Genomic DNA, 288,358 nt, shown 5'->3' with positions numbered 1-288,358 from the left:
TCTCTCTTTACTCTAACCCTTGCTCCAGGTTTCCTGGGATCCTCTCCTCTGGATGTGTCTTTTTTATTTTCATTAATATTTTTTATATATAATTTAATCTCAACATTTCCCCCTTCCCTTTCCTCCCTTCAAACCCTCTCATATATCCCTCTCCATTCTTTTTCAAATTCATGGCCCTTTTTTTTTTTCAATAATGGTTATTGCATGCATATGTGTCTATAAAAGATACACATATATTCCTAAATATAACCTATTCAGTCTGGATGTACTTGTATTACTTTTCAGGACTGACCATTTGGTACTGGACAGCTGTTTGCCGGCCCTTCCATGAGGAGGACCACCTCTCCCACTCCAGTCCTCAGTTGCCTATAGTTCTTTGTACAGGGTAGGGGCCTTGTGGATTTTCCCCCTGTGGTTTTCTTTTTAAGAGCTAGGAAGAAAGGTCACAAACTTTAGTGAGTAGGGAGGCAGAGAGGAGCTAGGGTCAGTTGAAGAAAGGGAAAGAACATAGTAAAAATTTATGAAAATTTTAGATAAAAAATTCTGATAAAACAAAAGCAACTGATACGGCAAACTCTTCCTTACTTCTTAGTATATAATACTACGTAAACACAGAACCAGCTGAGGAAGGAGGTACAGCCTAAGAAGTCACATGCTCCCAGGGTCCTCAGTTGTGGAAAGTATTCCTGATTCTGAAAGACTTCCAAAGTAAAACTCAGAAAGGATGCTTTACTTAATAAAATATTCAACAGATCCATTTTATAACTCTATCTTGATAAAGGACATGGATCCCCAAGTTTCAGAATCTCTCAGTCTCATTTCCATCAGAATTACTACTATATACAAACAAGTTCAAGAAGCTTGTTTTGAGGGCTCATGAAATGTGTTGGATTTTCTAAGATGCATTCCCCCAATACAAAAGAATCATAGCATTGAGGTTAGCCACACGGACTCTTACAAATTTACATGATTGATCTCAAATCTTTAGACATAAACACATAGTTGTGAGCACATAAAATTTTAGAGAAAGTATACAAAATATTTTACTTAGATTTTCAGAAATGCTTTATGTCCCATTTGTTAAATAAGTCCCCTCAAAAGAAATTTTCATATAAATTGACATATATGCCATTATATTCTCATCTAAATTATAAGAAAAATGTTGGTATAGAAATGATCAAATGTTTAAAATTACAGTAAAATTAAATATTGCTTTTTCACCCAATACCTATAAACTGTGTATAGGCACAGATGCCACAAGACTTATATCTTCATGAAGACACTTCCACTGCAGGAACAAGGGTGTCAGGACAACTGTTCTTCTCACATCAGTTTTCTCCAAGAATAGCAGTTTGGAGAGAATGGCATTTATTTCATGCAATTTTTGACTCTGTTTCAATATAAAAAAAACTCTCTCAGTGCTACCAAGATCTCCCCAAAGGACAAAGCCAATTTGTTGGTCATTGTTCACTAATCAGCAAATCAAAGCTAACAGATGATTATAACTGGTCTTATGTAAGCTTTTGTTCTTTCTAACTATGGAGTTAGAGGCCAATTAAAGTAAAGTGAAATGTTTACTCCATGGGGATTACTCAGATGGTGTAACTGGTTTTCTGTCAAAAGTTGAATCTGAACAAACATAAGATACATCATGGAAAAATATTTAGATGGCACATGGGTATTACATGTGAATATGTGTACTAATGTTCTTTATGGCAATTATCAAATTTCCCCATAGTGTTTGACACCAATGTTCTGATAAATCAGCTTCTAGCAATAGGTTAGTAGGTTCCTTCACACCTTCTGCCATGGAGGAAAATTTTTATTCGACAATATGATATGCATATGCAGTCAATTCTTAGATATGAAACAACAAATTTAGTGTTGTTCACTCAAATAGGATATCTTAAAAATATTAGAGGAAATAGAAATGTGTAAAATCACAAAAAAAAAAAAATTGCTTCAACCTCCCTGACCACTGGTGAATACAGGCAATATTTTCATGCATGCAGCTCCCACCTTCTACCCACTCATGTTTTTCCATTTGTACATACATAGGCTTTATTATTATATACTATGGAAAACAGGATGAAATAAAACACAAAAATTATAAACCTCAAAAGGGAAAGAAGGGAGTACTGGAAAGGTTTGGTTCCTAGCACTCACAGAGTGGTTCATAAGCACCAGCAACTCTAAAACCCTCTTCTGAACAGATCAAGCCAATCAACTGTCTCACCTATTCAGAGGGCCTGATCCAGTTGGGGGACCCTCAGCCTTTGGTTCATAGTTCATGTGTTTCCATTCGTTTGGCTATTTGTCCCTCTGCTTTATCCAACCTTGGTTTCAACAATTCTTGCTCATATAAACCCTCCTCTTTCTCACTAATTAGACTCCCAGAGCTCTACCTGGGGCCTAGCCATGGATGTCTGCATCCAGATTCCTCAGTCCTTGGATGGGGTTTCTGGCACAACTATTAGGGTGTTATCTAGGCAGTGGTACCAAGTCCTGTGCTCATTGCATGAGTTAGCTGTTTGAAACCTGGGACTTATGCAGGGACACTTGGCTCAATATGGGAGGAGGGGACTGGACCTGCCTGGACTGAGTGTACCAGGTCAATCTCAGTCCTCGGGGGAGGCTTTGCCCTGGAGGAGGTAGGAATGGGGGGTGGGCTGGGGGGAAGGGGAGGGGCAGGAAGGGGGAGAACAAGCGAATCTGTGGCTGTTATGTAGAACTGAATGGTATTGTAAAATAAAATAAAAGGAAAAAAAACCTTCTTCTGGTGTCCAAGGGCTCCTACATATATTTGATGCATGTACCTATGCATATACCCAGGCAAACTCATACACACATAAAATGATATTTTATTCTAAGAATGAATAAAAAGACTCATGGAAATATACTAGTTGATATGCTATTTTTAAAAATATAACTTGTGAAAGGAGTTTGAATGTAGACAGTCTTCATGGGAGACAATGGGAAGACATGAGTTATTAAACAAATGTTTCTAGGTTGAGTCTGGGCTACTTTTTTATTGGTCAGAGACCTGCACAGACTCTGTTGTTCATTGTCCATGTAGGTTATACAGTAAGTTCTTTGATCACAAAAAAATAGATAAATCATTCTTGGACTGACAGGGAAACTTGCTCCCTGCTGGCTAGCCTTCTTCATGCTATGAAGGATTCTGGTGAAGAAAGCCATAATTACTTATCGTAACTGGCTGGGAACCATTTAAACTATAATACCTACCATCCAGGAATAATCTGCCCACTGGTGCAATAATGGCATGGCTGTGTGGGGGTAACCAACTCCCTTCTCATTGGATTTTAGACGTAATCCATAAAGGAACTCATATCAGGCACTTTAAATATGATAAGAGCATATGACTGGGGAGGTCATGGTCCCTCTCAGAAAACCTACCAATGATTGTATTTAGTAAACAGTATGGTGTCAAACTGCCCTGAAAATTGTCCTTTTTACACTCACATACCTAAGTGCTGCTGTCATCCTTGATCAGAAAAGCTTCAGTTTGCAGCTGGCAACACTTAATAAGATCCATGTAACTGGTCAATGCTCTGAGAGCAAATGACTCTTAAGTTCTCAGTCTTAAATGCAATGTCTAAGTCATCCCTCCTAGGCTCAGGGAGCATTGTAGAAAGAGGGGCCAAAAGAATGTAAGAGCTGAATAATGGAAGGAGTGATATGAATTGCCATCTTCTAGACATGATGTGGCTATTGCTTGCATGAATACACAATAGTGGCTACCCACACAGAACCTACATGGGACTGGGTCCATCAATAACTCCATCATAAATGGAGGAATGGATCATATGACCTCTCTCTCAGGGGAACTACAGGCAACTAAAGGTTTCAGGGGGCAATATAGTATTCATATTCTCCAGTAGTGTAGCCACTCATATATTGTCCACATTCAAATAAACTCTGATTTATTCTCATTTAGGTAACCATAATTACATGAAATACCTATCCCTCACATACAAGGCATGAAAGTAGGACATTAACTTAGGAAGAGGAAGGAATTTGATGAGAGACTGAAGAGAATAGGAGAGTATATTGAGAGGGATTTTGAACAAAGAACATTATGTATTAACTTTGTGGAATTATAAAAGAAAAAATAAACTTAAAAAAGAAATAAATTCTTGTGTGACATAGAGAAAGAGGAACAATTATGATCATTGGTGAGAGTGTAAACATGTGCAACAACCAGGGAAGCCAGTACACAAGTTTCTCAAATAGCTAAAAAAGAAATATCATATAAACCCTCTTCTTTCTCACTAATTAGACTCCCAGTGCTCCACCAGGGGCCCAGCCGTGGATGTCTGCATCCAGATTCCTCAGTCCTTGGATGGGGTTTATGGCACAACTATCAGAGTGTCTGGCCATCCCATTACCAGAGTAGGTCAGTTCCTGCCGTCTCTCGACCATTGCCAGCAGTCTTTTGCGGGGGTATCTTTGTGGATCTCCGTGGGCCTCCCTAGCTCTCTGCTTCCCATATGAGCAAGAATTGTTGAAGCCAAGGTTGGATAAAGCACGGGGACAAATAACCAAATGAATGGAAGCACAGGATCTATGAACCAAAGGCTGAGGGGCCCCCAACTGGATCAGGCCCCCTGAATGGGTGAGACAGTCATTTGGCTTGATCTGTTTGGGAGGCAGCTGTGCGTTGGTGCCGGGTCCTGGGCTTGTTGCATGAGTTGGCTGTTAGAATCTTGGGACTTATGCAGGGACACTTGGCTCAGTCTGGGAGGGGGGGGAATGGACCTGCCTGGACTGAGTCTACCAGGTTGATCCCGGTCCTCGGGGGAGACCTTGATCTGGAGGAGGTGGGAATGGGGGGTGGGCTGGGGGGAGGGGGAAGGGGACGAGAAGGGGAGAACAGGGGAATCTGTGGCTATTATGTTGAACTGAACGGTGTTGTAAAATAAAAATTAAAAAAAAAAGAAATATCATGAGATCCAGCTATACAATCGCTATGCATATACCCAAATAACTCTACACTCTCTGATGCAGGTATCAGAATGCCCATGATCATTGCTGCTTTGGGTATAATATCTGGGAAATATAATCAACCAAGACAGTCAGCAAATTATGGGTAGAAAATTAACATGTAGAATATATACATAATTCAATTCCCTTCAGTTCAGCTGTAAACCAAATGAATTATGGAAATTCCAGGAAAATGGAGAGAGCTAAAAATATTATAATAAGTAATGTAACTCAGGCACATAAACAAACTCGACATGTTACTCCTCATTGATGACTTGGTTTTGAATTTTTTTATTTTTGTGATTTAGGGTGAGAGAGCATCTTTACAGGCCAGAAAGCTAGAGAGGAGCCACAGGATGTGGGGATTTGGGGTGAAGTCTTGGTGTGGACAGTAAAACACAAACAAAATGAAAATAGGAGATACCAAGAGAGGGAAGGTACAAACGGGGATGGGGATGTGGAAACAGGGAAAGTGAATCTTGTGGGAGAGTAAACCAGACTGTGGGTGCATGAGAAAGCTATAGAGAAACCTGCCGCTTTAAGGTAACTAGGTAAGAAGAAGGTATCCAGAGAGAACAGAATGGGGATAAAAGGGAGTGGTAGGATGAATGCAATATGTAAATAACTGTCAGATAACTAAAGTTTAAAAATCTTACAGAAAATTGCAATGCAAGACAAATAGCATTAACCAAAAGGCAAAGTCAACTGCTGTCAAAGGAAGAAAAGTACAAACGTTCTGATGTCTGATGTTGAGTATGTAGGGTTCTTGCTACATTCAGGGTTCTTGCTAGTATGGGTTTTCTTTTTTTAGGCTCCATCAAATACAGTGTGATATGTGTAATATACACTTATAAAAATAAAACTATCCCTATTGTATATAGTTTGTGTAATCACATTTCAGGAAATCTGAGAGAAGCAATTAAGATTTGAAATACCAGGTTTTAGTTGAGTAAATAAGAAAAACTATCACGTTGAGAGCTAGTCAAAAATATTAGCAATATCGATAGCTACAATAAAAATTTGAACTGAGGTACTTTGACTTGCTGGTCACTGCTGATACTGGAATCCATGAGTGTTTTAAGGAAAATATCATTGTCAAGTGCAGGATAATTCTCCATGAGTTAACGGTGGAGGGACCAGCAGATCCCAGAGCAAAATTATTGTGTTTTTTCTTAAATGCCAACCGGAAGTACATGGTAAGACTCTATTACTGAAGACACTTGACTGAGAACAGAGAGACAACAGACTGGAGACAAGCTAGAAGCTCTCTCCCTGCTGAGTAGCCCTAGCCCTCAGAGTCCTGGAAGGTGCTATTGAGGCTGCAGGAGAGAACACTCATCAATGGCCCTGACACCTGTCAAGCAATTTGTGTCCACTGATTTAGTGTCATCACGACTGCTAGAGGCTAATCAGTGGCTTACTGGTTGGATCTTATACCAACTCCAAGGAAGGGATGCAATGATGGTACTGTGAACATGAGCAAAAGCACCTGGATAGGGTGGTCACAAGCCCTGTGGGGTTGGATTTACTATTTCTTATTGTGCTAGATGGACATGAGGTCAAACTAGTTTCTAAATGAGTGTATTACTATCCACTGACTAGTGCAGCTTTCAGCCTTGGTCATGGAAGCTTCTTATTGTGGAAGACAATGGTTAATGCAGAGACTCAAAACAGGGCTTTTGAATGTGAGAGGATGGAGGCGACTGAAAAAATTGGATGACGAAGACGGTGAGTGGAAATGGTGTAAATACTGTACAATATATGAAATTTCCAAAATACAAAGATTAAAAAACTGACCAAAGTGCTGAAAATAAGCAGTTCCTGAACTGGAACTCTAAGTCCTAAACTGGACAACTATAACACCTGCTCCAAAGCCTAAGGAACATGATGGAGAGTGGGAGAAGAAATGTAAAAGCCAGAGGAAGGAGAGGGGTTCTGTGAAACACTACCTTCTGTATTCAACATGGTCACTGGAATTATGAACATACAGGAGTGGAGGATGCCTGAATAAACAGACATGAAAGCAGGGAGGGGCATTGTTGGACAGTAAGAAGAGAATCAGCGGGTGTGGGGGAAAATGGGAGGGGACAGTGGGTGATACTTATGATCATGTGCAATGCATACATTTATAAAACAAAAAAATCAGTAAAAGAAAAGTACAAATTGAATCCATACGTTTGGAGTTTTGTTTCAATAATATACAAACACGTGTTAGGAAAAGAATAATTTATTAACCTTATGAAGACAATAATTTGTAAATAAACCATGTTCTCCTTTGGGTCTGAATTCAAAAATAATTCATGCTCTACCTTTCCTTAAAGACCTCACCATTTTTATAACAAAAAGGAGGAGAAGGAAGAGGAGGAGGAGGAGGAAGAAGAGAAGGAGGAGAAGGAGGAGAGGGAGAAGAATATAGGCAATATTGTCTACATTTTATTGCTTTAGTTAACATGATATAAAAAAAATCCATATTATATGCAATGTACAGGGCCAAATATTATGATGACCTTAAACAGAGAGAATCTGGTCATAGAAAACACCTTTAAGTTTTCAGAAAATAGTCATCATTTTGTGAGTTTTCTCAAGGCATCTAAAACTTCTTTATTTCTTAGGCTGTATATAAAGGGGTTTAGCAGAGGAATGATAACGGTGTAGAACAATGAATACATTTTCCCCTGATAATTGTCTGTGTCAGATCCAGAGAGCACGTATATGATAAAGAGGGTGCCATAAAACAAAGAGACAGATGCCAGATGGGCACTGCAGGTAGAGAAGGCTTTGCTCCTGCCTTTCTCAGACCTTTTTTTCAGGATGGCAAAAAGCACACGGATATAAGAAACTATAATGCTCATAAAAGTACTCACTTGTATAAAAATAGCAAAAATGAAAGCAACCAATGCATTAATGGATGGATCAGTGCAAGAAATTGTATAAAGTGGCAAAATCTCACAGTAGAAATGATCTATTATATTGGAACTACAAAACGTTAACCTAAATAACATTCCTACATGAAGCAAGCCATGTAGAAGTCCAATTAGATATGACACACTAATGAACTGAACACACAGTCTGTTGGACATCACCACTAGATAGAGCAGAGGGTTGCATATGGCCGCATAGCGGTCATAGGCCATCGCTACCAGGAGGAAACATTCCGCAGTTGCACTTGAACAAAAAAAATAAAATTGGGAGAAACACTCACCTAGGGATATCATGTCATTCTTATTTAAAAATTTCATAAGTATCTTTGGAGTCACAGAGGATGAAGTACAGGCATCAGCAAAGGCTAAATTCCCAAGGAAAAGATACATGGGAGTGTGAAGATGGGGATCCTTCCAGATGAGAAAGATTAAGCCAAGGTTGCCCACCATGCTGGTGACATAGATGAAGAAGAACACCAGGAACAGGGGGACTTGCAGCTCTGGACGATCTGTTATTCCTCTGAGAACAAACTCAGTCAGCTGGGTCCTGTTTCCTTCCATCACACCCACTCAGACTGCTCACTGCAAGGAGGGAGGAGATTTTTAAAAATGTAACTAAGACTCAGTAAGAACAGGATTGGATTGAGACCACTTTCCTGTGCTTCAGGTACTCCACAATCAACAGATAGGAAGGTCTCATATTTCTGCTTTTTAAACATGCTGGAAACAGAAAATATTTTCTGAACAGTTTTAATGTATAAACTTTTAGCATCCAATTATTTGAAAGACAAATAATGAGACCATAGACACTAATTTACCTAGTCTTATGCATATCTGCATCTATTATAAATTGGGGTGGGGGGAGCGAGCAAGCAAGAGGAAGAGAGAGAGAGAGAGAGAGAGAGAGAGAGAGAGAGAGAGAGAGAGAGAGCAAGAAAAAGTACATAATACATTTTATACTAAAATGTCTTTTGATTATTTATTTGCTTTTATGAGACAGGGTTTATCTGTGTAGCCCATCTGTCCTGGTGCTAATACGCATACTAGACTAGCCTCAAACTCAGATCCACCTGCCTCTGTCTCCAGAGTGCTGGGGTTAAAGGCACAGGCCACCATGCTAGGCTTATACTAATGTCTTAAAAAGACACTAGTTCAGTGTGAAAAGTCTTTTCCATTTCCCATAAAATTTTTATATTTTATTATTAATAAATAATTATTATACAAAGTGATAGTTAATATAAATGTCATTTTCATTCTATTGTACTATGTACTTTGTACTATTGTACTTTGTACTATGTACAAGAGCTTCTCCCATTTCCTTCCTCTTTTCTAATCTTCTTTCTTCTTCTATGTGATATCCTTTCTACTTTCATTTTATATATACACATCAGTCTTTCAAAAGGTTTATATGGTAAGGATACTTAATATGTCTTTGGTATTGCTTATGCACATAATCCTTTCACCTTAGCATATTAATAGCCAAGTAATAAATATTATTTATGCTTTTTTCTGTTCCTTACACTGTCATAGCTTTCTAATAGGTCATTTTATTTCCTCTCAACAAAATTATAGAAAAAAAACAGTAAGTTCCTTTCAATTTCATGAATGAGATTTTCAGAATGAAGGCAGAATATAACATCACAAAAAAACAAGAGTGGAAAGAAAGGCTAATGCTTTCAATAACTGGATTAAATTTAAGTGCTGAAGTTTGCAATGTATACAAACAGAAACAGTGAGTTGGAAAGAAATATAGAAGATGGGAATATGGTTTAATGGTTAAGAGCACTAGCTGCTATTCCAAAGGATCCTGGTTCAGCTCCAGCACCTTCATAGTGACTCACAACCATTTTTAAGTCCAGTTCCAGAGTATCCAACACTCTCCCCAGTCCCCTGAGGGCAGGGAGCACACATGGGGTGTGCAGACCTCCAGTAAGCAAAACACCCAAAGACAAAAAAAAAAAACATAAATTAAATTCATTTTTAAAAAATAAAATCTTTCCATCCTTAAGTTGCTTCCCACCAGGCATTTCAACACAGAGACTAGAAAAGTCACTAAAGTTGTAGGCCAAGCTGCACACACGATGGAGAGCCCATGCACAGACTACTTCGGGAAAGTGCTCCCAGGGGATGCAATGTGTGACTCTGCACAGATGATCCTCGTGAAAACCCCAAACCTCTGGTGTCTTTTCTTGGGAGTTAGGATGTCCACCTTCACAGTTCATTACAAAGTAGCCAAAAATAAAATAAAATCACGAGACTGAAATTCAGAAATAAATTGGTTGATAATAGACAAAGAAAAAAAAACAAAGATCAACATGTATCCATGAATGCAATAAGTCAGCAAGTGAAGATAGATCCAGGAGAATCCAAGGAGAGAGAATTGAAGACACCACCACCACATTGCATTTCTGTAATGCCAACATATGCAGAATCCTGGACATAATGTGTTTGTGTATGTTGTGTACGTACACAACACTGCATTGATAAACTAAAAGAGGAACAGATCAACTGTCCACAGAAAGCATGAATGTCTAAACAATAGACAGTCATGGGTTGTTATAAGACCCAACAAATAGGCTTGTATCAATACATATTTTTTCATTTTTTAACTGTATAATTTCATTATGGACTTAACTAAAGTCCTCAAGCTCATATTTGTGGTCTCTCTGAAGTAATTATTCCAAGAATCATAATAACAAACCAAAAGAAAAAAAATGGGAAACTTATTGGTGATAAGAACAACAGTTTAACAGATAAAAAGCCATGGGTTCTGATTCAAAGAATAATCTTAAGAAAGTAAAAATATGGAGAACTTGAATGTTACATAGAAGGTCATTTATGGACTGTGTCATTTAAATAGAGACACTATCCTGGGAAGTGTTTCTTTCTCCATACTTTCTGGGAATAGAGAAAAGAAATTCTGTTTATAGTTTTATTAGGCTTGTAAAGATTTTAATGGAAGCTATATGTTTGAAGCAAATTTAAACATCTAATCTTTAAAAATTGTAAGATTATACTTGTTATCTGCCAAAAATTTACTAATTTAACTGATGTTTCCAGTGTGGTGGGCTCTTCCTTTCTTCATGTTTCCAGGAATGCTTATGTGAACCAAGAACCAGGTGAGGAAGCAGGCAGATACTGCCTGGTTGTCACACACCTCTAAGAGATTTAACTAGGATTCTAGGATATTTTTAAAATAAAACTCATTTAAACATTAACTGAATTTTTGACAGATTGGTTTGATTACATTATCTTAATTAAGGATATAGAACTCAAATTTTCAGAACCCATGAGTCTCAATTCCACCTTTGACTTACTCTTACTCATATACAAGTTTATGAAGTTTGGTTTAAAGTTTCACTGTAATGTACTAGGTGTTCTACGATGGAGTTCCCTTCAGTAGTCAATAAAGCTAAACGCCCCAGTGTTGTTAATAAGAAGCATGTCGTAGAGGCTACCTGCATGGACTTCACAAAACCTCATGACGGAGATCAAATCTTTGCTCCACAAACAGGTAACTGTGAGTCCATAGGGAGTTAGCTCTTCAGTTGGAATTGCTTTGTATTCTATTTATTAGATAAATGCCCTAAAAAGATACTTCCACATATATTGTCAAGTATATTTGGCAAAGCCTTCATATTTGATACAGGCATCATTTAACTTTTTTAAGCAAAATAAAATGCTATTCTCTCACCCATGGATGTAAGAAAAAAAAATCCTCATGAAGAATACTTTAAGTGAAGGAACAAGGGTATCAAGAATTGTTCTTTCCGTGTCAGTTTTCCTTAAGAAATAGTTTGGAGGGAACGGCATTTATTATATCCTATCTTCAAACCTTTTCTCAGATGAACACTGAAACTCCCTAAATGATGGTAAAACTCCCTATAGGATAAATCCAATCTGCTGGGCATTGTTCACTAATCAGCAGATAAAAACTAATAATACTTTTGTAGCTGTCCTTACATATGCTCTATTTCTTTCAAAAACTAAAGATATAGGTCAGTTATAAGTTAAATGAAATGTTTAATCCATCAATGTTCTTTAAGTGATTTGCAATCTAAATTTATTTTTATGCAATAATCATGCTGTCAAGCATTGGAATTTTTTTTATTTTTTTTTTTTTTTCATTTATTTTACATACAAACCACTGTTTCCCCTCCCTCCTCTCATCCCTGTTTCTGCCCACAACCTGCTCTCTACCCACCCCCATCCACTCCTATTCTGTTCAGAAATGGACAGATTTCTCATGGGAGTCAACAAAGCATGGCATATCAAGTTGAGGCAGGACCAACTCCTCCCGCAGTATCAAGGATGGGCAAGGCATGCCACCATAGGGAATAGGTCTCACAAAGCCAAATCATGGGCCAGGGACAGGTGCTGGTGCCACTGCTAGGGGCCTGACAAACAGATCAAGCTATTCAACTGTCATCCACATGCAGAAGGCCTAGGTTGGTCCCACACAGGCTCCCTAGCTCTCCATCCAGAGTCCATGAGCTCCCATTAGTTCTGATCAGCTGTCTCTGTAGGTTCCCCATTATGATCTTGACCTGCCTTCTTGCTCATACAATCCTTCCTTCCTCTGTTCAATTGGACTCCTAGAGCTGGGCCAATGCTTTGGTTATGGATTTCTGCATCTGCTTCCATCAGTTACTGGATGAAGGCTCTCTGATGACAAATAGGTTAGTTATAATCTGATTGCAGCAGAAGGCCAATTCAAGCACCCTCTCCACTGTTGTTAATACACGTTAGATAGAATAAATAGTATTTGGCTTAAAATAGATAATAATGTATTTTCTGATTTGTCAATAGGACTAGACATTTTTTTTTTTGTTGCATATTTTGTATATAGTTTTTTTTTTGTATATAGATTTTCTTATATTACTTATAACATTTTTATTCTTTTTTATTTTTATTAGACAAAAAGGGGAAAATGTGGTGATATTTTATTTTGCTGAATGTAGTGATATTTTATTTGTATGTCAATAAATAAAGTTTGACTAGAGATCAGAGGAAATAGCAAGCCATTAATACAAGTCAGGCAGTGGTAGCACATGCCCTTAATCTGATCACTTGGCAGACAGGGTCTCTCTCTGTGTGTTCAAGGACACACTAGGGAACAGCCAAGCATGGTGACACATGCTTTAATCCCAGTACCAACAATAGAGATCTGGAGGTCTCTACAGACAGGCAGTTACAAGGAAGTGAAATAGCTGGGCTAAGAGCCAATGAGAGGCTAGAACAGCAAGGCAATAAAGGTGCATGTAGACAGGAAGTAACACATGTTTTGGTAGCTGCAGAGCTGGAGAGGTAAGGTTGGTGGCTGTCACTATTTTCCTTATCTCTAAGGCTTTCACCCTATATTTGGCTCGGCGTTTTTTATTTAATAAGACCATTTAGAAATTGTTCTACACTCCATTATTGCTAGTAGTTTTGTCTGGGGTTATCCTTGTGGATTTCTTGGAGTTTCCCTGGAACCAGGTTTCTCCCTAACCCCAAAATGCCCAGCTCTATCAAAATATTTCTTTCATTACTCTCCCTCTCCTTCCCACCCCTAACTTGACCAACCTGAGCCCTCTTGTTCCCATCCCCCCTCCCCTCCCCTCCACCATCACTCCTCGACCCCAGTTTACCCAGGAGATCTAATCTATTTCCCCTTCCCAAGGAAATCCATGTGGAGTCCTTAGGTTGGTATAGCTGGGTCTTGAGATCGATTCCCAATTTTCTGAGAAACTGCCATACTGATTTCCAACGTGGCTGCACAAGTTTGTACTCCCACCAGCAGTAGAGAAGTGTTCCCCTACTCCACACCCTGCAACATAGGCTGTCTTTAGAATATTTTATCTTAGCCATTCTGACAGGTGTAAGATGGTGTCTCAGAGTTGTTATGATTTGCATTTCCCTGATAGCTAAGGATGTTGAACAATTCTTTAAGCATTTCTTAGCCATTTGAGATTCTTCTGCTGAGAATTATGTTTAAATATGTACACCATTTTTTTAATTTTGTATTTTGATGTCTAATTTCTTGAGTTTTTTTTTTATTTTGGATATCAGTCCTCTGTCATATATGAGGTTGGTGAGGATCTTTTCCAATTCTGTAGCTTCCTTTTTGTCTTATTGACAGTGTCTTTTACCTTACAGAAGCTTTCCACTTTCAGGAGGTCCCATGTATTGTCAATCTCAGTGTCTGTGCTACTGGTGCTGTATTGAGGAAGTTATCTCCTGTGTCAATGCATTCAAGACTACAGCTTTCTGTCAGGTTCAGTGTAACTGGATTTATGTTGAGGTCTTTGATACACATGGACTTGAGTTTTGTGCAGGGTGATAGATATGGATATATTTACATTCTTCTACATGCCAACATCTAGTTATGGCAGCACTCTTTGTTGAAGATGCTTTCTTTTTTCCATTGCATAATTTGGATTCTTGTCAAAAATTGGGTATTTGAGGTGTGGATTTACTTCAGTGTCTTTGATTTGATTCCATTGATCTACCTGTCTGTTTTTATGCCAATACGATGATGTTTTTATTACTAAACTCTATAGTAGAGCTTGAAGTCAGGGATGGTGATGCCTTGGAAAGTTCCTTTATTGCACAGAAGTGTTTCAACTATCCTAGGTTTTTTGTTTTTCCATATAAAGTTAAATATTGTTTTTTGAAGGTCTGAGCAAAATTGTGTTGGGATTTTGATGGGGATTGCATTGAATCTGTAGATTGCTTTTGGTAAAATTGCCAATTTTACTATGTTAATCCTAACATACATGGGAGATCTTTCCACTTCTGATATCTTCTCCAATTTATTTCTTTAAAGACTTAAAGTTCTTGTCATACAGGTATTTCACATGTTTGGTTAAAGTTACCCCAAGTTATTTTATAATATTTGTGACTATTGTAAAAAGTGTTGTTTCTCTGATTTCTTTCTCAGCCCATTTATCATTTGTATATAGGAGGGCTACTGATCATTTTTTTTTTAGTTCATCTTGTATTCAGTCACCTTACTTAAGGTGTTTATCAGCTGTAGGAGTTCCCTGGTAGAATTTTTGGAGTCACTTGGGTATACTATCATATTATCTTCAAATAATAGAAGTTTGACTTCTTCCTTTCCAATTTGTATCCCCTTGATCTCCTTTTTGCTGCCTTATTGCTCTAGCTAAAACTTAGGGTACTATACTGAAGAGACACAGAGAGAGTGGATAGCTTATCTTATTCCTGATATTCATGGAAACGCTTTGAGTTTCTCTCCATTTAATTTGATGTTGAATGTCCATTTGCTGTATATTGTTTTTATTATGTCTAGAGGTAGAGGTAGAGGTAGAGGTCAAAAATGGCCACCAAGTCACTGTTACATCAAGGAACACTGAGTACTGAACGATTAATCTGCATGAACAACACCTGATATGAGTTTGCAAAACAGGGGGAACCAGTTGTCCTAGAGAGAATTCGTGTCCTTGGATTTTGAACACTGATATAACCCATGCCTCAATGGAATTGAAACAATGAAATACAGAAAGTTATGTGCAAAAAATTATAAATGATACATGGCTCATTCCATTATAACAGTCATTTTGCTACTAGATATTATCAAGATAAAACCTAATAAAGTCAAGATTTTAAAAATGAAAGTAATATATTAAGGTGACATACTCCAAATTTTGCCACTAATTAATACCAAATGTTTTCTGAATACCAACAAACAACCACAAAATGCATAGCCTCTTTCACTTGGACATCTATACGTTAACATAATAAAGTATCTCTTCTGACTGATCAGAAGCAATGGTATTGTTATGGTTTCTTTTATCACCATGATCTCTTTGATTACAAGCACCTAACCATTTTAGAAACAATCCCTAAATGTCGCAGTAAAAGATGCAATCATCAAAAGGAAGCACTGGCAGAGTTAAGTTTCTGAGGGACTGGCTGTCCCTTCTGGGAACTGAGGAGGTCTTCATGAGTCATCGTATTCAGTTCTTACCCCAGGGTTTATAGCAAATGCACCAAGTAAAGCCTGTGCTTGGACTTATCTTTAGCTTTATCAATTCCTACTTATTTTTCAAGATCAAGTAAAAGTATGTCATGTTCCAGACTCTTTATTTTCTTCCTACATGAACCAGATTTTTGTTATCTTTTTGCTTTTATTCATTTGTAACAGCTTACTTAAATATTGGTCAAGATTGCTCTTGTTGTTTTGTTTTTAATACACTGGGCTGTAAAATGTGAAAGAAGAGATGTCTTATTCATGCTCATTTCATGCTATAGTTCTAGATGAACATACTACATACTTAATAATTTTTTAGTGAAAATAGCTGAAAGCACTAAACAAAAACAAAATAAATAGGTTCCTTATGTGTTCCCAGAAAAATTACAGTTGTCTGAAAATATAAACAAGAGTAATTGTAATCATGAAGAACATAAAGCTATCATCATGAGTAAAAAGTATATGTGTATTACATTAGTAGATTAAAAGGCTGTTCATGAACAGTTCTCAGAAAAAAAAATTTCACAGGAATCACATTTGATTCTAGGCTAGGTACCAGAAATGATGAGAGAGAAAAATGAAAAATTTAAATCCTTGATTCTAAGGCAGTGGTTCTCAGCCTTCCAAATGCTGTCATCCTTTAATACAGTTCCTCTCTGGGCAGTGGTGGTGCACACCTTTAATCCCAGCACTTGGGAGGCAGAGCCAGGTGGATCTCTGTGAGTTTGAGGCCAGCCTGGGCTACTGAGTGAGTTCCAGGAAAGGCTCCAAAGATACACAGAGAAACCCTGTCTCGAAAAAATAAAGAAAGAAAGAAAAAAAATACAGTTCCTCATGTTGTACTGACCATCAACCATAAAATTATTTTTGTGACTACTTCATATCTGTAATTTTGCTACTGTTATGAATCATAATGTAAATATCATTCATGCAGAATATCTGATATGCAACCCCTGTAAAAGGACACTTAGATCCTCAAGGGTTCCAACCCATAGGTCAAGAACCACTACTCTAAAGGCTGAGAATCAGGAAGTACATAAAGTTATGAGGAAGGAGATATTATTTAGAAAGAAAAGGAATTATTTTTCTCAGAGAGGAAAATAAGCAAAGGATGAGGAGAAACTGGTATCAGACACATGAGGGTCTATGAGGATTATGTTTAACCTAATTGTTAATTACACCTAAGGAAAAACTCACTGGAAGATCTCATATTTCAAACCAAACAATACACTTGATTAAGAATTTGCTGAGGGTTGGAGAGATGGCTCAGAGGTTAAGAGCACTGATTGTTCTTCCAAAGGTCCTGAGTTCAATTCCCAGCAACCACATGGTGGCTCACAACCATCTGTAATGAGATCTGGTGCCCTCTTCTGGCCTGCAGGGTTATGTGCAGGCAGAACGCTGTATACATAATGAATAAATAAATCTTAAAAAAAAAAAAAAGAATTTGCTGAATTCTTACAGTATCTCAGTCTTTAAGAGTAGAAAAAATGGCTGGAACAAGATAACCCCATAATGCAAAGTCTTAAAGTAAGCTATTATTATTTTTCTCAATTTTTTTTATTTTGATCAAAGATCCTCCTCATGAGCAGCTCAAAATATCTTAGAACAGTCTTAGTCATAGGGAACCTTGTAAAAAATGAGAATTAGAAAACTGATCATATTATTAGTCATACTCACTTGTTGAGTATTGGTTAAAATTCAGTTAAAATCATCAAACAATTTTTATGAGTATTCATAAATGGTTTGTTGAAGAATTTGGAGAACAGAATTCTACTAATCCATCCATATATAATCAATTTTATGGAAACCAAAAGTATTTTATAAACTAGGGATGCCTATTAAGTCATTGGCTATTTAATCAACTTGACAACTTCCTTTTGACACTGATGACAAGTTGGCTATTGCCATTTCAACTAGGAAATGGTAAAAATTGGGTAGTTGGTGCTACCTTTTCTTAGACAACTCTTGAATATGTTCCCATTTCCCCCAGAAGGGCAGGCAGCACTGATAATTTTCCAGAACCAACCAGCCCTATGACAGACACCAAAGCTCCTTCTTTGTTCGAACTGTATAACGAGAAGAGGAGAGAAATGATAAGGGACTTCTTGCTTTGGTTATGATCACTTTTAATGGACAGTCCAAGATAAAGTCATTGTAGAAAGCATAGAAAATACATTTCACATTTTTTCTATACACTTTGAAATAGGCAAATGAATAAATAAAAGGTGCTTCAAGTGTAGGAGATGTGTAACAAATATGTTAGTAAAATACCATAAAAATAAAGAGTGTGAGGACAGTGTAAAGATCTTATTAGTTTCAGTACACTCATCTTATCATACTCCAAACATTGCTAAAGAATTCCACACTAAAATTCTTTCTAAAATATCCTTGGGTGAAGACGTACTCTTTCTTAGTATAGAAAACCCTGCTTTCCACCTCCTCCAGATCAAGGTTTCCCCCGAGGACCGGGATCGACCTGGTAGACTCAGTCCAGCCAGGTCCAGTCCCCCTCTCCCAGACCGAGCCAAGCGTCCCTGCATAGGTCCCAGGATTCAAACAGCCAACTCATGCAACTAGCCCAGGACCCGGCAACAACACACAGCTGCCTCCCAAACAGATCAAGCCAAATGACTGTCTCACCCGTTCAGGGGGCCTGATCCAGTTGGGGGCCCCTCAGCCTTTGGTTCATAGATCCTGTGCTTCCATTCATTTGGTTATTTGTCCCTGTGCTTTATCCAACCTTGGCTTCAACAATTCTCGCTCATATAAACCCTCTTCTTTCTCACTAATTAGACTCCCAGTGCTCCACCAGGGGACCAGCCGTGGATGTCTGCATCCAGATTCCTCAGACCTTCCTTGGATGGGGTTTATGGCACAACTAACAGGGTGTCTGGCCATCCATCACGGGAGTAGGTCAGTTCCTGCCGTCTCTCGACCATTGCCAGCAGTCTTTTGTGGGGGTATCTTTGTGGATCTCCGTGGGCCTCCCTAGCTCTCTGCTTCCTCCCCTTCTCATGTGGTCTTCATTTACCATGGTCTCCTATTCGTGGTTCTCCCTCTCTTTTCTTGATCCAGCTAGGATCTCTCACTCTCTTTCCCTCGACCGTTGCCCTTCATTGTTCCCACTCATGACCATGCTGTTCATGTAGATCTCATCCATTTCTCCGTGTCTTTTTTGGGGTCTCGTTTTCCAGGTAGCCTCACTGGTGATGTGAGTAGCAGTCCAGTCATCCTTGTTCCACATCTAGCATCTTCCTATGAGTGAGTACATACCATATTTGTCTTTCTGAGTCTGGGTCACCTCACTCAGGATGATTTTTTCTAAATCGATCCATTTGTCTGCAAACTGTATGATGTCATTGTTTTTCTCTGCTGAGTAGTATTCCATTGTGTATATGTGCCACAATTTATTTATCCATTCTTCAGTTGAAGGGCATCTAGGTTGTTTCCAGGTTTTGGCTATTACAAACAATGCTGATATGAACATAGCTGAGCAAGTGCTCTTGTGGTATGATTGAGCATTTCTTGGGTATATGCCCAAAAGTGGTATAGCTGGATCTTGGGGAGATTGATTCCAATTTTTTAAGAAAGCGCCATATTGATTTCCAAAGTGGTTGTACAAGCTTGCATTCCCACCAGCAGTGGAGGAGGTGGGAATGGGGGGTGGGGTGGGGGGAGGGGGGCGAGAGTGGGAGAACAGGGGAATCTGTGGCTATTATGTTGAACTAAATGATGTTGTAAAATAAATTTACTTAAAAAAATATTTTATTGATTAAAAAAAAAAAAAGAAAACCCTGTTTTATCCCAGGAGATAGACGAATTAGTAGACCCAATGGCATGATCTAGGACGAAAGACAAATTCACTGATGCATTTTATATTAGAACCAATTACCTTACACCCAGAAGTCCAATAAATATTGAATGCAGTGAGTAAGTGCTGACCTCCTGTGTAGTTTGTTTCAATATTTTGAGGAAAAAGCTCCTCAGAGTTCAGAAAGTCTTACAAATGGCTCAGTGATAGTCTCGTCTATCAAATTAAACAGACGGAGTTTATTTAGGGTTCATTTAAAATGTAAAGTATAAAAGATTTGCTATGGTTTATAATGTGATTAAATATTATTATGCAACCGTAAAGTATTTATATAACTATAGACCAGATAATTTGAAATGTTTTAAAATGACAAGTTCATCAATTAGACCTATCAGGAAAATGTGATTTCAAGGACCAAGGATCAAAACAAATATCCATGGAAAATCATGAGAAGAAGCAGGAAATAGTCCTTATTATTCTTGAAAAATCATAATTGTGGTGATATATTGTGCACCCTAATAAAGCTTACCTGAGGATCAGAGGACATAGCCAGCCACTAAGTTAGACATAGAGGTCAGGCAGTGGTGGCACACACCCTTAATTCTATCACTCAGGACCCAGAGATCTGTGTGGATCTCTGTGAGTTCAAGGCCACACTGGAAACAGAGCCAGGCAGTGGTGGCACACACCTTTAATGCCAGTACTGGGAAGCACAGGCACCTTTAATCCCAGGAAGTGATGTCTAGGCAAAGAAAGGTATTTATGGTGTGAGGAAACAGGAACTCACTCTCTTTAGGCTGGGGATTTTGTAGAGGTAACAGCTCGTGGATGACTGTTCTGCTTCTCTGATCTTTCAGCTTTCACCCTGATATCAGGTTCTGGGTTTTTCATTATAAGACCTTTTAAGATTTGTATTACACATAACTGGTTAATTAGTAATTGTAGGAACATTAGAAAATTCCAGATTTGTTGATGTATAGCTGAGAAAGTTAGATATTTAATATATACAATATGATGCTACAATATATATACATTTATACATGTATACATTTTAGAGCAATCATAATTAATTACCATAACAATCACTTTCCAGTGTCTTTCCCGTGTGGTGTGAATTTTTAATATCTAATCTCTAGGCAAATTTCACATGCACTCTCTTACCATTGAACACATTCCCCTTGCTGCACATTGGCTCTCCAGAACACATCACCATTTCTCCTTTCCCTCTTTCTTATCCCTTGAACTCTTGTACCACCTTCTATTCTCTGGTTCTGTAATTACCGTGCACTGCACCTATCAGGTAGATTATGCAGTGTTTATGTCTTTCTGAGCCTTATCCCTCGGTGTAAAATGATGCCCTGTTGTAAATGCAGGACATTCTTGTTTTCAGGACCAGTTAACATCCCAATGTGCCTGTGTGGTACGCACCTTCTTATCTATTCCCCAACTGCTGGACACACAGGTGGGGTTTCTTTCTCTTGGCTACTGTGAATAGTGCTTCAGTGAGATGACTGCACCACTTGCCAGCCATTGTTTGGATTTCTGGGGAAATCCACCAAGTTTTCGGTAATGTCTGACTATTTTGCATTTCTATCATTGGGGTGCAAGGGTTCCCCTTCTTCACAGTCTCCTCAGCCCTTGCTAATACTTTGGCCTTTTGAAAATAGCCGTCCTACTGATATGATAGCTATGGGATGGTGTTGTGATCTAGACAGTTTAAGTTCTAAAAGGAACCTTAAGATTGATGGCCACATCCTGCTCCCAGTGAAAACCAGAACAATAGTTTGAGCAAAAATGACCAAAAATTATCCTAATGCAGGGAGAAAAAAATTAAAACACAATAAAGACAAACGAAGCAAAACATTTTGTCACAAAAATGACATGCATGAAATCTGTAGTTCATTTTTATTTTGTGATATAATTAACAGACAAGGCGCAATGGGCTGTGCATTTCTTTATCAAAGGTACCATGTCAATACACATAGCTTCTGTTTGCTTTTCTTTATTTTTTCATCTTTATACACTTGGAAATGGATTATCTATACCTATATCATCTGTATCTATACTTACATCTATCTATTGATACATCTGTATTTATATCTATCTAACATCTATACTTATATAGGTCATCTATATCATCTATATCTATATCATCCATATTTATCTCCCTCCTACCTCCCTCATAGCACCCTTTTTATGCCAGCTCAATCACTGATTGCCTAAAAGTGCAGAGATTGTTTCTTTATTGAGACCAATAGTAAATCACCAAGTGTTGGAGAACACTGTGAGATATCCACTCTGTAGCTAGATTCTGATCTAAAAACCAAAGTGTCCCTCTAAGAAGTAACATTTTCACTGTAGCAGTGGCCTGTGTAAACAAGATGTCCAAGCATCGCATTGTAGTCCTTCCCTGCCCTCTGCTGGTAGCTGTAAGTAAAGAACATGAACATGAAAAGATTAACAAAATGACTTAACTGATGCCAAAATGACTTAATTGGTTCCAGTCAGTAGAGATTCCCTCTGTTAGGAACTAGATTTGAGGGCAAGGCTTCAGTGGAGGATGTATTAAGGGAACCCAAATAGCATCCCCAAATTTAACTGAGTACGTATTTCCGGGTGAACAAGGAAGGCACTGGTCGGGGATCCCTGTGGTTTCTAAATCACTTTACTTGGTATAGCATCTAAATATTTTCCAGGGATTAGAAATTACAGCTAAAAGCAGGTAGACCTGGGAATCTTGCAGGTATTTTTTTTTTTTTCAGAAAGTAGCCAAACACTGTTCCTGCTTTTACTCACTCGTTCAGTGTGGACTAGAATTGTGGCTGACTCCCTGGGGAGACAGTGGGGTCCAGTTTCACAGGGCACGTAATTGTCCACTGTCAGTTGATAGCAGAAAGAGAGACTTGGGAGAATGCAGTGGCCCACTCCAGCTTTCAAAAAGTCAAGAAAAGCAACCAAATCTTAACAATGAAAAAAATGTGTTATATTGAAATAGTTCTCTCTTTTGATAAGACTAAACATAAATAATAAATACATGATCCCTTCAAATCTGTAATGTTCTATACTGCTCATTTACTCAGAGAGACTAATTTTGAATGCAGTGTTTACTGCACACACAAAAAAATAAAATCTAAAAATAAAATAAAATAAACCAATGTTACCAATGCACAGATTTTTAGGAGAGAAATGATCCTTAGTTTAACTGTTCTTTGGATGTACCTGGAACACCACTGAGATCCTGGCTGGTTCCAAACAGGAATTATGAATATTAAATGAAGACATAGAGGTGAATACTTGGATGGCTGTTAAATTGTCTTCTTCATCCAGTAGAAAATAGACACTGAAGATTGCCATAGACACCCCAAAATAAAGACATATCCTTTAAAAAATATTCATTGTTTATCACAGAATGTTTCAAACTTTCAAACTAGAGAAAAAATGTTAGTACTTTTTTTTACTGAAATTCAGCACCACTGCTGAAAGGAGAGAAAAAGAACATGTAGTCCACATCATGCAACCGCACATCTTAGACATCAGGACATGCTTAAGACCATGTAGTCAGATTTTTTAAGGCATTCCAGAATTTCACTAGGGTTATAGCTCATGTTGAAAATGTATACCAGTTCATCTTTTCTTTAAAATAGAGAAGCTGGTGCTGGAGAGATGGCCGTCCGTCCAGAGCTCTTGCTGCTCCTGTAGAGAACCCACATTGAGTTCTCAGCACACACAGTGAGTGGCTCACAACTGCAGGTCAAGGGGACCTGGTACTGTCTCGCAGCCTCTGCAGGCACTAGACATGCTGTGGTCCACATCCATCCATGCAGGCACTTACATATACACGTGAAATTAAAAAGTAAAATAGCTTTAAAAATAAAGGAAGGAAGTGAAGTTCAAGTTCCTATCTGGGCTGTGTGTGTCCATTCTGACACATATGATTCTGCTTTCCTTTACAATTAAAGTCCCTGAAAAGCATGTCAGTAGATCCTAGAGAGTAAGGTTTGTATTTGTTCTGACTAGTTGTCCTAGTTTGCTTTCTGTTACTTTGATAAACACCTTGACCAACAACTACTTAGGAACTACTTGCAGTTGACCATCTATCATGATGAGAAGCCAGGGCAGGAACCTAGAGTCAGGAACTGAAGAAGAGACCCATGCTGCCAACTGGCTTCCTTTCCATGGCTTGTTCAGCCTGCTTTCTTATACAACCCAGGACTGTCAGGCCAGAAGCAGAACTGCTCACACTGGCTAGGTGCTCCCATATGAATCATTCATGAAAACACCCCACAGACCAAGCTGATGTAGGTGGTTCCTGAAATTGGACCTCCTCTTCCCAGGTGACTGAGTTTGTGTCGTCTTGAAAAAAATTAAACAGTGCACTAGTGTCTCTTAGGGATGTGGAAAAGTCATTTACATGTGAGAATGCATGTACTATCATGAGTAACCTTCTGGCTTAAAGAAATAGTTGCTAAAGCCAGATGTGGTGGCTCATGCCTTTAATTCCAGCCCATATTAGGTCTAAGACTATCTTATTTCATATTTGAGTTGTATCATTTTTTAAGTTCTTAAGAAATTTTAATGGAATCTACATCCTTGAACAAAAGTGTAACAAAACATGACGTTTGAGACTCATAGCAACAGAGTGAAGGGAGTCCATAATCTTCTCTGAAAACCTAAAATAGAAGTTCTCAGAACATTATTCCAAACTAATAGGAGTCATGTGCATGGCATAAAAGAAGTAAGTCCCCAGACCTCCACTTCTTACCAAGAACAGAATCTGAGGCCAGCTTTAGCAACAAGTCCATAAGAAGGCAGGGTGACTTCAGATGTCTGTGGGGGCACCTACTACATGCTATAAGAGACACATAGGATCCAGAAAATGTATACATATGACACAAATCAGAATCATAAATCCTGGGCAGTTCAACCACCCCATTAATAACACACAGAGATGTGTTTCTATCCAGTGAATCACCACGGTAGGAGCCGCTTACTGGACTGGATATAGATATAGTTTGATGTTCTTTGTTCTTAACCTCCATTGAACCTTAAAGTTTAATTTCCATAGCCTCTGTCATTTGGGCGTATTAGTACTTGCAGTGGACTCATCCAAGACTCTTAATCCCCTGGTCCCTGACTTTAAAATATTAGATGACTTATATTAATTTTTATTGCAATCCACTCTTTTTAATTAGAAAATTAATTTTCCTCAGATTTAAGTTCTCAGCAAAACTAAAAGGAAGACAGTTTGCATACATATTGTCCTCATATGTACACGACCAAGGCAGGAACTCAACTCAGGATCCTGGAGGCAGGAACCAGAGCAGAGAACATGGAAGAATTCTGTGTAATAGCTTATTTTCTGTGGTTGATCAGTTTCCTTTCTTAGACCTGCCTAGGGATGGCTTTGCCCAGAAAAGAGTGGGCCCTTCTACATCAATTACCAAGTGGGGAAAAACAACAACAAACTCTTATAGACATGCCCAGAGGCCAACCTGATGGAGCCAATTTCTAAATTGAGGTTTTCTTTTCCCAGGTTTGGTACGTTGACAACCAAGGTTTAGCTTGGGGCCAACACATATCTTACACACTGTGACCTTCAATTTTTTTTTTTACTTAATCAGGACTCTTCTCTCATCTGCAAATACAAACAACACACAACATAAACCACCTCATCATTTCATTCACAAAAGGGAGAACTTTTACCATAAGAGGACCAAATAAAGCAACTTATATTTTCCAACCTAATTTTTAAACTTTGCTTTATTTTTCATTCTGGTTGCACTCTGAAGAATATAACTTGGAAAGCATCTATGTGGACATGTATACACACACACACACACACACACACAGAGAGAGAGAGAGAGAGACACACACAGACACACGCTAAATGTTAAGACAATGAAGATTCCCTCTCTCTTGAGATATTCATAGCCAACCACTTGGATATGCACCATCCATTTTTTTTAAATAAATCCCAATTTTGCATCATCCTGGAATTCTTTTCTGTGACAAAAATCCAAAACCCAAGCACATGTGAGTAGAGGTCCTTAAGGGAAATCCCTGGTGCTGTAGAGAAACAGTATGTAACTCCCTCTCCATGGCTCCTGAAGAATTATAATACTTCCTTCTAGCTAGATAAGTTTAATACATTTCCCAGAGGTTCTTTGGAGACTTTATGTAAAAACTCCTTTAAGTAAGTATGCCACTTGTGTGTTTTCTGCTCATCTGACCAATAAAAGTTTCATGCAGTTTTACACATTTATTATATGTGCTAACACACCCCTCCAATTTCTTGAAGGTCATGCCTCCTCCATTCATTTACTTACTGAGTCATCTGCTGTCCACAGATAAAAACAACTGGCGTCAATGATAATGATGGAAGATAGGAAAAGCAAACACATTTCTGTTTCAGCCCTCAGAGAGTCCGTAGTTTAACAGGAGCACACAGTAAAGGGCAAAGAACACTTGTTGCTGAGTAACCGGTGGGTAAAAGGAGTTGAAAGGAAACCAGTTATTTATGAATGTGATGCAAAAAGAAGCAGTATAAATTTTGGTTTTCAAAATGAGTCATTTTAAACATTAGGCTCATGTCGGGAATAACGGTGTGCCAATTTAGTGTGGAAGATGCAGATCACAGTACTGTATAGAGAAGAACAGTTGGCTGCATAAAAAGATAGTGAACAGGGGAGCAAGACAAAGAGGGCGTAGAGGTGGAGTGAGAATGGAACACATTTTTTTTGAATACACAAATATGGAAAATATGAAAACCATCACTTTCTGAGAGTGGTTAAGTGACGTAACAGTGGACAATGCCATCACTTAATTTCTGGATTGGGGTTTATTGGAGGTTGTCGGGACTATAGGAGAGGGAAGATGATGTAACTGAAATTGATGTCAATAGTGAAACAGAAGTATATACAAAGTGAGCCTTAAGAATTTTTTTTAACATACTCTATTTTTCTAATTCCCATATTTAAAACATGTTAGAGAGCAGTCTGTTTGGTAACCAGACAGTCCTTGAATGCTCTTTTACATTTTTAGATCAGTCTATTTAGAGCTGTTTTAATACTTGCAGAGGTGAGCATTGACATTGCTGAAGGATCAGGGTTTGTGAAAAGACTTCCACAAAAAGTATAACTGTGCAACTGTAACCACTGCAGCCAACATCTGAGCTGTATTCACAGAGCATGGTCATTTGACGGAATGTCAGGAAGAAAAAAAGAGTACCTAAGAAATTTTACTCATTTAAGTAAGTCCTTAAATGTGGGTGAGAGTTAGACATTATTATACTATGACAGACAGACACACACACACACACACACAGAGAGAGAGAGAGAGAGTAGAGAGAGAGAGAAGAGAGAGAGGAGAGAGAGAGAGAGGGAGGGAGGGAGGGAGGGAGGGAGAGAGAGAGAGAGAGAGAGAGAGAGAGAGAAGAGAGAGAGAGAGAGAGAGAGAGAGAGAGTATGTGCTCCTCTCTTTCACATGCTCAGTTAGGTATTCTTCCTTCTTATTTTGTAAGTCAAACATTAGATGATAAAGAAAACACAATTAAGCATTGTTTCCACAGGTTTTCCGGCTCTCATCCAATCATTAGCCCTCTGGTCTGACTTCAGCAGAACACTTGAGAGGGTGATACTTTAAAATCCTCTTTTAAAAAACACAGTATTTTCTCAAATGCAAGGCAATGTTGCAATGGGAATTTAAGTGAGGGAAATCTTTTTTTTAAAGAATTTTTTTTACTCATTTTACATACCAACTGCAGATCCCCCTCTAATTCCTCCTCCTGCTCCCCCTAGTTCTTTCCCCTTACCCAACCATCCAGCTCCATCCCCTTCTTTGAAAAGGTAAGGCTTCCCATGGGGAGTCAGCAAAGCCTGGTACATTCATTTGAAGCAGGACCAAGCACCTGCCCCCCCAATCAAGGCTGTGCAAGGTGTCCTACCACAGGAACTGGGCCCCAGAGAGCCAGCTCATGCACCAGGGATAGATACTGATCCCACTGCCAAGGCCCCCCTTAACCAGACCAAGCTACACAACTGTCTCACTTATGCAGAGGGCCTGGTCCAGGCCTATGCAGGTTCCACAGCTGTTGATCTAAATTTCATGAGTTCCCACTAGTTTGGTTTGGTTGTCTCTATAGATTTCTTCATTATGATCTTGATGCCCCTTTTTCGTAGAATCCCTCTCTTCAACTGGATTCCTGGAGCTCAGCCTGGTACTTGGCTGTGGATCTCTGCATCTGCTTAAGTGAGGGATATCTTACCATGGAACATACACACACACCCTTTTGAAGGTCTGAGTCATACCTCACCTTTGCATTTACTTTCACCCATATCCAATTTCTGTCTTTTCTGTTTCCATATTTCCTCAGCTTTGATAATGAGAGTCTATGCTGTGGCAAAGAAAGTCAACAGTCCTGTGCTTCTGATGATAAGGTATCTTGATGGCTTATGGTCCTGCAGCTATACATATTGATTAATTGTAGTACCCATTAATTTTTAGTGCACTTTTAATAACAGTTTTTATATACAGAACTTCTTTGTTTTGAATTGTACCTCTGCAAATAAAATCAATGTAAAAATATTCCATAGATCTCTACATAATGCTGTAAACAGTTTGAGTGTGTGCCCAGATATTATATATAACATAGCTCAAAATTCTTTGTTTGCTTGAGTAGTTACCTCTTATTAATGGTAAAATGGTTTGTAATGTGCCCTTTTCAAAATGAACTCTGTAGATTCAAGAATTCCACTGTAAATAGCCATTTTGCTTGAATCCACATGCCATAATAACCAGAGGGAAATTATATCTACTTGGGTAAGACTACATCTATTTTTCTTAAACAATGTTATATTTAAAAACCATTATCTATAACAAAGTTTAAAACTTCAAAGTGGTAAATAAAACCAATTTTGGTTTAAAAATACCCCCCAAAAAGACAGTTTGGGAAGTAATGGATTTGTTACTCAAATTGCTTTATCAACCAGGTACTTTAACTGATCAACTTCATTAAAACTTTAGAGTCAAATCCACATCAGTGGCTAATACCAGTGTCTCTAAAATGATTATTGAGGCTTCTTTTTATTAAGAATTATTTGAGCTGGGCGATGGTGGTGCACACCTTTAATCCCAGCACTCGGGAGGCAGAGCCAGGCAGATCTTTGTGAGTTCAAGGCCAGCCTGGTCTACAAAGCGAGATCCAGGACAGGCACCAAAACACCACAGAGAAACCCTGTCTCGAAAAAACAAAACAAAAAAAGAATTATTTGAAACATATTCTTTCTGAATGATTTTATTAAATTTTCCCATGCCCACTGGATAAAATCAGAAAGCTGGGCACCATTTTCTTGATTGTGGAGATATCCAATATTAGACTTTAGACTTTTGCAAAAATGTCATAGAATTGGACACTTTCTTCTAAGGACCATAGTGGCCCCACAGATATTCAGCAGGAAATGCTAAAATAAGTTGGGCTATGATAAAGATGATAAATCTATATTCATCAGATATAAATATTAATTGGACAGATTTCAAATAAGATCCATAAAGCTGAGAAAAGATCAAGCACAAAAGTCAACAAGAAGTATATCTCTTTTAGTAAATAGAAGCATTATTTTATATGGTTGATTGTGCATATCAGCCATTATAATATGCCAGGAAATCAGCCTTTGAGACAGTCTTCTCTAACCACTTTTCCTTATGAAAAGAAAACCTATGGTTCAAAAATAGCTTATAAATCTACTTCTTTCAGGCGGATGTTATTATGCAAATTCAAAATATTCTTTCAGTCAGTTGTCCCTATTGTAGATATTTCAGGTTATTAAATTACTCAGAACTAAGAATCTTTTAGAAAAGCGTAACATCAAGTAAGCACATTTGTGCAGCATTCTGAATTATTTGGGAAATCTGTGTGAGTTTGACATGCTAGGTTTGTGGAGAGAACTAAGGACTGGGCAACACAAGGTCCTTGGCATGAAGGAACCCATTGTCAGGAAGACTGACTCATCTCAATGCAATAGTGGAGTCTCATTTTTCAAATATGGTCTAATGTGTGTTGCAAGAACAAGTTGCATAGTTAGAGAGAGCCTATTCTATCCAGGATGCATTTGAGTCAGTTATTATCTAAGGACTTGAGCAAATGGGAAACTATTTCCCACCTGAAAGGAGCCATGACTGTGTCCTCCCCACAGAGAAGGTGAAACTAGGACCCTGGTTTCCTTTCTCTTCATTCTGGCTGACTTTGTGGACTTGCTGAAACAAAACAATGTGGCAGAGGTGGTGCTGTGAGATTTCAGAGCTTAAGTCATGGAAAGACTTGTTGGAGCCTCTTGAAATGTTCATTCTGGGGACACAGAGATGCCACGAAGAATTCGGGTACAGTTAGACCTGTATGGCCACTCAGAGTAGTTGTAGAGAAAAGAATGGAGACAGAAATAGAGACAGACCGAGAGATTTACACATATACACTAGTGGTGGGGGGGAGAGATTGAGAGAGGGGAGATGTGAACCGAGAGAAGAAAACAGAAGAGAGGAGAGGAGAAAGAAGGAGCAGAAAAAGAGGAGGAAGAGAATGAAAAGAGGGGAGGAGAGAAAATGGAAGGGAGAAGTACCTATAGAGGAAGAAATAGAGCAGCCAGAAGAGGGCGCCAGATCTCATTACAGGTGGTTGTGAGCCACCATGTGGATGCTGGGAATTGAACTCAGGACCTCTGTAAGAGCAGCCAGTGCTCTTAACCTCTGGGCCATCTCTCCAGGCCCCTCTTTCATTCTTTAAAGGTAGATAACAGAAATTCTTGAACTAGTTTGAAAAAGACTGTGGAAACCAGCTTACACCAAGCTTCCCTGAGAATTCACTTCATCAAAGAGGAGGCATAGCCTGGATGTCACCCAACATTTCTATTTATTTTGAGGCCACTAAAAGGAATAAAGATGCATTATTTTTCTGACCACATCATTGACAGTTTGTTTTACTTGCCTATTCCTTAGATTGTAAATGAACGGGTTCAGTAAAGGGGCAACTGAGGTATTGAGCACAGCCACACCCTTATTGAAGGCAACTCCTTCTGTTGCTGAAGGCTTTATGTACATGAAGATGCAGCTTCCATAAGAGAGGGAGATGACAACCATGTGGGAGGAACATGAGGAAAAGGCCTTCTTCCTCTGCTGTGCAGAAGGGATCTTCAGAATGGTCCTGATGATGTGAGTGTAGGAGAGAATCACCAGCACCAGGGTGACTATCAAGTTCATGTCTGCTAAGACAAAATCAAAGAGTTCCAGCAGCCTTGTGTCTGAGCAAGCTATTTCTATGAGGGGCCCATAGTCACAGTAATAATGATTGAGCACATTGGATGCACAGAAGTCCAGCTGACTAGTCAAGATGATTGGAAATAAGATGACTAGGAAGCCACTCAGCCAAGAGCAGAGGACCAGCAGGGTGCAGTCACTGTTGCTCATGATGGTGGTGTAGTGTAGGGGTTTGCAGATGGCCACATAGCAGTCATAGGACATGGCAGTCAGAAGGCAGAATTCAGTGGCTCCAAAGAAGATGGCAAAGAAGTACTGAGTGAAGCAGCCAGCAAAGCTGATGGTCTTAATTCCTGTAGAGGTGCTGACGAGCATTCGAGGACTAAAAGTGGATGTGAAGGAGATTTCCAGGAAGGAGAAGTTCTTGAGGAAGAAGTACATGGGTATCTGGAGGTGGGAATCCAGCAGTATGAGGATGATGATGGTGAGATTTCCCATAATGCTGACAATGTATGTGAGGAGGAGGAATAGGAAAACACAGATTGGAAGCTCTGGTGAATCTGTGAGTCCCAGGAGAATGAATTCACTGAAAATCTGATTTTTCATTATCTGCTTTGATACCCTGTGAGGCTGATAAAAAGAGAAATGGGTGATGAAGGTGAACTGAGCTTAGCAGTACAGAGAGGAAGTCTTAAGAGTCTTAGGGGGCTGGAAAGGTTAGTCAAGACTGACCTCAGAAGAATAACTATTAATAAGCTTCTGTATAGATAAAGTGGAAAACGTGAGGGGGGAAAAAGGAAGAAAATCATTTATAATTCTCCTCCCCTACATGACCTCTGCTAACATTTTGGTAGATGGTTCCCACTTCTCTTGAAATGGAGCATCTTAAACTATGGCTTTGGTTTTACATAGTTTTCAATTGTATTTTATGTGTCTCTGCATGTATATTTGAAAATTACATCACAAAAGAACTGTTGTAGAATATTATTTTAACTGGGCAAAGTTGTATTTCCATTTGTTTATGCTGTAGAATGTTACTTTTAACTGTGTAAAAGTGTGTTACCTTTGTAGATGCTGCATTTGCTTAATGATGCAAGGATGTGTGTTTAATTATGTAAAGATGTGCTACATCTGTTTGGCTCTGCCTGCCTAAGTACCTGATGGATTAAGAGCTGAAGGGCCAACAGCTATAGAGAAAGGATAGGTGTGTCAGTCAGGCAGAGAGAATCAATAGGAGAAACCTGGGCTGAAGAGAGAAGAGCAAAAAAGACTAACCAGAAGAGCAGGAGGAGAAATAGCTCAGTGGTTAAGAGCAGTGAGAGCTCTTGCTGAGGTCCTGGGTTCAGTTCCAGGTAGTGGTAGAGGGGTCGGGGGAGGGGGAGAGGGGGAGAGGTAGAGGAACAATTTGAGGAGTATTGGTAGAATTCTGCACTAAAATCATCTGGCTCTGGGCTTTTTTTGGTTAGGAGACTTTTAATGACTGCTTCTATGTCCTTAGGGGTTATAGGACTATTTAAATGGTTTGTCTGGTCTTGATTTAATTTTGGTACGTGGTACCTATCCAGAAAATTGTCCATTTCTCTTAGATTTTCCAATTTTGTGGAGTACAAGTTTTTGAAATATAACCTAACGATCACCTGGATTTCCTCAGTGTCTGTTGCTATTTCTCCCTTTTTGTTTCTGATTTTGCTAATTAGGATATTCCCTTTCTGCCTTTTAGTTAGTTTGGATATGGGTTTGTCTATCTTGTTGATTTTCTCAAAGAATCAAGTCTTTGTTTCATTAATTCTTTGTATTATTCTCTTTGTTTCTAATTTATTGATTTCAGTCCTCAGTTTGATGATTTCCTGCCATCTACTCCTCCAGCGTGAGTTTGCTTCTTTTTGTTCTAGGGCTTTCAGGTGTGCTGCTAAGTCACTAGTATGAGATTTCTCTAATTTATTTATTTATTTAACACAGAATTCTCAACAGAAGAATCTCTAATGGCTGAGATACAATTTAAAAATTATTCAACATCCTTAGCTATCAGGGAAATGCAAATCAAAATGACTCTGAGATACAATCTCTCTGAATGGCCAAGGTCAAAAACACTAATGACAGCCTATGTTGGAGAGGATGTGGAATAAGGGGAACACTCCTCTACTGCTGGTGGGAGTGCAAATTTGTACACCCACTTTGGAAATCAGTATGGCAATTTCTCAAAAAAATTGGAAATCTCAAAAAAATCAATCTACCTCAAGACTCAGCTATACCAACCTTGGGCATATACCCAAAGGATGTTCAATCATACCACAAGGACATTTGCTCGACTATGTTCATAGCAGCATTATTCATAATAGCCAGAACCTGGAAACATCCTAGATGTCCCTCAACTGAAGAATGGATAAAGAAAATGTGCTACATTTACACAACAGAGTATTATTCAGTGGTTAAAAAAAATGACATCATGAAATTTGTAGGCAAATGGATGGAACTAGAAAATATGAAGTAACTGACACAGAGAAAAATATTAAGTTGTGGTTAATATTCACACGACCAGTAAGTGGAAATATATTTTGTTTCTAGAAAATCTGACAAGAAAAGATGATACTCCTGATCACTGTGCTTTGTTACCTCTTAGTGACTTTCCAAAATGACCTTGAAGTTTTAGCTAGAGCAATAAGACAAGTAAAGGAGATGAAAAATATACAGATTGAAAAGGAAGAAATCAAAGTATCATTATTTGTATATGGTATGGTAGTATATATAAGTGACCTTAAAAAATCCACTAGGGAACTCCTAAAGCTGATAAAAACTTTCAGTAAAGTGACTGCATACAAGATTAACTCAAATAATCAGTAGCCCTCCTATATACAAGTGACAAGCAGACTAAGAAAGGAATCAGGGAAACAACTGTAGATGTAACCAACTGTCTTATTAAATAAGAAACACATTACCAATGTAAAAGAGAAAGCCAAGAGGTCAGAGGTCAGAGCTAAAATCTCACCCTTCCTCCTGTGGTGGTCCTAGCTCTCTGAAAGAGACCTACTTCCTGTGTGTATGTCTTTTCATAGTCTTTTTGTTCTGCCTTCTATTGGTTGTAAACCCAAACACGTGACTGCCTCATCACTGTCTGTATGTACAGCCCCCCAAGTCTTAAAGGCGTATGTCTCCAATGCTGGCTGTATCCCTGAACACACAGAGATCTACTTAGCTCTTCTACCAAGTGCTGGGATTAAAGGCGTATGCCACCACCGCCACACTCTTGCTATGGCTCTAATAGCTCTGACCCCCGGGCAACTTTATTCATTAACATACAATCAAAATCACATTTTAGTACAATTAGAATACCACCACAAACAACACCCTTCACAATTGCCTCAAATACTATAAAATATCTTGGGGTAACTATAGCTAAGCAAGTGAAAGCCTTGTATGATAAAAACTTCAAATTTTTGAAGAAAGAAATTGAAGAAGACATCAGAAGATAGAAAAGATCTCCCATGCTCATAGATAGGTAAGTATTAACATAGTAAAAATGGCCCATCTTATCAAAAGCAATTTATAGATTCAATGTAATTTCCATCAAAATTCCTAAACAATTCTCTTCAGACCTTGAATGAATAATTCTCAATTTCATATGAAAACAAACAAACAAAAACCAGATAAAATAATACTGAACAATCAAAGAACTTTTGGAGGTATCACCATCCGTGATTTCAAGTTGTACTCCAGAGCTATAGTAATAAAAAGATGCATGGTTTTATGTGTTGACATAAAAATGGACATGTTGTTCAATGAAATAGAACTAAAGACACAGACATAAATTCATGCACCTATGGATACCTGATTTTTGACAAAGGAGCCAGAAATACACACTGGAAAAAAGAAACCATCTTCAACAAATGGTCAAACTGGATATCTGCATAAAGAGAAATGCAAATAAAATCATATATATCACTCTACCCAAAACTCAAGTCCAAGTGGACCAAATACTCAACATAAAACCAGATACACTGAACCTGACAGAAGAGAAAGTGGAGAACAGCCTTGAATGCATTGGCACGGGAGACTTCCTGAACAGAACATGAATAGTGTATGTACTAAGATCAACAATTAATAAATGTAATAAACTGAAAAGCTTCTGTAAGACAAAGGACTTCTTCAATTGGACAAAGAGGCAGTGTACAGTATGGGAAAAATTTTCACAAACTTATATATCCAAATATATGTAATCCAAAATATATAAAGAACTCAAGAAATTAGATATCAAACTGTAGCCAAAAGTTTCTCTGGTCCTGCCTGGCCCTGTGTTTGGGATGAAGCTCTCCCATCCATATCCTGCAGCCACTTGGTCCCAAGTAAACACACAGAGGCTTATATTATTTACAAACTGTATGGGCTATGGCTAAGAATTCTTGTTAGCTAGCTCTTTCATCTTAATTAACCCATTCCTATTAATCTATATGTTGCCACATGATCGTGGCATTGCTGGTCTGCTGGCATCTTGCTCCTTGGGGATCTGGTTGGCATCTCTTCTTAACTCTGCCCTTCTTCTTCCTGTCTCTCTCTTGGATTTCCTGCCTGGCTATAACTTGACTCGCTATAGGCCAGAGCAGCTTCTTTATCAACCAATCATAGCAACACAAATTCACAGCATATAGAAAGACATCCCACAGCACGTCCCCTTTTCTGTCTAATCAAAAGGAAGGTTTTAACTTTAACATAGTAAAATTACATATAATGGAACAGTTATCAAACAAGCATACAATTACAATATCTAGTTGACTTGTATTTGGCAAAATTAAAGAAAATATTCTACCATCTATCCTATATTTGTGATTCTAAAGTTTCATATCTAATTTATTTTTTATCATAACCAAGGAAAATTATAACTATCTAGTCTTTTACTACATCAAAGACCCCAGAAGAATATAATATTACCTAAGTAAAGAGGAAGTGCACTGTAAGCAATTTCCAAAGTTCTAGAAATGACAAAGATATCTGACTGCCTGAATAGTCACCCAAAGTTCCTCTGTAATGTTGGGGCAACTAACTTCAGGCTATAGGCCTAAAGTCTCTGGCATAGCATTCAGTGAAGCAGGAAATTTTAAGGACTTTTCCATCAATTTTGGCAAAGTTCATCAGTCACTTCTCCTGTGTCCTGTAGAATGCCTGGTAGTTTCCTCTGTGAAGCAGGAACATGAAGGACCATCTTGCCTTGCAAAAGTCAGTGGTCATCTTCCTATGGGTCCTGCATGTCTAGAGTCCTCCTCCTCCTGATCTCTTGATCCTCCTTGATCTTTCCTCTTCCCAGATTTCTCATTCTATTTATTCTCTCTGCCTGTCAGCCCCACCTATCCTTTATCCTGCCTCACTATTGGCTGTTCAGGTCTTTATTAAACCATCAGGTATTTTAGACAGGCAAAGTAACACAGCTTCACAGAGTTAAACAAATGCAACCTAAAAGAATGCAACACATCTTTGAATCATTAAACAAATATTCCAAAGCACAACACATCTTAAAATAATATTCTATATTTCCCCTTTTGTCTAAAAAAAGGAAAAGCTCTAATTTTAACATAATAAAACTATATACAACAAAAACAGTTATCAAGTAAGAATTATTTTTACAATATGCTGAAAATTTGTAGTTAGCATATTCAGAGACAATAATGCATTATCTATCTTATCTTAATAAATCCAAAGTTTTACACTTAATTTACTTTCTATCATAACTAAGGAAACTTGCAACTCTAACTATCCAGTCTTCAACTCCATCAAAGACCCAAAAAGATGTAATATTATCTAACAACAGAGACATTTGGCTGCCTGGACAATTACCCAAACTTCCTCTGCATCGTTGAGAATCCATCTTCAGGTCCTGAACATCTGGCAAGAAATTTGGTAAAGCAAGACATTTGAGGGACTGTCCTACCTTGTATAGGCAAAACTCAGCAGTCACTTTTCTGTGGGTCCTGCATGCCCAATTTATACAGCATACAGTCAAGCATTCAAGGCAAAAGCAGTTTCTTATGCAAATGGCTAATCTTGTACAATGAAAGCAAACTTCTATGGAGTTTCTTTGATGCCCATCATCATTATATGAAGTAAATTGGTACTGCCAGGAGTAGATGTGTCTTATTGTCATGAAAAGTCATAAGTTAACAAAACATTTTAAATGCCATATTCTATAGGCCTTTGAAGTGTTTGAAGACCATATAATCTAAAATATTCCCATTTAACCTTGAAAACATACCTAATGTGACTACAAGTTTGATTATTATAGATTAACTGCTAACCTCATTTCTTAATTATGCATTGCATTTTTAAATGAGCTGCATAAGCACAATACCCCAAACAAGAGTAAAAACATACATTCAGTATAACAAAAATAACTTTAAATTTGTATCAATACACTATATTACCCTAAATTATAGCAAACATCCATAACCACCAAATAACCAAAGGCCACCCACATGAACCAACTCTTAGGAATGTGGGCATAGTTTTCTCTATACTGATTCCTGCTGTAGACAAAGCATCTTTAGGGTTCCAGAGAGAAAATTTGAGATAATGGCCAAATCCTAGGAAGACCAGATATAATCTTTGTTGATAGATATCACCTGTCAAGATTCAGGAGGTTTCCTTGATCAAACCTGATCTATATTATTCCTTAAGTCATTCACAACCTCTCTTCTCCTGTGGGAACAAAACTCAAAATCATTTTTTATTTCCATTTGACAAATATATTTTTTGACTTCTTTTTTAAAAGTTAAGCTATCCCTAAAGTATCTAGATTGGTTCAATTTTGTAGTCTTGTTCACAATCACATGTCTCTTAGCAGCCTTATTTGCTTATCAACATTCAAAAAGTTCAAAATCAATACAATAACATACAGGATCAGAATCCTGTGTATTCCCATACCTACATGGCTTATTCTTTTTTTATATTATTTTACCTCCCTCTTTAAAGACGTTTTTTCTTTCTAAACTATTTATTTTTTATGACTGTCTATACCATATCCTTTCTTTCTTAAGCCTACACACATTGTAAAATACCCTGGAACCTATTTAGAGGGTTTTTTTTTTTTTTTCATCTGAACCTGCTTTATTGCCTATCTTTTAGCCCTTTTTGACTGTGAGCAAACCTTTAAACTGCTTACCTACACCTGGATCCTCTGTGGAGCAGCTCTTGGCTGGCCCTGCCCACTTCTCGGGTCATGTAAGCCAAGTCTAAAACTCACAGCCTGGTTGGAGGTGCTTGACCAGGAATTACATTCAACCTTCCTAGCTATGGAATGTCAGTGCCCTGCACTGTGGCAGGTAATTTTTTGTTTTGTTTTTTGGTTTTTGTTTTTGTTTTTTTGTTTTTCTTTTACTTAGTTTTTTGTTTGTTTGTTTGTTTGTTTCTATTTAGTGTGAAAAAAGCTGTTAAGTACTCTGCTGTACAGCAAGGTTTCTTAAAAGAGCTGTATCTTTTTTTTTAAGTTCTTCTGGTCCTACATGGAAATATGAGAACCCTTTGTTTGTACATCAAAATGTTGTCAGATTTTCTTTTATTCTAGCCCCACATTGGATGCCAAAGTGTTGTTGTTCAGTTTTTTTACTTTTTTGATCTTTTGAGGGGCCCTCTACCCAGCTCCCAAATAAATCACACATAGAGACTTATTCTTATTTATAAATACCCGGCCTTGACTTGTTTCTTGCCAACTTTTCTTAACCTAAATTAGCCTATCTACTTTTTGCCTCTGGGTTTTTATCTTTTTCTATTTCTGTATATCTTTCTTACTCCATGGCTGGCTGTATGTGGCTGGGTGGCTGGCCCCTAGTGTCCTCCTCCTCTTGCTCTCTTGATCCTCCTTGATTTCCTCTTCCCAGATTTCTCGTTCTATTTATTCTCTCTGCCTGTCAGCCCCACCTATCTTTTCTCTGCCTCACTATTAGCTAGCTGTTCAGGTCTTTATTAAACCATCAGGTATTTTAGACAGGCAAAGTAACACAGCTTTACAGAGTTAAACAAATGGAACCTAAAAGACATCTTTGCGTCTTTAAACAAATGCTCCAGAGCATAAACAAATGTAACACATCTTAAAATAATACTGTACATAACCTAGATATCCCTCAACCAAAGCATGGATTTTAAAAAATATGGAGTATTATTCAGCTGTTAAAAAATGACATCATGTGTAAAACAAAGATGACTAGACTGCTACTCACAACCCCAGGGAGGCTACCTAGAAAACAGGACCCCAAGAAAGACACAGGGATCGCCCAATGACAGAGAAATGAATGAAATCTACATGAACAACATGGATGTGAGTGGGGGTAATGAAGGGCAAGGGTCGAGGGAAAGAGAGCTTAGGGGAGTGGGAGATCCCAGCTGTGAGAGGGAGAACAAGGAATAAAAAACCATGATAAATGAAGACCCCCATGGAAATAGGAAGAAGCAAAGTGCTAGAGAGGCCCACAGAAATCCACAAAGATACCCCCACAATAGACTACTGGCAATGGTCGAGAGAAAGCCTGAACTGACCTGCTCTGGCCAAACACCCTAATTGTTGTGCTAGAAACCCCATCCAATTACTGAGGGAACTAGATGCAGAGATCCACGGCCAGGCCCCAGGTGGAGCTCCAGGAGTCCAATTGGCGAGAAAGAGGAGGGTTTGTATGAGCGAGAATTGTTGAGACCAAGGTTGGATAAAGCACAGGGACAAATAGCCAAACTAATGGAAACACATAAACTATGAACCAATAGCTGAGGCGCCCCCAACTAGATCAGATCCTCTGAATAAGTGAGACAGTTGATTAGCTTGATCTGTTTGGGAGGCATCCAGGCAGTGGGACCAGGTCCTGTACTCAGTGCATGAGTTGGCTGTTTGAAACCTGGGGCTTATACAGAGACACTTGGCTCAGCCTGAGAGTCGGGCACTGGACCTTCCTGGACTGAATCTACCAGGTTGAACTCAATCCTCAGGGGAGTCTTTGCCCTGGAGGAGATGGAAATAGGAGTGGGCTAGGGGTAAGGCGGGGGGGGGGGGGAGTGGGGGGAGAACAAGGGAATCTGTGGCTGATATGCAAAATTAAATTAAATTATAAAGTAAAATAAAATAAATGACATCATGTTTACTGACAAAGCCACCAGGAAATTTTAACACTTGGGAAAATAGTCAGGAAGGGAGGAAATAGGAAAAATATAAACCAACTCTTTTTTTTTTTTTTTTTTTTTTTGGTTTTTTCGAGACAGGATTTCTCTGTGTAGCTTTGTGCCCTTCCGGAATCTCGCTCTGTAGCCCAGGCTGGTCTCGAACTCACAAAGATTCGCCTGGCTCTGCCTCCCAAATGCTGGGATTAAAGGCATGTGCCACCACCGCCCGGCTCAAACCAACCCTTTCTTACAGTATTGGGTATTGACAGCTTGTGGAGAAGGCTATCACAGTGACAATTTACAAATCGAACTCACCAGATAGATGTAAACGTGACTGATGTTTGCATCATGTATTTGAGAGTTTCTAAATCATTGTTTGCTCTGTTTATTTCATAGTTTTATGTCATTAGGAAAGACAAGATCTTTAAGCATTGTTGGCTTATCTTTAAGATAAAAATGACATCATGAAATTTGCACACAAATAGATGAAATTAGAGAAATTCATCCTGAGTGAGCTAACCAAGATCCAGAAAGACAAATTTGGTATGCACTCACTTATAAGTGGATATTAGCTGTCAAATTTCAATCTACACACCCAGAGGCATTAGGTAAAGAGGAGGGCTGGGGAAGGGTAGAACTCCCTGGGAGGGGCAAATAGAATAAATTCTATGGGTAGATGGGGGCTGGTGAGCACAGGAATAGGAGGAATTTGTTGGGGAGATGGAAGAAGAGAGTAAATGGAGAGACAGCTGGAACTGGGAAGTACTTGGTGAGGGTGGAGACCTGGTGCAGTGAAGACTTCCTGGAATATGAGGGAGACTCTAGTGATGACTTCTGATAATGGAGGATACAGGGTCTGAACTGGCCATCTCTTGAGCCAGGCAAGGCTTCCAGTGGTGAGACTGGGTTGTATTTTGTTGAGATGATGGTAGATAGGGTCCTGTGGTGATCCTTAAACAACCCAGGCAGATGCTAGGACAGAAGGTTGCTCTCTGAAAACTGACAGCAGAGTCCCGTTGCTAAGGACAGCATCCACACAGCTCACTGAATGTAGAAAGGTGGAGCTGATGCCTGCATGGAGCCTGCACCCTTACATTCTAGTCTCTTTGGAACACGAAGGTAATCTACAGGCTACAGAAAGAGAAACCTGGACACCACTCCAGCCATAAAACCCTCAACCTACAATCTGTCCAGCATGCTAGATGTGCTGAGGCAATGGTGACACAGAACTTGTGGGAGCAGCCAACCAATGTTTGGTTTAATTTGAAGCCCACACCACAAGAGGGAGCCCATGTCCTGGATGGCCAGGAACCTGAGACTAGATAGTCCAGAGACCTAGGGTAGAACCAAACACAAAAGATACATCTACCTTAGTAACAGGTTTTAGTTTTCTATTGTTGCTTAAACCATTTATTTCACTATTTTTCCATTAATCTTCTCTTTCCCCCTCTCCTGCATTGACAAGTTCAAATTAATTTTCATTCTGTTTGTGGCTTTTCTTTTAAGAGCTTCTAAAAAGCCAGGGTTCCGGTGGGAATGTATGTGCTATGCTGCCATCTCGTGGCAATACTGAGCTATTACACCATAAGGAACATGGCTCATGCTAGTGACATAATCCTGTACTACAAATAGGATTGTGTTCCCACTCCCACCACAGCTGATTCTAGAAGGATGTGAGAGGGGAGTGAAAGAACCCTATTCCATGAGAACAGCAAGACACTAAGAAATAGAACTGTTGATTGAGGTTCCTTTTTTTTTTTTTTTTTTTTTTTTTTTTTTTTTTTTTTTTGGTTTTTTGAGACAGGGTTTCTCTGTGTAGCTTTGCGCCTTTCCTGGAACTCACTTTGGAGACCAGGCTGGCCTCGAACTCACAGAGATCCGCCTGCCTCTGCCTCCCGAGTGCTGGGATTAAAGGCGTGCGCCACCACCGCCCGGCGATTGAGGTTCCTTTTAAGGGAAATGAAAAATGCCAGGCCATAGACAATTACATTTCCATTATATATCCAATTATAGTTAATTCCTGACCATTTTAAAGCACAACAGATGAACTGACTACTCAGTAGGTAGTCCTAGTTTCACTGTACAGTTGGTTCTCCATAATCCCAGGTCGACTATATGTGCTTTCAAGCAACTACAGCTCCAAATTTATCACCAAACATTGTGCCCATGTGGAACATATACAACCTGCTTCCATTCTCTTCAAAATACTACAGTGAGACAACTATTTACACAGAATCTACATTATACTAGAACTATTAGTAATCTAGGGAGCATTTCAAGTATACAGGAGGAGCTGGTGAGATGACTCAGTGTTAAGGGCACCTGTTGCCAAGCGTGATGACCTGAGTTTGATTCCCAGAACCCACAATGGCAGAGATAGAGAAAACTGACTCCCAAAAGTTGTCTTCTGATCTCCATATGGATAGATAGATAGATAGATATTTTACACACACACACACAAATATATATATATATATATATATATATATATATATATAGAGAGAGAGAGAGAGAGAGAGAGAGAGAGTAGCGAGAGAGAGAGAGGGAGAGGGAGAGGGGGAGAGAGAGAGAGAGAGAGATGGAGGGGAGAACGTATCACATGTGCAAAAGAAATGAATAAATCTAATAAATGTTTTAAATAATCTTTATGTATCTTTGGGGGTGTGAAGAGATTACATGCAGTACATCATCTCATATATGAGACTTGAGAATCCTTGGATTGCAGCCTCCTTAGGCTCCTGGAACCAGTCCTTCAGTAATGTCATGGAGCAACTGCATTTTAAAAAAAAAGAAGAAAAGAAGAAGAAGAAGTAAGGAGCTGATATGGAACAAACAACCTCCAAATTCCTTCTGGATCAACAGTCTATGACTATAATTTCCAGGTCAATATATTTTGTCGATGTGACATTCAAAAAGCGCACTTGAAAATTTCTTTTTTTATTAAGAAAAGCAATTTTTATTTATTTACATACCAATCACAGTTCCCCCTCTTCCATCCGCTCACCCTTTCAGCCTCCTCTGACCCAACCCACCCCCAATTCCCTCCTCCAACAAGGCAAGGCCTCCCACAGGGAGTCCCCAGAGCATAGTACATTCAGTATAGGCAGGTCTAAGCCCCTCCCCCTGCCTCAAGGCTGTTCAAGGTGTTCCACCATAGGTAGTAGGCTCCAAAAAGCCTGCTCATGGACCAGGCATGGATCCTGATCCTACTGCCAGGGAGCCCCTTAAACAGATCAAGCTACACAACTGTCTGGCTTATGCAGAGGGCCTAGTCCAGTCCTGTGGAGGCCCCACAGCCGTTGGTCTAAATTTTATGAGTTCCTACTAGCTTGGTTTCCCCATCATGATCCTGATGCTCTTGCTCACAGAATCCCTCTTCTCTCTCTTTGACTGGACTTCTGGAGCTCAGCCTGGTGCTTGGCTGTGAATCTCTGCATCTGCTTCCATCAGTGTAGTAGGTAACCATTCCAGCTTTGGTCTGGAAGTTCCAACCCCCATTCAGGCTTCGGTAACTGTCACGCCTATAAGGCGGAGCCAAGGGAAGACCCTGAAGACCCAGGATCCGGATGCGCAGCCTCTCTTGGTTCCTAGACCCTGGATGCTGGAGGTAGACCCAGCAGAGTTCTCCAGAGAACACTGCTGGACTGAGCCACACCTTTCCCAGACCCTGTAAACTATCCCTTCACTTGTAAGTTTCCCCACAAAATAAACCTCCCTTTTAACTACATGGAGTGGCCTTAATAATTTCACCAATACATCAGTTACTAGGGAAAGGTTCTATGATAACAGTTAGGGTATTTAGTGATCTGATCACATGGGTAAGCAGGTTCAGACACCCTCTCCACTATTGCTAGTAGTCTAAGCTGGGGTCATCCTTGGGGATTGAAAATTTCTGGAGCATTGGAATTATTTTCCTTGTTGCTGCTGCTGCTGTTGTCGTTGTTATTGTTTGCATTTGATCCAACGTTAAAAGGAGCTTGGCTTTCCTATTATTTTCCATTGTGGGTTAATGACAGCTACACACCCAAGAAGAATTTGAGGGCCCAGCCATGCTACCCAAGTTCACTCTTGGTTCCTTGCCAGAAAAACAGTCAAACATCATTAGAATGGAAGAAGAGTGAACAGGGGCAACTTATGCAATGGACAGCTGAAGCTACTACAAGCTTCTCAGGGGACGGTGCCTTACTTTGTTTCCTGGTGGTGGTCACTTCCTTGTTTTGACAGATGTGGTTTTCTGCTGTTTTTTTTTTTTTTTTTTCTTAAGATGCTTACTGGGCTTGCAAAGAAAAACACTGAAGGGATAAGGTCAATAAGCAGCCTCAGCACCAAGACACAGATGCTCCATTGTAATTGAATGAAAGCTCTAAGACCTCTTACGAACCAGCTGTTTCCACTTTAAGCCTCTGGCTTGTTTTTATTTTTATGCAGACCATTTCTGACTTAAAAATCAATCACAAAAATTGCAAAGTGTTTTTACATCTTTCTTTAATATTATAAGTAGTAGGCTTAGAAAAAAAGAAAAGAAAAGATGCAATTAAAAGTCCAGATAAGTTTTTGTCATTGATTTGTCCTTACAATGGAGGGGATACCTCAGGCATCTGAGCATGATGTTAGAGATGGGGAGGTATCTGAACTGACAGGCATTTCTGAAAAACAGGTGTCCTGAGAAGGCCTCCTGAGTTCTCTAGTGTGGATGCTTCTAATTTATAGGATCATTCCTTTGGGTAAAATTTGCTTTAAGAGCTCCTTCTCCGTTGCTGATTTTTTTTTTTATTTTACAATACTATTCAGTTCTACATAACAGCCACAGATTCCCTTGTTCTCCCCCTTCCTGCCCCCCTCCCCTTCCCCCCCTTTCCCACACCTCCAGATCAAGGCCACCCCCCCGAGGACTGGGATCGACCTGATAGACTCAGTCCAGGCAAGTCCAGTCCCCTCCTCCCAGATTGAGCCAAGCGTCCCTGTATAAGTCCCAGGTTTCAAACAGCTATCTCATGCAGAGAGCCCAGGACCTGGTACCACTGCCTAGATGCCTCCCAAACAGATCAAGCCAATCAACTGTCTCACCTATTCAGAGAGCCTGATCCAGTTGGGGGCCCCTCCCGTTGCTGATTCTTAATTGACCACACATTTCACTATGAACTCAAAAGTTTAATAGTCATTATAGACAATGATAGAATGATAATAATAGAATTTTGGTAAAGCATGGTTTTACTTATAAGTAATAATTTCCCAAACCGGATGTTCTAAAGGAACATTTTTGTTTTGTTTTGTTTTGTTTTGTTTTGTTTTGGGGGTTTGTTTCTTTGTTTTAAGGAAGGTTTGAGGCCAAGTCACTCATTTGTTAGCACATCCTATCTTTACTCTATTTTCATTTATTTACTCTGTGTGTGTCTGTGTGGATGTAATGTTTTTAAATAGCCATATTTAATAGCCATAGAGGATTAGGAAGGAGGGGGAAATTAAGTTTTTTTTAATGAGGCAGGAAAGATAAAGGGTTTCAATATAAATACTGAACTTTCCATTTGTTAACTATTCATACAGAATAGATAGAAAATGGAAAATAGGACTGGAGAGGTGGCTCGGAGGTTAAGAGCACTGGCAGCTCTTCTAGAGGTCCTGAGTTCAATTCCCAGCAACTAACTACATGGTGTCTCACAACCATCTGTAATGAGATCTGGTGCCTTCTTCTGGTGTGCAGACACACATGGGGGCAGAACACTATATACGTAATGAATAATCAATCTTTTAAAAAAAGGAAATGGAGAATAAAGTTATCAGATACTGCAAAGGGGGAGAATAAGAAAAGAGGATGAAGGTGATAAGGAGGAGAAAAAGAAGAAGAGGAAGAGGGAGAAGAAGAACAGTAACAACATACCTAAAACACAAGAAGTTCTGATCCATGGGCTACAAGAATACACAGTCTAAGTTAAAATACATTAATGCAATAGGTTAATAACAACATATACAAGATATTAAGTTCACAAGTCTATTTGAAGTGATTTGCAGGTCTCCTCACACTGTATTTGTCACTGTACTGGCCGTCTGATAATATCCCAGTTGTAGAAAGCTAATTTCCCTGAATGTCCATTGGGGGCATTTTACATCCATCCAGTATGCTGGCTAGTTTTCTGTCCTTTTGATACAAACTGGACTCATCTGGGGGACGGCAACCACAATTGAGAAAATACAGTACCTCCATAAGATTGGCCTGTAGGAAAACCTCTGTGGCATTTTCTTAATTAATAATTGATGAAGATGGAGGGCATGGCCCATTGTGGGTGGTGCTACCCTGAGCAAGTGGTACTGGAAAATATAATAAAAACAAACTGAGTAGGCAAGCCAGTAAGCAGCACTCCGCCATCGTCTCTGCTCCAGTTCCTACCTCCAGGTTCTTGCTTGAATTCTTGGCCTGACTTGCCTTAATGATGAACTAAGGCCTGAGAATTGTAAGATGAAATAAATCCTTTCCTCCCCAAGTTTCTTTTTGTCAGAATGTTTTACAACAGCACTGGAAGCCTCAACTGAGACATACAGGGAATATCACCAGCCAGAATGTCTATTCTCTGTACGTAGGCAGGATGCTTTTAGAAGAATATAGAGCCCTAATTTAACAGTGTCAGGTTACTTGGTACATTATCCAGGAGAGTAAGCCTTCATTTAGAGGTTTATTACTATATTTAACCTTAAAGTGAACTACTTTTGTTATGAAGGGAATAAACCATCTTACAATGTGATAGTTTACTTGAAAATAGAGTAATATAATTTCCTATGATTCAGGAAGGTCTGTGTGTTTGAGGAGAGGAAAGAATTCCTTTCTGGATTAAGTGAAACCATGGGATAAAAGAAAAGGTCTTGCGATGTGGAATTAAGATTAAATTAATCATCTTTCCCTCATTAAGCATATTATTTTACAGAGTCATTACATATATTCAAATCATATTGCACAGGATTAAGAGGATTAGAGCCTACCCTAGCTTCTTTGTCGGCCGAGGGCCGCAGCTAAGAGTTTACTGAGTGGGGAATCAAGCATCTTGCTAAGAAGCCTCCCTGGAAAGAGGAAAATGAAAGGCTGGGAGACAGACACGTACCTGTACGTGATGCCAATCTGCTTAATCTACAGGAACAAAGGGCTGCCCTGAAGGCAATGTCTGCTTTTTCCCTCCTAAGTTCATTTTCATGACATGATATTTATTTTTTGAAAGACACATGGGCAAGCAATCTCAGTAGCTGTGTTGGCGGCATCCACCTGCATTCCTTTCTTCTAGAAGACATGGTCCTAGCTGTTTGGTTGGTCTCCTTCACCTACACCTGGATTGCATGGCTGCCAGATGCTTCTGCTGCTTCTGCCATCAAGAGGCACCATCAGCAGTGCCTCTCTTCAATGAAACAAACACGGTAAGATACAGTCATCAATAGTGTTCTGTTTTCTCCCCGACAACTGCCTCAGACCTTCTGCTGGTCTTGAAATATATCTTTATGGGAAGCCCATCTCTGTCACTGTACCTGTGTTTGTGATAGCCCTGACCCATCAGAATAAATCACCTCTGGTTAACATCCAAAGGATGGCTCTTCCATCTTTGGCATTGTTTGTTTAGTTGTATTTATTTGGGGAGAAAATAGTTAAAAGTTTCACATATGGATAATCCTTCAGGGAGCTTGTTTCCTCGGTGTGGAATGCATTCATCATTAATAACGATACTTGTTCACAGTTTCTTCAAATTTTGAATTAGAAGCAGTTTAAGAAACAACTTTCCATGTTAATTTTGTGGAGGGCAATATAGTTTTATACTAGTGACTTAACAGCACACCTGAAATCCCTAGAACAAAAAGAAGAGATAGTATAAAAAAGCATCAAGACTATTTATTGTCTTTTGAAAATAACATTCATATATTTAAAATATCTTTCTGAAGATCAACGCATCCTTGTTGTTATTTTCCCAACAATAACATGAGATGCCTGGCTATAACCAGGAGAAATCAGTGCATTACAATAACAAGGGTGTCGCAACTTGCCTGTGGCACCCCAGGTTTCACTAAGAGCACCCCAAATTCCTCAGTCTTACTAACTGGACAAATCAGTCATCCATAGAATGTCCTTGCAAAAGTCTTCCTTTTTTATGAGATTTCTCAAAAGATCCAACCTGTGAAGTGGCAGATATCGGAAAGCTTGTCCTTATAACCTTGCATGTTCATGAAACACTCACCACCAGATCAGGAAAAAGAACAAAACATTTAACCAATACCTTCAGATTCCTCAGATTTAAAGACGACAGGAACTGTAGTCCCAATCCCCAGTCTGCTTTGTACTTTTAAAATATATTTTTAGTTGAAATAGAATTATATCATTTTCCTCTTTGCTTTCCTCCCTCCAACCCCTCCAATAGACCAACACACTTTCAAGTTGATAGACTCTTTTTCTTTGACTACTGTTGTTACACACACACATACACACACACACACACACACACACACACACACACACACATGCATATACACATGTGTTTATGTATATTTGTATGTACATTGTGTGTATGTGTGTTTGGGGTATGTATATATGTGTGTGCACAAATATACAAATACAACCATTTTGATTCCACTTTCATTGTCTATGTGTATATGGTTTCAGGGTCAACCACTCTTCATAGGACAATCAGTAAGAAGGCTAATTCTTCTCCCAGCAGTCAGTAGTCTCTTTTAGTTCTTTGCTAGGAGTGGGACTCCATGAAATCTTCCACGGTCCACATTAGCATGTCCATTGGTAATGCCATTGTTCCAATCTTGTCTACGTAGCCATTTCTAGGAGAGGCTGTTTCACAGCAGACTTCCTGATATTTGGCTCTTACAGTCCTTCCACCTATGAACTATGACAATAACCAGCATGGTAAGATATAGGTAAAGGTGCATTAAGTATCACTCACATGTTAGTGCCAATCAATAGCTGTCTGACTGGACTTAAAGACCCACTCAACAGGAGAGAAATCATGCCTGGCACTGGACCTGGCCAACTTCCCAGAGCTCGTGGGGTCATGGACCTGGGAGGAAAATCTACTAATGTCAGTTTGGTCCTACTTTTTAAAGTGTCCCTCCTACACTTTCCTTCCATTCTGTTATCAGACCACAGACCTGAGATGACACAGGGCCTAGTTGAGTTTAATTCCCTCCTGGATCCTCTCCAAAGAGATTAAACATGAATGTAAGATTATGCCAGACTATGTGTGATTTTTGTTTTTGTTTGTTTCAGGTTGCTTCCAATATTCGTGTAGTTTATTTTATAACAAATGGAGAGTCTATTAAATATCATCGATGAGTTAAGGCAATAGATTTTTTTCTGGCTGTTCCATAGATGCTTAGAGAAGGAAAAAGTAAATTATAAAAGCTATCCCATCATACTAGTCCACATCCATGGCATGGTATCTATGGGGAAATAAAAAAACTACCACACAACTCGTGTCTATCATTCACGCACATCAATAGGAGGGAGTTAGACGGGAGCAAACAAGACAAGCCCTATCAACAATCATTCAAGAAAGGGGTGACTCAGAAGGCCTTGCCTTTGTCGCTGAACTATTTTCCATCAGCAGATTCTGGGAGAAAAGGAATCACTGCCTTTAGATCTGCGCCCTCTGTTCAGCCTGCCAGCCTTCGACAGCTAGCTCCAGATAGCCTGGTTAATCTCAGTGGGCTATAACACAAAACAAATAGACGTGTGCATGGGAGAGAATTTTTTTTTGTATGGTGGGGAGTGAAGGGTGGTGGTGGGGAGGTGGAAGTTAGGAGTTAAAAGTGGTCAGTGCGCAAGGTGTGCATGTATGAAAGTGTAAATAATCGTAATGATTTTTAAAAGCTACACTTATGGCTCATTACATTTTTTTTAAGTCAACAAGGAAACACAAAGTCTTTCTGGTAAGGAGGGAACCTTTTCCTTAGGTTAAATGCCTCTTTTTATTTCCTTTTAAAGGAAAAACAACTTATGGGTTGTATAGGTCAGGTTTCCTCCAGGGGAAACACTGGGGTTTCTACTGTCTGAGCTCCAAATGCTTGTTTTCTACTTCTCTGTGTTCTAACTGAAGAGCCCTTCAGGCCACAAGCCAGAATATGATTCATTAAAATTTATCTCTGCTGCTTTTGTTCTGCAGTGAACAATCCTCTAGGGCACTGAAGATTGTGTAAACCACCACCCTGGTTCAAAGCAGCTACTTGGAATGAAACCGAGGCACTTTCCCTGAGTGAAGACAGTAATCCAAGTCAGTTCCTATACTGCTCTCCGCACTCCCTCATGCATTGGACAAAAACACAGGAATGACTGTCTAGGCTTGTTCCAGAGAAGGAGGGCCAGGCTTCTCCATACTTCTCTAGTACATAAATATTATGAGGTTCTTTGCTCCGTACTCAACTTGATTATCCACAAGTAACGGTATAACTAATTAATAATCTACCTCTTATGGTGCAAGAAAACTAACAGAATGGAGATGAGAGGAAGGCATAGTCTTTGTTTGAAAATCACCCACTTTACCCACTGTTTTGGTTGTGTCAATTATTCTAAGCCCTGCTTTCATTCAGTCAGGCCTGTTTATATTATTTTAATCAGGCTATTTTTATTTAGATTAAAAACTTGATTTCCATCCAAAGATATCCTTTCTTTAGGCTAAACATTTTAAAAGTCTTATATTCTAATATTCCCCTTGTTTCTAAGAAAGGCAGTAGGGAAGAATTATAGATAAAGAAACTCTTGGCAAGTGAAAATATCATTCTTTGCCTAGGAATGACATCCAGTTTTACTGTAATCATGCTGTCCTTGGGCTGTTTAGGCCTATTATAGATCTATGACAGCATTTAGTAATTATTAAACTATCCTACAATAGGCCTGTCTACATTTTATCATAGTCTCTTTGTTTATTTATTTATGCATGCTTTAATGGTAACTTATTTAATTGTACATTTTGTGAGCTACTCTTATTATTTTATTTTAAAGCAAACTTATAAGTCTCCTGAAAGCTGGGCAGTGGTGGCACACACCTTTAATCCCAGCATTTGGGAGGCAGAGCCAGGCAGATCTCTGTGAGTTCGAGGCCAGCCTGGTCTACAGAGCAAGATCCAGGACAGGCACCAAAACTACATGGAGAAATGGAGAAACCCTGTCTCAAAAACAAAACAAAAAGTTTCCTGGAAACTGAACCTTGGCTCTTATTAACAGTTCAGAGCAGACATTAGCACAGATCTATATAATAACCTACAGATTATTCTTAAGGCTACAGTTAGTGTGCATTCTTTCAGTATTCCAAGCCAAGCCCTGCACTGGTGTGAAAGGTTGTGGAAAAATTAGCACAGTTAGCAGCAGATTTATCATCTTTTTTCAAACAAGATAGGAACTCTAAATATCATAAAATTTTGTAACTTACTATACCATGTGAGCTCCAGATAACATCTACAGGCCAACTCTAAAATTGGTCCAGTTTCCTAATTCCATGAGGGAGTCTGAACCCTCAGCATTGAGCTCATGACCTGGTAGAGACCCAGGTGAGATACACCATAGCTGCCATGTCTCTAGTGGAGCACACTCTGGCTGTCTCATCCACAGAAATGCTTACCTGCACAGGTATTTCCTTTATAGGTAAAAGGTATTGACTGTAGTCAGCCTTGCATTCTGGAGGGAGTTCAGGTGTCTAGAAGCTGTTTAGGCAAAGCCCCGGGGCTCTTCACATCCTCTCTAAGGCTTCTTGAAGCATCAGGGACCTATAACCATTGAATCTCCAATTAGGAGATCTCCAACAGTTTTCTTAGTGATCAAATGAAGGGGGCAAATGAATTTCTAGCTACTTCACTCTATCATGAATTTGTATCTATATATCCTAGCAGAACCTTTTGACAGATTTTACATTTTTAAAAGAAAAACATAATGTAATTTATTGTGCTATGTGTTAGCATTTAGACATTACCTGGCTGGCGCCTTGTGGACCTAGCCAGTAAGTAGCAGTGCCTTGGCCTGCTCAGGGTCCTGACAACATCAAGTGCTTATTGCTACATGGTCACTGTGCACATGCTCTGAACCCCCTTTAAAAGGCAGGTCCCGCCCACCTCTCTGTCTCTCTCTGTCTCTCTGTCTCTCTCTGTCTCTCTCTCTCTCTCTGAGGTAGTTTCTGTACCTCTTCTCTTCTCTTTTCTCCCATCTCTTCTCTCATCCTCTCCTCTTATCTTCAGAGACACACTCTATGTCCCTTCTTCCTTTCCCTTAATAAAATCCTCTACATGAGCGCTGTCTGCATGGTGTGAGTGACTTTCCACCGCGCCCCTTGGCTCCACCGCCAAGACCACGCCACGCCCTTTTTAAATACCACAGCTGCTCTTCTGTTACTATATAGAATATAAACTAGTTTATAATAACTATTCCATGCATTATAAACAATATATAATTGCATATAATTACAAATATATACAAATACTAAGTCAGGTTTTCAAAGCAAACGCCTGTATTCATGAGGCATTATGTATATACAGGCAAGCTATCTGAGGGGCATGTTGTCAAGTGCAATCTCTAAACAATGTGTGGATTCCATTCTTTCTGACTTCTTTATTAAAGTAGATTAACCTGGACACTCACCACAGTCTCCTTCATCACCTTCCTTTGAAGATTTTTCTGTCTCAGGCATCTCTCTCCTTCCTAATCTTGTTTTGTGCTTCTACCATACAAGAGCTTCCTGAGAACAAAGAGACGATTATGAATACTGAGGTTGAGATAGTGAATGAATCTCCACCAAGTAATGTATCATTTCCACACTGGCTTGTTTCCTACCTTCTTTCAACAAAATTAAAGGAAAAACCTAGTTAATTTGTTAGGTGATAAATCACTAAAAATGATTGTGGGTAATTGGTCACACAATGTAGCTTTTAAAATATAAGTCAGAATAATTGTCTCGCCATGCAGAGGCCTAGTCCAGTCCCATGCAGGCTCCACAGCCATTGATCCAACATTCATGAGTTCCCACTAGTTTGGTTTGGTCGTCTCTGCAGGTTTCCCCATCATGATCCTGATTCACTTGCTCATAGAATCCTTCTTCTCTCTCTTTGACTGGATTCCTGGAACTCTGCCTGGTGTTTGACTGTGGATCTCTATATCTGCTTCCATCAGTCATTGGAGAAAAGCTCTGATTTGCTTGAGGGACCCCCTGGCGGTAGAATCAGAATCCATCCCTGGTGCATGAGGGGGCTTTTTGGTATCCTATGATGGGATACTTCATGCAGCCTTGAGGCAGGGGTAAGGGCTTGGACTTGCCATGGGAGGCCTTGCCTTCTTGTTGGGGTGGGGGGATGAGGGGTTGGTTGGAGGAAAAGGCTGAGGGGGCAGGAGGAGAGAAAAGGGGAATCTCTGATTGGTGTGTAAAATGAAAAAAAAATTCTTAATAAAAAAATGAAAAAAGTGTTAAAATAAATTTAGATAATTCAGTTACATTTTTCAAACATTATGAAAAAGTTTCTTGACATTCAATGTACTTACACATACATGAACAAAATTTAGTATTTTCATCTATAAAACTAAAAAAATGAATTTATGTAAAACCTAGCTTCATTTTAACAATGACTAAATCCATTTAACACATAAAATAATGAGAAAAATATACCACCATTTCATTAACAAATTCATTTTCACTAACGTTTTATTCTTAAATTTAATAGGAATCAACATTTATACAAATTATTTTGTTCTCTTTGTGATGGTAATATAAAATTTAAAGTTAATATCAATGTATGTACATATTTTCTACCCAAACATACTTGTATGATGAATAATAAAATTCTATGAAGCAAGATAATGGAAATACAAGTACTAAGAAAATAAGTAATATAAATTTTCTGATATTTTAGAGAATTTATTCATGTATTTTTAAATAATGTATGTATTCAAGTTCACTGGATACATTCAAAGGAAGAATGTTCTTCTACATCATCAATATCTAAATATTTTTCAATGTATGATGAAAGGATTATAGAGGTTATTTATATTTGTTTGGGGGAATTATTTTATAATTTTTAATTGTGTGTGGGGTGTGTGTCAGTATGAGAATGTGTCTGTGTATGTCTGGAGGGGTTGTAAATGTAGGTGCCTATGGAGCTGGAGATGTTAGATCCCCTGGAGCTGAGGTTACACTCTGTTCTGAATCACCCCATGTGGGAACTGGAACCCAAACACCTGTCCTTTGTATGACAGTAAACACTCTTACCCACTGAGACATCTCTCCAGGTCCTTTAAGTATTTTTTTAAACATGTATGGTAAAGTGCATAAATTTGTAAAAATCTGTTTTGAGGGTACAACCAACATATTCTCTTTGCAAAGAAGTTAAGGTAAAAGGAAATCAAGATGAGATAAACATGGACCACTCAAGTCAGGTAAGAGCAGGTGCCTGTACCCCACTGCGGCCCAGAAAGCACTTCACAGCAGGCCTGTGCTCAGCATTCTTGGAGTTCTTAATTAAAATGCATCTGTATTTCAGTCTCCTGCAGAGGAATGTTTCCTGAAAAGACACATTAGTCGCATGTTATTTAGTTGTATCCAAAATATTATACCAAAGGAGTAATTTTTACAAATTTCCTGTTACATGTTACATCTACACTTTCTTATTTACAAAAACAAGTAGCCAGCATTTATTAACTACGTGCTATTTTCTACAGGAACAAGTTATCCTGAAAAAAAAAATGTTACAAATGCAAATTTTATACCCCAAACCTACTGAATCAGAAACTCTGGGCAGAGACCCAGGAAACCAGAAGAGCTGAATGCTTGCCAATGAGGATCACATTTGCCAAACATCTGGGCTGATAGGCATTACTTGAAAACTACCTCTTGCTATTTGTGTACAGGTGTGTGGGGGTGGTGTTCATGTGGGTGCACTTGTATATGCATATATGTGGAGGCCAGAATTCAAACTCAGTTCTGCTTCCTCAGGAGTTGTCTACCTTGTGTCTTGAGACAGAGTTTTTAATTGACCTAGGGTCATCAATTAGGCTTCTGGTTGATGAGCAAGCCCCAGAGATCTTCCTATCTATGTCTTTGGGAGTACAAACATGTATGCTACTATGACTCACTTGGTGGGGAGTAGTTAGAGAGATCAAATTTACGTTCTCATGCTTGCTCAGGAAGTACTTTATGATGAGTATCTCCCCAGTCCTCTATCACTATTTTTTAAATAAGCAGTTTATCCTAGCTCCTTAGAAGGTTTTCCCTAGTTTATTCTAGCTTCTTGGGAGAAATAATTCAGTGTGTTCAATTATTCACCAGCTATAATGACTTAACATATTTAAATTCAAATTAATTACCTTCTATCCAAAGGAGATTCCTTTTCTGAACTTATCCATTCATATTATTAGAAAAAGAATACATCTCTAAACCCCTGAGGATTCATCCAGATTCCACCCTATTTAGAGATCATACTGGACCATCTCACAAACCCTAATATACCTCTTCCATCAACTGCTTCAGCATCTGAAATCCTCCTAGTCAGAGTCATTTTGTAGTCAGAGTCATTTTCTGGAGTCAGGAAAATGCCTCCAGTGCCAGTGAAATGGTTCAGGGGACATGACCGAGGGTGAGAACCTTGGTTCAATCTCCAGGCTCTACAGGATGGAAGGAGACAAGAGAATTCCACAAGTTGTCTTTTGTCTTACACAAGAGTGTCCATGGGAAACACACACACACACACACACACACACACACACACACACACACACACAGATAGATAGATAGATAGATAGATAGATAGATAGATAGATAGATAGATAGATAGATGTAGCAAGAAAGAATTTAAATCATCTTTTGTTAAAATTTGCATCAATGTTCCTAGGAAATGGTACCCAAGTCAGAAAAGCAGTCTCAGTGTCCCAGCACCTTGCTCATATTCACAGATGCCCAGAGAGACAGGCCTTTGTTCTATATCAGAACACCACAGAAAGGAGCTTGCCAGGTGCCCTTTGACCTAGAGAAGGAAAGGTGGCAATGGACGTTGCCTGTGCCACTGTTGGGTTTGCCCAGGTCCAACATCCCCGGAGCCCTGCAACCTCCAGCAGGAATTCTGCCTGCAAGCTCAGCCTGTCCCCGTAATCTCTGCTTAGTCTGGCTTTGAAACCCCTGTTTTTATCCGTTTAGAGTTTTGTAAGGGTTTTCGCTTCTTGACTGCTTTAATGAAGAGATTGTTCAATCAGTGTCAGTCTCTTGGGTATCCATTTCCGATGCTCATCCCCGGGCTGTTTCTACAAGGTGTCTTGTTGAAATGCTCATTCCTGGGCATTCTTTCCTCAAGGGCTGCCTTAGCTGATGTGGGTGGTCTGTGAATCTGAACTTGGATCACCTTCAGCCACATAATAGTCCTCATTTAAAATATGCATTCTGAGAAGTGTTGTCTGTTTATGTATTAAACCCCCCCCTTTTTTTGCTATTCAAATACTCTAAAATTTGTTTGACCTTACCTGCTTTACCCTTCTGTAACAAAAAACAAATGTTGGCAGATATTTGGCTTATTCTGAACTAACAGAATGAGATTTTATGTGTTTATTTCAGAGCACACTTTGTTAAGCAAGATGGCTAATAATGATAAATATATGTATCTTAAAAGTATTTTGTGCTGGCTAGTTTTATGTCAACTTGACACAAACTAGAGTTGTCTGAAAGGAGGAAACCTCAATTGAGAAACTACCTCCATAAGGTCTGGCTGTAGGGCACTTATTAATTAGTGGTTAACAAGACAAGGGGAACCAAGCCCATTGTGGGTGGTGCCATCCCTGAGCTGGTGATCCGATCCGGGTTCAATAAAAAAGCAGGCTGGGCCAGCTCATAGCCCTGGTTTTGGGCCGGGTGGTAACTGGGTTGGTCAGCCTGTCAGTTTTCCCTCAATGTCACCAGCAGGGAGAGCTCTCCATCACTGCCCTGGCTAACTCACCCAATGCAGCAGACATCAAGGAGCAGGATCAGTTCTCCTGCTCTCACCCCTGGAGCCAGCTCACCCGCATTCACATCAGGGCCAGCTCTACTGTTTTTCCCAGGTGAAGTGCAAGGCCCAAATTTCGGGCCTGCTCTCCCCAACATCCACCCCATCTATGAACTGCTGGAGCATGTGAAGGGGCAGGACCTGCAGATCCAAAGCTGCAGGATCTCCATGACACAAGACAACAACAGGACATCCAAGAGGAGTCCCAGAGAGAGCCCAGTATCAATGGTGTAGCAGAAGCCAGAGGCCTGCAACCAGACCAATGACTCATTGCCATGAACACTTATTGAGTAAAGAAATATGGACTAAAGGGTAAACTGTGTGACTCACTGTTCACACTACAGCTTCCATGCCAAGACTTGTGTTTGGTTGGTTGTTGGTTGGTTTGGTTTGGTTGGTTGTTTGTTTTGATTTTTGTTTTTCTTTTAAATTTTGTTTTATTTTGAAATGGAAGTTGCAAGGGCAGAGGGTAGATGCAAAGGGACAGGGAGATGAATGGGAGCAGGATGTGAAATATACAAAGAATCAACAAAAAGTTTTTCAAAAATGTTGAAAGAAGGAAGAAAGGGAGGGAAGGGAGGGAGGGAGGGAGGGAGGGAGGAGGAAGGAAGGAAGGAAGGAAGGAAGGAAGGAAGGAAGGAAGGAAGGAGGTATGAGGAGCAAGCCAGTAAGCAGCTCCCCTCCATGGCCTCTGCATCAATTCCTGCCTCCAGGTTCCTGTCCTGTTTGAGGTCCTGTCCTGACTTCCTTCAGTAATGGACTGTGGGTGTGGAAGCATATGCCAAATAAACCCTTTCTTCCTCCGAAGTTGCTTTGGTCATGGAGTTTCATCACAACAAAACTAACCCTAACTAAGACATCTGTGTCTTTCTCTCGGGGGTACAGCATAAGAAAAACCGGAATGAGGAAAGACGACAGTACTAAAGTCTGGCCCCTGAGACGGGAGCAGTTGTTGCACATTGAAGACCATGATTTCTCCACAAGACCTGGATTTGGAGGTGAGTGTTACCATCAAAAATCAATGCTAAAGCCTACTGCACTCTCAAGATGGGAAAATTTGAAGCAATTAGTACAAAAACTCTAGTAAAAGCTATCTGCTAAAGTAAGTAAGTAAATAAATGAATAAACACTTTTAAATACTTGTATGATTATCTTCTCTTGACTGGGAACAATTGACAATGCCTATATTTTATATTGATCCCTGAACTCTTTTTTTTTTCTATTTTTCACACTCTTGCAAGTGTAATGTGTTCAATATTTGGAAGACAGATAAATTTGCAACATAGCAACTTGCTATTTCTACTATAAGCTGAATTGGATGACATGATGCTAATTGGCTGACTGACTATTCCTACAAGCCAGAACACCTGACTTTAATGGAAGAACAATAGTAATATCCAATGCCACGACTCCCTCTGCTGAGTGCATTTTTCTCCTTTTTTATGCTTTTAGCAATTAAAACTGGTTTGTTTTGTTTTTTTAAGATCTGGCATGTATTAAGCCCTTTAATGTGCTGTACCATTTACCTTCACAATAATTACAAATAGGCACCATCATGAACCTTCACATTCCCATGTAGAAACCCATGGTTACAGAGGTTAGAAAGCATCCCAAAACCAAGAAGTAGTGGAAACAAGATTTGATGGCAGGTGGGGATGGTGAATCAGAAGAGGAGCATTGTGGAGTGGAGTGTTCTTCCCTTGGGGCTCTTCTACATGGTTTCATCATTGAGGGGCCATGTTTTCCATGGATGTACAAGGAGCATGACATCTTCCAGGTAACCTAAATTTCTTTGAGTTCACCTGGTTGGTTTTTGTTTGTTTGTTTTTTATGGAAACAAAATCTCACCCCCACAATTCTCAAACTGACAGCTTTTCAAATATGCTGAAATATGCATTGTCTTGTGTCATGGAGCTCCTGCAGCTTTAAATCTGCAGGCCCAGCCCCTCACATGCTCCAGGAGTTCATAGATGAGGTGGATATTGGGGAGAGCAGGCCCTGAATGCAATTCTCAAACTGACAGCTTTTCAAGTATGTGAATAAGGGGAGGGTAGATGAAGAAAAAAAAAAGACCTGACAATAAAGCATTGGATGAATAACCAATTTGGATGAATAACCAATGACTAGGGAGAGTTGGGAGAAATGTGATAGTCATTGCATATTATGCTCACAGCAAAAGGGAAGCAGGCAGGCATGTAGATGCCATGGAAAGTTAATGCACTCATAAGAAAAAATTAAATTATCAAGCAACTGTTATGTAGAAGGCTGTTTTGGTTTGTTATGATTTGGTGTGATTTTTTTCTTTTTTTTTTTCTTTCTTTTTTTTTTGCATATGTCAGTGTATTCTGTACATGCATGTATAAATGTGTGTCCACTTATATATGGGCTCATGTGTGCTAGTGTGGGTTCACATGTATACATATGCATTCAGTAGCCCAGAGCTGACTTTGGAAATCTTCTATAATCACAGCACACATGACTCATAGAGGCAACACCTCTCAGTTAAATGCAGACTTCGTTGGCATAGCTAGTTTGGGTAGGCAGCTCCCTCAGGGAATCCTATGTCCCTACCTTCCCAGTGCTGAAGTTATAGTCAGGCTACTGTGCCCATCCAGCAGAGTCCATACTTTAGTTATTACCCTTGCACTTTACCTGATTGGCAATCTCCTCAACCCCTGGTTTTCTTTGGTAATTTTCTGGGAACCAGTGCGTTGCAATTCTAATCTTTTTATTTTAAGACAAGGTTTCCCTGTGTAGCATCCCTGGTTGTCCTGGAACTCCATTTGTAGACCAGGCTGGCCTCAAACTCAGAGATCCACCTGCCTCTGCTTTGAGAGTGCTGGCATTAAAGACATGTGCCACCACTGCGTGGCCAGGGTTGCAATTCTTAAGACCTGGCTTAAACTCCATTTTATTAGTGACTCAGACTGTCCTGATCATCAGAACAGTGGGGGAGGCTCTTACCAGTCAGGGCTCTGGGTCCCACCTCCACCATTCCTAGCCGACTAGATGTAAGTGAGACTTAGAGTTTGCACAGCTGGCAGATGCTGCTGACACTGCATGGTCAATGATGCTGATGCTGTGGCTCTGAGAATTGCACTCTGAGGGCTGCTGGGTTAACTTACCATCATCAGATTTAAGTCTTGGTGAGCTTGTTACTTTTTGTTTTCTGGAGTGTTTAATCACAGTTGTTGAATTCCAATTTACAATCGTAGAAGCCTGGAAATTAATCAGGTTTAAGGAGATGTTTATTTAGTGCTGAGCACTCCGCAATCATGTATTCTCAGCACTTTGAGGAGTCATGAGTCTCTGAACTGACTGCTACCCACTGCCAAAAAGCTTCTGTGACCAAGGCTGGGAGCAGCACTAGTCTGTAGGTATAAATGTGCATGTCTAGAAGGCAGTTTGACAATGCCTTCCCCTTCTAGTCTAAAGACATCCCCGGTGACTATTATCAGGTTTACAGTGCTAGGAAACAATTTCCTCCTGTGGATTAGACACCATATCTGATCAGAGAACCTACTTGCACAAGCCCAGTGCAGGATCAAGCCGGTCAATAATTCCAGCATGGGTAGGGGAGGGGATCTTGTAGCTTCGTGCCTCGCTGAGGAGCTATTGGCAATTCATGTCTCCCCAAGGAGACAGCATCATTTTTCCTTGAGGGTGTAGCTACTGAAAATCTGCCCATGCTCAAGCTAGCACCACTAATTGGACTTGATTTTTCAAAGAGAAAAATAAGGAAGAGGACATGAGGAGTGGGCAGGATTCATGTTAGGATCCAATGAGAGAATGGGGCATCAGTATCAGTGTGGATATGACTAAGATACGTTATGGTTGGTGTGTGTGTGTGTGTGTGTGTGTGTGTGTGTGTGTGTGTGTGTGTGTGTAAAATTATCAAAGAATAAGTAAGGTATGCTAATTTTAAAACAAAAGGTGTTCATTTCACTGTCCTTTTGAAGCTCTCTCTTTTTCTTTCTCTACATCACTATTTCTCTGACAATTTTCCAAAAGATTCCAAAACCCTTAACTAGCATTTTCAATAAACTGATGCGCTCCCCAGAAAAAGGTCTTCCAAAGTTTGGATAATATAGTCTACAACTGCGGTGCAGGTGTAGCAGTTCCCTCAATTCTGAGAGTTCTAAAAATCAAGTAAAGTGGCTTGGAGTTGTATCCTTTGCAGCCACTAGGAGACGCCATTTGCACATGAATTGTTAGAAACTGACCCCAGAGTTGAAAATACCTAGAGATGCATCTTCTCAGGAATTCAAGATTGATTGATTGATCTGCTTATTTATTTTGTTTATTTTGAGGCCATTGTGAAAGGTACTTTCACTGATTTCTTTCTCAGTAGGTGTGTCATCCATATACAGGAGGGCGACTGGTTTTTGTCTGTTAATTTTGTATCCTGATAACTTTGCTGGAAGTGTGTATCAGCTGTAGGCATTTTTCAGGTGGAGGCTTTTTTTGTTTGTTTGTTTTGTTTTGTTTTGTTTTTTGAGACAGGGTTTCTCTGCGTTGTTTTGATGCCTGTCCTGAATCTCACTCTGTAGACCAGGCTGGCCTTGAACTCATAGAGATCCACCTGGCTCTATCTCCTGCGTGCTGGGATTAAGGGCGTGTGCCCCCGCTGCCCGGGTTCAGGTGGAGTCTTTAGGGAAGGGCGTGTTGATGTCTCCCTATCCTGTTTGTATCCCCTTCACCTCCTTCAGTTGTCTTACTGTTCTAGCTATGACTTCGAGTCATAATTCCTGGAAGCTAGGTTCCTCAATTAAATTGTTCTGTGTGGTAGAAGAAGAGGTGTTGTTGTTGTTGTTGTTGTTGTTGTTGTTTAGTAGGGTCTTTTTTAGGGAGCATTAGCAAGAAAGAGAGAAATGACTATACTTATTAGTGGACCTTAAAACAAACACTCCACAGACACCTTATTACTCAGTGTGTTCCAAGGATTAGCAGAAGCACCAGGGAGTCTGTTAAATTTTGAAGCTCAGGCCCAAAGCCTGCATTGTAACTCCACATTGTAACAGGATGCCCCAGTGAGGGGCTAGGGAAGCTGCAGAATACTAAGCCTGCACCTTCCTGTCAAGGTAAAATATTTATGCTTTCATCCTCCACCCTGGGCATCATTCTCACGTCCAGAAAAGCATTATTACATTGGCCCAAATTCCCTCTTTACCTGATCTGTGAGGAATACATGTTAATATTTTAAGTGATCATGCCTTCCTAAATTATATTCCCTGAGGCTACTTTATGAGATTGCTACTAAGTATGCAATTGAAACATGCGACTCACATTTAGTGACGGGCAGCAGATCATCTCACAATTAAGAAATTCTTCTCACAATCATAGGTTGGGCTAAATGGTGTTGAGGTGGCTTGTTCCGTGATCCAGGAAGGAAAACTCAACAAGTCCAGTCATAAGTGTCAGTCTACTACCTCTGTGAAATGGTCTTTAACCTTCGCTTGCTTAGCTTGACCAGAACCGTGCCTTCTATGGTGACTCATTTCTCTGTTCTCAAACGGCCGCTTTCCTTTGGGAAATCAGGCTGTGGAATAGAAAAGACAAGCCTTAATTTATCTCCCTTCTCTTCTACTTGTCTACAGCCCAAGCTCATGAACATACTTCTCTCTCAGCTAAATGTAACTTCAGCACTTCCCTTGCCTTAATGTGTTTTCCTAATTAGGTTTAACATTAAAACCAGCTGCTGCCGGGTGGGTTTTTTTTTTCTTCTTTTCACTTTTATAAAGCATTAGAAGATTAATTGACTCATTATGTGGAAACAGGAGGATGTAAATTTAGGGAGCTTTTTGTTTAACTTGGGTTATAAATTGCAGCTCATTTTCTTTATTTATGTTTTCCCGCCCACTATGTCTCCTATAACTAAGGACGTTTTGTTTCAGTCTTCCAGATGATGGTCTCTTTGTTTCTCGAAAGTCAATTCAGCACCTAGATTCTGGCTGCTGAGTTGAGACAAAAGCTAACATTATCAAAGCTGCTTATGGTCTCCACATGTCACACAACAGGCCTGAGAGTCAGAAGGACTTATTCCTATCCCTACCACTACCTTTCTCGGGATTTCAAATAAGAGTTCTTATTTATCCACATAAGTTCATACAGAGGTCAGCTAGAGCTAAAAATCCATGTGTACCTACCTAATGGAGTGCCTGTAAAGATATGAGATGACACATTGTGTAATGTATTATAAAGACACTATAGAAATGCATACATAATTTCCACTTAGCCCTAACTAGTCTACCTGCATAAAAATATCCCAATAAATACATTAAAGGTTTATAGATGTGTGTTACTACCTAGTTAGTGATCCTTGGAAGTTAATAGTCAAAAGGGTTAACTTTTACTTGATATAAACTTGAGCAAAATTCTTATAAAGGTATTATCATTTATGATGTTAATTCCATTGTTCACCCAACAGAGAGTAATTGTTAGGTAGGAGAACATTTGGATGGGGTTAAGGCCAGGATGTGGTATGCATTCCTTTATGTATTCTCGTAACAGCCCTACAAGGCGGGCCCCATACTGTTCTTTTTAGAGATTAGCAAACAGAAATATGAAGATTAAGGAGACACATGGAACTCTAGCCTACTTTGGTTTTATATGGCTATATGTGTTGACATTTTAACACCTGTGCTTGACTGCTTAACTGTCACTTTCTCTAATACTCTGTTCTTTATCTGATAGCACAAGAATGGTGTTTGGAGGTTTGGTTTAGTACCAATATTCCATAACTCTCAATCTTGCCTTTACATTCCCTTCACTCAGCCCCCAAGTGCCAGAGCACAGGTTCTCATACTCAAGAGTTGGGTGACCTTGACATAGAGTTCAAAAGAGATAGACATGAGGCCGGCAGCATCCACAGGCCCACACTGTCTGTGGAGTCTGAAGAGCTCATCTCCATATCATAGTATAAATCAGAATGGAAGAGAGAGGAAATAGAAGACAACAGGAACTCATTTCAAATGACCAAGCTGTGCATTTCCTTCACTGTAACAATGGCCTGGAGATTACATTGCTATATATGGTTTATTCTATCGAATATACCACTGAAAGCTAGCTTTGTAACAGTGTCCCCAGGATTTCAGAAACAGCCACCAACAATGAGGACATGCACTCCTCTCTTCATATCTTAAAGCATTATTTCCTGGCCTGCCACCATTACCTAAAAATACACCAACTTGTGCAGGTGTTCCAGTCCTTTATATGAAATGGTGCAGCATTTGCCTATGTCCCATATTAGTTCTTCCATGATCTTTCAGTTGTCTCTAGATTACATCTAATGCCCAGTACAATGTAAATTCTGTATAAATTGTTGTTAGTAAGACTTGTTTGGAAAATAATGGTGAGGAAAAAGTACATGTTCAGTTCACAGACAGATGTAAATATCTTAACTGAAGTTGAATGAATCCACAGATATAAAACCCATGGACTCAAATGGCCAATTGTCCTTAAAAAATCCTAAATCCAAGCTGTTCTCTGGCTTCTTCAGAAAATGAGTGATGGGAAATCACTACAGGTGTGTGTGTGTGTGTGTGTGTGTGTGTGTGTGTGTGTGTCCTATATGATATGTTTGAGTGTTTAAGTGATAAACTATCTGTTTAAGTGTTTAATTAAGAATAGTGCCCCACAATTCTAAAAGGCAGGCTGCATTTTTGCTTAACTGAGCAAGTAATAATTTATTAAGGTCCAATTAAGTCTCTTAAGTCTATAAACTGTACTGTATTTATGGCTTGCAGTAGAACTCTTTGACTATCTCTGTGTAGAATTTACTCCAATGTTTCTTCCAATAGAAACCAAACTTTGGAGGTATTTCTTGCTCCATAATATATAACTGTGATGAAGCCATGCTCATGCCTTATCCAGCACATTCTGCCACCTCTTCAAGACCTTTCAAAATCTCATTACCTCACAGTATTAGGATTAATAGGAAGATTTATTCACCATGAATTGCCAAGTAGAGGTATGGATGTTTTCATGAATTTTTATTTTGATTATTAATTCAAGAAAAAGGGCAAATGCAAAAATCACCAATGCTGAGCCCTGCAAAGGAATAATGCTAAGCTGTTCCCAAGTTCATGTGGAATTAGAATCTGCAGTAAGCAATGCTATTTATAGGATGAATGTCATACAAGTTAACTGATCCCATATGCTAAGAAGATGGTCGTTAGGACACAAGTAAGGCATTCATACAGGGTAAGACAGGAAGATATTTGAGTGACAGGCCAAGTACCTGGCTAGCAGAGACTCTTCTAAGTAGCAAATGATAATAAACCAAAGGGGAATGTGTTGTTGATAAAGCAACATTGAGAATTAATGATGTCCCAGAAGAGTATCAAAGGAGTTAGCTTGTTTTATACTGCATTATGCATCTAGAAGGCTGCTGAATTGTGTTCATATGTGTGTCACATACAACACACTCAGTCATTCTTTAGCCAAGTATGGAAGCTTCTCAGGATAGATTCATCTAAATCCCAACATCTTGATTAAGCAGCTGGGACTCAGCTGTGCAGGATTAATCTTTGTTGGTTCATAGTTGAAAGTTCTTTTTAACTCAACAAGGCAATACGATTAATGAGAATGAGTTATTACAGTAAGAAAATGCATTCAGAGATTATATGTAAACATATGGATTGTGTCAACATCCATCAGATCAAATTTTATACCCAAAACTAAATGATAAAGTTATTTAACAGCAATCCCCTTAAATATACAGAGAGAGAGAGAGAGAGAGAGAGAGAGAGAGAGAGAGAGAGAGAGAGAGAGATATGAAATCCCTTCTTAGTGGAACTAGAAAATGCCACAAGTTGCCATTTACCCCATTCCAGGAGCCCCAGCTGCCATTGAGTTTGAAATCCACAGTCTGAGAGTGCTTCTGTTTCCATCTGAGTGTGTTTCATCGAACAAGTCTCTAGTTCTTCTTCCCCAGTGCCCTCCGAGGATGCTGATCTACAAGGAAACATGTCTGAGTCTGAAGCATTGGTATAGCATTCGGGAATCTAGACCACCAACTGCTTCATGAATGAAAAGAGCTGGCAGTGGGGGAGAGAAGTGGATATGACATTTCCAAAGCCAAGGACTCTATAAAACTCACTGAACTGCCATTATTATATGAAATGCATGATCTGACATGTTTTTACATATGTTTCCAAAATATTGTTACTTTTTATATCCCTACCAACCAAAACATGGAATAAAAAAACTGAAAACACCAGTTCTAGAATATATTGTACAAGGAAATCTTTAGGATTTTCCATGCAAGTGAGCAATCATGATTGGAGTAGCATTTATTCGTGCATGTGCCTTAGTTATTACATTTGAGGGTATGATAAATGATTCAATAGAAAATAGGGGAAATGATGAATAAAGATATTGGAAAAAATAAATCACCTTCAATTGTTGAACAATGGTCTTTCTTGGTTTTGGAAGATGTCCAAAATGATTATAATGCATTTCTCAGTAAATTTTTCATTTTTCTTTCGGAAGGTTCCCCAGTGCCAGTAGGTATAGATGTCCAGGTTGAAAGCATCGACAGCATTTCAGAGGTCAACATGGTGAGTTTTCCCATAGGGTACTGAGCTTTTTTCTCAAAAGAATAAAATAATAGTCTTGATACCATTGGTTTTTGAATAAGCCATTTCAGGCATTTCTGTTATTAGTCTTTCCTATTTTGCATCACAGTAGGGTTGTGGTTGCTTTTCTCTCTTCCATTCACTTCTTTCTCCCCCTGACAACACTCAGATTCTTTCCTCCCCTTTTTCTGCCTCATGATTTCTCGTGCATGGCTTCCTGCAGAATATCATGGTAAATTTGCTGTCTGTCACAGTTTGAAAATAAGTGCACAAGAAAAACAACCACACAGTTTGTGAACTATGAAATCTCAGCCCCAGGGCCTTGTTCATAAGATGATAGACTGCTATGCTGAGCTTTATTTCCAGGTGTTTCTGTTGATATTAATCTGTTTGTCTCTAAATAACCAATATCAGAAGACAGGGGCATTTTAAGATTCATAATCAGCACATTGAATTTAGAAAATTTTGGTTATCTCATGGCATGTTGTAGCACGAATCTTAAAAGTTCTTATTAATAAAAACAAACCTGGAGCCAGGTATTGGAGTAAACGCTGAAAGATCAGAGAAACAGAAGAAGCCACATCCAACCTCACCTTGCCAACTTCTCAGCTGATCCTGTTTTCTCAGACTGGAAGCCTCTGAGTCCTCATCCAAATGGATCTCAGCTGAACTGCTGCTGAAAGCCTAAAAGCTTAAAATCATAAAAGCCTCTAGTTCCTGGTCCTCACGCCTTATATACCTTTCTGCTTCCTGCCATCACTCCCTGGAATTAAAGGCATGTGTCTTTCCCAAGCAAGACATGAGATTTCAAGTCCTGAGATTAAAGGCGTGTGTCACCATGCCTAGCTGTTTCCAGTGTGGCTTTGAACTCACAGAGATCCGAATGGATCTCTGCCTCTGGAATGCTAGGATTAAAGGTGTGTGTGCCACCATTTTCTGGCCTCTATGTCTATCTAGTGGCTGTTCTGTTCTCTGACCCCAGATAAGTTTATTAGGGTGAACAATATTGGGGGACACACTATCACCACTGTATGTTATAGAAATATAGACGAGCTTGGTGTTTTGTGTTCCAATGTATATTTCATAGAACATTTTTTTACTTTTAAAATCACTATTTCATTTATAGTTATATATGAAAGTGGATATATAATAATTTTATATACATATGCATATTGGGAAGAAAAAATAAGAAAGACTAAATTGTTGGATACAAATAAATTCAAAACTTTTGTCTACAGACATAACTACACATGTTACGGCTCAAACACCAAAAAGATTTATTTAAAAAATGTTTACTCTCAAATTTTGTGTTTCCAGTAAAGTGGTTACTATCCATTCACCTGGACTTGTAAGCTCTGAACTCTGATATAAAGAACCTACAGATTATGAAAAATAAATTAAAAAATATCAAAAAGCCACTTTTGAAAAACTTCACGAGAATACGCATTTAAAAGCTTCAAAACAAGAGAAAGTAAAGTATCAGGATGAATAGAGTGTCTATTAATAGAATGTCTATTAAATAATAAAGTAAATATTCTCAGGTAGAAGTGAATTCAAAAAGAAAATAATTGAAAATGACCTTGTACTATCCGTCTCCCTTTCAGCCTTCCCCAGTCCTCCACCCCACTCTCCCTGCTTTTTGTGCTTTTTCCCTTCTTTAACCTGATTTCATCATTTTTAGTCACTTTTGTGTTTTGTGTTTAACTCGACCATACTTTTTCCATTCCATTTTCCCTATGTTTGGTGTATAAGGACTCTCTTTGTCTAGGTAACTTTCCGAATCATTTTTCATTTAAGTGATTTTCAGCATGGCGGGTATTTTACTGTAGCAAGAGCTGATGCTGGCCCAGCTTTCGTACTTGAATGCCTCATCTCCAGGTGGATTTTTTTACCTCTTTATTTTATGTTCATTTTATGTGGTCTGGGTTTTGATGAGACCTTTCCTTTGTGTTTGCATGCCAGATATAGCGCCTTTCTAAGATACATTTTCAGTGGTCCTTGCCTCGCCTTCACCTAATGGCTGCCAGAGAACAGAAGAAGTCCTGAGTGAGGAAAATGCAGAGTAACTGTATGCTATTGATAGGAGCCCAGAGCCTCAGACCCATGGAGGGATGGCAAAGCCTTCTCTTCTGGTCCACCTGTGAAATTTAGGCATTATGTGCAGGAAAAGTCCAGCATAGCTTCACCCATCCCCCAACACTTACAGCCTGAAGACTGCTCCCCTACAGAGACCGCTCCTTCAGGAATTAGCTAAACCTGACCCCTAGGTCCAGCTGTATACTATAAACCCTGCCTGCTTGTCCAGCTGTCCGTAATAACCAGCTTCCTTGCTCAGCTGTATGCAACAACGCTGCTGTCCGTTTCAAAGTCTGCATAATAAACAAGCTGAGGGTCCTAGGTACACAGGCTTCTCCAGCAGAGAGCCCGGACCACACAATCCCAGATTTCTGCTTTGTGTGTTTGTCTTGTCTTCAATCCCATGAAGCACCTTGTCTTCAATGCCATGAAGCGTCAGGTTTGTCCCTGGAGCCATGCTAGAAGAGTTGCCCCCTCCCCCCCCCCACACCCCATTTTGTTGTCTCTTCTGCCCTCTTAACATGGGTTCCCTTTGTTTCAATTATGTGCACAGGTAAATAACACTCTTTGCAGGTACCCAGCACCAAGTAAAATGCAGTTTATGGGTCTTTTGGTGTACTTTCTATCTTAGTGCCCCCTGTATTGATTTAACTTTGAGTGCCTTTAGTTGGATCCTGTGCCCTCCTGTTGGCCCTAGGCCCCAGGCTCTGTCTCTCTCTAGATTTGGTCTCCCTTTTCATTGAAGTTACACAGCTGGTCCTTAGCATTATCTGAGATTGTAACTGTAATCATCCTTTTTTTCTGCATTAAACATCATAGCCTGGACTTTTGTGAGGGGGTGTTAAAAGTGTTGTAAATTGAAATGCCAAAGTTGTGTGGTTTATGAGGTAGGCATATATAAAATTCACAGTATTCCCATCAAAACATGGCTATCTCCTCACTTTTTTTGTAAAAAACTACTCAAATGTCTGCTTGCTTTTTGAAATACACAGCACACTGATGATGAAATACACATACCTGTGGTCATTCTTCTGTGTAATACAACACCAGGACTTCCTATATAATATCACACTGGGACTTCCTGTCCTGCTGTAACTTAGCTCCAGTTTATCTGCCTATTCCCACCTCCCTGCTCCTCTCAGATTCTAGCAACCAACATTCTACTCACAACCAGGATGAGATTGACTATTTGAGAGTCCACATGTGAATCGTTCACATGTGTGATACTTGCCTTCAATAAAATCAGGGAGTACTTCCTCCATGAATAGGGAAAAAAAATTTTCATTCTAAATTTTGCTTCTAGCTGAAAAAAAAATTTGTTATTATATACAATGGATTCTATATATATTAATCTATATAATCTATATAAATTATATATTATATATAATATTAATATATTAATGTTTACTTAATATACTTCATTATATTAAGTAAAACTTTTTGACATGTACTCTGTACTATGTATACTTGTTTTGTAGAAATAACTTTGAATTTAGATTCTACATATGACTAAACCTGCCAATACCACAATTAAGGATAAAGAGTGAGAGAGGAAGAGAGAAAGGGAGCAAAGCGAGACTCTCTTAAGGGAACTAAAGAATGTACGTTCTTGAGTCATACAGCTTTTCCAGCTGTTTATTTAATCATATATCCTCTATAGTGATTCTTCCTCCTAACTGAATGAAAGCTTGAGGAGGTGTGAAAATTCCAGATATATCTAAACAAAATCTTCTATGACCCATTTGTTACCCATATCTCAATCTGGTCTTAAAATTTTCTTCTCCAATATCTATTCAGTTCACAAAGGCCTCAAGTTAAACGTTGTTTATTTTCCAGCACTTGCCCAAATGATAGTGCCCTGGACCTCCCTAAAACAATGGCCTGATCTAGAATATCCCCACACTTCCTGACCCAAAGGCAGCTCTTATTCATACTTCTTGTTGTCTATTGGAATTCTGAAATGGTATTTAAATAATAATTAAGTCATTCAATGAACTAGCCTGTGCCTAACAACCCCCTCTTCTCTACAGACCCCCAAACTGGGTATTGTCCTTTTCCCTAAATTAGGCTTACTTTGCTGCTCAGTCTCAGATAAACATGGGCTGGTTTCATCCTGCCCAACTAGAAAACACTTTACAAATATGAGTGACCTCTTCCCATTGTACTTCACTTCATGCTAAAGGTTAGCTTTTTGAAATGTTCTATATATTATCATCTCATCCTTTTTGCCTCACTCGGAATTCCCTTTAAATTCTGTCTCACTCTCCACTCAGCAAACTTCAGCTTGGTTGTGGTGATATTTTTATTTGTATGTTAATAAATAAAGTTTGTCTGGAGATCAGAGGACATAATGGCCAGCCATAAACAAAAGTCAGGTGGTGGTAGCGCACGCCTTTAATCTCAGTACCAACCATAGAGACCTGGAGGTCTGTACAGACAGTCAGTGACAACGAAGTGAAGTAGCTGGTCTAAGAGCCAATGAGAAGACAGAACAGCAAGGCAATAAAGGCTCAAGTTAGACAGGAAGAAGCTGGTTCTCTTGGGAAGCTATGGCAGCGTGGTGAGCTAAGGTTATTTGGTGACTATTCCTATTTCTCTGATCTCTACGACTGTCACTCCTGTATTTGGCTCTGTGTTTCTTATTTAATAAGACTGTTTATAAATTCATCTACACTTGGTACTCATGATAATATTGGCTAGTGGTAATACTGATGTGTCAAAGGCAGGCACCGGTATCAGCTATCTAACTTCATATGTTCAGTGTTTGACCAATGACCTCTGGAGCAGACTGAGCATATCATTCCAAGTATGTGCCATTTAAACCAATCCATACACTAATCCACACAAATCCCTGGGAAGTAGTGTCACGCTGTTGAAGAAACAGTTTGTTTTCTGACCCTCACTCTAATCCACAGCCACCCACAGCTAAGGGTCACAGTTAATTCAGAGTGGACATTTTTGGAACCTAGGTTGTAGCTGGGCAAACAATTGAGACTTATCTTGTTTGTACAATGAATACGAAAGTCATGTTACACACCATCAGTTTAAGAAAAGTTGGATTTGGGTTGAGAAAGACAAGTAAGCAATTGTGAAAAGTGAAACATAGTCAAGAAAAGTAAAACACATTATTTATATCCTGACCCAATGACTCGGATGATAGGAATTTCTTTTCAACCAACCAAAATATTAACTGTAACTTCTGAATGCTATATAAAATTCAAATTCTTTAAAGTTTGTCTGTTTTTTTTTTACTATAATATTAGTATAGGTTTTTACTCCTCATTATTATATTCTTACTGCTGGCATGCATGATATCAGTTCAGCGCCTTGAACTGTGCGAAACTGGATGCTAACATAGGTTTCTACCCCTTGTTGCCATATTCTTTTTTTTAATTAATTTTTTATTCATTCCACATACTAACCACAGATCAGCCTCCTCCCTCCTCCTGCTTCCCCCAAGCCTTCCCCCCATCCCTTCCTCTGAAAAGGTATGGCCTCCCATGGAGAGTCAGCAAAGCCTGGCATTACAGCTAGTGTACACAATGCCAATTCAGAATGAGCCCTGTTCTCTGAACTGGGAACACTGGCAACTGCTTCTAGTGAGTGTGCATCTCAACAAGCCTCAGAAGTGATTCTTGTGGAAAGCATCACTTCACAGTATCCTTTCTATCTTCCAAGCATCAAATGTAGCCTTGAACCTCCAACGACTTGCTTTCCACTAATAAATACTGTGTTCACGCAATTCTTGTGCGACTGTAGTATCTAGTGGGAGATCCATTTTAAAAGAAATACAAACTGATGAACATAAAAACAAATTTAGAGGTGAATACTTGCATAGATTTTTCTTAACTATGGTGGCATATGCTATAGTTCTAGCCCTCAGGAGGCCAAGGCAACAGATCCTGAGTTAAAATATGGACTGTATTTCAATAGTAGGACCATGATTAAAAAGAAGTAGGAAGTAGAAGGAAAAGAAAGGAATCAGGAAGCAGGGAATGAAGGGAATGGGAAGAAGTTGGAGATGGGAGTAGAGGAGAGGTATGAGGAAAAGTGAGGGTTAGCCTCATCCTACATCTATCTGAAACTACAATACAAACAATAACTTACAACCATGAACACTGTGACCATTGGTGAAGTCATAATGCTGAAGTGGTGATCTGAGCACTGGTTCTCACTGGTCCTTTTCTCTGTGCCCAGGACTTTACAATGACTTTTTATCTCAGGCACTATTGGAAGGATGAGAGGCTCGCCTTTCCTAGCACTACAAACAAGAGCATGACCTTTGATCACAGACTGATTCAAAAGATTTGGGTGCCTGATATCTTCTTTGTCCATTCTAAAAGATCCTTCATCCATGACACGACAGTAGAGAACATCATGCTTCGAGTACACCCAGACGGAAACGTTCTCTTCAGCCTCAGGTATGAGAGCCGCCTGTGGCCTTTGGCTTCCTTGGACCATGGCCATCAAAACCAAACTTGCTGAGTCTCTCTTCACACTAAACTAAGAGCCCTGCTGTCTGGTTCAGGACACTGAAGGTTGGGCACAATCAGATTGTGTAGATTATTTTCCCCACTTCTGTTACCCAGAACTTTAGAGAATTTCTTTCTATTCTTTATATTCCCACCCTGGTCACATGTTGTTTGGACAAATAGAGTGGAGCTGAATTCTGGAAATCCTTAAAAATTCTGGAAATCCTTAAAAATCCTGAAACACAATTGTTTAGGTAGGTTTAGGTATGTCTAAACAATGGGCTTAGAACCCATATCTATTAACCAACTCCCTCCTATTCCTGTACTGCACCAGGTAGTTTAGAACCTCGAATTAGCAAAATACTTTCTTCAGTGAGCCCCTTCATTTGTCATATGAAGTCATAATCGCAATACAAGTTAACATAAATTTTCTCACTCGCCTTTTTGTTTGTTTTAGTTAAAACATGTATTCCAGCACTGTGCTGTTGTTATAGGCTTTTCATCTTTAATGATCCATATTTTATTTTAGCCAAATGAGTTCTGTGCATATGGAATGGCTTATAATAGAAATTCTTTAAAAAGGAGGGGGGGGAATGCCCAAGCTATTTAGCATTTTTAATGGTCTAGAAATCTGAGACAGGGTCTATAGTATGTTTTAAAAACTGAGGTCTTTATCCTTGCAAACTGTGTGAGTTGTTCTATATGTGGGGGAGGATACTTGCAAATGTGATTAAGTTAATTATTTGTTGTTTGTTTGTAAAGATAGGGTTTCTATGTGTAGCCCTGGCTGTCCCGGACCTTTCCTTGTAGAACAAACTGGCCTCAAACACAGAGATCTGCCTGACTCTGACTCCTGAGTACTGGTATTAAAGGTGTATGCCACCACACCCAGCTCTAAATTAATGAGCTCAACTTAGGAAAATGGTCCTGTAGTATCTGTATGGGCTTTAGATGCAGCATAAGAATCTTTATAATAGAAAAAGGAAAGGAAATCACATAAACACAAAAGAAGAATTGGCAATGAGATCCCAAGCCATGGACAGGTGGTATCAACCAGTGTGAGTAGATGTTCCCCTGAGAAGTCTTACAAGAGTAATTCTGGACTAATTCTAATCAGTGATTCTAATCAGACCTCTGGCCTGCAGAACTGTGAAAAAAATACATTTATGTTGTGATTAGCTGTTTTAGCAGCAATGAGAAATTATTTTTTCATTAGAAATATCATTCACAGAGTAGCTATCATCAGTCATTTATAAAAAGCTATAAAGGCAATTAGTGAGCAGTACTGTTTTCTTTAATTTTTTTTAATGTTCATTGGTGTTTTGCCTGCATGTATGTCTGTGTGTGAACATCAGATCTTGTGTTGTTAGCTGCCACATGGATGCTAGAAGTTGAACCCTGGTCCTCTGGAAGATCAGTCAGTGCTCTTAACTACTGAGCCATCTCTCCAGCCATACTCTACTCCAGTACTGTTTTTTATCAGACTCATAAACACTAGTGTCAAAAGTCACTGAGAATCAAAAACAGAATCATACCAAAGAGCCAATTGTTTTAAAGTTACTTTGGTGAGAGGCTGAACAGTAATAAATAAACTCTGTGGATCTTATTTACCTTGCACATTCTAAAGTCTGTTTGGCCCTTGCCAGGCAGATAATGGTGAAGTCACCTTTAATCTCTTGGACTATCTTGCCTGAGAAGAGCATTTCTGTTCATCTGGAGTCCATAAGCCATAACAGAGAGTATATGCTCATGGTGTTTATCATATGTTCCTGGTTCCATATTATTCTCACCTCTGGAGAGGATGAAACTAAGATCACTCATCTGGCTGGTCAACTGTCAGTTAACATTTTCCTCACCAAGGCCTTCGTGACCTTTCCTGGTCACCAGTGCTCTGTGCATGGTGCCATAAATATCACTACTGGCAGAATGATGTCCCGCTTTCCAGGAAGGACAACTGAAACATGTTGTGATCTCTCCTGATTTCGGCCTTCTTCTCCTTCTCTGGTTGTTTTAATCCTCATTGTATAAAGTGCAGTGTTTCTCACTCAGTTGTACCCATGAGCTGAGTTCTTTGAGTCTTTCTGAGGAAGCTTAACTCTGGAGGCATTCTTAAAGATACCCATACTCAAGAGGACTCAAAACTGCCATGAACACAGCTCTTCAATCCAACAAAAGAACCAGTCCAGGCACAGATCCAGGTCTCCTGGTACCAGGTTGGGTTCTGAAGCCACCTAGCCAAAATCCTCTTCAGCCATTCCTTTCTGCATGTACACTATGAAGCAAGTGGTATAAAAAGCTCAGGAAATACTTCCTTTAATGAACTAGGAACACACCAGACTAAGTATGTGTTCTGCACAGAAGAGCATCTGTTACTGATGCTTTGACTACTGACAATAAAATTCAGGTCACAGAAGACAAAATGATTCTACTCTTCTGAGTAACTCGGGCACCAGGCAGGAGCATCTGTTGCCTTTGTTTTTGCAGACTTGCTCGAGGCCTTTTAGGAACCTCTCATCTGCTCTTGTGGCTACCACGGCTCTCACTTTGACGCACGATCATAGGATGGCAGCTTCTGCCTGAAGCCAGGAGAAGCCAGGAGAATATGAAATTTTAAGAAAAAAATAAGCCTCATCAATATGCAAGCCTTTGCCTTAATAATTCCTGGATTGTGTGTTATGCATGTAGATCTATTGCTGAACATGCTCCCGGCTTTGCCTCAGTACCAGAAGGAAAATTTCCTAGTGCTTTGTAAAGGAAACCTTTACCTATAGATTTGTATTGTCACCACCCCAACTCTTTTTTACTGCAGACTACTAAATTTTGCATCTTCTAGAGAACAGAACATGTTTAAATCCACAGAAAGCATCTGACTTTGAAGTATTTTTCTAAAAAAAAAAAAATCAGCGCCAGAAAATGCAGAAGGAGCTTAGCAGGAAATGGTGAAATCAGGAGCAAGTGTAAGAATTCACTCATCAATATCTGTCTTGAGCAATCCCTAGATTTCTGGGTTTGCTTTCTTGTTATTTGGACGGAAGACAGGCAGGCCTGCTTTTCATTATCCTTGAAAGGCACACAAAGCAAGCAACCAATGAGATGCTTCATTGCTGCATGCTAGTTGGGCCATATGGAGAAATGATCGCAGTTCTCTTTCTTACTCCGTCACAGGATAACCGTTTCGGCCATGTGCTTTATGGACTTCAGCAGGTTTCCTCTGGACACTCAGAACTGTTCTCTGGAGCTGGAAAGCTGTAAGTCTTTCTGCCTGGTAAAACAAGCCCGCATCATTGTCAGAACACGCTCACACACTCACAGGGAAATAAGCATGTGTTTAGCAATCATTTAAGCATCGTACCATATTTTTCCATCTTACTGTATTTTCCAGTTATATTGTGTTGCTTTTCAGTGTTACACCACCTCTCTTTTTTCTAATGATGATGATGACAGATTGTCTTTCAAATGAGAAGATTCAAGGGAAAATGCTTTGGTAAATAAATATTCTGTGTTTTTCACAATAGCAATAAAAAGGCAGCTTCCTGACATTAGCACCGATTTTTCACATGTGAAAGGTCCTGGAATCCTAAATCTGGACAAGCCCCAATCCTCTATTAGAAGTCCACAGGAACCCAGCTTTGAGCACCGACTCCGTTAAGGGGTCTCTGTTCCAGCTCCCTATCAATTACTGTTACTCAATATTTATTTTTGATAAGACAGCTTAAACGTTGACTGAAATTGATGGATACCACCTACACATCTGTTCCTTTGTACACATCTATTACAAGCATTTTATAACCCAAGAAAATATCATAAGACTCATTTAAGAATTTCATCCAACAGAGGTACATTAAAGAAATTTTAAGGTATGGACTCGGCTGTGTGAGGCAGTGCTCTGGCCTTACCCTGAGGGAGGCCTGGCTTAATTTCATATGAGAATGCATTCAGATAGGTACATTGGAGAATTATAAGCATCACAGAGGGAGAAACACTTCCATCCTGACCATCTTCAGTCTCTGAATTTTAGAGATGGATGCGGGGCTGGTGTTTGGCTTTGTTTCCTTTTGGAAGTGCTGGTTTGTTAGGTCCCTTGGAAAATATCTTTGGATACATAGCACCTGGATGCCATTGAACCAGAGACTGGGGGTTCAGAACTGCTTAAACATGGCTACAGACCTCACCTAACTTCTAAGACAGGAACTGTCTGTATTACTGTAGATGCCTACAATGAAGAGGACCTAATGCTCTACTGGAAACACGGCAACAAGTCCTTGAACACGGAGGAGCACATCGCCCTTTCTCAGTTCTTCATTGAGGAGTTCAGCGCATCCAGTGGATTGGCCTTCTACAGCAGCACAGGTACGGCGCTGTACGCAGACAGTTCCGTGGGCACTACTGGGCACCTACTGCCTGTGATGGAAACATCTTTCTCTCGCGCTTGTGCAAACCCTTCCAACAAGATGCCTCGATTCCGTTCTTGGCCCCTCACTCTATGCTTAGTGGAACTTAGAGAACAATCTTTGCAACATGGAAATCACTGCTCAAAACCCTTTCTAGATCAAAACCCTTGAGTGTTTTCCCATCACACTTAGAACCAAGGCAAGCTTCTCAATGATCTACACCCTGTGTGCTGCTCTGACCTCCCACCAACCCCTGCTCCTCTATCATATTGTCCTCGACTTTCCCCTCACTTGTTCTCAGACACTCTCATCTCATTTCTCCTATGGTGACTTTGCTCTGCCCCTGTCCCACTATCTCATGACCAATTGCCTGCTTTAGTCATCGCTCTGTGAAATATCTTCCCAAATGGTGATATCCTACTTAACCCTTTGAAACTAGGCCTCTTTCATCACTATTTCCTGTCTTCACAGCATGTACTTCCAACTGAAGCAGATGCCTCATTGTCTATTGTCTAAGTCTCTCTTTGGAAAGAGGTCAGGAACTCTATCTGCCTTGCGAACCATTTCTTCCCAGATCCTAGACATATGGTAGATGCTCAGTAAAAAATCAACTGATACAATTGAGTTAACAAGGTGCACTGTTGCCCTAAAGAGAAAAATCTGTTTAAAATCATAAGTACAGTATATACTCTTCACCATGACTTATAGATTTCTGGTTTGGTAGCATTTATCCCAGGAGTTTTAAAAACTGATCTGGCTGTTAGCTAAAGTTAGGAGCAGCCTCTTTCTAACCTCTTCCACAACACCCCACCCCCACAGCCATTATCCACCATCAGGCTAGTGACAAGTACTCTGTGTCATTCTAGGCAGATAAAATATCATTTTCGGTTCAAGGAGCTGGGTTCTGGCTACAAGGTGTGGTTGCAGCTGGCCTTCCAGGTTGGAGTTTCCCTGGCTAGAATCCTTCCCACTTGCTCAGCCTTGGAGCTTGAGGAGCAGATACTGAGTTATCTATGTAAAAGTCTGTGTCTTAAGAGTACAACCAAAATTTAAATCTCAAAGAGGCTAATTGCAACCCAGGGACCAATGTGTCTCTAGCTGTTCGGATCAGGGAGAAATGTCTGTTTTCACTTGCTTGCATTTCACTGTTTGCTTGTGTTCTTTGACATTCAGTAAATGATGCTATTAATTTTAATCATGTTCCTTGCATTTTCTGATATGCAAATAACACATTTGTGTTCCTTGATCACTTATATATCCCTGGCACATAGGAGAGTCTCAGAATCAAATTGTTGAATAAATAAATACGTGGTGGATAATCCAAAAAGAATTTCAAAAGTTCAAAGAGCCCTTGGAATACTAAACACACTTCAAGCAGACAAACTGTCATGATTCAGTTTTTTGCTTCTTTTTTTTTTTTTTTTTTTTTTTTTTGGTTTTTCAAGACAGGGTTTCTCTGTGTAGCTTTGCACCTTTCCTGGGACTCACTTGGTAGTCCAGGTTGGCCTCGAACTCACAGAGATCCGCCTGCCTCTACCTCCCGAGTGCTGGGACTAAAGGCGTGCGCCACCACCGCCCGGCCAGTTTTTTGCTTCTTTTGCTCCTTTTTCATATATGATGTCAGGAATTCAATATTTTTAGTCCTCAGTTCAATTTAATTAGTATTTAAATAAATGAATGTACATGGTAGACAATGATATATATGAGTTTTAATTTTTCTTTATTATTTCTGTGTTAAAATAACTTTGATACATGATAAATTATGTCTATAATCTGTCTTTTAAATGTTATCATAATGTGATACATAGGAAACACAGGATTTTGAAGCTTAAATATCCAGGAATATATTTGGTAGAAATTCAACCAAATTTGAAGTAAAAGTAGAGGGTAAGTCTTCCAATTTCTAACTCTACCTCTAAATCATTCCATTCACTCTACCATTTATCACCCGGGCAGGATCAACACTAGGTAATTTTTATCCTCTTCTCTCCATGTTTTTGAGTCTGTCAAAAATCAGACAAAACATCACTGAAAATCTGTTCACAAAGATGCTTTTACATGTTTTTTAAACGAACTATGAAGGCTTAGCTTTCCAGTTTGATTATACTTTTAAGAAATAGAACGTTAGTTTCTATGAAAAATGGACTAAGATCAAATTAATTTCAGATGTCCAGTTTTGTACAGCATGATGTAGTTTGTTTTAATTTTAAAAGTAACTAATAGAAGAATGTTTAACAAAAGCTCATATTTGTTACTGGGGAAATAATTTATACACATGTGGGTATGTTTTTATGTGCCCGTCTGTTTTAAAATTCTAAGAAGTGAATAGAGATTGGGAAGAGTTTCAATTTTATTTCAGTTCTAATTTTGTTAAAACATGCACATTTTTAACAAGAAGGAATAAAATGGGTTCTAAGAGTAGAAAAATGCAAGAACACAGCATTTTGAAAGCTGTGTTCAAATATCAAGTTAATAGTCGCACCCAGGTTTAACTAGTTCCCAAGCTTCAGAAAGATGACCTTAGAAACTGATCTCAGTTCATGAGTAGGTAGCAGCTCCGCCTCATGTTATCCATGAATTTTAAGTGTGGTGCCCTCCCATTTAAACATTTTAGCTTTATCAAAATGACTGTAAATGTTTTTCTTTACTCTCATCATCACAACTACCAACTATAACCACCATCCTCGAATTACTATACAAGGAAAATAAATAAATAAAATAAATCATGCATCTGGCTCCCAGGGTAAAAGCTGGAATTGGAGGGAGGTGTAGAAACTTACTTTCCATTTGTAGCTGAACCACAGAGTCTTACTTTTCTTACAATGCTTTCACCACTCCCATTGCCTCTACACAAACCCATGGCCACCCAGTAACACCAACAAGTAGGAGAGGGTTTCTCTGTCCCTCATCCATTCCCGTGCTCTTCTAACTCACCTTGAACTCACAAAGGAAATACCTTGAATTAATAAAGGAATGACTCCTACTTGTTTGGAATGCACTGGAAAATTATCTGTTATCAAACTAAAGTACAAGGGCAGCTGCCTAAGTTCACACTCTAGTCCATCACTTACCACCAGGACAGCCTTGGCAGAGCTGATTAATCTAACCCTCAAATGCTTTAGCTTTAAGATGGTGCCTTACAATACTCTCTACCTCCTGGGATTTTGTAGATTAACTGGCACATTTAACTAACTGTATGGGCAGTGCTGCTTGAGCAATATTAGTTAGAAACTCTCACCATCACCATTTCATTGTGATGCTTTTAATACAATCTGGGGTCTTAGTGTCAGAAAGTGATTAAAGGTGACAATTTATAGGTATAGAAGAAGCCTTTAATGCTATCTTTGGATGGCACCTCAATTACTGCCAGCCCTTTTCTCACAGTCTTTAGTTCTGCTTCTTTCTACTGACGGAGGCAATGGGAGATTCCCTCCCATACACATGCCTAAAATGGAGTTCACATTAAAAAGGATGATGCCACACACATAAAGGTATGGAGAGTTTGTGACTCACATTATGAGCTTCCTAGGAAGAGCAATCCAGGCTGCCTAGCCGGTCTGAAAATAGCTGAGAACACAGGAAGGAGCAACTGGCTTGGAGTTTTATGGTGGTTTGGGTAGAGCTAAGGTCTAGGGTGTTCCTTTTGGTGAAGTAGACACTGATGGCTTGAAGTTTTCCCAGGTGCCAAAAGAGGGTTTGTTCTATTTTTGTGTTTGCAGAGTTTAATATTATTAGTATTTGTTTTTGTTTTTTAGTTTGTTATTTATGGGGTAGAAAGAGACGTAGGAATGGAGCCTGGGAACTCTCAGTACTTTAATATTAAAGATGAAATCAGACTCTCTGTTACACTACCTGGAGTGATGATCCAGCCTTCGTACAAGGCAGCATGACCTGTTGCAATGGGTAAGGGAGCCCTGCTGGCCTACTGTCCACCCAGTCCTGGTCTTCCCTTCCTGATCCGCAGGGTGGAGCAGCATTCTTCCTTCCTGGTTAATCCCTTGCACCAGCCCCACCAATCACATCTCAGATAATAATTCTCTAGAAAAAAAGTTAAATAAAGAGAGATGTAGTTTAGTGATATATACTTAACTCATATTTCTGAGGCTCTGGGTTTAATCCTTAACATTGCAAAATAAAAATAAATAATAATAGAAAATAACAATAATGATAGTCTATTAAAAGAATAGTCACCTAAATTTATTTCAAGAACTCAGTAATAAGCAGAAAGCCACATACAATCAACCCTCTGTATCCATTGCTCTCACATCTATGGACACAGCCAATTGTGAGTTGAAAATATTGGTGAACATATTTGTACTGAGCATGAACACAGCTATGTGTTGTCAGAACTCCCTAACTGATGCAATATAACAGCTATTTACATTGCATTTACATTGTATTACGCACTACAAATAAAAGAGATTGTTTAAAATACATGGTCAGGTATAAATGGGGTATATTCAAATACTTCTAAAGGATTTTAAATGAGCATTTCTATAGAAATCAGTGTCCAAGGGTTCCTGGACCCAATCCCTTTACACATCTGTAGGAGTAACTATACTGGAATACTATCTTTATTTATAAATTATTTTTGTGATTATTCAGTGTAGCCTGAGACATCATGATGAATAATACTCAGAGATGTTCTACAGATGGTTGGAAAACTTGGCTTTAAACTTCTTTATATACCCTGGTTTCTCTTAAGGAAATATAAATCTTCTGCCTTGTAAACGTCCTTATAGTAAATGCAAAAAACAGAATTCTGTGCACTTTGCTATGGAAATGAAAACAATTGCATTTATCATCAGATTAAATAATATCACCAACATGAGCTTATGTGATTCCAACAATATTCCAAGAAATATCACCATTGGTAATCTGTTGCAGATTGAACCCTTAGTGAGTGTTCTGGATCCCAACCTAAGGTCCAAATCTTTTCTTACAGATAAAAATGTTCTTCATTTACAGCTAATAAATGATCATGAATTCTGACATGCAATCATTAATTGGCACTGAAGCCTTTGCTTCTTGCAGAAACACTGCAAACAACGTAAGTGTGCAAAAGGGTCTTTAAAGGCCACACACAATATATAATTACTACTAACACTCCCCCATGCTTAGGTATAGGAGTTAAGCATAATTTTGGATGCATAATTAAGTAGACTGTAGTTCAGGCCATCTAACAGTGTTAGAATGGAAGCTCCAGTACTGGCTGGTGCTGAGGAAACACAGGTGGGTATGTCACAGTCTGTGATAGCCAAGAGTTTGACCCCTGAAGAGCACAGCAAGCGGCTAATCGTGGTATCTCTTAGAAACCTGCCTGATGGTAACTGTTCCTTTCTCCTAGGGTGGTACTACAGGCTTTTCATCAACTTTGTGCTGCGGAGGCACATTTTCTTCTTTGTACTGCAGACCTATTTCCCAGCCATGTTGATGGTGATGCTTTCATGGGTTTCATTCTGGATTGACCGGAGAGCTGTTCCTGCAAGAGTATCCCTGGGTAAATAAAGTTTTTCCATTTGTTGGAAAATTATAATATAGAAGGATGGGCAAGGAGGCAAATAAAAGAGGATGCTGCATGGAGAAGTAAAAATAGTGGTAGATTAGTTAGGCTGGGGCTGTGTGTTCAGGTGAGAGTATTTGTCTTTATCTGGCTCCAAGAACGAGTTGTAATTGGGCTCTTTCTTTGGCAACTGAGCATTTGAGGGTGAAAGTGTTGCTGACTGGTCAGCAGCTGAGTGATGGGTAGTTCGAAAGGAGAGTGGGGTTATGAAGAAATAAATGAGCTCCGTTAAAAAAATTTCTTTACCACTAAAGAAACCCCCATCCCTTACCCAAGCTTATTTGGCTTTGTAAGACAAATGTTCTACAGCAGAGAAGAAAGAACCCTTAAAGGAATTCACACTGCACTTTTGGTGTCTCAATAAATCCCAGGGCAGAGCATGAGTGCTGATGAGAAATTAGAACTAAACTCAATGAGATTCAATGCCAGTAGGATTTCAGGGGAAACACAAAGCCTGACCCATTAAGTCACCGTGTGAGGATGATTACATAATCCATCCAGCATGTTAGATGCTACTGTTACACACCCTGATTTATGGGAACCATTTCAAAACCACTTGGTGGTCATTGAGTCCTTACAAAGTGGGATGTGCCAAGCCAAGCACTTGGAAGCCATGTTACTTAATGAGGACCCAGGAGTTAATGCCACTTGCCTTCTTTTCTAGTTTAGGACAATTTCTGGTTCCCCCTAATTTTGTGTTTTTTAACCTGTCAAGCTCTATCTTGAGAGAAGATTTTAGTAAGTGCTTCACAATCATTGTAACTATAATAAAATTCATTGTAGAAAGGATCGTTTTTGAAGTTAATGTGCACAAATTTTATGCATGCTTTAAAAGATCATTTGAAAGCATAAAATATTAATGTTAATAATTTGTTCACCTCTTTCCCCTATAAAAGTATGCAAGCACTTTAGACTTGAATATCTTCAAGGAAAAATATGATCTGAATGAGTAATTAAATTATTTTGACTATGCCTTCATATCAGAACATCTGTATCCTGACCCCAGTATAAGAGGGGCAAGCATAGACCCAAACCAGAGTCTGAGGGCACATGCCAGCCCTCGAGAGAGACTGAGAAAGGCATTCAGTCTAAATGCATATTAGCATGACTTCTAATCATATCTCTGAAGTTGACTGCTATGCATTTATACAGTGATAATGAATGGCAGCTCTAAAAGCTAGTAGACCAAAGTGAAGAATAAATGCAGAAAGTCTATGCTCAAAGCCTCTCTGAAATCCCACCTTGTATCTGGATTTATCCCTGAGAGATAGGAGAATTTTGTGTATTTATGTAAATTAGCATCCATATCAGAGCAGCCCCTCTCCCACTTTTACTGCAACAAAAAGCAGCTTTCCCATGGCTTTGCTGGGTTCCTGGGCTTTTGCTTCCTACCACCCTCAAGTCCCGTCTTTGTCTTCTTGCCTTTCTAAATGCAGTGTTGCACAGTTCCTGCAAGGTACAGTGTGCTATTTCAAAACATGGTTATAATGTGTATTGACCAAATTAGGTAATCAACATTTCCACCTCCTTCTCATAAGTTTGTGTTTGGTGCCTTTGAGCTGCTAGTTATTCATAAACTGTATAGTAAGCTAGTATAACCTACAGTCCTTACTGTGTTAGAGAACACTAGGACCCACTTTGCTTGTGTCTGGGTACTCACTACTAGCATCTCTCTATCTCCTCATCTCCTTACCCTTTCCACCCCCTTATAATTAGTATTATGCATTCTGATAACTTTAAAAATAGCTTCTACATGGAGGGAATATGCCAAACTTGTCCCTGTCTTCTGACTTACTTCATTTAACATAGTGTCCTCCAAGTCCACCCACTTGCTACAATGGGCTCTCACTTTTATGACTTCATAGTATTTCATTCTGTATGTGGGAAATTTTCATCCATGTAGCTACTTTTTTTCACTTTATTAGCATTTGTTAATTGTCCAAGCAAATGGGATTCATTGTGACATTTTCATTGCATATATAATATATTTTGATCATCCTTAATCCCTTATCGGCCACATTTTACTCCTGTACCCACTGTTTCCCTTCCTCTGCCTCCAAACTCTCCTTCTCCTGTTATTATCTCTATTATTGTCATTTTCCTTTAATTGTTATTGTTACATATATACACACATAGATACATAAATGCAACCTAATGAGAACATTTAGTGTTGCTCATGTGTTTTTACGGCTGACACTTGATACTGGATATTCACTTAGGGAACTCATCCCTACGGAGAACCAATTCTTCTTCTCTCAGCAGTTGCTGACTACTGTGGGCCCTTATGAGATTTCCCCCATCCATGTTGGCAAGTCAAGTGGTGTTGTCATTGTTCCCATTTGGGTATCCATACTGTTCAGATTTCGTAGGTGTAGATTCCCTGTCTTATATAGAAAACATAGTCCACCAGCAGATATCCTAGTCTTTTGGCTCTTAGAATTTTTCTGTCCCCCTTTCCAAGATGTTTCCTGAGCCTTCGGAGTAGGGGCTGTATTTTAGATATATCAGTTGGGGTGGCACCCATGGTCAGTTGTTCTCTTAATTTTGACCAATTGTGACTAATTGTAATGGCTTCCATTTGCTGCAAAAAGAAGCTTCAACCAGTATAACTTCTAACTAAATTCTAATACTTATCCTTATACCTACAGATAAATATAGCTATTGTCCATGTATCTATTGATACATGTACATAGGCTGAGCATTGTAGATATTAACTATTTTGAACAATGAAGTAATTAATATGGGTGTGCAGCTATCTCATAGACATGCTAATATTGTTTCTTCTGAAATATCTAGAAGTGGGGTAGCTGGATCATATGGTAAATCTATTTTTAGTCTCTCTTTTTCTTCTTCTTCTTTTTTTTTTTTTTTTTTTTTTTTTTTTTTTTTTTTTTTGGTTTTTCGAGACAGGGTTTCTCTGTGTAGCTTTTTGCCTTCCCTGGAACTCACTCTGTAGCCCAGGCTGGCCTCGAAATCACAGAGATCCGCCTGCCTCTGCCTCCCAAGTGCTGGGATTAAAGGCGTGCGTCACCACCACCTGGCTATTTTTAGTCTCTTAAGGAACTTCCATACCTTTGTTCATAAACTTGGTGTGCGTGTGTGTGTGTGTGTGTGTGTGTGTGTGTGTGTGTGTGTGTGTGTGCCTTTGTTGGCCATTGTAATTGGGGTAAGATGATCACTAATTATAGTTGGACTTGCATTTCCAATATGTACAAAGAATTTGAACATTTTGTTTTGTAACTTGCTGGAAATTTAAATTTCTTCTTTTGGGTGAGAGGTGTTTGAGACAGTTTCTCTGTGTAAGCGTGGCTGTCCTGAAACTCACTTTGTAGATCAGGCTGGCTTCAAACTCAGAGATCCACCTGCCTCTGCCTCCCAAATAGTGGGATTAAAGGTGTGCGCTACCACCATTCAGCAATGAATTTCTTCTTTTGAAAGGTATATACTCATATTCCTTGCTCATTAATAATTAGATTGCTTATTTTGTTGTTAGGTTTTTAATGTATACTTTATACTTTGGATATAATTTTTTTGTCAAACTAATGGGGTAGTTAGAACAATATTTTTCCCATTATATAGATGGTCTGGTCATTGTGTTTGTTTCTTTTGCTGTGCAGAACTTCTTAATTTGATTTAGCCACTTTTGTCTAATTTTGCTCTTATTTACTGTGCCTCAGGAGTGTCATCTAAAAATTCATCACCTGTACCAATGTTTTGCAGTGTATCCCTATATTTTCTTCTAGTAGTTCAGAGTTTCGGGTGTTATGTTCAGACAAATGGACTTATTGAAATCAAATGGACTTATTGATTTCTTCAGACTGTTGCAATAAATTTTCACTGAAAATAATGAGAAGTATGATTTTTATTAAATGGCTCAGGAAGTGATGGTTTCTAAAAAGTTAGTTACAGTGTGGAATCTGAAACTGCCTGTTAGATGAAAATCCACTGGTCTATTTTGTACTGTGAACGGGTCTTTCACTCGTGGGTTTAGTTACTTGAAAGACACAAGCTTACTGAGTAACTTCCAGATCTCCCAAAGATTTCTGCAATTTATTGTATAACACCAGAAAAAGAACAATTGATATTACCATTAATTTTTTTATAAAAATTGAGAAGTGGGAGGTTCACAATGACATGTATAAGTTTGGTGGCATTCTAGGGTGGGCTTGAAAGTGTGGGTCACATGGTTAACAATGAACAGCATTGTTCTTTCACTTAATGTGATAAAGTGATTAGCCCAAGTTTAAGAAAATCAGTGCCAAATCCTCAAATTGGAGTGATTGATTTGCCTTGTTCATTTGAATAAAAGTGGTGTTTCACTGAAAAGGAGGATAGGAAGTGGCAGAGACCTTCCTATAACATGTGCAAAGCCCTGTGTTTGATCAGCAGTACCACAAATAGTAAATGAATTGTTGATCAAGAAATTTCCTAGTTCTCCTCTTGACTCCTGTAACTGAGGGTTTTCCTCAAAATAGCCTTTGTACTTTGGTTTGTAAAAACACCATGTAAACTTCACATTCCGTCATACAAAATGGCTCAAATGGGTGCACACATGCAAGAGAAATTCATGTAACTATCACAGAGATGACCAAAACCTCTAATAACAACCACTGGACACTGGTACCCCTTATGAGTGGAAATTGCTGCTTCTGGCCACTGAGTGGTGCTGCCATATCCAATCCATATCTTTCCCTTATATGCTTCTTATTGTCATTGTGCCTATGGGCATAGGAAAAATGTTCTTACTCACATGAAGGCCAATGAAGACCACTCCCTCCCTCAGGAGAACTGTTTATAGCACATCCACTGAAGGGGTGAATAAAGTCAGACATCTACCAAGTGGATGACTGTGTGCTTCCTGCTGTCATTGTGGTTAATGAACTGCTGCTCCATCATGCCCGTCAATGAAACACGGACGTGAAGAATTCTCCCCAGACAGCCCTTAATTCACACACACGCATGTGATTAAAAGTTAATATGGTGAAACTGTGAGGGCTCAGGGGGCTGAGTCAAATGGCCTGACTAAATATTTTCTCATAACACTTTTCTAACTATGCATACTGATATCAGTAGGTGGGAATGTAATTTTCTAATGTAATATAAGACCTTTCCTTGAATGAATGGTCAGTTCATGTGATTCAAAACCCCTTTACTGGGATGTTAACTCTAATGGATCTGCAAGGAAAACCATTTGTCAAGATTAATGTATTTCCAAGGGATGGCTCAAGACATAATAAGTATGTTTAATGTGGCTCTAATAGTCCCAACTTCCACTTGTATTGCTCTAAGAATTTATGTCAGTTATCTTACCATTTACTTCCCTATCCAACCATTCTTCCTCCCCACTCTCTCATTAATTTTGTCATTATTATTATTGCTGATTTTATGCAATGAAAATCTGGACTGCTGGTTATTTAAATAAAGGGTGGTAAATTAGTTGGGCTAGGCATCCTTTTAAAGAAAATGATTGATAGTTAATTCCTCCCTGGCAAATATAGATACTGTGGTTCATTTTTATTAATCCAAATAGTCAATGATTCCAGTGTATATTCATAACTCATGTACACTTGTAACTTTCCTAAACCATTATTTTATCCACTAAATCCAAATTGCTGTCCATTGAAAAACATTGATGTTCTATGCTCCATGTCTTATAAAATGAAGAGACGACATTTACATTTATTTTGATCTACTGATGCTATGATGGAAGTTACTGAATAAGAATGTGAGCTCAGGATTTCTTCCGTTCCTAGAAGGATATCTTTTTAAGACTTCTGGCCTACTGAAAGTACAAAGTACCCTCTTCTTGCCTTTTGACATGCCCCCCCCCCCAGTACTTTGTAGCATCTTTTCTCAGAGATCTGCTACATATGGAAATTGATTTGCAATCTTATAAACAAAGGATATTTCCTTCCAGGTCTAAATGAGTGGCAGTAGTTATACAATGAAAAACACCACAGGCTTAACACTGACAGGGAGAGATCCGAATCCTGTTCCTGACAAACTGTGGGCCAGTCGCTCAGCTATTCTCAGCATACATTTCATTTTTGTAATCTATGGTCAACATTTACCAAAGTGCCTGGTAGGTAAATATCTGATTGAAGCAAACAACTTTTTTTCTCTTATAAGGAAAACATCTAATTGAGGGAGTTCATTTACAATTTCAGAGGTTCATTCCATTATCATCATGGCGTGCAGGCAGACGTGGTACTTGCTACATCTTGATTAGAAGGCAGCAGGAAGTAGACTCAAATCAAACAACTTTTAAGCTATAATCTTGATTTCAGATGTTTGTGTTGCATTAATAAAAAATTCACAACTCCATGTTTATGTCTCAAGTGTGTTTTGAAGCCAAAGCATGAAAACAACATATAGCTTCATGCAGACTGTTTGTTGTTACTGTTTTTATTTATTTGTTTGTTTATTATGTATTTGTTACCTGGTTGCCTGGAAACCTGAGATTGAATGACAGTCCCTTTGCTTAATGTTAAGAGCTAGAATAGAGAGCTTAGAAGTTCAAGTCAGTGTCAAGAGGAGATTCTAGATTTTTCCCATGACAACTGTCAAGTTACCAAGCTGTAATGTGCTTTGTTATACAAACTAAAACTTCATTTGGAATTGAGTGGCTCTATAGAGTTGTCATTGTGTTTGACATAGGCCTTTCTGGGAAGAGCGACTCACACAGTCCTGGAGAAAGGATAGAAGCCTCTTGGCGAAAGTGTCTCTCAGTCAAGAGTGAATCACAGTGCTCTTCCTGCTGTTGGGGACTCCACGATTCATGAACTCATCAAGGATTTCATTTGTACTTCCCTGGTGCAAAGTTAACAAATGAAACCACCCCAGCCGGTGTGCATTTCAGATACTTTCAACATTGTACCTTCTCTCCAGACAGTAGTGTAGCAATATTCTTCTGAGAGATTAGGGTAGAAATCGAATAGCTCCCATAGCTAGTGTTTTAGCAAAATCTGAATCACTTCTTCCTCCATTTGTCTCCCAGCACTCAGATCTCTTCACCTGGAATGCTCGTGTAAGAGAACAAATAAAGAAAAGACAGAAGGAAAAAGAGAATAGGGAGGGTGAGGCTTCTAGATTCTAGAAAAGGGGAAGGAAGAGAAGAGAACAATGATGGAGGGGAGGAGAGAACGAAGGGGTAATGACTGACATTTACCAGCTGCTCAGAAATAGCCTCCAATGGTGCACACATGCACTCTGAGTTTCAGTTCATCTGTCATTTCATTTCTGGGAGTTCAAAGGAAGTAATGGTGGCTATTTTTTTTTTTTTTTTTTTTAGCATTCTTGATGAAAGAAAAATATGGACAATAGTAGTCTTAATAGTACTTAAGATCAACTGAGAAAAAATGAACTCCCTTTGATTGGAAGTTGCTCACTGAAGGACAGGCTCCAAACATGTTGGGTTTTGTGTGTTTCAGTGAAAGGAAAGGACTCTGTGGGAAACAGTGGTGGAAAGAAAAATCCAATGAGAACCTTTAGGTGTGTGTCCACAGCTAGCATGCAGAGGTTCACACCAGCTCTGGGACACCAGATTGATTGTGTTCTCAAGGGACATGCATTGATGATCCCATCATGGAATGACTGTGTCACTGAGTCTGTCTCCCCCCTCTCCTTGAACTGCAGGAATCACCACAGTGCTCACCATGTCCACGATTGTCACTGGGGTGAGCGCCTCCATGCCCCAGGTGTCCTATGTCAAGGCAGTGGACGTGTACATGTGGGTCAGCTCCCTCTTTGTGTTTCTGTCAGTCGTTGAGTATGCGGCCGTGAATTACCTCACCACAGTGGAAGAGTGGAAGCAGCTCAACCGGAGAGGAAAGGTACAGCTTCGCCTTGAGTGTCAGCTCCTTTCCAAATGTGGCTGGCTTGATTTCTTTTCCTGTTGCTGTGATAAAATACCCTAATGAAAGCAACTTCCAGGAAAGAGGACTTATTTGGGCTCACAGTGCAAGGGCATTGACCGTCATGGTGGGAATGTTGAGGCAGCGGGAGCTTGAGGCAGCTGGCCATATTGCATCCAGCAGCCAGAAGCAGAGAACGACGCAAGCTAATGCCCCTTTCTTCGCTTGTATCAATGGACCTCAACCTGTGGTGCATGACCCATGGGATTGATCAACCTTTTCACAGGGATGACCTAAGGCCATTAGAAAACACAGATATTTACATTAATATTCGTAACAGTAGCAGAAATACAGTTATAAAGCAGCAATGAAAATAATTTTATGATTGGAGTCACCACAACATGAAGAACTGTATTAAAGGATCACAAAATTAGGAAGGTTGAGAACCACTGGCTTATATAATATAGGGTCCTAGCCAGGGAATGGCACCACCCACAGTGGGAGGGGCTTCGCACCTCAAACAATACAATTAAGTTGATCACCTACTGACAGGCCCAGAGGCCCACCTGTCAAGTGAGTCTAGATTATGTCAAAATGACAATTAGCATTAAACATCCCAGGGGCAGAGACTAACTTCTTTAGTAAACTTCTACTTACAGTTCTTAAACTCTTGCATTAAATCCAAATGCCTTGATAAGGGACAAGTGAGCAAGATTGTGACAGTGTAATGTGGAACCTTAATCTCTGCTCCATGCTGGCAGTGTTTTCTTCAGCATCCTCATTCACCTTCACCAAGGGCTTTTGTGTGCGAAGAATTCTTCTTAGTGTGCATTGGTTTACTGACTCTGCCCCATTAAAAAAAAGGGGTTGTTGTACAAACCACATGCTTTCTAATAGATGACGGTGGTAGTGGTGGTGGTGATGGTGATGGTAGCTAGAATGTATTGAGTGTTCATTTTATATTGGAATTATGCCAACACCTAAAATATTTGATTTGATTTTCATAGTCACCCTGAGAGGTCAATGTTTTCTCACCTTCATTTCACACATGTAAAGTGCATCCAAGGTCACAGAGCTAAAGGGCAATCAGGATTAGCTTGTGAGTCTATGACTCCAAAGGCTCTGCTCTCAATCAATAATGATATGGTTGTTTCCCTCGTCACTTAGAAAAGTGTTAAAACAAAAAGAGGGGTTCTTTTCCCCATAATATCTTGGCAAAAGGGTATCTTCTGCACTCTTAAAGTGATCATCATTTTTTTGATATTGCTTAACAAATGTATTGGTTGCTTTTTTGGGTACTTTATTTCACAAAGGATTTGGACATCAATCTCCTGTACTTATGAAAACTTATATAAGATATTGCACCTCTGAATCCTAACTGATAAGATTCACCCATTTGTTTGCTAAAACTACATTCAAGAAGCAATCTCTCTGTGTGCACATACACATGACTTTAATGAAATATATTCACACTGACTTTACAGATATTGTGTGTGTATGTGTATGAATGTTTTGCCTGCATGTATGTTGTGTACCACATGTGTACAGTGTCCACAGAAGCCTGCTATAAGGCATAAAATCCCCTGGAAATGGAGTTACAGGCTCCGTGTAACCTGCCATGTGAGTACTGGAAACCCAACCCAGGTCCTCTACAAGAGCAGTAAGTGCTTTTCATTGCTAAGCTACCTCTCCAGCCCCAAGGTTTGCAGATTGCCATATGAGCATTTGTGCATACTCAGAACATTGTTTGATATTTTATTTTTTTCTAATGAGAGCATTTCTCACTTTCACATGGTTTTTAATATCATCTTCCACTGAGACTTCACATCAGGTCCCCTGTTTAAGTTGTGCAGAAACAATCTTCTCTGACTTATAAATGCAGAAGCAGAATCTTAAGGAAATAGAATGACTTGAAAAATGATACCAGAAAAAGTGATTTCCAATTCAGGCCTCTGAGGATAATGTCAGTCTTTCACTTTATGGCCTTTGATTCAAAGCCCTACAGGGACTGAATATTTTATTCTACATGCTTGTCTTTCTTTTGTTGACTATTTGAGGCTTTGCCATACACAGATGCATCCTGGGGTACATGCAGGTGTGAGGACATCATGAGCTTTCAGTTGCATGTGGCACTAGAGGGCATTACCTGTGTTCTTGTATAGCCTAACTTTGCAGGCCTAAAGTAAAACCTCAGATTCTACATACATATCTAACATGATGTTAAAGCCACTGGTCTTTACTAACACTGGAGATAGGAATGATTTGCACAATATGTGCCATGAAAGACAAATGGGGGAGATTGTGTACAGAGGGAAAGATGTTTTTCTTTGTTTTAATGTGAGTAGTTAATCCAAGGACCAGACACTGCAGTAAACTGAGATCACTCATCTATTTCTTTGATTCTGAAGTATGTCTTCCTGCTCTTACCAGCTTCACAATGTACTTGTTCATACCACCTGAAAGTTTTTATTATCAGTTAAATTTGTTCTTTAACAATTTTCCCCATGGAAATCATACACACTGACTGCTTTTACCAGATCTTCTCCTATTCTGAAATTCATGCTGATTCATTTTGAGGTTTTTTTTTTATTATTAATAAGAAATTTTCTATTTATTTTACATACCAACCACAGATTCCCCTCTCCTCCCTCCTTCCTCCTTCCTCCTTCCTCATTCCTCCTCCCACCCCACAGCCTTCCCCTCAAACCCATTCCCCATTCCCACCTCCTCCAAGGCAAGGTCTCTCATGGGGAGTCAGCAGAGCCTGGTACATTCAGATGAGGTGGGTCCAAGCCCCTCTCAGTTTAACCAAGGCTGTCTATATGAAGCTGTCTGTTGGAGCTTGGTGGACTTGCTATTGGATCCTCAACTCAAGACAAATATTCTCCCTCTTCCAGAATCTACCAATAACTAGTAGTTAATCTGTAATGCATGATGAGCTCTTCCTTCATCCAGACTAGTGATTGACGGGGCAGTTTGTTGTGTGGCCAGTGAAGGTACCCACAGTTCATCTGTGTTCGTGATTTTGTGGTACAGAATCTAGAGGGTGGTCTTTATCAGCCATTCACCACATCTCCTAGTTCTTCTATATCTTCTATTCCTCTTCCACAGTGTTTCCTAACCTTTATAGGAGGTAGTGTGGATATCTTGTCCAGGGATGAGCCTTCACTCATCACTTATTCTTGGCGCCTTGAGGAGCCATTAAGTCTACAGTCACTGCAAGAAGGGACTTGTCTGATTGAGGTGAAACATAGCTTTTGCCTATGTGTATAAACACGGATATTTAAAAGGGAGTTTGATGCTGTGTTAATTTAATTAAACAGTAGTAGTAAGTTCCCTTTCTTGAGCCTATTATGTCCCCAGGTTGTTAACAAGGATGACAGTACCATACACGGGCCTTAGATTCAAACAGAGGTTGATTTGTTACCTCCAACGTCCATGCTGCTACTGTATTGGTGTGTCTATCTTTCCTATGAGGCTGGTTTTGTGATTTGTAGGACGACATTTGAAGCTCTTCTCCTCCCCCCCCCTCCCGCTAGCCCACATAGCACATTCTAGGACTTGGAAAGGTAAATAGCAGGCAGGAGGTTTCCAGCTCAGTTTGAACTTTACTTTCACTATTTGTGTGGTATGTTCAACAATAGGATCTTATACTCTAGTTGTTGTGAACAAGCAAGAGGGCTGACAAGAACTTGTATAGTTTGAGGGCCTTGGGGGCAGGGGGGGGGGCTCCCAGAACAATTCCTATGAAGGTATCCCATGTCTATAACTGGGAATTTGTTTAGTTAACCCACAGCTTCTAAGGAGGAGAATTATCTGGCTATGCATGGTAACTCCCTTCATCTCTCTTTTCTATTTTTAATTTGGGTTACAAGGAGTAGACTTCCATATGCTTTTTCACACACACACACACACACACACACACACACACACACACTCACACATCTCAGCTACCCACTAAAGACCAGGAACTGAGCAAACATCACAGCTAATAATTTTTAGAACTGTCCTTAGTATTGAACTTAGCCCAGAAAGGAAAAGGGAAGTTACTTTGTGTTATCTGTCATCAGAGAACTCAGTCTGTAACAGTCAGATCTGTGATCTAGAGACAAAAAGTAAAGACCATTTCTAAATCTGTTCCTGTCATACAGTTCATTTACAAACCTGGAAAATAGTAGCTTGTTGGTAAATTGTGGACTATAAGCTTTGATCAATGACCTGGGTAATTTTAGACTGTCAATATGGAGAAAGAAAATAATACTCCTGTTCCTTAAAGATTAGTCTTCTTAAACAGGCTGATAGCATTTATTCAGATCAAAAGTAGACAGCAGGTGAGATGGCCCAGCAGTTATTCTGGATAGGAAAAAAAAACTACTGACAATATTGTAACTATTATATACTTAAATTTTTGGTTGAACATTATTGACTTTATGAGGCTAATCAGTCTTAACTTCAATGCATCTTTATTTTGTCCATATTTAATTTATTACAGAGATTTCCTGTTATTAAAACAAAAACAGGTAATGTAATTCAACTGTATGGGTCCCCAGTGGTTTAGTTAATTGACTGCATAGAAGCCTCTGTGTCTTTTCAATTCAGTAAAATATCGTAGTTTTACATTGCAATGAACCAAATACACATTTTGATAGAGTTGACTCTGCATCCTCCAATTTAAATTCTGAATGATTTTGTTTGGAGTAGCCTTTCCATATTTGCTCATTTTTCAACTCCCCCAAAGATCAAGAAGGATTTTATTTTCTCCAAAAGCAATTACTAACAGCTGCTTCATTGACACTGCTCCATGCTAGTGAGCACCACTACCTCCCAAAGCAAAACTCAAAATAAAAAAAAATCAGCACAGATTTATTCAATCAGACTAGAAATCATTGATAATTTACTTCTTCAGAAAAATAAGCCAATTTCATTTTAGTTTATTGGGCTTTGTTAGCATCACTTAGAAGTAGCTTTAGGCAAAAATGGGAAGGCCTGGATAGTTTCATTTTAAAGAGCAAATAAAACTCTTTCACTAACTCACCCCCAACTGGAGTCTAAGTAGGCAGTTACTATTGTTCTGGTTTGAGATTAGAAACTAAAACAAAAGACATGGATCTATGTATTATTATGTTCACGTTAAAGAGGAAAAGTAAGTTGGAAAGCTAATCCAAGGAGCCTATATTGATGCTGTGAAAAATCACATTAACCCTCATCTCACAAAGCCATGGCAGACTGTTCATGTTATCAGAACAAAGAGGAATGTAAACATCTGGGACAACTGTGTATCAGTTCAGAATTATATTAGAAATTATTGACATTGTACTTGTGTAACATTATGGGATGCCTAAATATCACACGGAATTAAATATATACCTCCTTGCTACCTCAGAATTTGTAAGACGATGCTTCCCACTTATTATTAAATGATTCTTTTAGTCAGATGCCAGAAGCAAAACTAGAATTCTGTTTTTTAATAATGGGCAAGACAAGTTTAATGTTCATGGAAACTATTTAATATCTGACTTATATTTTCTGTAGTTTCTATCCATAACATCATTTTTTTGTGACTTACTAAAGAAAAGTCTTTTTGACAGATTTCTGGAACGTACAATATTGATGCTGTTCAAGCCATGGCCTTTGATGGATGCTACCATGACAGTGAGACTGATGTGGACCAGACTTCATTCTCTCTACACTCAGAAGAAGACTCCATGAGAGCAAAGTTCACAGGGAGCCCCTGTACAGATTTGTCTCGGATAAAGAGAAAGTCTATGGGAGGAAACGTTGGTAGAATCATCCTAGAAAACAACCATGCCATTGATACCTATTCTAGAATTGTATTTCCCATCGTTTATATAATATTTAATTTGTTTTACTGGGGTATATATGTATGAAGGGGACTTTTTTGCTTGCTGATTTTTTTTTTTTTCTCTTTGCAGTACTTAGGACCTTGCATGTGCTAAATAAGTGCTCTGCCATCCCCAGCCTGAAGAGGAATTTTTAATGTAAATTTCAGATGGTGTTATTTACCTCCTGGATATGAGTTGGACAGTTAAACTGGGATAGAGCCAGTCATGTCTCTTGGCCTAAAGAACATGTAAAAGCTGGTTGATTTACAGTTAGTGCAATGTTCAGAGTTCTGGGAGAAATTTGGCTCTATAAATAAAGTATCACAGGCATGCGTATTATGAAGGAACCTTCTTCATCAGGAATAAATACTTTGTAACTATTTTATCCTGACCTTTTCCTTTCATGAAAATGATCTTTAAAAAAAAAAAAAAACAAAAAAACTAGAGAATAAAGCTGGACTATGGCATTTATTCAGGGAAAACTGATTTCTTGGTGTCTGCCAAGTGACAAATGACATTGCCCTAAGGGATAACATGGTTCCATCCACACACAACTGAAAGTCCTGTAAACAGCTCACTTCTTTTTATCTCCAGTCACATTTTCTATATATTATACTTCATATATGATTGAGTTTAAAATGGAAAAAATATTTAAGCTTCACTCAGTCTTGTTTTTTAACATTATATTCACCTACAGTCATCAGTAACAGTATTTAGTGTTTTGTAAATGGGGTATAGGTTTTATAACTGCATTTATGTTTTTATTAGTTACTTTTCTGTAGCTGTGATGTAACATAATTGCTGTGGGATGTTCTCTATGCTGTGAATATGTTGCTCTGATTGGTTAATAAATAAAGTGCTGATTGACCAGTAGCCAGGCAGGAAGTATAGGTGTGACAAAGAGAGAGGAGAATTCTGGGAACAGGAGAGCTGAGGCAGGAGACGCTGCCAACTGCCACCATGAGTAGCAAGCAACATGTAAGATACCAGTAAGCCATGAGCCATGTGGCAAGGTATAGATTTATAGAAATGGGTTAATTTAAGATGTAAGAACTAGATAGCAAAAAGCCTGAACCATTAGGCCAAACAATTTAAATAATATAAGCATCTGTGTGTTTATTTGGATCTGAGCGACTGTGGGCCTCGGGGCAGGACTGGAGATAACTCCAGCTACATATAATGACCAAAGCAACTTTTAGGAGAAGAGTGTATTTGCTCTTCCAGTTCCAGAGGGATAAGAGCCCATGATGGCAGAGAAGCATGACAGCTAGCAGCAGGCACGGTGGTAGAAGGAGCCAGATGGGAGCTTACATCTTCCAACCACACGCAGAATGAACTGGAATGGGCTCAGATCTTTAAACTCTCAAAGCCTGTCCCCAGTGATGTAATTCCTCCAACATTTGCTCAATTTCCCATAAACGGTGCCACATGAGCCAGTCCATGGAAGACATTCTCACTCAGACCACCACAGTGCTTATGTAAGTTTTCTTCATAAAATGTTGATTGGCAGCCTACATGTGTCAGGCACTTCATTAACTGTTAGGTACCAAAAAAGAGAAAAAGAAATGACCTCTTCTTCCTCTCCTGAATGGACAGCCATGAAAGAATGGCAAACTTGGTGGCTGTGAGCAAGGAGTCGGGAGCCTTGTCTGAACAGGAGGATGTCAACGGAGGGAAAGGAGCATCCATGAAGAGACTCTCCACTCAAACAACTGAGGGCTGTTTGGACATCACACCAAGCAAAGATATTGAGTGAGATGTATGTATACCACAGTGATTTTCATTGCAACAAGTAAATCAGGCCAAGTGGGCATTACATACATGTTGTTCAGTAGAAAATCTTCCCATGGAGGCATTGATCTTTCAGATTGGCAGTATACCTGATTCAGTGTGGGGTATTTGATTTAAAAGGCACACTTTAGAGAAAATCCCTTGGCAGGAAATCAGAAAATTTCCCCTTGTTATTTTGATTGCTGAAATGAATTAAGAAATAAATTAAATAAAGGAGTCATTCCAATGTATTGTCTTTTATTTTTACCGAACAGTCAAACAAAGTGGTTTGAATTCTTCATTGCTGGTTGAAGAAACAAATAATTTCTTGCAAGACTGACAGTAACATTGCTTTTGCCTCTTATGAGCCACATAGATTTCAAAAAATTATCTCTCCCTCCTGCGTATGAAGGAGTAAAATAATTCTTCCTATATTATGCATTTTCTGATATACATACTAATTCTGAGAAACTTAATTTTATTTTCTTAATTATTTCAAAATGGAAAAATACAATTTTTCCAACTCTTTCAAAACTTCTCAGAGATTATACTTTTTCTAGGATACTATCCAAAAAAATGAGACAATATTTATGTTAAACCCTATCCATTTAATTGTAAATGGATGATAATTTAACTTTTAAATTATATATTTAATGGCTGTTAGACTTGACTTAATAAGGATACTTTTATAAGGTTATGTTTTGGAAATAGAGTAGAAATTACTATCATAGGTGGTTGAAGATTTATAACTATTAATTGCTGTGGTAACAGTTGGAATATATTTATGACTTTGACAAATTCTATGTGTGATTAAAAAAGAAAATAATGTAGAAACAGAAACAGCCCCACTGTTTCCTTCATCCAATTATCTGGCTCTTCAGAGGTGTCTGTTTTTCACATACTTTGAATTGCAGCACTCACAATGCCAAGTGCTTCCCCTGAGCATATTCATTCCACCGTTTTAAATGAGATGTGTCATGGGACACACTTGCAATCTAGCCTAGAAGAGTAGGCCTCTGTCACACTCCACATATTCCCTATGTTCTCTTGAGGGCCATTAATGCACAACAGTTGGCCAATCAAATGTAACTCTTGCTAACATCTAGAAACACAGGCAGTATATTTCCCAGTAATAAATGTCTAACACTTAGACATAAAATCAGTTTACTGCACCAAGGAATTTGTCAGACCATTCAGAATGAGCTGCAAGGATGTTAGTCGGTATGCTTCTCATCAAATCCACCATTTGTGGAACAGAACTGTTCCCGGTAGCTTCATTGCTGCGAGGGAGAGACAAGATTTCTGGGTAGGTTCTCATTTCAAGAATGAAAGCAGAGTTATCTGGAAAATATATATGTGACAGAGAGCATTTAATAGTTACCTCATTTCAATTTTCACTTCATTTACTGATCACAATCCTGAACAGACTGTGCATGAGTGTTCACTGAGGGATAAGCCTGGATAAAATGGGAGGATTTCAGAACATAAGCTGCTTTGTAAGATTTTTTTTTTAAGCTAGCCAGCTTGTAAACCTTACCTAAATATAGAAATGGGCAGGTTTACAAAGACTACTCAAGGAAACCTATGAAAGGGTATATCTGAACACTGGTTTATGGTTTTATTATAATTAGAAAAGTATTGCTTCACTATTTAAAAACATAGATAGCAATTGATTAAATATGTCTACCAAAAACTAGACATTTAATGTTTTAATTATATTATTTGAGGTTTTCTTTTAATAGCATCTTTTTTCCTTTTCAGTATGTCTAATTATACTTGGTTTTCTCCATGTTTTATTATCATAATAGTTAAATTTCAATTCCAGTGTTTTTCTTTTACTTTTTATTCTTTATTGAAAATAGATTCTTTTCACATACAATACAACCCAACCACAGTTTCCCCTCCCTCCACTCCTCCCAGCTCCCCACCACCACCTCCCCTCTTCTCCAGATAAACTCCCGTTCTGTCTTCCATTAGAAAAGAACAGGCCTCCAAAGGACAACAACTAAACATGACAAAATACAATAAGGCAAGGCAAGAGCCCTCACACTGAAGCTGGACAAGGCAATATAACAGGAAGAAAAGAGTCCCAAGAGGAGGTAAAAGAGTCAGAGACAAGCCACCTGAAGTCATGTTGCTGTCACGGTGGCCATGTTGCCACCGGTGGCCATGTTGATGTCTTTGGCCATGATGACATCTGTGATCTGTACTGCCAGAAACCAGGTGGAAGTTCATGATCTGTACTGCCACTGACTGTGAAGGGCAAGGAAGCTTCTTTTGCAGTGGTATTGATGACTGCAGAATCACAGTGGAGAATGAGAGACGTATAAGGCTTTTGTGACAACCTTGTTCCCTACCTCCACTCCCACCCCATTCCCCAAAAATGTATTGGCAGGAAGAGAAATCTTTAAACATGTGATAGGGATCCTGAAGTATAGCTCTACACAGTTGATGGCTTCTGGCAGGAGTAGGAATAAGGAAGGACTCAGTTTTCTTTAAGAGACTGGCCACTAGGAGTGTGACCATGCTCCAGAGACTATATGGCTAACACAAATTGGACTTGGTATTTTCTTCTTCTTTTCTTCTTCTTTTTTTTCTGGGAGCAGTCACAAGGGGGATTGGACCTGGGAAGACAGGGAAGTGAATGTGATCAGGGTGCATTATGTGAAACTCCCAAATAATCAATAAAAATATGTTGAAATTAAAGAGTCAGAGACAAACCCTATCTCACTGTTAGGAGTCCCACGAAAACACCAAGCTAACAACCACAACAAAGGACCTGGTGCAGACTCATGCAGACCCCATGCTTGCCCTTCAGTTTCTGTAAGCCCATGTGCGGGGAAGGAGGTCAGGAAGAGATGGTCATTGGGATCCACTGGAGATGAGGACGGTTGGTGGGGGAGGCCTGCAACTGGTGTTCTGTTGCAGCTGTAGGGAGGGGCCTGAGGGGTTGGGTCTTGGGGAACAGAAAGCACCATTTTTTTTCCTAATGGAAATTTGTGTATACTTTTATTTACTATTTAAGCACTTACATTGCTGTTTATCTTACACCTTCTCCTGTGTCTGTAGTGACAGCAGACTGGGGACCTGAACTTCTTAAGTTACCTCCTATCGAGAAATACAGCCACATTGTGCCATTCATGGACAGGACTTTCTTCTTTGATTTACAAACAACTCTCTGTACTGCTTTTCCTGCAAACAAAATTAAAATGATATAAAGTGTGTTACTGAATGGATATATGCATTGTCATTTACCTAATCTATTTTTATCTGCAAAGCATCAGAATCATTTCCCATCATATATTTTCATAACATTAAAATATTTAGAGATGAAATCAGCTTTGAAAACAAATGAATTTCTAGTTGTATTCAAATTTCAGCATTTTTAAAAATAAGAATCTCCCCCCTTCTCATTTTTTTCCCATTAGAACCTGCCACATCGGTTTTTCCCACTTGTCTGCCCAGAAGTTCTGGGTACAGGTTAGTGTCAGGAGAAGCACTTAAGTTTAGCTAATTTTTATCCTAAGTGGAACTAACACTCTCTTTTATCATAAATTGGAATTATATAAAATGCTTGTTTTAAAGTCAAGTCCTATTTATTGAAAAGCTGGTCACGTCTACAACTCCTACTGTAGCCAAACACTTTTGCTGTGGTAGTAAATATTAGAAAATGTGAGATTGAAATGTTTGCATATGAGTTATCACAGAACCATAATCTGTGGCTGCATTGTCTTGATTTTTGCAACTGGGTTAGTCTTCCTGAGGAAAGTCATCTCATTTTTAACTGTGCCATGCATGATCCTATCATATTGACATGGAGATGAATGAGAAAAATAACTATTCCTAAGATATAATTATTAGAACATAAAATTCAGTGAGATCATACAACTCCCCCAAATATGCAAGAGAAAGGTACTATTTCAAAGAGACCTCTGTAGCTGAGGCAACTGTAATTTCCTGACAATCAATGTCACTCTTCTATGATCCCACTTATGAAATGAAGCCACCTCTTTTGAACCACATGAACGTGTGTCCTTTAAAAGTATCAATGTATAAGGTTCTACTTGATTTTAAGAAACCTATCACTTTTTCAACTGCAGTTTGATTCTCTTGGATTTAACAAAAAAATATTCAACATTTTTCTCCTCTTTGAAAGTCAAAACAGTGGATATTTATGAGGGTGACTTATTCATGCTATTACAATAGGAAAGACATATACTAATGAAGAACACCTCACAGTTAAGGAAGGGACCCAGAAGAGTCAAGAAGGAAGACAACCATGAGCCTTGTTGTCTTAGGGCAGAGGCCTGTCTTATCTTACAATACATAAAATCGTCATGGCCATTCCCTGGAATCCAAAATGATGGGGGCATTTATTGAAAGGCAACACTATAGCCACCACTGCTCATACAACCTCCTGCTGTACTGTATGTCACTGTTCTGTGATGGAGCCCAGTGTAGAAGAGACACTTCATAAGCTGAGAAAACAATAGAAGGTTTTTTTTTTTTTTTTTTTTTTTTTTTGGCAATATACTGATCATTGTTGTAGCAAATATCAAAGTCAGTTTAACTATCAGTTAGTTTATCTGAAGGATATGATGACTCTTTTCATCATAGGATCAGCGCAACTTGTTATGGAACATATTTTTTACAAAAAAAAAATGTTGCAAAGCCCTTTTAAACAAATGTGTCGCTAGTTGAAAACTCCTTACCTTGAGCAATAAAGAGTGGGTGAGTCTGAAATGGCATTACACTTCCATTGTGAACCAAGAAGTCTTTCTAACACTTGATATACAAGCCTGTATCCTTTAAAAGTAACAGATAGCTCCATCATTTCCCAAACTAGCTGAGTCAACAAGGAAGGAGGAAAAGAAAAGGAAGGAAGTGTTCACCCCCCATTCACTGCTTCTTTTACCCCATCAGAGAACATTAATTCAAGCATTTCTGAGCATTTCACACTTCAAAGGGGTGCTGTAGCCACAAAAACCACACATCAAATAAATTTTTAGGACAATCACACTATACCAAAATAACTTAAAATATGTTTAATTAGGTTGTGTCTCTGGGTGAGGTCATATTTATATTAAATATTGGATCAATGAGAAAAGAGTATCATTTTTAAATAAATGTGGGACTCAAAGAGAATGTTTTGTGAGAATGAGTTCTAATAATTGAATGTGATTTAGAAAAGATAATGTAATTTAGATGTAGGAACAAATACAAGACAAAGGAATAACAGGTAGAAACTGAAAATATGGTTGGTACACAAAATGACCTTCTTAAAGTCTGATATGGTACATATCTTGGGAATGATTCCAATTTGAAGATTATCTATCTATCTATCTATCTATCTATCTATCTATCTATCTATCTATCTATTTATCTTATTCTAAGTAACATCCCAATAAAGACTGAAGTAATCTAATGGTTCTTGTTTATTTATATGAAGGATGGTGGAGAGTATGACCTTTGATAATCAAAGCAATTAGTTGCATGTAGGCCACCAAGTAATCAAGACAACATGCCAACTTAGAAAATCAGCCCACTTTTTTGAAGTTTTTCATTATTTGATTCTGTCCCAATATTATGATTAACTCCTTTGATTGTGGTTGAGTTGTGTTGATGGAATTATTCATGAGTTTTACTTAGTTAATATGGACTATATATGTATTATATTGCTGTACCATGTTTTATATAGAATAATTTGACCCCATTGTGGGTGTAGATAGAACAAAGATCTATATATTTTTATTAATTATTGTGACAGGAGGTCTACTGCTATTCCTCTTTGGACACTCAGCATATCCCAATGCTTTGGAGTTACTTAGTTATTAATCAGTTGCTTAATAAATAGACACCTAAGTAAAGACATGCATTTATGTATGCAAAACACTTTGTTACTACAAACATATTTTCAGGCATTGTGGCAGTTTGAATGGAATAGTCCCCATAGGCCATATTTGAATGTTTAGTCAGTAAGAAGTGACACTACTTGAGAAGGATTAAAAGATATGGCCTTGTTGAAGGAAGTGTGTCACTGAAGGCGTGGGACTTTGAGGTTTTAGAAGAGCAAACCAGGCCCAGCATCTCTTTCTTCCTGCTGCCTGTGGATATGGATATAGTACTCTCAGCTACTTCTCCAGCCCCATATCTGTCTGCCTGCATGCCATCATGCTCCCCACCATGATGATTAATGGACAAAGTCTATGAAACTGAACACAGCCCCAGTTGGTCATGGTCTCTTCACAGCAATAGAATGGTGACTAAGACAGGCATAAAACCTACTCAAATCTCTTTTGATTCCCCCCAGCTTAGACCTTAAATCCAATCTGAAGAACCTGTCATGAAAATACTGTACAATTTCAACCTTAAATACATTGTTCCCTCAACTTTTCCATTTCATTCTGTTCAGGCTAGGGAATGGGTAAGCAGAATACAGAAAGAACTTGACAAAATATTTTTTGTTTGTTTGTTTGTTTTTCGAGACAGGGTTTCTCTGTGTAGCTTTGCGCCTTTCCTGGAACTCGCTTTGGAGACCAGGCTGGCCTTGAACTCACAGAGATCTGCCTGCCTCTGCCTCCCGAGTGCTGGGATTAAAGGCGTGCGCCATCACCGCCCGGCTCAAAATATTTTTTATTTAAGAACATGTTTTAGCTTTCTGTTTGCTGATGAATAGTACTTGTAGGCAGGGGAAACTTTATAAGCATACAGCCTGGGATAAGCATGCAAGGGATTCACCTTGGCAATTTAATATCTGAGATCATCATCTTGAAATTGAATTAGCTTTTGCAGTGTTCCATGGCTGCCCTCTGTCTGGCATGGCCCATGATATAGGTCCTGAAAAGGTCAAGGCAGTTCATATATCCCACAGCGTTTGTGGGTGGTCACTGCAGATACTAATTATACATTAAAATTGTGGGACCACGGCATTAAGAACTTAAGTAACAGGTTGGAGCAAGCCTTTTGCACAGCCCATTCCAGGCAACTAGTTGACCTGGCTGGGAGGTTGTCACTTTTTATGTTTGACTCACTCCCTGCGGGTTAGGGTATTCCCAATTTCCAGGAAACTGATTTTGCTTACCCCTGGCACAGTGGACAATGAGATGGAAAAATTTATAGCCCATGGACAATAGCTTGTTGACACTCATGGATTCACCTGTTGTGGTAATTTGAATGTAATCAGCACCTATAATCTCATAGGGAGTGGCACTATTAAGAGGTGTAGCTTTGGAGTGGGTATAGCCTTGTTTTAGGAAGTGTGTCACTGTGGGGGGTGGGCTTTGAGGTTTCCTATGCTCAGGAAACTCAGTGCCTCAGTTGACTTCCTGCTGCTTGCAAGATATAGGACTCTCAGCTACTCCTCCAGCACCGTGTCTGCCTGCATGCCGTCATGCTCCCCACCATGATGATAGTGAATTGAACCTGTGGAACTGTAAGCTTGCCCCCTCAATCAAATGTTTTACTTTATAAGAGTTGCTGCGGTTGGCTGGGTGGTGGTGGCTCATGCCTTTAATTCCAGCCTCAGGAGGCAAAGGCAGGTGGATCTCTGTGAGTTTGAGGCCAGCCTGATTTACAGAGCAGGTTCCAGGACAGGCTCAAAAGCTACATAGAGAAAGCCTGTCTCAAAAGAAAAAAAAAAAAGAGTTGTTGTGGTCATGGTATCTCTTCACAGCTAATAAAAACCCTAACTAAGACACCTGTGTAGAGGGCACAGAGATCTGTGTGCTCACAGATAAACACTAGGGAAACCAGGAATGTTAAACATTCTCCAAAGGTGGAGATGTATAACCCATTTTTCACCCAGAAGGCTGGGAATGGATGTTTAATAGCCTGGTGTGTTGTACAATATTATTTTAAGGTGTGTTACTTTTGTTTATGTTGCATTTGTTTAACTCTGTGAAGCTGTGTCACTGTGCCTTTCTAAAACACCTAATGGTCTAATAAAGAAGTGAACAACTAATAGCAAAGCAGGAGAAAGGACAGGTGGGGCTGGCAGACAGAGAGAATATATAGAAGGAGAATTCTGGGAGAAAAAATAGGAAGAAGTAGCCAGAGAATGAGGAGGACTCCAGGGGCCAGCCACACAGCAAGCCACAGAGTAAGAGTAAGATTTACAGAAGTAAGAGAACAGGAAAAGCCCAGAGACAAAAGGTAGATGTAATAAGTTAAGGAAAGCTGCCAAGAAACAAGCCAAGCTAAGGCCATCATTTATAATTAAGAATAAGCCTCCATGTAGTTTATTTGGGAGCTGGGTGGCAGGTCCCCCAAAAAGATTTTTAAAAAAATGCTGGTATCCTCCCTGTTCTCCGTATGGACAGGCCACACCTGGCTCCTCTAGACTCTTATGTTTATCTCAGTCATCCTCCCTAGACCATTATCTTGAGCATTGTTTCTCTGTCATAAAGAACCCATCTTTATGTCACAGGTACTTTATAAATGAGAGTGGGGTTAGCTAATAACCTGGTGACCTTTGTGCTATCTGTATAATCAAAACCATACCACGTCCTAGCCCAGACTCTTTAGATGTCACATGTAGTCAGTCTATAGAACCCATCTTTATGGATGAGGTCACATGTACTTTAAAAGGAGTTTCAATGCAGTCATGCCTAAAGCTCTATTGTGTACATGGGATTAAGTTAATTATCACCAGGAAACTTTTTCCAAATTGTGCTGTACATTAAAGATGCCTAAAATAAAGTGCCCATGCCAGATTCTAGAAGTCTGAGCCAACACTATATAATGAGCTGTGTTGAACTGGACTTCCTTCTTGCCTCACATGGATTGACACTTGGCTGGCCTTGGTGGTCATAGAGCCCCCTACACATCTGTATACTAGAATGGCACTGAAGGGCTTAAAGGACAAGTGACCTTCAAGCCAGCAATGCAGTACAACATTTAACAGTAAAATCAAGCATTCACCGTGGTAGTAAAGGAGATACTGCAATGGAAAAGAATACTTTAATATATTAATACTTTTAATGGCAGTTTTTTTTAACTACTTGCATTTTCTGTTTGTGTGGGGTTCCACAAATCATATACCTGGCTCTGGTAGTCTGTGTTATAATATTAATGCAGGTGAGGGTTCTTTGGGAGGTCTACACATTAGGGTTCATTGAAATTAACTTTAAGTCTTGGCCTGATCTTGTGTTGACTGCCATGTCGCCTTTCCCGTTTGGGTCAGCACTCCTCCTAATGACTGGCTTTCTTCATCTGCTATGTCACCTTCTAGATGGTCTGAGCCCAGTTCGTTTCCACAAACAGCCCAGAGCATACCTAAGCATTCCACAAAAGGTGTCAGGGCAGGCTGCTCACTGGGCTTTATGCCTCTGACTGCTGTTTGGGACAAGGCCAGCTTCCCATCTTTGGGATCTTCAAGGAAAGAAGCAGCTATTAACACTGATTGCAATTCACATTTCACCCACAAAGCTCTAGAGCCATGCCTTAGGAATTCCAGATCCTTGCAACAGTGCTGGGATCTTCTGTAAAAGCTGCTCCAATGAGAGCAGAGGGGTAGATCTCCAGTTCTGCACCCAGCCAGCAACCCTCCTGAACATACACCAAGACTCTGTATAGGCTTTGGAGTTATTGTTACTTGGCTTATGGAAGGAGGTGACATGCTATTTAAATTTCCTGTCAGGCTCATAACCTGCAACTTCCCCAAATTTTCTACATCTCAAATTTCCCTTAAATTTCCAATCTTGCCTTTGGGTAGTTTGAACATAGATAATCATCATAAGACCTCGTTGGGCCCTTTTATTTACCTTCTGAAGAGCACAGTAAAATTAACTTCAGCATAGTATAAATATAAAAGTTGCGGAGGGTACCACCAGAAGAAATTCTCTAATGTCTAGGAATTATTAGGCTGTCACAACTAGGGTCCCAGCACTTTGCATCTAGTGCATAGATGCCAAGGATTCTGCTTAGACCCTACTAAGCAAAGCACAACTTTCCACACAAAAACTTACTAAACTAACATGGGTACCAAGAGGACCGAGATCAAGGAACCCTGCTGAAGGGCTGGGATACATCTCAGTGGTAGAAAACTTTTCCTGGCATGCCATAGGCAGTGTTTGGTAACCAACCCCAGGGGACCTGGTCTAATGTTATTTTAAAAAAATTGGGCTGCTAAGGTTAAATCCCTCATTCTTCCTATGACTCTGTAGCAGGCTTTTACTGATAATTTAGTCCCTTGCTGTCTGTTCCTTCACATGCAGAGAAGCAGCTACAGTTCTTCCTCAGAGGTTTTTTGTGTTTATTAGTAATCTTCATGACAAGCCTTCAAAATGGGGCCTGGGAAAATGCTAAGTGTCTCCAGTGTGTAGCTTTAACTAAAATTTCAAGTGAAAAACCTCATTAGGTGTACTCTTCTGTTATCCCATAGAATTTATGTAACTTTTAAAGAATAAATAGCAGTGTATAATTTTCTCTCTTAGAGTCCTGTTTCTATATTCAATAGCAGTTTATATTCAGAAGTTTATTCCTCATCTTGTTGGAAGTTCGAGCAATGTCATTTATGGACTTACAGTTCCTGAGTACTACTACTTTGAGCATGGGTCACTTTTAATTCTTAATGATTTTTAAAAGACTTATTATTTTATGTGTATGTGTGCATGCATGAGTGTATGTATGCACACCGGCTGCATGTAGAAGCCGTTGGAAACCAGGAGAATATATTGGATACCCAGGAACTGGAGACAGAAGTGGTCTGAGCCATCCACCATGGGTGATGGAAACTGGACTTGAGTCCTGTACAAGAGCAGTAGTAAGTGTTCTGTCCATCTATACAATGCTAGAAAACATCTTGTATACAATCTCATTTACTTCTTTACAAGTGCCCCCAAAGATGACCATAAGGTATCCATGAGGGAGTACATCTCATTTTACATAACAACCAAGAAAAAGTCCATCTCAAGGCTTATGGATAACATGGTAAGTAACAAAACATCTCAGTAAGGGAAACAGTCATATGCTTACCTCCTGTTTTGAGCGTATGGAGAAGGGAAGTATGCAGCATTTAATAAGAAAGTGTTATGCAGTCTAAATCACTTTGCTATAGGCACAGATGGCAAAAGAAGTTATACTATAAGCAGTAAAGAAAATAGGAAGGCTAACTCAGTTCTGTAAACACAAGTAATAAACACTTGGTAATCTCAAAATGAACTAAGCACATTTCCTATCCCCTGTGGATTTATACGATTACATGAATATGTAAAATTATTCTAATCAGTGATGGTATTTATTTATCAAATCAAATATTTTGAGTTCTGGGAGATTTATCACATGTAGAATCTTTGAAGACCTTGGGCTGGGCCATTCCTAAGCAAATTTGGCTTTTCTGAAGTTACTAAAACCCACAGATTATTGCAAGGTGATGTGACTGCATTAGTTTGTCTTACTTGATGAGTTTCATCATAGAGCCAACTGTATTTAATTCATGCTCTGGAGATATTTTTTAGATGCTATGTGAGATTTATCAAATTCCTCTCAGGTGAATAGCACCTTGCAGTTTTGAGACTCTTTTGCTTACTCTGTGTCACTCAGAGCTCACAGCAGCTTTCTTAGGTGAAAAAGAAACACTTTCACAGCTACAAAAACAGAAGTTTGAAGAGAATAAGGATAGGCAGCTTGAGTTCTATAGTCTGAATGTCAGCCTACCCCAGATATAGATAGTGAAATAAAGTCACCAATGTCAGTAGCATGGCCTTTGGGATGAGATTAGATGTAGCGTGAATTCTAATTGACCTACAAAATTGAGGTTATTTTTGTTATATTGTATATATGATATAGATATGATAAGATAAAAGGGTAGATTATTGAATTTACTTTTGAACCAACTACTAGTTTTAAATAAATATTTTACATTGATATGAATCTTTGTGTATTGATACAAATTTGAGTATATTTTTGTTAGAACATATTGTACATACATTTCTATTCTTGTTCAAGGTGTTGTACCTATATAACTCATTTAACAATGGCATGCAAATTTCTAATCCTTGAAAATTATTACCAACTAATTAGTATATAAAAAATGCAAGTTAGTAGTTAGTCATTACAAACTTGTGGTCATATTAGATATGTTTTCAAGATCAGAGATATATTTTAGATTGTCTTCAAACACTTGAGAGATCTACAGAATATGGCATTTAATCTATGTTTTAATAACATAGATTCTTTTTTATGATAATGAGACATGTCTCTTCCTGGTAGCACCAATCTACTTCAGAGAAGATGATGGGCATTGAAGAAACTTCATATGGCGTTTACTTTCTTTGTGGGAAAAGTTAGCCACTGGGCAAGAAAAATGCCCTTGCCTTGACTGCTGACAGTATGCTGTCCAAAGTGGACAAGCCAGACACAAAAGAAAGTGACTGCCAAATTTTGTCAAGACAAGGTAGGAGAGCCCTTCAGTATATACTGCTTCACAAAATAGTCTGTCAGATATGCTAGGCCTCTAGGCTGAAGATGGATACACCAATGTTGCAGAGGAACCATGGGCGGCTGTTCAGGCAGCCAGCTGTTTCTGTCATTTCTCACATTTTTTGGAAGTTGCTTGCTTGCACTTCCTGCTTACTCAGGTAATATTATTTCCTTCTCAGGTCTCTGATGGAGTTGAAGACTTTATAGTTATAGCTATAATTTTCCTTGTTACCAGGTTCAGAAAAGAAATTCACTAAAGAGGTTTAAAGTGCATAGGGTTGAGAGACATCAAAAGATAGTTTTGGTAAAGCAAGTTAGGATAGAAGGTGAATTAGGTACAACCCTTTGAACTCACCAAGATAGGATAGATAATGGAGTATTTTCTCTGAATTTGTCAAATACTAATGGACTAGACATTGTTAATGCAACTATTGCCTGTATATATTGTACATAGTTATTGTACTTATTTTATATAGTTTTTCTTATATTGGTTATAACCCTTTTTTATTGTAGACAAAAGGGTGTATAGGTGGGATAAGCAAACAAGGAGAATTGTGGGAAGGCTGGAAGGCTTAGTGGGGAGACACCAGCCCAACATCCAGGCAGCAGCATGTAATGGCACATAGAATAATGTGGCAACATATAGATTAACAGATATGTGTTGAGTTTAAGTGTAAGAGTTAGTCAATAGTTAGCCTGGGCTAATGGCCAAACAGTTTTAATTAATATAAGCTTCTGAGTGATTATTTTATAAGGGGCTACAGGGTCTGTGGGTCTGGGCAGGACCAGAGAAAAATTCAGCTACAATATTTTGTACAAATAAAGCTCGCCTGAAGATCAGAAGGTGGAGCTAGCCACCAGCTAACCATAGAGGTTTGGAGGTCTGTACAGACAGAAGACAGGAAGTGACATAGCTGGGCGGAGACAGGAAGTGACATGCTGGGCGGAGATAGGAAGTGACATGTCTGGGCGGAGACAGGAAGTGATAAGGCGGGGTAGAGACAGGAGCTCGGCCTTTTTCCGGTCTGAGGAGCCAGAGAAGTAAGAGGTAACTGTGGCTGCTCCTTTGATTCTTTGAACTCTCAGCTTTTACTCCAATATCTGACTCCAGATTTTTATTATTAAGACTTAAGGGGAAAAAGACTATTAGGATCACGCTTCAGTTAGATCTTGAGAGGGGAGTTCCTAACCAAGAAACTGTTTGCAATTGATACATACTAGGATAGGGAAAATCGGTTTTCTCCAAAGGATATAGTGACCACACTCTAGGGCAGGCTCCATACTCAGGAGTAGCTGACTAACACAAAAATGGATTCCATGCTTTCTGCGTGTGCTTTTTTGTTTTGTTTGGAATTTTTGACATTTGGGTTTTGTTTGTTTTAATTTTTCTTTTTTTTTTTAATCAAAAAGAACATGAATTGGGTGGGTAGGGAGGTACAGAGAATCTGGAAGGAGTTGGGAGAGAGGAAAGAATATTATCAAAATATATTGTATGAAAAAAGCCGATAAATTTTTTTAATTGGAATAAAATATATGAAGTTTAAATAATATAGTTGGTACCCAAATTATTAGGGTAATAATAATTGTATAAATATTAAAGCCATATATAATGAAAAACAATTTGAATCTTTTTTTGGACCAAGCAAGCACGAAGCACTCTCAAGAAGCATGTTCATATGCGTTAGTAAAGGGATTTACAGATTTACAGATTTCCCCCTAACTTCAGATTCGGAGGTTATCAACCATAAAAAAGAACGTTCACATTCTCTGATTTTTAGGTTCAGAGGCCTATGTTTCAAGCCTGCAGAACTACACTCCGCAGGGGACGCCCAGTAGGCATAGGCAGGGACTGGGCTCTTGTTCAGGGTCTTTGCCAGAGGCCCAGGGGGCGGGGCCTCTGCTCGGGGGGCGGGGCCTTGCTGGGGGCGGGTCCAGAGCGGGAGCACGCCCTGGACGTGCCCACGCCGCCACGCCCCTCCATGCCGTAACCGGGTCAGCTCGCCGCTACACGCGCAACAGGCCGAGTCGGGTGAGTGGGATGATTTTGGTGGGGCCGTGCCTTGCAGTGTGTGGCCTGGGGTCGGGCTGAGGGGGTGCAGCTCCGGAGGGCCCAGGCCGGCTGGCGGACGGGCGGACCGCGGAGTCGGCGGCACCGGGCGGCACGAGAGTTTGGCCGGCGTGCTCGAGCCAGGCTGCGCGCGCAGCAGCCCGGGCGGCGGGGAGGGGCGCGGGCCACGTGCAGGCGGGGACGGCCCCAAGCAGAGCTGCCGACCGACGGAGGCGGGGCATGGGTTTGTCGCCCATCCCTGACTCCGGGGGCGGCCTCGGTTGCCAGGTCCGTGTAGGTACAAGTGCGGAAGACGGCATGCCTGACCCCCCGGGTTATCCAACAGGTGAATAAGAACAGGTTTCAGGAAGTCACGGCTCCTGTTCCACCAGTCGTGATCTGAACTTCCGGTGCCGGGCAGTGTGTTTGACCAGCTCCTTTTTATATCAGGATGCCTTTTTTGCTTTGGGGCTGCATCTTTTGTGACCTCACGCTCCCCCCCCCTCCTCCCCATACATTAGTAAGACACAGTTTGTATTCTGGTTGTATAAAGCCCCCAAACACAGCTGCCAGGCAGTGAGACATCTCTGAATTAATGAAACTTTCTGTGTGCTTTAAAAAAAAAAAAAGTTACTTCAGGTTAGCCCGGTGATCTTGTTACAAGCAATATATATATAATTTTAACAGTTCTGCATTTTATTTATTTATGTTGTGTGTGGATGCATGCGTGTTATGGTGTGCCAGTGAAGGCTGGAGGACACTTTGAGGGAGTCCTTTCCTTCCACTATGTGGGTCTCAGGGATTAGACTCAGGTAGGTCAGGGTGGCCAGCCAGTGCCCTTACCTAACTCTGAGCCATGCATCTCTCAGGCCCACAGTATATAATTATTGTCAGGTGTGTTTAATTGTTTTACCATAGGAAAGTTAGGGTGCCCTAAAATGCAAAGACTCTAAATTTGTCAACGATAGTACAAGTGCCAACATTTATTTTCTTGTAGAGTTTATCAGTGGTGTGGCAGTTCCCAGTTTATAAACTGGGACTCTTTTGGAAGTCTTTTTACCTTTAAGTGCTTTAAATCAACTCAATGAAAACAATTCCTCTTTTAGGGCTCCCCCCCCCAGCTTTATAGAAAGAAATGTTATTTCTATCTGTGTGATCCATGGGGCTTACAAGCAGGCACTACACCATTCCAGACAAAGCAGTCTCTTATTTAATTACTGTGTTTCCTGGAGTCCAAGAAATGTCTTTGTTCCTCTTTGTGCTTCTTACTGCATCTGAAATAGTTCTAGAACTTTTGATATTTGGAGATAGGCTTAATGGGGTAACTGTGTGTCTACTCTGCCCTCCAAAACCTGTAAAAACAAACAAACAAAAATGAGTGTTGTAAGTGAAATCTAATGTATTTATCCAGTAACATCTGAGTTAGTTTCTAATTGAGGTCCAGATCATTTTAGTGTGAATATGGGGGGGGGGGAATCGATGGTGTAATAGTAGGCAAGGTAAGTTCTATAGTCTTGGGGTTATCTTTTGTTGGTGATTGTAGGTGGGAAAAATCCTTAAGTGGTTTTATTTTTAAGTATTTTGTGCATTTTAGCCATGCACATAGGTTATTCCTAAGGAAACAAGCTTTTCACTTGTTTCTCATCTTCAAATGTCAAACTGAGCAGTTGTGAGAGTATGAGATGTGTGCCTTAAATATAAGATTACTCTGGAAGGTACTTGTGCTGGCTAGTGAATTCTCTGAAATTGGGGAACCTCAACTGAGAAAATGCCTCCGTAAGATCCAGTTGTAAGGCATTTTCTTAATTAGTGGTTGATGGCAGAGGGCTCAGCCCCTTGTGTGTGTGACCCTCCCTTAGCTAGTGGTTCTGGGTTCTATAAGAGAGTAGGCTGAGCTGGGCAGCGGTGGTGCACGCCTTTACTCCCAGCACTTGGGAGGCAGAGCCAGGAGGATCTGTGTGAGTTCGAGGCCAGCCTGGTCTACAGAGCGAGATCCAGGACAGCCAAGACAGGCACCAAAACTACACAGAGAAACCCTGTCTCCAAAAACCGGAAAAAAAAAAAAAAAAAAGCAGGCTGAACAAGACATGGAGAGCAAACCAGTAAAAAGCACCCCTCCATGGCTTCTGCATCAGCCCCTGCCTTCAGGATCCTGCCCTGACTTCCTTCGATGACGACAACCAAATAAACTCTTTCCTCCCCAGGTAACTTGGGTCATGGTGTCTCATCACAGTAATAACCCTAACGGAAACAGCACCTTTAGTGACAGAATAGTCTTAACCGTTTTAAAAATTAAATATGAGGGGCTCAGCATTCACTACATGAGATACTAATTAGCCCAGGAAAAAGGTACATGGGATGAATTCCTGGGGTAGCCAGGCGCGAGATTCCAAGGGTCTTCTAATGTTGTTCCAGAACCTGGTTGTATCATCAGGTGGAAACCATTGCGAGGCTATTAGAGGCTTAGTGACAAGGGTTTTGGGGGAGAGAAGGTTGATGACTGATGATCAGCCTCTGCTTGGCATGTACCAAAGTTCCAGATCCACAGAAGAAAGGCAGGTTTACAGTGTCTACTGTGTTGGTCACATATTTGGGCTGCTTTTTTTTTTTTTTTTCATTTAATGGTAGTAAAAATTTTCCAGAAATATCAGCCACAAGCTGGCTTTTAAAAGAACAGGAGTTAGAGCCTTCCTTCTTAACTGTCTACCAAATGTTCTTTACTGAGTCTGTCTTCATATTTTGTATTTCTACATCTCTTCAGAATCCCAGCCATCTTTATCTCACCAAAGCTTTGATTACTTTGGTTAAGATTGAAGCCGGGTGGTGGCGCTTGCCTTTAATCCCAGCACTCCGGATGCAGAGGCAGGCAGATCTCGGAGTTAGAGGCCAGCCTGGTCTACAAGGCGAGTTCCAGGACAGTCAGGGCTACACAGAGAAACCCTGTCTGGAAACTTTTCCGCTCCACCAAATTGAAGCTGTCTGGTTTGAATCAAAAGGAATATCCAAAGCACGTGTCTTAACCTTAGTTTATCTTTTTCCAAGTTGTCCTTAGTTCCTGCTCTGTGTTGTTAGTGTCAGTTTGTCACAGTTTGCCACCATGGTCCTCTGCTTTTTGAAAGAACTGAGCTACTTGGTGTAACAAAATTTAGATGCTAAAATTAGACTGTTAGAATTTTTACTTTATTTTGTTTTTTGGTTTTTCGAGACAGGGTTTCTCTGTGTAGCTTTGCGCCTTTCCTGGATCTTGCTCTATAGACCAGGCTGGCCTCGAACTGACAGAGATCCGCCTGGCTCTGCCTCCCGAGTGCTGGGATTAAAGGTTTTCGCCACTGCCGCCCGGCCCATTCGAGTTTTATATTTGTTCATTTTCCACTTTTTAATTTATTCAATTTACATCTGGGTTGCATTTTTAAAGTCTTTTAAAAATTAGTTGTTGCAGATCATTCTAGAACTTCCCAGACCAGAATACTCATCAGTCCACAGACCTGCTAAATGCTACTCCAGAGATGGTGAGAAGAAGAAAAGACAGCTTTCTTGCAGTCCTGGGAACTCAACACAATAGGAAATCATAGCATTTTAAGTTACTAGTCCTGAGGAACGTTTCATTGTTTCCTAAGCACTGTGATTCTTGGATTCTTGGTGGTGTTTGGGAGCAGGCATTTGAACAGGAATCAGAGAATCAGGACCTCTTCTCAGGATCAGAAAGAAAAAAAAAAAAGAAAAGCTATACAGGTTGAACATTCCTAATCCAAATTTGACATGCCCCAAAGTCTAATAAGCACCAACATGATGCCATGAGAGAAAAAATTTTTCTTATTTTTTTCAAATTGGAGGTACATGAAAGTAAGGCGTAAAATTACCCCAGGCTATGTGTATAAGCTGTATGAAGCATAAATGAATTTGGTTTTGGTTTTAATTTGTCCTCCTTTCTCCAGCCTTTGTACTAGCAGCTTGGTTATTGTCCTCTGTCTGGCACTCCTGGGTAGAAAGAAGTTAGTTCATGGAAGGGTGCCCTTGAAGGGGATGTTGGTACCTGTTGTTGGTTGTTTTTACTCTTGGGGCCACCATCCAGCTCCCAAATAAATCACATGGAGGCTTATTCTTAATTATAAATACCTGGCCTTAGCTTGGCTTGTTTCCAGCCAGCTTTTTTTTTTTTTTTAACTTTAAATTATACTTTCTACCCTTTGCCTCTGGGCTTTTGCTTTTTCTTTCTTCTGTAATCTTATTTTACTCCTACTCTGTGGCTTGCTGTGTAGCTGAATGTCTGGCCCCTGATGTCCTCCTCCTTCTCTTGTTCCTAGATCTCTACTCTCCCAGATTTCTTCTATTCTTTTTGCCTGTCAGCCCCACCCATCCTTTCTCCTGCCTCACTATTAGCTGTTGAGTTTTTTTATTAGACCATCAGGTGTTTTAGACAGGCACAGTAACACAGCTTCACAGAGTTAAAAAAAAATGCAATATAAACACAAGTAACACACTTTAAGTTAATATTCCCCAACAGGTACCCTAACCTCTTTTTGCCTCCCTGCTACCATGAGGTAACTGCACTTATCACATCCTCTTGGCTATGATGTTGAGACTCTCCTCAAGCTCCAGGCAACAAAGCCATCCAATAGACTAAAGCCCCTGAAACTAGGCCAAAAGAAAGCCTCCTTTAGTTGATTATCTCAAATATACAATTTCAGGTTTAGACTACATGTCTCATTATATATTTGCAGGCATTCCAGAATCAAACATTTTGGTCCCAAAAACTTTTGCAAATGATATTTGTAAATTTTTTTTTATTCTATGAATATTTATATATTTTGAATTATGTTTTTTGTCTCCACATGGGGGAGACCTATATAAGTAACAAAAGTTGTCATTTGGGCATGTTTGGGAATGTTGGTCCTTTGGCTACCCAGATGTGTGCCACCGACCAGCAGTGTCATCACCGTGGACACCTGGTCTACTTGATGCCCCTGTGTCTTTGTGCATATGGAATTGGAGAATTGCTGTGTTAGAGGCTAATGATGGTGATGTTTTGTTTCAGTTAAAAAGTTAAATTTTTTTGAAGATCTGTCATATACCTGCTTTTAACCTTCATTTTTAAAGCTCATTATTATTATTATTATTATTATTATTATTATTATTATTTTTTAATGGGCAGAGGGAGAGTTCCCTGATAGTGACAGTTCTCAAGAATAATCTCACTTGAAAGTGGAGTTTCCACTGTTTAGAATCCTATTCCAGGCACCAGGTGATGCCACTGCCCAGGGCACATTGGCTTCTACTTGGGAAGGTTTAATATGGTATTGTGTTGAGCAGCACCTGGCATCAGACAGCTGTTCCTGATTCTGTCTCAAGTGTTTATAACAGAGAGTGCATCTAATTAAATTCAGGACATAGTGCTGATTGCAGCCAAATTCAAGAGGCTTTGGCTTCACTGTTTCCATGGCCATAGACTAAACCTTTGAGTAAGAACTGGTGAGAGAGTTGAATGGTTTAATTTGGGATAATCAAGTTTCCTAATTAATAATGATTTCCAGGACTTAGTGCTTATATACATAAGAAAATTGTGTTTTCCTTAAGATGACTGTAGAGACTGAGTGGTGTTTACGGTTGAACCATCTTGGAAGAAATGACACTGGCTTACGCCTGTCTCATCCTGGAGGAGTAGTACTGACTGATGAGGAGTTCTCCGAGGCCAAATGGTCACATATGGTGTATATGTGCACGCCTGCAACCTAACCATGTCTTTATTCTGTTGATAGGTTTGCTTCCCTCCCTCCTTGTGAACAATGCCTAAGAAGGAACAGCCTACAGGGGATGGGAAGGAAGAAGACGGGTCTGTTTCCTGCAAGCAGATGAAGATGGATGTATCTGACAGTCCGTCTGCATTAAATTTCAGCAGCCCCACTGCTCTTTTTGAAAGTTTAATCTCACCTATCACAGTAGAGACTTTTTTCAAGGAATTCTGGGAACAAAAGCCTCTTCTCATTCAGAGGAATAACCCTTCACTGGCCACATATTACCAGTCTCTGTTCAGATTCTCAGATCTGAATAGGCTCTGCCTTCTAGGGTTGTATTATGGAAAAGATGTGAACGTCTGCCGGTGCATCAATGGGAAGAAGAAGGTTTTAAATAAGGATGGCAAAGTACACTTCCATCAGCTAAGAAAAGATTTTGATCAGAAGAGGGCAACAGTTCAGTTTCACCAACCACAGAGATTTAAGGTAACATCTCCCCACAGCAAAATTCTCATCAGTATGAAACTGGTAGCATTTGGCCACACATTAAGACTGAACATATGGTTTGAGGATAAAGATTATTTTGAGAATTCATAGCATTTATTTGGTCTTTAAATACATTTGAACTTGGGAGAATATATTACCTTTTAGATAAATTTGTGTGTGCAATGTGCTCACTCATGTAGGCATGTCTGGAGGACAGAAAGATGTTGGATATCTTCCTATATTGCTTTCCACCTTATATGTTTGAGGTTAGGGTTTCCCACTGATCCTGGAGCTAACCATTTGTTTAGATTGGATAGTCAGTGAGCTAAGGGGGCGGGACTGTCTCCGCCTCCTATTTCCTCAGTACTAATATTACAAACATACTTTGCTACATCATCTTGGACGTGGATACAAAGGAGCTTAACTCAGGCTCTTCTGCTTGTACAGCGGGTGTTCTCACCCACTGAGCCATCTCCCTGGTCTCTGGCTAGATATTTTGAATCTCCAACAATGATAGGTGGATGTTTTAGGTATCATAAAGCTGCAGTAACCAAAGATTCCCAAGTTTCTAACCTTATTAAAGTAACATTGCACCTCTAGGGTGTGTTTAATGACCTGCTTAATTTTTGCATTTCCTCCCTCTGTGTTTTGTTCTGTTGCTGTAGATTAAGGCACATGGTAGCATCAAGGTGAAAACTGAGGTTATCTCCCTTTATTGTCTACATCTTTCCAAGTGGAGGCTTCAGAGCTATTACCAGGTAGATAGCCAAGAAAGACATGTTAACATTAATAACAGAACTTGTGACACTGAGCTCCTGAGTGGTCATTGTAAATGAGGATAGCATCCTTTTATAAAGAAAGCACCGTCACAGAACTTGTAACTGCAACATTGACCAACATGGTTTGACTCTACATCTTTTATTAATAGGCACAGTTTGAAGATATAAAAATCAGAGGGCCAAGATAAATGGGAAAACATGCAGAACTGGTAGCATTTGGGGTAACCCTTAAGAAAAGAGATAGATTCATCAATTACATACCAGTGTTCCCCCCGCCCCCTTAGTGATAACTGATGTTTGCATTGGGAGCCATAAAGTTACCTATACATTCCTAAAAGATCTCTTGGGACACTAGAGAGCAAGAGCCAACCAAGGCTTCTTAGTGGTGCCGGATACCAAGTAATTAGAGAGCCAGGTCCTGTTGCCTCTCTCCAAAATAAATTAGGCTCTTCGGGAGCTCTGTTAACTCTTCAGAGCTATTTGGAGGCCATTAAATTAGTTTTCCTGTGCTAAGAGGAACCTCTGAGATCTATAAATAAGGAAACCCAGTGGTCTTCATTCTTAAAGGTGTCTCTCAAAGCTTTTTCCATGCTGACCCAATTCTTCCCCATCGGTTATTAACACTGGATTCTTTCAGTCCAGAGATAGAACTAATTCTCTGTGTTCACTGGTGTACCCAACAAACCAAATGTTTATAACATCAGTCACTATGCGTTCCTGTGTATTAAAGCCTTAGTCTCTGTAATATATTTAGAGTATGTGACTTGCCTTTTGCAAACTGTCTTGAAGGTTTGGTTCACCCATACATATGCACACCCCACGAGCGCCCCCTACACACACACACACACACACACACACACACACACACACACACACACACACAAACACGATCCAAAAGGTCTTAAAGGCTGCCCAGGTTGGAGTCTTGGTTCCAGTTAATGATGGTGTGCTTTTTGCTTTGGCTTCCTTACTTGTAAACTGGTGTTATGATCTTTCCCACCCTGTGAGACAGGATTATTATGAAGGGTATTAAATTAGCAGGGGTTAAGCACTTAGAAAGTAGGCTATACTGTTGTCCACAAGGCCTACTTGCTGACTTCCTCATACCTGTATTAGGTAACTCAGACCTCTCAACTCAGGCATGTAGGGTTCCTCAGGCTGCTTATCACTGATGAGTGACTGGAGAAGGAGTTTAACTCAGCTTGCTCTCCTCTGTCTGTCCCCCTTCCCAGGTTGTCAGTTCTGCTCCCCTTGAGGAGTTCCCAGGTGTAAATTCCTGGCCTTACTTCCTGTTAGAGCCTCAGACTGACTTCAAAACATCACCATAGGAAATCGTAGCTTCCCAAATCTAACATTTCCAGAACATTTTTTTCCTCCTGAAACTGTGTGTGTGTGTGTGTGTGTGTGTGTGTGTGTGTGTGTGTGTGTGTGTAGAAAAGAGAGGGTGCTGGTGGGGTCTGTGTTTGGATTGGTGGGGGGTGCAAGTAGAGTGTGTGTTGTGTGTGTGTGTAGGGGGCACTGGTGGGGTGTGTATATTTGTGGGTGATCTGGGGGGTGGAGTGTGTGTAGGGGAGTGCTGGTGGGCTGTGTGTATATGTGGGTAGTGTAGTTGGGGTATGTGTGTTTGTGTGTGGGTGAGGGGTACACAGGTGAGGTGTGTATATGTGTGTGTATGTGAAGGCTATTTTCCTCCATCATCTCCATCATGTTTTGTCTTTTTTCTTTCTTGAAGCAGGACCATTCATTGGACCTGACGCTCTCCACTTAGGCTAGACTGCCATCACCTTTCTAGAGCTGGGCTTAAAGGCATACACTGTGTCCAGCTTTTTGAGTGGGTGCCAAGGATTCAAGCTCATCTCTCCATGTCTGTGTGACAGGCACTTTACTGGCTGAGCTCGTACTTCCCAGCCCCTGACAATTGGCTCTTTAGCAGAGCCTTTTCCCATCTCAGTAAATGGATCAAGTCCAGAAGCAGCTTGTTTCTCTTTTCCCCCTTTGGTTTGCAGAGTCCTTCTCCACCTCCACAGTGTGTCTCCCCCTTTTCATTTTTCTCTGCCACTCTAACCACTCTGCTCATTCCTTGCTTTTGCTGCTTAATCAGTAGCTTCCAGGTAAGTCTCTCTTGAAGTTCTGCCGTCCATTCTGTGCCTGACAGCCAGAGTAAGCTTTTAAAAGTATCAATTGAATTGCCTTTCTGACCAGTCTCTCACTTACCTGTTCATATCCTTTGCCAGGAGTGTGCAGAGATTTGAAGATTCCAGAGGAACCTTGCACTGTTTAATTGTCTGACCTGTAAATTGCATCACAGAGACATCCTAACTGAACAGAACATTTCTTTATTTTCTATTCACACCCCTTTTCTTTTTTCTTTGTTGAAGAATGAGTTTTGGAGGATCCAGGAAAAGCTGGAATGTTACTTTGGTTCCTTAGTCGGCTCGAATATATACATGACTCCAGCAGGATCTCAGGGGCTCCCTCCACATTATGATGATGTTGAGGTAAGAGAAGAAGCATAGTGCCCAGGGTGGAAAGCAGGAACTGCTGAGAGCCAGGCTTGTTGGCTTGTCAGGGTTGTCATTGCTCTGGAGAGCTGGTAGACCAGGACTGTAGCTGTTCTTCTGTGTCCTCTGGAGATCCTGACCTCATCTCCAGGTTGGGATGTTGAGCCAAAGCATATCCCTGCAAACTGGTTTCCTGCTCTTTCTCAAAGCAGGGGCATGGCTTCAGCCTTGCTAATTCAAAGACAGTCACAATCTTTAGAAACAGGATTTTTTCTCTAATAAAAGCAAACAAAAAATGACTTCTAAAAAATATTATAAAGAAAGTAAGGTGGATCACAGTCCTTACATTTGCTTTCACTTTGTCCATTTCAGTGGTTGCCAACAGTATGTATATTTTTTCCACTTGTAAAAATCTTCGTGCAGCTTGAATGAAGGTCCTGGTTACACTTAAGCCCTGGCACCTTGGCAAGTGTTGATTTAATTCTTATGTGGCTTCCAAAAAAGTTAACTCATTGGCTTGGGTATTTTGTAGTTTTATTTTTGTACTTATACAAGGTGTGAACACAGATATTAACAAAAAATCCCTTTTTCCCCCTGAGAGCTATTTGATGTAAACACATTTTCCAACAGTGGTGTGTGTGTGTGTGTGTGTGTGTGTGTGTGTGTGTGTGTGTGTGTGTTTAATATTCCTAGTAGACTATTAAGACAATTTTAGCCCAATGAAGAATAAAAAACTAGCGCGGTGGTGGCGCACGCTTTAATCCAGCACTCGGGAGGCAGAGCAGGTGGATCGCTGTGAGTTCGAGGCCAGCCTGGGCTACCAAGTGAGCTCCAGGAAAGCGCAAACTACGCAGAGAAACCCTGTCTCGAAAAAAAAAAAAAAAAAAAACTATTAATTTTTTCTATTTGCCAAGGATCCTTGTAATTTTTACGCTTTGGGTCATTTACTTATATCAATTTTTTCTATCTGAGATTATGATTTCTACTGCCTAGCTGTTAGAAGATTCAAAAGCTAGTGGCATATAAAGAGCTCATCAATGTCTTGACAAGTGAGAAGAATGAATGTCCAACACCATGATTCCTGATTACTAGTGGTGGCAGCATATGTCTGTAGAAGGGGCATGCATTTCTGATGTTTGAAAGTTTTAGAAGCTCCTTGCCCACAGCTTGTCAGGAAGCTTTCTCATGCTCTCGGGTCTGTGGCTTTCTGTAGGTTTTTATCGTGCAGCTGGAGGGAGAGAAACACTGGCGCCTCTACTCCCCAACTGTGCCCCTCGCACGTGAGTACAGCGTGGAGCCCGAGGAACGGATTGGCACACCAACACATGACTTCATATTGAAGGTATGGCAAGGGCATGTGGCACATCTCTGGAGCTGGTTATCTCTGTTGCTATGACAAGTTCAGGCAGTTTCCAGGTAGTGTAAAGATGCCTGTGGGAATGTATCCCGAGGATTCCAGGGATGGGTAGCTCTCACTGTAGCCCTCCAGACCAGGTGGCTTCTGTAAGGTCTTAGAAAAGTGAGCTAAGGTAGTCTTCTGTTTATCTTCCAAAAAACCCTATTTCCATGTATGTTCCAGCTCAGCAGAAATAAGTTGAATTCAGTGAATCGCCAACTTCTCTAGAATAAAGTGGAAGATTTGACATTGACCTGTTTCTCCACATTTAAGTCAGTAGTAGCATGTAAGCACAACACAGCCAAGATTTCCTTCATTTTCTTGGTAGAAACTCCAGTACCACCTTTTTCTTCCTGATAGTGCAGCTCTTCCCCTCCCCAACATAGCGTTGCTAGATGAATAGTAGCTAGAAAAGTGCTCATGGGTTCCTTCTTCAGGGAGCCAAGTAGCTTGACCATGTATTGTTCCTTGGCATCTTGCTTGCAGTGCGCTTGGGTGGGAACATAGCCAGGCTCAGGCAGGAGGTGGTCTTGAATAAAGGATGTAAAGAGGCAGGAATACCTTCATAAGTAAACTTCATGCCCTTTATTAGAAAACGTACATACTTTTCTTACATTGGAACTATTTGTGTGTAGTTAAGTGTTCCCATATTTCTTGCTTCGTTAGGGTATAACTAGTACCTAATTCTTATCTATGTCTATATCTCTTTCTTGATTTTAAAATTTACCTGCCAAAAGCTAGAAGGAAACAGTACCTTGTTTTTTGATGGGTGCCTAATATTATTATTAGGAAACTTGAATAAATAATGTTTTTATGTGCACTTGATAAGTTGTCATCAGACTATAGCTCATTGACCAAAATTCTGTCCTGCTAGATTATTAGAGTATAATCGCACCCATTCAGAATGCATTGTCCTAATATACTGCTCACATTCTCCTCTGTTGTGGGGCCTGTAAACCAAAGATACCTCAGTAGGCTCCTTCAAGTGGACTCTGTCTTAGTTCCTCTCCTATTGCTGGGATAAAACACTATGACCAAGGCAACTTATAAAAGAAAGCACTTGCCGGGCGGTGGTGGCGCAAGCCTTTAATCCCAGCACTCGGGAGGCAGAGCCAGGCGGATCGCTGTGAGTTCAAGGCCAGCCTGGGCTACCAAGTGAGTCCCAGGAAAGGCGCAAAGCTACACAGAGAAACCCTGTCTCGAAAAACAAAAAAAAATAAAATAAAAATAAAATAAATAAATAAATAAAAGAAAGCACTTAATTGGGCTTATGAGTTCAGAGGGGTGGAGTCCATGATGGAGTAGTGAAGGCAGGGTGACAGAACAGCTGAGAGCTCATGTCTCATATTGTAAACAGGCAGAGAGAGAGAGAGAGCGAGCGCGCGAGCGAGAGAGAGCGAGCGCGCGAGAGCGTGAGCGGCACAGGGCTTGGCAGGAGGCTTTTAAAGCCTCAAGCCTGCCTCCAGTGACACACCTCCAACAGGACCACACCTTCTAATTCTTCCCAAGCAGCCACCAACTGGAAACCAAGTATTCAAACAAACAAACCTATGAGAACCATTCTTTTTCTAACCACCACACTCTGAGGCGGGAGTAGGGGCCTGCAGTGATACTTCCAAAGCCCTTACCAACCATCCCGCTATTCTAGTGCTAGCCTGGGTAGTGGGTCTATGGGTCTCAGGGTGCAAAAGCCCCTCTAGTCTCTGCTTGGGGCTGTGGCATAGTTAGAGTTGAATTAAGCTGATGTCACTTAGCTACAGTGCCCTTTAGCAAATAAACTATTTATCTAAATCAGGAGATCATAATATTTACCCTGCAGGCTGTGGGGATTGAAGTATATCATTTTGATGCTTCCTTTATAATAAAATTCCTTGGATGAGATGTCTGTATGTCTCTGTAAGTCTCTGTTATCATAGTGATTGTTGTAATAACATAGATTTAATTTTAGTCCAGAGGTCAGAAGTCTTAAGTTGGGTCTACTAGTGTTGGCAGAACTTCATTCCTGTTGGGGGATCTGCCTCCTTGTCTTTCCTGAAAGGCCTGAGGGCAGTATTCTGATTCTTGTGGAGTGAATGAAGTATATATTGAAGTATATATATGAAGGCCTTCAGGTAGCACAGAAATGATAAACATGAGTGTAATTGTCAAAAAAAAAAAAATGTTTATTTACTTGAAGTACTGCCATTTTGATATATAGAGTAAACCAGCAGCGAAATAAACCCTTAAGAATGTCTCTACACACACAAACACATACATAACACATACACATACATTCACACATACATGCACACTTCATAATATATCCATAGCATGCACATACATACACGCACTTTTTATACTTACATACTCAACATGTATACTTTATACATATATGTACAAGTACACAGACACACGTATATTTTCTCTTGCTTTGAAGGAAATGTTTTAAATTCCCTCTAAGCTGATGTATTGAGCACTGCTTCCCAGGCTCTTGGGTTTTAAACAGATCTTGACTGCTTTCTGTACTTTGAAAGAGAAGGTGAGCAGCTCAAGATGCCTTTTCTTCTTAGTCACTACACAGAATATTGTATTCTGGATGAGATTAGGGCAAAGGTAGCTCAGGGCAGAAGTAAGAGCAGAGTATTTCTGTCATTAGTGTAGGAGAGAGGAAAGGGAGATTGGAAGTAGCTTACCCATCCATGAAAATTACTCATGTTTAATTACATCCAGTTTAGTTTTCAGTTTAGATAGAGATAGGATAATTTTCCTTCCTTCCTTCCTTCCATCCATCCATCCATCCACCCACCTATCTATTTATGTTCTACACTGCATGCTTTGCTGGTGTAGACTCTGAGGAGTACAAGGTAGGTATGATAAAGATGCTGTCAGAAAGACCTAAAGAAAAGTCTTGAGATGAGGACTGGCAGTGACTAATAAAAGCATACCCCATTGCTGCCCCAGTGCTTGGAAACAACATTTCCTTAATCCTCTGAATAGTGCTGTAGGCTTTGGGGCTAGTGTCCCATCTTAGAGAGAAACTAAGGCAAGGGGCAGATAAGCAAGTCTCACTGGTCCTATGACTGAAAGCCCTAGCTTAACCAGAGGGAGAGAGTAGACACCCAGAAACAGGGTGTTGCCTTTTTTTGCATCTTCATCCTGTGGGGTTAGTTTCAGGTATATCTGGTGTCTCCTTGAAAGTAAAGACTGTGTCAGGCTCACAGACACCACATGAGCCTAGCACACAGACTGTTCCTGGAACAGTGGTTTCTAGAATGTAGAACTTAAAACATGTTTATCTTCTTAAATCAAAAGAGACTATGATGTGTACTTACCACCTCTCTTTCTTCCTTTAGCCTGGTGATTTGTTGTACTTGCCCAGAGGGACCATTCATCAGGCAGATACTCCTTCAGGCCTGGTCCACTCTACTCACCTGACCCTTAGCACCTATCAGAACAAGTAAGGCCTTTGCTTCCTACTAACTGAGTATCTTAGGACAGCTCTGAGTTATCACTCACAGCAGCTACATTCAGCATAGACCTGAGGCAGTTGTCTACTACCTGTTCTGTGCTCCCTCTCTTACTGACATCCATATTCTTTGACATGTCAGCCTGTCTAGATATCCTACTGTAAGCCTCATAGATCTCACTGTATGTAAGGGATGCTGGAAAGTGCCTAAATAGAGGATAGAGGGTCCCTTCGAGAGGCAAGGAACAGAAAAGCAGAAAACCTATAGCTATGGGTATATCACAGTAGGCTTGCAGAGAGACCCCTGGAGCTTAGAAGAATATGTTCAGTTCAACTTGAGTATCAGGGATGGGCTCAGAGGAGACTTACATACAGATGAGTGAATCTTAATGGATGATTAAGTAGGTGTGGGTCAGAAGGTCACAGGAGGTAGGAGAAGGCATTCCAAGACCAAAGGACATCAAGTTCCTCCTACTGAAAAGCAGTAACTTGTAAAACGAGTTAGGAAGTATAGCTCTACTTCCTCATGACTGCTCTGAGAAACTCACCCAGTGTTTAGGAGATTTACTGGGGGAAGTAGCTGCATCCTGTCTGGCCTGAGGTTAGTGCTATTTGCACACAGTTGGGAGGCCTAGATTTGTATTAGGTTTCCATTTTTGAAAATACCTAACTGGATAAAGAACAGAAAATCTCTGAGACCAGTCAAGATGAGCAGGGGGAGATAGAGAGATGGCCCAGTGGTCAAGATGAGCAGGGGAGATAGAGAGATGGCCCAGTGGTCAAGATGAGCAGGGGAGATAGAGAGATGGCCCAGTGGCAGATGAGCAGGGAGATGAGCAGGGAGATGAGCAGATAGAGAGATGGCCAGGGCAGGATGAGAGATAGAGAGATGGCCCAGTGGAGAAGATGAGCAGGGGAGATAGAGAGATGGCCCAGTGGAGAAGATGAGCAGGGGAGATAGAGAGATGGCCCAGTGGAGAAGATGAGCAGGGGAGATAGAGAGATGGCCAGTGGAGAAGATGAGCAGGGGAGATAGGGAGATGGCCAGTGGAGAAGATGAGCAGGGGGAGATAGGGAGATGGCCCAGTGGTCAAGATGAGCAGGGGGAGATAGGGAGATGACCCAGTGGACAAGATGAGCAGGGGAGATAGAGAGATGACCCAGTGGAGAAGATGAGCAGGGGAGATAGAGAGATGGCCCAGTGGAGAAGATGAGCAGGGGAGATAGAGAGATGGCCCGGTGGAGAAGAGTGCTGCTTACTATGCAAGCATGAGGACCTGAGTGGAGATAATCAGCATCCCTGTGAAAGGTAAAGGAGTTTGGGATGGTGTGCATATATCTGTAACCACTGTGGTATAGACAGTAGGAACAAGGGAATCACTGGGACTTGGCTACCATCATGGCTCCAGGTTCTAAGAGACCCTATCTCAAAGGAATATGGCAGAGTGATAGAGCAGGACCTCTGATATCCTGTTCTGGCCTCAGCATGCATGCACACACAGTCATGTGCATATAATCACACTCACTGACAAATATACTCTCATATTCCCACACATGGAAAAAGAAGAGGAGGGACAGTTAAGAATGAGTCATAGGAACCCTGAAAGTTCAGGCCGAAGAGTGTGAACCTTGGCAATCACATAGCTGGCCTTATAAATGTCTGTATCTTCTGGTGCTCCATCATTACAGTCACACAGTTAATCCCTTGCTCCTAATTCTGCTTGGTGGGAGCATTGATGGTTCCATGGTAGAATTCTTGCTTTCTTAACTCCTGCTTTTCTTTCATTTCTCTTTCCATTACCATCTGGTTTCCTTTTTCTTATTTTCTTTTTTTGTTTTTGTTTTTAAAGATTATTTTGTTTTCTGTATATTGGTATTTGGCTGAATGTATGTATGTACATATGTGCTGCATATATATACACCTGGTGCCCTCTTAGGCCACAAGAGGATGTTAGGTGCCTTGGACTTAGAGTTACAGATAATTGTGAGCCACTGTATGGTTGTGTTGGGAACCAACACTAAGTCCTCAAGTTCCTTTCACCACTCCAGGCCCTCTTTAGTGTGTGTGTGAGAGAGACCTACAGAAAGGGAGGGAGGGAGGGAGGAGAGAGAGAGAGAGAGAGAGAGAGAGAGAGAGAGCGCGCGCGCACGTGAGAGCGAGAGCGTTAGAGCTAGAGCTATCTGTCTAGCTATGTTCTCTACCCACTGTGGGTTCCAGGGGCCATAATCGGGCCTTCCTGGCAAGTGCCTCTATTCATTGATCCATCTTGCCAGCCCCATTTTTGGTCACTCTCTCTTTTTCCTCTGTACCTCATGTGGATATTGCTATCATCCATTCCTATCATCCATTTCATCCATCTTTTGTTACCTTAAACTAATCATCTGGGGCTAGAGAAGAGTTTTCCAGGTTGCAGGTTGCTGGTCTGGACTGTGAGTGGGCACCGTGGTTGCTGTACCTAGTCTGAACTCGGATTTGGATAAGAAATACAGGAGCTAGAATGGAGGAATGTAATCTGAGAGCCAGGCCTTTCCACAGGTGTTTCTGTGCGCTGAATGTGGGCTCCTACTATGGTAAGGAAGTGTACAGCCACTTAATGCCTCTCAAAGAGGCATCATTGAAATAGCAGGGGCCTGCTATGTGGGCTCCTGCAGAGTGAATTAGGTAATACAAAGCAAATCCCTGAGGAGGTGGTGTTATTCCTGATTTTTGGCAACTCCCAAGATGATAATATTACTCTCAGAAGAACACTTTCTCTGCAATCAGATTCCTGTATGAGCCATTGGCATAGGATTTCCACCCAAAACCCTGGAAAGGGAGCATGTATTTTCCTTATTCAGAGATACACGTCTGTCCTCTGTCTTCAGGAAGAGTGAAGGAGGCTGTGCCATAGTCGCATATGAGTGTGACCACCACATAGTTGATGCTCTGGGGAAAATGTGTCTCAAAGGCTCTTGTGCCCTCCTTGGCCACTTTTCTAGTATGGGAAGCAAGAAGAGTGCCAGTTTTCCTGACTTGAGAAGCAGAAGCCATTCTGTGACTTTCCACTTGGCATGTAGTCCTCAATTTGAAATCTGCTGGTGACACCGGAGAAATTTAAACAAGCTAAGCAGTGTTTAAAGAAAGCAACCCCACAGAGTGTTTTTCTTACTTAAACTGGTACATGGTTGGGAAAGAGCTAATTCTAACTGCCACAGAGGTGGAAATGAGACAATTCTAACTACCTTAGAGGAGGCAAAGTTAATTGAACACTGCTAGTTATCTCTAGGTGTTATTTTTGGACCCTGACTTGCTCTGTACCCCAGTAAAACCATTATTAGAAATCAATTTTGTTTTAAACTGTTGATGTTGGTGGGTATTTTACTGAGGAACAGCTTCTCTCTTATTAAGTAAAATGTGGCATTTCACTGTTCAAGTACAGAGATTTGTCTGTCACCTTAAAAGTATTTCTGTTGAACTTAATGCCTGTAAGGTTTTTTTTCTAGGACTTTGTCATTGAGTGTTGAAATTTCCCATAAAACTGTCCTCTAGAGGCTGTGTTTAGTCTAATCATTTGAAGTTCCTTCTTTGTGATAGTGTCTGTTTAATTTTCTGAGTCCCTGGTAATGGGCAAGTGAGACCTCAGTTGGCAGCTTTGGTAGTAATGGATATTTACATATCTTGTTTATTCATTAACAACTTTGGTTTTTCATTTTCTTGTTTCATGTTCTAGTTCATGGGGAGATTTCCTGTTGGATTCCATTTCTGGGCTTGTATTTGACATTGCAAAGGAAGATGTGGCATTAAGGACTGGAATGCCCCTGAAGATGCTCATGGTGAGAACAGAAGCAGATAGAAATGGAGGTGGCAAGCCAGGGACTAGGCCAGGTGAAGCTCTGCCTCCCAGGGACCCAAGGACCTTCTTCCCAGATCAAATGAGCTAGCCTTCTGTGCTGGCCTGCTGAGCTGCTGGGTTTACACAGCAGATGGAGTGTGGCTTCATGGGGGGCCATTCATCTGAGGCCAGTTGTGACTGTTGTTCAAAGGTGTTTTGTGTGTTTTCACAGCAGTAGTAAGACTGGGAGTGTTGGCTGAATAAATAGTTGAACAAATAAACATGGCCACAAGTCTATACAGAGCACCCATCAGGTTTCTAGTTCGAGAAGAGGCACATGCAGACTTGGGCCTTGATATGTTCCTTGGTTTCCTGACCATTTCTGCATTTGGAACAGCAGGAGTAGTACTCTTGGGCTAGCTTTTAGTAAGTTGACTGGGGCTGAATCAAACAAAGGTTCCTTTCATTACCTAAGGTGATCAATGACTTGCTTCCCAAAGACAGAGCCTGGACTATACTATATTTCCAAGGACCCCCTTCTCCAAGCAAAATTCTGAAAATGGTTTTAGTTACTGTTTTGATTTACATTTTAACAAATGATAGACTGTATAAGATGAACAGTGTGCACAAGGAATTAATAGGCTTCCTTTTCCTAAGGTCCATGCTGTCCCTCCCTACCATGGAATGGCATAGTTTCTGTCAGCGGGTGCTAGCCTAATAGTGTTGGGATTGAGGCTCAGCATACTACAGTCAAAACTGACCTGGCCCTGTCTCCACCAGCATCCAGTTCAAGGTTCACGTCTTTACTTTTAGCATATGGAAACCCCAACTGCTGAAAAAAGAAAGTTGAGTGGCTTTCTGAGGACCCTTGCAGACCGTCTAGAGGACAGAGAAGGACTGCTGTCATCAGATATGAAGAAGGATTTTATCGTGTACAGACTCCCCCCTTACTGTGAGGAAACTGGATCAGATGTGTTGGAACCAGGTGGAGCTTGATTTTTCCTTCTGGGTGCCTGGGGTAATGGGGAATGCTTGATGATTTACTGGCTCGTCTCCACTTGGAGCAGATGGAACATATGAAACGTTTTAGGCTTCATGTGGACAGCAATCTCTCCTTAGTGTATGTGGTTTGACAGACATGCTGTCCTCATTACACCCAAGTCATTTTCAGAACTTGCCTACAGTATGACAGGAAATAACTAATTTTGGTTGAGGAATGTATTTATGAGTAGTCGTTAATTCATCATCTTTAAAAATGTTTAAGAACTTGAATACTGACATCTTGTCAGAATTAAGGCAAGCATGTAAAAATGCTGTTACCACCAGGTAAAAAAAAGAATGGTCAAAGATAGCATGAATCTCCCAAGTTGTAGGTGACTGTAAGTGACAGGTCTAGTCTTGAACTGGTAAAATGCCAGATACCTGCTATCACTGTCCTTTAGCAAAAGCTACTAAGAACACACTCCCAAATTCAAAGTTGTATATTTTGACTTGTTGTAACCAGAAAGCTGTACACATTGAAAATTGTAGATTATCTCTGTAAAACTGTATTAGAAAGGATTCACAGGATGTGGTCTTAATCTAGGATATTTCAGAGTTTCAAGAGGACACATAAAAAAAAAAAAACATTGTTATGGAGTGGTGCTGTCTGGAAGTAGATGGGTCTTTTAGATATTACCCACTGAGTGGGAAGAATGTATGAGAATTAAGATGCCGATAAGCAGCACCTTCACTGGAACCAGGGTAGAGTGTTGGGTCACTAATAGTTTGAGCAGTGTTTTTGGTTTTGCTTGAGTTCAGACCCAGTTATGAGGGGTGGTACTTTTACATTTTGATTAGTCAGTCACGGTGATTTTGGCTGACAGTGATGTTCTGTTAAATAGCATTGAAGAGAGTGCTGAGATGTAGTGCTAACTGGGGCTAGCCCTTTATCCCGGAGTCAACAAGAATCTTTTCCTTATAAAAGTCTCACCTATCACAAGGTGACAACCACTAAAGTATGTAAGTCCCTACTTACAATGAATGTATATACATATATCTTTATTGTACAGTCTGTGAAGGAAGTTAAAAATTTGATTTTGATTGCATCTATTCACAATAGCATTTTTTACTAGTAATGTATTAATCTTTACAAGAACATAAACTTGCTGAATATCCCTGCATATGTTCCAGAAAGGTTATGTAATGGTTTCCCTAGTTTAGCTACTATAGTCAATAAAGTTATGATTCTTTAATACTTTGCAGACCAGCTGACCTATAAGGCCTGCTTGTTTCTTGTGGTTCTTTTCATTCTAGTTCACTTTAGAAAAAGTACACTGTCTTGTTCTGTGAATGGTCTTAAAGGACACAATGCTTCACTTACATGGACTATATCATGTGCCATTGTCACACAGCTCATTCCTTCCAGAGCCCAAATGTAGAGAGGTGAGAATTCGCACAGAGAGCAACAGTTCTTTCCATCCACTGTGCTTTGGGCTTACTTGTACCTATTTAATGTACTCTTTGTGTGTGAGGTTGGGAATTGAATACAGGCTTTGTGCATGCTAGGTAAGCACCCTCCCACTGAGCCCCACACCTAGCCCTCTAATTCACTATTAACTTGCATTATTATTTACCTAATGATACGTCTGTATCACTATAAGAATGAGATCCATGGGGATACAGGCTTCACTTTTAATTATCACCATACATGTTGGAGTGAGTGCTTGGGAGAATGTGAGCTAAAAGATGCATTGCAAGCAAGTATGAACCTGTTGGTTTCTTTTTGATGGCTGGTTTTCTTTTCTAGGTGATAAGTTCCCAACGTTGGACAGCACAATAAGACTGCAGTTTCAAGACCACATAGTCATCACAGTAGGGCCAGATCAGAATCAATCTGTGAGTATTCAGAGAAAGATTTCCTCTGTTCGTACTATTTCCATGAATCTCAAATTACTCCAGTCAGGTAATGCCTGTCTCACAGTTCCTGTTCCAAACTGTCCTTCATGTTGGCAGTGTAGGAGCTTACCCTCACCCCGGAGTCCTCTTCCTTCTCCTGTGAGTGTATTTCTGATCTTTGCTTCCTAATCTACTGTAGGCTACACTGCTCATTCATGTACAACTGAAGAACTTGTTTTGAGTTTCCCTGTCTCAGTCCCTCTTGTTCTTGGCCTTTTTATTCAGTGGTTCTCCAAACTGGCTAGTAGGAAAGCTTCCTGAAATTGTAAATTCCTGTGGCTAGAGTGATGGCTCAGTAGTTAAGAGCACTTGCTACTCTTTCAGAGAACCCAGTTTCGATTCTCAGGCAGCTCACAACCATCCAGTTCAGGGCATTCATTGTCCTCTTCTGTCCTCAGTAAGTTCCAGGAATGTAGGTGGTATGCAGACATACATGCACCCATATATAAAAAAATTTTTAAGCCCCCCAAACAATCCTAAGTCTATGAGAACTATTCTATACCCAAGGCTTTACCTGTTAATTCCTAACATTGAGGGGGCTGCAAAGAGCCAGGTTACAGCCATCAGGGCTAAGCCTGGAGAAGAATGACAAATAAAACCACTGATATATACACTTATACCTTGTTTTTAAAAAATCCTGATGATTCTGATACCTAATAAATGTGAGACATTGTTTGTTGCCCCAGGCCTTTAGCTAAGCAGTGACAAAGAAAGATAAGGTTGTGAAAAAATAAGGCACCCCATTTAGGATTGGGGACTGAAGGAAGTAGAGATCATTTGTGATCTGAAATTTAAATGGAATTTTTAGTAAATTACATAACTCATATTTCTCAACAATTGACCACTTAATTATTCTTAGGAATATCAAATTCTGATAGAACAAAATGCAGATGGTTCAAGGAAGAAACTTTTTTTTTTTTTTTTTTTTTTTTTGGTTTTTCGAGACAGGGTTTCTCTGTGTAGCTTTGCAAAGCCTTTCCTGGAACTTGCTTTGTAGACCAGGCTGGCCTCGAATTCACAGACATCCACCTGCCTCCCGAGTGCTGGGATTAAAGGCGTGCGCCACCACCGCCTGGCAGAAAGAAACTCTTACTGATATGTTGACATGAAACAGCGATGTCAAGTATCCACAGCTGTATATGAAGCTTTGTGCCCAGAGGATTCTGAACAGAATTGAGTAAATTTCACTGTAGGGCCAAGGCTTTAACATTTTCATTGTGACTAGGTATGATGCTGTATGCCCAATTCCAGGCAAGTCTATATGAATTAAAGGCCAGCCTAGTCTACATAGCCAGTCCAAACCAGCCAGAGCTACACAGTGAGGACCCCTCTGTTTCCCCTTAAAAGATTTTCCATGGTGGTGAATTGTTTTTAAACCCTTCTAGTACTGAAGCCCTCCATATTTTTCTTGTTGATAACTTGACATTATCTTTAAAGGATGAAGCTCAACAAAAGATGGTGTACCTCTATCATTCTCTAAAGAACCTGAGAGAAACGCACATGATGGGAGATGAGGCGGACGCACAGGTGTGTTCCAGCTGAAAACATAGTCTTTCCTGTGCTTTGGGTTATGGCTGGGATAATTACTTGTGATTGACAGGTCATGTGCATTTACAGGTGCAGTGTAGACCTGACGGGTTTTACTTGACTGATAGGATACTTGCACAGGGATAATTAAGATAGCAACTTTAAAACACAACGCGACCTTATAGGAAAAGTGTGATGAATGAATGCCAAGCATTCTGCACAATTTTACTCTCAAAGTATGTTGTTGAGTCTAAGCTTTCACATGGGAATTGATGACTTTTGTGAATTATCTAATTACAGTTGAAATAGTTTTTCCAAAACAAGTTTCATAGTTGTGAAGGATATGATATATATGTGTGTATATATTATCCAAGTGAGAATTACGTAAGCTTATACAAAAATCTATGAGGTGATTTTTTTTTTTTATACTAAACATGAATCCCTCTTCAGACTCATGGACTTCGATTTCCTCTGTCACATATGGATGCTCTGAAGCAACTCTGGAGCGGTTCAGCAGTGCCTATCAAGGACCTGAAACTTCACACAGATGAAGAAAAGAGCAACCTGGCAGTGTCTCTCTGGACGGAGTGTTTAATCCAAGTACTCTAGTGCCTGTATACAGACAACTGTTATTTTCTATGCACATATCTTCAGTAAAAGGTATTCTGATTAACACCCTGGGTGGAGGCATGGTTGCGCCGCAGACCAGGGAGAAGCTGGCATGTTTCCACATGTACTCATGGACACGAGGGAAAGTAGGAAATTACTTTTGACAAGTTTATTTAATCCAGTGTTGTAGAAAAGGCACAACTCCAGGACATGTGTCATAGAGAATTATGCCAGTAACCTGGCTTTGTCTTGGTTCTTTGGAAGAAATAACTCCTTTAAAGAGCCTCCTAAAATACTTTTTAACAGTTAAAACTTAGGAATAAAGTTGGTTTTTTTTCTTTACAATGAAAATATACATATCTTTGAGTATATGTGCCCCTTTTTCTCATTAAAATAAACACGTTTCATGAAATCCTGCCACAACCATGAGAGGCATCTGGATCTGAGGGGCGTCCAGGCGCTGCTTAGATGACAGAAGAGCCAGAGACCAGTATGTACATGGAGAGACCAAGTGTATACCAAATACTCAAAGTCGGAGGTCTTTGAGTCTAAAGTGCATAGAGGTTGATATTTTTAAAAATATTATTAGAGAACTTATGGAAAAATAGAGTATTGTTTTCTTTCTAGTAAAAGTTGGGGCTGAAAGCAGTGGCTGTCTCAGGAAAGGGCAGGCTGTTGACCTATGCATGTGACATAGGGTCACTGAGTAGAGAAGGGTGGCAAAGTAGAAGCCCTGTTTTGCTTTATCTGAACCTTTGGTAGGTAGTCCTTTAGTCAACTTTTATATGTGTGTGACTCATACTTAAGGTCACCACTATTAAGAGTATTGTCACCTTAAGACATCTTGGTTAACACCAGGGTGCTCCAAGATTATTTATACATTTAGAGTTAGTAAAACAGTAAAGATTGGCCATACAGCAGAAAATACATTAGTACTAGTGCCTGCTGAGGCCCCTTCCTGGGGTCAGTTCATTAAAGAATATAAATACTTATGGGTATTTCAGTTATAAAAGTTTCTATATAGAAACCCTAAGGCTTATTCAATACAGCAGCAGCTTAATACAAAAGCTAATTAAATGTGTCTTCAGGTGGTGCTAAAAAAATTACTCCTCTTCCTACAGGAGTATGACAGCCTGTAGGAGTTTGTTTCCCTGTGTCTGCCTCACACAGAGCAGGATGCTAATAATACTAATGCAGGTAACAGCTTTGTCCAGTAACACCCCATCAAGAATAGGATTCATGTTTGGTGGTTAGGAGAGAAAATACAGATTTCAGGAAATTGGTCACCACAACTGGATCCGTCAGTAAAAGAAATTACATTTTCTTCACAAGGACACTGCATGACCGGTGAGAATACTTTTAGCTTTTCCATGGAGCAGTAACTTTACTGCTTGAGAGAAAGTTCTTTCTGTGAGCAGTGTGGACACAGCAGCTTCCTCCCATGCACACAGGGCAATAAGTTGGTGGAGACATCTTTGTGATTCTCACAAGATTTCAATGTCCCATTTCTGTGTTTCTTCTCCCTCCAGAGGCTGATTGACAATAACATGAGTCTTGTCATAATAGTTTCCTCCTAAAATAGAAATCGCAAAAGAAAAGATTAGCAATTGCACAATCTCACAACCTTTTTGAAATGGAAAAGTTTGAACAACATAGCCATTATTCACCTCACATTGGACCTTATTGTCAAACTGAAAAGCTAGAAAATATGACGGTAGATGCACAGTGCCCAACAATGCCATACAAAAGTCTGCCTAGCAAACTAGCCAAGTGTCAGGTACAGTTTTGGTTTCTACAGCAACAGTGGCTGTGCTAATGAAACTAAAGCAACAACTGTAAATAGTAATGGCCCTGAACTTGCAGAATTAATAACTACTGCCATAAATTTTAATTGAGGGCTTTAAAGTATCACAATTCAGTACAAAAGATGTTCTGGGAAAGAAACAGATGGCATCCTTTATTTTGTAGATTTTGGTGCTTCAAATTTCTAATTCTACCAGTTTATGAAGTTGCAAGTGAAATTTTTTCTATTCTAATGAAATTGGGAAAGCTATTTAGACTTCATTGTTAGATTTTGTTGTTCTCTGGCTAAGTGACTCAATTCACTAGTTCCTTCTTAGCACAACTTTATTATCAGAGGCCTACCTTTAACATCCAGGACAAGTTCATCACTGAGATATGAGCTGATAGTTCCATTTCGGTTCAGTCTCCACTTCTGCCTGAACTGCCCATGTTCAGTCCACAAGGCTACCTTGGCTCCAGGTGTGTCCCGACCACCAATCACATCAAGACATGTATCACTGGCCTACACAACAGTTAAGAAATAAAAATACTTCATTTGCTGATATAAATAGGGTACCTTTTCCTTAGGGTGATAATTAATTTATCTTTAAAAGTCTTAATGGCTGATGGGAAAGAATAAGTACCAAAAATGAAATACACATTTTTAAAAGGCCCTGCTTCGGTAAAGGTCTGTAGAATTGGAATGTTAAATCCCTCTTAGCTTAAATATTATATGATGCTTGGTTTTTCTATTTTAAAATAATAAAACACTGTAGCAAAGATATTCAGATACAATAAGCAGGTACTGATAATAAAACAAAAACACTAGTGTTTTTTTTAATTAGTGCTCTGTTCCCAGAGCATTAAGCACAATGAGGGAAAAGCTTGTATTTCATTTTTAAAGCATCTTTCATAACAGTTTCTTCTACTATGACTCCACTATATCTATCTGAAAAGAAAGGATTTTAACATACTTGGACTCACAGAGACAAATGATTTTATCTGAGTCATCAAATAAGGAACCCTTTTCACAAAAGCATACTGTCTGATGTGGCTCCAGTGGAAGGAATATTTAGGTATGTGTTAGCCTTGGTTCTTAAGACTTTTTTCCCTTTAATCTAGAAAGTACAGTTTCAGTGCTTATACATGTTCTTAACAGCATTTTTATGATTATACAATGAACTTTTTCTAGGAATCCAATGTTTTCAGCACACCAGCTGATCTGGCAGTATTGTAGTTAAACACAAATGCCAGCATCGGAAAGCATGATCTTTTACCTTGGACTTAAAGAGTCCTCGACAGTAGTGCCAGATCTGAGTGTCCTTCCCACTGTAGGGAGCGATGCACACGGACATTGTCCGTGCATCAGCTAGGTTCCCAGTGACTGTCAAATACTCATCCTGGGCTCGGTTCCTTATTCTGATGTACACTGCAGGCTACAAAAAGAAAAAAAGCCATTTAAAGGGGCAAAAACCTTAAACTTCCATACTGGAAAAGCAATCTTTCCAAAGTAGGGAAGTGAGAAGGTACTTTTTAATAAATACGGTTTCACTCATTCACATATTATTTTCTACTGATAAATCCTTGAGCACAAAGCCTAAATTGTGCAATGTCTATTAAACATTCTGCAAGGTGCCCATCTGAGAGGGTAAAAGGTAATAGTTGCGTTCACCAGAACTCAGTGTAGCAAGGCTGGGGCAATGGTCAATTAAGGACTTGGTGAGTTTCATCACATCTCAGATACTGGAAGGGAGAGTAAAGGCCAGGTAACGTCACCATAGATCTTAGTGACAGTACAGGAACAAGCATAGTAATCAGGCACAGTCTGGAGCACTGATTAAATGGTCAACAGCTGGTAAGCAAGGTCTTGAAAACCCAGACAGCAAGGCCCTTCATCTTAGAAAGAAATAACTACTTTTGCATTCAAAAATCAGACGGCACTCTCTTGTCTGGAAAATACATGACACAATAAATCTGAGACCATTAAGAATAATAGCTAATTATTTGCTTAGCTTTTGAAGACATCAAGCATGTGCTAAAAGTTTTCTGTGCTGCTAATTTTGTCAGAATAACCAGAAACTTTGAGCGAAAACATCCATGGCTCCAGTTTTATAAAGTTCACACAGATAGGGAGCCAGGTCTCTGGCAGGATGGCTCAGAGACCCATACAGAAACACAGTTATGCCTGTGGCACTGTCTCCCCCTGGAAGTATGAAACAGTACAAGGGCACTGGAAGCAGCTCCACAGGAAGCATCCTGAATCCAAGGCCTCAGGTCCCAGAGAGAAAGCCCACTCTCAGTGGGAGCTGGCATCCCAGATAGAGTACTTTCATGGCTTCTATGCAAGACAACAATGAATATTGAATTTTGAAACTTAAAACACATCAACCTGGTTGCACTTTGGTAAATTAATACTGTGTTTAGCATTTCTAAGGAACCTAAGCATTTAAATTACCAAGGAGAAAGTCAGGCCATAGAAGTCTGTGACCAAGAAGTCTGCCTGTCAAGTGTCTTAAAAAGTGAATTGCTACCACACTCATGTTTATAACCATCCTAGTAGGACAAGATATCTTAGAAACCTGTTTGGCCCTCCCTTTAGCTTTTGGCTTCCTGAAAGAATTGAACTTTCCCCGGGAATCTCAGGCCGAGAGAACAGAAAAGCTGAAGCCCTGAGGAACTGTTTCTCAACCAGAGATCACCCCGTTCTGACAACTCACCAGAACACCTTGCAGGACAGCCTTGCTCCTAAACAATGAGTCCACCCTTAGCAGGGCCTTGACAAGGACTGCTTAATTACACATACCTCTAGCCCTGTATTTACATCTACACCCTGTCTCCAAGATAGTCTGGGTGACATGGTACATTGAACAAATCTATCCTCACTTTTACCATTTCCCAGGCTTTTACTCTAAGAACTCTGGCATCAATAATTACAACTGTAATAATGCACTGAAATACCCACAACTCAGTGTTGTCTTCCACAGTAACAATTAATTCTTGAAGCTTCAGTGAACTTTTATAGTTCATTACCTTTGCACATGTAAAGAAACAGTATGACCTTCACAGATGACAGAACTCCAATTACTTTAGGACTAAACATCACAGTTTTAATCAATTAGACCAAGCAAGGTACTAATTACCCTTATTACCATTTGTAGTCTGACTCCCCTGTAATTACACTTAGAATCACTGAGATGCACTGTAAGTATCTTAGTGACTTCTGGATTCCCAGCCTCAAAGGTGGATCATGTTTTAATTATTCCCTGGTTCCTCAACAAGGATATGAACTATAACAGTGTAATACCTGTACCAAAGTTACATGTAGTAAAAAACTAGTGGTGTCAAAACTGAATTCTTTTGTTGAGTTTCAAAGCTGTGGCCTAACTAAACAATGTGGAAAATAATCTAAAGCATTATTTTGAAATTAATATCAAAAATTTGAAAGGTTAAAGGTAAGTCTGTTGCTGAAGATACCATATACTTTGGGCACAGAACTCAAAAGATCCAAACTGGATTTAACCTGAAAGCTTCTTCCTCGAGGACAGCTTTCAGAGTACCAGAAGACGCTATGCAAGCTGCCAAGGGAGGGAAGCAATCAGAGTCCTACCCAGCTGTGATACCTGTGAATCACAGCATGACCAGCTATCCCTAAAGGTACCACAATGGCAATCCTATCTTGGCAATAAACGACATCTTTCTAATTGGACTTAAAGCACACTCAACAAGAAGGAAACCATGCCAGGTGCTGGAAACCTAGCCAGACCTAGGTAGGTCCTGGATCTTAAAAAGAGAACCTGCTCTCACTCCTATACTAAGCCTGCACAGTCCTAACTGCATTCTAAATACTTAAACACACAGAGAAGTGTAGCTCTCATTCCTCATCAAAGAAGCTTTCTCTTTGCAACAGATGGAAACCATCACAGAAAAATTAAGCAAATGATGACAATACCAAAAGACATGCTAAGTGTGTGTGTAACAAAAATAAAAGGTCACAAATTCAAGGGGGAAGAAGTTAGAAATGGAAAGGGCTGCAAGGAGGGAAAGTGATATATTTTAGTTAAAATTATGCAGAAAAAGCTTGCTTGTAAAATTAAGAGGTTCTTCTAAGCCATTCTTTATCACGGGACCCTGAACAATGGAAATGGTTCTCCTTGTCTAGTAGAGAGAAACCACTCAAAAATGAGATGATTGAGGATGTAATTCAATGGTAGAAGCTTACCATGCATGAGGCCTTTGGTCAGAACCGAGCATGAGAAGCCAAAATAAGAGTATATCACACTGACTACTACTTTTTTTTTGGGGGGGGGGGCATAGGATTCTTATTAGGTGGTCTTTAAAAGCCAAACTCTCTTTTTCCCTATGGATGTTTAGTTGGATTACCCAATATCCCATAGACTGGGAGGGAGGAGCATCCTGTACCATTAGTGTACCAAGAAACCACTAATGTTTTGGTGTCCTTCAATAGAACAACTCCGGCTCTCTCAAGGAACATGGTTAGTAACAGTGTACTTTCAAAGTGTGTTACCACAGTTTTAATATAAGCCCAATGTATGTCCATATGCTACTGAATATTCGCAGTGACAACAATAACTTTACCAGTGAGGAACCTGAGGCACTAAGAAATGAAGTGACCGGTCACAATCACATTGCTTACAAACAGCTATGATTTGAAGTGACACAGGACCATAGAGTATTGAAGGACATGGCAAGAAAATTTGGTTCATTATCTAACACTGAGGTTAGCAAATCAGCCTGAGCACCTTTATCTACTAGACAGACTGCTCACTGCTTGGAGTTCGTGGTAGAGCTCAACAATGCTGATCTTCTAAGTGCTTAAGAACTTACACATAGAAGAGTCTGGGTTCACATCTTGATTATAACTCTTGGGTTGCTTTTGTCAAACCACTGCCTTATCAGTCTTGATTTTTCAATGATAATTCCTACCTTAAAAGACTGTCAGAATCAAGTTAAGCAGTGTTCTAAAGAGAACAGAGACAGATAGCACATCTGCTACCCGTTACACACCTGGCTTGGCTTGGTGACATTACCAGGTCTATTTAGTCTTAACAATAAAAACCAGGAGTCAAGTATTGGGGTAATAACCTGAAAGATCAGAGAAGCAGAGCAGCAACCACCAGAGACTTCTTACTCTCCAAATCCTCAGACCAAAAAGGGGGCAATATTAGGTATGGCCCTTCAGGTGTCTATTTTTGAGGTGGTTTTTCACTTGCTTCGCTGCTCTAGGGAAGCTGGCTAGGAGACTCTCCTGCCCCCACTTCCTCTTGATGGAATTACCTATGTGCACCATCATGCCTGGTTTTTAATGTGGGTGCTGGGGATCAAATGAGTTGGGCATGTTTAATCCAAAACTGCAGCTAAGGGACAGATGATGTTGGGCTAGTATCTAGCATTTCTTAGAGGACACTAAACATCTATTCACTTATATATTCATCCCTTTATTGAACAAACAGTTCTGAGCCCTTAGTTACTCACCATTTTGACAGGTATTAGAGATAGAGCAATAAGTAAAGTAGGCACTGCAGCCTCTCAAAAGTGGTTTCTAACAATAAGAACAAGCCCAATTCATCTGGATTGATGTGGTTATAAGCTACATACAACGTTTTGTAGAAAAAGGATCAAAGTCTTTGAGGATTTTAATTTAGACTGGAGGAACTGGCACATTGTATTGGAAGAATAGTTAAGAACTAGTTTGGCAAGAATGAGAAAACGTTCTACACAGAGGGCACAGCCATGTTACCAGGTTGGGTGCATGTGAGTGAGGAGATGAGGCTTGGGAGGCAAGGAGGAGTCAGGTCCCACAAGAAACACAGATTGTATCCTAGCACAGTGGGAAGCTTTGGAACATAAGACAAGCAGTAGGTGTGTGATAAATACTACTTTAATTAACTTGCCAGGATTCAACCTGAAGATTACATAAAGAAAAAATCCAAATGCAAAGAAAGTAAAACTCATAATTAAGGATCATTTTTCTACTACAGAATTTACAGTTTTTTAACTTCTGTGAAAAAGTATGGCTGATGGAACTTTGAATTTAACACTAAAACCCAGTATTGACCGTAAATAAAATTTTATGAACTGGCTAAAATGTGTAAGAAATTATTCCTGCATAAGAATAAAAACTCCCCCTTGGTTACATAAGTGACCAAGTGGTCAGTATTTTAGTGTGGTTTATGACAGTTCTGCCAGAAAATCAAGCTAACACGTTAGTTTTCTACTTCTTACCTGCTTCATAGGGCGGATGGAACCAATCGTTTTCCACCCACTGAATGCTGTCCAGTTTGGGATCTCATTAGGCACAAGGAGGATTTGCCTTCCCAAGAAATTGGATCCTTCATAAGCTATCCATCTGCAAGAAAGCAAAAAAGAAAACTGTGGGACATTGCAAACAACAAAAGTAGCCTCTTACTAACAACAACTGTTACACCATTGTGCTTTACAGCTTCGAGGTCTGCAGATTTCAAAAGTATATAATCACACATTTCTTGGTAGAGGCCTAGAAGATAGCGACTACATGTGGAGTCAGAATGAAATGTCTGGCTCCTGCACTTCCAAAACGAATGAGGTTCCCTCAACTCTGAAATTCTCTATTCCTTTGATAGAGCAAATCTCAAAGCATTTTAACACTGAAACACATATCTTGGCCTCCCACTATTACTCAGGAGGAAACATTCTTTCTTCCTCAGGTTGTCACACACTGGAGCTTCTCCAGACAGCTGAAACCTCTCTAGACATTTATTCTTTTACAACTCTGCCCACAACTTCCCAAGGCCACCAAGGGCTACTCAGAGATTCCCGTTTACTCTTTTTTTTTTTTTTTCTTTTTGAGACAGGGTTTCTCTGTGTGGCTTTGTGCCTTTCCTGGGACTCACTTGGTAGCCCAGGCTGGCCTCGAACTCACAGAGAATCCGCCTGTCTCTGCCTCCTGAGTGCTGGGATTAAAGGCGTGCACCACCACCGCCCGGCTATTCCCGTTTACTTTTTAAAGATGGCTCCTTTGCAAATCTTCCCTAACACTGTTGTGTTCAACCCTGGTTGTGTAAAAGTGCTCAGGGCCTTGAGTGAGAACCAGGACATTACTTGTGCACGGTCATGTCTGTCTCTTTCCATGCTGGCTGTGACTGCTTTTAAACCAGGGTGACAGTTTCCTAAGTGTGAGACAGAAGGCCCACAACTAAAAGCATGCTCTGGTCCTTGACAGTTTTCTGAGCCCTGTGTTCACTAGTTGCCAAACGGGGTGACTAAACACTAGACCTGCCAGAAGGACCCAAAATTTTAAGGGAGACTCAAGGTCTCTGAGATACTTTGAAGACAGTGTGGAGGATGAGACTTGCTTCAGACACAGTACTCTGGAAGTGCAGTATGTGCTATCCAACACTCCCATCAGCCTATAACCTAGGAGATGAGGTAGAGAGTACCAGTAGCAGCAAAGAAAGTATGCCTGTGCATCAGGGGGAGCGTTCCCCAAAACAGGTTCTCTCAAGGCTTGTGGTGTGGACCAGCGTCCCTAAGGTCCCATGTGAAGCACCTGGTCTGCAGGATATAGTCTGCAACTACTTGGGATGTAGCTGAACCTTCAGGATGTGGCACCTGGTGGGAGGTCCTTGAAGGGACATTGTTACCCTGGTCCCTTCCTTTTGCTTCTTGGCTCATGGTGTTCTCCAAGTCACATTCCTATCCTGGTATGCTACGCAAAGGCCTGAAGCGTTCTGATCTCAGACTAGAACCTTCAGAACCAAACAAACCTTTTCTGAGTTTAAGTGCCGCAGTCATTTTGCTATAGTGGCAGGAAGCCACTGCTGCTATAGCAGTGACATCTGTTCTTCAGTTTTACAAAAGAAAATTTCTTTATCTCACAGAGGGGCATTGGCTAGTGCAGGAAAAGACACCAACCAATTCCTACGTAAAAGTTGTAGGCAGGAGGGAGGAACTGAGGAAAACCTGATTTATTCAGTCCAAAAAGCTTGAGTAGACTCTTGACTCAAATTGACTGCTGTGAGGGAAAGTCTCTTTTTCCCACAACTCAGATCAGGCTTAGCCAAATTATGGGCATATTGAGGCAGTGGGATAGACAGCCTCCCTTGACCTGTTACAGCTGCCTGCACAATCCAATCAACCATGTGCAAAGCCAAAGGCAGGTCATGATGCCCAGAGATGCTGAGCCACCTCTCCAGTGTTTAACAAGTGAATCCCACACATGGAAAAGGTACGTGGGATCCCATTACCATCATGGATCCAAGATGCAACAGTGCACAACTTGTCATGGAATAGGTGGTTCAACATGAATGGTATCCTGAAAACCCACTGTAGCCCAGGAAGGGCTTTACACAGATCCACTGTCCTTGAATCTGCCCAGCAATTCTATTGGGGAGACTTGTGAATAGTGGATAGATAAAAGGCTACCAAGAATATAATTGTCAAAATGAAATAACACACATTTTCTAGAAAAGAATAAAAGCAGGAAGGTGAGAACTCTGGCAGTGTATCAAATATCAGTTTAACTTAGATATGTTAAAAAAAAACTGAAAATCTTACAGAGGGTTTTGAAATGTACCTCAAGTGCTACTAGTTCACTGGAAAGTAATATTCTGGAATCCTTTGCTAAGACAGCAAACCAATTAATTTTAATAAAGGCCAAACCATAAGAAATACTTTTCAAAGGAAATTTTAAATTGTTGTACATGTGTATTATGTAAAAGCCATTTTGTAATAGTTGACCTAATTTTCTATTTATCATCTTGACTTTCTTATTGATCACCCCATATATTTAAACAGTTAATTACCACACAATTTAAAAGCCATAAGCAATAAAAAGCCATTTTTATATTAACTATTGACACCTATGCATGTTTTCATAGTTGAGTTTTGGGTGAAAATCCAGCAGCATAAGAGCAGGAGCTGGCTCCAATGCCATACTCTCAGGGATGTACAGGAGATTTGTTCCCCAGGAAACAAAGCTTCAGCTACAGGCCTCTCAACCATCTCTGTTAAACACAGATGCTCAAGTACTGCCTAATTTGTACATTAATAACAATGCTTTTTAAAGACTGCTTCCTAAAGTGTAAACACAGAAGGCCTGTGCAACCCAGCTCCACTCTATGACTGGTAACAGAAATGAACAGAAACGTTGGTAGGTAGCATGCATCAACCAGTGTGGTCCATATGAAAATGAGCATGCCAGTAGGGACTGCTTGCAGATAAACAAGGTGGGAGTAAAATCAAACCATCTTAGTCTTTTAAATAGTCACTTGCCTTACACAGGCAGTGAGTGCTATTCACAGTCAAAATCGATGATTTCATAAAATTTCCCCTGAAAGGGAAATGAAGTTTAAGGAAAGCTACTTGGTGGAACTGCTTTATGATCAATGTCTCTGGGGTACCAGCCCTCCTCCCCAAAGGGTTCTTTGTCCCAGATCACCGCACAGCATCATTTATTGGGCATGGCTCCACCTTCTCCTTTTCAGACAGAAGCTACCACTCTATCAAGAGCAACAGGAACCGGAGCACCAGCGGGCTCATGCAGCAGGGGTGGGGAGACAGCACCCGAGCAGCTCTATCCCGAATCACTGACTGAGCCAGACGGAGCCCCTCCCCATACTCACAGTCCACTCTTTATCCACACAGACTGGGTATAGAAGTGCAGGTCCTTGTTCAAAACAGAATTCACAGCATCTTCAAGATGTAACTCTCTTCCCTCACAGTGCTCCAGGGCAAAAAGGCTGACAGAAGGTTCTTCAAAAACCTAACATACAAAAAGAGAAAAAGCATCATCCCAGGCATGGGCACACCTGAAAGAAACCTAGTCTCAAATACATCCTCAAGAGAAAGGGCACTCTTCATTTAAAACATAGCTAGAATGTGCACACAGAGGCAACTTGCTCACCAAAAATAATTCATGTAGGACAATAAAAGCAATGCTATTCTTTTTTCTTATTAGTATATGCATGATAGCTGAGAGACTTGAGAAATGAGATACCAAAACAAGACCACACCCCTGTGTTTGAGGCATTATTAACTAGCAGATAAGTTGGAAGAATTATAGTATAGTGTAACATATGGTACAAAGTAAATAAACAGGGCCCATGAGAGTACTCAAGAAAAGCAGGAAGAAGACTCGATGACAAGGCATGGAATATGATGGCTCACGACTGAACAGATGCAACAAATTGAGGGGGGGGTGAGAAGGCTGAGGGAAGGTGCTTTGTGCAAGGCAGACATGTGAAGGGTGTACAGGGGGGACACAGACATGCTTGGGTGTAGTGAGAGGAGTAGTCAGCAGAACCAACCATCAAGAACACAAGTCCCACAGGAAAGGTGTTGATGTGCTCACGGACTGTCTTCATGTACTAAGATGTCACGTGTCCTGCTGTGCTGATGGGCATGAACAGATTGACTGCCAAGGCAGAGTCAAGGACTAAGACTGTGATGAAGCAACTGGATATAAAGGAAGCAGTATCCAAGCAGCCAGAATCATGGCTGGTCAAATATGAGTAAACACAGGCTCTTAGCTTCAAGAGGAAAAAAAGGCTTCAAAGCGGAGGGTAGGAATGGTAACAGAACACGTGTTCTGTAAAGTGAAAGGGGAAATACTGGCGGTGGAAGAGCTTGGGGAGGGTGGCAGAGGGAATCTGGAGAAGGGTCAACTAAAACTAAGCATCAGGGAAAATGTCACAGGGACACCTGCTACTTTGTAAGCCAACTGAAACATATTTAAGAAAGGAAATAAAACATCAAAACCAACTGGCTCACTCCCAAGTGACCTGGATATACACTTGCAATGGAGGGAAGGGAGTTGAGTCAGCCCTCCCAGAGGTGTTTGGCAAAGGCATGGGAATCATTTAAATGTCCAACTCAAGAGGGAACTGGTTGAATAAATAAAGCAATTACTCAGAGGAATTCTAGAGAGCTGTGGAAAGAACGAGAAGCACTTTAGAGATCACCAAGACAAAGTCTGTAGAGTCAGGAAAGAGAGACGATATAAGATAGCATATGTCACAGGACATGGAAAAAGGAAAATTCATACATATAAACATGTACTTGTATATGTATTAAGCTTTGTCTAAAAAAATACTGCCTTTTCTGAGACTGTATCTAAGAATGCAAAGGGCACAAGAGGAACAAAAGCTTTTACTAGATGGGCCTTTTGCGGATTTTTTATTTTGAACCCTGGTAATTTTATTCAGAAACATATATTGGTAATTATTGTTAATGTATTTATATATGTATGTGTTTTTGTGGGGTTTTCTTAATATGGCCACGAGAAATTTACCTGGCAACAGCATGAATAAAGAATAGAGAGACAGAAAGTAATAGTGCCAATATACTGGTAGAATATTTGCAGTTAAACAGAAAGAGAACCAGACATGATGTGGAGAGGGGTGTGTGTGTGTGTGTGTGTGTGTGTGTGTGTGTGTGTGTGTGTGTGTGTGTGAGATTTAGACACAAGGCAAAACCAGGAAAATTGGAATAGTGATAAAGTAGGTATGCTAAGGCAAACAAATGGACACACTGGGAGGGGACGTGCAAAGGTGGAGTGGGGTGGGGGTCGGCTAAACTGGTAACGTATCTGCCGTGCAATCCTAAGAACCTGAATCTGGATCCCCGGCACCCACACAAAAGCTGAGCCTGGTAGCACACACTCGTGACCCTGGTGCTGGGAGAGTGGGAACAGAGAGATCACTGGAGCTTGTTGTGCCCAACCAGTCTAGACAACCAGTAAATTCTGAGTTTGGTGAGACCTTGTCTCAACAAGGTGGAAAGTGATAAAAGGAAGGTACTTCACTCAACTGCTGGCTTCTATTGCCCACATAGGTGCATGTATACACACATCTTAAAAGAAAAGTAAAACTGGAAGTACTGGTGTACCTATTGTTATCTACAAGTAAATCTGTAGAAAAACCTTGCACAAGACCTAGGAACATATTAGAATTGGAAGTCTTCATCCTAGACTAGAAGAAGGATAAATGGGGGTGGGGGGGAGACGTGGGACATATGCTAGACTCTGACATGGACTGCAGAGAGAGGCCCTGGTGCCTTTGAAAAGTCCCAAAAGCTGTATAGTAACCAAAGCCAGAGTTGAGAGAAGAGACCAGGAGGAGACTATCGTTGTACAGACTGATATACAGGTGGGGACAGGTGGGGAGGGACGACAGACTGACCAGGAGAAGAGAGCCCTTCACACTACAAGACAATGCTGCTGAGTCGGAGACAGCAGTGAGGCTGTGTCAGCTAGCCAGTGAGGACATGATGGTGACCTGGTGAGAACTGTCTTCCTGGTGTGTCACATGAGGAGAGAATCCGGGCTGAGGAGTCAATGTCAACAAAGGGTGGGTCTATATATATTCCTCTTTAGAAACAATAATGTGGACAACCAGCATAGGGGTCTAGGCACTTGCTTATGGGCAGCACACAAAGTCCTAATGAACAGAAAGGCTCAAGGAGGGATGACAAGAGGGATGGCTGAGGGGAAGAGTAAGAAATTTAATCTCATGGTCCATATTACTTCAGAACCTCCTGCTAGATTGGCCCATGAGGGGATGGGTCTCACTGAAAGGGATGTACTATACTTCTGAAATATAACCTGCTCGGTCGATATAATGTTACTTGGATGAATATGATTTCAAGGCTGCTATCTTGGTATTAGATAACCCATTTGGGAGCACTACCCAGGGAACTCTTTCTCCTGTTCTCAGCATTCTTCAGTTCCTGTAGTCTCATTGACGTGGCTGCCTGAACAAGCCCAAACACCACCAACAGACATGCTGATGTGGAAGGGGGAAGAAAATCCCCTCAACGCTAGACACAGAGAATATATAAGTATTCTTACATTATGAGCCCAAGGGCCTAGAAATCAAGTCTTGTACTCTTTCCACAACTTTCTGTAGCAACAGAAGTAGTGTATATCTGCCCCGTCCAATATGGCTCTACTAGAGGTATGTCGCTATTGTACACTTAGAATGTAGTTCATCTGACAATAAGCTAGAGCCATTTAATTACATTTAAACTTAAATAACCATGTGGCTAGCACATCGGATTAGACTGTGCAGAGCTAGGTATCAGAAGACAGCAGAAGTCAGCAATCACCTATTGTACAGAGACCACAAACTTAAAGTGAACTACTACCCAGACGCATTGGTCTTCCCTCCATGAACACAACTTACTGACTTAGGAGGAGAAATTCATCACTAGTCACCAGGTTCTCAATTCTCTGGTTGCTTCCCCTGATATCTACAAACTAAAAATTAGAAGTATTCCAATAGTTGATGTAATAAAAAGTGATTAAAATGAGCTAATTAAAGTCCAAAAGAAACTTCTGGATTGACTGTTGAGACTTTTTCAATATCTTTATGTTAAAGGTTTTTAAGAAGCATTTCAGATAACCTCTGTCCACACATCTATTTGATGAGCGATGGTTGAGAGAGAAGGGCAGACAGACAGGCAAGGAGCCTCGAAAGGGTTCAGAACCAACCATTGGGAACTCTCTCCAGGAAAGTCTCTTATGCAAAAAGTGACAAGACAGTAAAAGTTTGATAGTTATGTAGTGAGATTTGTAACCCACAAGAAAAAAGTTAAAAGCCTACAAGAGAATGTAGTTTAAATTCTATGCATTATTCTAAGTAAAACAGGGTAGTGTCTATGTCCCTTGTCCTTTTGTATTTGCTTTTTGAGACAGGGTTTCTCTGTGTAACAGCCCTGGCTGTCTTGGAACTCACTCTGTGGACCAGGCTGGCCTCGAACTCACTGTGATCCACCTGCCTCTGCCTCCTAAGTGCTGGGATTAGAGGTGTGCACCACCACTGCCCGGCCCTTCTACTTTTAAAGATACCCGCTAAGGCATTTTTGAAAAGGCTACCTTTAAGCTCAAACACCATCAAATCTGTTAGCTCTAGCAAGTTAATATCTCAGAAATTTATCTTTTTTGTTTGTTTGTTTTCTTTTTCAAGACTGGGTTTCTCCGTGTAGTTTTAGTGCCTGTCCTGGATCTTGCTCTGTAGACCAGGCTGGCCTCGAACTCACAGAGATCCACCTGGCTCTGTCTCCTGAGTGCTGGGATTAAAGACATGTGCCACCACCGCCTTTATCTTAAAGAAGATGGAAAGTCTGAGGGCACAAAAATGATTTCTCTATTTGAAATGATATAGGGAAGTTGAGGGAAAATGTACCAAATAACTGAGATAATGTTTTGAAAAGGGTTTGTAACAGTTTATATGAATCAATAAAGGATACTTTAAAGGAGAGCAAGTGGCAGCACAGTACAGCCTGGCAGCATTATCCAAGTAAGAGAAATGACCAACAAAGCAAATTGGGAAAATGACCTATTTCCCTTCTGACAGTCAAAGGGCATCATCTAGTCCAGCCTGGCACACTTTTCACTTGAGAGCACCCATTGTTTCCAAACTCAAAGATCCCTCTTCTAGAGATCTGATATAGCAGACATGTCTATGTGTGAGTTATTAAGTTTTGGACTGTTTCAATTTAAATGTTTCCTTTATAAATATATGTAAATGTATACTTAAAACTGATTCACGTGTGTACTCAAAGCATTAGAAGATTTGGAAGGGCAACATGGTGCTGACCTGGACTATTATTTGGGAAGAGTGTTCAAGAAATATTTTTAAAAATTGTCTATGTGCTGATGCATTTCCCAAATTTGAAGATAGCAAGATATAAAAGTTAATAAGTATTCAACACTGAAGATGACAGAAGAATCTGTATTTTATAAGAACAATAGAAACCACAAGAATTTAATTACAAATTGAGCTCTGTAAATGTCATGGCTCTGGTCCATGTTAAATTAGCAGAGAGCCAACCACTTGGGGCTAAAGGTTCCTCTTGGGAGTGAGCAGTAACAAGACATTCCTGCCAGGTCAAGTCTAAGCCATGCAAAGTGGATACAGTTTCAAAGAGGAGTGTGTGGGCAGGTTATGAAAGAAAAAGAATGTTTGAATAATTCATTTGAGTGAAAATTTAAATTAGAAAAAAAAAAACACTGTTCCTCCTTGTCCCATCAATTAATATATGTTGAGATAATAAGAGTAATATTTACCATTGCTCCATAAGTGCTTGTTTGTTATTAATGCTCTAAGTGTCTAACTCAGTATATATATATATGTATATATATGATACATATCATATATAAGTATATATTCATCTTTCTATGATAATGAGGGTCTAAAACAAATTTTCTCCCTAACTTATTTGGCAACAAATTTAACCTGAATAAACAAAGTATATTTATAATATTTACTCAGCTTATATCGAGGCATAAATTTCATTCTAGAAACAGAAATGTGTTTAGTTACAGAATGCTTTCTGGAATCTGCAGACTGTTTTCTTAAACACCATATATAAAAACTAGATTCTTTTTTAAATGTGAAAAAGTCCAAATCCGAAACTACATTCACATTAGGGACATGGACCTGAATCCACATTTAATCTCTAAGGTTTGCCTTTGATGCTGGTACTATTTTCATCCACACTCTGCAGCTGAGGGGTCAAGGCACAGGTCACAGAGGAAAGGGGCCGGGTTCGGAGCCCGTGTCCGTGGCCCCTGAAGCTGTATTCCTAATCCCTCTGCTACTGCTCTAAAATGTTCTGGGTACCAATCATTTTATGATGCCGAACCCCAGCAGGCAGCAAGTGTGAGGTTGCCTGAGGCATGGAGCTTCTCCATGCTCAGCTGGTAAACATCAAAGATCCCAACTTTCTACATACAAACACACCTCTGCCCAGTATATCTGAAGGCTGAGACCGAGGTGCATGGACTCTGCTAGAAGAACTACAATCACATCGTCAGACCTTCAGTGTAAGTGTATGAGAAGCTTAAGTCTCAGTGCCAATTTTAACTTCCTAAGAACCAATATATGACATACTTTGACACTGTACACGTCAGTTCTTTAGCTTTCAAATCACTGTTTCCAGGGAAAATGTGCTGACGAACCCAAGGCTTACTAACTGGTGAGGCTATAAACATAGCATTTTTTACTTAGAAAGTATTAGACACTGAGAACAGTTCTATCTGTACAGAACAACAACTTAAGCTCCCCAAATATTTGCCCAATGATCCAGTGTACAAGGAAGCGCAACCAAACTAACTTAGTGACATGAACTGTAACGTGTGGCCCAAACACCAGTCACTTCCAAAGCAATGCCAAGCTACTGGGAAAAGCTACATGAAATGACGATAATCGAACAGAAGGCTCATAAACCTTTAAAAAGACTCTAATATGAGTCTCTGGGCTACAAAAGTCTATTAACACCTTCAGCCTAGCAAGTCCTAATTTTGGATGACCCCATCGCTCGGCACTGCACTATCAGGCTGAAGCACCAGCTCATTTCATCTTCACCCTTAGTAGCTCAGAAAGTGGAGACCTAGAGAAAAACCACACACTTGGGTACATTCAGGTAAGTGTCAACGGTGGCGTCAGAGCTAGCCAAGAGCTAGCCGAGACAGACGCCAACAGTCACCCTTCCTACAAGCCCTCTGCACTATCTTAGAAAAATAAGCTTCACTATTCCATGTAGGCAGCCCCCTTTTCAGTAAGTTATACTTCACTTCAAAAAGAGCAAATACCATGACCATCCATCCAAGGTCCAAAAAGTATCATCTTGATTTTCCATTGTATTTTTCTAACTTTCATTGGCAAATAAGGTACGTATTTATTAGGTTCGCTGTACGTACAATGTAAGATGATCAAATCAGGGTACTAGTATTTAAACTTCCTTGAAGATGAAACTATCAAACTTATCTCATTTTTTAATGCAACATATAATAAAATATTTAAAAATATACAAAATTTTTGATAATAGGAAATATTTATTAAATATTATGTCAAGTTGGATGACGTGAATAACAGGAAATAGTAAAATTCTAAGAAAGTCTGTTAGCATTTAGCCACTCAATGTGATCACATATCACATTTAAACCCTTATATTCTTCTAAATTTCATTTGTTTAAAATTAGTAAAAGGCTAACTAAAATTAGAGATTACTTGTAGCAATCCCCCATCCCCCTTCCTCCATGTACCAGATTTCTGGTAGTTAATGCTTGGCCAACATGAGAGAGTTCAATATACAAAATTTTGTATCAAAAATGTAAGTAAATGAAATGTATTGAGTATACCTAAACTTAAACTCGGAGTTCCTAGTGGTGGGCTGCTTCTCCTGCCTGCGGTGTTTGGAACGCCACTGTTCATGCGCACAGCTGCCTGCTGCTAGCGCTATGCTGTGCACTTTCTCGTATTTGAATGTGCTACTGTTTTCTCTCTCAGTATTACAACACACACCTTCATACTGCCCCCACTGTAACTGCACTTCTCCCCCTAGCTGCATGCGATTAATCACATTAATTTGCAGGCCTCCACGATGGTAAGGCAGTGAATTCCTGTCCACCAACGACATTTTCAAAAATTCTGCAGTTACACCAAATTTTGCTGTTGTCACATTTTAAGTGCTTATATCTAAAGTAAGGTAACAGTGTCTCATTACTGTTCCAATTTGTATTCCTGTGATCATCCTTGAGGTTTAATCCTTTGCATGACCTAAGTCATGTTCTCCTTGTCTATAAATGGTGGATCTATATCCTCTGTTGACTTTTTCACTTCCTTTGAAGAGCTCTCCTTGTATTCTGTACACAAAAGCTTTACAAGTTAATACTGCAAGCCTATTCTTTCAATTTGTAGATTACTGTGGTAGGCTGAGCAATTGATGCCTAACCATCCACAACATAAACATATCATCATCCTAATGCAGCAGTCAGTGAATACAGCAGGGGGACTTTACAGACATGACTTAAGGATCTTAATCTGGATTACTGAGGTAATCCGAAGTATAATCACAAAGTCCTTAAAGCAAGGCAGGTCAGAGGTAAGCCACGGGAAGCAGAAGCACTTCCGAGACCAGCATGGCCGAGAGAAGGAAAGCTGGTAGCCTCTACAAGAGGTAAAGAAATGTTTTCCCTAGAGATTTACAGAAGAAAATCAATCTGCACCTTAATTTTACCCCAGTGAGACCATTTCAAACTTCTGTCCTCTAGGATTGCAAGACAGTGAACTCCTGCTGAGTGACCACATTTTTAGTAATTCATCATGGCAGTGCTGTTTCTGGGTCCCTACCAACACTCGTGCTGAAATGTAATCTTCGTCATGAAGTATAAAGAAAATTAACTCACCACAGTACGGGTGTTTGGAAGAGGGGCCTTCAGGAGGTAACTAAGGTTAAATGAGGCCATAGCAGTGGGGACTGAATCCAGCAAGAGTGTTACAGCTAGGGAGCTCAGTTCCTCACCCAATGTGCACAACCCCCACCCCACTCCCGCTGCCTGAGGACTCTGCAGCCCCCGCGAGCAAGAGGGATATCACCAGAGGCAGCCGTATCTTGCACTTCCCATGTTCCACACTCATAAGCTAACCAAGTAGTTTTTCCTTGTAAATTACCAAGCCTGCGGTATTCACTCACAGCAACACATGACAACAAGTGACATTAAACTCATGTTTGCCTTTTCCCATCTTCTTACTAATTCTTGCTTTCTGTGTCTAAAGATGTCCATCCTGCTCTGGTGTTGCTGGAAGAATTTCCTGCATTTGCTTTTAATTCGTAAATTTTGCTTTCCATGTGTAGGCTACTTTTAGAGTAAAAGACTCTAGTTACTGTTTTTTGTTTTTTATTTTTAATGTGAGAGCCAATTGTCTCCATAACATTTAGTGATATTACATACACTGTGTACCTAACAGAATAATTTGTCTTAATTACTAATCTTCTTAAGACGTATGTGTCATCAGAATCATAATTCCATTCCAGCATCTCCTACAGGCTTTTGTTACCGTGTCTCCTTGGCTTTTCTGCTTATAGTTGTCCAGATAAGAATTGTTACTTCACCAAGCCAAACTCCAATGCCACGCCACCATGGAGACACTGGAGAAGCAAGGAGCAGACTTCTGCTCCCATGGTAATGTAGCAACAGGCTACCCAACAAGACACTGGGCCAACAATGACTTGTCTCAGCCTGGCAGCCTGGAACACACACTCACCTCCTCTAAGAGCCAGTAACTGCTCAGGTGTCCTAGTCTCATGTCCCTGCCCACTATTCTTAAAATAGTCTGTTTAGCTTTGAAGTGCTTCATCAACAGATGGCAGGGCAAGTGACCTTGCCCATCACTCTTCAACTTTCAAAGCTACACGGAGCATTTCAAGAGGATGAGATCCAAGCCCACGACAAACCCAAAGTACAGTTCCTGTTACGTAATGAACTGGGGAACAAGAATGGACTGTATACAGGTACGGCCTGTTTATATTTGGCAGGACTGGATCATCTGCCCAATTATTAAAGAAATGGAGTCCTGACTTTTATGGCCATGGGCTAAGCAGAGGGAGATGATAGGTCTCTGTCTTAGTTGGGGATTGTATTGCTGTGAAGAGACACCATGACCACAGCAACTCTTATAAAGGAAACGTTTAATTGAGGGGACATCTTACATTCTAGAGGTTCAGGCCATTATCATCATGGTGGGGAGCATGGCAGCGTGCAGGCAGACATGGTGCTGGAGGAGCAGCTGAGAGTCCTACATCTTGCAGGCAACAGGAAGTCAACTGAGACACTGGGCAATGTCCTGAGTATAGGAAACCTCAAGGCCTACTGCCAGAGTGACACACTTCCTCCAACAAGGCCATACCCACAGTCCAACAAAGCCACATCTCCTAATAATGCCACTCCCTGTGAGATTATGGGTGTCAATTACATTCAAACTACCAATGTCACACAATTAAAAACCAACTTAATGATCTGTACCTTGTTCATGGTGACTACAGTTCAGTAGCTATGATTAATGATACTGATATTTAAAAACAACAACAGCCGAGCGGTGGTGGCGTACTTGGGAGGCAGAGGCAGGCAGATCTCTGTGAGTTCGAGGCCAGCTTGGTCTCCAAAGTGAGTTCCATCCAGGAAAGGCGCAAAGTTACAAAGAGAAACCCTGTCTCGAAAAACCAAAAAAAAAAAAAAAACTAGCAGTGTAGAGAATGACCATTTAGGGCAGAAAAACTGCCTTGTGATAAGTGTTTTTTGTTGTTGTTGTTGTTACGTGAAAGTGTGTGCATGCCTGTGTTTTTTGGTCAACCAGCACAGCTAGAATCATCTGGGAAGAGGGAACCTCAATTGAATAGATACCTTCATAGGACTGGCCTATAGTCAAGTCTGTAGGACATATCCTTGATCAAACATTGACATGGGAGGGCCTAGGCCACTGTGTGTGGTGCCACCCCTTAGACATGGGGTCCAGAACATAAGAAGGAAGGCTGAGCAACGCCATGAGGAGGAAGCCAGTAGGCATCATTCCTCCATGGCCTCTGCCTCAGTTCCTGCCTTGGGTTCCTTTCTTGATTCTCCTCAATAATGTGCGACCTGAGAGTTTTAAGTTGAAATAAACTCTTTCCTCCCCAAGTAGCTTTTGGTCATGGTGTCTTGCAACAGTAATAAAAAGCAAACTAAGACATGCTTCAGACGTAAAGTCACCTCTGGTTATGTAATTTAGATCTTAAAGGACATAGGCAGAGGAAACAAAACATGCATTTGTTTCCACAAAACTGCACAAAATGGAAAAAACGATAAAGGGCACTGGCCGGGAGCAAGGGGAGAGCTTGGTGAAGGAGACCTGAGACTGGACTGTCCCAGAAGGTAGCACAAAAGATGCAGTAAGAACAGCTCAGAGAGAGAAAGTGAATGAATGGGGCTTCACAGTAGCCTTGGGAAGAGAGTGTGAATCACTGGAGCTGATTAAGGGGAGGAAAATGAGTGGAGGAGAGGGAACAGAAAAAAAAATATAGTATAATCTCTAGTACTCAGCTGCAGATGAGATGTTTGAAATCACAAAGTAGTTCGGTCAACGGGAGATTGCAGTACTATCAGATAGGGACAGTAATGACGACGGGCTTCAACAGAACTGGGGGATGAAAGAACAAATCTAAGAGGGGAACGGAGGCTACAGGACTTCCACCAAGGATGTACTCCGAACCTCACGGAAGTGTTAGGGACCACAAACTGCTGCCAATGCTACAGACCTAGAATTGGCTACACTGGCTGAGGTGAGAAGTGGAGTTATCACTACAGAAACCTCCGGGGAAGAGAGAAAGTGGCCACGGACAGGTATCTGGGAAACACTCTGAGGGTGCAGTGAAGGAGGAAGAGGCCTTCTGCATTTCACGGCACAAGGTCACTATATTATCTAATTCCCTCTTGTCTTTTATTTAGTGCTTACTAAAAAATTGGGTACATGATAGGTGCACAGTAATTAAGTTAAATAGATAAATGTAAAGTGAATATTCAATAACATCAGTATTTGGCAATATTCTTAATATTTCTACAAAGAATTCAATCACTTTCAACATTTCTCTCTAATCAAAGCAGAACGGAAAATCCTTTCAACTTTCTTCTCCCGACTACAGTTGTGCTTTCTATTCCCAGAGCCTGCACGCACGCCACAACCACCGTGCATGGCCTTCCTGTCATCAGGTGACTCTTCTGCACCCAATACAATCCTTTCCAAATATAGAAGGCTATGGTTTCAGTAAAACGCTTAAGCTTCTTTAAACTTAACAGTTGCTCTCTTTCATCTTAGAAAACATCTGGTACCCATCACCAAGCACATCAACCAAACACACCATCATCACAGAGAAACAACCCCAGAGAAACTGGATTGAGGTGGCTTGAAACGTATACTAAGGAACACAATTACACCTCAAGATCCGGATGAAACCACTTTCCCAACACCACCTGCTCTGCCATAACTTTTCTCAGATACTGACCTAAAACCAATGGATTTCCCACAGTAACTTTTACAAGAAATCTAAGAGGGAATTAGGACCATATTCTATCATGTACTATGCTCTTCATTTGACAGGTCACCCAAACTCCTCTAGGCTGACTAAAAAATACCAACATCCTTTTCTTAAAAGGGAAACTGACTCTGTGACGAGGGCAAAGCAAAGACTATACGGAGGATTTTTAAATTTCCCTGTGTCATTGCCAAAACTGACAACAGAGACAACCTGAGTTCCTATGGGTATGGTGGACTGTTTGAATATTATCTTGTCAACTTTACCAATACAGGAGGAGGAGGAGGAGGAGGAGGAGAAAAGCCAGTTCTCCCAGCTCATTGGTGAGTCTTAGTCTTAAAATGCTTCAGCAATGGGACAGAAGCAGACACACGATGCCCCATCTGTACACAAGCATCTTGTGTGACTCTGTGGTTGGTTTTTATTTTTTCCCATCCTCCACTGTCAAGAACAGTCATGTCCCTCATCAAAGGTGATCCAGTCAACCTCGCCCACCAATAAGACACGTAACACATTTACAATCAATGCTCAGTCTGAAATGGAAGTCACTAAACTGCTCTGTGGATGCTGAGATAGACATGAAAAAAAATCTATAAACACCTGTATTAAAAAGTACTAAGATTAGCCGGGCAATGGTGGCACATGCCTTTAATCCTAGCACTGGGGAGATGGAGGCAGGTGGATCTCTCTGAGTTCAAGGCCAGCTTGCTCTATAGCTCAAGTTCCAGGAAAGGCTCCAAAGCTACACAGAGAAACCCTGGTTCAAAAAAATATTTAAAAAAAAAAAAAAAAGAAAGAAAAGTACTACAATTCTGGGCTTCTGTGAAAGTTAATACACTGTATTCCCTCTAACCATGTGAAAACTAGGGATGGACAGAATTCTTTTTCATGCCTGCTATATTTATTATTAGTAAATTTATTTACACTAGAACTAAAAGCTGCTAAAAGGTTTGAAAATTACTTGTTGTATCTGGTTTATTTCTGAGGTGTTAACTGAGACCCAGATAAATTAAGAGACTGTCCTAGACCACACTAGTGGGAACCAAAGTGAAAACAAGTTGAGAAAGTTCCTTTCACTGTGAAGTTATTATAACACTACATACAGATTACATACCCCGGGACCTCGAGACTGTAACATCCATCTTTACAGACAGAAGTGAGCTTGGATAAAACTGTCATTTGTAGGACATGCTGATCCCGTATGAAGATGCTCTTCAGTGTCATACCATTACAGTACCAAACACTAAGTCTTAATATGTCTATGAAACTGCAGTCAATACCCTTGCAAGCTGCAGTGCTTATCATCCAAAGCAAAGCCAATGGACTACCTTACACGTAAACTTACCACAGCCAGACAGAAACATTTTCTATAATGAATCTAGAATCACACTGGACTGTGGCATAGGTACATATATAAAAAGGTCTATTATCCTGAGACCACAGTGGAGGGACAAAGAAAGCAGATGGGCTGGGGAAACAGAGGATCAGGGTCTAGGACTGTCCAGGGAAAGGAGACACAGACATTGTATGTGCTTGGGACCTAGAGAGATGGCTTTTTTTCAGGGAACAGTAACTTAGGTACACTGATTTTGACATACATATTTACACCAAATAGCATGCTCAAAACCTAGCCTTCTGAGCTGGGCGGTGGTGGTGCATGCCTTAAATCCCAGCACTCGGGAGGCAGAGGCAGGCGGATCTCTATAAGTTCAAGGCCAACATGGGCTACAAGGTGAGTTCCAGGAAAGGCGCAAAACTACAGAGAAACCCTGTCTCAAAAAAAAAAAAAAAAAACAAAAACAAAAAACAAAAAACAAAACTAGCCTTCTGGTGACTAAATCAGCTTTCCAAGTTCTTCCTGATAGGCAGAAAATGTCCTGCACACACCTTTTAAGCATTCCCAGTTATTAGGATCTACTTCTGTACAGAGTAGCTAAAATTTAGTTGATCTAGTTCACCAAATCAATCTTGCAAAAACCTTTTTAATAAAGTACTTGCATATTTAGGACATCTTTTGTCTTTTGAGTTAATTAACACCAAGCATTATCTCTATTGATGTGACCAATGGGATTTCCTTTCCAAATAAAATCCCTTTTCCTGTAAATGTGGGTGGCTTTCCAGTGCCTTTTCAATGCCATCAAGACCATATCACAGTTTTTTGTATCTGTGCCTCTTACCATTTCTGTGGCAGACAGAAAGCATTAGGAGCCACTTATTCTTTTGAAGTAGTGTCCACTGGACAAGTGAGAGACATCAAGAAGTCTATTTCTATTCTCATTCCTCAGCCAAGATGCTATTCTTAGCCTGGTACCAAGAATACTCTCTCCAGGAATGCCTAGTGAAACAAGATGACTCAGCTAAGGTTCAGATCAAAGGAGCTGAGTAAGGGCATTATCCTGGAGTCAGCTCTGGCCGGAAGGTCTGTCACTCCCACTATTATCTAGGGCTCTTCACCAGCTCTGTGTATGTCTCAAGCTTTGACTAGACATGTCCTTAGAGAAACATCTTAATAAGGACCTTGAAGTATCCTGGACTCTCATCACTTCTGTTCACAGACTCTAGAGAACAGAAGCCTAGACCTGATAGCCCAGAATGCTGATTCTGGTTTTCTGATGCTTAAATTTCTGAAGGCATCTGTGGCAAAGGATTTATTTACTCTACAAGCATGGGCCTCCATGAGAACACAGATAATTGTGAACAGAATAAACAATAAAGTTCCAGCTTCCCAAATCCAAGTTTAAAGTCAACGCCAATGGTGCTCCATGTCTTGATGTACCCTGGAAACCTGAGTAGCAAATTATCCTATGACTCAATTACAATGTAAAGGTAACCATGCTATCCTTTTTATAATTAAGCAGCTATAACAATTTGAGCATCTCATTTAATACTTCAGTGGCTTTATAGAGTCAATTTTATTGTTCTTGTTAATAGTTAACACATGAGAAATTGCCAATTCCAATCAAGCTGAGGAAAGGTACCAAAGAGATTTAAGCACAAGTCTACATTACTCTAATGCTTGGAGATTGCATTCCTACATATCACCTTGGCTGGATTTAATGAGTGAACCTCAATTTCCTAACAACAAATAATTAAACTACTCCTGTTTTGATGGTTTGGCATTTCCCATGTAATATTTCTTCTAATGTCACGTCATAAACTATTCTTCAAAGAGCTATGCCTTTCATGTATGTTATTATACTTATGACTTTAAGAATCCTGTGAAGGAGATACAATCACTGCTGCCTCCTTTGCAGACACGCATGCTCAAGCTCAGAGAGACAATGAATTTGCCTGGAGTTACAGAGCCGGGAAGTAGCGCAACTGGACTCAAACCCTTGCCCTAATGCACGCGTCCCAGGTCCTTACACAGCCATGTCTCATAACCACGAGTTCAGCAGATTACTCACATAGTCAATGGGCTTGAGAGCTCTGACTCTAGCCGACGGGCAGCCACAGGAAGTAAGGTCAACGTAGAGGCCTTCTTCCAATACACACTGATGATAGAAAACATCTTCTTGGTAGTACAGGAGCCAACTATAAAGCAAGCGGTAAGACACTCAAATCACATTCCGTCTGTCCTCAAGGTTGTCCTATCAGCAGCTAGAGAAACTAAGGCACAGAGGTCATGATGGTGTGGGGCAGTACTGGCCGATAAACAGTGACTATTCTTGCTTACTTTCTGCTTACTATACCCCAGGCATCAGTCACGGTGTCCTCAATAACTGCTTACGTTGAAGATATAAGTTCATTTCTACAACCAACACACTATACTAAAGTTTATAAAAGGTAAAGTGATTTTCCAAAGATATACCAATTAAATGGTAGAACTGAAACCTAAAATAAAAAGACATCTGTAAATTTAGTTCCTTCAAGTAAAAAACCCTGGGATCAAATTATGGTGATTATTAATCAAAGGAACTAAATTTTTGGGGATAAGTTTTAAAGTCTGTCACTTTTATATCAGACAACTAAGAGAAAACAAGTTTTAAGTGAATCCTTCATGTTGAGTTACATTCAATAAACCATGCACCAAGAACCTGGTTAAGGATGCTCTTCCTAAAGGAGGAGCCCAAGGGAAAAATTATTGGCTATGAGTAATTTAGCTTGGGTGTATGTTTTAGCCCATAATTTAATAATGTTAGTACTGTCTGTACTTTACCTAGACCAAGGTAGTTCTGTATTACCATTGGAATGCAGGGTGGCACTGTAATTCACTGTCATTTTCTTCTGTGTGATGAATATTTCATTGCCGACATTTATCAAGGGTTTTAAATGTATTAGGAAAGAAGCTAAGTCCTTCATTTGCAGTATCTTATATAGTGCTTAAGAATCCACTAAAGTATGGCTCAGTGGTAGAGCACCTGCCTAGCACAACTGAGACCCTAAATTCAATGCATAGCACCAGAAGGGAAAAAGAATCCTTTGAGGAGAGTACTATCATCCTTCCTCCTGTGAATCCGGGATGACCCACTGCCTAGAGTGACATGGCTGGGAAGAGTCAGGCTGGGCTCTGATCCAGGTCTCTCACAAAAACTAGGTGCTCAGACAATCTCCATGGTTCTAAAATTCTTTTCATTTCACTAGAGTTTAATACTTATACTTCCGGCACATCATGACATATGCGGCTAATTTGTCCTAGATTTCAGCATCGGGAGAGAAAACAAAGATTTTCCTGTAGGAAGACTTCAGCATTTCTTTTTACTTGATAAATGAAAAATCATCTTGCAGAACATTTTCTTTTTCACCTTACCAGAGAAGAAACTCAAAACCCAATAATGGTACGAAAACTATTTCAGGGCCTTGCTGCATATTCCTCTCTTATAATAGAGTGACAGATAATCTTTCTGAACTCACAAGATTTTACATTTTAGTGCTGTAAAATCCTCAAACCCTTTGGGAGCAAATATAAAAACAGTAACAAATGTAGAAAAGATCAAATTAGCAGAGTGATAAGGACACATGGAAGGAAAACACTGCTTGAATGTATTTGGATGAGTATTAAAACTCTGCAGCTTCATGGAGGACAAGTAGGTAATGAAAGGACATGAGTAGTGTCCCGGCAACTGAGAAGTGCAGAGCAATTGGGAAGGCGGTGGCTTTGGGACTGTGGAGAGCAAACATGCCATCCATTCAACGCCAGCAATTACTTCCAGTGGTGAAGGCTTATTCAACGTCATTTAAGGGGACAGTGGGAAGCAGGTGATACTGAAATAATATATACTAGACCTGCCAGGATGTAAGCTTTTACCATATCTAAGGAATGAATAAATATCAACGGCCAGCTCCATTTACTGGAGATCCACAACCCTTGCAAGGGTTGGGAAACCACAGACTGTGTACCAAAACAGCCCCAGCATTTATTTTTCAATTCAGCCCACATGCTGAAACGATTTTTTAAATTTTAAATGCTTTTTAAAATTAAAAGAATGCTACTTCGTGATACATACACAATGCCAATCTCCATGTGCATCAATAAAGTTTCATCACAATTCAGCTGTTCCTAGTCAATTGAGTTAAACCAGTGGCTACTCGCTTCTGTGACACCATGACAGGGTAGTAAGGCACCAGGGGCAGAGTTTGCCAAGTCCACAGAGGTGAGGGGACTTACCAACTGGCCTTGGCGCAGAAGGCAATGGAAAAGACAAACGGCTGAGTAACATCGGTGGAGGGGAAAGGACAAGGAACAGGTAGGGAATATGAGAGCAGCTAATGGGATAAGCCTGGGAGAGGAGGAGGTAAATCTGATCTGCCTCAACGGCAACAGGAATAAAGGTTGATGAGGGAAAATGCTAATCTGGAATGGGGGGCACTGATCTACACCGGCTCAAAGAAGAAGACGGGCAAACTGACAGGCGTGAGGGGTTCTGAAGTGCTATCAGGTGGACACTGGAAATGCGGGGAAGGCAACCAAACTACAGACTTAAACACGGCTAAACTAGTAAACATTACGTCATGTATATTTCATTATACGACAATAGACTATGCTTCAGCCCAAGGAATCACATACAGTTTCATATCCAAAAAAGATTGACCATGCTGTTGGAATCGGAAGAATAAAGAATTTAAAGTTCATTGAAAATATGACTAAGTGACAAAAATGATCTGAGGTGTGACATGGTGGTACTTCCAGAACCCTGACTCCAAATCCAGCTTCCTTATTGGTCAAACAGATATAAAAATATTTTAAACAAACAGGAATAATACATCTTGCCTGGAGATAAGTAGTGACTATTTTGTAGTATTTCATTTTGTCGTACAGTAAACACACAACATAAACATTAAAATAATCTTAGAAAATCATCTAAGAAAATATTGATAAATAAAATCATTAAAAGGCCCCCAAAGTTGGATAATCAACATTTTTATTTTATATTCTGCATAACTAAATTTACAAATTCAGCAAGATTAACATAGACTAGTTAGCAACTGTAGGCAAAAGAGGAAAAAAAAAGGCTGCCCTCTGTAAGCTTCAAAGAAATTTGGTTTTAGGGGTCAAGAAGCACACTCACCAGCCACGGAGAACCTTGAAGGAGGACGGCGAGAAGGAGGTCAGGTCAGCACATTCTTTTATAAAGTCTATGCACTCGCCCTGGAAGCCTGCTTTACTGAACGCTTTGAGCTGTGAGAACAAAGTAGTAATTGACCGTGAAATGGCTGTTTAACATCACAAGCAAATAAACTTTAATGCACTCATAAAAGCTCAACAGGATATTAGATTCATGTTTCATTTATTATCACTGAAGTTATGTGAAGAATGGTGACATTCTCCTGAAAGTGCCTTTATTTCTCCTTACATGTTTATGAGGATGAAATTTCAATATTTATCATTTTCATCATACTTTGTATCAAACTGTATCAGATTAGCCCCTGATTTACGGTGAAGAAGGAGAGGCATCTATGTCATACATTTCCAGGTTACAGCTTCAGTTTTCTGGTAAGAATATCTTAAATGTACAGTTTACAGATGAATATCATACTACATTTCTACTTGACTTTTTGTCAAAGTAAGACAGACAATGAAATCCCAACTAAAATTCCCTTTTGATCTTGAAAACAGTAAGCTGCAGCTCTAGAGGCTTTGAATCAAAAGTGAGCAAGAATAAATTAATGAGCTCTATAATTAAATACTTCCTAATCCTCTGGAGACTCTAACTGGCCCGTCCCAAGGGGCACGCTGCACTGACATGCTCTCATGGCAGCAAGGACTGCATCTTGATCAATGACCTGCACTCGGTTCTCCTGCCCAGGCGGCCATCAGAAACAAGGCTCCTTGAGCCGTCTTCGTCTTCCCAAGGGTCCTCTAACCAGATCTGTTTCCTGGCACTCCCATTCTGCCCTGACTTTGTTTGGTCTGATATTGAAGATCAGCCAAAGCCAGGAAGTGAGAGTACCACTGCTCCCCTGACCAATGCGACTTCCTGTTGAGATACCACACTGTACTTGGAGCATCAGGCACCAAGGCACTCCCAGTCTTAAGAAGAAGATCCACCACATTTCAGTCAGACTCCTCCTCCGGTAGACAAGACAAGAAAAGAGGAAGTCCCAAACAAGACATATGTCTCACAATGTAAAGATTCATAAAACATGAGGCAAAAACTTCTGAAAGTGTAGAAAACTTTTTCCGCAGCTTGCAAACACTATCAAAATTCACAGAACAAGCTGGAAAAACTACATGAAAATGGACCTCACGGCTATCTTATTCACTACATGTGTTTCTGGTGTATAGAGTTTATTTTTCATATATTGATGGGTTTAATGTTCATTTTCATTCAGGCTAGAGATGTTACTATCAACATAGAACTTGCTCAGCATGCATGAGTCCAATCTTAACCTTACCCCCAAATAACAACAACAACAAAAACCACACTTCAACATTTCACCATGAAGTGAGGAAATGTCAAATTCTAGACACCAATAATGCAGGGGCAGGACAGTTCAGACAATGCAGTTCGGAGACCCATCAGTCATTAGTCTATCTTCATACACAGAGGAATTTAAATTTACACGGAGTATTTGATAAATTATTTTGGGGCAAACATTTAAAAACTGGGTTCAATGTATATTTGAGTTTATTTTTTTCTTTTACCTCTACAATGAGAAAGTATATGGTTAAGTAAACCAAAACCACCACCTCATTTTGGCCACCCCAACAGTGCACCAGAATAGAACAACTTTCACAGTAACGCTCTGAGAATGAGTTTGGACCATCCATAAAAGCATCCTCGAGATATTAGAAGCCAACTCTGTTCTCAGGAGCTGTAAATAATTAAGTTATAGTTTCCATTCCTAATGAAATTAAGTGATGTCATTTTTGAAAAATTAAGGTTGTAGAAAACAGCTATACAAGTCACTATAGTGTTTTCCTTTAGACTTTAATGGACAATAGATATATAAACAGCCCGACAGGTTGCTTAGAAACTAAGCAAATAGAAGAACAAGATACGAGTTATCTTCAAACTACAGGCATCACCATGGACCACGTGGGAATGTGTCCATTCCTACCAGTCTGCTCCATGGGAGTTTACAGAAGCAAGAAAATGGAGAGAGAAAAGCAGGAAGGGAGAGAAGAGAGAAAAGAAAATTCTGCCACTCGACAAAATATCTCTTCACACACACACACCATATTTCTTCCTAAGAACCATCCCCCCGCCTTGAGGCAGAAATTATCAACACTTTATGACTAAGATTTCACAGAAATATATTTTACTGTGCAATTTTCATTTACAATACACATGAAGAAAATGTGACAGGGTCTAACTTGACAAACTAAAAATCCAGTAACTTCATTCCTGACCAAACAGATGGCCTGCTCTATTTATCCCACAGGACCAGCAGGGACTTTCAAGGTAATTTTATTTATCTTAACACTAAGATAATTTCTAAGGAGTTCTCTCTCTAATACTTCCCCAACCATATTGATCATCTTCATAGACACACGAAGACTGTTGAACAAAAACCTCTGTTTCCATCTTCAATTATACTCTACCTAAATCAGTTTCTCACATCAATTAAATACACTATAAAAATCGTATCTTCCTGATCATCCAGGCAAGGTTTCTTTGTTTAAATAGTTCTTCCTGGATGTCTCTGGTCTTGAGTGTATGAAAATCCCCCTGTATCAATGATTCTCAGCCTTCCTCCTGCTGCAGCCCTTCAAAACAATTCATGTTGTGGTGATGCCCAACCATAAAATTATTTCATTGCTACTTCATAACTAGAATTTTGTTACTGTTATGTATCTTAATGTAAATACCTGATAGGCAACCCCCAAAGGGGTCGCAACTCACAGGTTGAGAACCGCTGCCCGAAATACCGGCAAGCAAAGTCATTATAAACTCCTCTGTCACTTCAAAGCTCACTGAAGCTAATTTATGTGACAGAAGAAATTATCTGGTTTCTTTTTCTCTGCTACAATTATGTACAATTATGTAGAATAACAGTTCAATATTTCAGAAATTCTAAACAATAGTATTTGTAAATAGATTTTAGAAAGGTCCTAAGAATCCAAGGTAGTTGATTATGTCAAAAGGCAGAATGGATGAGAATACTGACTCAATATAACTCCCCTGACAAGAAATAAACTTTTGTAATATTTAATCTAGTAATGTTTATGACATTCAATACCTGCTGACTCGGAAAGATAGTGACAATAATCCATATTCTGTTTAGTGTTTGTTTTGTTTGGGGGAAAAAATTTAAAAAAATTAAATGCCATCTCCAATGATGGAGAGAGCTCTACTATGCTATGTAAACCTTGAGTTGGTAATCAGACTTAGTGACTAGTCTGCATCTCAAGAGCAAAGCACCCTCCACCATAAATGCTGGTTTCTTTTAATGTAACAGTTAAATGTATATTTCATACTCACAAAACCTCCAGCAATCCTATGTCTATAACTCTAATGATGTACATTGCTCTATACATTTTCTAGATTTTTCCCCTCTCAAAAGGCTTATAGTTTTCCTTGAGATAATTAACATAAGAGGAATAATCCTCTCTCTGACTTGAGCCCTGAAATGTAACTGCTTCTTTACTCAGACAGGAAAAATATCCTATGTGAACACACAGCCTATGGTGGTATTTTATTTGTATTGAAATGGGATTTTAACTGTATGTTAATAAATAAAGTTGCCTGGGGGTCAGAGCTATTAGAGCCTGGTGGTGGTGGTGCACACCTTTAATCCCAGCACTTGGTAGACAGAGCTAGGTAGATCTGTATATTCAAGGATACAGCCAGCATTGGAGATACACGCCTTTAATCTCAATACCAACCATAGAAGACCTGGAGGGCTGTACATACAGGCAGTGATGAGGCAGTCATGTGTTTGGGTTTACAACCAATGAGAAGGCAGAGCAGAAAGACTATATAAAGACAAACAAACAGGAAGTAGGTCTCTTTCAGAGAGGTAGGACCACCGCAGGAGAAAGGGTAAGGTTTTAGCTCTGAGCTCTGACCTCTTGGCTTTCTTCTTTACATTGGTTCTGTGTTTCTTATTTAATAAGACGGTTGGTTACATCTACACACAGCCAAGGTTGTTTGTTTTTGTTTAGGTAAATATAAACAAGAAAATGGCCCAACACAGAGGCTCTGATGCTGTATAAACAAAGAGGCTTTGTACACACATTACCAAACATCAGCTATCATACACCTGTCAGAAAAGTTGATCTCACAATAGCTGAGCCACAGCTAGAAAAAAAGCAGCACAGTGGATTTCACTGAGCATCTTCCACGCTTCCCTCTTCTGGTTGACCTGGAAACCCTATAAAGATAATCCAGCAACCTGCCCCCAAACAACTTCATTTTAAAAAACAAAGAGCAAGTAGTTGGGAAGGGAAAAAAGAGCTAGAAAGAGTGGGATGTTTAATATGCACTAGAAACACAGAAAAGAAAAAAAAAAGAATTTGAAATTGTCCCTGTTAATGTCTTTATCTACACATGCTGTTTTGATTCATGTAAAAACATGTGCTTTAAAAATCCACAGCTGGACATTCCCAAAAATCCAAAATAAAGTTTCTGGAAGGAAGTGTCTCTAAATACAACTACTCAATTGTGTTCCTGGAGGAACTGTTCTCAAAAGGTCTCAGCTAACTAGAAAATAATAAAAACTTCAAAGCACTTCCAGTGAGCAGAACACGATTAAACTAAGCTGAACTGAAAATGTGCAGGCCCTGACAGGAACATGGAAACTGTACACACTGAGAAGACTCACACCACGTTACGGTAGGGAATGTCACTGGCCATCAATCACTACATGTAGCTTTGGACAGGGATCTTCCTAACTAGGTTATGTTAAAAGAAACAGAGAAAGCAGTGTTTGTCTCTCACTGTGTTTCTGTCCCTATCCAGGTCTTCTTTCATGTAAGACCTTGGAACCAGAAACTACAGGATGTCCACTTTTCTTCCTCTAGCTGTATGATAATAACACTGACTGGAATTCAGAAAATTCAAGTTTTATTTTCATACATGAGATTAATCCACAGAATTATTACAAGTACTAACCAAACACAATTACTAGACCTTAGCAGACAATAAACCAACACTAGCCTTAAGCGTCTGATCCAAAACCTTTTGAATCATCAGTACACACACACACACACACATACACACACAGAAACAGACAGACAGACAGACACAGACAGAGACATGGGGGCAGACAAACAGAGACAGACAGAGGAAGAGAGAGAGGTTTAAGGTTATTAGAACTTAAAAAAAAAATCATACAAGTATCAGAAATCCATGTACAGGGCAATGAGAAGGCTCCATGGGTAAGGGCACTTGTCACCAAGCCCGAGTGGGAACAGCAGAAATCTACATGGTAGAAGGAGTGAACCTTCCCCCACAAGTTGTCCTCAGACCGCCATACACATGCACCACGGCAGGAGAGCACAGCCCTCCCCAGAAAATAAATAAACTAATGTAGTTACAATGTTTTCTAAGCCTCTGTACTAATGAGCACAGCAAGAGAGGGGCCGCTGCAAGCTCTCTGCTCCTCCAGCAACACCGTGATGTGAGGTTCTGAGAGAGGCGGTGACAGGGACGGACAGACGGGCAATAGGAAAGACAGACAGGCACAGGTTCCAAGGGGCCACTGTGGTCAGAGCACCAGCTCTGTCAGAGGAAATGAAGGCTGCTGTGATAAATCCCAGCCAAACCAACTAACAAAAAGCAGACTCCTGAGCTCAGAGCATGGAGTACAACGGGAACCTGCTTTGTCACATACTAAAAGTTAGCTAGGGAAAGACAAAGATTTGAGAAAGATTTGGTAAATACTCCAACAATGATAAATGAAGAATATTTTGAAACATACCAAATGTGGAGGCTCATTTATCCCAAGTGGTTCCTGAAAGACATATGAAAATAGTTTCAAAATTGCATCATATCATCTTAGCTAGCTTCAGAAGGTTTTGAAAATATCCCTAGAAAAAGGTTTTCATGGTCTCACCAATTTACTGAATTCCTTCATCTACCTATGACCCCTTCTGTCCCAAATAACCTATGGAATTTTCTTGGAATGATTTTAGTATTCACGACTAGTTTTGAGTACTTCTGTAGCTAGGAGAAAAAGAGCACCCAGATCATTTTAGAAAGGGCCTCAATTTCTGACACTAAGGCACAGACATCCAGGCCACTCTGTGACACTTCTCATTGACCATGGTTACAGGGTTTGACACTTTGTGATTCTGCACACAGCTCCCTCTCAATGGACTATTCTTTCTGCCTGAAAAACCCCCATAAGGTATCATGGGTGTCCCTTCCTTCAGCAAGGTCTTAACCCCCCAGAGACAGAGTGTCATTCCCCCTCCTCTTCCAGAATGAACTATACACTTAATTTTCTTATTAGCCGCACTATAATTAGCTGCCTGTAAATCTCCCTTTAGGAGATGATGAGCCATCAGGGAAGTCATACTCATCTTTTATCTCTGGTGAGTCAGCATAGTGTCTAACAAGTCAGAGGAACTAAGCAATGCTGCTGAATGAATGAACTGGTTCTATTATCGGGATGCCTCAAGTATGTGTGCCTATCTACTAGCTCCCTCCACAATCAGTAGAAATGCAATGTGGTGTTTTATTTACTGCATGCAGAAACACCAAAGAGAATCTAAATCTAACCACTGTAAAACAATGTTCTGCACAGTCAACCTTATCCTGTTACATGCTTCTGGCCTCGTCTGCCCACACTTCACTTACCAGCTGGATTGGTCGGATTGACAAGATTGTATTACTGGATCCTCCCCAGTCAAAAAAGCATTTGTATTTTCCTTTCTCTAAAATGTACTGATCTCCACAGAAGAACTTCTGGTGGTAGGCAACCCATCTAATGAGCAGAGAACAGGAGAGCAGTAGAATCAAGAAGCACACAGCTTTAAGCCCCACCGACTTCCCCAGGCTCTTGGGGCAGGGGCTACGTACACTCCACTCTTCACGTGAATGGATCTTGTTTCACTGCCAAAGCCGATTTCTTCTAAGTCAGAAATTTCCTGATTTGTAATGTCAATGAACTTCCCACTTTCTAGGTCGGACTCAAACAGTGTGATAGAAGATTCTATAAAGTTCTAAATAGAGGGGAGAGGGTTATTAAAAAAACACATGCAGCACAATTCCACATGCTGTCAGGATAACAATCCCACAAATAATTCCAGGAAGAACCTTGATGGCATCAAACACAATGCTGTAATCTCTATCCCAATACAGTTGAGAGGAAAACATAAAGCCTGGCTCTGCTCTAATCTGAACATAATACATGTCAAATAAATGGAAATTAGTCCACAGTTCTAGGTAAACTGCTAGGATTAGCTGTATCACATATACCACTAATTACAGGAAATAGTCAAACTCCCGCTTGAGCAAAATCTCACAAGGTAAACGGAAAATCTAATGCACTGTGAGCAACAGGAGGCATGATTTTATGAGCCTTAGATACAACTGAGCTTTCAGAAAACCACATGTTCAAAAATCAAAATGAGGCCCGGAAAATTGTTTTTAAAGTTGATATATTTATGATCTTACGAAAACTTTAAACATAAACACATAATCAGCTACAGACAGAGGCAACTCACAGGACCAACATTAAAGCCAAACACATAAACTCCTAATTTCACTAGTAAATTAAGAAACTTTAAAATGACTAGACGCAATTTTGTGTCACAGCCCTCCAGGAAGAGACTTAAATAATATATAATAAAAAACACATGTTATCAAAATTGGAAAAAAAATTGAACAAATTTTCTCTATCCAATGATAAACACTCTTGATTTTAAAAGATTTTACATATATTACCCCCCCACACACACATACACACACATATAATCTCTTGATCAACATTTCTTTTTTCAATATGCGTATCATCACCAATATTTGTTCCCTAAGTGCTTACCTTTCATTCTTATCAATGATGAACAGCTTAGGGTAGATGAGTAGACAGATTTGGACAAATTCATCGACCAGTCCTCACTAGCCGTGTGACCTCCATCCCGTCTCCCCAGGTGAGGTATGGAGGGACGACTGCATGGCACAGTGTCACTGCGGCTCCACACCTCACCTTGGGAAACAGAATGGAGGCCACATGGCCAGTGAGAAGCACAGAAATGAAAGGGTAGCCCTACACCCATGGACAGAACCGGTTATCAAATTTTTTATTTTAAAGAGGCATGAACACGAAGCTGGCCGGTGCATGTTGGGGACATATAAGGGGAGCTGGGAGGAGGATGTAGTAAATAGTTAAGATCATATTTCATTGTATACATGCATAGAATTCTCTAAAAATTTTAAAAACAAATAAATAGAAAAGCAAAAAACCTGAGCACAGTAGAGCACTGTGGACCTCTCTGGCCAGCCATCCTGGCCAAATCAGTGATGTACAGGTTCAGTGAGAGACCCTGGCTCGAATAATCAAGTGGAAATATTTAGAGGAAGACATGTGATGTCAACCTCTGACCTACACACACAGGAAGCCATGTACACATAAACACAAATGTCTTGTATTACTTCATTGTTTAGAAATACAAAAAATGTTTGTCAATTTCTCTATACCCCACAATACTAAACTTCTTACCTTCTTAATTTGTAAAAATAAGATCTATAATACAACACTTTCAGGCGAATACTTATTTCTTATGGGTGAGTAAAATAAGAATTCAAAACAAACAAAAAAAGCCCACCATCTCTAGTGAGTAGGAAAATGTTCTTTAATCCTCCTGCCCTGGACAATTTGTTCACTTCCTTTCCTCCCCGCCTTTTTTGTTTGTTTTTGGAGATAGGCCTTTTCTGTGTTGCACTGGCTGTCCTGGAATTTTCTCTGTAGACCAGGCTAGCCTGGAACTCAGAGATCAGCCTGCCTCTGCTTCCTTAGTGCTGGGATTAAAGGCGTGCGCTGCCACCGCCTGGCCAGCTTTCAAGGATTTAAAAATTGCTGAAAAAGTGGGGTCAGATGTTCTATCAAACTTCAGGGTAAAGGACAACAGTTTTTGTCTAAAATTTTCATCACAAAATAATTTCTAACCCATAATTGAGTTTTCAATTCCATCTCCAGAGGAGTCCTTGTAACCAAGGAGAACTATTGCCTTCATTCATTTCACATGCTGCATTAAAAAAAGAAGAAAAAAGTAAACTGAAAAGGTTCATGCTGGATCAGCCAATGTCCCAGCTCTTATTAAAAGTTCATTTCTAAAACACATTTCTTAGTTCTTCTAATCTCTGCTTTTACACACACACACACACACACACACACACGCACGCACGCACGCACGCACGCACGCACGCACGCACGCACGCACACACGCACACACTAAGCCATATGAGCAATGAGACTTTAACAACCTGTGATCATCTTCCAGGAACCTCCCCATCACAGGCTCCCAGACACAGTCACGCCTTTCTTCCTCCATGCTCCAAGTTGCACTGGCCAGCTTATAGCAACTATGAGGGTCCAGTGATGGCTGAACAGAGCTCAGGCTGGTGCTTGTCAGGAACCAGTATCAACAGTGACCAGCCAAACCAGATCTAACCCTAGTGGAAAGGCTCAGGGGCAGTGTGCTCCGTCCCAGTGACCTCTCCTCCGCATTTCTCATGCTCAAACTCCCTGCCTCTAAGTCTAGTTCCTCTGGTTCTGTGAGAGCCTGTTATTGACTCCGTGTTGGGATCTTAGGACTGGGAAGCCCAATAAGCTGAGATGTGCCCTGGATCACTGGAGAAAGGCATAGAACACCACTGGCATTTGCATGTGTGTTATTTATCTGCCCTTTCATCCAGAAATACTTGTGTTAGCAGGGATATACTCGACTTCAGCACTGACTTGCACACATATCGTGTGAGTAGTTGGAGAGCGGTCGTAGCCAGAAAAGTCAGCTAAGGAATGGTACGGAGGCCCAGGCCATGTGTGACAGTGAGACCTGGAGCTAAGGAGAGGAGGGACCTCTTATCACCTGAGTCGCCACAGTACGGGCACGGGCTGAAAGCATACAGGATCATGAGGAGAAACTCACACACCCTGAGTTCTCTACATCGCCTCCCATCCCCCAAAGCCTTAGCAGTAGTCTACGGGGAAGGCCCAAGTGGTGGAGCTTCTTTCTTTCTCTTTTCTGCTTTTATTTGTGGCTTTTCTTGCTTTCCATCTTTTGTTTTCCATCTTTTCCCAGTTTCTTCTCTCCCTCTGAACCACCCCCCACCCCACCCCCCAGCTTTGTCTCATTCTGTATTTTTCCTTCAGACCTGTCAAACACATAATCTCAGACCCAGCTGACTGGCAGCCCTTTGAGGTGCTAACCCTGACAGCCAGAGCTGGGGCTCAGAGCCAATCCGTGCGCTGGGTCATGGGCCAGCGCTGGGTCCAACCTCCTGAAGAGGAACATCTAGATGTCACATGTACAAAATAAGGAATTGTATATGGAAAAAATCAGGCTGGGGGTGTAGTTCACGGTAGAGTGACTGCATCCCATGAATGAGGCCTTGGGTTGGCCTCCCCAGCACCCAGAAAACCCCAGACAATGAAACAAAACATCCAAGCGCCTTGTTCTGGAGGCGAGTGGAGTATGTCTGGGGTCCACCTATGAGTTCTAGGTTACCACACCCCTGACCTTCTCGGCACGTTTAAGTCGCTAAATTCGGGCAAGCATTAGTTTTCAGCTCAAAGAGGGTGAACAATGGTGGAGTGATTTTAAAGGCTATATTCTCTTTTATATTTTGAAAGCAATCGACTTATTCGGTACAGTCTCAAGCATAGGACTGCCTGTGAGAGAAAACTGAGAGCCACTTTAAGCCCAGAGACGAACCACAGGGCTCAGCAATATGACGACTTTTAAATTCCATACACCGTCTGAGCTGATCCAGCCAGGGAGCTTTTATGTGTTGACCCTGGGTGGGCACTGTGATCTAGGAGCCAGTGGAGTCCTGGTGGATCCATTAACTTAAAGGCAACAGTGGTCTCCAACTCCACCTGGGTTCAGAGGTCGGAGGACATACTCTGGGTCTGGCAAAGAGCAAAATCAAACAGCAGAAGTAAATCTGAAGGAACACATGTATGCTGAGCACAGTTTATTGAGGAAGAGAAGGCATAAAAACTCCTTGACCCCAAAGCCTGACCTCCACTGCATTCCTTTCAGTGTCCACTTTCTTCAAAAGCAATCAGCTACACGTGACTATCTGAGTGACTCATTTGGAACTGGGAATGCATTTCTCCTTGTCCTCTTCCAATCTCTACATGGCACAGTTCCCGTTATCCCTGAGGAACATATCCGCTGTTTGACCTTAGTAAATCCAGAGTGTTCCACGTACTGCAGCCAGGAGATCTGAGCTGACACCACACACCACACGACACAGCTTTCCTGCCTGTTGGCACGGTGATTTCACATGACTAACTGAGACTGCGAACGCCATGCTTCCCCCTTTCCCAGGATACAGACATCCCAGCCTACGGGGGAAAAGGTATGTCATAGCAGCTCGGGGTCACAATCTCTCCTTCCCATTTATGTGCCTGGCTGAAGAGTACACAGATTTTCAAAATGTAACTCGAATACCATGTTTTTAAAGACTTTTGACAATAATTTTATGTCTAAAAATGTATAGTTCTTTTAGTATAATTCATCTGAATGCATATTAGTAATAGACTTCTAGAACAATATCTGAAAATCATGTAAACACATGCTATACATGTGTGTTGACCTGCCAGGTGACCCTAAAGGAAGCTGCCCATGAAATACCAAGCCGATCAAGCCTCAGATGGAATGAAATTCCGCTTTCTGCTGTGAAGGTGCTCTTTAAGGTCATGTCTTCGGAACGACAGAAATGGGTAACATGGAATGTAGTCAATAGAAGACATACCTGCTCTTCAACCCTCCTAACCCCTAACACGGTAGTGGACTCACAGGAGCTTTCATCAAAATTAGTGCAAGTCTCTAGTAAAGCCACAGACTAATACATGACAACGACTAAGATGATTATGAGGATTATAATGCCACCTTAAAAATCTAACTTAAAGACACAGCACAGAAGAGGTTTTCTCTGAAGAGCACTTTTACTTATTTATTACAGAAACTAGCTCATAATTTCTATACATGCCCCAAACTTTTGTTCATAACAGAAATTAATGTGTTTATGCCATTTTTTTCCTACCACATATTACTACAAACACTTATCTACATCAAATCTCTCCTGATTTAGTTCATTTCTTTTTTCTTTTTTTTTTTGGTTTTTCAAGACAGAGTTTCTCTGTATAGTTTTGGTGCCTGTCCTGAATCTCGCTCTGTAGACCAGGCTGGCCTCAAACTCACAGAGATCCACCTGGCTCTGCCTCCCAAGTGCTGAGATTAAAGGCGTGTGCCACGGCAACCCGGCCCTAATTGCATTTCTAACTCTGGGCAGATTCCAGCCTGATGTGGGGTTGTTCTTTGTTCGGTTGCTTTAGTCATGGTTGCTGCTCATAGATGCCAAGGCATTCCTTTCTAAACCTTTCTAGCAGCATTAATGTTCCCACCTGATTCTCTTTTTAGTAGGCTGGGAAATCATATTTAAGTATTTAATACTGAGTAACAGCGACTAGAATCACAGCCACAAATTCCTCAGTATGTGTGGCCACAGTGCTCCAAAAAGAAAAGCAGGCTTTGTTGTGTCTAGTTTTGTCTTTTTTCCTGTCAGTGCTCATGTGAGGTATGTGGCCTTTGTGTAGCAGAATTAACATTTTAAAAGTTATCCATCTATTGCTTCAAAAACAACTTCTATATCCAATCTCGATTTCTCCATGTAGAACTTTTCTCTCTCTCTTTTTAATACTTATTTTCTTATCAAAAAAAGATCATTTATGAAAAAAGCACCTTCCCCCTTATCTGCCATGCACCTTCTCTTTCGGCTCCTCCTGACTAACAAGGTGGGGGGTCACACAGGCTGGGGGCCCATACAGGCAGAGACCTAAACACCAGAGGGCACAATCCCTGAGGTCACCTAAACTCTAGGTAAGCCTGTGATTACTCATTTCAATAGCAGTTCCCTCAGGGAGGGCTCAAGAAACATACTAGGAACAGAACAGCGATCATTTTGGGAAAAGATTACAAAACATCTGGGTGGTAAGTAAAACACATTCCTCTAGAGTAGTGGCTCTCAACCTTCCTAAGGCCGCGACCCTTTAATAGAGTTCCTTATGCTGTGGTGATCCCCAATCATAGAATTATTTTTGTTGCTACTTCATAGCTGTAATTTGCTACTGTTAGGAATCCTAATGTAAACGTCTGATACGCAGGGTATCTGCTATGTGAACCCGGCCAAAGGGCCGTTACACCCTCAGGTTGAGAACCATTACTCGAGATACTTTAAAAAGTCCAGAGGGCTGGTCAGGGAAACAAACCACAAGGGATAAGCCCCATCGCCCTAGGGATGCTGCGGCATCCGTCATCTCTCTGGCCTCCTCCAGTCCTGCCTGGAATTCTGTAATAGTCCAGACCTCTCAGCTCTAGCATTTTTTCCCTCTTGACTGTTCTACTTACTTCTTCATAAAGTCACGACACAACGCTCTTCCTAAGCCACTAATTTTCCAGTGTCCGCCAGTGACTCACAGTCAACCCAGGAAAGATGAGTCTGAATTCTTCTACCCTGGCACTAGGGCCCTTCATCCGCTGCTGGACTCAGCCTTCCAAAGTTCTCTCTTAGATCCCGACTGAATCGGATTCCTCCAAACACACCACAACCTCACTTGCATGCATGCAAGTTTCTCAGCTTCAGCGCTGTGAGGATCTGTGACCCTGCCATTCTTCACTGCTATTGTTGTTGTTGTCATTACTGGGTTCGTGTGTGTGTGTGTGTGTGTGTGTGTGTGTGTGTGTGTGTGTGTGTGTACACGCACATGTGAGTGTACACGCACATGTGAGTGTACACGTCAGAGGACAACTTTAAGGGACTCAGTTTCCTCCTCCCACCATGTGCATCCTGGGGATTGAACTCAGGTCATCAGGCTTGGCAGCAAGTGCTTTTACCCACAGAGGCGTCCCTGCAGCCCATCCTGTTATTCTTTATTGTTGGGGAAGACTTGCACAGCACCGGGCTACGGCAAGATTCCCTGGCTTCTACCCACTAGATGTCAGTAGACCCATGTCCCCTGAAACATCAGCAAGCCAACTTGTCTCCAGGTAGCGCCACGTGAATAAAGATCACCCCCAGCTTGAGAACCTGTGGCTTAAACGCTCGACTTCACCCATTACCATGGGTCAACCTCTTGCTATAAAATAACACCTTTGTCTTCCTTTCACGCCGGTGGTCCATCTGGCAACTTTTCACTCGGGTGGCTTTGAGCAGGAGCCTCAGCTGAGCCATCGTCTTTCCTATGCCGTCCTCTGTCCTCCAAGTAGGGAGAACTGACCAACGGACCGTTTTTCTGGACACTTGTCCAACAACGCCGTTTATCTCTACGCTACCTTCCCTGCTGCTCCGGGACTGCCTGCTCCGGGTGTTGTCATGGGGGGCTCTGGCTGCTACATGCTGTTAGGTGTTTATCACAGCACACCTAACAAAGGAGGTGCTCAAAAATAATTAGGGAGTCGGTAGATGAAGAGTAAAAAGTAATCCAGGTGTAGTGACACACGCCTTCAATCTCAGTACTCAGAAGGCAGAGGCAGGAAGATCTCTAGGAATTCTAGGCTAGTCTGGTTTACAAAGTGAGTTCCAGACCAGCCAAGGCTACACAGAAAAACCTTGTCTCAAAAACTAAACTAAACTAAAAAAAAAAAAAAAAAAAAAAAAAAAAAAAAAAAAGTACAAAATAGATACTCTATAATAAGCACCACGGGCAAGAAAAGCAGGCAAGCCCTGTTCAGTGGGAAGCTCTCAGGTGCTGTGACCTCAGGCTCTATCAGAATCACGTCTAATTTCCACGAAGATTTAAAACAGGTGCGAGTTACTGTTAAGAAAGCAGACTCACGGCTTGTAGGTACCGGAAAGACATGATGGGGCCACTTAACGCCCCACAAGCGCTGCTATCTTCAAAGTCTCCTTCTTCAAGCAGGAATTGCTGGCCTTTGAAATGTTCCTTTTCATAGGCAACCCACCTGGAAACACAGGAGACTCAACTGAGCCACTGATAAAACTAGTCAAGAAAGCAAAAGGGAAAAGTACGATGATAAAGGACAAAGCCACTCATCTAGTAGTCTAAAGATGACCTTGTTTGCTTCCACGCTCAAAGATGGGCAACCAGGTAGGCATCTCATGGATCAATAATTTTTATAGTGTGGAAGCTTTCCCCAACAAAAGGTTAACTGTAGAAGTGCAACACAGCAAGCTCATTAAGTGTTTGTGGAATGACTAGTACCATATCTCACCACGGTCAGAGAATAATTTGCCAAGCAGAAATAATGGGAAGTACACACTGCCAATGAGAAAACTTTCAAACCCACACTGCGATCCAAGGAAATCATTTTCATTACACTGATTAAGCCCTTCTGGAACCAAGGAAGGACTATTTTATTAATCATTTACTCAGGGTTTAAGCCAAAGGAACCCTTTACCCAGCTGCAGATTAAAAAAAAAAAAACAAAAAAACAATACAGGGAGGTTTCCCAAGGAGAAACTGGGGAAGACTACTGAGCTGGAATCCTGTATGTGGACTAAAATGTCCGTCTGTAAACACTTAATGGGTGGGAACCCTTCATCCTAGCATCTTATCAGTGCGCATCGTGGAAACAGGAAGCATTTCTGCCGAGTACTTTCCAGGGACTCAAGCTTCCTGAGTTCTAGCCTTGTAGCATCAGGAGACACTGATAAGCACGACAGGCTTTTAGGCTCCTCTGTGAATCTTACCTCTCTATAAAGATTACACCACAGTGCCTAATGCAATGTGAGCAGAGATGACTCACAAAATGTGCTGCCTATAAAAAGTAGCCTTTACCTGCACAATGAAGTAAGGGTAGAGCCTTCCACATGGATAGTTTTAAGGGTGACTATTCTTATCCTCCAAATTCTGGGCTTTCTGATTCAGAAACTTGAAAAAAAAATGAAGCCCACAAAGACTGCCTATTATTATTATTATTATTATTATTATTATTATTATTATTATTATCTTCTCCACGCCTCTGAAGCAGTGAATATATTTAGAAAAAACTCTGCACACAGCACAAAGTTGTACACTTTCAGCCATCCTTCATCTCTCTTTGCCTTCTGTCTCTAGGCAATGGAGGGAGTGGAATGCCACAGGAAGAGGAATGACCCTCTAAACACACCGGTAAGTTTTAGTGAACTTAAAATATGGATAGTGCTAGCATCATGATTATATCCTTAAACTGTAATGTGAAAATACATTTCACAGAAAACTTAACACAGTCTAAGCTTTCTTTCATATTGAGGAAGTTATTCGAAGTACATTTTGAGCTATATTTAATTGAGAAAAATAATGAGCAGCACAAAGACCTTAATGTTAAGAGATGAACTAAGGTTACTTTTTCTATTTCATAATGACAGTATGGAAATTATATCCCCCATTTTTCTTAGAATAAATTCTGATTAAGATTAAAATTCATCTGGGATATTTAAGTGTACATATTATCCGAAAAGAAGCTGAGATGGTCCGTCTTTTGTTTGTTTGTTTGCTTTGTTTTTCCAAGACAGGGTTTCTCTGTGTAACCCTGGCTGTCCTGGAACTCACTCTGTAGACCAGGTTGACCTCGAACTCACAGAGATCTGCCTGCCTCTGCCTCCTGAGTGCTGGCAAGATTGTCAGTCTTACTGCCTTCATTTCCTACAGATGGGACAGGGATGAAGAAGGACACATACTCTCCATAGAGGAAGCTAAAACAGCTAAAAGGCCAGGAAATGAGGAATGTGGTAGAAAAGAATCAAGCTAGCTTGTCACTGGAACATCATGTTCTTCTGATTGTCACATAAAACTCTAAGTGCATATTCTCTGTCACAGGCCATTCTTTGACTTTTTTAAAAAGTAATTGTAGAAAATAATATTCATCACACTAAATTTTGGCAGATAACTTTTTCCTAAGGCAGAAAACTAGTTTTAAATCCATCTAATCTAGTTAACAGGGGAAAACATATAGGTCTCATGGGGAGAAAAAGACAAAAACCTTCTATAGCAGAGTTTTAACAATATGCATGTGTGTCCACAAATCAGGGAACATTACAAATAAACACAATAGACTAAAAACATGTCTACCTAAACTGTATCTCTCCTTTTAACACCAAGTAACGCTTTTAATTCAGGGACAAGTAATTAAATGATTACCGGCATGCCACACCAAGTATCGATATGACCTACTTATCTAGCATATTCGAGTTTTCTTCTATTCTCATTTGGCTGGTATGGCAGTCAGTAGTTTGTATCACAAACCACAAAGAGAATTGTACATGACTGTAGACTGGTTCACACCTATGAATATTTTAAAAGCATCACTTGCCAGAGGGGCATTAACGAGTTACACGATGTTACATCAATGCTTGACACTAAAATGAACCACACTCAAAATAACCAGTGTGTGAAGTGAGACACGAGAATATTCATGGATGGATCCCAGCATGGGCCTCTCAACAGCAAATCAGCTTTGAGCAAAGTTTCTGCTTGGTGTTTTTAACCCCACAGAACACAAAACACAGAGGAAAAGACCAGCCTGATTACTAATCTCCTAGGGCTTTTGCTGGAGTAATGCTGATTGAGGCTGGGGTCACAGCAACACCCCTGTGTTTATATCTAGTGGTTCTTGGATGGTTCCATCAAAAGTGATTCCAGGACAGGAGACCACAAATGTCAACACTTTTGATTTGGGACCAAAGGGCTCACTCTATTACCTGAATGAGATAATTCACTACCAAGGAGCATAGAACATAAGTTAGCTAACAACAAAAGATCAACAGAATAGCAGATTAAAAAGCCAGGCCTTCTCCCAAGTTCATAGTCTGTAAAAAATAGAAATTTACCTCTATGGTGTTTTAGAAAAGCTAGGTATTGAAATTTTACATTAAATACACAATATAGTTTCTATTTCAAAATCTTTAAAATCAGTGAGTCTTTAAAACCAGTAAGTAGGCCCAATCACTACTAAATTATATATTTTACTTAGTATATTACAGAAGGGAGCTATATTGTAAGGTTAAGGTTGGCTGATTTTTGTCTTGTTTGGCACATCATTTGAGCTTTAAAAGTGGGCTAATAAATCATGTATTGAAACTATGACACTCACACTCCACCAATGACACGAATTGATCCAATGCCATGGAAGTCCTTGTCACTCTTTAAAAACTTAGGGACAGAATCTATATGCTCACTAAATTCTTTGGTATGTCCGTAGAAGTGAGGTTTTTCATAGAGGATGACCTGAAAAACATAAACCTGTTATTTAATGTGCTCGTATTGTACCATGGATAGATTCTGAATTACTTAAGTGGCATTAAAGACAGAACAGGAATATGGAGCAACATCTGCCTTTTAAATGAATTTTACAATATAAAACATTTGATAGTCACAAAGTATGGATGAGCCATTATCATTCTTAGGGTCGACTATTTCTTCTCATGCTTTTCTCACGTTAATAATGTACCTATTAATACATTTTTCTGGTTACCCAAATGCTAGGACCACCATATAGGCTAAAATGCCTTAGAGATGATTCTTGAATTTTCTTTCTATCTCTCTTGTGTTGTGAATTCACTACAGATCCACCTCATACCCCAGAAGGTGTAAAAACATTTTGAGCCTCCAGTGCTTAAAACTAAATTACCTGCTGAATTCAAAACCCAAATACAGCTTCTTATGACACCAGCTGCCTTTTATAGTTGTTGATATTTGTTGCCAAGGTAGAAGTGTGAAAGTTTTAAATGTAAATGCAGTACATCCTGAAACTAAGAAATGACAGGAAACTTAAGTGTTTTGCTAATTGAGCATTTTGTTCAAATCTGGAGATGGTATGATGAGCTGAGCAGGAAGCAGATGGGCAGCAGGAGAGAACTGCTACCACACAGTGCCCTGGGTACCATTTCGCTGTTTTTACCTCTCAAGTACCCTCTACCCTAAATACATGGCTGTGGTAACAGTGTTGATCTCTCCACATCTCACCTTTAGTCCTTCCTATTGCTAATGGAATAATCTGTATGCAACTAAAACCAAAGATCTTGGTGATAAATTCCTGGACTGAAATATACAAAACTAAACAAAAATTATAACTTATTTCTAAAAAAAAAAAAACTTGTAACATTATAGACTGAAAAAATTATATAATACTGATCTTGATTCTACACACTAGCTTTTTACAGGAAGCTGTAATAATCATATATATGTAACAAAGTTAAAATACATAAATATTATATATATAATAAAATTTTATTCAGGCTTACTACAGTGATGATATTCAAGCTAAGTAAAAACCAGTATTCATGAAAAAGCTCTTATGACGTCATCAATGTTAATTAATTTCTAATTGGCAAGTTGTGATTACTTATGAAAATCAATCTGCTCATACAGGTCTACAACCTGTCAAACTGCACATGCCCCAGGATAGCTCAGCCTTTCCCACATCAAGCTGTGATTCAGCACACTTGGAGCTGCAGCAGGAGTCACATGGAGACTGTCACAGGTAATTCTACATTTATTAGTGAGATTAGCAGTTTGCAACCTTGGCTGCACGTGTAATCACCTGAGACACTTTGAAACCTTTTGACCTCATTCAAACTCAAAACAGAATAACTGAGAATGGAGACTAGGCTGTCTTAAAATTTAGATGATCCCAGCCTTCAGTCAGGGTATAAAAGATGCATTGAGACATGTGAGTTTTAAAAGACTCCATCCATATGACTAAGAAACTCACAGGTAATTCTGCAACTTTGATGAGGAGAAAAGAAAAGGACCTGGAGGCACTGGATCTTACTTTGTGAAAAGCGAGGACGGATGTCACCCTCCACACCCAGCTCTGGCTGGAGGGGCTACTTCCTACCTTTGAAGGCTGTTTGCATCTTTTGACCACTGCACAGATTTCCCTCTGATTCCACCTCACACACATTTTGTAGCTCTGTCTCTTCCTCCTGCATCATGCCTGATCCCGTCCCTTCTGCCACTCAGTTTTCACAGCCTCCACCCTCCCTTTCAGGCACTCACACTTGCAAACTGACATCCATCCATCCGACAGGAGTGAGCTGTCACTCATCCCCACTGACCTCTTTCCAAGCGTCATTCTCGAACCCTGCTGAGCTCACTTGATTCCACTCGAGTACCCAGCTTCAACCTCAACACCTCCGTCACCGAACAGAAATCACACTAGCCCCCTTCTGACAGTGGGCGCCGGGTGGGTCTGTGGGAGGTGACGGCACAGACCGGCACAGACCTCTGTCTCTGCACACTGTTTTCCTACCACAGCAAGCATTCTACCCAGTCACTTCCAACTACTGCAGCCTCCACGCTTTGGTAGCATACGGTCCCCTAATTGTCTTCTCTCAGTCTTTTGAGCCAGCCTACAGTTCAAGACTTACCTTTAAGTTCATAGGCATCTCCACTTTCAGTCCGCCCTAAAGACAACAAGACATTTAAAGACAAGGTAAATACACAGAAAGGGGGGAAAGTAACAAAGTTATGTGCGGGTTACAAAATTCTCATTAGCTGTGACAATGCAGCAGTCAAATTTAACTACCGTAAATTCAGAACCCTACAGCACTCAAAACCAAGTCAGACTGATCTACATCAGTACATAGAGGGCAAGACATTTTTTAAAAGCTTTCAGATCAGAACTCAAAAGGATCTTTAAACAGACACAAACAATTAGAGATCTCACTGCAGCTGTAGAATATCCCAAACAGAAAAGCGGAACTGCCAATATCTTCAGAAGACACACTATGGCAGAGCAGATTTCTAAGCCCAGTATCCAAAGGCATCCCGAAGGCATCCCCTACAACCACTTGGGTTTTCTAAATTAGGGCACTGCACCATCTCCATACCTCCTCCCCCCAGTTCTGCCAACACAGTTGATCATACTTAATGCCCTGATAACATCAAGACCCTACACTGTACATAGCAACATCATTCTCACAAAAGCCCTAACTACATAATGTTAATTGTTAAAAATGCTATTCCACATTGTGATGTTTCTTAAAATTCTGCATCTGTCCTTGCTTCTATTTTCCAAGGCACAGAACCAAGCATGTTTTATCACATAGCCTACATTTAATCAAACAGTTTGTTCCTCAAAAAAAAAATAAAAATAATTTGCCACAAAGATGCTGCAGGCAGTTATTTAATCTCTAAGATGGTAAACACTGAAACAGCAACCCATTTATTATTAATGCTGAGTTTACTATCCATTATTAAACTGGAAGAGACACTCTTCTACAACTAATTTTCTAATGAGCATCAGCAACACAGACTCCGGATTTTATTAAGTATCTAAAATTTCATCGAATACTTATTTTTTTAAAAAAAGCTGTATGTATTGTGATAAGCTTGCTACAGTTCAACGTAAACACAAACATTCTGTATGCTATGAACAGAAACACAATATACAGTTTGTCAATCTGGTGGTACATGCAACCGCGACTTGAGACGGAAGACTCTCGGCAGTGATGCAGGGTTTGACCGGCACGTGTGGGTGCCGGGGAAGAGGAGAACCTTGGGTTGAATCTGCTTACCATTTGAAGAGGATGCAGTGATTTCATTTCTGCTGCAGAAATCTCAAAGAGGCCCTGGTCTTCCTCCAAAATTGTAGCTTGCCCCTTAAAGTTAATATCTGGGTAGGCCAGCCAACTAAACAAGGTACAAATGATTGGTTAAAGTATGGTAATAATACTTTGGTTTGGCTTTATAAGAGGAAAAGGGGCTGTCAAAAAATGCCATGCTAGATTACACTAACAAAATGTACCAAAGTAATTAGCACATGATGAGGGATGCTAACATATTCTTAAGTACTTACTTAAATTCATGAACTCTCTACTTTATGGCTTGTTTCTGGGTATTGTATATTAATTCCTGCCCTAGAATTTTCTAAGACCTCAAACATGCAGCACTCATAATGCAAGCAGACTATAACTTAGAAACTGACACTTTAACAGCAAATCTTTGCTTGCCAGCTAGTACCCCAGGATTGACCACTCATCAACGAGGTGAGAAGGACTCCGCCTTTGCCTTTCAGGAACAGGGAAGGAAAACACAGGCATGTACCTGGCACTGAGAAAGGATCAACCGTTAACACAAGCTAGGCATCAGTTAGGGTCCACAGTTTTAGGTCAGGGGCATGTTCATATTTCTCAGTCCCAAAATGTGTTAGATAAAAAGACAACGTGATCCATCTCTCAAGAAGTCTGGGGATTGTGTACCTGCTCCTAGGAGTCATACATCAAAACCTTAATTGGATCCAAGAAGGAAGGACAGCATCCTTTTTTAAACCAGGAAGTAGTCTTTCTTGGGTATCCGGAAGCATAAACAACACTAACACACACTTCAGAATTCATATGTCATCTATTGAAACTGAAGCAAAGGTGAACTTTGGTGGCCATTAATCACTACAATTAAGGAAAGCTGACACATACACGCCTGACTTCACGGTGAAGGACGTAGACTTGGGGATGCTCAGCTCTTCCAGATTGGGCACGGCTCGATGTATGTAGATAGGGTAGCACCCAGGGTCAGACTTTGGGCACAGCTCTATCTCCGGAATGCTGCAATCCTGGAAGAGAAAAAACCGCCTTTGAAATCATCTGGAGACACACAGGCTAGTGTTCTACACACCCTGGACGCATGATTACAAGGGTTTCATTGTGCACTGGGATTTCTCCAGGAAACAACACAAGGCAGGGACTGGTGATCCTAAAGCAAATATTAAACAAAGTCTTTCTCGGGAGTCACATGAATAATGCAACAATCATATGAATGTTGCTGGAAAAATTACTGTCTTCTTTTCTTTTCGTTCTTTTCTTTTCTTTTTTTCAGCTTCATTTTTAAAATACTTGCCCCATTAAGAAGGGCTCAGTTACTAAAGGATTTGAGTGCCAAAGGTCTGCAAGTCTTCCTTCTCAGAAGCATAACAAAGCCTAAAGGGAGGAAGGGACTTAAATAAAAGCTGCTCTCCTGGGGGACATAAAAAATAAATAATGGAGAGGCACTGCCCCTCCGGTGCGTTTATCTAGTTCACATCAACAAAGGAGGAGGAACTAGAGGTGAGGGAAAGGAAATGTGTTTTCCCTACTTGGGGGACTCTTGTTTTTTTTAATGCAAGTTGGCTGGATGATAAAAGGTATTATGAAATTTGGCTCCATACCCTAGCCTTTAAAAAATGAGACACACACCCCCACCCCCTACCCCCTCCCAGATCTTCCTTTAAAATTACACTTGCCTGGTGCACAATGCAATAATAACCATAACTCACGAGAGCACCTTTGAACACCTGAACTTCTAAGAACACCACTCCCCCTGTTACACTCCCTGGATCCATACACATCAGATTGCTTTTGGGTTTTGGCTTTCTACAGTATCAAGAGCCACACTCACTTCCCAGAGCTCTGCAGGCACACCCCCAACACTGGCCTCTGGAAGTTTTATATGTGCTGTTCAGGATGCATCTGAAGAGACAGCCCTCTTTATTGAGGGAAATCTCCCAGAATATCTAACATTCTCTTGAATGATGGTTAAAAATGCTGGCTGTCCTTTCTTAAAGAATTAGAATCACAGTGATTTTTCCCTTTTCCAAAATTACAGATATCATTCTGTCCAAACATACAACCTCAGATACTCAAGAGTGCTTATGCATACAAGTCAAGTTTCAGTAACATAATTCTCGCCTCCAACACTGGAAATACAAATAAAGGCATTTTAATAAAACGAGTACATGCAATAATCAGAGACGCCACTAACTACAGACTAGACAACTTCCTTTTAATTAGAGGTTTCGCTATTTTACATTTTTTAAACTTTCCCCATACTGAGCTCTCAATCATTTTCATTAGTAAATGAAGTAATTTAAGATATTAACTAGACTATGCCATTCTAGGAAATTAAGTACCCAACAGATTATATTACTCAAAATGTGTCTTTACAAAAATGATACAAGAAAAGGATTCTCATTATACACAGACTATTAAAGTACTAGCAGAGCATGTTTAGTATGTATAATTATAACATATAAACTGCAATCTTTTCCTTAAAATATACTTCTAAAAGCAAGAAAATTTATGTATCTCCTTTCCAGGAATAAGCTCTCAATTGCAGTAAACTAAAGCAGCACAATTTAAATGGCCTTTAAAATAGAAAAGTCTACGTCCTTCTGAAGTTCCACTTCACAATAAGCCAGAAACACACACAACGGTCACCTGTCAATCTTCAGCGGCCTGTGGTATACTGTTGATAACAGAGCCCGGCTAATGCTACTTCAAATGCTGCTGTCTTAATGCTCCCCTGGGGAGAGGAGGTACAGTTGTGGAATACATAACGAAAGGTCCCACACAAACAAGTTTCCTCTGCATTGTGTGACACAAACAATGTCTGGGTGGTGTACTGGGAAAGGGAAAGGGCGAAGAGGCATTCGTGTCGACAGTAACACAGGAGGAAACGGCAGAGCAGCCAAAGCCTAATGACAGCTCAAGAGAAAGATGAAAACCAGAGCGAGGAGCTTTCATCCTCAGAGACGACGAGCCCAGTTTTCACTCGAGTCGATTGAAAGAGATTTCACTAAGCTGTCTTGGGGGTGAGTATTCACAAAAATAGCGTCTTTTCAAGACTTGTATAATTCCTGACGGGCAACGGCAGCCAAACTCTTACAACTAGAGGGTCCTGTATGGTAACTTGGCAACGATAAAACAGACGACTCAAAAGTGTACAGACTTCGTTCAACACGTTTCTACTCATGCCACATTTTGCAAATGAATCTATCTTGGTGAAGACTCATAATGATTAATATACATAAGTCAAGGTTATAGGGGAGGAACAGTAAGAATGAATTGTAGTCAACAAAAAAGGTTAAAAAAAAATAATGTTTTTCTCCATCTTACACGAGATGCCTTCAGTCTAATCTAACAATGTCCCTCATGGTTCACTAATGTCAGATTAACCTAAGTGATGTCTGGTCATAATGAAAAGATCATACTCTTGAAATGGATTTACGATGCACAGTAAACAAGGGAATTTACAATAACGGTTCTGCTTTCAGAAAAGAATACATGAGAGTCACTGGACTATCATCCCCACCCCAGTCATTTTCGCTGGCTGCAAATAAAGGCCCTTAAATAGAACCAACAGATCCTGAACACTGAAGGTCCCCGCTGCCTTTGTTCACAATCATGTGAAGACATCACTAATCAGGACCTTAAGTTCAGAGGAGAGCAACTGAAACCGAGATGATGAAACAAGATGAGATTGGATGAGACAGGTCTAGGCAGGGCAAGAGCTGCCACAAGAAAGCAGGTGTCCCTAGGCAGAGTTCTGACAGAACTGGAGAAGGGAGTCCCATGCCTGACACTCACTTCCTAAAACATTTATGCCTTTCCTGCTTTTTCCCATTCTAAAAGTTCTTGGTTTGTTGAAGACTTGATCGATCACACTACAGCTGAAAACGAATGACCTAATGAACAATGGAAGAAAAAAAAAGTTCGAGCACAACTCATTTTTTTCTTATAATATATTCTAAGCAAAAGGCAGATGTGCAAATATGCATTTAAATTTCTAGGCTCAGCAGATTCAATTTGTTTGATCAAGCTCTTGTTTGATTTAGTAGAGCTGGAAGAGTGGCCGGTTGCCAAATCTTCTTCACTGTCTTCCCCCACTAGACTTGGCCTGGAGCCTGACAGTCACAAGGAAGGCACAAAACCACAAGCTACGCAAATTCCCAAAGAATCCACCTACAAATTAATGATTCATTTGAGGACATTTTCACTAAGATAATTAAATGAGCACTTAGGTTGGCTTTGCAGACACACAGTTCCAAAAATGAAAGAATGCACGGTCTTCTATGCCATGTCCATCTTTTTGTAGTGTCATGGGCCCATTAATGCTCACCCCCTTGTTTGACCAAAGAGGTTGGCCAAGACATGGACCCATTAATGTTCACCCCCTTGTTTGACCAAAGAGGCTGGCCAAGACATGGGCCCATTAATGCTCACCCCCTTGTTTGACCAAAGAGGCTGGCCAAGACATGGACCAATTAATGCTCACCCCCCTTGCTTGACCAAAGAGGCTCTGACATGCTAATTCTTATTTATATGGTCAAGTTTCTAATCCAGATACTGCCTTATTCAGGTAAGGTGCCTTTTCCCTGGGTACTCCAGGGGTCCCTAGAGGGTACTTCCCAAGTCAAATTCTTCTCCAGACGTCAAGCAACCTGGACTAAGACTCAAAGCCTGCAGTGTGTCTATTCCCACTGCCTACCACAGTCATCAGGCCCACAAGTAGTCACAAATACTTGTTAGATATGAATTTGTTCGTAGTTCTGGTTCATATATAATACATGTGAAAATACACTATTTTGTATTTTAACTTGAGTATTTATTGCAACTTGAGTATTTCTGTACACTACCTTTAATTTTTCTCTACAACTATCAAAAGTTTCATAACATGGATCGAATCATGAAGGATTCCCCACAACGGCTAACTTCTAAACTTTTCTTCAGAACTTCATACTTGAGCACTGCACATATCCCTTCCTATCATTCCAACTCCTCTTGTGCTCAAACTCCCAAATTCGTAACCTCGTTCTAATTACTATTGTTATGCACACACCTCCCACATCCCCCCAACACACACACACCCTCCATATGAATCAGTCACCACACTAGTCACTACACTGTATCATGTAAAGATGTGTTACTTTTATGTTGTGGAATATTACTTTAAACATGTAAAGGTGTGTTACATTTGTTCATGCTTCATTTGTTTTACTATGTAAAGCTGTGTTACATTTGTTTGTGCTGCATTTGTTTAGGGATGTAAAGATGCATTGCCTTGCCTGCCAAAGGAACCTGATTGGTCTAGTAAAAAGCTGATTGGCCAACAGCTAGGCAGAGGAGGGATAGGCGGGGCTGGCGGGCAGATAGAATAAGTAGGAGGAATAATCTAGGCTTGAGAGGAGAGAGAATGAAAGAGAAAGAGAGGGAGATGTCCAAGGCCAGCCAGCCATGGAGTAGAACACACAGAATCAAAGAAAGGTAAAAAGCCCTGAGGCAAAACAGATGAGGAGAAACAGGTTACATTAGGCTATGAGAGCTAGTGGGACAAGCGTAAGATAAGGCCGAGCACTCACAACTAATAATAAGTCTCTGTGTCTTTATTTGGGAGCTGGTTGGCAGCCCAAGAGAAAGCCTGCTACAGAGGCTCTCATAAAATGTCTGTGTTAGAGGACCTCACTCATCTTCGGCAACTTTCTAACAGAAAACTAAACAGCAACACTTTCACTTCCTCTCCCAGTTTCTCCTTCTCTAATAGGCCCCGCACTTTCACAGATGTACGTACCCGGCCCCCACACAGGCAAACATACATGCAACACGGTCACGCTAAGCAGCAGTATTTACATTAGAAAAAGATAGATTTGGAACTACTACCTTTTTTTCTTAAAGATTCCAACAGTGAGTATACCTAGCATTTTATCTATGTCAGATAGAGATATATACACATACATATATATTTTAAGTTATCATTTTAAATTATTAAATTTGCAAGTTTACATTTTTTAATTTTAAGTCATTGGCTTAAACACCTGAGATGTATAAATTGAAATAGGAAGATTAATACATGAGCACAACTATTTCTTAACACTGTTAGGCCACAGCCCAACTTTACTACTTGATAAAATAAAAATAAAAATAACGGAACATGAACGGCTGCTTTACCTTTAAGACGCGTTTGATAGAGCCCAGCACAAAGTTTCTTTCTGGGTGCTTCTTGTTCTGGAGGAGCCAGTCCCGATTTAACACCTTTTCCCCTTCTTCCAACACACATTTCTGACCTTGGAAATAGGGCTTCTCATACAGAATCCAGCTGAGCAAACAGAAGCACAAGGGGCTGGTGAACCGACTTCTCTAACAAAGGGTACTGAGTAGGTCCCAGATCACTGTATGCATTTTTTAAAAAATTTTTATTTATTTATTTATTTATTTATTTATTTATTTTTTATTTACTTATTTACTTATTTATTTTGGTTTTTCGAGACAGGGTTTCTCTGTATAGGCTGGCCTCGAACTCACAAATATCCGCCTGGCTCTGCCTCCCAAGTGATGGGATTAAAGGCGTGCGCCACCAGCGCCCGGCACTGTATGCATTCTTTAAAGCTAGGTTAGCTCCTGCGATTAGCATATAATGGTACTTTTGAAATAATAATACAGACTAACACGTTTAAAAATATCTGTGCAAATTAGAAATAAAAACACCGAAAATGGGACGGGGCTGGAGACATGGCTCAGCACTTAAGGGAACTTGTTGCTCTTGCAGAGTTCCCAGAACCCACATGATGGGTCACAATCATGCATAACTCCAGTAGCACCCTCCTCTGACCTCCACAGGCACCAGGCATGCATGTGGTGCATGAACACACACATAGGCAAAGTACTCATAAATATGAAATGAAAAACATTAAATACAATTTGAAACACTGTATCACAATAGAGGCCTGAATACGTATTTATGCACAAATACACTTTAGTATGTCACATACACAAAACTTTACATTTATATAAAAATAATTTAAGGACTCCAAGATATGTTTCCATCTTAATTTTTCTATCACTGGATACTACAGATCTTTCATGAAGACAACACATTGTTTACAGCCCACATACTGACCAGGGCTAACCTAAACACTGGACACGGAAACTCTGGCTCCAGTATGTCCATGGGGCAGTGTCCGTAAGAACAAAGGAGGTTTTCCCTCATTTTTAGACCACACTAGGAATTCCTGAGTTGTTGAGCATGTCAACTATACAAATGACTCCACGTGGCCTTCACATTCCACAGCTTCCCACAACTCTGAACTCATATTTTCAAAGCCATGTTTCATTCATCTTGACTTGCAAATCTATTCAGATAACACTACAACTGTAAAATGACCCTCGTGGTACACATCCGTTCTTGCCATCCATTGCAGGCATTAAGAACTAAAAACAGCCTATGTAGTATGTCACAGTGAATGAAAGGAATGAGTTCTAAAACAGTGATGTTTCAAATACCCTAGTAAAATGAGGAAAGAGAATATGACGTTAACAAAGAGTACAAAAAGCACAAACGTAAGAAGTCATGGTTAATCTGAAACACTAGGCTGTAACAGTTCAGAAGGTTCTTACCAGCCCCTTACAACTTTTATCAGGGCCCCGTTTGGGAAAGACCACGTGGTAGCATCGGGAACATTACAGTAGACCTCTTGTTTATATTTACTTCCATGGAGATCATAGATAATCATCTGCAACATACAGCAAACAGAGGTGGGAAGGGTGACGAATTTTAAGAATGCATAGCAAAGTTCAAAACGTCACAGAACATAAACAATAAAATTCCCTGCATGAGTGAAGCAAATGTGTGCAGTAATTACTGCAGATGTTCAATCCTTAAGTTGAAAAAAAAATTAAAAACTCTCACTGTCTAAGTCAGTCAAAAAGTACTGTCTTCAATTCCACACGCCTTGAAGCAACCAAAGTTTCAGCAATTATATCAGACCACAAGACAACAATATGCTTACCTTCCCAGGCCTTGGGTTACACCTCAGAGTTTTTGTGTCAACATTCTGAAATAGTAAAAGTGGAAGAACTAAGTGAGATATAACTGGGGAAGGAATCTACACACAGAGTTCACATTCTTCATAGTTATAAACCCAATTTGTCACACACTTATTAGATAACCATGCCATGTAGACTAGACTAGAAAAACAAACTGTAAATATAGAAGAAAGTAACATCACGTTCCTGCCTTCAAGAAGTGCACAGCTTGGAGGAGCCAACAGACGATCACGCTCCAATAATGGTTTAAAACGTGGACATGGCCCCAGCAGGGATCAGAGGCTGTGGGCTAGCGAGGAGGCTCAGAAAGGGCTTCTTGGAATGAGTGGCATTAAGGAACTTAAAAGAACAGGATTTTAAAGAGTGAAAAACTGGAGTAAATAACAACGGAGGAAATATTCCAGGAAGAGAGCTGCCTGGATAGTCCCTTGGGGTGGAAGAAGGGAAAAGTATAGGAGTGTGGAGAGAAAGCGGAAAACACAGAACCCAGATGGTTGCATCCATGAAGAGGGTCTGCTGTATTTGATAAGCAGTGAGCATCAAAAAACCAACATTTCATCTAATACCATCGTTTATTTTAAAAATCATCTTGGCTTTTAGGGTAACTGCTCGGTATCTAACTATTACTAAGTTATTAAGGCAGTTCAGGGTTAAGATATAGGCCTTGAAGATTCTCTAGAAAGTTCTATGATATTGGCAATGCCAACAAAGAAAGCTCCAGGCTCAAACAATATCCCATGTTAGACATTTGAGTATTTCTAAGCCAAGGAAAAATGTTAACTGAAGCTGAAAGCGTTTTTTTTCCAGCTATGATTTGGCTTTTAATTTTGTTTTTCTTATGAGGCTGCTTAGCACCCTACCTTGTGAGAAGCGCTTCTCCAAAGGGGATGTGATTACGCAGAGAGGTAAAAAAATGTTACTGAACAGAAATTTTCATGACATAAATAATATTATCATACATGGTAACTTGAGAAATTCAGTAAATTACCACTTCATTTACACTGAAATATTAGCCAAAGACTGTGAAAGAACTGGTTTATATTAATAGGGCCTCTACATTCTAAGCAATTTTGTTTTCTTGTTGTTAGCAGATAACTAAAACATACGCTATATAAAACATGTCATAATCCTCAAGTTCTAAAAAAAATCCTGAAACTTACTCCTCAAAGTAACTGGTGTGTGTGTATGCTAGGCGACCACTCTACCATTGATCTACACACACACACAGCTCTTTTTATTTCTTTTCTTTTGACACAGGGTCCTTTATCGTGGTTGCCTAGACCTTGCAATTCTCCTGTCTTCACCTCCTGAGAGTCCAGGCCTCCACTACTGTGCTCCTCTCAACACATGGGCACTCTTTATAAGCCTTCAGACAGTCTCACTACCTAGAGTTCTGCATCAATAGCTAGAAATCACAGTCACTTACCTTTCTATACGGACTCAATCTGCCTGCATGGTCTTGGACACGGAAGTATTTGGACACTGGTTCCTGAAAGCCGCCACCAAATCTGGTTCCTGTTTCTGAGGAATGAGTCCTAGAAGTCTGCAAGTACTGATGATAGGCACTCTTCAGAGAAGAGTGCAACTTGGACGTCAGGTCTGATTTCTGTAGCAGTGACACCTTTTCTGGCCACAGGCTAAGCTGCGGATTGGAGGTAGTTGGTTCCCTGGACTCCACATAGGACTTGGAGAGTCCAGCGCTTTCCAGGTCATCATCAGGGTAAAAAGTGATAGAAGGATCTGCCAAATGGAAGGTGACACGCTCCCTCCTTTCAGCTCTCAAACCTTTACTTGAAGCGGCTGCTTCTCCTCTTCCTCCTCCTCCTCCTCTTCCTCCTCAGCCACCTGTCTGTCATCTCCATCGAAATTTCTCTGTAAGCGCTCTGACACCGACTGTAGGAGGGACAGGACGGACGAGGGCTGGTTTGCACTCTCCCTTGATTTCGTGGAGCCGTGGTGACCAGGCGAGACCTCGCTGGACAGAACGTCCTCCTGGGAACTGTCGTCCTCGTAAATGGGACTCAGGGCTAATGGATAAATTTTGTACCTTTTGGCTTCCACTGATAAGAACATTTCCGAATTGTCTCCATCAAACGCCTCACCCAGTTTACCTTCTTTTTCGAAATGATGGACCAGGTCAGTTCTGCTCTCAGACCTTTCACACGCTAGGCCAGGCATGCTGTTCGAGGAGTCAGGAAATAGGACAGACTGTGTTCCTCTTAGTTCTGTAGGAGCATACTTGCCTTCCTCCTGAAGGGGCTCCTCATACAAGATCGTAAAGGAAGAATTGTCTTGTTCATCCTGAGAAATAAAGGCTAAGTTCGACTCTTCCTTTTCATCCATGTAATCCAGATCTCTCCTCTTATCATAGACTGCGGTAACAGACACGATCTGGTTGAGCCTCACTACCGCGTCCTCCTCTTGAAAATCTGGCATTGCCAAGGCTGGGTAGCCCTCGTAATCCTTACTTAACGTAGGAGATTCATAGCCCCGGAAATGCGAAGCGACTCGGTCAGTGTGCAGTACCAGCCCTTCCTTTACCTCACCAGACTGCTCGTCTGTTTCTTCAACACTCTTCTCCATGTACTCTGGAGGAACACCCTTTTCACTTTGTAAGAAAGGACACATGGCCTCCACTTGCGAAATGGTCACCTCTGGTGGTGTTCCATTTGTTCTCTTGGTGGCTACCTCTGTGGGTAACACGCCGGGGTTCTCAATGCTGCCTCTAGAATTTTCCGGGGCTGTTACTTCCATTTCCATCTTAGAAGTCACGGACGCGGTTGTTCCATTTGATGGTTCAGTACCTCTCTGCACTCTGTTTTCCAAAATCCCCAGGGAAGAATGGACTGTCTCGTGGCAGGTTCCTTTCATGTCTAACACAAATGGGACTGCCGCATCATTTCTCAGGACATCTTCAGCATCCTTCCGGTAAGTACTTGCCATTTTCGACACCGGCCTCTCTCTCTTCCCACTAACCCCGTCAGCGTCTTTCTGATAAACATTTACCACTTCTAACCTAACAGGTATCCATTCAGTTTTGTCAGCATCTCCTTCAGAGTCCTTTGGGTAAATATCTTCCATTTCTAATTCGACAGGCATCACATCGGTCTTTGCAACATCGCTTTCCTCGTCCTCTTGGTAAGTGTCTTCCGTTCCTAACGTCACGGCTGCCACCACCTCAGCTTCTGAAGTGATCCCCTCACCGTCTGTTTGGCAGATATTTTGCACTTCTGACATAACAGATGCGACCCCTGTCTTCCCCACGTCCCCTTCGGCGTGCTTCTGGTAAATATTTCCCATCTCCACTGAAACAGGGGTCACCTCAGTCTTGGCAATATCTCCCTCCGCATCCTTTGGATGGATCGTTTTCATTTCTGACATAGCGGGCATCACCTCAGGCTTGCCAGTATCCCCCTCGCTATCCATCTTATAAACTTTCTCCATTCCCAAAGTGGCAGGCAGTTCCTCGGGTCTTTCCGCATGTATCTGAGCATCCATTTGGTAGACGCCTCCCCTTGTAAGAATGTCAACCTCTGGCTCAGCTTTTGCAATGTTAAATTCAGCCTCCTTCTTACATGCTTTCTCTTTATGTGACATAAGAGGGGCTGCTTCATGTTTCCTAATATTCAGTTCAGCATCCCTTTTACTTAGTTTTCCCATCTCCAGCATGGAAGGTATAAGCGTGAGTTTCCCTACATTTACTTCGTTATCCTTTTTGTGTGCTTTCCCTAACTCTGACATCGCAAGGGGTGTGCTTTTACTATGTCCTGGCAAACTTTTTTCAGATATGCATACAAGGCTGTCGGACAGACTGCTCTTGGAGGTGCCGGGCACGTGGACATCATCATTTGCAAACGGAGGCATGTTGAAATCTAACACAAGAGTTCTGGCACCGTCTGTTGCCATTGTGTGGTTACCCACACACTCTGTTTCTGCTGCCTTCTTACAGTCCTCGCTGACGAATGCACGTGGCCATACTCCGTCACCTAACCGCGTCTGGAAGATGTCTTCAGCTTGCAAAATAGTCTCTGATTCCTGCAAATTCATAATATCAGACTGTCCAGCTCCACTTACCAAACCTGGGGACTGTTGACAGGGAACAATCTCTCCTTTAATTGACTCGGTGCCACTAACCAAGTTACTTATGGAGGAGAATTTACCTGATACTTTATTTTCACTAATTTCACACGTGCTTTGATTTACCGCCTGTTCTGATACCAAGAACTCCCTAACTATATCACGTGGTTTAATGCCACCACTGTTCAGAATCCTTGAAGTGTTAGCCTGAGGTTCAGAAGCCCAGGTATTTTCAGGGTCACTGAAATCATCACTTGTCAAATTTTCTTGGGCTGCAGAAATAACCTCATTGACTAGTTCACTGCTCTGTTCTTCTAACAAACAAGATATATCCACACTATCAAAATCAAAAAGGAGACTTGTCTCACCAACTGCAGGTGAAACACTGTCCTTCTCTTCTTCTTCGACTTCTGACATATTTCCCACACTGCTCTCTTCCAAACACTCTTTCGGTTGGATCCCTGTTAACGCCACTTCGGATGGGATCTCTCCTTTCACAGTCCCTGGATTCAGGACGTCATCTTTGGCTGGACGCCCCTGGCAGGTACCAACCGTATGTCTGGATTTCAGTTCTTCCCTGGCAGAACTGACAATCTCCTCAATCAACGTGTCAGCTTTTGAGAGTAAACCACTTTTGAGTAAAAGTTGGTCATGTGCTCGTCTCCCTGCTTCTGTCCGGTTCAGCAGAGGCTTCAGAACACTGCTGGCATGAGCTGTTAACTGACACTGGCGCCCCAGCAACTGTTCCTGTCTCTGCCTTCATGGGGCTGCCAAAGGAGGCAGTGGCTGGGAAATCAAGAGGTACCTTCCTAGTCTCCGTCCCCAGATATCCCTGACAGGGCATCACTTCTGCCCCTTTTGGGCTGCGCGTCTCTAATTCCAGATAAGAGCTACTATGGTCCAGCCGGTCAGTAACAGAAGCACCTTCATGTGTGAGATTTACAGTAACTTGTAAATAATCAAAATGCCCTGGGGGGTCATGCGAGTTGGCTGCTGTGCTATCTCCTTTTGAGTGGCAAGAGGAGGAAGATGCGTTCCCGGCACTCAGGAGAGGAGAGTTTTCTCTGTGAGATGAGGCTTCCCCTTCTGAGCTCAGCAGAGAGGGCACATGGAGTGAGCCAGGGTCCTCGGGTGTAAACACGGTTTTCTCCAAATAGGCATCAGAACCCAGAAAAGATGAATATCCTTGTGTGTTGTCGGTTTCTTGGAACTTTGGAGAAATATTATCTGAACTCAGATCTTCCATTTTAGAGACATTAGAACTCTTTTCAGTCATACAAATAGCTAAAGATGGACTGATTATGCCCATGTTAGCATTACAATTCTGTGCTATGGGCCTCGTGGATTCTTCCTCTGGACCAAGAGGTACAATCCCAGGCTGATTGACTTTGAGCAGAGAAGCAGGGTCGTCTAGGGTGTCTTTCTCTGTTTCTTGTACACTGTGACATCGAGAGGAAGGAGAAATCCCAGCCTGCTGATTCTCTTTAAGGCCACCACCTAAACACATCTCTTTAATCTCTTTGTGGTGCACTGATTGCCCATTTCTGTCCTTTTCAATCTCTAGAGAATTTAATTCTGATAAAACAGTCTCAGCTAGCTCACTTGCAACTGTTAACTGAGGAGAAGAAAGTTCCTCCTGAGAAATGTCTCTGGGTTCTGCTGGAGAAACAGAAAGCTTGGACAAGGCTTTTCCTTTTCTAGAATGCGAGGCAACAGGGAAGCCACTCTGAGCATCATCCTCCACTTGGAGTGGCATTTTAGCAGTTTGGGTTCCCAAGGAAAGATAATCAGACTTTTCTGCTGCGGGGCTACCTGCTCTAGTGTCTGAGGACATTAACTCTGCTTTGTTGGGACAATGAGATAAGACAGAATTGTGGTCCTCTGAGACACCTCCATGTTCCAAGTCCAACAGATCCACCCCAGCTAAATGAGTGCCAGTGGTTGTAGGACCTAAAGGAAACTTGCACTTTTCACTATCAGGAAGGGTTTCGTTGGACTCAACAATCACAGATGCATGTCCAAGGGGAAGGGCAGGATTCGCCCCATCTGCAGCCTCAGAATGATTTCCCACAGCGTGACACTCACGGGGATGAGAGAGAATGTCGCCCTGTCCAGTTTCACTGGACAGAGACAGCTCCCTCTTTAAACCAGGGAAACCCGTCCCGCAGAGCGTGTCGACTCCAGAAGCCAAGGCAGGAGGAGGTGAGACACTGCAATCACAAGTTTTACAGTCAAGGTTAAGGGGTGTCTCAGCATCAGGGAACACTTGGGCTTTTTGTGGATTCTCTGTGTGAAAAGCAGATTCGGAAACAGGATTCAGTTCCGGTGCTATCTCACTTTCTACGCATGCTACACCTGCTGAGTCATTCATGTACTTCACACAACCGGGGTCCTCTTGATTTTCTCCCATCCTGTGAGTTTTGACAGGTAGCACCAAACCAAGCCTTTTGGTTTCTGTTTCACACAGTGGCTGGGTATCTTTGGGTAAGGACTCAATTCTGGCTTCTGGAGCTCTTGCATGACTTAGAGTTGTGGGCTCACCCCCCGAGGCACCTTCTGTTTCTTGCGTGATTTCTGAGACCACATCTTTCTGCGAGTCTCGGGCAGGTAACTCCTTTCCTTCGTTAACAAGTTCTGAGCCTGTCACGGCATGTCCCTGGAGAGCAGTAATGCTGGTGTGATTGACATTCTGCCTGGATGGGCCCTCGGCAGCTGGCTTGTCACAACAGTTACTCTCTGGCAACCGTACATCTTCGTGCCTAATTGATTGATTTGGACTTGACAAATTTGGACTTTCCACTTTGGTAATGTCACTCCCATCAGATTTACGACAGGGGAAATCAGAAACAGCAGGTCTCCGAGGCTCAACGTGTCCCTCTCTCGGCACTGACATCCCATCACTCATCGTGGAGCTGCTTTCTCTCAACGTCTTCTCTGCTGCGGTTTTTCTCTGAAATTCTGGACAAGGGACCTGGCTGCTTTGACTTCCCATAAACAACGACGGACATACCAAACTCCTCTCAGTAGTTTGTGAGTCAGATTCCCCAACAACAGAGCTGGGGTTAGACACGGAAGAGGGGAGGCCCAACGTCCCCAGAACCTCCATGGCTATTTTTATCTAAAATCGTCTTAGATGAAGCAATCATCTGCAAGTCTGGGTTATCTTCCAGATGGCTTTCTGTGTTGAGACTTATTTGGCTGCAGCCAGAGACTTCTGAGGGACCTCCAGGCAAACATCCTTCTGTAGCGACCTCTTTGCTGGCTGAGGACAATGGGGCCATCACAGTGTCCATCATACTTCTAGAGCCAAAGTGTGCGTGTGTACTTGAGTCGGAGCTTTCGTCTTCTCTGTCTAAGTGATTCACAGTTTCCAGCACCGTCTGTTGCGTCAAGTACTTCCTGATTTGTGTGGGGCCTCGATATGTGGCATATGTTACTGAAGGCTTCTCTGGTTTACCAACAGTGTCTTTCCTGTGAAAAGAGACAGCATGGGTATCGGGCAACACTAAGTAATAACAGTATACCAGCAAGCGTGAAGTATATCCTTCAAATACCACGTCCCATGTATTCAGTTTTAGAGAATAGTCTAGAAATTTTAGTTATAAAGTTTGCCTGTTTTATTATAAATATTGAAGATTTGACAAGCAGGGTGTAATTATTAACTCTGCATTAATGTTTGAGCTCCTTAGAACTGTTCCTTTGCATCTCACTGCATATGCATTTCTAACTGTGGGTAATAGAAAGAACACAGAATGACAAACCAAGCCCTGGGTTCTTGTTCTAATCCCCAAACATCCTACCCTAATGGAGCACAATGGCTGTGCTTCATGTTGGTACCATTAAGCTTACATATTACTTACTGATTCCTCCAACAAATCAAAACACCAGAAGCATCTATGTCTCTACTTTTTCCTGTGAATTTGAATGGCAACGCTTTGGTGCACAAGTTGGAGAAGTTTTAGAGAAAAACAAGATGTGCCTGTCACTCACAGTTAACACTGAATAGGCATTAATTCAATCAATGATAGAGTTCCGGGCAATTTCCTCTCACATTACGTTTTTCAAATATTCAACTTGTAGTAAGTCCTACATTGCCTAGGTGAATGCAGACATCACAGTGGAGTTCTGGAAGGGCTGGAGGACCAACTGAAGCAGGAAGGTCCTGATGTTCTCACCGTCACACTTGCTGTGAAGAATCGACCTAATAATTACTCTAAATGTTAAGCAATCTTCCTCGGACTAATTACCGTATTTGTGATTTACTTTTTATGTGTATGTATGTGTGTCTGAACGTATGTACGTGTGCCGTGTGAATGCAGGTGCCTGTGAGCATCAGAGGATGGCATCAAATCCTTGGAACTGGAGGTGTAGGTATTTGTGAACCACCTGACCTGGGTGCTAGGAGCCAAGGCTAGGTTCTCTTCAAGAGCAGCAAACGCTCTCAACCACTGAGCCATTTCTCCAGTCCCCAATGTCTCGATTCTTAAGAGTGATATTGAAGTGTTTAAGTTCTAAATTCATATTAAAATGCGGGACCCTGAATATAGAGATAAATGGTGGAAATATTCTTTATGTGACTTTTTCAGGTAGCACCTGCCATAATCTAAAATATTACTATAGAATCCATATGAAAAGTGGAAAAATCTAGTTAGTATTCCAATACCTTTAAAAATACAGTTCATCTTTACTTTTAAAGCAATGTTAAGGAAGCTAGATATATCTCAATGATAAAGCCAATGATAGAGCCAAGTACCTCTCCTTCAGCATATAAAAACTTCAGCATACATCTTAAATTTTATATCTCTTAAATATATCTTAAGTTTTAGCTGAACTAGTTTATTTCACCTCATATAAATGCTGGCTCCTAAAATCTTACCATGCCGTAACTGTAGACAAGAAAAAAAGTGTGTTCCATTCATTAGTTTTACTGTCCATTATAAATTAACCAAACTAGGTCCCTACAATAGTGGCTTAAGCTACAGCATGAGTTTCAGACAAGATCCAAGAATTATTAAACAAAGCCTGATTTTGCATAAGGCAGTCTTTCTAAGAAAATGTAAGAAGACACAAACAGGGGCTGGAGGTATGGCACATGATTGAGAGCACTTGCTTTGGCAGGAGACCCTGGTTCCATTCTCTGCACCCATGTGGCAGCTCACAACCACCCTTACTCCAGTCTCGAGGGAGCCAACACCCTCTCCTGAATTCTGCAGGGACCAGGCAGGCAAATAGTGCACAGACATGCATGCAGGCAAAATAGTCATACATACTCAAAATAATCATATTTGAATATTCATGCAGAATATTCAAAACAGTCATAAAATAAAAACAGGCAAGAACAGATAAAGGTAGTGTTACTGGCAAACCCCATATCAGCATACGTAATAAGTTTTTCAGAAAATATAAGAACCTTTCAGAACAACATACATCCAGATATCAGGACAAAGAACAGCTTCTATCATGTTTTTTTTCTTTTAAAGTTATAATGTTACTTAAAACTATATTATCCTTATAAAACTATATATACTTAAAACCTATTTTCAATAGACTATACCTTTTTTTCCAAAATATGACCCAAATTCAGAAATGGGTAACTAAAGGAATGTATATGACACCAATGAAACAAGAAATAATACATAGGAATCAGAGCTTTATTTATCATGTACAGTAAGTGTAGGGAACTTGTAACCAGCTCTGTCTGAACTAGATCTCAAAGCATTTTATCCTGCACAATAATTACAAACTTATTATAACAATGTCTTGTATAGTTCTGGAACATTGAGGGGGAATCAGTATTATACTTTTATATTTTTAGGACTTTCTGCATAATTTCAACTACGATGACTTTAATGTCTTGGCTTAAAATTCTAACCAGATCATCTTCTGCGGCACCCTGGATGGAAAGACTACATATTTGTAACTCAAGTGTGCATTCATTATATTAAGCAGCTGCCATGTTTAAAGCATTGAACATCAAAGTCGCAAGCCTGGCTTTATGCGTTATAATTAGTTGCTTCAGTGAGTGCGGAGCAGCTATCCTGCATGATTTAAAGTGTCCGTCGGCCACCACCGTCCACTCTCTACACTGTTGTCTCACAGGTTACAGCAGAATCACTATAGCTGAATAATGACAAGAACATAAAAAGATCCTATTTTCTCATTATTCTTAAATAAAATAGAGCTGCTAAAAACATGTGACTTTATCTCTGGGCATGGTGGTACTCAGTACTAGCATTTGGGAACCAGAGGCAGGACTAACTCTGAGTTTGAGGCCAGCCTGCTCTACATAGCCAAGGCTAAATTAGTCTCATAACAAACAAACAAAAGCTAAAAGGCTTATCTTTCACAAGCTGAACAGAGAAAAGAGAATTTCATATATGTAATTATGCATGTGATATACAGCTTATTCTTTATCCAAAAAGTATATGACCCCCCCCCCAAATTATACAAATAAAGTAAAAATACTAAGAGATTACAGGTGTTTACAAAAACAGGCCTACATGCCCAAGACAGCACTACATCCTGTGAACGTTTCCTCAGCCTTTCTATGGGGTGACAATGTACACAGTATGGATACTGTACATGCTACAGTATGGATAAACCTGATATACCTGGTATTTCAGCTAAAGACATATCGTTTACCAAAGAAAATTCTAGCAGCCTGCAAATAACAATCAGGCTTTTAGAAAACAGATTTAATAACTGGTTTTGGAAAAACATGACTAAGTTACTCTTGAAGCAATATTGATTTTCTTTCAAAGCACATTCTCTTTCATGATAGGGAAGATTTTTAACTGTTTTATGTAAAGAAAAGCAATACAACTAACAAAGTTGGTTTTTTGAAAAGAGCTACTTGACAAAACAGCTTTTCATGATGACTGGGAACCTGTGGGGAAAAAAAACAAAAAAAACCCAATAACAGAAATTAACCAACATGAAGGCACAGGGACTATCTCTACTCCTCAGTAGAGACCTTTTGTTTAATGGCATAGATGCTTAAAGCATTTCTCTCTCCATCAGAGGAGAGTCTTAGTCAAGGAGGAAAGAAAGGGCCGGGCAGTGGTGGCGCACGCCTTTAATCCCAGCACTCGGGAGGCAGAGGCAGGCGGATCTCTGTGAGTTCGAGGCCAGCCTGGTCAACAGAGCGAGATCCAGGAAAGGTGCAAAGCTACACAGAGAAACCCTGTCTTGAACCCCCCCCCCCCCCGCCCTCCAAAAAAAAATAAATAAATAAAAAGAGGAAAGGAAAAGTACTTGACATAGTCCCAACAATATGGGGGATGGAAAATACTCTGTCTAGTATATTTGAGTGTAATAAAAAACAAGTTTATACCTGTTCTTTAATCAAAGAAAAAAACGGGGGTTGAAATGCTCCTTAAATTTAAACAAGCGTCTTTTCTTAGAGCTCTGTAAGAGGTTCATAAACCCAGTTTCATGAATGGAGTTGATTTATTTTTAACCCCTTTAATTGGATTCCACCAAACAGAAGGAAGAGTAGGAACAAAAGAAAGAAAAGGAAGGAAGGAAGGAAGGAAGGGAGGGAGGGAGGGAGGGAGGGAGGGATGGATGGATGGGAGGGAAGAAGGGAGGGAGGGAGGGAGGAACAGAAAGAAAGAGAAAGAGAGAGAGGACACTGAAGTAATGGACTACAGATCTTGACCATCAGTTACTGGGTGCACAAAAGCAGCACACACTCCCTGTCCTGACACAGTAGCACTTCACAGTTGGAAATGCCCATGCAAGGGAATCTTGAATTTAAGATAATTCTTCAACTAAGCCAAATTTAGCACTAATAAGGTGGTAGCACTACCCCCTAAAGGGGCACAACAAGCCTAGGGACAGAGAATATACACTATCACATCATCTGGGATCTGGCAGGGAAGAATATTACAGAACACCTTTTCCAAGTCCTTCAGTTAATGAGGACTACCACGCAGGCCCATAAAGCTAGGTCCAAAAACTTAGGGTTTTCTTCTTTCTGTTTGTTGCCCAAATAACTTTCAAACTTACTTTGGCGTATCAGCGGTTTCCTGTTCGCTGTCTTGTGTTGTATCCAAAGAAAAGGCATCAGACAGTTCTGAGGAGTTGGACTCTGGCTCGTCCACAGGAAGCACTGGAATCATCTCGGGGCAGCCGGCAGTCTCCTCCCCCTGAGGATCCCCTCCTCAGAAGGGCCACTGGGAGCCTGTGGGCCTTTCTCAGATTTATCTTGGTCATCTTTGAAAGAAGATTGCTTAACTTCCCCAAGAGACGACTTTCCTGAGATATTGAATAAGTTCCCAAGAAAGTGAAAAAAGCTTTCTTTTGGCTGTCGCTCACTCTCTCCTGTTTTGGCATCGGACGTGGAATTAGAAAGGTCATTTGGCTTCGGGGGATCATCCAGCATTGGAAGAATGGCAGGCTGTTCGGCATGGTTCCCTCGGTCCTCACCTTGGGGAATCTGAAAACAAAATAAATTAACATCATCATAACAGACTAACTGGACAGCTAGTGCATGGCGGAGGCCAGGGACACGCATGTGACCCAAACCCTCAGCTTGCTTTTCACGCTGTTTACAACCTTTAGATCAGACTCTGTGCCGCTTAAATAAAGCTGCGTATTAGCATCACAAAGGGAGACATATGGTGCCTCCAACACCCCAAACAGGAGTAACCAGTCCAGGTTTGGAGGAGATGGCAGCAGAGGTTGTAACTAGGTGATGCTTCTTAGAGGAAGCGAACCCCTGAAGGGAACCTAAAAGTTGGCTATGGAATGTCTGTCTGTCTGCCTCTTCCTGTGTGTATAGTGAGGCATTAGCTTTTAAGGAGTTTACTGTAACTGGAAATTAATGAAGATGGAAAACTGAAAAGAGTGAGAATGGACATAAGGAACAGATCACAGCAAAGCTTACAGGTACTCAAATATGCCCTTGACTACTGTAGAGCTTGAGGGTATTACTTCAAACACTCAGTCACTAGATATATAAACCCACCCTTACTGTATCATTTCAGCATGGTATTAATTCATGATGCTGTTATAGTATGAAAAACTGTTCCCCTAGGTGGTCAAGAAAGACCATAACATGGTACACCCAATTCAGAGTAAAGGCCCACTGAGACCCTTTATGGTAAAACATTTAGTCGTGACAGGGAATTCCATGCAAAAGAAGGAGTGTACTGGGAATTCTTTGAAGACACTGAACATTTTCAGAGGCATTTTACCTGCTCCAAATTCAACTGTCAGTAAAGCATACAAACATTCATGAGAACTGCTCGAGCTAAGATTAAACCAGGAGAGCAAAGTATGTGCTGGCATTTCACCTTACACTCTGCCGGGATGCCAAAAGCCTCAAGCAAATGTGCCAACTCACCCTGCCTCCTAAACATGCTTGCTCACATAGTTGCATACTTGGAAATGGAATGCACACCCAAAAGTATCTGTCACTCACCATGCTCAAGAGTCCTCATAAAAAGAAACCTCAAGTGTGAGTCAGGAAAAGATCAGAAGATCAAGGTAAAACCACCCTAGGGGAACTGCAGGGTCACATGACAAAGTTTTACAAGAAGCTGGTCTTCAAGACAGCAAAGCTATCATAATTGTCATTTGTTCACCTCTGTCCATGTTATAATCCAAGCCCAAAACAGCTTAAAAAGGGCATTCCACTAACCACTGATTGTTATTATTCCTAGTCACGTCCCAGCTACTGACTGCACACGCGCTGTCCAGGAGTTAGGAAAAATGTTCTACATTTGTGCAGCACGAGAGCACATAATTATGTACATGCATGGCGTAGCTACCTAAGCCCATATATGCATGCCCAAGGTGACCTATAAAAGCAGACTCCACCCACTCTCCAACTCTCTCTTCTGCACTTCCCTTTTTGGTAGGCCTATTTACACGTTCCCCCTTTCCCTTCCCTAATAAAATTCTTATAGTGGGTTCCTTTGTACCTTGTGTTTTCTCACACCTGGGAAATAATGCCTAATATTGGTGCTGTAACCAAGTAGGCCCTCCCAGGGCCCTGTGCTGGGATCCTGAACCAAGGCTGGTTCATCCACAACTGCCCACCTTCCACCTGCCCAGCCACAGAAGGGCTCCGTACAATATCGTCTTAACCAGTCAGCATAAACAGGTCCCTTAACCAGTCAGTGTAAACAGGTCCCTGCACCCTTGGGAGCAACCATTGATCATCTGGTGTCCTTCTGGTGTCCTTGGAAGTGGGGGTACCCCCGTCCATGGTCTTTATCAGCTAATGTTGGCCCCCATCACTGACTATCACCCTCAGCCATTCCCCACGACTGCAGTCTGAGGTCTCCTTTTCATTCATGTCTCTGGGACCCTCATCTTTGGGCTGCTGCCCCGGCCTTGCTCTTTGCTTGGCAGAACACTGAGCGACTTGTGCCATTAATCAATCCTCGCTTGATCTCTGGGACGCCTGAGATACTGTAGCCATTGGATCTCATTTATTTATTTTTTTTTTATTATTTTTTATTTTTCTCTCTTCCACAGTCATGGGAAACAAGGCTTCCAATCCCAAAAGCCCACATCTCCTCTGGGATGCCTTTTGGAAACCCTCAAACCTCTCAGCTTAATGCCTTACTTAAAGACTTCTAAGCTTATCCACCTCGGCACTAAAAAATGGCCTAAGTATCCCATAGATAATAAAAAATGGCCACCTAATGGCTTGTCGGACCCCAATATTTTACAGGAATTATCTAACTTCTGTGAGCAAAGGCGCAGATGGGAGGAATTACCTTACATCTAGGCGCTTTTCTATCTTAGCGCCAAACCCTCTCTCCTTGATTCCTACTCACCTGCCTACGTGCTCCTAGCTATGCACCCTGAACCAGAACCTCTCACTACTACTTCAGATCCTGCTAATGACCCCTGCTTTCCCCACCTCCCACTCCTCCTCCTCCTCCAGCCCCTTCCTCCTCTCCAGGACTGTCCTATCTCCATCAGTTCTTTCACCCTAATAGTCAGGCCCTGTCTCAGTTTGTCACAGCCCACCTACAGCCTACCTCTGAGGACTGACAGTTCTTAAAAAACTATTACTGCCTCTTGTAAATTTGTCAAAAGTCAGATCCCAATTCCAAATATTGGAGCCAACCTTTTCCCACCCACCAGGCTGGAGGCTCCCTTCCAGGGCCTGACTGGCAGCTCGATTTTACACATATGCCCACGGTCAGATGAATTAAATATTTTCTAGTGCTCGTGGATTCCTTCTCAGCTGGGTGGAGGCATTTCCGGTTTCCAAATCAACGGGCTCAGACAGTCGCTGACCTCCTTCTCCGGGAGATCATCCCCTGGTTTGGGATCACTGCTTCTCTCCAGTCTGATAATGGCCCAGAGTTCACCTCCCAGATTTCCCAAACCCTATCTAAAGCTCTTAACATCCCTTGGCATTTCCATATACCTTACCATCCTCAGTCCTCAGGGAAGGTGGAATGGACCAACCGCTCTTTAAAAAACATTCTTATTAAGATGTCACAGGAGGCCGGGCGTTGGTGGTGCACGCCTTTAATCCCAGCACTCGGGAAGCAGAGCCAGGCGGATCTCTGTGAGTTCGAGGCCAGCCTGGACTACCAAGTGAGCTCCAGGAAAGGCGCAAAATTACACAGAGAAACCCTGTCTCGAAAAACCAAAAAAAAAAAAAAAAAAAAAATGTCACAGGAACTTTACCTTGACTGGGTAAAATTATTGCCTCTGGCTCTTTTCAGGCTCCGGGCTCTTCCCAAGCAACCCTTCTCCACTGCACGGTTCAAACTCATGTACAGGAGTCCAGGTCTAACCCCTGGCCTCCTATCTAAACCTTCTCCCCTCCCTGACAACCTGCTCACCTCCTTGCTCTATCATTTCCATTCCCTCCTATGGAATTTTGCGGACCACTCCCTACCTCAGCCATGTGACAACCCCTGCCCGCCCCCATCAACACTGGGGATCAGGTCCTTCTTTCCCCTCCAGGGCAGCACCCCTCACTCCTTTCCCCTAAATGCAGGGACCCGTCAAGGTAATTCTTGTAACCTCCACAGCTGCTGAGGTTGAGGGCTTTCCCCCACTGGATTCATCTATGTCACCTGAAGCCTTTTACCCCACCCCCACCCCACGGCAATTACTCCTCATACACAGTGAGGCAAACAGGGCCCTGCTCTCTTAAGTTCCGGAGGACACCAGAATCAACTGCCTTGTCTCCAATTCCAGAAGAATGAGGTTTCATCCCACAACTGTACTCAATCCCACCAGACTGGGAACCCCATATGTCTTCTCTTCCTGACTCCCCCTCCAGATTCTCCTGTCCCTACTGATCACATTCTGCTTCATCATTTTCTCTTCCCTGTCTCTAATAACATATTCAAATTTCTAATTAACTACTCAGCTAACTGTTACAGGACCAATGTCAGCCATAGAGCTGGAGGCACAACAAGGACCAACAAATATACCCAGGCGGTAAGAAACAGTAACACTCCAGAGATATTGACACCCCCTGACTCAAAAGGGTCTGGACTCTCAAAAACAAACAAACAAACAAACAAAACAGACTTTAATATAACAATTTATTACTGTTAAATGCCCTCAACAATCAATCACCTGTGTCTCCCGGATACTGAAATGATACCTCCATAATGAAAGTAAACAGGTTTCTCTCAGGTGAAGATAAAAAGCCTAATCGGTAATAATAAAAAAAAACAAGTTCCAGATTTCTCTCTCTTGCCATATGACTCTAAAGCTTTTAACACTAAACAATAAAATTCTGATAGCAGAGTACTAAACACTATAGTATCATGGCTACCAGCTCAGGATTTTAAATTCCCTCTGGCTGCTTCTTAATATGTTTAAAATTTGTCTCCTTCATAAACTTAAAAATCCTTCTGAGCTCCAGAGTCATCTTAGACCCACCTAGACAGGTCAGATCCACTTCAGATAGTATCATTCAAACTTTCCTGGTTCCAGGACCCCTCCCCCTTCATCCTGGGACTGCCCCTTTCAGCTTCCCTTTCCCCCAAAAAATATTTTTTTCCCTAAACTTCTCTTGGTGGTCCCTCACCAGCACCTTGTCAGATCCAAGCTGTCAGATCTAAGCAACAAAGGATGATTCCACAGGGCTAAAAACAGCAGCGAAAGACAATCAGCTACCTCAGAATACCTGGCTACCTCAAGAAAAGCCCTCTCCCCACGCCCAAAAATTAACTGCGTCAGCCGGAATCAGTTCGGGGAGACACAGTACCCCCCTTCCCATTCACCCGCCACCATAACCCCCTACTTTTTATAATAACAGAAAGTGTGGAGTGTTACCATTCTTAGTCACTTCCCAACTACATGATCACACACGAGCTGTCCAGCAGTCAGGCAAAATGCTTAGTCACTCCACGGCCTTATGTCCTAGGTAACCCACGTGCCTTGTGGTCATGTAATCTAAGCGCAGTGTGGTCATGTAATCTATGCGCATGCGTGGCACAGCTACATACGCACATATAGGCATGCATGAGGTGACCTATAAAAGCAGGCTCCACCTGCTCCCCAACTCTCTCTTCCACACCTCCCTTTTTGTTAGGCCTACTTACATAATCCCCCTTCCCCTGCCCAAATAAAACTCTAATAGTGGGTTCCATTGTAACTCGTGTTTTCTCTTGCGCCCGGTAAATAACGCCGACAAATAACACATCAAATATACTATGAGGCATTGAAAATAATGTTAAAAATATGATGAGCAAAATGATTTCAAGTCAGTATTTTAAGGTGGCCACCTTAGAAGTGATGTTGGTTTTGTTTTGTTGCTGGTCCCACCCCCTCAACAGCATTTTTCTATTATTATATCAAGTTAGGACTAGATATAACTTGTAAGCCTCTACTGTTGGAATATACAAGCCTTTCAGAGTCTCTGCAAGGCTCACCTTCCATGGGTTTCATCTTCGAGTTAACCCCACATTTCCACCTCCCATACTCACCCTGTTCATCCTACAGCCCCTCATTAGGTTAGTGGAGCCCTGGCCTCAACGGTCTCATAATTTGGCAAAAGACATGCTAGTTCATTCACATATATCAAAGACAGTTTTGTCCTTTGACTACTTCATTTAATTTGTTCTAATTTCTGATCAGGCTATTTCTCCATGGGTCAAAATGAGCCAGCACTGAGTGTCTGATTCACGCTTTGCTGTGACTAGCTTGAATGACTGCTCTCCACTCATGGCCACTTGAAGAAGGCGAACTATGGACAACTGAATATTATTAAAATCCTTGCGATTCACAAAGGAATCAATGCTTGCTTCTCTTCATTTTCTATTTTCAGCTTCTCGGATTTCGGCAATGTCTTTAAATGTCTCAGTTGCTTAACTTTCCCCTCATAATCTTCTGAGAATTTTTTTCTCAGTAATTAGAAGATTCTCAACAAGAAGGGAGTTTCTAAATCTGGAAACAAATGTGAACAAGCAAGAACATTTAACTGAAACACCTACAATAAAATCTGCATTTCTATAGTTAAAATTTCAAGCCTGATCTAAAGCAGCTGTTCTCTGCCATGGGCCTGGAAAACAATGAAGCTAGGCCAACCACAGGCTCTCATTAGGTGGGGCCCACTTCCTTTTGCCAATAGTCCTGTTTACCATTGTTCTGAGGAGACAGGAGAAAAAAAAAAAGCACTCAGATTCAAGCAAACAATAACAAACATTTATTCCAGTTATGCACAAAGATACAGTTATTCCACACATAAAATATAACTGCAAAGAGGAAGGCATGTGTTTTTAGAATTCTTTTCCTTTTTTTCTTTTTAACATAGTAGGCTGTGATGTTGTGTGATCTTTATTTAAGTTCATCCATCTACATACAGTCTGCTCCAAGTTAGTACTGGTGAAGACTCACTTAGCTATGGTCTTACCCTGAGTGGACAATTGAACAAGATGCTGACCACTGGGGGTGGGGGAGACGTCTAGAAAAGGGAGGCCCACAATGGAGGGCCTAATTAACTTGAGGAGGGATAGAGATGCACTGTCTAAAGAAAACATTTCAGCTTGCCAGATCCAAGGTAAGGGATGTGAAATGTGAACGATGTGCACACTATGAGTGTGGGAGAAGGCTAAAGGACAGAAGGGAAAGGGACCAATGACAGAGCTAAGGTTGGATAAAAGACTAAAAGTCGTGACAAGAGAAGACGTCAGGGAAATCTGTGGAGAGCAAAGCCAGACTGAGTTGTTCCCTCCAGGATATTGGTCTCCAGACAAAGGACAAAGTAACTCCAAAGCAGAAGGGAGTAAGGAATGCCAAGACCACAGGCAGACTATAACCAGATGAGGACCATCCCGTGACAGATCTCCTGGGAATTGTTCATTTACTCTTCCTTCTGTCTAGACCATCTTCCCTTGGGTGTCTATAACTCAGCCCTCACCTCCGTCACACTCTTCTATAGGCCTTGTCATCACCATCTACATTAGTTAGCTAAGTCCTGTATGCTACACCTACCTAATTCTTTTCTCTCTCTTTATCCTTCTGTTCACTAGTAAACTCACACACATACACACACACACACACACACACACACACACACTTACTTCCTTTACAAAATAAAACCCACAAATGTAGAAAGCTCTATTTCACTCGTGGGACCATTTCTAGGTACACCAAACATGTCTAAGAGGTGCGCAGATTTTTGTTGGAACATAGAGGGTGAGCAGACTATGAAAAATCATTCAGTACCCAACTATTCAGTTATAATTGCTCAGAAGTTTGTGAGCCCATTTCGAACTCAAGGTGCTAGGCAGTGAGTAAGTCACGACGAAACAGGAAAAGTCACAACACAGAAGGGAATCTTTGAGGTCTTAAACCAGGAAGAATGACCAATGGTCTCTTAGGTTCCGAAACAGAATTGGCCTTTCAGAAATTCCTGTTGTTTGGGGGCAGCTCTGCGCTTGTGGGAAAGGAAAGGCTAGAAGGTTGCAGAAGAAAAGCAAAAAGTGATGGGACAAAGTGGGCAATTCCTAAGAGTTCCAATAAAGGGAAAAAAAGTGCTGAGCACTTATAGAGAGAAGTAGAAAGAACACTTCATCTTCTAAAAAATAAAAAAGAAAAAAATTAAAAAAAATTATTAAAAATAAAAAAAATACAATTCCAATACTCAAACGCATTGTCATTCATTATTATAATACAGCCTTAGCAGGTGGGAGGGCCACATCAACATACTGACTAGGATTTTGAGGATGTCGGGACTGCCGCCAAATATAGATACTGGGTGGGAAAGAGGAGGGGCAGATGACTCTTCCTACCAGACCTTGCTCGGTCCTCCTAGCCACACAGCTACTGCCTTTTTTTTTTTTTGCACACAACAAGGACAGCCCTTCAGAAACACTAACCAGTTCCTCTGCACCCTCAACTCCAGGGATCTACACTCGCTTCTGCTCCACCTCCGGGCATATTTTTTACTGTAACCGTCCTGATTCTGACTCTTAATCTCAGGCAAACACAAGTGTCCACTCACACCTTCGCATCTTTGCAACCCTGCCCCACTGACAGAGCTGGCCCATCATACCAATGCTCCAGCCTCGGAACAGCCTCCTTCCGTCAATTCTGACTCTCTTTCGGTTCCCACATTTTCATCCTCCCTACTCAGCTATTAGGGACAGCCAGAACCTTCAGATCCTTTCTTGATCCTTGGTTACTTTCCACTGAAGTGATCCCTAACCATGCAAAATGCAGTTTATTTTTCCACACTGCCAAAAAATCTCGGTTTAAAATTAGGCAGGGCTTCACCAGGAAGTCTTTCCAACCCTTTTCACAGTCCTTAGACTAAGCATCTGGTATCCATTCACACTTAGTAGAAGACCTGCATTCTATCTGAAGGTCATTCCCTGATAGTCTGCACTTAGCCTCTCCTCTACCGGCATGGTGGCCTCTGGCCTACTTCTTTCTCTAGCTCTGCATGCAAGGAGGAAAGAGAGACTACCCTTCCCCCCATATGGATCCCTCCACTGGGCACCAGTTCACCATCCCTGGTATCTTCTTAGGGAGCCCAGTCACTCAATTCAGTGAGTCTCTAGGCAAGCAGAAGTCTGTGTCCGGACACAATGAGATTCTCTTCTCTCCTTAGCCCAGCATCCTTAAGGCGGCATTACTAACCCTGACATGCTCTCCTTCCCCTAGCACAATCCCTGCAAGCTGACCTGTTCTCCACTCATGCTCCGACCATGCTTCCTTCCTTCCCCAAAGACACTGTCCACGTGTTAACTCAGTGGACCTGTTTCCCTCTGAGCCGAGGATGATATCCATCTGAAGGAAGAGCCAGAGACTCTGGCTTCTGTCACATCATTCAGCAGTTCCCCTTCCTCCTTGACTACTCTCCTCCACACCCTTCCAGGTCAACCCCCTGTAGCCGTCTCTCATACATACATAGCATTTTCCTCCAAGTCCGGCCTGGAAGCGCGGCACTTAGACGCACTCTCTGTGAGATGCATTTTCCATGAACTCAGTCAATCAGATGACCCTCAGATTTGCATCCTCGGCTCAAATTCCTGAGATATGAGCCTGTACATCGGACTGTCTACCAGGCACCTCTTTCCACCTCTTGGAGGCTTCATTGAAACCTTAAAGGCAACACTTCTGGAAGTGAACCTGACCATTTCGTACCTTCTCTGAGCTACAGAATCTTCCCACGGTGTACCATCTGAGAGGAAAAGAACATCAGAGAATTGTGTAGAACCCCAAGCTCAGCAATACACATTAGGCTACAGGCATGAAGGTGCACTTTACCAGACAATGAAATGAGAAAAAGGAAAAAAAAATGAATTATGAGGAAAACCATTTCTTCCTATAATGGTGTAGAGACTGCTCCAGTCTGAAAAGAGTCTAATGCTCTACAATTAATGTTCGACACCTTTATGGCAAAGGTTCTCACACGCATCAGGAATGCATACATACTTCAGACTCAGTGTTCATGTTAATAAGATGCTTTGTAACAATGTAGCAACCTCCTGGCTCTACAACAGGTTGGCCTGTGGGTAGTCAAACATAGCCATGACAACATATCCAGGAACTCAGAGATCCCAAGGTCCAGACCTGCACAGCCAGGCCAATAGGCTTAGGCTCCTACAGTGCCTTTGTCCACCAGGAGAGCAGGGTGACAAATGTGCCTTCTCCATCCAGGCACCTTCACAAAAGCAGTGAGGAGGCAAGGGCCCTGACTACAAGTTGAATTCATTCTATCACACCTTCCTGCAGGCATTCAATCTAAGAGCCAAGCAGAATTAATGTTTCTAACAGCCAATTTCTACACCCTTTAACCAAAATACATCACCAGCCTTCTTAGAGATACGTTTACGTTTGAGCCACACTTTTTATGGCAAGAAAGCAAGATTTTTCCAAGTATCTCTTGTGACCAGTGCTTTTAGACACCGTCTCGGTCTGCTCTAAAACACATCTATGAAATAAGCAATGAGCACCCTACAACAGATCAATAAGCCACAGTTCAGAGTGGCGGAGAACATCTTTCCAGTTACAAGACCACATTACGGGAGATGTGGGACTTGAGCCCAGATGTCTGGTTCCGAAGACTATGCTCTTTCCGTCATCACACATGTCATTTAAAAACTTCTCCAAGGACGTGTTACAGTTGGCAGAGAAGAAACGTGGCCTGTAAGGCTCCAGGGGACTCCACCATGAACATGGAGTTCTGCTTTAATTTGTTTACACAGGGTGTTTCGGGGATGATTACGGTTGAGGCAAAAAAGTGTTCCCACGCTTGAAAAAGATGTTTCACAATGTTTATATTAAATCAATATGATATTGCTATTATCTAAATGGCTAGGAATGGAAAAGTTAGCAAACTTTTATTAAGGCCAAAGTGTCTTACAAAATTAGTTCAGTAACTTAGTCTCTTACTAGGAAAACACATAATACACTTAAATTTGATTGCCACTTCACCCATGCAGGAAAGATGGGCCACATATACAAGAAATCTTATAATATGCACAAACTAATATATTCATTGTATAGGCCACCAAGATGACTCAGCAGGTAAAGGAATTTGCCACCAAATCTGATGGCCTGAGTTCCATCTCTAGAGCCCATGTGGCGGAAAGAAGGAACCAACTCCTGGAAGTTATCCTCTAATTATCACACTTGCACTACGGCACATGTATGCCAACACACACACACACACACACACACACACACGCACGCACGCACGCACGCACGCACGCACACACGCCACTTATACGCTGTGTAGATCTTCCTGTATTTCTAACATTGTTAGCTACTTTTAATTCTTGCATTCAAGTCCCAGTCAGATAATTCTCCCCACTTCCCAGCCCACACTCCAAATAAAAACACACAAAAAAAGTATAGAACATGCCTGAAGATACTGAGATTTTTCAGGCAGATGGAATCTGAGATTTCAAAGCGACATACACAGAAAAAGGTAAGGAATGTTAATGATCCAATCTGGGGCTTCCAGGGTAAAAGAAATCAGGCAAAGAGCTGAGGGTTAAAAGGTGAAGCCGAGGACGGCAAGTCGTCACGTTGGATGACTAACACCGAGGAAGGTGAGGCGCCTTCAGCGTCTCTGTGAAACATCTACATGAGACATGAGACATTGTTTAGCCCAGAGAGAATCAGGGACAGAAGTGAGAAGGAACGAGCCAGAGGTGGAAGCTAAAGGCCAGTGTCATAAAGCAAAGAGAGGCCAAAAAGCTTTCTGGAAAAGAAAATAAGACTTGGAAGATGAAGTGTTTCAGTTGGCTAAGCAGACCGAGGACAGAGATCAAAATGCTCCTGAGTGTGGGAAGGAATGAGGTCATTAAGTGACCTGAAATGTACTGGTTTTACAGAATGGCCCTCATTCATTGAGGAGTCAGAAACATCCTTGCCATGTCAAAAACACAGCACTGAGCTTCCCGAGTCTGGTGTCTGAGAGCACCAAAGGAAACACAGGAGTCGGACGAGAAAACATTAAAAACTGAAAGTGTTTAAGGCAGACTTCCATGTGAGTTTTTTTGAGTAACATGGAGGAGCCGAGTGAAGTGACAGACTGGGGAGAGGTAATCAGATTCTCAGAGACTCCTGCTGTCACTTATGTACACATACAAGGGAGAGCTGAGGCGCATGGGAAGACAAGGCTAGAAGCAGACAGGCAGGATACAGAGGATGCAGGAAGGGGGACCACCAACATCCCTGGCACAGGGCATGGGGTGCAGACCTTCGTGAGTTCATATTTGAAAGGGAGGAAGGGAAAGACAGTCTCTGAAATCGAGAAGGGGCACAACACATTTTCTATCTCTTCTAAATAAAACTGTATGCGAGTACAGAGACATGTTAAAAATGGCTACAGGACAATGGCATGATGAGGACCAGATATCTGATAAATTTTTCCAGCTAAAATAAAAACTCCAAATAATATAACAGAAATACATACTCTAGCAGACAAATAGATGCAAACATTAGAAATAGCTAGCGATGTTAGAAAAACCAAAGGCTCTATAGTACATATAAATGACTTTTTTTTTTTTTTTTTGTTTTTTTTGGTTTTTTAGACAGGGTTTCTCTGTGTAGCTTTGCGCCTTTCCTGGAACTCACTTTGTAGACCAGGCTGGCCTCGAACTCACGGTTCGGATTAAGAACTTAATGATGTCCAAATAGAATATAAAACTATAGCTGTAACTATTCAAAAGTAAAGTAAATTTTCGTACTCAAACATCTTAGGCAACATCACTGACATCTTGACTTGATAACTCAACGTCAAATATAAAATAAGATATATATGACTATGTCAACTAATCCTAAATCTGTCATGTGTCAGACTGTACATTTTCCCTTTACTGTAGAAGGCATACAACTGGGGTTAACAGGATGAACACAGTGTGGACATTTCAGAAAACTGGTCATTAGAAATGAAACAAGAGGGGCGGTGGTGGCGCACGCCTTTAATCCCAGCACTCGGGAGACAGAGGCAGGCGGATCTCTGTGAGTTCAAGACCAGCCTGGTCTACAAATCGAGTTCCAGAACATCCAGGACGGTTAACACAGAGAAACCCTGTCTCGAAAAACACCAGAAAAATAAAATAAAATAAAAAGGAAGAAAGAAAAGAAATGAAACAAACGAAAACTCTCCAATTGAAACTGCTCAAAATAACAATATAACACATGCTCTTGCTAACCTTTTTCAACTGTTTTTATCCTCAAGTCATGTGACTGATGGTGGTATTACCAATGCATATGGGGAGAGGAGGAAGCCCTGAGCGTGTGAAGGCCTGAGTGAATTTGTGCTGTTGACATGGGCTCAGCTACATCAAGGAACCTACAGCTTCAGACCCCTGGGAACGGCAAACCTTTCCCCCTGGGGTGAAGCTCTGAGCGATGGCAAAGTCCTTCCTCTGGGGTCTGAGTAGGAATGTTGATAGTGTGTGAAGAAAATGTCCACCACAGCTGTTTCCCTCACCTCCAGACACTCACGGCCGGAAGACTGCTCCCCTGCAGAGACCATTCCTCCTGAGGTTAGCTAAGGTTGCCTCTTTGGTCCAGCTTTTCACTACACACCCTGCCTCCTTGTTCATCTGTGTGTGGTAACATTCCTCTCTATTCAACTGTACACAATAAACACACTCATCTCCGAGGTGCTGCCATTTCTCCACCCGAGAGCCCGCTCCACCTACTTCCAGCTTTTCATGTGTCCCTCTGTACAAGTTTTCTTCATTCCCTCACTGCCCCGAGTCTGGTCCCTTCCTGGAGCCATGCTGAAACTCGGCAAATACACATACTTGCTTTAATCCTAGGTAGCAGCTATCCACAAATGATAGGTCCATGGGACGAGGCTGAAAAAAACTGTACCAGTGGCTTCCATCAGGTTGAAGACGAGAGCGAGAATGAGAAGAATAAAAAGTTATATGGACCAAAATATTCCAGAAAAGAGAGTGCCTTGGGTCATTTTTGATCATGGATGAACTGGATGCCCCTGTAAGCAAGCAACCCTGAATAATCTCATGAGTACAAGTAGTAATTGTGCAGCTGCCTAGACCTCAGAATGAAATCCTGGGCATCAACCTCAAACACTAGGAGTGGAAAGAAGACCATGAGAGCCAATCTCTGGAGATGGAAGACTGGACGACTGGAAATAAAAGGCTGACTTTATCCAAGTCTGCTGACTGAAAGTGTAGGCAGTGGGCAGATGCAGGCAGATGCAGGCAGATGCAGGCAGATGCAGGCAGGGCGGGGAAATATGCAGAGAGCAAAAGTATAGGAAACCAAGAAAGCAGAAAGGGCTGGTGAAGATCCACAGCATAGAAGCCACGAGGAGCTGAGAGACGGATGGACAGGAATTAGTAGTCAAAGAACCCTGGGAGTGTGAGATCTCAGAAGTAGCTATGAAACACAAGGGTAAAATTTCAGACACAGCCTGAGAAGTGAGAATCTTGTGTAGGTTAACTCTCAGCGACTGAAGAAGAGAGAAAAGGCTGCAGAGCGAGCCTGTGCCACAGTAAATCGGCAGACTGGTCGAGCGTTGTCATAGAAGAGAAGTAGGAGGCAGAAGTTAGAAAGCGTGAGTGTGGAGCCAGGCATGGTGAAGCATCCTGCAATCCCAACACTCAGAAGCCAGAGTGGGGACCACAGCGGGTGCAGACACAGTCTGTGTTACATAGTGACACCCTGCCTGGAAAAAAAAGAAAGAAAAAAGAAACCGGAAAGCAAGATTTAGTAGCCAAACTCAAGCAAGCAAGGAAAAGGGGACCCTGACCTATTTCTCTCAATAAAGCAAAGATTATTTTCACTTCCATTGAGAAAGCAGGAAGAACGCACACCTGAACTTTCCTAGGTGTAGTGCACGTACATTGTCTATCATTTTCAGCATGTCAAAAAGTACAGGCAACCGTAATAGAAAATTTAGATAACTCTCTATGCTTCTACTGACCAGGTTAATTTAACCTAAAATACCCAGTGGATGCAACTGACTGACTGTCACAAATCACAAATAAATAAAGAAAGCAACTAGTAACCAAAGCCACGCCTGTGGTTGACAAAACTAGCCAAATAACCCAACAATCCGTTTTCTTAGGAAAACTGAAAAGGTCAATAATTTTCAAGGACCTTAGGCACTCCCTGTCAACTGTACAGATAGGTACGTAGCTTATACATTGCTGGTGCTCATCCTGTAGTGCCCAGGAAGCTCATACGTGAGCTAACCAAACAAAGATCTCTCACACTGTAGCACTGACACAGTATTGATTTGTACTTCCCCAAAGCACTGCAAGGTGTCTATACCATTCCATAGGCAACTTAATCTTTAAAATCTCCGTTGGAAAAGAGACCAGGAAATTCATATACTCTGATTTCGATATTTAAAAACTAAGGCACAAACATCTAAATACCTCTCAACTGAAGCTCATAACGCAGCCAGTTCAACCTTCTCAAAGCTCGCCCACACCCCACCTCATGGACCAAGTACAGGGCTAGGCTGGATACCCTAACAATGTAAAATAAACATGCTCTTCTGTACACATAAACAAATAGCCGTGGTGGCACGTTAATCAGCATGCCTTCTGTACACAGTTAAAGAGCTAGAAAACAAAAACCAAAAACCCTAAAAGGAAGAATGTGCAGGAATGTAAACTTTTCTTGGTGGGACACCATAACATTTACAAACAATAATTTACACCATACCTTTACTGCTTCTGATGAAAGTGCATTTCCCTTTTTCTGATGTGTGCTCACGGGCTCATTTTCAACACTGAAAAATAAAAACAGTGGTCTGAAATTAAAGGAAAATTATTCAACACGTACAGCTTATCTAAAACAAGAATTGAAAGGTCATTCATCTGCAATGATCGGGGAGTCCTGAGAATAGGCTGATTGGAATCTAAACTGGAAAAGCATATTCAATCCTGCTCATCCAGCCTTCCAAAACTTCTGTGAATTCATTACACTGCCTGTAGTCTTATATTGATGATCACATCACAGTAACAGCGGCACTGGTACACTGCTCATCTAATGTTGGAAAGTGCCAGCATTCAGTATTTGTTTCTATCAAGGTTCTCCACAGCCTGATATTATTTTAATGCCTGTGCTAGGTGATATTTCTATTCAGCATATCATTATATAAACATATAGTTTTACCCAGTGAATTCTGTGTTTAAAAATAGATGTAGATTTATCTGACCCCAAATTGTCCGAGACAGCACCTAAGTAATTCAAATTTAATTAAATTCAAATTCAATTTTAGGAAAGTCACTTTTAATTGTCTTGTGTGGAGCATTCACAGATGCTCCAAGAAATGACACTCAAAACTCAACTGCATCCATTGCTACCAGGCAGAAAGACATCTTAAATCTAAATGCATCCACGTCTATACATTATTATGTTTTCAAATTTTTCTAATCCTTTGACAAATTGAATACTTCCAAAAAAGACCCTTAAGACTGTCTCCCACGTATCAAGGATTGTGCTTGGCTCTTAGTGTATCAAGACAAGCAAGCTGGGGTCTTCACAAAACTCAATCTATTTGGGGAGACTGGTTCAGAGTCTCTAACAATGCGATCTGTTAAATGTTAGAGCTCTTGAATGAACAAAGCCGTCTGGAGAACAGGGCAAACAACAGCCTGTGCACGCTCCACACAGTACCACCTGGGGAGGTCTGAAGGCAGGAAGTCCAAGAATACAGTACTTGGGGGCACCCATGTTTTGTTTGTTTTTAGTTCAACACTAGAGCAGACAACTTGGAATAGACAGAGGTAACCCTGTAGCAGATGAGAATGAGAACAGAGGTTAAAGGATGCCACTCCATGAAGAACTGGCTCAACCCGTTTCAGAACATGATCTTCCTTTGTCCTGACTTCAGTGTGAAGACTTTAGAGCCCCGAGACAGGGACAAGCCCATCCACAATGACCAGGACCCATGCTCACCTTTGGTGCAGCAATGAAAAGAGGAGGCATCATAAACTCAAATCAGATAAAGACCAATCCCAGAGCAGATGAGAAGGGAACTAACTTACACTCCATAGACTTTTCTACCCATAAACTCCAGTGCTATTCTGGAGAATATCCAAAGAATGAACAGTGACAGTCAAAAGACAAGAGTATGACAAAGGCCATCAACACCTGGGAGATACACTGGATTACAATTTCCTAAGATTGAGATTTTATGTTGAAATATAAGAACACAGAGATACAGCTATGCCTCTAAATATTTAAAATGTCTTTTAAAAAAGTAAAAAAAGATAAATATGTCAGCTGTGGGTTCAACACATGGAAAATTCTATGGGAAGAAAAACAGAGTAACACTGACACCTCCCACTCATGTTCATGTAAGCAATCCCAACATTCCCCCAAGGAGACATTAAAGGAGAAGAAGTTAGAAAGGGAAAGGGATCAGTAGAAGTAGGAGAGGAAATAAGAGAGGGTGATGGGGAGGTGAATGTAATCAAAGTCCATTAGCTACATGCATGAAGTTGTCAAAGATGAGGATGAATACTGAATACAGAACTGTAACATAATACATATATTTCATAGAACAAGAATACATCAGTGATTACAGTTATAAAGGAGAGTGGTTTCTTTTTTAAAAAGTTTTTACTAACCTTACCTGTTGTCGCAAGGATATTTTATATATTTCAGGGTTTTCTTTTTTCTTTTTATTTTAAGTATGTATAATGGATAATAGTCTACTTAAGCTCAAGCCAAAGAAAATAAACTGTCAAAATTCTTGTAGAAACTGGCATACTGTAAGGAACAGCTCAGCTCAGGGTACTGACTGTGCTGACCCTATAAATGAACCATGGAACTCTATCTTCAATGGGCTACCTAGGAATTAAACATATAGCAACTGCTTAATTTAATACTCCATTTCTTAAATTTCCTAAGCTTCATTTCGAATAGGCAGCTCTAACCTCCACAGGCTACACATGTGGCCAAGGTTAGCGACATATGCAGTCCGACACAAAATTGAAAACTTATTTAAAATGTTGTGTTATTTTTTTTTACACATTTTAAATTTTGTCATTCAAATGTGCAGCTTTTAAGCATGAATTCTGTAATGACAAAGTCATGTTACAATATCAAAAGGTCAGACACACCTGTGTTTCGAGAGTCCTTCCTATAAAATATATTTCCCTGGTAAGGCTGTAAATAATACTAGTAAAAGTTAGACTAGTACATACGAAAGCTCTACTGTCTTGTGGTGGTTTGAAAGAAAATGGCCCCCAAACACTATTAGGAGGTGTGGCCTTTTTTGGAGGAAGTATGTCACTGGAGGGGGGGGGGAGGACGAGCTTTGAAGTCTTTTTCTCAAGGGCATGTGGCTATTTCTCCACCACCACGTCTGCCTGCCTGCCTGCTGCCATGCTCCCCACCATGATGATAATGGACTGAACCTCTGAACTGTAAGCAAGCCACCACAATTAAATGTTTTCCTTTATGGGAGTTGCCATGGTCATGGTGTCTCTTCACAGCAATAGTAACCCTAGCCAAGACAGAAGTTGGGGACTAGGGTATTGCTGTGACAGGCCTGACCATATTTTTGTTTGGAGGAATTTGGTGCTTTAGATTTAGAAAGCCGTGGAATACTTTAAGAGTGCTTAATTGGCCATACTAGTAGGAACATGCAAGAGAGTGGGACTAAGAGTTACTTGAACTATGAGGGGCTCATTCCGGAGGTTTCAGAGGAGAATATTAGTATGTTGCCTAGAGATTGTGATATTTTGGTGAAGAATGTGGCTGCTCTTTGCCCTTGTTTGAAAAGTTTGCCTGAGGCTAAACTGAAGAGTTTTGGATTAATACTCTTGGCAGAGGAAATCTCAAACAGCCTAGTATAGACTCGGTTGTGTTGTTACTAGTGTTAACTCTAATGAAGACATAGAACGAAAAGGAACAAGCTGAGCAAGGACAAATATTTGAGGAGAAAAGGGACACCAGAAAGCAGAATGAAGGTAAATTCTTTGTTCAAGGAGATAAACAGATTAAGAAATGGAATATAGGGAGTGGTGACCTAAGGGCAAGATCCCACCCAGCTGTTTCCAACTTGTGAAAAGGAACTAAGGAAAAGTTGAGTCAGTTATGGTGGTGCAGACCTTTAATCCTAGTACTGGGAAGGCAGAGGCTGGTGATCTCCTAGTTTGAGGCCAGCCTGGTCTAAAGAGCAAGTTCAAGGACAGCCAAACTTAGGCAGTGAAGGAAAACAGAAAGCTGATGAAGATGTAATTAAACAGGGGGCCATGTTCCAGCCCCAGTAAGCAGCAGAACTTGGCAGCTTAGGCCATGTGGTTCTGGCTTTAGAGTGAAGAACAGAAGAAAGGGATCATGCAATTTGCCCCCAAGATTAAGGAAAGTCACTGAGGCCAGGCATGTGTCAGGGGTGTCCCTAAATGGAGGCCTTGTAAAGAGGCCATTGCATGAAGCTATGAAGTTGAAGCCTGGATTGCCTTGGAGAAGCCAAGATGTTAGAGATGCCAGAGTTGTGGGTTACCTGCCAAGGAGAGCTGCTAACATTGAGTGAAACCAGCCCAAGAGAAAGAAGTGTGTTGTAGTCAACAAATCCGAACAGAATTGGAGATGTGGAGAGCATTTTGACATCAGACATGGTGATACAGTATTTGGAGTTTGCCCAGCTAGTTTTTGGTCTTGCTTTGGTCCAGCATTTCCTTCCTATGCTCCTTTCTTTATGTTTTGGAATGGTAATTTATATCCTGTGACATTATGTGATAGAAATATGTGATCTGCGTAGTACTCCATTGTATATATGTACCACATTTTATTTATCCATTCTTCAGTTGAAGGGCATCTAGGTTGTTTCCAGGTTCTGGCTATTACAAACAATGCTATGAACATAGCTGAGCATGTGCCCTTGTGGTATGACTGAGCATTCCTTGGGTATATGCCCAAGAATGGTATAGCTGGGTCTTGGGGGAGATTGATTCCCAATTTTCTAAGAAAACGCCATATTGATTTCCAAAGTGGCTGTACAAACTTGCATTCCCACCAACAGTGGAGGAGAGTTCCCCTTGCTCCACATCCTCTCCAGCATAAGCTGTCTTCAGTGTTTTTTAATCTTAGCCATTCTGACAGGTGTAAGGTGGTATCTCAGAGTCGTTTTGATTTGCCCCAGGTGGAGCTCCAGGAGTTCAATCAGCAAGAAAGAGAAGGGATTGTATGAGCGAGAATTGTTGAGACCAAGACTGGAAAAAGCACAGGGACAAATAGCCAAACTAGTGGAAACACATGAACTATGAACCAATAGCTGAGGAACCCCCAATTGAATCAGGCCTTCTGGATAAGTGAGACAGTTGATTAGCTTGATCTGTTTGGGAGGCATCCAGGCAGTGGGACCCGGACCTGTCCCCTTGCATGAGCTGGCTGTTTGGAACCTGGGGCTTATGCAGGGACCCTTTGCTCAGCCTGGGAGGAGGGGACTGGACCTGCCTGGACTGAATCTACCAGGTTGAGCTGAATCCCCAGGGGAGTCCTTGCCCTGGAGGAGATGGGAATGGGAGGTGGGCTGAGGGGGGGGGGGTGCGGGAGGAGGGAGGACAGGGAAATCCATGGCTGATATGTAATATTAAATCAAATTACAAAAAAAATTAAAAATAAATTAAGAAATATGTGACCTGCTTTTTTATTTTCATCTGATTACAGTTAAGAGATTGTCATGCATCTCAGAAGAGACTCTGAACTTTGGAATTTGAAGTAAGTTTGAGACTGTTACAGACTATGGGGACTTTTGAAATTGGACTGAATGCATTTTTGCATCAGAGTGGAATGCGGCCGTTTAAAAGAAAATGGCCCCCAAAGAAAGTGGCACTATTAGGAGGTGTGGCCTTGTTTGAATAGATATGGTCTTACTGGAGGAAGTGTGTCACTGTGGGGGTGGGCTTTGATGTCTTTTTCTCAAGCTTCACTCAGTGTGACAGTCAGTCAACTTTCTGTTGTCGTAAGATGTAGGACACTTGGCTATTTCTCCACCACCAGGCCTACCTGTCTGCCACCATGCTCACAGCCATGATAAAAATAGACTGAACTATGTGAGCTTCCACAATTAAAATGTTTCCTTTATAAAAGTTGCAGTAGTCATGGTGTCTCTTCAAAGCAATAGTAACCTTAATTAATACAAGTCTCATGCAACTGAAGTAGAAAGTCTACAAGGAACTGTCATTACCTCCAAGTGCATACACACCCACAAACACATCCACCACACACCCACCTACACCCACACACATACACACATCACACATATGCACAAAACTAAACATGTACTAATGGGGACTATGGGGTCCTACACACACACACACACACACACACACACACACACACACACACACACTTGAAAAACAGTTTGCAGCAGAATGTATGGTATTAACAACTAAATAAAGTTCAACTAAATCATCATTGGAAGCTTTTTCAAGTCTCTAAAACTTATTTCCTATGTTTAATTCCTATGATTCTTATCACTAATGCAAAACTTTAATATGTGTTGAGTATTAGCTGAGTGCCACAAACAACACATTTTCAAATTGTGTTTAGGCTTGAGAGGATGATGCTAGGCTGGAGCCACACTACCTTCTTCACTGCAGAGGCAAGAGGACTAGATGTGAGAGCCATTGTGTGACTAAAGATCTCCACACTTATTTTCCAAATAATTATAGTACTGTTTTAATTGATCTCTTGTATCTATAGGATTCCTCTGCTTCAATTAATTCTTTACAAGAAGATCAAAGTACTTGTCAATGTCATCATGACATTCTTCTGCTAAAAACAAAACAAAACAAAAAAAAACAAATCTTCGTGGTGGTGCACGCCTGCCTTTAATCCCAGCACTCGGGAGGCAGAGGCAGCGGATCTCTGTGAGTTCGAGGCCAGATGGGCTACCAAGTGAGTTCCAGGAAAGGCGCAAAGCTACACAGAGAAACCCTGTCTCGAAAAACCAAAAATAAAAATCTTCATCCACTGGTAAGTTGAAGGGACACACACACACACACACACAACTTATTCTCGACCTGGTTGAGATACACCTGCCACAAAGAATCATTTGTCACCGCTAGAACATGCCAAATTCTCAGACCAACACACTGCTTTCTTCTGTTTGCAGTACTTCCGCCTGAACCAACATTTAATCTTCCACAGTTCAGCTTGGCCTATGTTTTCTTTCCTCTCACTGCACCCAGAAAGACCTGCTTTTTAATTGTAACAGCTGTCTGCCCATTTGCTCAACTCAGATATGAGAACTTTCAAGTTCAGTAATGTGTCACTTCTGTCCATCACCCAGCCCAGTGTGTTCAATGTCAAGAACTGGTAACAGGCTATCAATCTGTGCATGCCTATCCCACCAGACACCAGGTTCCACTGAGAACACTGTAGTGACAAACGGGAGACTTTTCTTAATGAGGGAGTGTACACGACGGTACAGCAGCCATGTCTGATCCGTGTCCTCTTGCCGTAAGGACAACAAAGGGAAGTCAGGTTAGGGCGCAGACGATGCAGCAGGAACAAAATCTTTTTCAGTGTTTATTTTTATTTTTTTAGTTTGCTTTTGTTCATGATTAATCATGGACGCTGTTATGCAATCCTGTGAAATTAAATCCCAGGAAGCAAAAGTAGTTGCTTCCTGAAAAAAGATTAATTAAATGAAAAAAGATTAAATATTTTTTCATGCCGTGTTTTTGGGCAGTAATTAAAACATGTTTTCCAAATTGTACACACTGAATTATTATGGACCAAGGGCAGCACAACAAACAAACAAACCACAACTATTTACACTTCATATAATCTCTTAATAAATTATAGAGAATTTAGGCCAAAAATATTAATTGCAAAAAGTCATTGTAAGTTAGCCTTTAATTTTCATTTCAAATATGAGCTGTGTTGCTTACCCTAACAGTCTACATCAACAAGCATAGGAACATTCCTATTTATTTATTTGGGATACAGACATCACAAAAGAATAACCAGCACCAGAGACCCACAGATTAAGCAGCATAACCTAAAGTGATCAAAATCTGATTTGCTGGATTTCAAGCACAAGAAAGTTTCCTCTTAGAAAAGAGACCCAAACTCAGCATGGTGGCACATGCCTTTAATCCCAGCACTAGGGAGGCAGAGTTAAAGAACTCATCTCTGTGAGTTTGAGGCCAGCCTGGTCTACGGCCTGAGTTCCAGGACAGCCAGGGCTACATAGTGAGTCCGTGTCTCAAAAATACCAAAAAGGAGAAGGAGGAGGGGGGCTGAGGAAGAAAGAGAGAGAGAGAGAGAGAGACAGAGAGAGAAGAGAGAGAGAGAGAGAGAGAGAGAGAGAGAGAGAACAGAGAGAGAGAGAGAGAGAGAGAGAGAGAGAGAGAGAGAGAGAGAGAGAGAGAGAGAGAACCCAGCTACAGGGCACATTCCAGAAAATAACTAGAAACAAACAGGGTCTCACTGCTTTAATTTCAGGAACAATTTTGACAATATTCTTCCTCCCCTAGAAAGATCAATTTCCTGCCATTAAGACCTCACTCCCTTGAATACCTGTCTTGCTACAAAGGCAAGATTAAAGCTATCCACACTTCGCATTCTTTTAGAAATGAGCCAAATGTTTGAAGGTTTTAATAAAGCTTCAGTCCTAAGTATTTGCTACTTTTTTCTCCCCAGAAATTCTGTCCAGTAAGAGGAGGTGCTTTGTCACCTTTACAGTGTAGACTACAAAAAAAGAGGGAGGGAGGGAGGAAGAGAGAGGAAACAGCGGTTCAGACACTCAAGAAGTTGATACTGGCATGCCGTGTCATAAAAAGAAAAGGAGCTGAGGAGACTGCAAAGAATGGCACTTTCCGATTCAAAAACAAAGACAATGAGACACATGTTCAAATCCATATAATGCCAGACTTCATGTAAGACAATAGTCCATTCCTATGGTTTGCTCACAGTGTAAAGTCCTTTGGGACTAAGACTATTTCAACAGTAATATTTTTAGAAAGCATTCAATTAGCTCATGGTAGGGAGAAAAAGGCAAGAACCACTATTATAAACAGACACAAATAATACTTGGCATCTCTAAGTAGCCTTGTCTTACTTAACCAAAAGAGTACAAATTGGAAGGTCAATGTACACACGAGCTCCTCATGTCTAAACAACCTTATACAGACCATATCGGAAGCCCAGGACTCCAACATGGGCCCTTTAAGCACTTACTTGCTTTGTGCTAGACATAAAAAACTTCTGGGCAATGAAAAACAAAAGGTACTCTAACATTCTGAACTTCAAATAATTTCCAGGAGGTTCTGGCCCATGGTCTAAAATAACTTACTTTCTTGTTTTTAATTTAAGTTCTAACAAGATAATGGAATCCTTGACAGATAAGAAACATGAAGCTGAGCTCAATAACTAACCAACCGGCAGATAGAGAGCAACCCACTTGCATGTTCTAGGCCTCCCTGGTGCTAGGAGGGGTCTAGCAGTAAAGGAAAGAGAAAAAACCAATACAAAACCCAAAAAAACTTTGTCTTCCTCAAGCCTTCTTAACATATAACAGCATCACCCAGGGTGCTGGGTTATAAAACAAACAACTTACTGTCAAGGAAGCCAACTGAAGCTGGCTGAACAACCTACATTGTCACAATTACCCCCATCCCCAGGTGATCAGCGGAGGTTACCCTCTGACACCACATTCTTGAACAGTGGACTTGAGCGCCTCTCTGGATTCAGCTGACATCAACGCCGGGTGGTTATATAGGGAAGAGAGACATCTGGTCAGGAAGACCATTGTTTAATTAATACTATTCAGATGAGGTCCATATTGAGACATAAAGATTACATACTAATTAGAAAACCCACAGAGACTACGGATTCCAAACACTGCTGTTCAACCTCAGCAAACAGCCGTGACTGTAAGGAGCACATGGAGTATCCCAAGTACAGAGTGGGAACCATGGCGAGAAGCCCCCCGCACTGTGTCACCGACAGCGGCACAGGGCCCCTGCCAGTCACTCACACACGTGCTCAAAGGGCGGCTTCCTGGATGGAGGGAGGATGGGCTTGACAAAGCAGCCTTTTACTCAACAGTTTCTGGGGGCGGGGGAGAAGTAAATATTTAGGCTTAAACCTTCCAAACAGTTTTGCTTCTTTCTAAAATAAGCCTGCCAGTGGGGCGTGGTCAGTGGGGAGGGGAAGACACCCTTGGAAAGCAAAGCTCTCCGTTCCCCAACTCCTGTAGGACTTGTCCTCCTGTGATATATTTTTTTTTTCCTCATGCGTCATAAATCTGGCTTTGTCAGAAAAATCCAGAACTGCTAGAGATATGAGGACAGTTTCCTTAAGCATCTTATGGAGGCTTCACATCTTCTCTACAGACGCTGGAGTGGATGATGTTTTGGCATTTCTAGAGACGAGGCAAACCTCTGATGGGAAGACATCAAAACCATTGTCATCGGCAGTCATTCTGAACACTGCTAAACACAAGGTCACTTAACTTCACTCGGGAAAGTCCTTACATTTAAACAGCACCTGCCAACTGGCTGTCCTTGGGGAAGTTGGCCACACCTAAGCTTTTCTAACTACAACTGATATTCTCTTTCTCTTCCATTCTTCTTAGCTCCATGGTGCCCGAAATCATGCCCCCTTTCTGCATGTTCCTTTCCACTCCACAAGGAAGACTGTCTCCCAGGTCTACAGCCACAGGACTGGCAGAAGAGCAAGGAAAGGAATCAGGGCAGATTTGTATGGTTTTTCTCTCTCCTCACAATGTCAGCTGGATCTAGACCCTGACCAGGAAACCACATCTCCCACCACGGCCTCATTAGGCCTGTTGCTTCTCACCACACAGATTACCTGACCCAACTCCTGCGAGGAAACCAGAAGCCACAAGAATCTGGCCTTTGTTATATTGTGACCAAATCATGCTCCAGTCCTTCCTTGACTATAGAAAAGATGATAGGCAACAAAGGCTCTTTCTCTGACCCACTGCTGTGGTCATCAGTAGTAAAATGTTCTGCAGAATGGTAAAAATGTCCCTGGGGACCCTTCAACAGCTGATGGGCTGCTATGGGACGGGGGGGGGGAGGAGCAGGTCATTGTCTTTAGTGGTATAGACACTGCTGATTCGTTCATGCTTTATTGGACGGCTTCACACCCCTGCCCATCCTGCGGGCTCTTGTGAAGATCAGTGGGCCACAAAACAAAATAAAAAGACAGGCTAGCAGGGAGGGGACTTGTTGGGAGGAGCGGGCGTGGTTGCAGTGGAAAGGGGTTGAGCAAGAATGGGTGGCCAAAATGTATGAAATTAATAAATAAAATTTTCAAATGAAACACAAAAATCTTTAAAACTCAAAATAGACATATGCCTATTTCAGTGAGAGCATCTTAGGGACAATAGGCTTTTCAGCAAAATCATCCCTCTGGATATGATTCTATAAATACGTAAATTTCAGGACAGACCAGCTAACATGAGTTGGCTCCCAGACCTGTAATCTCAGGATGTTCTGAGTCTGAAAACTACAGGGTCAGTGATAAAACAGATGAATCTAGTCTGTGGGAAAGGAAGAAAAAGACTATGTCCAGGAAGCCAACCACAAATCAAAACTAATGCCAGTGCATAACAAAGACGTGTCCACTGCCTCTTATCTCACAGTTACTTCAGGCCTGGTCTCTATTCCCTTAGCCACTATCTGAGCCCTCACTGTGGTCCTTAACTATACTACAAATATTACTCCCACACCCTCCTAAGAGGATGTCTATATCATGGAGGCCATGTACATGAGCCCCAAGATTTTTTCCCGTAGAAATATGGTCCCCCACTGCAAGTCCTAAAATCCTCTTTGCTCAATGATGTCTATTATGAATTAGACTGACTTTAATTCACTAGCCTGCAATCCCATCTAGCAAGCCCTATTCTGCCTCTATGAAGAAAAGATTTCCACATCAATGATTCAGAGACAGCCACCTGGAGAACTGTCCTTTCATAAATGATGACTGCTAGCAGGAGAGAGCAGCACTAGTACTTTTTAAATGACCATTAGCAGGACATAAAACAGGTGGTTATGGCGCTATTTGTGGGCTCCAAATTAAAAGGTAACTAGAGGCTGCAATTTTAAAGCAGCCAAACAGCATGTATTTCAGCTCAAACATCTGGCATTCGAATGATTTCAGAAATCTTTGGACCGAAAAAGAATCAAGGGAAGGAGGAAACGTAATGGATATGATGAGATTTGGTTGCTTTGCAATCTCAGCGTATCTGGCGCTGCTCTACTCCATATGCTGGCCTTCTGTGATTCACGTATCTCTGATTCTTTATTTTCTCTCCTCCATCTCTGTCCTACAACACAAGCCCATAATTACAGTTCAGCCCTCGTTGGCGGAGTGAGAGTCTCAGCAGCTTGAGTTGCACTGTCTGCCGCTCGCTGATCTTGAACGACTGCTCTTTTCTTCCCAGAGTCCTTTGTCCACTCATGCCCTTCAGACTCTGAACATCACCTCACGGAGAAGTGAAACATCGGGACCCTTCAGCTGGGATGTGAATTCCCAAGCTGGTATATTTTTTTTTTTTTTTTTTTTTAATGAGGCATTTGGGGGTAAAGCACAAATCAATGGGAGAGGGCTTGTCTAAGTCTAAGGCTATAGGTTACCTTTATATTTATAATATATATATATATATACAACCTTAATATATTTATAATATATTATATTCCTTAATATGTTTATATATATATATATATATATATATATATATATATATATATATATCACCAGTATCAAAAAAAGCAAATAAAAAAAAATACTAGCACAAGGCAGACATCCACATACCATTCAAAAATAGTCCTGAAAGAGGACTGAAGACTGAAAGATAAGCAAAACTATGTCTTCCTCAGAGCTCTACAGAGCCTGATCGTGGCTGACATCCACCTCCAAACTTGAGTCCTCCCTTTTCTGTAAGTTCTAAGATAAATATAAATATGCAATGTAAATATGTAAGCACAGGACCACAAAAGATATTCAAAAGCAGCCGGGCGGTGGTGGCGCATGCCTTTAATCCCAGCACTCGGGAAGCAGAGCCAGTTCGAGGCCAGCCTGGCTACCAAGTGAGCTCAGAAAGGCACAAAGTAACAGAGAAACCGTCTCGAAAAACCAAAAAAAAAAAAAAAAAAAAAAGATATTCAAAAGCTAAATGATATTTCAACTTCTTGCTAGGGCCTCCCCACTCCTAATTCATGGGGCTGCTGGCCACTCTCCATATCATGGACACTCTCTTTTTTTCCATTTTGTTGGGTCTGCCCACACTGCACACAATACTGTGAATTCTCAGGACCCTCAGATGGTGTCCTCTCACACTGGAAAGTTCTTGTTTGGATGTGTTCATGCATCACTCCCAGATACAGTCCAGATCTCTGCTCAAATGCTACCCAGGAGAAGGCTTTGATGATCACACTTCCCTAGACCTTACTCTAGACCCACCCTGCCTTTTTCCTTCATCCTGCTTTAGTTAAACTTTAAAGCATGCTATATGTATCAATTTACCATATATTTTCTCTCATCCAGCAGAATACAAAACCTCTGGAAGGAAAGACACTTAGATACTTAAGATTTTGATAAAAGATGGCAGGCACAACTAAGATTTTTATAAGGATTAAATCTTAAGGTTTTATTACTTATTTAAACATATGGACTATTGTAGAAAATATCAGAGTCACTATTGTTGAGGGGATATATATATATAAATTTCAATCCCAAAGAGAATGTTTTACTTGTAAAAATATCTGCATATGTAGATACATACATGGATGGGACATGTCTTTGAGAGGCCAGAGTTTGAAGGTGCCTTTATTCTATATTTTCATAGGATTTAACGCCTGTTTTACAAAAGCATAATTTACTACTGAAAGAGATTTTAAATGACCTAATATTGTAGCTGAGGAAAAACAAGAAATCGGTGAAAACATAACTAAGAATAACTAGACACTTAAACTACAAATATTGCACCATGGTGAATTCCCTGTTCATAATATATGCCACACTATTGTCAAAGCAGATCCTTACCCAACTACTTACAACACTGAAACAACCAAAGCACTACAGCTCACAGCTTCAACTTTGATTAACCAGCAAGAGGCCATCTGCAGCCAGAGCATGACTCCTGATGCTTCACCAGAAAGCAAAAGGCAGAGTTTACACCTCACTGAGCCAGTTGCCTGTATTGAGACATAAAGTGCAAAATATTCTGTTGTGGAAGGAAGGCTGGCAATTACAAGAGAGAAAATTCTGATTGGTCGCTATGCCAATGTCAGGTCGCTATGCCAGGGTTTCTACTGTTGTGAAGAGACACCATGACATCAACCTTTTTTTTTTTTTTTTTTTTGAGACAGGGTTCCTCTGTGTATCTTTGGCTGTCCTGGAACCTGCTCTGTAGACCAGGCTGGCCTTAGAACACACAGAGATCTGCCTGCCTCTGCCGCCTGGGCACTGGTATTAAAGGTGTGAACCACCACTACCCAGTAACCATGGCAACTCTTACAAAGGAAAACATTTAACTGTGGTGGCTCACTCACAGTTTAGAAGTTTTGTCCATTATCATCACGGTGGGAAGCATGGCAGCATGGTGCTAGAGAAGGAGCTGAGAGTTCTAACATCTCTTGACTCACAGGCAACAAGGAGTGGTCTGTCTCACTGGGCGTGGCTTGAGTATATATAAGACCTCAAAGCCCGCCTCCACAGTGACACACTTCCTCCAGCAAGACTACAGCTACTCCAACAAGGCCACACCTCCTAGTAGTGCCACTCCCTCCCGGGGCCATTTTCTTTCAAACCACCACAACCAACAAAACCACCTATATTTTGAGAGCCACCTGGGAGTTCTAGCCATCACCATCGGTCTTCTCTTTGTTCCAACAGTTTCAGAGAAATTGGCACTGAACACCTAATGTCTATCTTTTGCTTTGTTTTGTTTTGTTGAGACAGGGTCTCAATGTGTATCCCTGGCTGTCCTGGAACTAGCTCTGTACACCAGGCTGACCTTGAACTCCGAGAGATCTACCTGCCTCTGTCTCCCAGTGTTGGGATTAAAAGCAGTGAGCAGAGATCTGGACTGTTCAATCTTTCAGCAACTGTGGCCAGTGGAGAGAGGGGAGGTTATGAAGTTCAGTGCATTATAAAAAGCTGAACAGCAGAGATACACACAGAGAGTTTTCTGTACAGTTTTGAGAAAGCACATTTAATTGTATCCTTTTGAAAAACACTAAAATAACCATGAACAAGTAAATAAAAGAAAATCAGTTACTAGATAAAATGAGCAAGGGGTACCACATCCAAGAGTCTGGAAGAGTAGCCAGACAGAAACCATTTAGGGCGGATAAAACTACAGTGTAAATGGCTGCAAAAGCAGTTGTCATTCTGGCATAGCCTAAGAATTCCAGAAAAATACCAGTGACTTGGAGGGCAAAAGTAAGGGAAGAAACTTACCAGACTGAAAATGTTAACTCGCATCCCAACTAACATCCAGAATTACAGTCATTTGGTAGGAAATTATGGGAAAAAAAAAATTAAAGTCTTCAAGGTCTGGGACTCAAGTACAAGGGGCCACAGAAGGGGAGTTTTAGAAAAACCCTTCAACCCAGATGGCTAAGACAAAACTCTCCAAAGGAAAAGAACACAGCAACTGCCCGTCAAAATGAAAAGGACCCTATGTAAAATCTATTCTTCTCCTCTGTACTGGATTAAAAGATTAGACTTTTCTCAAAAATTACAAAGGAAAAAAATTAGTCACATATATGACAAGGCCTCCAAATGAGATTGCTAGAAAAATTCCAAACAGCAACAGAATTAAAGTGAATGGAGAAATACCTTCAGAATCCTTAGGGGGAAAAAATATTCAGAAATGTCAAAACTAAAAATGTATGTCATGTCTACCATTCCTTGTTGGACATAATCCTGCATAACTAGGGATTTAACCAAGGAAAACATGAAATCCAAAGCACAGAGGGAACTGGTGCAGGTTCAAATAGGGGGAGGAATGAGATCAGAGGAAGGAGATGTCGGGGGAGGGGGATGACACACATAGATGTGAAGTGGGCAATATGGAAAGAAAACAGAGAAATTTTGTAATCGTGCTTGGGCATCCTAGAAGAAGTTAACAGTGAGAAAAAAGAGAAGCAGTTTGCTGCAGGAAGAACAAAAGGTCACACAAAGGAAAAGAATCATAATACAGGGCTTAGCTAAACAAAGTCAATTTACACAGTAATAAAAATCTCAGGACTCACTTTTTATGTAAGCCCTCAAATCATAGTAACTAAGTGAGGGAACCAGAGAGGGTGTAAAATAAGTAAGTACTCATCTACCATAATCAGAAGCTAACAGACACTACCTAAAATGAGTAAGTAATAATAAAGCATTATTTAGATATTGATACAGAAATACTGGAAGAAACAGATTACGTGTAATTAAAGCAATTTCCGATTTAAAAAAATAAATCTCAAGAATAGGTTCGCATGGAGGTCCACAGAGGTTTCCTAGTAAGATCTGAGCTTGCTTTACCCAGCAGAGCTGCATTAAGAGATGGCTTGACCATGTGTGTGGTCACCAGGTGTTTAGAAGGGTGAGTTAGGGGGAGGTCTTTTGCTCCACCCCTTGGCATTCCTATAAAAAGCCCTTTAGAAGAGACAGTAGAGGCTGGTGGATGTTGATCCAGGCCCTCTAGAGGCTATCCTGTGTTTCTGTCTGTCTTCTCTCCCCTCCATCTTTCTATCTAAATATTTCTCATCCCTCTCAAGAGTACCCTGGGGAAAAAGTGGAAGCAGGTCTTCCACAGGTTCACACTTCTTGGTTGTTTGTACAGCCCTCTGCCTTCCACCGTGGTACTTATTTTTAAGAGAGGAAGATAGAAGTGTGCCCGAAGTGATGGTCCAAGCCTATAATCCCAGTGCCAGGGATGCTAAAGCAAGCAGGTCCTAAGCTCAAGGCCAGTCTGGGCTACACAGTGAGGTGGAGGCTATGTTGGGCTAGAGCGACACCCAGTCTCAGAAAGAAAGAAAGAAAAAGGGAGCGGAGTGGTGGGTAAAGGGAGAACAACACCTAGGCCACATCTTGCTCACTGCTGGATTCCCACAACACAGGAAACTGCCTGACACAAATGACACTCAATTCTTACAGGCTTGGAGATGGACGCTTTCAAGTCATGTGATCCAACAGGGGAGGCGTGCATGGAGGAATTGACTAATGCATTTTTTGTATGACTTTTCCAATAAAATATTAAGTCTTCCTACTGTATAAAGCCCATTCATTTTACGTGCCTATTAGCATGAAGAGTCTTGGCTGGCATGCTAAAGCTGGGGCCTGGGGGTTAAGAGCCAACTGCCCTGTACTGTAACTCGAGGCCTGGTCACGGTGGATAGCAGATGACCTCTAAATGACTTAAGAGTATTGTGATTTCATCTGCACATTCCACCCAGTGTTACATGATAGATTAATAATGTGTATGTCTCAATTATAACTTGAGATCCTGTCAAAAAACAACAACAAAAAACAAATTGTCCTGCAGTGTACACACTCTAGTGCTGTGGATATCGTTCTATATAAATAAAACACTGATGGCCAGTGACCAGGCACGAAGTAGGTGGCCAGGCAGGAAGTAGGTAGGACAAGGAGAGAGGAGAATTCTGGGAAGCGGAAGGCTGAGGAGGGAGACACTGCAGCCACCGCCAGGACAAGCAGCATGTAAAGACTCTGGTAAGCCACCAGCCACGTGGCCAGATGTCTAGCTGCATTCCATTGTCTTTCATTTTCATTCAGAACCATTTTCCAAGGCCACTCTTCTCTTACGGCTCGTCCCCAGTTCAGCAGAGAATACTGTCACATGGTGTAGGCTTTGGATTTAGAAAGCACCACCTGACTTCTGATTCTACCACTGGTACTGTGAGACTTTTGATTAGCCAAGAACCCTATCCAATCCTTCAATCCTCTGTGTGAGATGAAGTAAAGAAACTTCCCCAAGGCTGCACAGAGGGATGACAAGAAAAAATATTGTATCTGTTCAAATCCGCAAGCACAGGACTCTCATAAAAGGTTTCATTTTCATTAGTTTCATTTTGTCATCACTAATCTGCCGGGAACAAAAAGGACAAAAAAAAAAAATCAAAACCCTAAGTGGCTAAGCAGACTGCTATTTCTGTGTTTTGAGACACTTCCCTGAAATACTTCCAGAAGCTAAACACTGAGAGAGTCCTGATGGAGTTGTTCCAGCACTTAACTAGTAACACCCACCTGCTAAACACTGGCGTGAATGATCTCTGGCTACAAACCTTCAGCAGGCCCTCGGTAGCGTCAAACTATTCGGTGCACAGATCACTACCCACTCGGAACTCTGAGTCTTCAAGGAATGCACTTTTCTGGCTCCACCTAGGCATAAACTCTTTTGTTGAGGCCGCAGAGTCGAGGAGGAACAAGAGGAACAGAGAGAAAGCCCTACTGTCTGCCTCTGGCTAGAGCCAGGATCCCATCTCCCACACGCTTCTGGGTTAACAATACCAATCAAAACATACTCAGGGAGATGCTGCTGTGAGATCTGAGGCCCAGTTAACATCTTTATCCGATATATGACATTAGGGAAGAATGTGGGCCAATGGGATGGCCCAGCCAGGAAAAGCAATTGCTGTCAAGCCTGACAACTGAGTTCAACCCTGGGGACTTCACGGTGGAAGACAAAAGCAGAGTCCTGCAACTTTAACTTCTACATTCATGTATCATACATATACATACATACATACATATATATATGGACACACACACATACACACACACACACACACACACACACACACACATATATATATACACACACACACACAAAACACACACAAACACAAATAAGTGAAATATATTTTTCTAAACAGGAAAATGATTTGAGCCAAACAAATCATCCAGGGGAAAACCATATTTAGTTTATACTGAGGTCAGCTTTACTCTAGTCATCTTTATATGCCACTGTGCAGCATCATATTGGGAATATACGCACACGGCAACCACATCAGCTTGGAGAGTTAACAGACTCGAAATAACTATAATTTCTTCAATTTCACCTCATGGTCACTCTCTCTTTTCAATGGAGCCCCGGGTTGAATTTGTATCAACCTACACCTTCCTGCCACCACTGTGTATTCAGCATTTCTAACATAGCTGAGCTTCCACATGCCATTAGAACTTTGAGTAGGAAACGGAATACTTTGTTGAGGGATTATTTTCTGCTTTACAAACGGTCATTATTCTTTCTAGGTATTTTCCACTGGTGAATAAAAATGCTAAAAACATTTCTGGCTCAATAAAGGCAGGAGTTCTGATTACAATTCCAGGACATTAGATTGCATAATTGAATCCTTTCCCAAGGATCCCTACACCAAGAATTCACAAATGAGCAATCCCACAGGCATCCTCTGAAAACCCACGGGGGGGGGGGGGGGGTCCCCACTTACAAAAGGTAGAATCTCAAAACTGTAAAACAGCTTCCCATTTCTTCTCTACTGCCAAGAGTAAGTTCCATGCTCCAAGTTACCCTGGCAGACCAAGAAGATACACACCTCTGAGGGCTTCTAGAATTTGCTAGGCATTTTTACTACTTCAAGTATGAATTGCTGGCATGGCACAGGCATGTCCTTATTCATCTCAGCTTAACCAAAAGGCCAATAGCTCTCAGCCTGGTCATCAGAATACTTTTTTTTTTCTTTCTTTCTTTCTTTCTTTCTTTTCTTTTTTTTTTTTTTTTTAACAATCCTATCTCTTGCTCTACAGCCCATTAGCTTCCTGGTCTCTGTCATCCAACACCTTCAGCTGTGATGACAGTTACCAACACCCCCCAACTACTTTTTACAAACCCACTTGGTGAATAAAATATGACCGTTGGCTGAAAATCACTATATGACCTCTTTAATGCTCTAACCGACAGCACAGATCCACTCTTTATCTGCGTTTGGGAAAGGCGATACCAAGACAAGACACTGACCTTGAGTTTAGGGAGCCTGTCTTACCCTCTTTCCATCACTGATATTCTTAACAGTTCACTGAAAGTCAAAGTCATAGTGCCCACTCTGAAACAAAGAGCTTCTCTATTCAGAGGTGTATTTTGTTTGTTTCTGAGGCAGGGTCTCTCACACTATAGTCCAGAATGATCTAGAACTCACTATGTAACTCAGACTTGCATTTGGAGCAGTCCTCTGCCTCAGCCTCTGGAATGGCAGGACTACAGGAACGATCCAACACATCCAGCCCCCCCAAAAAAAACAGGGTTTCTCCGTGTAGCTCTGGCTGTCCTGGAACTCACTCTGTAGCCCAGGCTGGCCTCAAAGTCACAGAGATCGCCTGCCTCTGCCTCCCCGAGTGTTAGAATTAAAGGTGTGCGCCACAACCCTCCAGCTTTTCACATATGTTGAAAAAGTATGATTTTGATGGGTGGAAGAGAAAATGGTGTTTAATGAACCCGATCAATAAAGTCGGAGACCTAAATTCAACCCTTACCCTTGAGTCTTACTCCCCTGTGATCACACTTAAATCATTCTCCACTGGGACTGTTGCTGCTCCCTCCCACTCACCTCCCTGGAGGTGTTCTGAGTTAGCCAAGTGACCAGAGATGCTACTTACTGGCAACTGGTAGGTGGAAATCATGGACGTCAGATATCCTACAATGGACAGGAGCGCCCAGTTTAAAGAACTGTTACACCCCAAATCCAAATAGAATCTGCCACTCAGCACTGTCCCATCCTCGGTGTCTTCAAAACTGTAAGAGGTTTCTAGGTGCAGCACCCCCTTTTTAGCCTGTGGGTACAGTATAAATGAGACACTCAAGCCAAAGTTCTCTGCCCAGGGTAGGTACACAAACAGTCCTTGAGAAATGTTCTTCACACTGTATGAGCTCCCTTTGACTTACAGGTATTGCAGGGAACCCATAAACAGGTTCATCGTGCGATACAGCAAGGAAGAAGCTTGCGCAATCATTTTCACAAAGCTGGCAAAATAAGAAGGCAGGTGTTCCCCTACGAAGTTTCACATGTCAACCCTATCCACTGAACAGAGCCATTCAAAAAAAAAAAAATCCAAAACTCCCAGGAAGAGCCAACCATTCTCTCTAGAGACCTAATGACTCAACTCCAACCTAATTTTCTGGATACCTCTCTCTCTCTCTCTCTCTCTCTCTGTCTGTCTTATCAACGTACATCTCTAACAGACTGTAAATTCCTGCAGGCCTCTTGGACCATCTGCCACAGTTGTTCCTATTTCTCCCATCCTCCCAAGTTCTCTACCAACAGAAACATCCACCACTCACAGAAGGCCATTTAAAGTCACCCATGCCCTAAGGCTCCCACTGGACTCCTATGTCTTCTAAGGAGTCTGGTCTTAACGTCTCAATCAACTGGGCTGAACAATACAATGACGACTGTCAAAATGAGGCACATTGAAATCTAAGAGGTTTTTTTTTTTTTTTTTAATTTTTTTGAAATAGGGTTTCTCTGTATAGCTCTGGCTATCCTGGAACTTGTTCTCTAGATCAGGCTGGCCTTAAACTCGGAGATCTGCCTACTTCTGCCAACCAGGTGCTGGGATTAAAGATATGTACTACCACCACCCAGCCAAATCTGCCAGTTCTTGAAAGTTTCCTGTGAAAACTTTTAATTGTAGTTTTCATTTGTACAGAACCTGGGCTGGCATAAGGACTTCTGGGATCTGGTCGACTAACACATTAAATACTCCACAAAAGGTGATCCTTCACCTTCTTTGATTGCTCAAGGTTTAACGAGAGCACAGTAGCAGCAAACTCAATAAATAAATGATGTGTTCACACCAGGTGAAGCCCTAGCAGCACACAGCACACAGTGAAAACAAAGGCTGTCTTAGGCTCCACACAGGGAAATAGTAAAGAACTACGACAGTGTGTAGAACATTATCGTAGAGACCCAACAACCTCTGAAGACCCTGTGCTTATCCCAGTGTATCCCACTGGCCTTTGTCCTCATTGGTAGCGAACATCTGTGGACGGAGATGATGTCATAAACTTGCCTTTCATTAGTCTCCTTAATACTTATGTTTCACTTTAATTCTGTCCTTAAGAAGCTGCTAAGGGGGTTCTGTTCTTAAGAAGTGTGTATCCTGTTTTGTATTTGGCCATGAGTAAGCTGAGTAATAAAACACTCCTAAGCCTACACAATGAGTTCAGGCAGGAGAGGAGCCTATGCAAGGAAAGCCTGAGAAAAACCATTTCATCCCAAGACAGGCACAAAAAAAAGGCAGACGATAATAGGTCATGTACACAAAGGGGTCTCAGTGTTGGGGGCAAAGGTGAAGAATAGTTTATGTAAGTTAGAGCAGCTCTCTTTAAAAACTTTTTTTTTAAAACAGTAAGATAGGTGTGATCATTCAAGTTTGTTGAAAGTTGTGACAAATATCACTTCCCAAATCTTAAACTGCTAAGACACGTTACAGGCTGTCACTACTGTTTATGTGGGAGCCTTTTTCCTGGATAGCTTTACGTGGCTACCTACTACTATACCAATCAATATCATATCTACTGGACTAACTCCTCTACCCTAAAACCACTACTACAAAAGATGAACCCAGCTCTCACTAACACTAAAAGATTTTCCTACCACAAAGAGAAACAACCAAAATGCCCCTTTCATTTTGAAATAGGATCACAGTGAGAAATCACAATTCTGCTCTCAATCTTGTGAACACCAGGGTTGTTCTATTACTGGGACGGTGGATACTACTGAGTGGCCCCATTTGTTTCATTACACTGTCAATGACAGCTTTGTGTTTCTCTGTACCCGTGACAAGAAAGATTGAAACCCATAGGAAACAGCTAAACACCCACACCAGGGATTATCTGCAATCCCCCAAACATCTGGCCAGTTCCAAAGAAGATGAGGACAAAATTAGTGTTGGAAAAGCACAAGGAAAACTGTGAAAAGCCACAGCCCCTACCTATGGGGTGGTGAGGAAGAGTCAAGCGGGAAGCGATAGGTGACAGAATCTAGCTGCTAGATTAGTCAGCCCCAGGCAGAGAGAGTTCAGAAGGGAGGAGTGCCTGCCTTAAAAGGGCAAATAGGCCAGGGGAGCAGGCAGGATTTCAGGAGCTGGCCTGCCTAACTCCGCTCCACCACTCTCATGTTCCCGACCGGTGCCCAGTCTACAGCTTTCCTATCATTGAAGATTGTGAGTGATGTTACCGCCTTGACAGGAACCACATCCCAGGGGAGACTTGCCAGATTTCAAAAGTATCACTAAGGACAGTGAAACTTCGAATCTTAAACTATCCAACAACCAGGACAATCGTTATCTGAAACTTCCAAGGAGAATAACCAGTCAATTGTAATCAGCAAAATACGTCTTTCCAAGGAAATGGCCAACAGGTGATTATAATGGAAATGTTTCACCATTAGGAAAAACCAAGGAGCACAAAGGACTAACAGCAAATCACAGACCTTAAATAGTAATGGAACCAGAACCGTCAGTTGTTTCTGATCCATTTTTTTCTTTGAAGTCCATCACCAAGTCTTTAGTGAGAGGTAAATATAGCTCTCTAGAGGGCAACCTTCCAAGGACATGGGTTACAGGTTCTTCTGGTGCAACCGAAGTTGGCCTCGCTTCTCAAAAAGAAAAAGGAAAAAGAAAGAAAAGGAGCGAGTTACCTCCTTCAGGGAGGATGAGACTGAAAAATGGGCATTTTAATGAGACTTTTTTTTAATGTCAATCTTTAAAGTAGCAGGGGTAGAGAAAAAAAAAAAGATTATGGAAAGTGGGCACACAATGATGATTAAACTAAGCCAGCTCTAGCCCTGGTTCCCCGAAGGGGAGCGCTTCAGACAGATGCCCCGAGTGAGAGAGAGATGGGAACGAGGAAGGGCGGCATCATTTAAACCGTAAACAAATCTGGCGACGACTTCAGATTCTGGAGGAAGTCTTGGGAAGCTCTTATCGGCAACTCTTTTAGGAATCACTTCGAGGGGGTGAAGGACTAAGGATGCCAAACCACTCGCAGAGAGGGGTGGGAGGCGAGCGGACCCGGGTGGATGGGGACCGAGCGGCGAGCCCCGATGGCGGCGGGAAAGGAAGCGCGCGCAGGGAACCGGCCAGGAGCAAGAACTTGGTCGGCTCTAAGCCACCCAGGGCGGGACCGGAGGAAACCCGAGCAGAGAGGAAGAAGAAGCGAACAGCGCCCCCGCGGCTCCCACCTGGCGGCGCCCCGGCTCGCGCCGGTCGGCTGGCCGGTCCCCGGCTTCTCCTCCTCTTCCTCTTCCTTGTCCCGGGAAGGGTTCCGCGGAGCGAAGAACCGAGAGAAGCTGTGCCAGGGGGCGCTGCCCCTCCTGCGGCCGCCGGACATATCCCCGTCGCGCGGCCCCGCCGTCCCCGGGCCCCCCGACGAGGCGGTGGCCGGAGCGCGGGTGGCCGCAGCCCTGGCCTGCCGAGTGCAGCCGGAGTCGGCTCGGGCCGCCAGCGCGGCTCTTCCAGCCAGGCCGGCACGAGCGCTCCCCGTGCGGCTCCTCCTCCCCGCCCGCGCCCGCCGGAGCAGCCCGCCCCCCGGGAGGAGCCAGCGACCGCGACCGCCCCGCCGCCGCCGGCCGCCGGCAGGTCCGGGAGGAGCAGCCTTGGGGATGCTAGCCAGGCTCCTGCTTCCCGCCCAAACCACCCCAAGCCCCGCAGCCCACTTAGCTTTGTGAACAATTAGCGCAAATGCTTTGCTTCCTCTCTCAGGTTAGTGCAGTTTTAAAAAGAGGGTCATCAGTTAAGGTCTGTGGAAACACCTGGCAAGATGCAGCACCGGCGTGCCCTGCTGCCCTGGAACCAATGTACAGTCAGCCATTCTAAAGACAGCTTTAGCCAGCAGGGCAGAAGATTCCAGGCTTCCATCTGTCCAGCTGTCAGCAACTTGCTTCTGCTTCAGCTGGCTTAGATGTGGAGTAACTTCCTAACCCAGGTGTGTTTTTAGTTCTTGCCCTTCACCTATGGACTACTCCCAGAATCCTTTTTTCAAAAACGACACTGGTCAAAGGCAAATATGATTTGATTATGACTCAAACTAGAAAATGCTGAGACGAATACTTTGGTGTTGCGCAGACGTTACTGTAGTCTGCAACCCTGAAGGTCCTTAAGACAAGTTTTAAATGAGTATCTGGTAATAATAATGTGACTTTATATAGAGTAGCAGCTAGAGCAGAAAGCACAGTGGCACATTCACCCCAGGTGTTTTGTTTTGTCCAAAGCCAAATTCCAGAGGTATGAAATTCAAAAAAGTGGAGGGGAATTTAGTAACTATAAATGTTATATAGGCAAAACACAAGTACCATAATCTCCCTCTGTGGCCGGCTGGAGACGTGAGCAGGTTACACACCTAACTGTAAACCCCAAGTATTTGTAACATTAGTTAAGGAGCCTCCCAGCTGGCCCCCAGCTGCCCCTTTGGAGCATTTTAATCCTTCAACTGGATTTGAAATCAGGAGTGTGAGAATGAGAAAAGATTAGGATCAGAAAAAAATTAGATAGCATAAGAAGAGTTTCCTAGCTAACATTATCTTGGAAGAGAATGTGTATAAAAGATCTACTACTCAGAAAACCCAGGGGAGATCCGAAGGCAAAAACCTAAAGCAAAACTCTTTCCTGTAGCCCCAAGGCCTGGAGAATAATGTCTCCCCCGAAGCAATGTTAAATGAATACCAGCTGCCTCTCCCACTTGCCCTGTGATGAAAGTGGTCCCTACACCCAGTGCCTGCCCAGAGGGAGTCTGTCTGGGAATAAAACTGGCTGGGGGCCAATAAGATTATGAAGCAATTCTGATTTTAAATAATACTATTTCTCAGAATTAGCTGCTGCGATAGGAAAATGCTACAGTCGTCCACATATTAATGTTTCTTTATAGCTGATCTCCTGGGTCCATGCAGAAGCATTAGAATCACCATATGGAAAGTCCTTGCTATTGAATTTTCATCTATTTGCCTTCCCAGTATGTACCAGATTTTTAGATGCCTTGTAGCCTTACAGTCCAAACTTGTAATAGCTGACTCTTGAATCCTAAATTCTAGGATTTCATTATGAAATCGTGGGGAAAAAGTTTCCAATTTTAGACTTGTAAAAATCTTAGAGATACTAACTTTGTTCAGTCATTTTTACTCATTCTGCTTTCATCTGGACATTTAGTAAGTGGCTAAGGCAGGAGCATTCTTACTGTGAGGTTCAAGTTTGAAGGCACTTTGCTGGTACAGCCTTTTGTAGTGTGAGCAATGTGATGGTCACATGTTCTTCGATGACTTTGAAAGTGAAAAAAAAAATTAACTGAAGTTGATTGAGACCACAGGACTTTCCCCTCAATCCTATTTCTAGCATTAGTAAGTCCTGGAATTCTTGGGCTCCTACAGAGGTCTGATAAATAAAGAGTCCATTAGCTTTGAACTTGTTGGGAAATATTTATGTAGTTTTTGATGGCTCCCCTCCAAAGGATAGTTCAGTTGTTACTTAAATTCCACTTTGTTCATTGTGCAACTCATCAAGATTTACACCCAAGATGGAAGACCACAGGTTCTGTCGAGACATGAATACCTTTGTGGCTTCCTACACTGCAAGTGTGCGGATCGTGAAGGCGAAACAAGACTTGAAATGGGCAAGCCAAGCATGCCATATATAGTGTATTTCAGATCGTCAGCAGACAACATTGCAAGAGACAGAACTATTTCTAAATGTCATACTTTCTGTCATGATAGTAATGGACACGCTCCGTAATGTACTCCACAGTTTTATAGCTACAATCACTTCAAACATCATTTTCTCTACAATGTAAACTATGTCAAATACAACTTTTCTTATTTGTAAGGGCTTAAACCTATGCCAGTACTTCGAGCTGTGTCTGTGCACGTCAGTGTGTAATGCTGCCCGTTTCATGGTCTTTCTATAAATAATAAATGAGACCAAGTGAACCAATGGAAAGACTGCTCTATTTAATGCCATTATTTTGTACATGCAGTGACATTAAAATATTTTTATATGAAAGGGTTTCAAAGAATATACTATGAATTGATATAGATATGTCAAGTAGCAAATAGTAAAATTATATTGCTTTTATGGAGTTTGCTCAGTTGGTAGGGTAGCTAATCTTGTAAAATTATTAACTTGCATCCTATTATGCCCAAATCATTTTATATAAATTTCATTTTCAGTTTAAAGGATTTTGCTTTCAAGAGAACCCCCCAGGAGGGAATAGTTGTGATGGAATAGAGAAGGAGTTGGAGGGGAAGGAATGGGGACTGGGCTTAATCAAAGCACATTACATGTGTGTATGAAACCCTTAATCAATAGGAAAAGAGATCCCCACAAAGCCTTAAAAACTGCAGATGCCACAAAGCTTAACCTGTCTTTTAAGTGCCCAGGATGTGTCAGCCCCATGCACATGTTAGAGACTAAGACAATATGCTTTCCTTCAAAGAACAAATCTGATGGGAAAACAGACATGTGCAACGTAAAAGGAGGGAAATGACGCTATAGGAATATTGGGGGAGGGGGGTTCCAGAAAGTCCACAGGAGGAAGCAACTGACTGCTCCATTCTCTGCCTCCAGGGACTGCATCACTTCAACGAAAAGACTGACCCAGTAGCCCATATGATCTATGAGAAAGTTTCAAGTTTGTCACCTGTGAGTGAATTGCTATTCCCAAAGCATAAGTACTCTCCTGCTCAAATGCACGAGAATGGACAGGAAGTGCTGATCCTTGAAGCATTTAAATGAGGATGCACGAGGAGGTTAGAAATGCTGAGCCTTTCTGTTGTTCTTGTAGAAATTCTACCAGAGGGAAAAACTACTGAATCTATCTCTTCGAGCATAGTATTTACTGTGCGGCAGGTGGCCCAGGAATATTAAGACAGCTGTCAACATCAAGGAAAGCACCAGCCCATGAAAAAGCAAACAGATGGATTGGGGCACTTCACTGGCTGCCTCTTAGAATAATAGCTGTGCTTGGCCAAATGAAGCAAAGTCAAGCTGCCCAGGGCAGCAAAAAGCTATTACAGATAGAAGCACTCAATTAGGAGAGAGGCGGAGGGATAGCCTCCCCTTGCCTTTGTCTGTATACTCAAGTTTTCATTAAAAGCCACCACAGCAAATAAGAAAGGAGAGGCGATGCTAGCACTTCCCATTCTGTTACATTCTGATTATCATGGTTTGTGGCATGGGGAATGCCTCGTCTTACTGCTTCAGTGAGAGCAGATGGCGAAATTTTAAAGTAATTGGTCATTCAGACGTCTATGGAATACATGATGTTTTATTGTATTGTTCCTAGTTTTTATTTGCAGAGCATGTGGAGAGTGAAATCATTCAAATACAGGATTTAATGGTTAAATAGACGTGTTAGTTTGACCTAAGTTGCATGTATTCTTTTATTCCTGAGATATTATATACAGAAAAAAAGAAATCCTTAAATATTTTGTGACCATTAAGAACTGATATGTACTTTTCAACAATGTAAAGTTTGCTGATAATTGAAATATTATGTTTTTTCAAGTATATAAGTAGAAGACTATGTTTGGAAAAGTAGATTATAAAGCAAATTCCAAAGTAATTGTTCACATCAAGTCAGCTTGATGTGCCACTGTCTGTCTCAAATGCTACAAAAAATGAAGGAAAGTTAGAATATCAATTTTGATATTCTATTTAGTATTAATTAACTTCATACAATGGCAGGTATAATTGTAAGCAAGCCTCTTGAGGAGCGCAAGTGGCCAGGCCCCTCCCCTGAGGACCTCCAACTGCCAGATTCCACCCACAGAACACTCTAACTGCCCTAAAGGCTGGACCCACTCCCCAATCTACTAAGTAAAAAGCCCAAGCTCAGGACTTGAAATCCCACCAATCCCCACTCTGGACAGCTTTGCCCCTCTCAAGCAAAACAAAACAAAAAGCCTGCTATATAAACCCTGTCTTTTGCTCAGTTCTCTGCTGCTTCTCACACAGGCAGAGACAGCCATCCTCCTGGATTTTTCCACCCCAATAAATCTCTTGTGTGAGGTTTGTTGTGAGGTATGACTGACTGTGGTGTTCCAAGGCCTGTGACTGACAGGATCCCTTTCCGTCAGAGCTGTAACACAATAATGCTTCAGAATAACAACTTACTATTAGATAAGAAACTCAGACCCCATAATCTGTTTCTCCAAAACACTTCATCTGAGTGAGTACATGGGCCATGCAGTATTGAGCTTTTTCTGAAATACAATTTCAATGCAGGTACTCTGCAAAAAAAAACCTTATTTATAAATTTCTGGACTGTACTACATAAGTGTTGACTGTGCATCTTGCCTATTCAGTATCATAACAAATAGAGTTTAAAATTGGCTTATGAGATTATTTTTACTTGTTTTAAATGTTATACCATATATATTGTGGAAGCCTGATCTTTCTTACTACGAAACTTTGTTACCAGATTAATTGGCTGTAAATGGCTTAAAAACAAGATACAGAGGCAGCTGCTGTTATGACCACAGGTTTTGATTAGGTGGAGAAAACATCTGGAATTGCTACATGTTATCATACAAAAAGAACCACAGTTTTCCTGGGGGTGGGGAGTGGAGCTTTACCTAATTTAAAATTGTGGTAAACATTATTTTCTGTACACAAATTTACACTGCATATAATAGAATAGAAAATGGTTTACTTTGGTTTGGAGTGATAGAGTAATACATTTAAAAAAAAAAAAAACCTGACAGATTTATCTATGGAAATCTTACTCCATTCTGAACTACTATCATTAATAAACTATCAGAAACTTAATTAAAAATATTATTAAGTGTAAGCAGGGAGTGCAGCTAGGCAATAGAGTGCTTGCCCCATATGTGTAGGGCCTGAAAAAATAAAAAAAAAAAAATTAACAAGTAAAGAGTTTAACCTGAGTATGGTGACATACACCTGTAACCCTAACACCTGGAAGCTGAAACAAAATATTTTTTTGAGGTCAGCCTCTGATACACTGCAAATTTGAGGTCAGCGTGAGCTACCTGGTTAGACTTTGATTTAAAACGCCAGGCATCAAGAGTGTTTTTGTGGTTGTTGTTAAATTTAATAGCAAAAAAATCCACATACAAATCAGCCATGTGCTTCATCTAAGAAATAGCTATCAGTCTCTCTGAAAGTATCAGCCACCTACAGGTTAGATAGGATTAAAATGAATTTATCTAAACCCCATTTTCATTCTTGTTCTTCCCACCACTTCGTCGTGGAGGGCATCCAGTAAGTACGTTTGGTTTTTGAGATTTAAATAAAGCATAACCAGTTTGAGAACACAATGTGTCTTTGGGTAAAATTCGACAAGTTGTGACTGGCAAACTTCCTTAGCAACTCAATAAGGGAGTCAGAAAGCCAAAGAATTAACCCAAACAAGTAAAAAACAAGCCTAGAAATTACTTAGAAATCCACCAAGTACCTTGCATTTCAGAAAAACAAAACTAAATAGAAGGGACTGAAATAAAGGTCTTAGAAAATTTAAATGATTGACTTCACATTCGCTCCTCTAATGCTCGCTGCTTCAAAGTTAACTAGAAAAGTTGATAAGAGTCCTATATAAGCAAAACAAAAACAAAACACACACATACAAAAGCGAACCAAACCAACCAACCAACCAACCAAACAAACAAACAACCCACAAAATGACAAATGCTCAAATATTCTGTCTGTCAAGATGCCATAGCTCAGAGTTCGGCAGACATTTGCTCAACACTTCGAGGCTAAATGCTTAGCGATTGGAGTACACTGGGGTGATCCCGTCCCCAGCAGATCAGTCTGGGAAGGAAACGCACCACTAAGAGAGGCACACTGTGTAGTAAGTGTGACCCGTGGGCAACAGGCACACAGGCGTGCGAAGAGAGAGTGACACACTGTGTTCTCCCACCAGCATATACTTAAAACGCCTCGTGGCATAGATCTGCAACAGGAATATCACACTAGTCACAAAAGCAGCAAAATACATAATGCATAATACTATGCCAGTGACAGACATATAATTAATATCTGCTTTGGCTTCTATCTGATTTGCTCAGAAAATAAGAGAATAAATGGATGCCTCTAAATCATAAATCATCAGACACCATGTGTAATACATAGCATCCATGGGTTTGGTATATTAATATGAAATTACCTTCAAGTGAACTCTTTATTGCATTCTCTTGACCTTCTTTTAAACATTTCGTAATTGAAAAGTAAATGAAAATGATAGGTATGAGAAATATGCAGGTGGAGAAATGGCTGCCTCAATCCCAATGCGACCTATATAATTTGAGTTTACAACTGCCAATTACTACCTTGGACAGGTTGGACCAGTACATCGCATTCAAGTCGGAAGTCTTATTATTGACCAAGTATCTAATTGAGGCATAAAATCAGGCAAGTAAAGGATCATTTAGACAGCTGTTTGCCTGTCTTCTGTGAATTTCCTTTCTCACAGCTGCTACCTGGAATTCATGCTGAACTGAACATCGTCAGCTTGCTAGTGCAGCTGTTAAGAAACACAGAAATGGGGCTGTGGCTCTTGCAGAGGCATTTAAGGCAGAGGAAAGAGCAAACACAGTGGGTGGTATTTTCAGTTCTGTTGTGTTACATGAAAGGTGTCACACTGAGGGGCTTAATGACTACTGTGCCTTGGTTCCAGACAGCCAATGAGGCCAGGCAACATGTGGTAGGGTCAAAGTCCCTGCAAAGAGGACCTGAGGTACTACTTTAACATGAAGTCAAACCCGAGCTGTAATTGAGACCCCCTCAAAATCTGGAGATGCTGGGACCATGAAACATCTACCAAGAAAGCTGCAGGATGGAGAGAAGCTGACTCAATAAAGGGGAGTATATATGGGTACTAGAGGTGGCAGAGCTGGAGGGTGGGGCTGTCCAGACCCTTTGGAGTCTAGAGGATTCCACTTGTAATAGATGCAAGGCATTGAGCTTAAGGATTGGCATTTGCTTTGCTGGATTTCAGTCTTGCTCTGGCCCAATCATCCTTTGCTATGCCCTTATTCACACCTTTGGGAGAAGAATGTTTATTCCGTATTGTTCTATATAGGATATAACTTGTTTTTTATTTCTTTTATAGGAGCTCACAGTTAAAAAAAATTTCCTTGAGTCTCTGATGAGACTTAGGCTTTGGATTTACAAACAATGTTATAATTATTAAATTATAGGGGCACTTTTGATGTTGGACTGAATGCATTCTACATTATGAGGTGGCCACAAGCTTATGGGAACAAGATACGGAAATTTAAAAGTGATGTGTTTGGGTCACGTTGACAAGGATAGGAGTGGTAATGGTTAATCCTGACAACTTGATGGGATTTGGAATCATCATGGAAACAAATCATTGGGCTTGTTTGAAGGATTATCTAAATTGCTATAGGGAGACTCATCCTAAATGTGAGTAGTATCGTTCCCCAGGCTGGTGTCCTAGACAGAGTAAAAAGAATACAATCTGAGTATAAGCATTCATCATTCTCAGCTTCCTGACTGTGGATACAAAGAGCCCAGCTGCACACTGCCGCTACTACCACACTTTCTCTGCTGAGACTGACTGTATCCCCAGGAATGGTAAGTCAAGATAAATCCTCCTTCTTTATGTTGTATTAAAGCACAGTGAGTAAACAATTCTTTTAAGCTAAGACATAGAAAATAATAAGAGGGTAGGCACTATACATAAAGTTAGGTAAATCAACATATTTTATTTAACATACTAGAGTGAATTCATAAGCAAGTTTAATTTGCTCTCTGTTTACACAAAATACACAAGTTGAAATCCTAAACACCAGTGTAATATGAGGAGGAACAGTCTTAGAAAAGTAGCAAAAGAGTAGATGTTATACATGAAATTAGGTAAATCGGCATATTTTATTTAATATACTAGAGTGATAAGCAAGTTGAATTTGCCCTGTGTTTACACAAAATGCACAGTTTGAAATCCTAAACATCAGTGTGATACAAGGAGGAACAGTCTTTGGGAAGTAATTAGTTCATAATGGTGGAGCTCTCGTAGGATATAATGGCCTTCATACTCTTATAAAAGAAACCCAGAGTGTTCTCTCCTTCCTTTCTATTGGGATACAATGAGAAGAAGGAACTCTATGTATGAGAAGAAGGCTCTCAACTGAACTTTAAAGCAATGGCAGCCTGATGGCAAATCTCTATCCTCTACAACTTCTGTTGTATGTGAGCTGCCAAGGCTGTGGTTATTTTGTTATATCAACCTCAATTAAGCAAATATTTTCACAAGTAAATGCATATAATTACGGAAATCATAACATCAATGAGCCAAAGTTCTGAAAGAAAAATTTTCAATTAGGGTATAATTCATAATTTGTATCAGAACCTTAAATGAAAAATACATAAAACTCAGTTTGTCTATGATTTATAAAGCAGTCTGGAAAGGTCAACACAGAAATATTTAAACAGCGCTGTAAGATCTGAACATTTTACAAAATGCTCTGTTAAAATACAGAACTTAAACTTTTTAATGCTGCTGATGTACAAACATGGGAAAACAACTGTTTCAACTTTGAGATACATTACAATCATATAATATGCTAAATACAAATGCAATAATTTCAGTTTATATACATATGGTATCCTATATCATCATCCAATTTGATTCTAGAGAATCTTTGCTTGAAAATGAAGTGTAGTAATAAGTGATGTTCACAATTAATAGGTTTAATGGAAACAAGGGAAAGTATTTTTTCTTTCATCAAAATATTTCCATATGTGTGAATGGTAATTAGTTTAGCTTTAAGGAGTTTTTTTAGTTTATGTTTTATTGTTTGAAACTATATAAAACTATAAAGTAAGATAAGCTTCATTTTGCTTTATGTCAATGTGAAATATATAGATACTTGTACTTTATCATTATTTCTTTAAATTATGGGACAAATGCGTTTCTATCATTTTGCATAATTTTTAATGAAGCATTATTTGATATTAATAAATTTATATAAAATATCTGAAACTTCATAGTATTATTTACATATGATTAATTTAAAATACATCACTTGATTTGGATTAATTTATCCAAAGTAAAAAAACAATAACAAAAATTTTGCTCTGACAAGTGTAACACATTATTAGGGTAAGACAGTTTGGGTGACAGACATTAGCTGGTAAATGAATGTGGATTTAAACATTACTATACTATTGCCTACATTGTTACATAGCACTTAGTAGTATAATATCACCAGCTAACATTATCATTGCCCTTGTCAAATGGAAGACAAAAATGTAGAGAGATAAAATAGTGCAGGTACATTTCTCTCTTGCTTATAAGTGCATTGGTGGCAGGATTAAAGCAGTGCAGAGCACTGCCTTTTGAATCTGACGAGACCATCTCTTACATTTGTCAGAACCATCCTGTTCTTTTCTGCACTTGTGTAAAAGGCTGTATCCTGCCTGTGAAGTTGTTCTCAGTAACAATAGTGGGTAGTACTCTGAAGAAGATATCGGGGCAAGTTTGGGCCACTATTCTGAAAGGCTATCTTCAAAAACACTTAGAGCGTAGGTTAAAACATTTATACAGCTTTTATATCTAAGAGCCAAGAGACAAAACAAACATAAAGTGTGCTCATACTTTTGAATTTATTTCTATTTGAATCCCTGTGATTTCTCTAAAATTCAAATAAACAGGAATATTGTATTGTTCTAGGGCCTGGCCCCATTTGTTTCCATTGTAATTAGCAAGGCAGCTGTGCTGAAGTGCAGGAGCAAATGGATGATGTCAAAATAAAGAAAACAGGCAGAAAGGACTAATCATGCTATAGAAAACAACTGAGCAATTCTGAAATAGCAGCCTTCAGTAGTTCTAAGAGTTACTTTTATGTAACTTGTCAAAGTCTCATGTACCTCATCTAAGCCCAGATAGTAAAATTTCAGTGTTAACAGACTTAAAATAAAAAGGCAACAAACAACCAAAATAAACAACGCCCAACAATCTTCAGTAGTTTCTAGTTTATGATTTTCCAATCAATTTTGCTTTTAGTAATATTACCAAATAATACCTGTATTTCCCTACCTATATTGAATCATCTGTTCTAAACAGAGTGCCTGGTTTTGAAGCCCAGCATCAGCATTTCTCATCTCTGGGGCCTTCATCAAATCACAGAACCTTTTAAAAATGTCCTACAGTGAAGCAATTTCTTCTGAAATGAAACATTCCACCCTGGAGGGAAGTTCCTTTAGGGACAGAAACTTCTAAATGATGGCTCAGTTAGACACAGGAAGAAAACAACTAACAAGTCTCAGGAAGTCCTTGAAATTTACCTGAATCACAATGCTAAGCAGTAAGCACTACTTCAAGAGGAAATTCTGACCAATTGAATTGTCCACCTATGTGCTGACCTCCATGGATGCAGCTTTTCTGAGTCATCAGCCATGCTGGGAGGAATGGAGTTCTTTGACAATGTGGCTTTGAGTTGTCCATGATTCTGTAAGTAACCCTACATTCATACTCTGGAGTAAGTAGCCATTATAAACTCACTGGTTCACCAAGTTGGACTTCATTAGATTTATTTCTTTGGTGTGTTGTTGGTGCCCTATCTGGGCTCTGTAGATGTTTCTTCATTACTTGCCCAGGAAAAGTCTCATACAATAGGTCCACATGTCTTAATCCACAAAACAGAGCCAACAGGACATAGCACAAAGGGTTGTGAAGACTAACTGATGTAAAGATCTGAATCTGTAAAAATACATGGTGGGTGAATTGTTACAGTGTATCTGTTTTTGTTTGTTTCTTCCTGTAAATGGTATCATAAGGCTGTGAGGATGGCACTATTAGGGAACGGAACTTGATGCCAAACCTAATGGCCTGAGTTCAATCCCAGGAACCCACATGGTGGTAGGAGAGAACCAACTCCTGAAAGTTGTTCTCTTACCTCCATATAGTATTTCCTCCCCAGGAAAATAAATACATGTAAAAAAAAAATCACATTACATCTTTTCTCTCTATATTTGAGGATGTCATAGGTTGCATCCTAATGAAAGCAACTTATGATAGGCTATGAAAACAGCTAAGCTACTAAACCACTACAATATTTTGATAATTTTCAGTTTTACAAATACCCATTCATTGGTATTTCTGGATTCTGAGAGACTGGATAATATAGCTTTGACTGCTATTTTTTTAGAAATCTGTAAAAACATTTACCACCACTGGGATATGTACAACAATGAGTCTGTATAACTTACCTTGCCGTCTGTTAGTTTCATGGCTAAGAATGTCAAAGATGTTATACAATTCATAGCTTTTCTTTCAAATGCAATGTTTTTCAGGACTGACATCGTTGTGTGACTAGTCTCAGTGTCTGATTTAAAATGGGAGCTTAAAGTTAGAGTTTACAATTATAACTGGTCTTTACGCTATGAGAAGTTACATGTTGTGTACCTGAGATTTGTCTAAAATTCTAAAGAACACTCACAGAGCAGTCTTTAAATAGTTTGTTGAGATACTTTACTCTGCTATTTGGATCCTGACTCCCCTGCAGGCTCCTTCAGCAGTGAGTCGAGGATGTACCATGAAGGGGTTTTCTTACCCCAGCCCTTTCTCTTCGTACTTTGCTTCCTAGCTGTGGAAGTGCAGAGCTGCTTCGCCATGTATTACAGCCATGAAACTGCCTCAGCACAGGACTGAATATAAGGAGCTGAGCATAAACTGAAGCCTTAAAAATTTCAACAAGAATCAATCTTTCTTTCTTCCTTACTTTATCTCTTTTTCTTTTTATAAATTATCTCCTATATAATGTTATAACAGAAATATAGGCATGTTAAGAGAAAAAATAAGGCAGTTATAAAAATATTAATATTAAATATTTATTAAATTTTAATTTATTAATCTGAAAATGTAATATTGTCATTCAGCTAATGAAATAAAATTAATCATATGTCAAATGTTCTCAGATTCTCCCTCATTAAATTGATTTCAGGGAAGGCAAGGGATATTTTACACATATGAGTTATCCGAAAGAATGGGCTGACCACATACCCAACTTTCACAACTGTGAAGAGAAAATCACACATGCAGGTTTACAGGGCAATGCCTAATCAGAAAGTATGGAACTATTTGGTAAACAAAAAGTAAATTTAGTTTGGTTGGTCTCATAATGACTGGCAGTAAAACACCAAACAGTACATTATTTTCAGCATGAACAAAGCACTCTAGTTGGTATATTTCATTTTTTATTGATTGTGACACAATAAAAATTACATATATAACAATTACCTGTGATCCCTTATAACTCTTTAAAGCTGTTTCACTAACACAATTCAAGCTTCAAAGCCATAGAATAAACTAAACTTTTAGAGGACAATTAAAAAATAAAAATACATTAAAGATATCATAAATCATGATATGATATTGAGATGGCTTATAACTGGTATTTACACATTCTAATTACAACAACATGTAGACCTTTACAAGAAGCTAGTAACAAAGGCGTTCTGAGGTAATGTTAGTTTTCATATAGTTAATGGCCAGATTAACAATGTCTCAAGTCCTAAGTTCTTAAAAAGTTTTTCCAGAGTCCTCAAAAGCAAGCAGAATATTGTAAAATGTTCTTGGTTGCGTAAATCTTTAAAAATAAATTTGAGATTATTCAGTATGCCTTACATAGACTCCTTTAATTGAAAACTGCTGAGGTTTCCAGAGACTATCTTTTCATGTCTTCACAGCTTGGATTTGATCTGATAACAAACAGACAAAACCATCATCAGCCTCACAAGAGAAACAGCAGCAACCCTATTCTCTAAGTCAACTCAAGGCAAATCTATATAACACAGGGGGACCCTATCTGCATATCTGTTTTCTTAATGTACAATTAATACTACTGTGTTAATTTTTATATAAGCTGTAAGTAGGTAAAGAATTAAGTAGTTCTACAGGCTTATTAGAAAGACACATAGCAGTTCCTTGGGTCATCGCTCCTTTTTGGAAGCTACTACTTACAATTAATTCCCTTCTAGGTAATTACTTACAACTCACTAAACACACATTCTTATCAGGCTTCAGCTCTCACACTCCTCATTCAGCTACTCCTTTGCAACCTTTATGGCCCTAATACTTCTATCTCAGTTAATGTAATTATTATCTGTATGAAGATGTCAATGTCACTCAGCGCTCAGACAGGTAGGATGTAGACTTTCTTCTAAATTTTGTTTACCCTAAAGGTAATAATCTCAACCAAGCCCATCTATTTAGCTTCTCTTCCTCCTCCTCCTCCTTCTCCTTTTTTCTCTCTTTTTTTTTTTTAGCATATTTAACACTAACTGAACTCAAATACTCTCACACATGACCCATATTACATAAACCATCATTTCACCTTCTTTTTAAACAATTATTTATGTGTATGGGTGTTTTTCCTACATGAATGTCTGTGTACCATGTGCATGCCTGGTGCCCACAGTACCAGTAATGTTGGGTACCCCAGAACTGGAGTCATGGATGGTTGTGAGCCCCCATGAGGATGCTGGGAATTTAGCTGAAGTCCTCTGGAAGAACAGCCTTAACCATTGAGCAATCTTGCTAGTCCCTGTTTACACCTTCTTGAAGAACTTTTTTTAAACCTCATGAGACTCTCCAACCTGGAGAGCCCTTTTCTGTGCTTGCCAACTATCCTTGGGATCCCTTTCATTAGTCTAGGATTTTCATTAACAGTGTACGAATTTGTTCCTCCATTCCTGTGCTGGTTTTCCTAGGTCCTGATCCATCTAGCCATCCATCCTTTCTTCCCCTTCTGTCCTTATTTTGTTAGTGTAAGACGCACGTGTACACATTCATGTGTCTGTGTGTGTTGGTCCATGTGTGGAGGTCAGAGGTCAACTCTGGTGTTGGTTCTCGTCTTCCACCTTAAGGCAGGGTCTTTGTTGTTTGCAGTTGTACACACCAGGCTGGCTGACACACAAGTGTCTGTGGATGCTCCATCTCTGCCTGCCATCTTGCCATAGGCTCACTGGATTACAGACGAGTGCTACCGGCTTTCAGTAAGTATTGGGGATTTAAACCCACTCAGGCTCATGCCTGTACAATGGGCACCTTACCAGTACACAGGGGAGATAAGCCCCTGGATCTTGTCTTTTCTTTTCTTGGTTTACTCTCTCCCTCTTGAGCTAATACAGCTATGTCTTCACTTACTGTCACATTTGGTATTGCCTGAGTATGGGATTCCAGGATACTCTCCATGATCTTTTCCAGACACTGACCATTAACATGTAGCTCCCAAGTAGCGGGTGTTGGGAAGTTTGATTTAACCATTTCCCTCCTTATGTGAAACCTATTTCCACCTCAGGAAGATTGTACAAGTATCCACTGTGTTTAGGATTGAAACTTACTAATGATGTGCCTTGAGAAGGAATATTTTCTTCCCCAGCACTGGGCTCTCAAGGTTCAGTTCTAGCAAATACTCTATTCCTCCCTATTTTCTTGGTTCTCTTTCTAAACTGTCTCTTGTTTGGATAAAGGTCTTCTCAATATGACCTCTTTGGTTGTTTGGGGTTGTTGGTTTTTTGTTTTGTTTTGTTTTGTTTTTATGGTTTTGTTTTTGTTTTTGTTTTTGTTTTTTGCTTTTTGAGATAGGGTTTATCTGTGTAGCAGGGCTGTCCTGGAACTTGCTCTGTAGACCAGGCTGAACTCAAAACTCATAGATCCACCTGCCTCTGCCTCTCCAGTGCTAGGATTAAAGAAAGGTGTGCACCACCACCCCTGGTGTCTGCCTACGTTTTAGTCTGATTCCTCAGCTGACCCTCTCCGCATTGTGACTACTTCTACTGTTTCCTGGTGGAGTAGGAGACAGAAGAGAATCACAATATTTTCCAAGAAAACCTGCAGCGCCTCCTGGCTTTCAGTTTACTGTTACCACATACAGTGTGTCTGGTATTTTCCAGTCTACATACAGTGTTTGAATATTTGCAAACGATATTACTTGAAACTCATTGTTTCTTGTAGTTGTTGGGTGGCAGGGGAGTGGAACAGGGCGGGGGGGGGTGTCATGTTTTCTCTTTTCAGCTCCAGATCCATCTTTTATTTCCAATTACAAGCATATTCTTAACCCTTGAGAAGATCTTCGAAGTGAATTAGGCTGTGTACTATCATTTCATAGTGCCCACTTAGGATTCAGCTTTTTGGGGCCTGTTAAGCCAATCAACAACCATCAGATCTCCAGCTTTCCAAACAAGATTGCCATTTTTACCACATCCATTATTTATGTACACAGAGTTAACATCTTTTTAAAACACTGCCTTTATCATTAGTGATTCCTGAAATTGGAATTTATGTTCAATCCTCTATTTTCATTAGAATACTCATATGTACAACATGTACAATAGAGAGATTACAATCTAGAAGTGAGGTAGGGTGGTAGACCCAAAGTACACTACTTGTCTATGACATATGTTTGCTTAACACATGTGATGGATGTCCTAGGATTATTCTTGGTATTCAAAACAAAACAAGATTACGGTTTGAAATCGGGAGGCATTACTGATTTTTCACCTTGCATATAATATGATAAAACAAGTTTCATTATTTTGGAAAAACTTTAAAAAAAAAAATCTCACTTGAACCCTGGGCAGGTGGAACATGCCTGTAGTCTCATTGCTGGGAATTCAGACAGTGAGTTCCAGGTCAGCCAGTGCTATAAAATAGTGATACCCTGCCTCAGAACAAAAAAACAAAAAACAAACCTACCTCTCCCTACAAAAATCTCACTTGAATGTTTCAGAACTAGAAATTTTATACTTATTATTAGACATACAAAATTACTAAATCTTTCAAAAGAGAATATAATCATATGCAACATTTAATATTTCATGAAAATGTCCAATATTAAGCTTAAAGAATAAAATTAAATTAGTACAAAATGAACCTTGTTTAACAGGCTAGAAAACTTCAGGGTTCTGAAAGTAAAATGAACATAGTTCAAAGGTCTTTTACAGCTAGAGTTTTGATGTGTACATAGCGAATGAGTGACATTACAAGCAGGTTAATCTCTTTTATTTACTATTACTTGTTTTGAAGATAGGTGTTTACCTCTTTTCATATTCAAACAGATAAGTGAGAACCATAAAATGTACACTGTTACTATTCTACAGGAAAATACGAATGAATGATCATCTAGTCAAACACAAACTAACGAACTCTTTAATTTTTGAAAAAACAATATGGTTTCTGCTTCTTTTAAATAAGATGTCTGGGTAGGAGAGTAAGTTTGAGATGTATTGAAAGCTTTCCTGTGCATTGTATTTTAACATACATACACACTATCTTATGAAATTTGTTTTGGATATTACAGATGTGACAGTTACTTCATAAGATAACAAAAGATGTCTGTCAGTGTGAAGAGGGGTTACTAGTAAGTGGAACAGATGTGTTGCCTCAAAGGGCAGCTCCTTTGCTGCTCCTCCTGCTCCACAGAGCAGGCAAAGATGCTATTACTCACCTTGCAGAGACTGCTGCAACACAAGGACACAAAATCACTTCTAACAATATTCTGTTCTTACAAAGACTTAGGACGCGGAAGATAACAGATCAGAATAGAAAGAAACAATCGGTACTAAGAAGAGTTGAAAACTGGTACTGTAAAATTGGGTCATTACTGACACCTAGTGGCTATTGCTACAGATTAAAAAAAAAAATAAAACTGGAACTACAAATGGATTTGGGGAAGAAAGGAGGGATGGAAACCCAAGCCTAGGGGCTCTAGCATCTTCTTCCCAGTGCTGTGCTCAGAAGCCCTGCACGAAGAGTGTTGGCAGGGCTTCCACAGCCTGCCGCGTCTGCACTGAGAGTACTGTCAGCATCTGCAAAGGACGAAGCCAGAGAAGAAAATACACTTCTCTGTCTTCCCTGGGGTTCTACTCTGCAACCTATCAGTTTCTTCTGCAAAGCCATCCATCCCATAACCCTGAACACTTCTTACAATAATTTGAAACGTGAAGTTGGTGGGTTCAAAGAAAAAATTTCCTTTACTAATTTTGAGAACCATCAGAGAGAGATGTTTGTTTCACTGATTTATGAAATATGACTAGAATGGTCTTTGCAATTTAACAGTAAATGTTTTGACTGAATACATACAAGCTAGAAAGGAAAGTCTGTGCCAGGAGGTGGTATGGGGAGGCATGGGGAGGCAGAGGCAGGTGGATCTCAGACTTTGGAGGCCAGCTCCAGGACAGTCAGGGCTACACAGAGAAACCCTGTCTCAAAAACAAAAAGGAAAAAAAAAATTAAAGTCTGTGGAATTCACTAGAAGAGCAGTTATAAAAAGTTCTCTTAGCATCTGTAGGCAGATTACTCTCCCATCTAACACAACAGGCTATAATTCTGCCATGGTTTCCAAAACATGGAAGAAGAAAAATAAAAAAACTATCCCACACGTATCTAATATTAAAAGGCTAATGTAGCAATGGAGTACTACTCAGCAGAGAAAAACAATGAAAGTATGAAATTTGCAGGCAAATGGGTGGAACTAGAAAAAATCATCCTAAGTGAGGTAACCCAAACTCAGAAAGACAGTCATGATATGTACTCACTCATAAGTGGATTCTAGATATAAAATAAAGAACAATCAGACCACAACCCATAGAACCATGGAGGCTATATATATAGTATGGAGGTCCCTAGGACGACTGTGGCTTATAATAAATTTCAGTTTTACTCAATTATTGAAAAAAAAAATAGCCAAACGAATGGAAACACATGAACTATGAACCAAAGGCTGAGGGGCCCCCAGCTGGATCAGGCCCTCTGAATAGGTGAGACAGTTGATTGGCTTGATCTGTTTGGGAGGCATCCAGGCAGTGGGACCAGGTCCTGTGCTCATTGCATGAGTTAGCTGTTTAAAACCTGGGGCTTATGCAGGGACGCTTGGCTCAATCTGGGAGGAGGGGACTGGACCTGCCTGAACTGAGTCTACCAGGTTGATAGCAGTCCTTGGAGGTGGGGGGGGGCTTTGCCCTGGAGGAGTTGGGAATGGGGAGTGGGCTGGGGGGAAGGGGAGGGGTTGGAAGGGGGAGAAAAGGGGAACCCATGGCTGATATGTAGAACTGAATGGTATTGTAAAATAAAATAAAAGGAAAAAAAAGGCTAATGTAGAATGAATAATATTTATAATCAAAAACTGTAATTAGGATTTCTATCTTCTTTTATCCCATCCAGAGTAGGGAGATTTCCAGTAAGAACAAACAGTCATTTGAAAATTTCTGATTTGGCCATAAGAACTCTACAGAAAGGACATACACCTATCTATTGCTTTGCATACTTCAAGTTGTTCTAATACACAGTAGATAATATGACCCTAGGGAAAACTATTATCTTAATTTATTCCCTGATATAGTAGTGCTGTGCCAATCTATTACAGCTATTTTGATTAAAAAACTGAACTGAAAATAAATAAGATATCAATGGAATAATAGTACTTATAATAGTGGTATGAGTGGTATGAGTGTTTTGTGCATCTATGTCATGTATAAATGAAGTTATATATGGAGTGCTGCTATACAGCATGATTGAGAAAAAAGATAGTTGTCATTTGGTCCTTTCATTAACAGTAAGGCCTAACTAACATTTGTCCCAAACTTTGTATGTGTTTTCAGCTACTAGAGTTAATGAAAATCTGGGTCCCTAAATTAAAACCATTTTCTAGATTATATATATATATATATATATATATATATATATATGGTATATATATACATAATATAAACATAGAACACTTTAATTAAATCTGCCAGAAAAATATAATAAAGTAAATGCAGCAAGGTATCAGATACTTACTGTACTGTTTTTTCTGACAGCAGAAATAAAAACAAGAAGGGGGCATTGATGTAATAAAATTAAAATCAAAAATGAAAGAAATCAATGAAAAGAAACAGGCTACAGATGCACCGTAGCTGGCGATGTACCTTGGAGCCAGTCCACACCTTCTTGGAGTCCTTCTCCTTTGATGGCATCACTAGCACTGAAATAAAAGCCACAGAAAACATCCATCTTATGACATCATACAGCTCTAGAGTACAATAACACTTTTGCAATACTGTAAAGAAATATATACTAATAACATACATTTGTGCAAAACTGATTAAGTGCTGAAATAGAACAAACAGAAACTTGGAGTCTGATTGGGAGAAAAACATGTGGGACAAATTTTGAGAATATGTAGTGATGTTAAGAACACATAAACATCAGGTTATTTTTCTCACTGTAAAAAAATTTTCTAGAGTTCACTGTCTACCTCACTCTACACAGTGATCGACACATTTACTCACTGTCTACCCCACTGTACACAGTGTTCCAATAGAAATGTTTGACTTAAGTCACAGTATAGTCACAGAATCAACTGACTTCATTTGAAATGTAATTTGTTATCTATATGTAAAAACCCATAATTACAATATGGGTTCTGTTGTTGTTTTGTGTTTTATTTTTGAGGCAGGATCTCATACAATGAAAGCTGGCCTCAAACTTGCTATGTGTTGATTGAACCTTAGCCTCCACCCTACAAATACAGGAATCACAGTTAGAAGCCACCATGAGGAGCTCATACTTTTTTTTTTTTTTTAGACAGGGTTTCTCTGTGTAGCCCTGGCTGTCCTAGAATTCACTCTGTAGACCCTGTTGGCCTTAAACTCAAGACATTTGCCTGCTTCTGCCTCCCAAGTGCTGGACTAAAGGCATGTGTCACCACCCCTGGCTGGTCATAAACTTTTATAAGCTATTAGAAGAAAAAAAAATCCCCATTAATCTCAGTTGTACTTTTATATTTACTACTGTGGGAACCTTTGGCATCTGCAACTGAAGGAATATTACCACTGACCTAACATGGTTATTATAATACTTACATATTTGTATGTAAAACAAAAAGTGCTTCCCTTGTCTTCCAGACTTAAACTTAAACCCTAATGTGATATTTCATCTATAAGTATTCAAGGTATATAAAACTAAAATAGGAAAAGTTCAAATAATCCTTTTGAGTGATATAGACCAATGTTATGTGTTACAGATCTAGTAGCTTATTTAATATCTATGATCACATTAATAATTAAAATTTCTGAATAACTAGAGATTATTTTATAGCATTCACTTAGTGGGAAAGCATACCTAAAACACGGCAGAGAACCTAAAGAATTAATCAGGTTCTAACTAAAAAAATTACTGCCAAGGAATTGCTTGTTAAATTGAGACTACATGGTAGTGAAGAATTTTTCAAGTAAGAAGACAGGAACAAACAGTATGAGGTAAACAGTTCTTCAAAGCACATTCTTGATTACATATCATAACAGCAAGGCACCTGGAACTAAAACGCTTTTATCAAAAATCTAAGATTTTTTATAAACATACAACCCTAGACAAGAATACAGGGAAGAACTCCTTGTCCACTGGTGGAAGTGTCACCAAGTGACTAAAACCCCTCCATATTTCTATGAACAAGCTCCGCCTTTTCTTTGACATAAATTGTAGAACTCAGAACTAGAGCAAAAATTGAGCTCTCCGACACACGCACTACAGTGCTTTGCATTTTATGGCCCTCAGTTACTTCTCAGTGGCCACATCTCCCATGGTTTCTCCCTCGATTGCTCTGTTGCAGTCAGACTACCTTCTGTTCCTGGAACAGACCAGTACACTCTCAGCCATGAAGAGGCCTTTCTTCCTGACCTCTCACTGGGGAGCTGCTTCTCCAACCAGGCCTTCACATGAAATGCTCCCTGACTGAAATCAGGCCATAAAGACAACAAGTCAGCTCATGCTTTCTCTTACGCTGTTGACATTGCCCCATCCGGTCATCTGACGTTTGTATAATTATTTCCTTATTATCTGTCTATAACAGAATTCAATATGCAAATCAAAATATATTACGAAGGAACTAAGTCAAAAACGTGCTAATGCAATGAAGCCAATGGTTAGTAAAAATAGTAAAAAGAAAGGCCCCAAATTCTTCTTTAGTTTCCCAGACTATACCAATATACTTGTATCTAAGAGACAAGCAACTCTCTTATCTCTGTGTCACTAAGGACTACTACCCACATAGCTAAAGCTAGAAAAGAAGGATAAACATATTTTCAATCTTGTTGGTGCTTTAAAAAATATCACAAAATGCAGAACAAATTTTATAAATGAAATGCTAATTTGAATTAGCAAGATGAAATCCAGTTTGAATTAAATAAAGTTATAGATAGGTTTTAAAAAAATCTTGGCATTTTTCTGTATTATATGGAGAGAACATAGAATCTGGGAATATAATATCCTCACAGAATCACCATTTCACTTTTCACACAGAGATATTTTGAGATGTCATAATTGAATAAATAAATCTGTTTAAATTTAACTGTTAGTTATTTTAGGTAGAAAGGGGGTAATTCAGTCACTCTACTGACATTTCTTGGATATTGTGCCTCCCATCAAAGCATCACAATACTCTGCACAAATGCAAACATTAGTATTCACTTTAATTTATGTTGTCTTTGGAGTCCAATGGTTTGTGATAGCAAAGGTTTGATCTCAAAATTGTTCTCGGTCTAAAATCACTTTCTCCTTTAACTATCAAACATTACTGGACCTCAGGTTCAAATTGAACAACCATAGAGTAGCACTGCCCCCCCACCCCCCCACCACTCAAAAGCAAGGAAGGTTTCACTGTTTCCTTCCTTGGAAGAGGGATGCTGGGCCTCATAGAATCCCGAGATGTCTCTTGGGTTTACTTAAGTGATACTCTGTTCAGCACCAAGGCTAGCTCTTAAAGAGCTGTTCTTTTAAAAGCGTTTTTATTAATTCTTTGGAATTTCATACAATCAATTTTGAGCACATTCATTCTCACCTCCCTACCCATCCAACTTGGAGTCACTCTTTTTGAAAACCCAGGGAGTCTAGTTTGTGTTAGCCCAAAACAGTTTTAGGTGTGGTGTCTCCCCTGGTGTGTGGTTAACCTATCGGGTCACACCCTTAAAGAAAACTAACTCTTCCTCTTAAGAAACTTTCAAAATGCTGCTAGGAGTGGAATTCCCATCCCACACTCCATGTTGGGATTCCGAGGCTCCACTTTCTTGCTTTGCATGCTACATCACTTCTAGAGTCAGTAGACTTCTCTGCTTTGTGTCCAACTTCTCTTTAGTTATTACTGTAACTTGTGAAAAGTGGGGAAACCACAGAAAGACATGCTGGGGCATGGGCAGTGGGTGAGTAGGTAACAAAAGAGGATCTCGGGAAGGTAGCACAAAGGAGTTAATTAAGAAACTGTTTCCTAAATAAATAATGCACAGCAATTTCAGACACTGTTTACTAGTATGTCCATATACAACCATTATCTCTACGTCCTCATTTGAAGAAATCTTTATAGTATATGTACCAAGGACCCGTCACAGAAGTGGGAAAAGAAAAATATGACAGCAAGCAAACCTGGCAAAAGTCCCAACTCTAGGAAGACAAACTACCTCCAAAATAAAAAGCAACGGAGAGGCCACATGGTACTGGTAAAACACAGTAGCAACCCAGAACATTGTGATACCAGAGTGCAAATATCCCAAGAAAAGATTGGGCTTGTCTAATTTCAGGTGAAAAGGGGAGTCGTTGTGGTTAAAGACCAAAGAGCAAGTGGATAATTTATGTTTTTGATTATAAGGAGTTTTTTTTTTTTAATATACCTTTTCTAGTGCCAAAGGATTTGAAAAGTTAATAGCAATCTATTCACGTGTACCTGGAATGTCACAATTCTGTGAAGTAAATACTCTGCTTGCATTCTTCCATGTCTGCCATTTATAAAATGATGTAAAGACCAAACAAAAAGCCTAAATAGAACCCTGCATTTCACAGGCTTTTCAGAAAGACAAAATGAGCACTATTTTTTCTTACCAAATATGCCAGGGCTTGTCTTTGATGTTCTCTAAGCACAGCAACTGAGACACTTTCACAGACGTCACTGCGTCTCTCAGATCCATTTTGTTTGCAAAGAACAAGATTGGAATCCGGCGGTGTTTAATATCTGCAAGGGAAAGACACCACCACAACACCTGTTTGGATCACTTTGCCCCAAGCCCCGATAACTGAGAGATGAACTTTCCCGTTGCTTCTTTCAGTATTATCCATGCACAAGCACTCAAAGATGCACAGTTAAACATTCACCTAAACAGAGAGATCAAAACTACTTGGTAAGACATGTGCCCTCTGACTTTAAACAAAAGAAGAAAGTCAGAGAAGGGGAATCTGGCAGTTAGAGAAGCAACTATGCAAAAAGGCAAATATTTCTCTTGTTTTCAGTTGTTAGCACAAGGGAGACTGATCTCAAACAGGAAGAGGAGGAAATGGATTCTGCATTTTTTGTTTTGTTTGTTTGTTTGTTGTTTTTTTTGTTTTGTTTTGGTTTGGTTTTACGAGACAGGGTTTCTCTGTGTAGTTTTGGTGCTTGTCCTGGAACTCACTTTGTAGACCAGGCTGGCCTCGAACTCACAGAGATCCACCCGGCTCTGCTTCCTGGGTGCTGGGATTAAAGGCATGCACCACCATCACCCAGATGCTTTATTTTTAAATCACAGACTGCATCATGAACAAGTGAGGTATTTTTTAACAGGGTATTTTTCCCATTTACAATTTTGAAAGCATTTTCCAAAGGTTATGTGTATTCTTTTTATATTTATTTATTTACCTGTGTGTGCTGGCCCACATGGTATGTATGTGGAAGTCATAGGAAAAGTAATGGGAAGGACTCAGTTCTCTCCCTCTGTCTACTACGGGAGTCTATGAGATCAAACTCAGGATGGATCCCAGGTTGGCAGTAAGTGCCCTTAGCTGCTGAGTGAAGCCAAGTCCAAATGTATTAAAGAGTTTAGAATTCAGAAGGAGAACCTCCTTCCCAGCTTTGTCCAGTGTTGCTCAATTGCCCCCACAGTAAAGACAACACACAGCAGCATCTTCACATCTTGTAGTGTTATGCCCAGATAAGGATCCCCAAAGAGACCACCAGGAGACCAGATATATCCAGAATGCAATAGCAAGGTTTACTTGTTGGCGCAATACGAGCTAGCAAGGAAACCCGTCCGCAGTGCCCGGCGCAGCGAGGCAGGGAGGAGAGTTCCTCTTTCTTGGGGAGATTAGCTTTTGAAGGCAAAAACCACGGAATTCTTCAGAGAGGAGAGGGTTAGTACGGGTCCACCCTTGATTGGTCCAGTTTTCCTGAGTTTGGACTTTTATCTTATTTTTTGCTCTGTCAGGAGTTTTACAGCCCATCTCCAAAATTTGGTCATATTATCTCAGGGGAGGGGGGCATCTCGTGGTTAGCTACCACCAGACAGTCTGATTTTGTACTTTTAAAACTTCTGACTTCACCCTGTCTGGGAATGGGGAACTGACTTGGTTCTGGCTATTTTAAGATGTCCCTTTCCACAGCTCTCTGGGCCTTAGGGGGAACTGGGGTGGGGGTCTCTCAGTAGAAACAGTGCATTCCCAGTCATAATTATTATACCTAATTCTCCATAACAACAGGCTCACCAGTTTCATTACTGTACATATTTATCTTGTCACTTAATTCCCTATCTTGACTGTTACCTAAGCAACACTTAAAAATAAAATGATGAGGGGTTCATAACTGTTTGTATCTCCAATTCTAGGGGATCTGATGCACTCAACTGACCTTTATGTGTGGTGATATAGTATGTATCCTAATAAAATTTGCCTGAAGATCAGAGAACAGAACAAGTCACTAGATTAAACATAGAGGCCAGGCAGGTGGCACACACCTTTAATCTCTGTACTTGGGAATCACACGCCTTTAATACCAATATTGTGGGAAGCACACATGCCTTTAATCCCAGCACTAAGAAGGAAGTGATACAGCTGGGTGGAGAAAGGTATATAAGGCGTGAGGAGACAGGAACTGAAGGCTTTTTCAGCTCAAGCTTTTTGGTTGAAGTTGTTTTGGCTAAGGCCTTTCGGCTAGAGGCTTTTTTGGCTGGAGGTTTTTCAGCTGGACCCCATAAGGCTGAGGAAGCCTTTCAGTTGAGGACTGAGAGGCTTTCAGTCAGAATTCGTGGAGTTGGTGAAGTGAGACGTGGCAGTGGCTTGTTTCTTTTGTCTCTCTGATCTTTCAGCATTTACCCTAACATCTGGGTCCGGGATTTTTATTAATGTTGGAGCCCATTAGGTTCCCTAGTGGCTGTACCCAGCAGGACTGTGTAAGAGTTTCATTGGACCACGGGCCTGGGTACCAGGTGTTTGTAAGGGTCTAACTAGCAAGGGGGAGGTCCTTTGCTCCACCCCTTGGCATTGTTATAAACCTTTGGACTAAAGTTCTGGGCCGGTAGATAAAGATCAAGGCCCACCCGAGTTTATTCTGTATTTTCTCTCTGTTTCTCTTCCTCACTATTTCTAACTAAGTCTCTCATCCTTCAATCCTCAAGAGTTCCTGGGGTAAATAAGTATGGGGGCTGGTCTCTAACATCTTAAAAAACCAATTAGATTTCGAGTTACATTTGTGGGTTTCTGCATACCCATGTACATATAAATACACTCAGGCACACACATACACTTAAAATACACACTCAAATAAAGAATAAATAAAACCACAAGCTAGTTCCTCTTCCTTCTACTCCAAGTTTCCCTAACACTGAGAGCAAACAAGCAGCAGCATGCCCTCTTGTTAGCTGCTCTCGTCTCCACTCCCGTGGGAATAAGGTAACCAAGGCAACCGTACCTGATGTCCTACTGCAAAGAATGCCACTGCCTCCCTCATCCTTTCTCTCTGAATGTCCTTCTCTTATTACTACATACTATTTATATATTTAGGAAAGCAACGAATTTTTAGTGTTAAAGAAATAAACGCTGGTAGCCACCCCCCAAAATAAATTAAAAAAAAAAAAAAAACAAAAAACAAAAAACACCGTATAAAGCTTTGAAATTAAAAAAAAAATAGGCAAAGTTTTTATAAATTTTGTGTAACCAATAAGCTTAAGATTTACACATTCAAATAGAAAATAATTCTATCTCATAAACAACTTGTTCATAAACAAACCAACACATATAAGATGGAAGCCAAAGCACAAACATCGCAGAGAAATCACACAAGTACCTGGGTGATTCAGAAGGGTATCAAGTTCTTCTTTGGCTACAACCATTCTTAATTTATCACTACTATCAATGACAAAAATAATAGCTTGTCCATCTCTGTATAATACAAAGAAATAGAATAATAACATTATTTTACCACCACATGCAATCTTAAGTGGGTAAAAAACATCTGGATCCTAGTAAGTTGGCAGTGTTATATCTTAAGTATTTACTGAACATTATGTCTGTATACACTGAAAAATATCTTGTTTGGAAATATTTATAAAAAGCAAGTAATCAGCTCTTAAACAATCTTGTTATTTTAACTAAATGTGGTCAGTAATAATTCTGATCTATGAGCTAAGCATCATACCAGTCCTTGAAGAAATAACTTGAATAAGGAATAATTTCTCCACTGAAGGCAGCTGTGGTACCTGATTATACAGATGTGAGTGAACAAAGTGTTACACAAGCGCTGGTAATCCGGCCGGCTTCTAACCCAGCCTGGCCTTAAATTGTGATTCTTCATCCTTAGCATCACAAGTCCTAGGCTAGCAGGCACGTGCCACTCTGCAGAGCCTGACAGCTGGCTCTTACAGTGTAGCTATATTAACCACAGACAGAAATGGATACCAAAAGCAGAGAAGAGAACAAAGATACAGTGTCATGAATTATATGAAGTTACATTAGTACAGCAGAAACCACATAATCACTTGGATTATTTATCAGTATTTGACATTAAAATGTAGCCATGTAGCTAAGCAATATTCATGAAAATACTTACTTATAATAGTGTTCCCAGAGATTCCTGTATCTTCCTTGCCCTGACATGTCAAATACTGTAAAAGACAAACTATAAACCAAAGCAAGACATTACTGTATTTTAAGAAACTAAGTGAAATGGTCATCTTTTAATATCTTAAGTTGTTTTCAATGAGATAAATCAGCATGGCTACAGGACAATAAATGTGATCAACATTCAGGAAAAAATTAAAAATAAATTAATCTAAATATAATTTTGCAATGTATAACCTAAAAATGTTTCCTTTGCTAATGAGGTTTTCAAGAGTTGGTCTAAGCTTTAAGTGTGAGAATAAACTAAAGGTAGTGACACAGAAAGACCAAAGTCCATGGGAATTGGAAATGACAACTGACTTCCAGGTAAGTATGGAAACACTCACAGCTTTGGAGTCACAGAGAAAAGGCAGTTACCTGGAGGATTTGAATTTTTCTATACTGAATCCTATGGTTGGAACTATATCCTGAGACTGAGCCTAGAAGAGAAAACATAAAATTTAGACATTTTTAATTACAAAGATGAATTTTTCCTCAAGTCCCAGATTTTCCCATTTCTAAAATATGCTACAATGGAGTTAACAGAGTTAAATATTATAATTTTTGGTCACTATATGTAAAATCACTAATAAAAATTCAAGATTTATTTGCCAATTATGAATTGGTATAACACATATGTTTGAATTCACATTTTGTTTTATTTACCTTGTTTTCATAAGTGGTTTAAAAGTCGCTCTGAGTTCCTGTGTTGAACTTCTTAGTCACTCTACACATTATGTTTATTGAACTTACGTACATTATGTTTATTCAATTTATGTATGTTTGGGTTTGTCTGTCTTCATGTCTACCTGGTCCCTGCTTTCAAGAAGCTCATCAAATAGAGAATGTAAGCAACCATCAACATATGACAACACGGATGAGGAGTACTAGGAAGCAAATAGTAGGTAGTGGAGGCCCCAGGACAAGTTCTTGGCAAAGAATATTCCAGTAAATGGAATTAGTCAGTAAAATGACCTCAGGTAGAGAAGGAACTTGTTACTGAGGAAAAATAGAAGGCATGCATGTCTGAAGCTCATTGCTAAATAAAAGAGTGATATAGACTGAAGGAAGATAAGTGGAGTCATGATGGCTCTGGCAGGAAGTTCTACAGGAAGAAGCCTGTAGAACCCTGTGGAACAGGGCCACAAGAACAACAGAACATACTTTGACAGGTTTCACAGACATTCAAAAATATACTGATAACTGAACACATTAAATGCCTCCTAGAATTTCCATCATCAAAACGGTTCATTCATTTAAACAAAAATGTATCCACTTTATGATCCAGATGCTTAGAAGTTGTTAACTCCTCCTTTGTTACATGCCATGTATGGAACCATTCCTTCGCTCTGGCTCTGTGCCATTACTTTAGAATTCACCTTTCCATTTGTTGCTTTGAATTACAATAGCCTCCTAATTACTCCTAATTTGCTATGCCACCTGGTACAAGTTAGTTAAGGCTAGGTTTGCTTAAATGTCAACTATATTATCATGCTCATAAAGTTATTATGAGAATTAAATGAGCTAATAGGCACAAAGTACTCAACATGGTGTCTATAAACATTCCACAAATGTTTGCTATTATTATAATTATACTCTCATTTTGGTTAGTCTTATTCCTATGTTTTCCCATATTGGCCTTAAGAATAACTAAATTAAAAAAATCTTGTTACTTTTATGTGAGATTAAGAGTAGAAGAAGGGAAAATTTGCCTCACATTACCATGTTCACTTGGGTACTCTACTTCTGTAAAATTGAAATCCAAATGGGAGAGAAGCTGAAAATGAACTGGAGCATGGGAACCTTAACAGTAATGTGCTTCGACCAGAACTCTCCCAAGTCTGTTTACTCAGCTTTTCTTTATACCCAGCCTTTGAGCTGCATAAATACTTCCCTCAAAGTATTGCTTTTTGTTTGCTAGAAAAATAAATTATTTTGTGGCACTTGGGGTCTTGCCTCATTACTCTGAGGTGCCTTAAACAACAAACTTTGGAAAAAAGTACTTCTTAATTTTGTTGTTTTTCCCATGGTCCTACCACTTAAAAAGTTGGGTTTTTTTCATGAATCACATGATAAAGGTTAAAAATTTAATGAAATCACAGAAAAATACACCAAATAGTAACAAGTGTCTTCAATGAATTATTATTTGAACACTTAGGTTACCATAATTACCTAGGTTCTCCACAAACTCCCCCTTTAAAATTTAGCCTGAAGGGATAAAATCCCTCAACTTTTTCTTCTCCAAGGTTCTAATGGGAGTAATCCACAAAAGAAACTCCAGATGTTAACCAGGATAGAGTAGATTAATATGAAACTCATTTTCCCCTACAGTAATAGAGAGTAAAGATTGGGCACAGCACACACTTGGGAAATGGATACAGCATATGAACATTCTGGAGTCCATAGGCCAGCCACTCCAGAAGAATCTGTGAGCTTCAGATTCAGTGAGGGACAATGGCTGAAAACATAAGGTAGAAGGAAACTGAGGCAGACACCTGAGTCAACCTCTGGCTTTATGTGCATATGAATATATATACACATGCACATATCTTTCTTTACACACACAACAAGCACACTCTCATTCCCATCTCCCCAGCAGAGTCATCTCTAATATTAATTTCTCTCTGCTTTACCCAGGAACAAATACATCCTGTAGTGGGTAGCCATTCCAACTTTGATCTGGAAGTTCCAACCCCTATTGAGGCTTCAGTAACTATCAAGCCTACAAGGCAGGACTAAGAGAGAGCCCTGAAAACTGGAGATCTGGATGCGCTTGCGCTCTCGTTTCCTGGACCCTGGATGCTAGAGGTAGACCGAGGAGAGTTCTCCAGAGAACACTGCCAGACTGTGCTGCATCTGTCCCAGAACCCGCAACCTACCTATCCCTTCATTTGTAAGTTGCGCCACTAAATAAATCTCCCTTTTAACTACGTGGAGTGGCTTTAATAATTTTACTAATATCTGGTGCCCAACGTGGGGCACGAACCCATGTCCCTGAGATTAAGAGCCCGGCTAGTTCAGTCGGTAGAGCATGAGACTCTTAATCTCAGGGTCGTGGGTTCGTGGCCCACGTTGGGCACCAGATATTAGTGAAATTATTAAGGCCACTCCACGTAGTTAAAAGGGAGATTTATTTAGTGGCGTAACTTACAAATGAAGGGATAGGTAGGTTATGGGTTCTGGGAAAGACGCAGCGCAGTCTGGCGGTGTTCTCTGGAGAACTCTCCTCGGTCTACCTCTAGAATCCAGGGTCCAGGAGACAAGAGAGTGCAGTGCATCTAGATCTCGGGTCTTCAGGGACCTCTCTTGACCCTGCCTTGTAGGCTTGATAGTTACTGAAGCCTCAATAGGGGTTGGAACTTCCAGATCAAAGCTGGAATGGCTACCCACTACAACACCCAGTCATTGGACTGGAATGGCAACAAGAAAGGAAGGAGGGTAGCCTGGACCATTTGAGTCAGCAGTGATTAGACCAGTATCAACAGGATAAGAGCAGAATTTAAGAGAAATGTTAGTTTCATCAACTCTGCTAAAAATCCTATCTCCATGTAATCAACAAAATCCCCTGACCAAAGGTGATGATGATAATTATAATAATAGTAATCATAATAATAACAGCCATCAATCTATTCACCTGCCATCTAAAATATATTTAAGTGCTAATCCTTGTTCTAGGTATTTGTTATTCAATGCTTGACAACTTAAGGGTTCTTTGATGTTGAGGAGAAACATAATACACAAGGTATCAACTGAATATGTAGCACACTATCAAAAGAATATGCAAATTGCCTAGGACATTTTCAAGATAAACTAGATGCTTTTCTCCCTCCAAACACAAAGGGGGATCTCACCATACAGTCCTAGCTGACCTGGAGCACTCTATGTAGACAGACCAGATTGGCCTGGAACTCGAGATTGGTATGCCTCTGCCTCCTCAGTGCTAGGATTAAAGGCATATACCACCATGCTTGGGCCAAAACTACATTCTTTCCTACAAAGAATGAATGGGTGAATACCCTCTCAGCTGAGGATGTTTATCATTTTAAATACAACACTAGGATAAATTATTCTTAAAAATAAGTTTGAGTCTAAAATCTAGTTATCTAAAAAAAAAATTATTTATATTACAAGGAGACAACATGGAACAGCCTTATAAGGTTTTTCTTAACAGAACACTGTAGATCCTATAATTAATACAGTTAATTAACTAAAAATAGCACCCAAATGTAGATGAAAGCTCACAAGTGATGAATTTAAAATAAGATGGGAAAAAATGTAAAACCTACACCTGAGTAACAAATGTATGGAGCGTCTAGACTTCCAATTTAATAACACCTTTTGGCTATTATTACTAGAGTTAAAGGGCAGGTGGGGGAAGCAAAGCAAATCTCTCTTAAGGTCTTCAGGTCAATTTTTCTGAACCAGGACAGTTACAGCATAAGGTTCAGTAAATCATATCAGGAATTATATGCAACAAAGCCTACTTCTGACTTATGAATCATATGTTGCATTGCTAGCTTTATATATTTTCAGTAATAAAATAATATTTTCATATGTTGCTCAAAATCACTATCTGTCACCAATATGCACAGCACTGTCTAATTATCCAAAGAACTTAGAAAAAGGATGCATCTTTCCTTTTGTTTTGTTTTTTCCATGAAGAAGAAATTTAAAGTCAGTGCAACCTATAAATAAACTTAGTCAATTTGGGAAGCTCTTTAGAGAAATATGAAGGAAGATAAAGAGAATATTCCAGCTTAATAATCAAGACTCACCTGCATATTGCATAAATATGTGGCATACGCATCAAGCAACCCCTTAAGCAACAGTAAGATTAACAGGACTTTACAAGATTATAGGAAGTTATAATTTCACAGTAATGCTGTACATAGCTTTCACTAGTATCAGACAATGTCAAGCTTTACAGAGATACTTACATTTGAAGGTTTAAGTTTGTTAATGATTGTCGTTTTGCCACTGTTATCCAGTCCAAGGCATAAAACATGAACCTCCTTCTTCTTCAGGCCAAGTAAACCTGAAAGTCTGTCCAGCAATCCCATAATGTGATTTAAATATTTACAAAGCAACTGCCAGGGGAAAGAAATGATTATTTCAATGGTACATTACATATGGAATATATTAGTATGTACATAAAAAATGTAAGGATAATGGCAGCACACAAACACATCGGTATGGCTTAACTCCTGGTAAACAGAATAAGCCGATTATCAGAAAGGAGCCTTAACTGACATGCAGACTGGCAGCTTATAAACCTTGACAGCAGGAATAACATCCCTGAGACAACCACATTTATAATATTCCAGCTTTTGTTAACTTCAGCATCATGTGGAGTCTGCAAATTGCAGTTTTCAGAGTTATTTATGAATGAGAGTCTGGTAAATACAGAACACTACAGAGGCAATGAGACTCAGCTACAGTCTGAGGCTAAAGCTCAAGAAGTAGAAGACAAGAAAACCAAGAGCCCCAAGGTTTAGCTCTATCAGTTTAACCACTAGATAAATATCTGAAATGAGGCCATGGTTCTATTTTGAAATAATATGTAATTATAAAAATGTCACTGCTTTTGTTTTCTGAAGGATTATTTCCAGTTTCGGTAAGGTTATCTATTAATAGAGACCGGATATTTATCCAGATTTCACCTGTCTCTTATATATCTCTGTAATTCACCATTAATTCTTTAGGAATAATGGATACACCCCTTCACAATTTTAGTCAATCTTACTAAATTCAATGTTTTCTTTTTCTTTCTTTTTTTTTTTTTTTTGGTAAAGATTTGTTTTATTTCTACTGGGGGAAGGAAGAAGATAGATATTACCTTTGTCCAATTTGCTGTCCACTATGTTCACACATACATATACCCCCACACATACATATACATATATACCAAAAGTTCCCCCCCAAAAAACAAAAAACCACCTTCAAACTGCACCAATACTTCATATTTTGACCAAAAGAATAGATTCTGGGAAGAAGTGAAAAATGCAAAATTAAATGATCAAGAAATGCTGAACAAACAGCATTATTAATATCCAAGTATTTATATTACTGACTAGTAACAGGTGATGTTCTCTGTGTCTGTAAAACTTTGGAACAACAGAGCTGATTGTTAATTCTAGTCCATGCCAGGTCCCAGAACCCAGAGGATTTTAGTCAACTTCATTTTTTGATGCTTCATCAAAATTTTCTACAAGATCTGGAACATCATCAACCTCTTCATCAATATTTTCTAGTTTTTGTTCTTTATTATCCAGTACTTGTCATGGGAACCATTCAGCTAACTTTCTATTGTTTGTTAAGCTGTCAGTACCAAGCTGACTTAATATTCCAGCAAGCATTACTGTGATTGGTTTGGCTTTTGCATGACCAGTAATTGCAAAGGTATTAGTGAAGAGGGAAGCTTGGACTTTGGGATTGTTGAAATAAAGAGCTGTTCCGTCATCTTTAATCATGGTTGCCTCTTCAATACCAGCTATATTGTTCACAGCCAGTTTCTTTACAGAACTCTGAAGCTTTTTGTCATCAGCTCGAGGAAAGAAGGCAGTACATAGGCCAGCCACACACACACACACACACACACACACACACACACACACACACACACTCATCTATTTTTTAACTTGTCCCCTGGGTGCTCAACTGAATCATTTTTTAAGGGGAATATCTGTCTTAGTCAGCTTTCTGCACCCATAACAAATGTTGAGATAAATCAGCTCACATTTTTAGATGCTACAGTCCATGACACAGTCCCCAATGTTGTCAACTAAGCTCTTAAGACACAGGCCTTCAAGGAGTATTTATTATTACTGTCATGTGTGGGGTATCTCCCTTCCAGTTGGTGGCCCAGGAAGGGAATCCCAGAGACCACCCCAAACAATACACCAGCCATTGCCATTGCTCTCGGTTGCCCATAGGAACTTGATGTTAAGATACTATTGCTGAAGATACCACACATTTTAGCCACAAGATATGGAGAAATCCAGCGGGCACTGACCAAAAGCTTCTTCCCTGATAGCTAGCTTTCATAGTACAGGAAAGTGCTACACAGACTCTGGGGGGCAAAAAGTCATTAAAGTCTTCCTCATCTGTAAACCCTGAGAGCTACTATCATGACCAATCTGATAGGCTATACCCAGAGGTGCAAGAATGACATGAAGGCTATGGGGGTAACCAACTGCTTTCGGATTGGACTTAAGGCCTGCTTTTCAGGTAGAAACTCATGCCTGGTACATACAACAAACCTAACCAAGAACCTGTTAATGGGGAGGTCATAGGGAAAAGCCTACTACTATTACTGTGTTACATGGACACAGTAATAAACTGCTCCTTACACTTTTATCATTATACCCATAGATTAAGGCAGTCCTCAACTCTTCTCAGAGAAGCTTCTTTTTGCAGTGGATAGCTGTTGATACAGAGATTCACAATCCATCCAAGTACAGAGAGCAAGTAACTGTAAAGTGTTCAGCTCTAAATGGGACATCTATCTATACCACATCCCTCCTCCCAAGACTTAGAAAACATTCTGGAAAAGGAAGCAGAAAGGTTGTACAGGCCAGAAGTTGGAAAGGGGAGTGCCGAAGCAGAGCCTTCTGGGCATGACAGGGCCAATGTACTCATGAACTCTTAGCAGCGGTGATTGTCCACACAAGAACTGCCCAAGCCAGCCAACATTCCAGCATGGATTAGGGAAGGGCTCACCAGGCCACTCCCCTATCTGAGAAGCTACTGGCAGTTGATGGCTGTTAGGGAGAGCCAGTTTCCTTCAGGAGTGTGGCCATTGGCTGGTTGCCCACATAGCGCTATACTCATGAGCATAATAGCGCACTAATTGTGCTCACTGGGTGACTTTCAAAGAACAGAAAGAATTGGACATGAAGTTGGAAGGGCCACATCATGGGGGAGGGTGTCTAGGAAGAGTTGGAGTTGGAGAGCAGGGGTGGAGATAATCAAAATGCATTGTATACCAGTACAATTCTTTTTGTTTTGGTTTGGTTTTTTGAGACAGCATTTCTCTGTGTAACAGTCCTGGCTGCCCTAGAACTTGCTTCCTAAACCAGGCTGGCCTCAAACTCACAGAGACCTGCCTGCCTCTGCTTCCCAAGTGCTGGGATTAAATGCCTGCACCACCACCACCCAGCTACAAGCATAAAATTCTTAAAGAATAAATTAAAAATATACTTTAAAAATCTAAACTATATAACTTTCTAAAGCAAACTTTAAAGAACAACTCCCCCAAAACAACTCCTCAAAAAATATATTCCATTAGCAATACAAGACAGAAGTACTCTGAAGTCACATAAAACTGCTGCTGCTGTTATTGCTTGCTTTGCGCAGCTTTCCATCTGTTCCTTTCCCTCAAGGCCAGCACTGTTAAACTCACACCCCACATCTCCAAAGGAAGCTTTGAAAGGAGCTTTCCTTTGCTTTCATCAAACCCTAACTATTACTATGACAGGAGAGGAAAACTGATCCTTTTGCCAACCACCCAGTACAACTGGCACTGCCACAATATACCTGGTCATAAATACCCTTCACTCTCTCAACATTAATTTCCAAAGTTCCTGAGACCATTAATTCACTTCACTGATTCTCATGTTCACTTAAGTTCATATAAATCTGTCATGCTACAGCTCTTTTCATATTTTTTTTTCTCTATAGCACCCCAAGCAAGGGATGTTGACAGAGGTAAGGCTATAGCAGGTAATCAATGGGAAGCTTCTAAGTCAAATGCCAGAAGAAAAGTGGCTGAAGAGTTGACATTTTGCTTAGTGCCTTTGGGAGACCTCTATCAATGATGTGCCTACAAGGTACAGTGCCTCCCTCAAGGGTGGGGCCTACAAGAAAGCTGTCTTTCTTATCCAAAGGATGGGTTTGACCTTAGGTACCTCCCTTTGTGTTGGTTCAAAAACTTTTCATATTAGAGATTCAAAGCCCATTTCAAACATTTCTTTGAATCCCAGCTTAAGAGTTGGCATTTGATGAATCTACTTTAAATTTAACTGGTGATATGAAACAATTCATATTTATCATTTTAATTCCAATTTGCTATTAAGTCCTATACTGTGCTAAGCATATTAATATACTTATATATTTTTCACTTTCCATATAATCTTTATCATATTTTCAAAGCTATGACCTATTTTCTTTCTCATGTCCCCTCTCTAGGGAAGTACTACAAGCATTGATTGTTAAAAGTTCTATCATGGATATTCATTTTCCAAGCTTTTTGTGACTTTCTATCATCTTTCAAACACCTGAGGTTAACTACTGAAATATTTTGGAATATACAATTTTAAAGAGAAATCAGCTTTTCAATTTTTTTCTCATCTGCAAAATGAAAAATCCTATCACAGCACTGTTGAAATTTACATTCATTCCATCAATAGTAAAACTGAATATTACTGCAAAACTTGCTTCTTATTGGTGTTTCTTCTATGAGCTGCTGACCATATTTTGGTAGTTACTCCTTTGATTACTGTATACAGGAACCCTTTCCATGTATATGAACTCCGAATCATTTCAGTCAAATAAAATTTTCCTTTATGGTCCTGGATCTCACTCTGTAGAACAGGCTGGCCTTGAACTCACAAAGATCCACTGGCTCTGCCTCCCTAGTGCTGGGTTTAAAGGCATGTGCCACCACCGCCACCCGGCTCCCTTATGTGTTTGTAATACAGGATTTTTATCTGATGCTATTGATAGTTTTTTGTTGTTGTTGTTCGTCTGTTTCTTCAGTTTTAGGTCTAGAAACATTTCCTCTCTCCAGTATTTTAAACACATTAGCTAATATTTTGTTTCCTATATTTGCAGTTTATTTTTCAGATTTTAAATTCTAATTTGTCTGAACCTTATCCAGGTATGAGAACTGATTCAGAGAACTGGCTTCCTCTCCATCCCCCATCTTTCTGTTTTATAATACAGGCAGTCATTTTTTCTAGTTTCAATGTTCTTCCAATCATCCCTTATTGACTAATGTTTCTCTCATTGTATATTCTTACACATGTTTGGGTCTATTAGTAGGTTCTCAATTCTGTACATTCTAAACTGTATGCTCTGGAAGATAATTCTTGAGGATTACTTTTAAAAGAATCTCAAGGTCACTTACATTTGAGAAATTTTAGATTCTGAGTTTAAATGAGCTTCGAAAGTGTTCCACTCTTTTAAATGCTGACACTAGTAAAACTCCAAGACAGGGAAAAGAAAGCACTGTTTTTGGTGAGTACTTGGCAATAGGAACCCTTTGGGAAGTGAACTGGGAAGCTGGTCTATTCTTGTGTTGGTCTGTTCATGCCACAATCCCTTAATTCACACACCACTATATTCTGTCATGTGAACCAGCAAGTTTCCTATCATTAATGTCTCTTTTCCAGAAAATGAGGGATTTACAGTTTCTTCCAATTTGAGGGGAATTGTGCTCCGAAACTGTTTCTGTTTTCATGGGATAGATGTTCTAATTTTATTTTCTCCTTCCATTTCCTTATTTTTGTTTAAGTTTGGAGAAAGTGAGATCTTGAACAACAAAGTTTCCCCAAGGCTAAGTACAACTAACCTAAAATAAGTCCATAAAAAGCTTAAGAAGAAACAAACAAACACTTCCTGAGATTGAGGAAAACTTGCTAATCAATAAGAGAGAAGATCAGAGCAATTTGAAAATAATCTGCTGCAGCACTAAGAGTGAACTACAAAGCTTGTAGTTGAATAATAAACAGTTAAGAACATTTATCACAAAGCATTCTCAGCCATTCTTGATTCTCTGTTTTGTTTGAATTTCTTCAAAATAATAGTTTAAGGTTTTTAACAATAAAATCATCTCATTGTAATGAACTCACTAATAAAACATCACACAACTAGATTAAGATAAACACTCAAGCAAAAACTTGCCCAGTCCCAAACCCTATATATCTCAGTGAACTTCTACAATTAGGACTTTTCTAAAGCAACTGAGCTTTGCTTAAGGCTTTACGCTTTCACTATCAATTACATTTTGTATGCAATTAACCCCTACAACAAAGGGGGGAAAACTATGATAAGGTTGGAACTAGGCAAAAAATAAGTTTTATACTCTCACAACTCACATCCATTTAAATTTTTTTTTTAAAATTTTTTTAAAAAAAAAAATCTTAGGGACTAACTATGTAGCCAAATGATAAAGTGCTTGCTTGCCTACAATGTGCAAAAATCCTAGGTTTGATCTTAAGCACTATAAAAAGAGGAAGAAAAAAGTTAAAAATTATACTGGAGAGATAAGACAGTAGTTAAGAGGGCTTGCTGCTCTTCCAGAGGACCAGAGTTTGGTTTCCAACAACCAAAGAATGAGGTTCCCAAAAGCACCTATAACTCCAGTTCCAGGGGTGGTGGTCACACCCTCTTCTGGCTTCAGTGGGCATTACACTACATGAACACACACACACACACACACACACACACACACACACACACACACACACACACCGAGAGAGAGAGACAGAGAGACAGAACTAAAACTAAAAATAAAATTTCTAAAGATTTACTATCATCTTTGTTTAAGAACTAGATAAAAAGTTGGTCATGAGTTGAGACAAGACTGCCTTAACAGATAGGGAGAATAGCGTATTGGCTTGATTAGGAAAAAAATAAATATACCTCCAGTACTGTATAATGTTGGCAGAACTAATAGCTAAAGCAAACTTTCTAAAATGAAACAACTCTGGTACTCGAATCAAGAACACGTAGGTTTGAACACTGGCACTGAACTACTCCAGTGTGACTTTTTAGATTGACGAACCTTTGTGTCCTACAATATTTAAGGCGTGGGCCGTGCATATGTTTCAAGGTTGTTCACCGTCTGGCTGATATTTTTCAGTTTCTCATCTCACTCTTGCCCTTTATATATACATCAGCTCCTAGCTGCTTTCTGAGAATTAGCTTTCCAAAGGATTACTGGTAGTCAGAAAAGCACCGAAGAATTAGCATGTTATCCACACGTAAAGGCTTGGAGGGAAGCTGCAGAGAGATGAAATTAGACAGAAAAGCCCTCCAGAAATGCTATTTTGTCAACTTTAAGCACGTTGGCAGTGTGGATTGTTGCTACCGCAATTAAACAATCTTACTCAGTTTTAAATATTCGATGATGAAATTTCAACTAAATAATTCACACATCATATTAAAAGGCTCATTTGGGCAGCTTTAAAGGCAATTAATTAAGCAAGCCAACAAAGAGCGCTCGCCAAAAGCAGTTCAATACATTTTCGAGGCTCCTTAGTCTTCACCATATAAACTCAATTGCTTTTCTCCATCTCACAGATTAGAGACAGTAACTCGTTTGGGTTGAAAAACATGGGCAATAACTTATTCTAAATCAGACCGAGAGAGAGGGTGGCCTCTGGCTACCGGGGTGGAAATGGCTACAAACAGGTAGCCGCAACTTTTCGAAGTAGTGGATCCTGGCGACCGTTCCATAGCGCTGCCACCTCAGCTGCAAGGTAGTGTCCACTTAACAAGGGTGAAACGGACAGTGTGTAAAAAAAAAAATTATACTCAACAGAGCTGAGTGAGAGATGACCCAGAGACGGAGAGGAAGACAGACAAAAAGCTGGGTGCGGGTGGAGATACCTGATCTTTTGAGGCCAATCCAAAAGCCCAAAGGCTGACAAGGACAGGAATGGACGCACTCCTCTACCCGTTGCCGCGGTGGGATCCTCCCTGGGGGCCTCAGCCTTCCTCTCCACGCCTCTCTACGAAGGCTCCCTGGTCCTGAGCACAGCTTCTCCTAAAAGTTGGGGGAACCGGCGGCTTCCGCCTGGATGGGAGCATCAGTGGCGGAGCAGACGCCAAGGCGCGCGGCGTTTCCTTGGCAACGGGAGCCTCTTCCGGTTCCCCAAGCCACGCCTCCTCGGACGTTGTGGCGAGTCGGCTGTTGTGTTCTCCCTTGTGCGGCTGAAGAGTTCGGGGCAGAAATGGCCTGATTCCAGCAGAGGAGTTTTATGAGAGAGAGAGAGAAAGCACAGAAGACACGGGGAGCCGCCAATTTGCTGGTCGCGCCTTCGCGGCTGGGACGGGATGGGCGTTGTAGACCGGCGCACAGCCTGCTGGGTAGTGCGCGCGGGGCCCTCGGCTGCTCGCACATCGCAGGGAGGTGGCGTCCTGGGCGCCCAGGTTGTGGTTAGCGCCGAACTCTCGGCACAGATTTGGGGTGATTGCCACTCAACCGCAGAGCGTGGCATGGTGTGGGGAGGAAATCTGCGTGGATGCGGTTCTGCCTCCCATCCCAGACCCTTCCCTGGGCTCAGCTAGGCCTGAGAGCGAGTCCTGCGGAAGTATAGCACTGAGCATGGGCAGGAGAGGAGGGGAGCTGGTGTAAACACCATAGTCACTTTTAAAAGGCCAGAGACCTTTGGCAAAGGAAGTGTGATCCTGTCCCTGATGCTTAGCTGTCTGTTGTCCTGGAGAGATGAACACCC

General features: G+C 40.5%; 6 protein-coding genes and 1 pseudogene across 8 annotated transcripts; 2 read left to right on the top strand and 5 right to left on the bottom strand.

Moving 5' to 3' along the window:
- Nucleotides 1-7,568: 7,568 nt before the first annotated feature.
- LOC114700026 (olfactory receptor 5AC1-like) lies at nt 7,569-8,489 on the bottom strand. The gene has a single exon (XM_028879442.1). The coding sequence runs from the start codon at nt 8,484-8,486 to the stop codon at nt 7,569-7,571; it is 918 nt and encodes a 305-aa protein (XP_028735275.1). The 5' UTR covers nt 8,487-8,489.
- A 22,139-nt stretch (nt 8,490-30,628) lies between these two features.
- Nucleotides 30,629-31,564, bottom strand: LOC114700043 (olfactory receptor 6C4-like). Its single transcript, XM_028879461.1, has one exon. It carries the CDS (start codon nt 31,562-31,564, stop codon nt 30,629-30,631), a length of 936 nt encoding a protein of 311 aa, XP_028735294.1.
- Nucleotides 31,565-47,357: 15,793 nt separating this feature from the next.
- Nucleotides 47,358-96,968, top strand: Gabrr3 (gamma-aminobutyric acid type A receptor subunit rho3). Its single transcript, XM_028879444.2, has 9 exons — nt 47,358-47,482; nt 57,947-58,059; nt 66,554-66,621; nt 72,913-73,136; nt 76,353-76,435; nt 77,397-77,537; nt 82,926-83,078; nt 90,777-90,973; nt 96,583-96,968. Exons 1-9 carry the CDS (start codon nt 47,358-47,360, stop codon nt 96,880-96,882), a joined length of 1,404 nt encoding a protein of 467 aa, XP_028735277.1. The 3' UTR covers nt 96,883-96,968.
- Nucleotides 96,969-112,056: 15,088 nt separating this feature from the next.
- Nucleotides 112,057-136,362, top strand: Riox2 (ribosomal oxygenase 2). Of its 3 annotated transcripts, none has more exons than XM_037209670.1 (10): nt 112,057-112,075; nt 118,831-119,292; nt 122,450-122,569; nt 123,786-123,914; nt 127,301-127,404; nt 131,124-131,226; nt 132,039-132,210; nt 134,014-134,102; nt 135,600-135,689; nt 136,140-136,362. In XM_037209670.1, exons 2-10 carry the CDS (start codon nt 118,858-118,860, stop codon nt 136,296-136,298), a joined length of 1,401 nt encoding a protein of 466 aa, XP_037065565.1. In that variant the 5' UTR covers nt 112,057-112,075; nt 118,831-118,857; the 3' UTR covers nt 136,299-136,362. The 3 variants fall into 3 exon arrangements, with proteins under 3 accessions (XP_037065565.1, XP_028735278.1, XP_028735279.1); XM_028879445.2 differs by lacking the exon at nt 112,057-112,075 and adding an exon at nt 112,973-113,056; XM_028879446.2 differs by lacking the exon at nt 112,057-112,075 and adding an exon at nt 113,329-113,420.
- A 90-nt stretch (nt 136,363-136,452) lies between these two features.
- Crybg3 (crystallin beta-gamma domain containing 3) lies at nt 136,453-247,519 on the bottom strand. The gene is given in 26 exon segments (XM_028879448.2): nt 136,453-137,871; nt 138,444-138,603; nt 139,358-139,516; nt 144,324-144,447; nt 147,701-147,840; nt 163,334-163,460; nt 166,436-166,545; nt 172,233-172,265; nt 173,114-173,240; nt 173,336-173,478; nt 181,323-181,449; nt 184,579-184,712; nt 186,857-186,892; nt 188,006-188,120; nt 188,903-189,039; nt 194,186-194,333; nt 195,632-195,747; nt 196,024-196,068; nt 197,487-197,882; nt 197,885-200,815; nt 200,817-203,235; nt 203,237-203,608; nt 208,148-208,286; nt 208,289-208,577; nt 223,748-223,814; nt 247,237-247,519. Coding segments are annotated over 26 exon segments (8,832 nt in total). The 5' UTR covers nt 247,386-247,519; the 3' UTR covers nt 136,453-137,782.
- A 12,683-nt stretch (nt 247,520-260,202) lies between these two features.
- On the bottom strand, nt 260,203-287,924 carry Arl6 (ADP ribosylation factor like GTPase 6). Its single transcript, XM_028879449.2, has 8 exons — nt 287,511-287,924; nt 279,836-279,985; nt 275,277-275,338; nt 274,849-274,917; nt 274,087-274,181; nt 270,879-271,008; nt 266,939-266,994; nt 260,203-260,728 (listed from the first exon to the last, which is right to left on the bottom strand). Exons 2-8 carry the CDS (start codon nt 279,956-279,958, stop codon nt 260,703-260,705), a joined length of 561 nt encoding a protein of 186 aa, XP_028735282.1. The 5' UTR covers nt 279,959-279,985; nt 287,511-287,924; the 3' UTR covers nt 260,203-260,702.
- Nucleotides 280,671-282,896, bottom strand: LOC114700032 (annotated as a pseudogene).
- Nucleotides 287,925-288,358: the final 434 nt, after the last annotated feature.

Source organism: Peromyscus leucopus, chromosome 12 (genome assembly GCF_004664715.2).
Source record: "Peromyscus leucopus breed LL Stock chromosome 12, UCI_PerLeu_2.1, whole genome shotgun sequence".
NCBI lineage: Eukaryota > Metazoa > Chordata > Mammalia > Rodentia > Cricetidae > Peromyscus > Peromyscus leucopus.
The sequence above is the reverse complement of the archived record's forward strand: the minus strand, read 5'-3'. Positions and strand labels throughout refer to the sequence as shown.

Excerpts from the sequence above, each read along its gene's own strand:
- Gabrr3 (XM_028879444.2), top strand. The coding sequence starts at position 47,358 with ATGGTCCTAGCTGTTTGGTTGGTCTCCTTCACCTACACCTGGATTGCA. Across the intron at positions 73,137-76,352 it reads AACGTTCTCTTCAGCCTCAG|GATAACCGTTTCGGCCATGT; the intron begins GTATGAGAGCCG and ends ACTCCGTCACAG. Across the intron at positions 90,974-96,582 it reads AGCTCAACCGGAGAGGAAAG|ATTTCTGGAACGTACAATAT; the intron begins GTACAGCTTCGC and ends TCTTTTTGACAG.
- Riox2 (XM_037209670.1), top strand. The coding sequence starts at position 118,858 with ATGCCTAAGAAGGAACAGCCTACAGGGGATGGGAAGGAAGAAGACGGG. Across the intron at positions 122,570-123,785 it reads CACATTATGATGATGTTGAG|GTTTTTATCGTGCAGCTGGA; the intron begins GTAAGAGAAGAA and ends GGCTTTCTGTAG. Across the intron at positions 127,405-131,123 it reads CTTAGCACCTATCAGAACAA|TTCATGGGGAGATTTCCTGT; the intron begins GTAAGGCCTTTG and ends TTCATGTTCTAG.
- Arl6 (XM_028879449.2), bottom strand. The coding sequence starts at position 279,958 with ATGGGATTGCTGGACAGACTTTCAGGTTTACTTGGCCTGAAGAAGAAG. Across the intron at positions 275,339-279,835 it reads ACAAACTTAAACCTTCAAAT|GCTCAGTCTCAGGATATAGT; the intron begins GTAAGTATCTCT and ends TTTCTCTTCTAG. Across the intron at positions 274,182-274,848 it reads CTCTGGGAACACTATTATAA|AGATGGACAAGCTATTATTT; the intron begins GTAAGTATTTTC and ends TGTATTATACAG.
- LOC114700043 (XM_028879461.1), bottom strand. The coding sequence starts at position 31,564 with ATGAAAAATCAGATTTTCAGTGAATTCATTCTCCTGGGACTCACAGAT.
- LOC114700026 (XM_028879442.1), bottom strand. The coding sequence starts at position 8,486 with ATGGAAGGAAACAGGACCCAGCTGACTGAGTTTGTTCTCAGAGGAATA.